Below are 288,358 nucleotides of genomic sequence, written 5' to 3' on the forward strand. Positions count from 1 at the left end.
TTGTTCTCCAGGCTCATGAATCAGGGGATAGCTTTTTGCTATTGTGAGTCTGTGAGTAAAGTAATCCTGGCCATATTTTTGTATATAACTCTTCCAATAAATCCCTTCATTAAACCATATATAGCGGATTCTTTTTCATGCCAGACTTTGAACAACATACATACACATGAAAATTCTTCATACAAATGCACAAATGTAATCAGATCACATATATAACTGCTAAAAGTTTTATACAATTAAATCATTCTAACATAATTTTTATTTGTTTTTATTTAGATTATCAGGCTCTAGAACTCACAGGGACTTTAAAAAATAACCTGTCAAATCCCAACTTTGGGTAACTAAACTGTTTTACCATGTAACATATGGGTCACTGTATTCCAGAGAGGTTTAAACCCTTGCTGCAGGTTACACAGATGTATTGGCGACTATGTGAACTAGAACCAAGTCCCTTATACTGAGTACAGTGAAATGCCATTTCTTTTACTCATCAATTTTCCAACTTGCTGCACTTTGGAATTATCAGCGAATTTTAACGAATACTGATAACGAATACTCACCTCCAGAAAACTTGATTTAATTGGGTTAGAGTATAACTAAGGAATGCTTTTATTAAAACACACTATCCCTCATCCACTATTTTGTTATATGGTAGTAAAGTTCATATAGAAAAATAGGATAAATGTTATATTTATTCCTTTTATTTACCATTTTCATGATAATAAATTGGTTCCCTATCATCCTCTGAAGGTAATCAATTCCTATTTTTAAAAGTATTATAAACTTGTAGATTTAGACATGTCTGATGGATTTCAGACCATTGCAATTATTATCATTATTGAAGCTCAGGTAGTCTTATGGCCAGTAGGAGCCTTAAGTTGCCTCCGGAATACATTTGATATAATCTTAGTAGTCTATAGTAGCTGCCTTGCAATCTGGTATTACAAGATGCTCCAAGTTCATTGTGTACATTTCTTGCCTTAGACTTGGGCTCAGCCATTTCTTCAGAAGTCTTGTTTTCTTTTACTTAGAAATGACCTTTCAAGACCACAGTCTGGGTGCTAAAGGATGATCATTGCTACATAGTTGCTCATTGTCTTTAGGCTTTTTCAGTGGACAGATATTTCATGAGTTTATATTAATATTTATAACTCCAGTTAAAGATTACGGAACTTTTACATAACTTCTTGTCTGTTTTGTCTTCTAAATTCGATTGTGATGATGGATGCACAACACTGTAAATACTCTAAAAGCCATTAAACTGTACACTTTAAATGCATAAACTATATGACCTGTAAATTATATCTCAATTAAGCTGTTTTTAAATAGTAAAAATAAAGAAGATAGTTGTACCATATTTACATTGTCAGAGTATATATCCATTATGTATAATACTCTCTCTTAGCTCTCATTGATTTGTTGTTCTACGGTAATTATGTACTGAATGCCCAACACCTCTCCTTATATCAGTGTCTCTTATTATTTGGTGCTCCGAAGCTCCTTCCCTGATAGATTTTCTGGGAAGGGCTCATGAGAATAATATTCTGTAGTTTTGTTCCCCATCATCCTTTGAAGGCGATTTATTCCCGTTAATAATAGTTTGTCCATGTCCTTTATATCTGAAAGTTATTTTTGAGGGATATAAAATTTCTGTTTCACACTCTCTTTCTTTGAATGTCTTATGTTACTCCTTTTCTCTCTCTCTCTCTTTTTGTGGCATAAAACATCGTTGTCAAAAATTTTCATGATAATCTAAATTTTTTTCTTAAAAGTCACATGCTCTTTTTTTCAGATGTACAGGGAATTTTTCTTCTTCTTTAAAGTCCAATAATTTTAATATGATATGTTGTGATATTGGTTGATCTTGGTCAGTAATCACAGCTATGTAGTATGCTCTTTCTGTATGTGGTTCAAATCTTTATTTTCATGAAAGTTTTTTGGTGTTTGTTTTGTTTCATTTAAAAAAACTTCTTTTGCTTTTTTTAAAAAATTTTATTTTATTAGTTTCAACTATGCAGTACATTGGTTAGACATTTATATAGGTTATAAAATGATCCCCTTAATTGCTCTTTCTCTCCTCTGACTCTCCACCTAGCCTTTACATTAATGCTAACTGCATTTCCTATGCCGTGCTCCCCATTCCCATGACCATCTATCAATTACTAATTTGTATTTCTTTAACCCTTCACTCCATTCTCCCAGTCCCCTTACCCTCTTCCCCTCTGGCTGTCCCTAGATTGTCCTCTATATTTGTGAGTCTGTTTTTGATTAGTTTGTTCTTTTTGTTCCTTAGATTCTACATATATGTGAAATCATACAGTATTTATCTTTCTCTGTCTGACTTATTTCACTCAGCATAATCATTTTTTTTAAATTTATAGAATGTAGCATTTGTTCCATGCCCTAAATTTGGTTTTCTCCTTTAGGAATTCTTATTACTTGCATATTTGATCTCTTTATCCTTCTCTTTTCACTTCTTAATTTTAAAAACTTTCCTCTTTTTGAGTTTTTTTCTCTTCAGGTATTATCTGTTGCATTTACTTGCTCTTGTACTCTTTTTAGTTTAGTTTTCATTTATGAAATGATTTCTTCCTTTAAATTTTATTCTTCATTCAGTTCTCACATCATTTCTGAGTTTTTCTTATTCTTATTTATGAAGTTTTTTGTGTTCTTTATAATTTTCTTCATGATATAAAATTTTTCTATATTTTGTGGGCACATCTTGTTGGCATGCTTTCATTGACTTTTGGGATGTTATTCTTCTCTTTGTTCTCTTTTTTCTTATAATAATTTTGTGTGAGATTTGACCTTGATACTATTCCATTTCTCATTTTTGTGTAAAATTGGTTGTCCTGAGCTTAAAAAAAAGATGGAGTTCAGGAAAGCTTTTCTAATTTCCTAGAGCTCCCTCTTCTGTTGTTTTTATGTAGTGTTAAAAAATATGGTGGTTTGCTTTCTGGGGTTTTCTGGAACTGTTCTCCTCCTCCACATAGGTCTAACCTATGCAATTCTATGCAATTTTTTTTAAAAAAATTTATTTATTTAAATTAGTTTCAAGTATATGGTACATTGGTTACGCATCAATAATGTTCATAAAACAATGGCCCCCAAGTGCTCTCTCACACAAATTTTTTATACAGCTAAATATATTCAATTTCATTGATTGCCCTTTACTCCTTTTTAAAAATTCATTATATTAGCAAAAAAGTTTTTTTTCTTAAGTTCATTGGGGTAACATGGGTTAATACAATTATATAATTTTCAGGTGTACATTATAATTTGACAACTGTACATTCTATTGTGTGTTTACCACCCAAAGTCCAGTTTTCTTCAGTTACCATATATTTGATCCCCTTTACCCACGTCACCCTCCCCTACCCCCCTATATTTGACTCCTTTTACCTTGTCTACCTCTCCCCTCCTCCCCCACCTGCTACCCTCTGGTAACCACTAGTCCATTGTCCATGTCCTTGAGTCTCTGTTTGTCTTTGTTCATTTGTTGCTTTTAGGTTTATATTCCACATATAAGTGATATTATGTGATTTTCTACTATTTCGCTTAGCATGATTATCTCAAGGTCCATCCATGTTGTCGTGAATGGCAGTATTTCACCTCTTCTTATGGCTGAGTAATATTCCATTGTATATATGTGCCACCGTTTCTTCAGCTAATTATCTATCGTAGGACACTTCGGTTGCTTCCATGTCCTGGCCACTGTGAATAATGCTGGTGTGAAAATATCTTTTGGGATATGGGTTTTCAAGTCTTTGGGGTAAAGACCCAGTAGTGAGATTGCTGGATCATATGGTAGATTAATTCTTAGTTTTTTGAGGAACCTCCATACTGTTTTCCATAGTGGTTGTACCAATTTGCTTTCCCCAGCAGTGTATGAGGATTGCTTTTTTTTTTTTTTTTTTTTTTTGCATACTCTCCAACATTTGCTATTACTTGTCCTGTTGATTATAGCTATTCTAACAGGTGTGAGATGGTATCTCATTGTGATTTTGATTTGCATTTCCCCAATAGCTCGCAATGTTGAGCATCTTTTCATATGTTTGTAGGCCATTTGTATATCCTCTAGGGAGAAATGACTGTTCAGGTTCTCTGCCCATTTTTTTTGATTGGATCATTTGTTTTTCTGTTGTTATTGAGTTGTATGATTTCTTTGTATATTTTGGATATTAGGTGCTTATCAGAGATGGTTGTCCCTTTACCTTATTCATGATTTCTTTTGCTGAGCAGAAGCTTTTTAGTTTGATGTTAATTAATTTTTGTTTTTACTTCCCTTGCCCATTCATTAATTTTTGCTTTTACTTCCCTTGCCTTTGAGGTCAGATTTATAAAATTTTCTCTAAGTCCAAGGTCCTTGAGTTTAGTTCTTACATTTTCTTCTATGCATTTTATTCTTTCAGGTCTTATATTGAGGTTCTTAATCCATTTTGAGTTAATTTTGGTGTGTAGTAATAGACAACAGTCTAGTTTCATTCTTTGGCAGGTGGCTTTCCAGTTTTCCCAGCGCCATTTATTAAAAATGCTTTCCTTTCTCTACTGTATGTTTTAAGCTTTTTTTTTTTTTTTCAGAAATTATTTGCCCGTATAAATATGGGTTTAATTCTGGACTTTCGATTCTGTTCCACTGGTCCATGTGTCTGTTTTGCTGCCACTATCATGCCGTTTTGATTACCGTTGCTTGGTAGTATAATTTGAACTCGAGCAGAGTGATGCCTCCAGCCTCATTCTTTTTTCTCAGGATGGCTTTGGCAATTCGGGGTCTCTTGCGCTTCCAGACAAATCTGATGATTTTTTATTCTATTTCTTTAAAAAACGCCAACGGGATTTTGATGAGGATTGCATTAAGTCTGTATAATGCTTTAGGTAAAATGATCATTTTAACTATGTTGATTCTTCCAATCCAAGAACACGGAATATTTGTCCATTTCTTTGCATCTTCTTCAATTTCTTTTAATAGGGTTTTGTAGTTTCCATTATATGGGTCCCTCATGTTTCATTAAATTTATTCCTAGGTATTTTATCCTTTTTGTTGCAATTGCAAAAGGAATTATTTTTTCAACTTCTTTTCTGACACTTCATTATTAGAACATAGGAACCCTACAGATTTTTGAACGTTGATTTTGTATCCAGAGACTTTACCGTATTTGCTTATTGTTTCTAGTAGTGTTCTTGTGGAATCTTTAGGGTTTTCTATATAAAGAATCATGTCATCTGCAAATAGTGAAAGTTTGACTTCTTCCTTTCCTACTTGGATGCCTTTTATATCTTTCTCTTGCCTGATTGCACTTACTAGGACCTCCAATGTTATATTGAATAAAAGCGGTGGCAGTGGACCGCCTTGCCTTGTTCCTGATCTTAGAGGGAAGGTTTATAGTTTTTCACCATTAAGTACAATGTTGGCTGAGGGTTTGTCATAGATGGCCTTTATAATATTAAAGTACTGTCCTTCTATACCAATTTTGTGAACTGTTTTGATCATAAATGGATGCTGTATCTTGTTGAAGGCTTTTTCTGCATCTATTGATATCATCATATGATTCTTATTTTTTAACTTGTTTATGTGGTGTATCACATTAATTGATTTGTGCATGTTGAAACATCCCTCTGCCCTGATCATAGTGTATAATCTTTTTAATATGTTGCTGTATTTGGTTTGCTAGCTATCTTACTTAGGATTTTTGCATCTGTGTTCATGAAAGATATTGGTTTATAGTTTTCTTTTTTTGTGTTTTCTTTATCAGATTTTGGTATCAGAGTAATATTGGCTTCTTAAAATGAGTTGGGAAGTATTGCCTCCTCTTTGATTTTTTGGAAGAATTTGAGGAGAATAGGTATTAAATCTTCTTTGAATGTATGGTAGAATTCACTGGTAAAGCTGTCTGGTCCTGCCTGAACTTTTACTTTTTGGTAGGTTTTTCATGATTGTTTCAATTTCCATACTGCTGATTGGTCTATTTAGATTTTCCAGATCTCCTTGATTCAGTGTAAGAAGACTGTATTTTCTAAGTACTGGTCCATTTCTTCTAAGTTATTAAATTTGGTGTTATATACTTTTTCATAGTATTATTGTATGATCTTTTGTATTTCTGCAACTTCAGTTGTAATTTCCCCTCTTTCATCCCTGATTTTGTGTATTTGTGTCCTTTCTCTTTTTTCTTTAGTGAGTCTAGCCAGGGGTATGTCAATTTTATTAACCTTCTTAAAGAATCAGCTCTTTGTTGCATTTATTTTTTCTATTGTTTTTTTTGTTTGTTTGTTTTCAATTTCATTTATTTCTGCTCTAATTTTGATGATTCCTTTCCTTTTGCTGACTGTAGGCTTCATTTGTTCTTCCTTTTCAGGTTATTTAAGATGAAGCGTTAGGTCGTTTATTTGGGCTCATTCTTGCTTTTGGAGATAGGCCTGTAATGATATGAACTTTCCTCTTATGAATGCTTTTGCCATGTCCCTAAAGTTTTCATATATTGTACTATCATTATCATTCATTTCCATGTATCTCTTGATCTTTTTGTATTTCTTCTCTGACCCAGTTATTCTTCAGTAGCATGTTGTTTAATCTCCATGTATCTGTGGTTTTTCCTGCTTTGTTTTTGCAGTTGATCTCTAGTTTCAAAGCATTATCATTAGAGAATATGGTTGTATGGTTGGTATTACATTTGTTGAGGCTATCTCTGTGTCCCAGTGTGTGGTCAATTCTTGGGAATGTTCCATGTGCACTAGAGAAGAATGTATAAACAGCTGTTTTGGGATGGAAGGCTCTGTAAATGTCAATTATGTCCAGGTGGACGTAAGTATCATTTAAGGATATTATTTCCCTATTGATTTTCTGTTTGAGGGATCTGTCCATATCTGATAGTGAGGTATTTAGGTTCTCTACTACGATAGTGTTTTGGTCTGTGTCTCCCTTTAGTTCTGCTAGTAATTGCTTTACATATTTCCAGGCTCCCTGATTGGGACCATATATATTAATAAGTGTTATGTCTTTTTGATGCATGATTCCCTTTATCATGAAGCGTCCCTCAGTAGTTTTCTTTACTTTTTTTATTTTGAAGTCTATTTCCCCTGATATTACTCCTGCTTTTCTCTGAATGCTGTTTGCTTGAAATATCATTTTCCACCCTTTCACTTTGAGTCTATTTTTGTCTTTAGAGCTGAGATGTGTTCTCTGGAGGCAGCATATGGTTAAGTTTTGTTTTATGACCCATTCTGCAACTCTGTGCCTTTTTATTGGTGAGTTCAGTCCATTTACATTTAGGGTAATTATTGAACTATGAGGTCTTCTAATAGCCATTTTATCTTTTGCTTCCTGGTAGCTTGGTGTTTCCATTGCTTCCTTATCCATATGTTGCTGTTTTCTTTATTTTGGTTGGCTTTGGTGAGCTTTCTCTCTGGTTCTTCTTGTTTTATGTTATATACTTCATTTTGATTCTTTGTTGTGCAGACACCATTACAAATATGAAAAAGATAGTTATATATATGTATACATACATATATAGTTATATATATGTATATATACATATATATTTGTGTATATATATACATATATATATATATATATTCGTCCATTTTCTTCTGTGTGTGCCTTATCTCCTTTCCCCTTTGCGAACTTATATCATTGAATTGTCCCCTTTTCAGTCATTGTTATCTCAATTTGTTTCTATGTATGCTGAACGTTCATTACTATCTTGCTACAGCAATTCTCTTCTTATTATTTAAACTTATAATGTCCTGTTCTCAATAAGAGTTTCACTTCTCTGCTTCTATTTGCCTGATAATCATTTTACTCCTAATTATGTATTTTTGTTGTTGTTATTTTGTTTTAGGTGAGCTGACCCCTTAGGAATTTCCTGGAGTGCAGGCCTCGTACTGGAGAATTCTCTCAATTTTTGTATGTCTGAAAAGGTCTTAATTTCTTCTTCATATCTAAAGGAAAGCTTAGCTGGATACATTATTCTAGGCTGGTAGTTCCTTTCACTTAATAGTTTAAATACTTGGTTCCATTCCTTTCTGGCTTGTAAGGTCTGCACTGAGAAGTCCGATGAGGATCTAATGGGTTTTCCTTAATACGTTACCATTTTCTTCTCCCTGGCTGCCTTGAGAATTCTATCTTTGTCATTGATTTTTGATAACTTTAATACAATGTGTCTTGGTGAAGGCCTTTTGGGGTTGAAATAATTGGGTGCTCTGTTGACTTCTTGAATTCCAAGCTCCAGCTCACTCCTTAGATTTGGGAAATTCTCATCCGCTATTTATCTGAAAATGCTTGCTAGTCCCTGCTCCTTTCCCTTGCCTTTGGTAACGCCCATTATTCTTATGTTTTCTCTCCTGATGGTATCGGCTAGTTGTATTTCTCTTTCATTGTTTCATTGTTCGGGTTCTCTCTTCTTCCTTCTGATTTATTTCTAGATTTCTGTCTTTGATATCACTGATCTTGTCCTCTATTTGGTCGACTCTATCTCCCAGGCTTGCTATTTCATTTTTCAACTCCTGCCATATGTTCTTCATCTCCAGAATATCTATTCTGTTCTTCTTGAGGGTTTCAATCTCCTTGCTCTGCTCATCTAGTTGTTTTTTTTAATTCTTGAAATTGTTGATATGATTTGTTTTAGATCTCATGGAGCCTTTTCAGAAGTTCCATCCTGAAGCCTTTGTCATTTAAGTCTCATATTTCTATGTCGGCTTATTTTCTGGAGATTTTTCTCTTTCTTTCTGAGATGCCTTGTCACCTTGGTTGTTCATAGTGTTTAGTGGACTATTTCTCTGCCTGGGCATTAATGCAAGTGTATTTGTTGTTTTTGCAGAAAGAAGATTATATAAAGATCTCTTTAGCATGCTGCAAAGAAGATGTTTTTCTTTTGATTTCCAGTAGGTGGTGTCTAAGCCTCTTGAATCCCTGCTTTATATAAAGCCTAATAGCTTTTATTTTCTTGTAGATTTTTATCACATTCACTACTCTCAGTTTCAGTCCCTGTCAATGTTAGCAACAGTCTTGGTAGTATTGGCTCAGATTCCTTTGGGGGTCCATGGTGATTGCTCTTGGAAAGTATTGGGGGGAGGGGCCCTCTGGGTTAGGGGTTGGGGGCTGCGGCTCAGCCTTGCTTTTGCATCCAGGGCCAATAGAAATCGACTGTTGTTCCTCTGTGGTCCCATCCCACTTCTCTGCTTTCTGCCCTGATGACTGAGTCCTGCAGCCGGCTGTGTAGAAAAGTCCTGGCACTTCCAGGCAGGGCTGTTCAGAGAAGTTGCCCCCTTCTCCTGCAGGGTGGTCCAGAGGCTGCGAGAGGTAGCTTCAGTTTTGGTATCGTTTGTTCAGATTCCCCTGGGGCTCTGCAGTGCTGGTCTTAGAGGGTATGAAAAGAGGAGCATTGTGGGTTGGGGATTGGGCCTGCTGCTCAGCCTCAGTTTTACAACCGGGGCCAGTAAAAATAAACTGATGTTTCTCTGCAGTTCCGTCCCGCTCCTCTGTCTTCTGCCTTGATGACTGAGCCCTGCTGCTAGATGCGTAGAAAAGTCCTGGCATTTCCAGGCAGTGCTGATCAGGGAAGATTTTGCACCTTCATCCCTCCCCCTCCTCCTGCAAGAAGCTCCAGTGGCTATGAGTGGCAGCTTCTTCATTTGTCCCAGTCCACTGCCTGACACCCTAGGTTCTGACCTGTGGTAGCTCTTATGCGCAAATCCCATGCTCGGATGTGCTGGTGTGCAGTTTGGGTGTTTTTTGTTCAGTTTTAGATGCTCAGCTTATTGTCATTTCAAGGGGAGAGATCCAAGGATGCCTCTCACTCTGCCATGTTTTCCCAGAATTTCCTCTATGCAATTTTTGAGACATACTTATACTAAAAAATTATCGATTGTTTACCTAAATTAAAATTTAACTGGGTATCCAGTATTTTTATTTGTTAAATCTAGCAAGCCTTGTAAATTTTTTACATGTGCTTTGGTTTTGCTGATTGTTCCACTGTTGTTATGTGGAGATTTTTAAAGACGGAAAAAATTATGCTGATGCTACCGCTGCTACCTTCCCAGAATCTATCACATAATTTTCATATGTGGTCTTTTTTCTTCTCTTCTTTCCCCCTTGGTATAATCCTCCCTTCCCTCACACATATATCACCTCATATCTCCTCAGATAACCCATGCTCTAAACCTAGTATTTTTCTATAGTTTTTAAAATTGTATTTATAAAATGATATACATTTATGCATTATATATGGTTTTCTTTTAGGTTTTTTAGACAGAAACAAAATGACATAAACATTTTTCTTCATCTTGCTCTCCTCAGTCAATGACATCCTGAGGAAATCTCTTCAAGTCACCTCATAGGACTCCATTTCCTCATTTTTAATAATAGCATTCAGAGATGTGCATGGACTGTAATTAATTTAACCATGTTCTTAGTGTTGGCCCTTCACTTTGTTTATGGATTTTTGCTGCTAATGAAATATCTGCAATAGACACTCTTACATAGAACCTAACATATGAGTGTTTTTGTCTCCACAAGATAGACTCTCAGGAGTATATTTTCTGGGCAAAAAGTGTTTCTGATTATTACAGGAATGAATATTGGGTCATTCAATATCCATTACATCCCTTTTCTAGCATGCTTTCCCATAGAAGTGAGGATGGAAAACTCCCAGACTCTGATTAGTTCATCCAAGTAAAAGCACCTATGCAGGATTAGATGCTATAAGTGAGTTATGTAAGAAGTGGTTATACATATTATGTGGCAGAAGTATTTGATTTTTTTGGTAGAAGCTATGTAGGAGTTCTTTCCTATGGTCTTGTCCCCAGCCTCATACATGCCTATAAAAGGTAGTGGTAGCAATAGGGTTTCCATTGGGACTTTCCTTGGTGAGGTGTTTCTTCTCACTGGATTATCATGCAGAATTTCCTGGAAATTCTTAGGATAATACTCTAATAAAGCTCTCCAATATAACATGCTAGAGTAGATTCTGTTGGCTAAAATCAGCTATGATTGCAGGCAACACTACCTTAGCGAAATGGGAAGGTGGGATTGGTTATCTGACCTGGTTGCAGTTGAAAGCTGTGACAATCTGTTTAATATCCAAGAATGGGTTGCTGGCAGGTTGTGTGGTACACAGTGCTGAACAATTACTTCAACCATCATCTGTGGTTGCCTGGAGTAAAGTACATATCAAAGACAATGCCTTAGTGATCAAAGTAGTTGCTATAATAGACCATATAAAGGGGCAGAAGGAATATGAAGTGCTGTGGCTTGGGCTGGCTATTGCTAACCATGCTTAAAGAAAATGAAAGTCTTCAGATTTTAAATTCTTGCCTCAAGGCATGATTGGAGAACCAGGGAGTTCTTAGGACTGTCCTAAGGTAATCTCTTCATGTAGTCCCACACAACTGAGTGTGATGCTGGCTTAATAGAGGATGAACTCATGGTCTTGTCTAATATTTTAAATAAAAGTTATGGCATCAATTAGGAAAGAATGGTACCATGAGAATTGGAATAGGAAAGTGGTAGGATCTGGGTGATACCAAGTACCTCAAACCCCATTGAGCATCTTCTGATAGCAAAAGAAATTCCCATTCCTGCCTCTGTCTAATGTGCCTGTTCCTGCTCTGGTTGAAGCCTTTCTTATGACCTCACCCGAGATAGTCTCCTTACAAGTGAATGCCAGTTCTATTCATACCCCTTCTGTCTCCTCTCATCACATCCAGACATGTAAGTAGAGTCATATAGTCTTATGCCCCAGGGGACCAATTACAAAGTCAAATCTTACTTAGCAAAAGAATTTCAATATTTTGCAAATTTATTTCAACAAGACATGAATAATATACATGAATTTGGAGTTCCAGAGATTAGGGACACAATTTCACATTGACCTAAATTTATTTAATTGTAGAGGGTCTAATCGCTTGGTTGGTTGATTGAAACCTGGTGTGGCTTATGCTACATGAATCTGTGATATAAGAAACTTTTCGGTATGACATAGAGAAATACAAAGACTTTGATATTTTGGAATTTTGGAGCGGATTTATCATTTACTCACCCTTTTCCTAATTAGAGCACTCAAGAAAGCCCAGAGAGTATTCCCTTTACTATGGCATAGAAAGATACATTGGTGAGGAGAACCCTATGTCTTTAAAATGGGATGAAAATGAAGCAAGATGTTCTGCTACTGAAATTCATTCTTGATTTTAATGGAGATAATCATACTCCAGAGTGGCAAAGGCCATAGGGTGGCACTTAACCAATGGAGAAGGGTGAGCATGGCTACCGTAATAGGCAGCAGGGCTAAAGTGGTAATCAGAATATTCTGACCAATAGAAAACTTTGATGGCGCCTAACATGGGCTATTCAGGGTCAAAACAGACAGTTCTACTTAAACCGTATAATTGGAAAAAAAATTTTTTAAGTGTACAGAGAGTCCTGAGTCCTGACATAAGCCATCACAATGAAGAGTCATGGCCTCTTACCATTTTTTCATTTCTGAGTCAGTTCAATGTCCCTGGGCCCCTTGAATGAAGGAAAGACAGGAACATATTTCTATGATACATACAGATACATATAGTAACTCTTCTTCCTAATCTTCTCAAAGGGACTCAGGCCTATTTACCATGGTAACTGAGTCTGGGGATAGAGAAATACCCAGATGTTAGAAGAATTATTAGTTATTGGCTCTGAGCCAAAGTTGATTTGTAAGGAACCTGAATTCCACTGTGCTCCATCAGTCAGGGTGGGGCTTTTGAGAACTGGGTGATGAAGTTTTGGCTACTATTCTTTTCATGGTGGCCCAATGGGTCTTCAAATCCATTCTGTGTTTTTTTCCTAGTTGTTGAGTTTATAGTTGGAGTAGAGAGATTTCACTACTGGTTGAAAAATGTACATTGCTCTCCGAACCATGAAATCATGGTAGAAAGGACAAAATTGAAGTTTTTGGAGATTTCCTTCTCTACCAAAATTATGAACTATAGACAATATTATGTCTCTTGGGGAAATTTCAATTAATAGGCATCATCAAAGACTTGAAATATTTATAAGTGGTGATTATCACATCTCCATTTCACTCACTTATTTGATGTGTGTTTTGGACAATTTTATTGGATTACCATAAGCTTAATCAGATGATAACTTAAATTGTGGCTGCTGGTTCAAATATAATCTCTTTACTGAAAAAAAACCCAAAAAGTTCCTGGCATTTGGTATGCCTAGCAGCACTTCATCATCAAGCAGAAGTAATGTGTACAAATTGGGCTCTAACAGCTCTGGGAAGCACAATTTAGTTGAATGAACAGGGGTCAATATTCCCAGTGAACCTATTTTTTTTTAACATTTTATAAAAAATTTTAAACATACAGAAAAATTGAAAGACTTATATAGTGAGCATTCATATACCTACTACCTAGATTTCGACAATTAACATTTTGCTGTATTTGTTTTATTGCACATTATTTGTCCATTTCTCTATGTATCTACCAATTCTTTTTTTGGAGGTGTATTTCAAAGTAGTTGACCTAGTTCTCTACTCATATTGCACATCTAACTACCCCTCAGCCCACACCTTTCACCTCTTGGGGAGTAGCTTGTGACCAGTTGACTAAAGAGGAAAATCCTGAGCCTCGTTTGTAAGTGGCACCAGACAATATACTTTCAGTAGCTATACATGAACACAACAGCATTATAGACTCACTCAGCATGACCCTTAAGGATCAGTGGTGAAAAGAAATATGCCCAGTGGGTAGAGCTTATATTGGTACATTCTATTTCCTTTTTGTGTAGAAGGAAAAGTATAAATGTACATCACTTAATAAGCAGTGATTAATTGTCTGGCTAGGCAGAGAATGGACAAGGAGATCTGGGAAGGAGGTATGATTTCAGAATGTGAGGATATTTATGTGCCATATGAATGCTTACCAGAAAATCTCCATAATAGATGAGGCTCTTAGTAATTGGGCAGACAAGATATTCTACTCTGGATTTCAGTCAGCCTCTGTACTCAGCTTAAGCAATGGGTTCATAAACTAAGTAGCCATGGCAGCAGGGGTGGAGGCTATGTATAGGCTCAATGGTGTGGGCCCCCACCATCACAGCAAACTTAACTTCACCAGTGCTGGGTGCCTAGTCTTTCAGCAGCAAAAACCAATGATCAGATAATAAGTGCTGGTGAAGATGCAGAGAAAAGAGAAAACCTGGGCACTGTTGGTAGGAATGTAAATTGCTACAGCCACTATGGGAACAGTATGGAATTTCCTCAAAATATTAAAAGTAGAACTATCATATGATCCAATAATCCCGCTTCTAGATATATATCTGAAAGAGATCTAATCACTATCTTAAAGAGATATTTGTATCTACATATTCATTGTGACATTATTCACAATAGGCAAGACACAGAAATAACCTAAGTGTCCACTGATGAATTGGTGGAGAAAGAAAATGTTGTATGGCTGGGTAGTCTGCTCAGGTTATGTTACCATATTCAATGCTCACCATTGTTTGTTTTTCTCCAGCTTTATTGAGATGTAATTAATATGTAACATTAGGTAAGTTTAAGGTGTGTATGATATAATGATTTGATGCATATATATTGTGCATCACATAAAAATGAATACCACAATAAGATTAGTTATCTATCACTTCACATAATTAACATTTTTGAGTATATTTTGTACTCAAAGAAATAGAAACATTGCATATTTCATATAGTCTTCACTGGCTTATCGTATACTAAATTTATTATATACATACACACACGAAACAATACATGTACATATATAAAGCAAAATTTCTCTCTATATGTGCTACATATTAACTTTCACAATTTTTTTCTGATTACAAAAGCTTTATGAAAACAAAGCTATTAATAGATTAACTGTCAGTAGAAATGACTCACCCTAAGGGAGAATTTGCCACCAGGATTCAACTGCAGGTTATAATCAGCTTCCCCTCCACCCACTTAAGCACCTGGAGTGCACTTCACTTTCTGCTCACCTAATGACCCCAGGAACCAGCTGGGAAAGGAAATTAAAAGTTTTCCAGTAGGCAGACATCTTTACCATCCCCAGTGAAACAAAATTTGTTTTGAAGTTCTATTCAGAATCTTTTGTCCAGCCAATTTAATTAAATTTCCATTCATTTCATTCAGCAATGTTTACCAAGCACTTTCTTATATGCTTGGCACTGTTTCATGGCACTGGGCATGCATGGAATGTAAAAGAGATAAAAATCCCTTCTCTTGTGGAGTTTGCATCCTAGTGTAGGGGAGATATAATAAACAAACAAATAAATGTTGGGTGGTGATAAGTGCTGAGAAGAAAAATAAGAGTATGGGTGTATTGGGTTATAAAGAAGGCCTTTCTGATAAAATGAGCAGAGACTCTGTGGAAGTGTGTTCCAGGCAGTGGAACAGCAGCTGCAAGGGCCCTAAGGTGGGCATATTATAGAATTGTAAAGAGGCCAGCAAGGCTGGAGTGGGGTGAGCAAGAGGGATGAGTGTGAGTTTAGATCTGGAGGTATCGATTAGGACCCTGATCATGTAGGCTTTTATAGGTCATGGTTAGGACTTCAGATTTCATTCTGAGCAAGGTTAAACATCCTTGCAGGTTTTCAAACAGAGATATGAAATGCTCAGATTAATGATTTCACTGGATCACTCTTGTTCCTCTGTAGAGAATTGTTTGTGGTGGAAACTCATTATATACCTCTAAGTTTCTTCATTTTCAGCCATGTCCAAAAATGCAAGCTTTTTCTATTTCCTCTCACTGCAGGGCTTTCATCTGCATAATTTTGCGTCTTCTTTGGCTTGTCCTCTACTGCTGACCTCCTTCTCCAAAACTGTCTTACAATTGTAGACAAACTTCCCTGTCCCCATAGGCTCTCACTTCACCCCATCCTCAACTAACAGTGGCTTGCTCCTGAGGACACAGCTGTCCTTGCAGCCTCTGCAGAGGATGTTGACTGTTTCTTATGTTTCACTAACAACAGGGCTAGGACTTGGGCTGTGCCAGCTCTTACTGCCCCATTGGAAGCTTCTACACTGACTGTATGGTTCAATGGGAAAGAACATAGACTATATAGTCAGACAGACTGGGCTTGAAGCCGTATTGCACTCCTTGTTACTGGCTGGGTTATTCTGGGCAAATTATTTAACTTATCTGAGCCTTGATTTCCTCAACTGTAAAGTGTTTTGCCAAATTGTTGGGAAGGTAAGAGGTAATGATTGTAAAATAACCATCGTAGTGCCTGGCACTCAAAAAAACCTTAGTTTTCTCTTCCCTCCTGTCCCTCTGATGTCCATATGGCCCTCTTTGTCACTTATCTGGGTAGTATGCAGAGAGAATGTGGCATCTGACCCACCTTCTAATTCAGCTTCTGTCTCTATCCCAGGGGGTTTTAATAACCACACGGAAAAACCTGTTTTAGGAACTCACTCTGGTAGCCACACCTGGGGCCTTTTAAACTCCAATATTTTGATCTCCAGTCAACACCTCCTGTTTCTTCATTCACACCCTTTATGACATCTAACCATCTTATGCACTTGGTCTCTGAGCGCTTCAAGTCTGACAGCTGCATCCCAGGGCTCCGCCTTCCTCCTGTGCATCAGTGAGGATTTTGGTTTCAGGCAACGGAAACTGACCCTGGCTGACTTCAGCAGAAAAGGAATCTGCTAAGTGGATATTATAGGGCCCTTAGAACCAGAGAGAAAGCTGGAAACCAGACTTGGAATAGGGGTGGTATCATATGTTAGGCTTGTCATTCAGTAAATATTTATTCTTTTCCTCTATCAACCTCCATGGGAGAAATATGAGGTCGGATTGGGCCGTGTGATTTGCCTTGGCTAATGAAGTGTGGGAGGAAGTAACAATGTGCCTGTGGCCTTAAGAGGCATTTGTGTTTCCACTCACTTCTGGAGCTTCCTATCTTTGTCGTGGAAGGAGTATTCATTGGGTAACCTGCTGGTCCCAGAATAGCCAACTCATACACTGCAGCCTGAAACAGATATTTCCTGGCAACCAGCTGGTGCGCAAGTAAGAAACAGTGCTTTTTATTATAGGTCACTGAGATTTTGTGATTGCTTGTTACATAGCATTAAGTGTGAATAACTGACCAAAAAAGGCAAGAACTGAAGCAGGCTGGGGAGCAGGACCCATGACTAAACTCATGCCATAAGAACCAGTTAGTGAGGTTACCTCTGCTTGTTCCATTGGCTGCAGCTACTGCTGAATTCTCAACTCCATCACTATGACTATGTTCCAAGCTAGTGCTTTTCAAATTTTATGTGCCTATGGCTCACCTGAGGATCTTGTTTAAAAATGTAGATTTGGTAGGCCTGGGCCTGGCCTAAGATTCTGCATTTCTAACAAATCCTGAGGTGATGCTGATCCCCAGACTATACCTTGAGTAGTAAAGTCCTAAAATGTTCCTGGTTTACCTCTTAAGAGTCAAAGTCACAGATGGGAACATCCAAATGTGAGAATCTAGGACAACGACCATGCCTTGGCTGCTAGGTGGCAGAGAGAGGGATGACTTTTTGTTGTAGGTGGGGAGGAACTGTATTGGCCTTGATAGTTCACAGAGACTAGAAAGGAGTGGTTCTCAACCATTACTGTGCATCAGCATTGCTTGGGGGCGGTATAATATCCAAGATCAGGTCCTGAGTGCCCAATCTATACTTCCTGAATCTTGTTCTCTGGGTGATGGGAGCAGGGATTCATCATAAGATATATACCTCAGGTAATTCTAATGAAGGTGGTCTGTAGACCACCCTTTGATTAACATGTATAAAAACCAGGAAATGTGAATTCAATCAACTTGTTGCCCAACTCGTCCAAGTAAAGGATCTTTTTAATACCTATTTTTCCTCTGCTCTATGAGAAAGCCACATACTTCTGTCTGAGGGTAATCCCTTCACCTGAATCATCCATTATCCTTTCTGCTTTTATCAACTCTCTTTTTGTTTTGGTTTCTAGCTTCAGTGCCTTTTCTTCCTTTGAGTCAATCTTTTCTGCCTTATAAAATGGACGGGTCTACTGCTGACCAGAAGCCTTACCAATAATATAAACAAAGGATTAACACATATTTTGTATATTATATGTAATATATACTGTATTCTTTGAAACTGCACAGTTCAAATCCATGTTGTTCAAGGTTCAACTGTACTCATAGTCCATTGAGAGGTGTTCAAAGGAGACCTGAGGTTTTTGGCTCCAGTCCATGTTCTATCTTTATAGTTTTGCCAGGATGGAGTCATGGCAGATAGGACACACATCATTGGCAATACATCTAAAATTACCCCACAGTTTCCTTGAATAAGCCTGATCCTGTCTAATCTTGGAAGCTAAGCAGGGTTGGGCCTGGGTAGTACCTGGGAGAACACCTAGGAAGACCAGGTGCTGTAGGCATAAGAAAATTAAAAAAAAAATAAGGAATTGTAAGCTGACAAGATCCTTGGAATCTGTGCGGTCAACTAAGGGTTGCCTCTCCAAAAAAAAGGAAGTACTAAAAAAAATAAAATAAAATTACCCCATCAATGTTGGTTCGGTAGTATCATTGCCAATTTATCTCTGCCAATGTGGGTAATACCATGAGGAATATTGGCTATACTCCACTTTAATTATAGCTATCTCCTTAGGTAATAGCAAAGCATCTCATGATTCTTTAATTTGCCATTCATTTATAGGGTTTCCTGAAGTGGTAAGAAAATCTTTATTCCTAAATAAAGCTTTTCAAATTCATTGACTGACCCAAAAACACATGTACTATCAGAATAAATATTTGCTCTTTTATCCTTCATTAGTTGATAGATCTGGTCCAGGGCAAATACTGGACTTACAGAAGACCCGGAATGGCACTGACTCAACTAGCCACTTGCTAGGTAAGAGATTTTGCCAAGTTACTTTTCTGAGCCTTGGATTCTTCAAATATGAGATGATATTTCCTTCACAAAACTGTAAGCATTTTGAGTTACTGTATGATAGTCAAGGAGTAACTACGACTGAGTCCTTCACATTGGTTATTTATTTTATCACAACCATTCTATGCAATGGCCTATTATCCTCCTTTGATAGAAGGTCAGCAACATCACTGTAAGTGGCTATGCCAAGTTTCAAACTCACATCTTTTGGATACCAGAGCCCATTTCTTACTAACTCCTCCATTGCCCTTGACACTTTTCCACTGTTAGGTTCAGCCTGTCACATCTTAGGCACTCAACCTCTAACAATTTATAATTTGCAAATTTGATTATTATGGGTTTGTCCTGAGGTCTGATCTCCGCTCAGTGCAGCGGCAAAATTCAGTTTTAGCCTGGCCCAGCCGAAGACTATATTCTCCCCTCTCGCGAGAGGCGCCCAGTCCGGGTTTATTGTGAGCTTACAGTGCGGTGAGCCCAGTCGGTGACGGGGTCCAGGCAGAGGCGTCGCCTGTCGCTATCCCGCTTCCCGCCCCGCCAGGCCTTCCCCGCGCCCCCACGCGGCGTCCTTAGCAACGCGCGCTCTCGCTCCCTGCCCCGCCCCTTCCGCGCGGCGCGGCGCGAGGTGCTAAGCGGCGGCGGTCTTTGCGCCTGCGCGCGGACGCAACCGCCAGTCAGCGGTCTTCTCCTCCCCTCGCTCCCCTCGCTCCCCTCCCCCCCTCCTCCTCCTCAGCCTCAGAGAGTGAGTCGCCAAGATGGAGCCCGAAGACCTGCCGTGGCCGGGTGAGCTCGAGGAGGAGGAGGAGAAGGACGAGGAGGAGGAGGAGGAAGAGGAGGAGGAGGAGAAGAAGAAAGCGGAGGCGGAGGAGATGGAGACGAACTTGGACGAGGTTGAGGTGGTGATGGTGGAGGACGTGGAGGACGATGACGCGCGGGAACTGGACGCGGACTTGACCTACGAGAGCCAGCCTCTGGAGAGTACGGACGACGAGGAGGACGAGGAGGCAAGGGCTTGGCTGCAGGCCCACCCCAGCGGGACTTTCCCTCCGCCGCCGCTGCCGAAGCACCGCTACACCGACAGCAGGCGGATGGGCTCGGAGAAGGTGAGCTTGGCCGGGGAGCGGCGCGGCGCGCGGTCGGGGCCGGGTGATTGACTGACTGGTGGTCCTTGAGGGCTCAGCCTGCTCGCTACCCGTCACGGTGCCAGACACATCTCGACTCTTGCCCAGGTTTTGGCTGACTACTACAACCTCCCGTTCTTTCCGGCCAAGACCTTTCGTTGCTCCCCCTCAGTAGGTCCTGGGCCTTTTGAATTACACCAGATGTTCAGAGGAGCCAGTATTCCAAGCTTGTGTAGTTAAAAAACGCTTTTGGGAGGCGGTGGGGCTTATCGTGTCCCGAAGGAGGGGAAAAGGGCGGTGTCGGAGTGGAGACAGTGGTTACCGAGGGACTATCTTGTTGGAACGACAATTAGGAGATTAGTTTGCTTGAGTGCAGGACTCCCCTGAGGGTGTAGTGTGGATTATGTACACTGCAGGAGTAGTTAGTCTCAATACAACCGTTCCCATTGTATTTCTCTGGACCCTCGTTTATAGCAATAAAGGAACCTCAGCTGGTAGGAGAGGCTTAGAAATGCAGGTTTATGCCGCAGCTCCAAACTGGGAGACCGGAAAGCACAAGGTGGTAATACATCATGGAGAGCGCTGTTTTTATGGTTGGCTCCTGAAGATCATTTTGAAAATAATTGCATTTAATCGATTGCTTTTCAGGAATGAAAAAAAGGTTTGCTATACAATTTGAAATATCAAGTCATCAGACATTAAGTTTCTGTTCTGTGCAAAGTACATTGTGGGGGCAAAAGGAAGCCTAGGGTTTATTTTCTAGGACTGCTACTTAGACAAGATGTAAACTGCAGAGTGAAACAACAAAAGTACAACAGTTGAAAAGACAGAGGAAAGGTTCTATAGACCTGGGCTGTTCAATATAGTAGTCACTAGCCAGGTATGGCTCTTTACGTGCTAATTAAAAGTAAGTAAAATTTAAAATTCAGTGCCTCTGTTATACTAACCACTTTTTACGTGTTCAGTATCCACACTTGACTAGTGGCCACTCTATTGGACAATGCAGATATAGAACAATTCCATTATCACAGAGTGTTCTGTTAGCAATGCCATGAACTGTTGATCATTAAAGAGCAATAGTAGTTGTTTTGCCTGGTAAATATTTCAGTGGCCCCTTAATTCATCAAACATATATTTATTGAATCTTCACCAAGGGCCATGCATTGAGCTGGATGCTAAGGAGCTATGGTGAACCCAGATGTTTTTTATCTCTGCCTTTCTAATGTTCACAGTCTGGAGAGGGAGGCAGACAAAATATACATGTGCCATAAATAAAGTAAAACTGATATATGTTAACATGCTTTGTAACATATATTAAGGGAATCTGACCTTGGGAAGCTTCCTAGGGAAAGAGCTGAGATCCGAAGACATATTTAGGTTAACCAGGCAAAGGGAAGGGAATGAGCCGTCTAGTTGAGGGAAAGGCACATTAAAAGGTACTCTTGGTTCGAGAGAGCATGGCATTTTCAAGGAACCAAAGGCCAGTGTGGGTTGAGCGCAGACTTCAAGGTTTTGTGTGTTGTACCCAGGATTAGGAGGTTTTATCCCTGGAGCTTTGGGAAGTCATTGTGGTGGGAGGTGTCTGATAAGATTTGTGTTTTCAAAGATCACTTTGAAGCGGAGTGGGGTGGGGAGTAGCACTAATAGATCAGGGATGCTAATTTGAAGGTCCTTGCAGTATTCCCAGGCAAAAGATTATGATATTTTGGAACGGGGAAGTGTTGGTGGACATAAAAAAAGTGGACTCATTTCGAGGGATATTTAAGAATTAAAATCATCACACTTTTACAGTAATTTTGCATTATTTTTACACTGATAATGGATTAGGTGTGGAGCATGAAGGCAAGAACGTGTCTAGGTGTTAGGTTATTGGATGAATGGTTATGCTAAATACTGAGATATGGCCAGGTTTATGGTGTAGATGGTGGTGGCCATGGGGGTTGGTGATGGGATGGGTTAAGTGTAAGGTTAGGTTATGAGTTTGGTTTTGGAAATTTAAAGTTGTAAGTTATCTATGTATAAACCATAATTAAAGCCATACTTGTGAATAAGGTCTCCTTTTATTTTGTTCTATGATTTCCTGTTTGAAATTATTAAGATTTAAATTTATGTCTTCAAGCCTAAGGAGGAATGTTTTATAAAGCACTTTAACTCTTACTACAAATGGAACAATTGTTTTGTTTAACAGTGATTTATCTGTGTGTAATAGAAAATCTTGCTTTTTAGAGCCCTGAGTGTATTTTCCCCAGAGGGGTTTTTTTTTTTTTTTTTTTTTTCTTAAAGCGAAATCAGATATTCTTTTATTGACCTCAAAGAATATATGAAGGTATAGATGGTGTGATATATTAAAGGTAGTTTTAATATCATATGAAGAGGATTAAGATAATTTTTTTCTTTAGTTCACTGACATATTAAAACTTACTGGCATAAGTTAGAAAATGTTTAAAGGAGACACTTTAATGTTTCTTGCTAGAAATTTATGAACTATAAATTTTTTGAAGATGAGTTTGTTGTGTAGTATTTAATGTAGTGTATTCAAAGGATGAGACCAAATTATAGGAAACGTAATTTCTTTCAGTTTAGTCTCAAGTTAAATGACAAAAATGTAATAATTGATTCACTCTCTCATGTATCTCTTACTACATAATAAAAATGTTGTATTGGTGATGTATAAGAAAGTGATTCAGTTTGTAGTCCTGTTGGTGAGACTGAGCTAAAGCATGGAACTGTTTAAATTCAAAGTGAAATGTGACCAGCCTTACAACCAAGTCTTTTTAAGAGTTCAGGAAAGTGAGTGATTCAGAGCCTTTGCTGTGTTGGTCTTAATGCCAGTCCTGCAGACCATTCAACATGGATCACTTCAAACACCTCTCCTTTTAATTCCTGAACCTAGATTTCTGAGCTGTGCTAGGGAAAATAACTCAGTTCCGTGCATTGGTATCACTAGAAATTCTTGGTCTTCAACTTTTAACTGGGTGGATCATCAACCATGCTTGGAAATCTTTTTATGTTTGCTCCCTTAGCTTCTTTCACATCTTTACCCTTATCCTCTAACCCTCATCCAGTGTTCAACATCCTCCCATCAGCGTATTATTATTTCATAGGAGAGAATGCAGGCCTGAATCCCTTCACTTTCCAGCTCCCCATCTCCAAATTTATCTACACTGCACAATTCTTAATCTTTTTGACCTATTAACACATGCTTTATTCTTAATCCTTTCTTGTGCTCCTAGGCTAAAAACTATTAGTCATAGTGTGTTTTTCTCTTAAGGAACTGCTAGATTTTATTTGCAGATAATGGTTTTTAAAAAATTGTTTCTTTATACCACTTTCATACAAGGTATTGGGAAGATTTTTATTTTCTATGCTCTGGAACAGTTTAATATATGAATTTTTATTACATGTTTGAAAAAATAATCACAAGTGAAACTACTTTGAGTCTGGATCCTTTCAGGGTTATAGTCTGTATAGACTCACTTGTCTTGGGTTAATTTTGATTTGGGGTAATTTATGATTTTTCTAGAAAATATTTCAGCAAGGTTTTTTAGTTAAATAGAATGCTACATAATATTCTTTATTTTTTTTCCATTGCATCTACGGTTATCTCCATTTCTCATTCCAGTTTTAAATCACAAAGTTGTTCACCCTGAGCCTCTTGTAATTTGTCAGTTAAAATTTAGGGCTTCCTACCCTACCCTGGTGCTGGTTCCCATGGTGGTCTGTGCTCTGGGAATTCTCCAGTAACTTGTGATTCTCTGTACATGCTTGTCTGTCTCTCCAATTTTGGGGACTGTGGTTTGCCCTTAATTTCAGTTCTCTGATGAATATAAGAAGACATGTTGATTTTCAATTTATTTTTCTTTTTGTAAAGGTGGGAGTGATGACTTCCTAACCCTTTGCACCAGAGCTCTATTCTGTTTTTGTTTCGTTTCAACAGACTTTATTTTTAGGAGCAGTTTTGGGTTCACAGAAAAATTGAGCAGACACTACAGAGATTTCCCATTTACCTCTTTTGCCCACTTATGCACAGCCTCCTCCACTGTTAACATCCCACTACTGTACATTTGATATAATAGATGTATCTACGTTGACATCCAAAGTCCATACTTTACATTTAGTGTTCACTCTTGGTGTAAGTTCTATGGTTTTCATAAAAGTATAATGGCATGTATCCACTGTTAGAGTACTGTTTTAGGGTTTCTCCATGTCTTTTCATGGCTTGGTACCTCTTTTCTTTTTAGTGTTAAGTAATATTCCATTGTCTGGATGTACCACAGTTTATCCATTCACTTACTGAACAATATCTCAGTTGCTTTCAGGTTTGGCAGTTATGAATAAAGTTGTTCTAAACATTCATGTGCAGGTTTTTGTGTAGACACATAAGTTTTTAATCCACTTGGGTCAATACCAAGGAGCATGCTTGCTAGATCGTTTTCTAAGAGTGTGTTTAGTTTTGAAAGAAACTGCCAAACTGTCTTACAAAGTGACTACCATTTTGCATTCCCACCATTATTTAGCAATGAATGAGAGTTCCTTATGCTCTATATGCTCAGTAGTATTCACTGACAGTCCTTGGTAGTGTTAGTGTTTGGGATTTTTGGCCATTTTGATAGGTGTGTAGTGGTATCTCATTGTTTTAATTTGCAGTTCCTTAATGATATGTGATGGTAAGCATATTTTCACATTTTTATTTTTCGGCCGTATGTTTTCTTTGGTGAGGCATCTGTTCAGATCTATTGGCTGTTTTCTAATTGGGTTATTTGTTTTATATGGTTAAATTTTAAGAGTTCTTTGTATATTTTGGTTAAAAGTCCACTATCAGATAGTCTTATAAATATTTTCTCCCAGTCTGCAGCTTATGTTTTTATTTTCAACATTGTCTTTCGTAGAAAAGAAGTTTTTAATTTTAATGAGTCTAGCTTATCAATTATATGATGTAGCCATTCTCTTAGCAATATGCATTTAAGGTACCTCCTTTGGTGGTGTACCTAAAAATTCATCATTATACCACAAGGTCATCTAGGTCTTATTGTGTATTATCTTCTACATGTTTAACAGTTTCCATAGTTTTGCATTTTATATTTATATCTGTGATCTATTTTGAGTTAAATTTTGTGAAGTATGTAAAAATCAGTCTAGATTCACTTTTTGCATATGGATGTTCAGTTCTTCTAGCACTATATGTTGAAAAGACTATGTTCCATTATATTGCCTTTGTTCCTTCATCAAAGATCACTTGATGATATTTAGTGAGTTGAGTTCTGGGCTCAGTTCTGTTCCAGTGATATGTTTGTCTATTCTTTTGCCAATACCACACTGTCTTGATTGCTGTAGCTTTATAGTAAGTCTTGAAGTTAGGTAGCATAAGTCCCCTCACTTTGGGTTTTCTTGCTTTTCCATACAAATTTTAGAATCAGTTTGTCAGTATCAACAAAATAGTTTGCTTGAATTTTCATTGGAATTGTGTGGAATCTTGGCATCAAATTGGGAGGAACCAACTTGTTGACAATATGTAGTCTTCCTAACCATGACTGTGGAATATCTGTCCATTTAATTAATTCCTCTTTCATTCTTTTCATTGGAATTTTATAATTTTCCTCATATAGACCTATATATTTGGTTAGATTTATACATGAATATTTCATTTTTGGGGTGCTAATGTAAATGGTATTGTGTTTTTAATTTCAAAGTCCAATTGTTCTTTGCTGGTATATAGGAAAGCCTTTGACTTTCACTCAGGTTTTTAAATGTTTAATAATCATTCACAGAATCTCTAACCATCCACTTTTTAAAAGTGGAATATTGAAGTCTAATTATTGTTGAATTGTCTATTTTTTCATTTCTGTCAGTTTTTACTTCAGGTATTTTGGTGCTTTGATGTTAGGTGCATATATATTTTTGTTACATATTTTTGATGGATTGACCCTTTTATAATTATGAAATGTCCCTCTTTATCTTTAGTAATTTTTTCATGTTTTGTCTTGATATTACTATTTAAATAGCCAAGAGGTGGGAGCAACTCAGGTGTCCATCAGCTGGTAACTGGATAGTCATCAAGTTTGTTATATACATACAGAGGAATATTACACAGCCTATAAAAGGAAGGAAGTCTGGTCACATGCAATAACATAGATGAACCTTGAGGACATTATGCTAAGTGAAATAAGCCAGTCACAAAAGACAAATAATGTATGATTTCACATACATAAAGTACTCAGAATAGTGAAATTCATAGAAACATGAAGTGGGATGGTGGTTGCCAGGGTCAGGGATGAGGGGTAATGGGAAGTTATTGTTAAAATAGGTACAGTGAGGTGATTTGGCGGAAACATGGCGGAGTGAGAGACATCTGTAGATCTCTTCCCTTGAAACAACAATAAGCTGAACATCTAAAACTCAACAAAAACACTGAACTACACACCAGCATGTCTGAGCGTGGGATCTACACATAAGAGCTACCACAGGTCAGAACCCTGGTTGTCGGGCAGTAGACTGGGAGTGGTAAAGAAGCTGCCTCTTGCAGCCGCCAGAGCTCCCTGTAAGAGGAGGGGAAGAAGTGAAGGCGCAGCGACTTTCCTGAACAACCCTGCCTAGAAGCTTGTATGCAGCCGACTGGAGGGCCCAGTCATCAGGGCAGAAAGCTGATAAGTGTTAAGAGACTGCAGAGAAACAACAGCTGATTTTTACTGACCCGGTACCCATGACTGAGCCACAGCCCCCACTCCCAACGCAGAAGGCCCCTCCCCCCATGCCATCCGAAACCTATCACCACAGAGCCCCAGATGAATTTGAACCAACTGCCAAGATTGAAGCCAACCTCTCCCAGCCTCTGGAGCTCTCTGCAGGAGGAGGGGTAGGGGAGAAGGAGCATGAGTTCCTGCAGTGAGTTCCCTGAACTTCTCTGCCTTGAAAAGCTGTGAGCTGTGGCTGGCCTGCTGCAGGGCACAGTCATCAGGGCAGAAAGCAAAGAAGTGGGGCGGGACTGCAAAGGAACAACAGTTGATTTTTGCTGGCAGAGGTTGCAAAACCAAGGCTGAGCCTGAGCCGCACCTCCCATACTCCCACCCAGAGGGCCCCTCCTCCCATACCCTACATGACCCATCACCACTGAGCCCCTGCGGAATCTGAGGAAACTACCAAAACTGCTAGGGATCCAAGGGGCTTAGGTGCCACCTACTGGAAACGAAAAGAAGAGTGCTTTCTTTGCAGCAGGCTAAAGAGAGACCTTTAATTAATAAACCTTTTTTTCTGGAAAAACAGCAGAATACACTTGCATTAATGCCAGGTGGAGAAATAGTCTGTAAACACCATGAACAACCAAGGTGACAAGGCATCTCAGAAAGAAAGAGAAAAATCTCCAGAAAATAAGCCGACATAGAAATATGAGACTTAAATGACAAAGACTTCAGGATGGAACTTCTGAAAAGGCTCCATGAGATCCAAAACAAATCATATCAACAATTTCAAGAATTAAAAAAACAACTAGATGAGCAGAGCAAGGAGATTGAAACCCTCAAGAAGAACAGAATAGATATTCTGGAGATGAAGAACATATGGCAGGAGTTGAAAAATGAAATAGCAAGCCTAGGAGATAGAGTCGACCAAATGGAGGACAAGATCAGTGATATCAAAGACAGAAATCTAGAAATAAATCAGAAGGAAGAAGAGAGAACCCGAACAATGAAACAATGAAGGAGAAATACAACTAGCCGATACCATCAGGAGAGAAAACATAAGAATAATGGGCGTTACCAAAGGCAAGGGAAAGGAGCAGGGACTAGCAAGCATTTTCAGATAAATAGCGGATGAGAATTTCCCAAATCTAAGGAGTGAGCTGGAGCTTGGAATTCAAGAAGTCAACAGAGCACCCAATTATTTCAACCCCAAAAGGCCTTCACCAAGACACATTGTATTAAAGTTATCAAAAATCAATGACAAAGATAGAATTCTCAAGGCAGCCAGGGAGAAGAAAATGGTAACGTATTAAGGAAAACCCATTAGATCCTCATCGGACTTCTCAGTGCAGACCTTACAAGCCAGAAAGGAATGGAACCAAGTATTTAAACTATTAAGTGAAAGGAACTACCAGCCTAGAATAATGTATCCAGTTAAGCTCTCCTTTAGATATGAAGAAGAAATTAAGACCTTTTCAGACATACAAAAATTGAGGGAATTCTCCAGTACGAGGCCTGCACTCCAGGAAATTCCTAAGGGGTCAGCTCACCTAAAACAAAATAACAACAACGAAAATACATAATTAGAAGTAAAGTGACTGTCAGGCAAATAGAAGCAGAGGAGTGTAACCCTTATTAAGAGCAGGACATTAGCTTAAATAATAAATGAATTGTTATAACAAGATAGTAATGAACGTTCAGCGTATATAGGGACAATTTTAGACAAGAATGAACAGGGGAGGATTCAAAGATCCAAATTCGCAAAGGGGAATAGAGATAAGGCACACGCAGAAGAAAATAGATGACTGTGTATATGTAACTATCCTGTACGTATTCGTAATGGTAATCACACACCAAAGATTCAGAACTGAAATATATAACATGAAACAAGAAGAATCAGAGGTAAAACCCACAAAAGCCAACCAAAATAAAGAAAACAGAAACATATGGACAAGGAAGCAATGGAAACACTGAGCTACCAGAAAGCAAAAGATAAAATGGCTATTAGAAGACCTCATAGTTCAATAATTACCCTAAATGTAAATGGACTGAACTCACCAATAAAAAGGCACAGAGTTGCAGAATGGGTCATAAAACAAAACTTAACCATATGCTGCCTCCAGAGAACACATCTCAGCTCTAAAGACAAAAATAGACTCAAAATGAAAGGGTGGAAAATGATGTTTCAAGCAAATGGCATTCAGAGAAAAGCGGGAATAGTGGTACTGATATCAGACGAACTAGACTTCAAATTAAAAAGGTAAATAAAGATACTGAGAGATGCTTCATAATGATAAAGGGAATCATGCACCAAGAAGACATAACATTTATTAATATCTATGGTCCCAATCAGGGAGCCTCAGAACGTGTAAAGCAATTACTAGCAGAACTAAAGGGAGACACAGACCAAAACACTTTCGTAGTAGGAGACCTAAATACCTCACTATCAGATATGGACAGATCCCTCAAACAGAAAATCAATAGGGAAATAACATCCTTAAATGATACTTAAGTCCACCTGGACATAATTGACATTTACAGAGCCTTCCATCCCAAAACGGCTGTTTATACATTCTTCTCTAGTGCACATGGAACATTCCCAAGAATCGACCACATACTGGGACACAGAGATAGCCTTAACAAATGTAAGAGGGTTGAAATCATACCAACCATATTTTTTGTTGATAATGCCTCGAATCTAGAGGTCAACTAACTGCAGAAAGAAATCAGGAATAAAACAAACACTTGGAGATTAAATAACATACTACTGAAGAATAACTGGGTCAGAGAAGAAATACAAAGAGATCAAGAGACACATGGAAATGAATGATAATGATAGTACAACATATCAAAACTTTTGGTACATGGCAAAAGCATTCATAAGAGGAAAGTTCATATCATTACAGGCCTATCTCCAAAAGCAAGAACAAGCCCAAATAAACAACCTAACACTTCATCTTAAATAACTTGAAAGGAAGAACCAATGAAGCCTACAGTCAGCAAAAAGAAAGAAATAATCAAAATTAGAGTAGAAACTATTGAAATTGAAAACAAACAAACAAAACAATAGAAAAATGCAGCAAAGAGCTGGTTATTTGAGAAGGTTAATAAAATTGACATACCCCTGGCTAGACTCACTGAAGAAAAAAGAGAAAGGACACAAATAAAGAAAATCAGAAATGAAAGAGGGGAAATTATGACTGATATTGCAGAAATATAAAGGATCATATAACAATACTATGAAAAAAGTACATAACACCAAATTAAATAACCTAGAAGAAATGGACCTGTACTTAGAAAAATACAACCTTCCTAGACTGAAGCAAGAAGAACTGGAAAATCTAAATAGATGGATCAGTAGCATGGAAATTGAAACAATCATCAAAAACCTAGCAAAAGGTCAAAGTCCAGGACCAGATGGCTTTACCAGTGAATTCTGCCTAACATTCAAAGAAGATTTAATATCTGTTCTCATCAAACTCTTCCAAAAAAATCGAAGAGTAAACAATGCTTCCAAACTCATTTTATGAGGCAATATTACTCTGATACCAAAACCTGGTAAAGATAACACAAAAAACTATAGACCAATATCTCTCCCGAACACAGATGCAAGAAATCCTAAATAAGATACTAGCAAACCGAATACAGCAACTTATTAAAAAGATTATATACCATGATCAAGTTGGCTTCATGTCAGGGACAGAAGGAAGGTTCAACATACGTAAATTGGTTAATGTGATAGACCACATAAACAAATTAGAAAATAAGAATCATATGATGATATCAATAGATGCAGAAAAAGCCTTCAACAAGATACAGCATCCGTTTATGATTGAAACGGTCCACAAAATTGGTATAAAAGGAAAGTACTTTAACATTATAAAGGCCATTTATGACAAACCCTCAGCCAACATTGTACTTAATGGTGAAAAACTATAAACTTTCTCTCTAAGATCGAGAACAGGGCAAGGCGGTCCACTGTCACCACTCTTATTCAATATAACATTGGAGGTCCTAGTAAGTGCAGTCAGGCAAGAGAAAGATATAAAAGGCATCCAAGTAGGAAAGGAAGAAGTCAAACTGTCACTATTTGCAGATAACATGGTTTTTTATATAGAAAACCCTGAAGATTTCACAAGAACACTACTAGAAACAATAAGCAAATACAGTAAAGTCTCTGGATACAAAACAAACTTTCAAAAATCCATAGCGTTCCTATGCTTTAATAATGAAGTGTCAAAAAAGTCGTAAAAATAATTCCTTTTGCAGTTGCAACAAAAAGGATAAAATACCTAGGAATAAATTTAATGAAACATGAGGGACCCATATAATGGAAACTATAAGACCCTATTAAAAGAAATTGAAGAAGATGCAAGGAAATGGACAGATATTCCATGTTCTTGGATTGGAAGAATCAGCATAGTTAAAATGACCATTTTACCTAAAGCATTATACAGATTTAATGCAATCCCCATCAAAATCCTGTTGGCGTTTTTTAAAGAAATAGAATAAAAAATCATCAGATTTGTCTGGAAGCGCAAGAGACCCCGAATTGCCAAAGCCATCCTGAGAAAAAAAGAATGAGGCTGGAGGCATCACTCTGCCCGAGTTCAAATTATACTACCAAGCAACGGTAATCAAAACGGCATGATAGTGGCAGCAAAACAGACACATGGACCAGTGGAACAGAATCGAGAGTCCAGAATTAAACCCATATTTATACGGGCAAATAATTTCCGACAAAAAAAACTTAAAACATACAGTAGAGAAAGGAAAGCGTTTTTAATAAATGGTGCTGGAAAACTGGAAAGCCACCTGCCAAAGAATGAAACTAGACTGTTGTCTATTACTACACACCAAAATTAACTCAAAATGGATTAAGGACCTCAATATAAGACCTGAAACAATAAAATGCATAGAAGAAAACATAGGAATGAAACTAAAGACCTTGGACTTAAAGAGGATTTTCTGAATTTGTTCTTAAAGGCAAGAGAAGTAAAAGCTAAAATAAATGAATGGAACTATATCAAACTAAAAAACTCCTACTCAGCAAAAGAAATCGTTAACTAGGTAAAGGGACAGCCATCTCAGTGGGAAAATATATTTGCAAGTAACGCCTCTGGTAAGGGCCTAATATCCAAAACATAAAAAGAACTCATATGACTCAGTAACAGCAGAAAAACAAAGATCCAATCAAAAAATGAGCAGAGGACCTGAACATATACTTCTCCCCAGAGTACATACAAATGGCCAACAAATATTTGAAAAGATGCTCAACATCCCTAGCTATTGGGAAAATGCAAATTAAAATCACAATGAGATACCATCTCACACCTGTTAGAATAGCTGTAATCAACAGGACAAGCAATAACAAATGTTGGAAAGGATGTGGAGAAATAGGATGTGGAGAAATTGGTAGTCAGTATGGAAAACAGTATGGAGGTTCCTCAAACAACTAAGAATTGATCTACCATATTATCTAGCAATCTCTCTACTGGGTATTTACCCCAAATACTTGAAAACTCAAATCCGAAAACATATTTGCACACCGATGTTCATAGCAGAAGTATTCTCAGTGGCCAGGACATGGAAGCCATCGAAGTGTCCTATGATAGATGATTGGCTAAAGAAGATGTGGTACATATATAAAATGGACTAGTACTCAACCATAAGAAGAGATGAAATACTGACATTTGTGACAGTGTGGCTGGAACTGGAGGTAATCAAGCTAAGTGAAATAAACCAGATAGAAAATATTGAAAATCACATGATATCACATGTGGGATATAGACCTAAAAGCAACAAATGAGCAGGACAAACAAACTGAGACTCATGGACATGTACTGTAGACTTAGTGTTTACCAGAGGTTTATAGAGTTAGTGGGATGGGGGAGGAGCGGGGAGGTAGAAGGGGTAAAGGGGGTCAAATATAGGGGTTTAGTGGGAGGGTGAAGTGGGTAAAGGGGATCAAATATATGGTAGCCAAAGGAAACTGGACTTTGGTTGGTGAACACACAAACGAATATACAGATGTTAAATGATAACGTACACCTGAAAATTATAGGATTGTATTAAACAATGTTACCCCAATAAACTTAATTAAAATAAATAGCTACAGTGATTCAGTTTTGCAAAATGAAGAGAGTTTTGGGGATGGGTGCACAACTGTGCTATTGTATTTAATATTATTGAATTGTAACCTTAAAAATAGGTGAGATAGTAAATTTTATGTTATGTATGTTTTACTACAATTAAAACTTTAAAAAAATTTTAATCCCTAGATAAAACCAGAAAATTTGTTGCTATCAAACTTGTTTTACAAGAAGTACTAAGAGAAGTTCTCCGAGATGAAAACAAGTTGCACCAGAGAATAATTAATGCAAAATGACAGCACCAAAGCAATTTTGTACATAATTGCAAAAGACAATATAACTGCATATTTTTTCATTTATGCCCTTCACTGCTTTAGTAGTTGTGTAAAACAATATATAATATTTAAATGTACTGTTGGACCTATTATTGCAGGAAGTAACACCCGACGGAGAATTTGGATGCTCAGACAACTTTATTAGAGGAAGGAGAATTGCTGGCGGAGAGTGTGGGGCATTCGACAGACCCAAAGCACAATCTCCCCTTGATTAGATTATATGTTTCTAGGAATTTCTGCATTTCTTCTTGGCCATACAGTTTGTTGGTATACAGTTGTTCATAGGATTCTCTTAATATCTGTATTTTTGTAGTATTGATTGTGATATTCTTTCATTTCTGACTTTATTGAGTAATTTTTTTCTTAGTCTAGCTATGGGGTTGTCAATTTTATTGATATTTTAAAAACAATTTTTAGTTTGAATTTTTCTTATTTACTATTTTGTTTACCTGTGCTCTAATCGTTATTATTTCCTTCCTTCTGCCTGCTTTAGGTTTAGTTTGTTCTTCTACTTGTATGTTAGGTTGTTGATTTGTGATTTTGCTTTGTTTTTAAATGTACACACTTAAAACTATAAACTTCTTCCTAGCACTACTTTTGCTGTATCCTATAAGTTTTGGTATTTTGTGTTTTTATTTTCATTGTGTCAAAGTTGTTTCTAATTCCCCTTGTGACTACTTGTTCGGCCTGTTGGCTTTCTAAGAGTGTATTGTTTAATTTCCACACATTTGTGGAATTTCCAGTTTTTCTTGTGTTGTTGATTATCTAGTTTCAGTTTATTGTGCTTGGAAAAGATATCGTGTATGATTTCAGTCTTCCTGAATTTGTTAAAACTTGTTTTATGGCTTAACATGTGTTCTATCCTGAAGAATGTTTCGTGTGTACTTGAGAAATGTGTATTCTGCTGTTGTTAGGTGGAGTGTTGTGTACATTTCTGTTAGGTTCAGTGGTCTATAATGTTGTTTAATTACTCTGTTTCTTTATTCTGTCTGATTATTCCATCCATCATTAAAAATGGGGTATTGAAGTATCAATATTATTGTGTTGCTTGCTGTGTATTTCTTCCTTCAATTCTTTCAAACTTTGCCTCATTAATTTAGGAGATCTCAGATTTGGTGCCTAAATACTTTTTATATCTTTTTGGTGAATTGACCCTTTTATCATTATAATGTACTTATCTGTCTCTTGTAACAGTTTTTGACTTAAAGTCTATTTTGTCTGATATTAGCATAGATATTACCGTACAGTTTTTTTGGTTACCATTTGCATTAACTATCTTTCCATTCTTCCACTTTCAGCCTATATGTTTCCTTAGATCTAAAGTGTTTCTCTTCTAGACAGCATGTAGTTGGAAGACCATTAATTTTTAATATTAAATACTGACTCAGGGAAAGACTCTTTAAAACTGTTAATATATATCAAAAGTCATTTAATCTCAGATCAGAGAATTGCCGATGACACCCACTTCTTTTTGAAGCACTTATTTTAAGAATCCTTCTCCAAGTAGTTGAGTTATACCACTATCCAGAGGAGACTGTTGGGAAAGCTGATCAAACATATGGAAATGTAAAAAAAATTTTTTTTGATGAAGTCTAAATAGGTAGGTAATAAAAGTCAGAAATTCTGGGAAAGGATTTTAGTAAGACTTTTAACATTTAATTTTAACTTTTGGGTTTTCTTTTAGCTGATAAAAGCGAAGGGGGTGTGTGTTCTTTTTCTTACACTTTGGGTTTGTTGTCAAAGTGCTAGTTTCTTAATGTTATAGCATTAATTTTCTTCAAATATTTGAATGAACTAAAACCTCTCTTTACAAAGCAAAGCTGTTGTGAATCAGCTATTTTAAAGGTAAAACCCCCATACCCCACCCCAGCATTATTTAGCTGCAGTGGAGAGCCATTTCGAACATTGATTTTGGCATTATTTTTTCCCGGGAAGGCTCAAAGAAGATGAACTGATAAAACATTAGCTGTATCGTTACATATTTAGGGATTTCAGATTGCCAAAATGAATTGATAAAAACAACTTTCTTTGTTTTTTATTCTTTATCCCTTAAAAGTTATCATTGAAGCAAAGTGGTTGTGCCCGATGGTGCTATAACCTTTTGAGAAAAACCTCTTGAAAGAGTTGAAATCTTAGAAATCTCTTTAGTTATTGAATAGATTTTAAATTAAGCTGGTCCTTCTATGACCAAAAGCACCTTGTAAGTGCTCTGTAAAAAAATGTTTTATTAGTGTAGGAACAGTGTTTTAATTCTAGAAAAAATCCGATGACCTTGGATTTCCTTCAGAGGCTCTTGCACGTTTGTGGTTAATAATGTTTTGTTAGCATTCTTTTCTGAACTCATAGCTGCCTGTTTTATAACTGCTTCCTTTTTTTATGGACATTGTGTCTTTATCTTTTTGAGGATCTGAGATATTCTTATTTTAAAGTCTTTTGAATGTATAGTTTTTAACCTCATTTTTAGCAGGAGTGTTGTTTATTTTGGTACACCCCTCTCTGGTGTTTTTTGTGGTTGTCTCTGCCTTGCCCCTTGTATCTGCTTTTCTTTAGAAGGAAGTCTAATGTTGGAAGCTTTGGGTTCTTATTCTCCAGGAATATTGTGTAAAATTCAAGAATTAGTCCCTGAACCAGTAGATGACTTGACCTAGTTCATTTTCATATGCCTCTGTCTTTTTCATTTGCATTGTTTCAGCCTTGGGTAGCAGTTATAGCTTTTATTGCCTTCTACCAGTGGGAGAGCCCCGTTTCAACCCCACATTTCATAAAACGAGCCTGACTTTTGTTTCCACTATTCATGCTACGAGATAAGTTTTGTCTGTATTATTAGAGTTAATTTCTTAGGTGTCTCAAACATTAAGACTTTAAAACAGGTAATTTGCTTGTTTCTGCTTTCTTCTTTTACCTCTATGGGTATAGGAAGTTAAGGAACTACCGTGGTTTATTGGAAAGTATGTTATGTCCTAACAGATAATCCTAAGTCTATTTCCTTATTTTTAAATGAAGATAATAACTTGAACAATGGTTATGAAGTTGAAATGTTATTATATTTATGAAAGTTTTGTAAACTGAGAAATATAATCTAAATGTTAGATTTTGTTACTACTATATTTAAATCTGCTTTTGATTTTCAGGTTCTGTTGACTGGTCATGTATGGCAAAAGTCATTATATCATGACAATAGTAGAACACAGGTTTCTGATACTAATGTGGTCTCTTTGGAAGATACAGCTCAGTTGGATTCTGGAGATGATCAGGTATATCTGGTGTAACTGACAAATTACCTTTCTTTTGATAAACAGCATGAGAAATTCTTATTTAGCTGTGAAGAATGGAAAGAGGTGAATTAATATTCCACTTCTCTAATAGATCATGGCAACCTTAATTATATGGCACAGCAGTTCTCTTTTATTTATTTATTTTGGTGGTCTCAGGTCTACTTTGCATTCTTAAGTATTTTAAAGAGCTTTGTATGGGTTATCTATATTGATATTTAGCTTACTAAAATTTAAAACATTTAAAAATATTTATTTTAAAATAACAAACCCATTATATATTAACATAAATAACATATTTTAAAATGAAAAATGACTTTTTTCAAAAAAAAATTAGTGCATTGTATTACTTTTTTGCATATCTCTTTAATGTTAGGCTTAAAAGAAGATAGTCTATGAGATGATTTTAGTCCCTTTTATTAAAGTTAATTTCTTAGGAACTGCTCCAGAAAAGCAGAACCCGTTGTGTATACATATACACACACTCATTGACTCATGTGATTATGGAGGCTGAGAATTCACAATATCTGTGACTGGAAGATCCAGGAGACCTGATAACAACACAGTTGCAGTCTGAGTCTGAAGGCCTAAGGACCAAGAATCAGGCCAACTGATGGTATAAGTTCCATTCTGAGCCCACGTTTAAAGGCAGGAAAAAGACCAATGTCCCAGTTCAAAGACCATCAGGCAGAGAGAACGAATTTCTTACTTAGCTTTTTGTTCTATTTTGGCCTTTGATGGATTGGATGAGTCTTGCCCGAATTGGGAAGGGCAATCTGCTTTACTCAATCTGTGGATCAAATGTTAATCTCATTCAGGTACACCGTCGCAGTCAGGTTCACTATAACATTTAACCGAATATCTCAGCACCCTGTGATCCAGTCAACAGATAATATTAACCATCACAACTGGATTCTCATATCTGCTCTGCATTTAGTTTGGGATATATTGTTTTAGTTGAAGTATGTAAAGAAAATCTGGCCTTACATAGAAATATAGTTAGAAAAGGAAGCCCCACATAAATTTCCTGAAAGGATGTCAAGTGATCCCCAGGGATCCTTGAATCACTCTTTGAGAACTGCTGATTTAGAACATAGTCATAAACTTAGAAGAAATGGAAAGCTTGTGAGCTGGTAGGAAAAAGGATGGTATATATTTGTTGGAGGAAAAATAAAGCCTTATTCATAATGATTAAATTTTTGAGGTAATTCCCTATTAACTTTATAAGAAGGTGCCAAACTATTTTCCAAAGTGACTGTACCATTTTACATACTCCACGATGTATGAGAGTTCTAGTTGCTTTGCATTCTTGTAAGCTCTTGGTATTGTCAGGTTTTTTGTTTGTTTTTAATTTTAGCCATTCTATGTGTATTATGGTGTGTCCTGCTTTTAATATGCATTTTTTCTAAGGACAAATGATATTATGCATCTTTCTGTGTGCTTATTTGCTATCCATGTTTCTTTTGTGAAGAATCTGTTTAAATCTTCCCATTTTGGGGGCTGATTTGTTCGATTTGTTGAGTTTCGAGAATTCTTTATTTTAAATGCAAGTCCTTTATCAAATACATGTTTTGCCAGTATTTTCTCCCAGTCTTTGGTTTCCTTTTAAATTTTCCTGTCTGTTTTTCAAAGAGCAAACGTTTTAATTCTGATGGATTTGTTTATTGATTTTTTTTTTTTTTTATGGTTTATACTTTTAGTGTCCTGAGAAATTTTGGCCTAACCCTAGGTCATAAAGATTTTCCCCTATATTTTTTCCTAAAACAGTTTCTCGCCCTTGCTGCTTTTGACTTTTGAAGCCAGATAATTTTTTATTGTGTGTGGCTGTCCTATGCATTGTAAGATGTTTAGCAGCATCCTTGGTCATTTCCCACTAGATATCAGTAATACTTCCCCATGGTTGACCATATATGTGTGAGTCTGTTTCTGGATTGTCAATTTCATTGATCCATATGTCTTTCCTTGTGCTAGTGCCACACTCTTATTAATTATTGTACTGTCTTAAAATCAGGTAGCGTGAGTTCTCCCACTTCGTTTCTTTTTTAAAAAATGTTTTTAATGCAATATTTTTTGAATTGCTATAAAAATTTATTAGAATCACCTTGTCAATTTCTATTTAAAAAGTCTACTGGAATTTTGATTACGATCGCCTTAAGACTATACATTAATTTAGAGAGAATTGACATCTTAATATGCATTCTCTAACCCACAAACACAACAGTTCTTTCATTTTTAATTAGGTATTTAATTTCTTCATCAATGTTTTGTTATCTTCAGTATATAAAACTTAACATATTTTATTAGGGTTACTTAAATTTTTAAAAGTTCCTACTTTCTATTCATCACAGGTATTTACAGATATAAGTGACTTTTTTATGTTGACCTTGTAGCCTATGACATTGCTAATCTCATTTACTAGTTTTAGTAGTAGCTTTTTCGTAGATTCTTTAGGACTTTCTATGTAGACAGTCATATCAACTGCATTTTTTTCCTTTTTAATATACAGATTACCCTTGAACAATATGGATTTAAATTGTGTGGGTTTACTTATATACGGATTTTTTTAAGTAAATACCTGTACTGTTTTTGATCTGTGGCTGGGAGTCCGTGGATGTGGAGGGCTGACTATGCATTGACCTATGTCATTTTATATAGGGGATTTAAGCATCTTCAGATTTTAGTATCCACGGAGGTCCTGGAACCAATCTCTTGTGGGAACCAAGGGTAGTTAGGTTTTTGGGGAGCCAAAAGTCATATGTGGATTTTCAACTGCTTGGAGGATTTGTCTCTCCTAACCCCCAGGTGTTGTTCAAGGGTCATCTGTATGTGCCCTGTATCACTGGCTAGGACCTACTTGTTCTTCCACTTGATCTACTTTGTGTTCTGATCTCAACTTGTGAAAGCAAGTGTCACCAACAACGTTTATATAGCTGAATACAGTGAACACTTTTCTGTCTTCATCTCAGGTGCAGTAAATAGCATTTTACGCCAGTAACCATTATATAACTTCTTAAATAGTTCTTGGCTTCTCCTGGTTTTCTTTCTACTACTTTGGCTATTATCTTTCAGTTTTCTTCGCTGCTTTATCTTCCCTTTTAAACCTCAAAATCCAAGGTTGCAAACTGTAGACTTGCATATGGCCCAAATATAGTTTGCAGTAGAAAAGGAAAGTGGGAGAATCACATATGAGAAGGAAGTTATTGGGAAAAAATCAAGGGGGATGGTAAAGTAGAGAGACTTTTTTAAAATAAAGCCACAGAATGAGGATTTTGATACATAATGAGCTTGTAGATCTGGTGGTAGGAAGATAAAAAAGTTTTATCTGCTATTCACTTATTGCAGAACGAGGTGAAATCATCAGTTGAAAAGGTATAAGAAGGTGTAAAGTAGTCATTTTAGCAAGCCAGCTCACCAGGAAAATAAGTAGAATTTCCAAGCAATGCTGAGTAACTTTGTGTCACTAATTTAAAAGAAAACCAGTCTGGCTGTGTGCTTTCTTCAGCAGTGTGCTGCTGCTTGGATTCAGGTAAGAAGATTCAACCACAACTGAACTTTTGCCAGACAAATAGGATAGTGGGATAAAAGAGCAAGAAAGTTAAAGATGTTTGTAGGCAGTGATTATAAAGACGACTATGAAGTCTCAGAGTAGTAAAGAGGGAAATATAGGTAAGAAAGGAATTATGAAAAGTGTAAATGTTATAGGATAGTATCTTCATGAGGTTAAAGAATTATTGCAGTTGAGCTAGAGTAGTGGAGTAAGTGATCTGTGAAGACACAGGATGGGCAGGAAAACAAATGAATACATCTCATGTCAGTAGGCAGGAATAACTGTGGGACCATGCTTAAAACCATAGTCAAAGGGGACTGTGATGTGAGCCAGGGAGTAGGGATTTTGTTGTAGTGAGAGTCACAAGATGACTAGAATTCCCCTGCTTTAAAACCCTTCATTGGCCCACTATCTCCTATAGAATGGGGTGATTGTAAAATAAAAAATTTAAAATTAATCATTCTCATATTTCTTTTATTTTCAAGTATTTATTAAAAATGTAAAAAGCATGTTCCTAATAGCAGTTTTATGCTATAGATTTGACTAATTTATCCAACATAGAAGGAATTGAGATATTTTAGAATGTCAAAGATTTACTATTCCATAATACTATAAACCAGTGGTTCTCAACCTTTTTAGTGCCAGGGACTGGTGCTCCTGTGAGATCTAAGGCCTGATAATCTGAGGTGGAGCAGAGGCGGTGATGCTAGCACGGGGAGTGGTTGCAAATATAGATGAAGCTTTGCTCGCTCTCCTGCCACGTGGCCCAGTTTCTAATAGGCTGTAGACCAATAACTTGTCCACAGCCTGGGAGTTGAGGACCACTGCCTTAAATCATAGATGAGTAGTGTTAATATTGTAGAATATTTTAGAATATTTTTCTCTATCTTTTTTTCTCTGTAGTTATTTGTATAACTGATATTAGGTAATGGACAGTTGTATATCATTTTTTTTTAAAAAACACTTAACTGAAAGAACATTTGATTAGTATATTTTAAATCCAGAAAATAACTCTTCAAAGATGAGTCTTGTTTGAAAATATTCATAAAAATCTTTCTAAATTGTAATACTTATTTTTATGGATTCCGGGTCATTTGGAAATGAAAAAAATCTATATTCTCTTAAAAACATTTGTATCAGTCCCTAGGAAGACGACTCTAGTAATAGATTACAAAGTAATGAAAATGCATTATGTATCTAAGCATATAGGGTTACCATCAATATAATGCATCTTTTCATCTTTTTATTTAAATAAATGTAAAATCAAAGGAATTCATTATTTAACCAAAAATTTTAGATAAAACTACAAATGGAGGAAACATGGTAAAGAGAAAAACAACTAAGTTAGAAATATAATAAAATTGTTAAATTCAGTATAGAAAAAATGGATACATTTCTTGTAAGTCCAGCCAAGAAATAAAAAACTTAATGAAATAGACTTAATATAAACCTATCAAAGTTTATAGAGGTGGACTAGTACTACAAAAGAGGAAATGGAGAAAGTCGTAATACTACTAGCCATCAAAAAGGTTTCTGGATCTAATAGGTTCACTGGTGAAATCATTTATATTTTCAAGGAAAATTGAATTTCCCTGCATAAAATAAATATGGAATAAAGTTATAGAATATTTTAAAATACTGATTAATCTTATTATCATCCTGTATGAGTGAAAATGTTAGACTGTGCTAGCAAATGTGATTGAGTTTGACCCACCACTACCAAGTAAGAAATGTGAAAATGTTGCAATATAAAGAAATATATTATTATACTTTACCAGATTTAATTGAAAATGAAAGAAATGAAAGTAATGTTACAGCTAAAACCACAGAAATACAAAGGACCACAAGAGACTACTGCGAACAATTATACACTAACAAATTGGACAACATAGAAGAGATGGATAAATTTCTAGAAACATTAACAACCTACCAAGACTGAATCAATATGGCATAGAAAATCTGAACAAACCTATTACTAGTGAAAAGTTGAATTAGTAATTAAGAACCTAATAACAAACAGAAAAGTCCAGGACCAGATGGCTTCATTAGTCTACCAGACCGTCTTAATATCAATCACTCTCAAACTCTTCCAAAAAATTAGAAGGGGAGAGAAACTCTTTCAAACTCATTTTATGAGGCAGCAGTACCCCGATACCGAAACCATACAAAGATGCCACAAGAAGAAAAAATTATAGGCAATGAACAGAGATGCAAAAATCCTCAACAAAATATTAGCAAGCCAGATTAAACAATACATCGAAAGGATTATAATCAAGTGGGATTTATTCCAGGAATGCAAGGATGTTTCAGCATTCACAAATTAGTCAATGTAATATACTTTATTAGCAAAATTAAAGATAAAAGTCATATGATCATCTCAATAGATGTAGAAAAAGCATTTGACAAGATTCTACATCCATTTATGATAAAAACTCTCAACAAAGCAGATATAGAGGGAATGTACCTCAACAGTAAAAGTCCATGACCAGCATCATACTCAGTGGTACAAAGCTGAAAACTTTTCCTCTAGGATCAGGAACACCCACTGACAAGATGCCTGCTTGGCACTTTTATTCAACATTGTTGGAACTCCTAGTCAGGTAGTTAGGCAAGCAAAAGAAATAAAAAGCAACCAAATCAAAAAGGAAGATGTAAAACTATCTCTGTTCATAGATGACATGATATATAATGAATAATGTATTCTGTGAAGTTGTAGGATACAAAATCAATACACAAAAATCAGTTGTGTTTCTATACACTAATAATGTACAATCAGAAAAAGAAAGAGAATCCTATTTACAATTATATCAAAAAGAATAAAATACCTAGGAAGAAATGTAACCAAGTAGGTAAAAGATCTGTTTACTGAAAACTATAAGACATTGATGAAAGTTGAAGAAGACACACAAAAAATGGAAAGATAGTCTGTGCTCATGAATTGGAAGAATTAATGTTGAAATGGCCATGCTATTCAAAGCAATCTACAGATTCACTGCAGTCCCTGTCAATTCCAATGACATTTTTCACAGAAATGAACAACAACAACAAAAATCCCCAAATTTATATGGAACTACAGAAGACCCTAAATAGCAGAAGCAATCTTGGGAAAGAACAAAGCTGGAAGCATCATACTTCCTGATTTCAAATTAGATTTCAAAGTAATAGTAATCAAACAGTATGGTATTGGCATAAAAACAGACACATAGATCAGTGGAACAGAATAGAGAGCCCAGAAATAAACCCACACATACGTGGTCAATTTACAACAAAGGAGCCAAGAATATACAGTAGGGAAAGCACAGTCTCTTCAATAAATGGTGTTAGAAAAGCAGGACAGCCACATGCAAAAGAATGAAATTGAACTGTTGTCTTATACTGTACATAAAAATTAACTCAAAGTGGGTTAAAGATTTTAAGGTGAGACCTGAAACCATATAACTCCTAGAAGAAAACAGCCCTTTGACATAGACCTTGGCTATGATTTTTTTGAATCAGACATCAAAAGCATATAAATAACTCATATGTAACTCAATAGGAAAAACCAAATAATCCGCCTAGAAAGTGGGCAGACGGTCTGAATAGACATTTTCCCAAAGGCATACAGATGGCCAACAAGTACATGAAAAGATAGCATCATTAGTTGTCAGGGAAAAATGAAAATCAAAACCTTAATGAGATACTATCTCAGACCTGTTTGAATAGCTATTATCAAAAAGACAAGAAATAACAAGTATTGGTAAGGATGTGGAGAAAAGGAAATCCTTGTACCCTGTTGGTGGGAATGTAAATTGGTACAGTTACTATGGAAAACAGTATGGAGGCTCCTCTAAAAAATTAAAAATAAAATTACCATATGATCCAGCAATTTCTCTTCTGGGTATTTATCCAAAGAAAATGAAAATACTATCTTGAAAAGATATATGTACCCCCTTTTTCACTGCAGTATTATTTACTATAATCAAGATTTGCAAACATCCTAAGTGTCTGTTATTGGATGAATGGATAAAGAAAATGTTGTATATGTATACAATGGAATATTATTCATCCATCAAAAGGATAAAATCTTGCAATTAGCGACAACATGGATGGACCTTGAGGGCATTATGCTAAGTGAAATAAGTGGAACACAGAAAGACAAATACTGTATGTTCTCTCTTATATGTGGAATCTAAAACAGTAACAAAAAACTAAGCCTAGATACGGAGAATCTAGAGGGTGGGAGAAATGAGTGAACTGTTTTTTCTTTTAGTTTAAATAAGTCGAATAAGAATTTTTTAAAAAAGAAAAAATGCTGGTTAATCTTATGACTATATATGACTGAAAATGTTAAAGACTATGCTAGTAAATATGATTAAAAGTCTAACCTACCACTACCAAATAAGAAATCAGAAGATGTTGCAATATAAAGACATTTATTGCTATACTTTGAGATTTAATTGGGAAAAAAGATGTTATATAGTTTGATCAAATTTAGTACTCGTTCTAGTCAAATTAATTCAATGTGAAAATAAAAGAATATTTCCATAGCATGACAGAAATCATTTTCTTAATTATTAAGTAATACCAAATTTAGAAGGACAATGCCTCATAAAAAAACTGTTATCATCAGTATTTAGTTCAACTTTAAATTAACATTGCAACTTAGTGTAGTCTATGGATTGGTGCCATTCCTGTTACTGGTCTTTAAAGAGATAAGTACAAGAATTGAGCGGAAATGTTTAGAAACTTTATAGCATTTTGACAGAGTGGTTTTATGAACTAGAAATGAGACATTCAGCCTTGTGTTTTATATTTGGGCTTATATATCTTTTAAATTTCACTTTTCTAGTTATCTTGTTATTAATTTATTCATGTATTTTAACTTAATTATTTTGTATTAGTATTTTAATAAAATGTCTTTCTGTGATTAATTAGATGTAGGAAAAACTAATGCTTCCCATAAGTATTTTTAGAAGCATTGCTGTGAATTGTGCCACTAATGTAAGAGTAAGCATTTGAAAGAGACACATGTGTCACACTATTCATGGATATGATAATGTTACATATTGAAAGGAGCAAAAAGTCCACTAGAAATTAGTATAGCTAATAAGAATTAAGTATAGTGGTCACATGTAGAGAATATTGTAGCTTTAGGTGTGGAATTTTTTTTTTTTTTAGTTTTCTTATAATTGTAAGATTTCATGTAGAACCAAATTTATTGTTTTAATGATGAGAACTGTTAAAGAATGGGTAGTAATGGGAAGGAGGTCAAATATATAGCTAACTGTGAAAAACAGAATAGCTTTCCTTTTATAAACTTTGATGATTTTGATGAATTCAGTTAATAACAGCATATTTTCCTTCAAAATTATTGTTTTAGAGAACAGAATCTTGGCATTTTCTTCCTCAAGAAATCGACTCTTCTCACACCTTGGATACAACTCAGACCAGGTTTAATTTGAGAAAGGAAGGGACAGAAGTGACAGACTCCCCCTCTGTGGAGGAAGGTATATTGACCCAATCAGAAAATCAAGTGAAGGAGCCCAACAGAGATCTCTTATGTTCTACATTGCTAGGTAATGCCTCTTTTTTTTTTTTTTTTTTTTTTTTTTAAACTAGTAGTAATACTTCACATTTATAGAATACTTTTGGGGAACTGCAAGTCCCGCATCTGAATCCTTTCTTGAGTTGAGCTCTGTAGAGGTGTTAGCTTATTTCTAGTTTTGCACACAGGCCAGCTGACGTAGTTATGTTAAGTGTGCACTTGCCCTTCATTTAGTCATACTTTATTGCTCACAGAAGGCAGAAAGCTGATGATTTCCTCTCTAATAGGTATGCATCCTCCGTCCTGAATTTGTGGAGGTTTTTCGTGGGGTAAACCATATATCCTTTGACTACTCAACAGTGGAGACTTCATGATCCTTAAAATACAAATAAAAAACAAATGTTAATGCTTACCTCATTAGATTCTTGGAATTAGTTAAGGTATATGTTATTATTCTCAGTTTTCAGACCCAAAAATTGAGATAAAGAGGTTAAATGACTTGTCTGAGGTAGATCTTAGTGCTTCCCTCTGCTTAGTATAGAACTGATTTATTAGCTCTTTATAAAAGGTAAAGTTTAAATACCTTTCAAATCATCAAAGTAGGAGATAGAATTGTACTGTTAACACTTTGGATCATTGCTTGTATGTAAGAATGCTAAACCAACATGGTAATTGAAATTTTTTCATATCTGAATTATAATTTGGACAAATATTTTATTTTTCCTTCATTTTTTCCTCCAAATATTTGAAAAACAAACAAACAAACCACATTTTAGAATTAGCCTTTTTCAGAGGAATGGTATTCAGCCATGAAATTATTTTGTCAGAATTTTTTGGGGGAACATGAATAGGAGTTAATTCTAATTACTTTCAAATGTGAACTAATGCTATCCAAATCAAAATATCAGTGCAATGTATTCTGTGATGTGGATCATCAAAGTCAATTTTAGTTTCACATTTTAAGAAAGATGTTGACAACATTAGTGTTCTTTTGTGAGAGAAGATGACTATGATAGTAGATGAAAGAAGACTGCTCTGATCAGGTATTTAAAGGGCTGTCATGCTAAGGAGGAAGCAGCTTCTTTTCATTTATTCATTTATTTGACAAATACCTAAGTGCCTTTTCTGTGTTTGATGTTAAGGATATATAGATGAAAGCTACATCCTCTTTTGGGAAGACAAGCCAGAAAACAGAAAATGACAGTAATGTATATAAGTATTTTAATGGTTTATAGGAGGATGTGCAAACTACAGACCACAGGCCAAAGCCTGATTTCATACGACCTAAGAATGGGTTTTGCATTTTTAAAAGATCGTAAAAACAAAAAGAAGGATATGCGACTGAGACCATATATGACTCAGAAAGCCTAAAATATTTACTACCTGGCCTTTTATAAAAAAAAAATGTTTCGTAATTCCTAGTCTAGAGGTTAAAAATGAGAATACATAACTTAATAGAGAGGCTATTTTAAAGTTGATATAAGAAACAACTTTCTAATAAAGTCATTTATTAGTGGAAAGGCTATATACCAACAAAAAAAGTGAGCTTATATCATGGCAAACTATCAAGTAAACTTCTCTAATAAAAGAATTTTAGCATTGGGTGGGAGATTGCCTATAGAGCTTCTCAAATGTTTTCTAATGTAAAGCTTTATAACTTCAGCTTCTCATTTACTATAGATAAAGCAGAATATTTTTAATTGTTAGAACAGATCCCTGGATCTGAATACCCAGGAAATTTCATCATTGCTGTGTTCATGTTATGCATGAATACAGTCATTGCGGGGTATATTAGTCTCAGTAGTGGCAAATGTCATAATGAAAACCGGTGCCAGAAAGGTTAGCTCTCTAAAAAAACAGTCATCCGAGCTATCAACAGTATCTCTATATGAGGAAATGTCGGCTCTTTGAAACCTTAACGATTCTTAGAGATGTGACTTATCAAGCTTATAAAATGAAGGTTATGAAGTTTTAAGACTGAGTCTCTAAGCCAAGGCCAAAGAGGAACCCAAGAAAGTAAATTGTAGCAGCAGTATTACGTGCATATTGAAAGAACCATTTAGTTTTAGCAAAACATCACCTATCTAGTTGAATTAATATTGACTAGGATACTGTTGGTTGTATAGTTTTGTTTATTAATATTTAATTTTTTGTTTTGTAGTTGTGTAAATCCTATAAGTAATTAGGAGTTTATACCTAGTCTGTACATATGTAAGGACATTATAATAAGAATTATTTAAGTTAAGGACATTATAATAAGCATTATTTAAGTTGGCATTCAGGAATTAAGAATATTTTTCCTTTAAATCCGTGGTTCTCAAACTTTTTGGTCACAGGACTACTTTTCACACTTTAAAGTTACTGAAGACTCTAAAGACATTTTGTTTAATGTGGGTTATTGGTGTTGTCCCATAGTAGAAATTAAAACTCACCATTTTATAAAAGATTATTAACTGATTAAAAATAACTTCATTGCATTTATCATAAATTATATAGCGTTTTAGAAAAATATATTACAAAACAAAATATTTAGAATAGTAACATTCTTTTACTTAAACTCTGATGTCTGACTTAATAGAAAACAAGTAGTTTCTGATACCTGCTTCTGCATTCAATATCATACATGGCGTTGCTTCTGGAAAATTCTACTATACCCTTGTGAGAGAATGAGTAAACCACATGATATTTTAATATTACTTTGAGTATAGTTGGGACCCTTGGTACCTCCTAAGAATGTCTTAGGGATTCTCAGGAGCCTGTGGACCACACTTTGATATAAGATGGAAAGAATCACTCATATGGCTAAAAGCCCTTGCTAAAAAGTTAGTGTTTAGGTTCAGATCTTACTCTGGCACTTAGGGTATTGAATGTAGACAAATTATTTAATATTACTTAAGTTTTGTAGTCATGTTTCCTCACCTATAAAATGGATTTAATAATACCCACCCATCCTTCACGATTGTCATGGGATTAAATTAAATATTATATGTTTAGGGCTTGGACCCAGTCAGGCTATCAGTAAATGGTAGTTGCTGCTGCTCATTAGTATGTTACCATATTAAAGCTTGTAGAAACTTCCAGACGATGGTATATTTAGGTTCTTTAAAGTATTATGTGACTGAACTAAACAGTTAATTTTCAGCATTCTCAGTATTTTCATATTTGAAACTTTACAGTCATACAAGACAGCTTTGCTTCTCCTGATTTGCCTTTGCTGACATGTTTGACACAAGATCAAGAGTTTGGGCATGATTCCTTATTTCATGAAAGTGAACTAGATTTTGCACCTCTGAGGTAGGATGATTTTTTGTTGTTGTTTGCATGTAACCTCTTCTACTCTTCTTGTTCTTAGTTGTTACTAATAGTAATGACTTCAGCCTAAGGTGAGACGTTGGGGTAGAGGTTAGATAACCTCAGTACACACTCTGAAGGTAACAAGGACCTAAGTTAAGATATGATGCGCATCAATTTGTCATAGTAATATATATGTAAAAATGAGCCAGGTTACTATAGTTTATTTAATAATAATTTCTAATATATTCTAGCATTTCTGGTATATTTTAATTTAGAAGGCACACCAGATTTTTCTTTTTTATGTATCTCCCCTTTTGCATCCTATCAGCCCACCCCCATTTTGTAAAAAACATTTATTTCATAGTCACTTAACTTGTTTGGCACTCTCCTTTTGGTCCGCTGATGTTGAATGAGCCTAGGTATCTTTCCTTACCTTATAGGAGATGTGAATATGAAGTAATAAAATTTTTTTTAACAGATAAAGTCCAAATTAATAGTTATTCCAAACTAATACCCTTAGAATAGTCATATGGAAGACAAGTCTGGAATTCTCCTCAACATTTGAAATTATCCAAAAATGTTTTCTTTTAGAACTAAAAAAAAAAAAAAAAGAAACCTTATACTTAAAACTATAGATGTTTACCTAGTAAAAATCTCTACCCTTCTGCTTTGTATTACTTTATCATTTTAAAATTACTTTTATGACAAGTGTTTTGTATGTTAGGGTTACTGTTTTATTTTTGGGAGTAGATTACTTCTTAAGTGGTTTTCAAGAGCATAATAAATTTTTAAAAAGCATAATAAATGACTAAGAAAAGAATTAATGCAGATTAAGTGGATTTTAATTATGGTAGGTCATAAATTAAACATTTTAATCAGTAAAGTTTGAATTTTTCTTTAAAGAATAATTTTTTTGGTCAATATGAAAATATCTATATTTTTTGGCAATATTGTTTTAGAAGCCTGAGAAAATACCAGAGTCATACGATGATAGTTCACCTTTGTTTATAAAAAATTTGCCTTGTTTAGTCATTAGTCACCTTAAAGGAATTTGAAATTAGAACTTTGTTTTTCACCACACTTTTCAAATAACCTTGATATCAGTGATATAACAGTTTAGTGTTTTTTCATGTTAAAAAAATAATTTTTTAAAATGTGTAATTTACTTATTTTTAACTATTTTCAGGGGAATTCCTGGTAAGTCTGAAGATACTGAGTGGTTTTCTCGACCGTCGGAAGTTAGTGAAGCTTTATTCCAGGCAGCCTCAGAAGTAGCTTCAGACTTAGGTAACAGTCACTTTAGTGTATCTCAGCAGCCACTTATAGGTAGTTCAGCTGTTGAGTCTCAGGGTTCTTTTTTACCTCCTGAACAAGGAACCAAAGAGGAGACTATTTCATCTGATACAATTGATGAACTGAAAACCCCTAAAGACTCTGATAGTTATGCTCTTTGTTCATGTATGTCATGGAAGACACAAGAAGTTACACAGGAGCCCGAAACCGATTTAGCTGATAAAGATCAAGTTTCATTTTCACCTTCATCTGATACAAGTGATGAATACGTAACTCCTAAAGAAAGTGACACTTTTGTTGCTGCTTGTTCCTATGTGCAGTATTGGAAACAGGAATTTTTACAGCAATCAGAAAACTATTTAACCAGTGAGGACCATGATCCTTGTTCAGATTCATCTGACGCAATTGATAAAAATAAAATTCCTGAGGGAAGTGACCATTTTAGTGCCCCTATTTCGTGTATGCCATGGAGCAAACAGAGAGTTTCATATCATCCAGAAACATGTTTAATCGGTAAGGACCGTGTTTTTTTCCACGTGAAATTGGTTCTCATTTTAATAATAAAATGTCGTGTTCTTTCTTGCATTGCTTGTTGGAAAAAAAAAAGTGTCTGATAGTCATTACTTTGAAAGTGTTTATTTAAGGGCTCCAGCTGAGAATGAGGTGAAACAAAAGATGGATTCTTTGGAGGGTTATGAAAGAAATGAAGAAGGTCTGGGGAAAGAATTTTGTCAATGTTTTGAGCTAAAGGAGAATAGCAATACTTTAGTATTTTCAGAGGTGCATCCCAGATCTTCAGAAATACAATGTGTTGAGAATGTTGTTGTTCCTGATAATTCTATAAAAGTTTCAGAAACACAAATACTCTCCAGGGGACATGATATCTCTACTATAGAGGCTTCTGGTGTTCTTCTTCAGACTGTTAGATCCCACTTGGATGAGACATCAGAACTGTATTTTCAAGAGGAAAGAAACCAAAAGACAAGTTCTGCTTTTGGTGGGAAAAATGTTGATGCTACTGGTCATGTAGCCTTTGAGCCAGGTATTGCCTCTATTGAACCTTCCAAGAAAGAGAGTATAGTAAATGAAATCCAAACTGACATTAATAAATCTTTCACAAACGATAGCCAGCCAAGAAAGTGAACCAAAAATTTCAGTTTTCCCTATTCAGTTGTAATGGTAAAAACTCTTTATTTGGTAAAGCTAGTCATCCATACTGTCACTCTGCTCCTGGGGTGTTTGAACCAGAAGCTTCAAAATCATTGTTGCATAAAAAAGATGATATTAGCTCCCTGTACTGGAATCCTAATTTAAAATCACTCCCAAGTGATCCTCAGGAATGTTCATTAAGCCACCTTCTTTTATTCCAGAGCCTAAGTCATCTGCTTCTTTAAGTGAAAAATCTCACAGCCAGGTTGTTGGTCTTTGCAAAATGCAGTCAGCTTTATTTCAGTGTGATATAGACAATGAACCATTTCTTCCTGTTGGGAAGATAAAGTCTGTTACTGCTCTTGACCTTGCAGAGAAGGTAGAATCTTCAGACATTATTTATCCACTGAAAGTATCGACGTCGGATTTTTTACAAGATTTAAAGCAGCAAACCTTTGAAGAAGTTGCAGATTCCTCAGACTATATTTTGGGTAAGAATGTAAATTCTAGTCATGTCATTGAAGGTCCATCTGCAGCCGTAGAAAGTAGCTTTTCAGCAAACTTGGCATATGATGCAAAGTCATAAGGTACTTTACCAGTGACTAGCAATGCATCATTAATTGCAGTTGGCCAAGGGACATTACTGAAAGCTGATCTAGACCTAGGTGAAATTCCTCGGCCTATGGGAGCCAAGTCCAGTTTAACGATACATACAATTATGCAAAATGACTCCTATTTTGTAGAAGGCCTCCAGGGGAAGGCTGAATCTGACATCTTTACTCTGGGTGATGATACTGAATGCTGTAGCCTAGATGAAAATGCTGTTATGTGCAGTAAAAGAGTTGCCGAACTACAAAGAGAGGTGAGACATAGTAAAATGATAGTTGGGGAAAACATGGTCTTTCCCTGTATTGTTTCAGGAAATGGTATTGTTATTTGTTTTTATTTTACTTAACTATTTCCCAGGTTTGTGACCAAGGTGACTTGACTGATGAGTGCATTGAGCTAGCAGGCTTCAAAAATTTGCTTGATGATCTAGATATTTGCGACAGCTCCCTGCAGTGGCAGTCTGATTGCCATCTACCATCCAAAGAAGAGAGCAGTTTTGAAGACCCTGTAAGTTTTCCCATTTGACATTTCTACTGAGTTAGAGAAAGGAGTATTTTTAGTTGAAAAATGGAGATAAGAGTACCCATTTCTATCTTCTAATACCAATTTGTGACTTGTAATCTGGTCTTCATTTGATATGCAGAAATAAGATCCATTAATTTTTAGAGATTGGCATAAAAGAAATATTTGTATGTTGTAGACTGTAAGACTTAGCATGTTCAGTGGTGTCTTGGAAAAGGCCATTCTTTGGAGCTCCCAGATCTTTCATCTTGAGGCATCCCAACTCTTGCAAGTTGTGCCAGCAAGAACCTTTGGGACAGTGTTAAGATTAGACTAATTCATGGAAGCATTGATTTGTGCTTCTCTCCCTCCTCTGGCCTTCAACGTACAAGCCTTGGAATAGGCCCTGGAAGTATTCAAGGATTTCTTCTTAGAAGCTCATTAAAGATTTGACTTCAGAAGTATCTTGAAAATTATAAGAACTATGTTTCCTAGGAAAGTATACTGAGGCACTTAACATCTAAACTAGTCAGTGTTCCCAAAGAAAACTACCGTCTTCCTAAATGAGCACCATACTAACATATTATTACATTCCCTTTCTCTCTCTATTATATCGTCATCATTGTGTATGTGTACTAGAAAATTATAACTTTGGGGTGTTAGGAAAATTCCGTGTCTAACTTTCTTTTATACAAGGCTTTATTTTCCTGGGTCCTTAGGTTCCTTGGCTTTAATGTTCCTCTGGTTCCATTGCCCATTCTCTTTTGTCTGATACTGTAAGTTCCAAACTGGGTCTCACTTCTTTATAATATATCTTTATATCCTATTAGTCATTGAATACGGTTAGATAATATATATGGTATACTTAATGTTACTTTCCTTTTCCTATTTTCCTATGTATAAGATTAATATGTTATTGGAAAACTAGTTTGGGTTAAAACCATATGTAGACTTTTATGTTAAGACAGTTGGCAAGAGGAAATGAATAAAGATATTTTGATGAACTTTTCCTTTTATTTATAATTTGTTGAATTTGAAAATAATTTTAATATAGAGAATTGTTAGGTTAGTTTTATTATCTTCCACATTCTAAAGTAGGCCTTGTTCAATTCTAATATTCAATCTAATAACAGTCGGGATGAAAATGATAGCCGACACTCTGTTAAAATACAATGCTAAGTTTTACTTACGTCAGTTTGTTTAGTTGTTTCATCAATCCTGTCAGGTAGGATTATTATCATCCCCGTTTTACAATTAACGCTTAGAGGGTTAGGGAACTTGCTTGTGATCATTTAGCAGGTAGGGAACTGGTATTTGAAACTAACCTTATCTGTGTACTTAAGCACTCTGCCATAAACTGCCTCCCTATTTAGCTATTCTTTTTGTTTGTTTAAGTATACGATACATTGGTTATACCTTTAAATAGGTTATGGAATGATCCCCCTGATTACTCTCTCTTCCCTCTGGCTCTGCACATAGCCATTACCTTACTGCTGTCTGCTTCCCATCCCCATGACCCTCTATCAACTACTAATTTGTATTTAGCTATTCTTTAGTGAAACCAAGGCTAAGATTTTGCATTATTTGGCAAGAATGAAGGTTTTGAAGTCAACTTCAATAAGAGTGACAGAATAGGATCAATTTTAAACTTAGAGTTTCCAATATTTTTGATAGTACTATGTTTGTAATTTGCATCAACTTTATTATATAGACTGTATTTAAAGAAATGAAGATATATATATATTCAGTTAATAATGACATGCTGAGATTAACTCTGACCACATTCCAAATTTTATTTGCCCTTAGCTATAGCCTTAAGTATATTTTTTTCAGTCTAGGGAGGATGCTGTTCTCTCTGTCCTTCATTCTTAGCTCTATTCTGTGCTCTGGGAGTTACATAATGCCTGTATTAGGGAAGCAAGGAGTCAGATATGGCAGTAATCTTCTCATGTGCCTCAGCTTGCTCTCAGAGGGCTTGAAATACCTTGATTTCTTTTTTATTCTCATCTGTGTCTCAGTTTGCATCACTTTGATCCCTACCTGTCATTTTCTAAATGATGATTTGATATCTACTTATGTATGATGTAGCTTGCAGCTATGAAAAGAGCGTGGATATTTGGAGTCAAACTCTGGTCAGTTATTTTGTTAGCCTTGTGCCTTAGACAGATAACTTTGGAGGATTACTCTCCCCATCTTCATAAAGAAATAGGGATAGTAGTAATAATCAACCTCATACATTGTTGTATTACATGGGGTAAGGTAGGTAGCATTTATATAGTGCCTGGCTGATACTTTTCACTTCACTGAAACTAGGCTGACTACTAGACACTCGCCAGTGGTTTCCCATTCTCTATCATTATTTTCTTTCTTGTTTCTAGTAGCAGGATACCACATTCTTTTAGCCCCCGTGATAAAATACTATTTCAGTATCCCTTATTTTGGTCATGTAACTCTAAATATTAATTAAGGTTTACTCCTTAGATTTATTTTCTCTTTGTTTAGTTGCCTTCCCCGCTATCCCTGCCCCTGACCTATTTTCCTCTCATTTTAAATGCTTTTCTGTGTGTGGATGGTTAACACCTCTCTGGTTTTAGACCCTAACAGACCTATATGCTGTCTTGCATAAAATTTTCTTGTGAACATCTTGTAGATTTTCTCAGTTCTTTAGAGGTATAAGCATTTCTTGGTTTCTTTGTTCACAGTTTTTGATTCTTCATATTGATTAAAAATTGGGAGATAAACCAATCTTTGATTTTTTTTCCCCCTCTGCTTGCTTCCATTTTGTTAGTAATGAAAGTCTGCTGATCTCTTAAATAAATACTACTCATCTTTTTCATTCTATGTTTTCTTTTGTTTTGCCTACTCTAATGTCTTTGTATGTATTTTGAAGCTTTAATATAATGAAATTTTATTGAAGTCAAGATCGGAATGGAACTGTTTTCTTCAAATTAAACACATACGTGCACACACTTAAGTATCATATATATTATATACTTCAAAAAACTCTCCTTTAGGGGTGGAAAAATTGAAAACCAAGAACTTTATGCTATGTTTAGTGCAGGGTTTCTCCGCACTGTTGTCCCTTATGGTTGGATAAATTCTTTGTCATGTGGGGCTGTTTTGTGCATTTTAGGATGTTTAGCAACATCTCTGGCCTCTACTCACTAGATGCCAGTAGCATCTTCCATAAAGTTATGACAGTGAAAAATGTCTCCAGGCCTTGCCAGGTGTTTCTTGGTAGGAGAGAGGTGGGTGGGTGCAGAATCTCCCCCAATTAAGAATCACTGGTATAGAGAAACCTATATGGGCAGGAGTAGTAGAATATTTATTTCCATACCCTACCAGCTTCCTAAGAATGTTCATTACTTCATATTGAAAAAACCTTGATAAAGAGGGTAGAAAAATTCATGCTTATGTACATATAATTTTAGACTCCCTCCTGCGGGATCATCACTGAATAACTTTTTTAGGAAAATAAACCTAAAACTGAAAAGTTGTGTACGTTTATGTTCTAACATCACCAGTAATGGTTTTTAATTTCTTTCCTATCAAGGACTTGTTGGGATCTGATGAAACTTTAGGAACTTTTTTTTTTTTTTTTAGCATTTAACCTTTACTTCACTATCAGTTTATATTTCCTGCTACGTTCTTTTCAAGAAATTTGAAGACTTTTGTTTTTTGGTAACTGATCAGTTTTTTGATGCTTTTATTTTTCTTCTAAACATTTGTGGATTTCTTGAAAATATTCCTGTTCTTTTCTCTTTCCTTTCCACAATATACCTCTCCTTCTCAAAAATAAATGAAGTCCTTGTACCATAGTTCAAATCCTGCAGTGATCATATTATTATAAGGAGCAAACTCTGAGTAACAGAACACATCTAGGCCCCCTGTCTGTAATATTCAATACAGGCAGACTTCCAGACCCTCAGAATAATTTGTAGAGCCTTCTTGGAATTGACCAAGCAAGATATGACCTGTATATAAATTCAGGAGGATTAAGAATATAATCTTAAGGAACTGGTGTAACTGCTTAGTATTTATTTTCAAAAAATTGGGTTTGTTTTTTAGCTGATGAACTCTAAAATTAATCTTATTTTTTTCATTTTTCATCTTTCACAGGTAGTTCATTCTAATATGGACATTAATCAGTCTTTTTCATCTGCATTGCCTCCATTTGTTCCTCATGAGCCAACCAGAGAGTTTGAATATCACTCTTCAGATCTCAGAATGTTGAGAGTATCATCTGAGATTATGCCAGAGACTTTCATGCATTTAGCAGGTACGTAGAAAAGGAGATATTAAGTGTCCTTATGGCTAGCTTGTTAAAAAATATCTTGCTGTGGCTCATTTATTTTTGAATTCCTATAATAATGTTAACTTTGGATTAGGTGTACTTATAAATGCCCAGGTCTTCTATGAGATAGATGAATCATTTAATTTTTCATTGCATTCTTCATGATAGTGTTTAGAACTGGATTACATGGAGGATTGAGTTTGTTTTGATATTCCCTCCTGTGACTCAAAGGGAAATATAAATTAATGGAATACAAAAGGGTGAGAGTGAATGCAAATGAGTTTGTAGAGAGGAAATTGAGAGCTCAGTATTGTGGTAGAAAGCAAGATTATCTGCTGTGGGAGATGGGGACTGGTGGAAGTGTTAGGGGTTAGAGGAGGGTAGCTTGGTGAAGGCTCAGAATTTATGTTACAATGAATAGAGGATGGAGCTGACTACGGACAAGCAAAAGGATTGGCTGAGAAGTTACTTTATGTTGGAGATGATTTTATAATGTCGTTGGCCTGTATAGCATCTCTGATTTTTCTCTACTAAAAATGAAGATCAATTACAGGATTGATCTGTGGTTGAGGGATTTGTTGAGTGGGTAGGTGTGGTGGAAGGATAGCAATGGAAGGGAATCAGTGAGAGTAGAGTTGATTAGCTATTGTTTTTAGCCTGCATAGGGAAAGAAAATAATTCAGGAGAGCTGTTAATCTGGGAGAAAATAGAACAAAAGTTTAATAGATGAGGTGGGTATGAGTTACTGAGAGAGCTAGAAGCATGGGTAATTTTCGTGAGAGTGAGTTAGTACATTTAAATGGGCATCAGTCAGAAGGGTGGTAAGATTCATTGCTTGGCCCTGGAGTTAGATAGTAGAAGTTGAATAAAGATCACTGGGATAAAGTAAATTGAGATTTTGAGGTTAGCTTATTGGATCAATTAACTGTATTTAAATATTTTCTGATTATGTGGTATTTGGGGATTAGGGAAAGCCTGTGTTCTAGACTTTGAAGTCTTCAAACAATGAGTGGAAGTAACTCGGAGTTTCAAGGAGAACACGATAGAAGGAGGATAGAATTGAAGCTGTTTGTGGCTTAAGTTTCCAAGAGATTTTATGTGTTTGGTTTTTTGTTGTTGTTGATGTTAGAGGAAGATGGAAAATAATGGTAAGGAAATCATTGTGAGAGATAGTTAAATGCCAACTTCCGTATCTCCTTGTTTCCAGAGTCATGTTTCAGAAGGCTGCAAAGGCAACAATATTATCAAGAGGAAAATCAAGTTTATTTTTAAGGCAAAAAGTTGGGGAGTAGAGTCTAAAATTTTTGAGAAAGGCTGTTTATTAAAAACAGTATGATTTCAAAGAGCACAGAGGAAAGAAGGGAGGGAAGGAATAAATAGCAAGAGGAACCAAGGTAAGAAAACAGAGCAGGATTAAAGTATGGGGTCAGGAGACTGTTGTAGCAGGTATCAAATTGCATTGAATCTGTAGTTAGTTTTGGGAGTATTGCCATCTTCATATTAAATATTTTGATCAATAAATATGGGGTATCCTTCCATTTCTTTAGTCATTTTTCATTTCTTTAACCAGTATTTTATAGTTTTCAGTGTATGTCTTGTACTCTGTTAAATTAAATCTAAGTATTTTAATGTTTTGGTGTTATTGTAAAATGAATTATTTATTTTTAATTTCACTTTTGAACTATTCATTACCAGTGTTTAGAAATACAGTCAACTTTTGTATGTTAATCTTCTAGCCTGCAGTCTTGCTTTACTACTTATTTATTCTAATAATTTTGTATTTTTAATAATTTTTCTGTGTAAGAGCATGTCATCTGCAAATAGAGATAGTTTTAATTTTTCCTATCCAATACAGATGCTTTTATATATTTTATTTCCCTAGTTGCCTTGATTAGAACTTCCAGTACATTATTGCATAGACGTGGCAAGAGCAGACATCTTTGTCTTGTCCTGGTCTTTGTAGGAAGCTATCAAGTCTTTTAACATTAAGTAGGAATGGAATTTTTAGAGATGCTCTTAATCAGGTTGAGGAAGTTTCCTTTTATTTGTAGTTTTTAGAGCATATTTATGTAAACATGTAAAATTTTATCTTGTCAAATGTTTTTCCGCACCTTTTATAATGACCAATGGTTTTCCCCTTCTAATAATATGGTACAGTATGGTACATTATTAATTAATTTTCATGTGTTGAACCTACCTTGCATTAGTGGTGGTTATATTTGCCGTTTGGTTATGGTGTATAATCCTTTTGGTATGTTGCTGGTTTCTTTTGCGAGAAATTTTTTTGAGGAATTTTGTGTTTGTAGTCATAATGGGTATTGGTGTATAGATTTCTTGTGATTTTGTTGTTGTTGGATTTTGGTACCAGGGTAATAGTGTTATAAGTAGAGTTGGAAGCATTCTCCCTATTCTACTTTTTTGAAGAGTTTGTAGAGGATTGGTATTATTTTTACTAATTTCATCTGTTTACCTTCTATAGGTCTTTTGAGAGTTTATATTTTTCATGAATCAGTTATCATAATTTCTTTCATGGTATTTGTCCATTCGAGCTGGTTCGTTGATAATACCATATAACCCTTTTTATTTTGTGAGGCTGATAATAAATGCCCCTTCTTTTTTTCTGGTTTTAGTAATTGGAGGACTACCCTTCCCCACCCCATGAGTCTAGCTAAATTTTGTTAATTTTTTTGTTGGTCTTTTCAAAGAAATAAACTTTGGTTTCTTAACTTTTTCTAATTTTCCTCCTCAACCTTTTGAATCTCTATTTTATTTATTTCAATTTTAGTCTTTATTATTTCCTTGCTTTCACTTGCTTCAGTTTTAGTTGTGCTTTTTACTATTTCTTAAGATGAAAGTTTAGGTTATTGATTTGAGATCTTTTTAATATAGATGTTTACACTGATGAATTTTTAAGCACTGTTTTAGCTGTATGCCATAAATTTTGGTTTGTTGTAGTTTATTTAATTCACCTAAAATATTCCCAAATTTCGATTATTTTTCTCTGTTATTGAGTTTCCTTTTGTTATTAAGAGAGCTCATTTGATTCTTTTTTTCTTTTTCTTTTTTTTGTAGAACACGTATTTTATATGATTTCAGTTTTTAAATTTTATTGAGGCTTGTTTTATGTCCTAGCATATAGTTTATTCTGTAGAATGTCCAGTTTGTGCTTGAGAAGAATGTGCATTCTGCTGTTGTTAGGAGGTGTGTTCTACACATTTCTGTTAGTTCTAGTGGATTTGTAGTGTTCCAGTCTTCAATGTTCTTGTTGATCTTCTGACTAGTTGTTTCTCCATTTCTGAAAGTAGGGTAGTGAAATCTCCAATTATCATTGTTTAATTGTCTGTTTCTCCCTTCTTTTCTGTCATTTGCTTTATATATTTTGAGATTTGATATTAAACACATTTATGTTTATATATTATAATTTATAATATAATATGTTGTATTCCTCATGAATAGACTTTTTTGAGGATATAAATTGTCCTTTAATTTTAATAACTTTTTTTATTTTAAAGTTTTGTCTTATGTCAGTATAGATATTCACTCTCACTCTTATGATTGCTGTTTGTATGGCATGTCTTTTTCATCTCTTTACTTTCAGCCTTTATGTATGTTTGAATCTAAAGTACATCTCTTATAAACGGCTTAAAGCTTGGACCTTTTTTAAAAATGCAGACTAATAATCTTTGCCTTTTGATGTTTAATCCATTTGCTTTAAAGTCATTGATAAGATCAGATTTTCCTTTTCTGGTTTTACTTTTGTTTTCCATGTCTCATGTCTTTTTTGTTCTGTTTCTGCTTTACTGCTTTTATATTGAATTAAGTTAATATTTTTTAGTGTAACATTTTAAGTTCTTTAATGATTTTCTAGTTATTTTTAAAATTTATATTCTTAATGGTTACCTTGAGGCTTAGAAAAGTTACATTATCAGAATATACTCCTGATTTTTACTAACTTTATTCTACTGTGATAGAAATGTTACTCTCGTATAGCTCGATTCTTTCTTCCCTTTTTAGCAATTGTTGTATGTATTACACCTGTATGTTACAAACCCAAGAATACATTGTTATATTGCTTTAATTATATAATTTTATGTATTTTAAAGAAGCCTAGAGAAGTAGGGAGAGCAAGTATTTATTTATTTGAAAGTTTTTTAAAAATAATATTTTTCAGCTACAGTTGACATGCAATATTAGTTTCAGATGTACAACATAGTGATCAAACATTTATATAACTTAAAAGTGTGGTACTCATCTGACACCATACATAGTTATTACAATATTATTGAGTATATTCCCTATGCTGTACTTTACATCCCTGTGGCTATTTTTGTAACTGGCAGTTTGCACATTAAAATCCCTTCCCCCATTTCACCTATTCCTCCAGTCCCCCTTCCATCTGGTAGCCATCAAAATGTTCTCTGTATCTATGAGTTTGTTTCTGTTTTGTATGTTTATTTTAAGATTCCACATATAAGTGAAAACATGTGGTATTGTCTTCGACTTATTTTACTTAGCATAATACCCTCTGTGTCCACCCATGTTGTTGCAAATGGCAAGAGTTCATTCTTTTTTTATGCTGAGTAATATTTCATTGTCTGTACATACCAACCACATCTTTATCCATTTGTCTATCAATGGACACTTAGGTTGCTTCCATATCTTAGCTATTGTAAATAATCCTAAAATGAACATAGAGATCCATGTCTTTTTAAATTAGATTTTTGTTTTCCTTCAGATAAATACCCAGAATTGGAATTCGTAGGTCTCTCTTCAACTCTTATTATAGCCTTCGTTTTAAGGTCTGTTTTTGCCTGATGTAAATATTGCTACTTCAGCCTTTTTTTATTCTATTTCCATTTATATGAAATATCTTTTTTTCATCCCTTTACTTTCAAACATGCTGTGTATGTCTTTCTATCTGAAGTGGGTCTCTTGTGAGCAGCATATGTATATGAGTGTTGTTTTCTTACCAATTCAGCCACCCTATCTTTTTATTGGAACATGTAATCCATTTACATTTAAAGTAATTGTTGATAGATATGTAGTTATCGTCATTTTATTATGTGTGTGTGTATAGTATGTATTTTTTTCTTAAAGAAGTCCCTTTAACATTTCTTGTAATACTGGTTTGGTCATTATTTCTTCAAATAGATTTTCAATTCCTTGCTTTCTCTTCTTCCTCTGGTACCCCTATGATGTTAATGTTGGCCCACTTGGTGTTGTCCCAGAGACCTCTTAAACTATCCTCATGTTTTTGGATATTTTTTCTTTTTGCTGTTCTGATTGGATGTTTTCTGCTGTCTTATCTTCCAAATCACTGATTCAGTTCTCTCTTTTATCTACTCTGTTGATTCCCTCCAATGTAGTTTTCATTTCAGTTATTGTATTTATTTCTGACTGGTTCTTTTTTATGTTTCGTATATCCATTTTTATGTTTTCTGTCTCTGTTAAAGTTCTCATCTACTCTTTCCCTGAGTTCATTGAGCCTCCTTATAACTAGTGTTTTGAACTCTGCATCTGGTAGATTGCTTGCTTCATTTTGTTTCGTTTTTTTTCGGGAATTTTATTCTCATCCTTTGTTTACGACATGTCTCTTTGTCTACTCATTTTTGCTGCCTCCCTGTGTTTATTTCTGTATATTCGGTAGATCCGCTGTGTCTCCTGGTTTTAGTAGAGTGGCCTTATGTAGTGGGTGTCCTGTGGGGCCCAGGGGCCCAGTCTCCTTAGTCACCTGAGTCAGTGCCTCCAGGTGTGTCCCTTGTGTGACTTGTGTGTGCCCTCCTATTGTAGTTGAGCCTTACTTGCTGTTGGCATGTCAATGGGAGGGATAGATCTCAGGATGATTGGCTGTGAGGATTGACCATAACTACGTTGGAGGAACTGTTGTGCAGGGGCTCACCCTATGGCATAGGATTCACTTTAGCAGGGCTCTGGTGCCCGTCCAGTCTGTCCTGGAGGTGAGTCATTTGTGGTGGTGGTTGCATCATATTCTAATGTAGTGTGAAGCTGTGCACCAGGTGTGTTGGTTCTGGGATCTCTTGGGAGGGGCTCTGGTGCAGGCAAGGTCAGCCACTGCTTGTCCCCAGCCCAGGGTCACATATTCTGAGCTGTAGAGTGATCTACCGATGGTTGCTGCTTGTGCTGGGCTTAGAGGTGCCTGGGAGAAGCTAAGCTGTGAACCGAGACTGGCTGCCACTAGTGCTGGACTTGAGGCTGCATTAGCAAGAGGTATGGGGCATGCCAAGGCCAGATGCTGCATGTTTAGGGTTTGTGAACCTTTGAGAGATTTTAGGAAACTGTATCCTGAGCCAAGACAGGCTATTTGTATGTAAAAGCCACTGGATGCTGCTTGGGTGGGCCTGAAAGTTTGGTGGGGCTTGGTCTTAGGAAATCAACAGGGCGGGATGAATGGTGTTGGCCAGGTTGATGGAAAATCAGACTTAGTGCCTGCCTACATCTGCAGGATGGTTCGGGGGAAGGTTCAACAGAGGAACAGTGTGTCCACCTGCATTTCTGTCTAGGAGAAAACTTCCCCTCCAGTTCTTGCCTTGAAACCACACAATTTAGTTCCTCCCTGAATGTCCTTGGCACTTTTCGAGCTGCTACCTCAGCACTAGAGCTCAGAGTGAGTGAGTCCCATTAGCGAGTAAATTTGTGCACAGGTTCTTTCAGAGGAATACCTGGGACTTCAGCAGCTTTCTGCTGAGTTGTCTCTTTGCTTGGTTCTTTCAAACATCTAACTTGTGTACAGCTTCTTGGTTTCATGTAGCTGCCAGCCTCCTCTTCATTGCTCAACACCACGATTGCCATTGTTTTTGCCAATGTCCTTAGACTTGAACTTCCCCAGGCTCTTTTCCAAATAAAGTAAGTCTTCTGGAGATGTGTGGAGCTCCCAATTCTTACAGCTTGCCTTTCCTCTTGTGTAGAAGCTTTGTGACACTGCTCTGGAGCTGGGGGCTGGGACAATGGCTCACTTCTCTTAAAGTAACATACCCTTTCTGTAAGAATGGTGCTGGATGGGGATCGTGTGTATTCTCTGCTCTTGGATGGCCTAGTCTGGAGTGGAACCTTCACCCTGTGAGTGAGCTGAGATGGGGTTGATTGCAGCTCAGTGTTCTTAGTCTGCCATGTATGGTGTAACTCTTTTTTTGAAGTGGGCACTGGGTGGAGGTAGGGTTCTTGAGCTCTTTTATAACCCCTCTCCCAAGAGATGCTTTCTGTTCTGCCCCTTTACCATATGCATTATTTCAATTGATGTACTCAGTACCATTTTGATTATTTCGGTTGCATTTCCTTTCTCCCTATAAGACCCTGAGCTCCTGAATGGTGATACTGTGGTATAAGGCCTGACATTAAGATTCAATATTATGTGCCGTCTTGACATCTGAAACCAGGAGGACCTTAAAAGGCCTAACCACAAGTTTTCATGCTCTCACCAGATAGGCCCTTCACTTAGTGGTAAAGGTTTCCTGTGTGGCAAGTCCCCCTATTAACTAGATCAGCTGCACTCCACCTGGTCCTTAACCCCATTAGGTTGCACTCCTTTGGCAGCCTGTGAACTTATTCAAACAAGCCAATTACATCTACCTCTGGGAACCAAGGATCACCCTATCTTCTTGCTACTATAAAATCATTCTCCCACATTACAACTTAATCATTCTGTTCACAGTTGTAAGCCTTATATAGTCTCACATAGCCCAGTGTCCTCCTCACATAGGATGTGGGTATATATGGCTAATAAACTGCTCTCAATCTTCTCTCTCCAATGTCAGGTGTCATGTGTTTGGCCATTCCTGTAACCATCATGCAGGAATCTCCCCCTTACCAATGCGGTGAAGAGGAAGTGAATGAAAATAATTGTCTGTGTCTGTGTTCTGTAAATATTGTATAGAAATGGGCTCTTGATATCAATTGCCCTGATTCCTTATTTTTTTTTTTATTGGCAAATCCCCTGGATACAGTGTTACGATGGCCAGAAAACGACTGCCAAGTTGGGTTCAAATTGAATCTAAAGTGTGAATCAACATACTTTACAAGTGATGTAAAATAACAGCATGTAACAGAATTTGAGTAGTTCAGAGTACAAGGAGAGATTGAAAATAGAATGACAAACTTGAGTCTGGGTTATTGAGAATTGGTGATACCATTAGCAAGTAGGGAAGTGAATTTAGTTTTGGACATATTGAGTTTGATTCTTAGGAAATTAGTTTCGAGTGTCTTCAAAACCAATTGAAAAAATGGGAAATGTAAGTTTGGAAGACCTCAACAATCCATGATTAAATTATACTATAAGAATATTTAAGCTTTCCGAAGGAGCATGAGTATAGAGAAAATCGAAATGCTGAGGACAGAATGTCATAGAACACAGTAGGAGAAAGGGAGCCAATAGAGAATACAGAAAAGAAACAGATATTTTGTTTAAATTATTATGAAGTTTAGTTCTTACCATTCAATTTTCATTCCTTCTTTCATTTCTTCATCATGTCATACTGGATTTTATTGTATAAATGTGTAGGATTGCCATGTCTTCTTGGTGGATTGATCTTTTTATCATGTAATAATGGTCTTTGTCTTGAATTTGTAGGTGAATGTCTCTCACCAAATTTGGGAATTTTTCAGCCATTATTTCTTTGAAAATTTTATTTGGCCCCCCACCATTCTTTCTTACTTTAGTATTCTGTTGATAGGACTGTTAGATTTTTAGTTATAGTCCAAGAGGCCCTGTTTTTTTCTTTTTCTTATTTTTACACTTCAACAGTAAGTCATATATATGTTCACCTCCCATAGTTAGATTTTTTCTGTCACCACATATTTGGCTCTTTTTACCCCATCTACCTCCCCCCTTCCCCGCTACTCTCTGGTAACTACTAGTCTATTGTCCATGTGTCTATCCGTCCTGTTCATTTGTTGCTTTTAGGTTTATATCCCACATATAAGTGATATCATGTGGTTTTCAACTTTTTCTCTCTGGCTTATTTCTCTTAGCATGATTATCTCAAGGTCCATCCATGTTGTTGCAAATGGCAGTATTTCATCTCTTCTTATAACTGAGTAATATTCCATTGTATATATGTGATTTGTCCTCAGTTCACTGTTTCTGTCATCTCTATTCTGTTTTTGAGCTTCTTCAGTGAGTTTTATTTCTGTTATTGTATTTTTCATTACTTGAATTTCCATTTGGTCTTTTTTTATACTTCTGTTTCTTTGCTGAGTTTTTATCTTAATTTTGTTTCAGAATTCTTAATTGCTTTATTATGGTATAGGTATCATCTGAATCATCTGGTTATCTTTTTCATTCAAACTAACTTTCCTGGTACTTGGTATTGTGAATATTTTTAATTGCATCCTGTGCATTTTGGATGTTAGGAGACTTTTTAATCCTATTTAATCTTCCATTTTATCTGGCAGTTGCCCTATTTATGCATAGCATATAGGCCCTGGCTTACTTGTGTGGGCTGTGGTTTCAGAGACAGTTTAGTTTTAAGGAGCCTTCCATTCTGATCTGCTTTGGTCAGTGGTGCTATTGAGGTTCATGCTTGATCTCTGCTGGTGCTGCTTACGGGGGTAGAATGTTTTTCTCCCAGCCTGTTGCTCTTGGGTGGGAAGTGGGAGATACTGGCCCATAGGGTATAGGATGCTTCCCTGGGCCTGTCCTAAGGCACCTAGTAGTGCCTGTGGGTCTCCCACTTGATCCTTGCTGGTACCATCTATGGGGGTGGAAAGTGTTTTTCTAGGCCTTCTAGTGCATATAGGTGGAGTATGTAGCATGCTGGGCTCTTAGGAGACTGTTTTCCTGGGCCTCCTGGCAGGGCCTCTTAGTACTTGTGGTCTTCTCATTCAGTTTCTGCCAGTGCTTTTGGTGAGGAAAACACCTACCTTAGCTGGTTCCGTCTCTGGGTTGGTAATCAAGAGACTGGGAGTCAGTTGCCGGCTAGAGGGCTAGGAGATGCCACCTAGGCCTTCTCTTCATCCTCCTTCCTTCTCATTTTTATGGTGGTTACAGGTTACAAGCCTCTCCCAGGTCTATTTGGGATATATGAGAGTTAAAAAGAAAACCCTTGGAACATGCTACTTTGTTATTCCTCAAGATCTGTGGTCCCTAGACAGTCAGCTTTCCTCTTTCCAACCTTTCAGAGTCCTTTTATGGTTGCCTGTTGAATTATTTCCAGGAGGAGCAGGGAAAAGTGAGTTCGTGCTATTTTGTCTGGGGACCAGAAGACAACTTGATTTTTGAATATATGAAAACTTGGAGACATTATTGTCTTTGGGTTATTGGTAGAAATAATCAGGGTGGTAAGAAGTGATGTGAAGATCTTTCTCAGGCAATATGGAATAAGCTAAGGGATTTCAAGCCACAAAAGTTGGGGATATCTATGCCATGAAACTTTAACTTTTCTAAACTTTCACCATCATGAACAAATAATAATAGCTATCTTTTGTTTCTTGCTTATTTGCTAAGCATTTTCATAGATCATATTATTTTGTCTCTGTATCTGATTTATAATGATTAATATTGCTATTATCGTATTTGATAACTGAGCAGAATGAAGCTTAGAGAGGTTAAATAACTTTTCCCATAGCTGGTAAATTAGTGGAGTGCCACTTGTAAACCCAGGCAACTTTCTTCCAGAGCCTGCATTCTTAATCACTATATTATGCCACCTTTTATCTTTTCCTAAACCCCACTGTTTTATTCTTCTTGAACATTGATTATAATGTTCTTTTGTCTCCTCTATTAAAACTAAACTCTCTTGGCTGGTTACTAAGACCTTCTAAATTCTATTTATTTAACTTTAATTTTTTTGTATAATTTGGTCCTTCCAAGGCAAGCCATTTTGTTATTTTTGTTTACTTCTCTACCCCTAGAATCATGTTCAGTACTTTTCCTGATATATTACTTTAACTTTTCCCCTTTGCTGAGTGCTGTTTCCTCTCTTCAGAACATCTCTATATTCTACTTATAATTTAAGGCCTAATTCAAGTTCTACTTTTTTGTAAAAAGATTTTTGATCACTTCATTCCATATTGTTCTCACCCATTTTTGAATTTTAAATGTCTCGGTAATGTCACCATAAAATAGTATACTAACAATTTATTCAAATTATTTCTTAGGGCACCACAGTTTATTTTTGTTCAATGCTTAACACAAAACTTTGTACATTATAAAAGAATGGAAAAGTCTTGAAGATTGTTCCTAACCTAAGAGTTTCATTCAGTGATATATTACTGGCTGTCCTCAGCTTGTCTACAGCATAGGTAGAAATACAGTAGGAAACAATGCTTTGATCGTAACTTCTTCTGAGGTGATATTTACTCCCAGTGCTTTAATTACTTTCCCATGGCTGATGACTTCCAAATGAAAGACTCTATCCAGATATATCTCTTACTCCAAATGTTATTATCTACTTATGGGAATTCTTCATTTGGATGTCCCATGGTACCTTAACCTCAGAATTTTGAGGAACTAATCACTCTTCTGTATTTCCTCAGTTGAATGGGCAGCTACTTAGTTGCCAAGCCAGAAACTTGTATATCTTTCTTTGCTCTCATCCTAGTCCAATAACCTGATCCCATTGATTCTGATTCTCAGAGTTTTATTTTTTCTTATTTGTATTACTGCTTTAGTAATAGGAAACTGGTCATCTTTTCTGCCTTCCTGTCCATCCTCTGTATTAAGTCAGAATAGTCAGCCTTGATAATATCACTTGTAGTTTAAACTCTTGCTTTTTCCACTGTTACCTTCAGGCTAAATTTCATACCCCCGTTATGTCATAGAATGTCCCTGCTTATCTCTTAAGTCTCTCACACTTGCCTCTTTGATCACCTTGAACTACTGCCATTTCTTCATTATGCCAGGCTTTTTTATCTCCTTGATCTTAAAGGTACTCTTTTCTCTGATTGGAACACTTCCTTCCTGCACTTCTTGTGCCCGATTTCTACTCTCCATCCTTTCATTTTCAGCTTAGGTGTCTTCTAGGAAATATATCCTAGTTTCTACTCACCATGACTTCTTAAGAAAGAATCAGGTACTCCTTATATGTATTTTTATAGTATCCTATAAACATCCCCACTAATCACTGCACTCAACACATAATAATCGCCTGTTTACTTGTTTCAGTCTCTCACAAGATTTTCAAGCTCTTTGAGGGTAGAGTTGGGGCTTTGTTAATATTTTATTTGCATCTGGCCATGAAAAGTGGTAGCAATAAATATCTGTTGAATGACTCAATGAATTATTGAATATTAAAGGAATTAAATGTCAAGGTAGACTCAGTGGAAATGGGCACCACTATGGTAGGCTTCTTTGGAGATCAGTTCTTAAGAAAGCAGATCAAGTGAAAATAAAAATTGTATCTGGTTGAATTATTTTGAGTTGTTATTATGAAAGCCTGTGGGTTTGTTTGTTGCACTATTTTAAAGCTTTTATTGCTGTCATTGATATGGGGTCATCCCTGTTACTTGCATGTATGTGCCTTTATGTTACTTGGTGGTTATTGGGGTTTGGGATCCCTGCCTAATGAACTTAATTGTATTAGTATTCTTGCCATAATTTACAATTAACGCCCAGTCTTTGATTTAGCCTAAAGACTGTAGGTTATTTCCCTCTCTTTCTCTCCTCTCTCTCTTCTCTCCACCTTTCTCCCCCTCTCGCCCCTCTCTTCCCTCTCTCCTCTCTCTTCTCTCTGTGTTTGTGTATTTTGTTATCTCTCTCTTAGAGACATGATCTAGGTGTGGCTCAGAGTAAATGAGGACTTTGGTTTGGGGCAGGACTTTGGGAGGGTTCTCTTAAAGATGAGGGACTTGGAAGCAACACCCAAAATTTCACCTTCCTCCTTTTCTTTTCTGTGAGTAAGGGTGTACTTACTATTTGCTGGATGCTTTACATCTCGTTTAATGTTTTCTACAACCCTGTGAGTTATGATGAGCGAAATAACTTTCTCAGAGTTATTCTGTTAGGAAGTAGTGTATTTTGGATTTGAACCTCTGTCCGAGTGCAGAGTTCATGATCTTTCTACAACACCAGCAGTTCTTTAGCTTCTTTGAAACTACTGACTTCTAAGGAGTACGAAGAGTCTGCAGCCCACTTAACCTTACCAATTCCCACTTTCACATAGAAAAAGAATTTAGTGATAATAACAAAATATTAGGTTATAGTTTGAGCTAGTATATATGAATTTTATGCTACGAAATAATCCCCGTAAACTTTTAAAACTCAGCAGTTTTATTACATTTAACTTGATATTGTGTTGGAAGTTATTTAAATGGCATACATTTGTCAACAAGACAACATTAATGAAGTATCATTGTATAGGCACTTTGGAGGGATTTTGTTTACATAGGCTTTGTCAGTAAATGTGCCAGTAGTTCCTATTTTAACCATAATATATACATGATTTACAGTCTAGTGTGAGAATTTAAGTTTCATAACAGTTTATTCAAGGATTAACCAAGTAACCCACAACAAAATTGTGACTAATCTAGTTATTAATAATTAATAATTAGGAAATTATAAAAATGATGAAAGTACAGCAATTCATAATTAGGAAACAGGAATAACAATAATGAAAGCAAAGATTAATTTAAAATATTACCAATGTCTTTTTTAAAACTGCAGGAATTTCAATCCACTTTCTTTATACACAGAATTGGTACTTTTTTAGGATTGCCAGACCTCTAGTAGTGACTGAATTAAAGTTCTTGAAATCCAGAAATATGCCGGTTTCTTTTTGTATGCTAGTATTAATATCTTTAATAACTCAACTTGGAATGATTACTAGTAAGAATCTCTTAGTCATATGTAATATTAGACTGGAATTGTACCTCCTTTTGTCTGTGAGAAATAAAGAACTTGCTTGTTCTTACTGAATCGGGTCATAGAGGACTTTGAATTATACTTTGGGAAATAACAACCATGCTGTTTTTGTCTGCTAAGGAAGCTTTCTGTGTTAATAAGCATTTGGCTCCTGTGGGAAGAGTTCTTCAGCAGATCCTAACCAGATTATTAGTCTCCTCTCTTAAAAGGCACAAGTGTACAATTTTAGTATATTATAGTCTCTTTCATTTCTGATTTTAATTGAGTCTTGTCTCCATTTTTCTTGGTGAGTCTAACCAGAGGTTTGTTAATTTTTTTTATTTTTTAAAAGAAGCAGCTCTTCGTTTCATTGACTTTTTCATTGTCTTTTTATTCTCTATGTTAGCAAGTTATTTCTGTTCTGATATTTATTTCCTTCCTTTTACTAACTTTGAGCTTTGTTCTTTTTTTAGTTCTTCGAGGTGTAAAGTTAGCTTATTTGAGATTTTTGTTTCTTGATGGAGGCATTTGTTCTATAAACTTCCCTCTTAGAACTGCTTTTGTAGCATTCCATAGTTTTGGTTTGTTGTATTTCCATTTTCATTTGTCTCAAGGTATTTTTTTATTTCTCTGTTGATTTCTTCTTTGACCCATTGGTTGTTCAGGTTTTTAATATGCTTTGATTTATTAATTTTTGAGCCTTTTTTCCCCTCACAAAAATTTTCATGACCTCCTCTTCTTCTAAAGTTATTATGCAGCACACATTCTTGTCTTCTCTTTTAGTTTTCTTGAAGAGCTAATACTTAATATTTCTACCTTTTTACCTTACAGTTCACTCCTCATCCAGTTTCATCCTATATTCAGCTACTTTTTTGAAGCCCACTAGTGAGTTTAGAATGTCAGTCACTCAGTTGAAGTGAGAGAGTTCACATTTTGAGTTTGAAGGCTGAAGTATCTATTTTTATCATTAACTCACTGTACAACTCTAAAAAATATATCTTTATTACTCAAAATGTGGCCTGAAGACCAATATTATTGCGTATCACCAAGGAGCTTGCTAGAAATGCAGAATGTAAGATTCCACCCCAGACCCGTTGAATCAGAATCTAACAAAATCTTCACTTTGAGCAGCACTGTTATGTCCTTATCTTTGAGACTTAATTTCCCTATTCATAAAGTATAGATAATACTTGATGTATATATCAATCATCTTACTATACCATCTGACATGCCATATGTTTTACTAATTTACTTATTGGCTGCTTTCTATTAGAATGTAAGCTTTGCGAGACAGAATTAGAATGTAAACTTTGTCTGTTTATTGCTTCCATTTCCTGTGTCTAGAACAGTGACTGGGCCATAATAAACATTCATCTTTTTTTTTTTTGAATGAACATTACTTGTCAAATCTTGCCATTTATATTGCAGTCATTTACTTTCCACTGCCGTTTAGAACTACTTTTATTTAGAATTACTGTATTAGACAGTACCAGTATAGAACATTTCCATTGTTGCAGAAAGCTCTGTTAGACAATGCTGCTTGCACTTTTGCATACCCTTTCCACTCATCTTAAACCTGTATTTCTACAGTATAGTTCTGATCATATCTGTCAACAATTTTCTCTGCACATAGAATTAAGTTTAAACTTCTTAGTGTACCCTTTAGAGTGTTTACAGTTTCTTATAGTTCAAAATGCATATCTTATTATGATTTTACTTATTAGGAGAGTCATTTAAACCCACTGCCTGCATAACATCTATCTGAGCCATATTGTATTGCCCTTGTAGACCTTGGGGGAAGGAGAACTTATGAAAATAAGGTGATGATTCTCTGCTATGCCGTGGAATAAAGTATTTTGTCTCAATTGAGGAGTCTTGTATCTTCTGCCAGCATACATGACACAATAATAGGCTAACTTATTAGTTTATGAGTAGGGTGAAATCCAATCCCAGAGTAGACAGCATTTTCCCAAAAATTATTTAAAAATCCATAATTTAAGATCTGTATAATATTTCATCAAATATTTTATGTAAAATTTCATCAGATATATGTAAATATTTCATTAAAAATCTTTTAATCTATTACTCTATTGTTGTGTAGTTAAATTATTTACTCATTAGATTACTGCTTTAACTGGCTTCGTAACTATTAGTGTCCTTTGATGTTTTTTCCTTAGGATTCCATTCTAGAAGTATAAAGTCCCAAGGAAGGAAAGCTTGCTTTATTTTTTTTTAGTACATAAAGAAAACTTTTAATTCAAAAAAATATATATTAACAATATCAACAAATCTCTTTTTCTTTAGAAGATAATTCTAAAGGAGGCACAACTGAAATTACTCAATCCAACTTGAAACCAGGCATCACTACCACTCCTGGAGATTTAGACATCGGATCTCATTTACCCTTGTCCCCTGAGGACTTTTCTCAATTTGTCGTAAGGTCTTCTGTGGAGAATACTGTTGGTCAACACGCTTATACTCTCAACCAACAAATATTGGCAGATGGTCGTGTAACTGAAGAGACACCAAATGTTTTAGCTGTTCCTGAACTAGCAGACCAGAAGACTGGGGTATCAACAGTACCCTCTAGTTCCTACTCACAAAGAGAGAAACCCAATATTTTCTACCCACAGGCCTTGAGAAACAGTAATCTAACTGAAGAGGCTCTAAGAGTTTTAGCTGTTTCTGGAGCTGCTGACCAGAAGTCTGGCATATCTACAATTCCTCTAAACTCCTACTTACTTGGAGAGAAGCCCCATATTTTCTATCAACAGACATTGCCAGAAAGTCATCTAACTGAAGAGGCATTGAAAATTTCAGGTTCTCCTGCACTTGCTGACCAAAAGAGTGGGATACCTACAGTAACCTCTGCTTCTTACTCATATAGAGAGAAGCCCTTTATTTTCTCCCAACAAGAGCTGCCAGGCAGTCAGCTAATTGAACAGTTTCAGCAAGTTTCAGCTGTTCCTGTACCCGCTGAACAGAAGACTGGGATATCAGCTGTACCCTCTACTTCTTACTCACATGGAGAGAAACCCCATATTTTTTATCAACAGGCATTGTCAGAAAGTCATCTAACTGAACAGGCACTGAAAGTTCCAGCTGCTCTTGGTTCTACTGAAGAGAAGACTGGGGTACCAACAGTACCCTCTACTCCTTACTCGCATAGAGAGAAGCCCAGTGTTTTCTTCCAACAAGAGTTGCCGGACAGTCATCTAACTGAACAGCCTCAGCAAATTTCAGCTGTTTCTGGATTCGCTGACCAGAAGACTGACGGGATACCAACAGTAGCTTCTTCTCCTTACTCACATAGAGGGAAGTCCAGTGTTTTTTACCAACAGGAGTTGCCAGACAGTCAACTAACTGAACAGTCTCAGCAAATTTCAGCTGTTTCTGGATTTGCTGACCAGAAGACTGGGGTTCCAACAGTTCCTTCTACACCTTACTCACATAGAGAGAAACACATTGTTTTCTACCATCAGGAGTCACCAGACAGTCATCTAACTGAACAGCCTCAGCAAATTTCAGCTGTTTCTGGATTTGCTGACCAGAAGACTGACGGGATACCAACAGTAACTTCTCCTTACTCACATAGAGGGAAGTCTAGTGTTTTCTACCAACAGGAGTTGCCAGACAGTCAACTAACTGAACAGTCTCAGCAAACTTCAGCTGTTTCTGGATTTGCTGACCAGAAGACTGGGGTTCCAACAGTACTGTCTACTCCTTACTCACATAGAGAGAAACGCATTGTTTTCTACCATCAGGGATCACCAGACAGTCATCTAACTGAACCGTCTCAGCAAATTTCAGCTGTTTCTGGATTCGCTGACCAGAAGACTGACGGGATACCAACAGTACCGTCTATTCCTTACTCAGATAGAGAGAAACACAGTGTTTTCTTTGACCAGGAGTTGCCATACAGTCATCTAACCGAACAGGCACTGAAAGTTCCAGCTGCTCTTGGATCTGCTGAAGAGAAGACTGGGGTACCAATAGTACCTTCTACACCTTACTCACATAGAGAGAAGCCCAGTGTTTCCTACCAGCAGGAGTCACCAGATAGTCAACTAGCTGAACAGCCTCAGCAAATTTCAGCTGTTTCTGGATTCACTGACCAGAAGACTGACGGGATACCAACAGTAACTTCTCCTTACTCACATAGAGGGAAGTCCAGTGTTTTCTACCAACAGGAGTTGCCAGACAGTCAACTAACTGAACAGTCTCAGCAAATTTCAGCTGTTTCTGGATTTGCTGACCAGAAGACTGGGGTTCCAACAGTACCATCTACTCCTTACTCACATAGAGAGAAACGCATTGTTTTCTACCATCAGGAGTCACCAGACAGTCATCTAACTGAACAGCCTCAGCAAATTTCAGCTGTTTCTGGATTTGCTGACCAGAAGACTGGCGGAATACCAACAGTAACTTCTTACTCACATAGAGAGAAGCCCAGTGTTTTATACCAACAAGAGTTGCCAGACAGTCATCTAACTGAACAGTCTCAGCAAATTTCAGCTGTTTCTGGATTTGCTGACCAGAAGACTGGGGTTCCAACAGTACCATCTACTCCTTACTCACATAGAGAGAAACGCATTGTTTTCTACCATCAGGAGTCACCAGACAGTCATCTAATTGAACAGCATCAGCAAGTTTCAGCTGTTTCTGGATTTGCTGACCAGAAGACTGACGGGATACCCACAGTACCGTCTACTCCTTACTCAGATAGAGAGAAACACAGTGTTTTCTTTGACCAGGAGTTGCCATACAGTCATCTAACCGAACAGGCACTGAAAGTTCCAGCTGCTCTTGGATCTGCTGAAGAGAAGACTGGGGTACCAATAGTACCCTCTACACCTTACTCACATAGAGAGAAGCCCAGTGTTTCCTACCAGCAGGAGTCACCAGACAGTCAACTAACTGAACCGTCTCAGCAAATTTCAGCCGTTTCTGGATTCGCTGACCAGAAGACTGACGGGATACCAATAGTACCGTCTACTCCTTACTCACATAGAGAGAAACGCATTGTTTTCTACCATCAGGGATCACCAGACAGTCATCTAACTGAACCGTCTCAGCAAATTTCAGCTGTTTCTGGATTCGCTGACCAGAAGACTGGCGGGATACCAACAGTACCATCTATTCCTTACTCAGATAGAGAGAAACACAGTGTTTTCTTTGACCAGGAGTTGCCATACAGTCATCTAACCGAACAGGCACTGAAAGTTCCAGCTGCTCTTGGATCTGCTGAAGAGAAGACTGGGGTACCAATAGTACTTTCTACACCTTACTCACATAGAGAGAAGCCCAGTGTTTCCTACCAGCAGGAGTCACCAGACAGTCATCTAACTGAACAGCCTCAGCAAATTTTAGCTGTTTCTGGATTCGCTGACCAGAAGACTGACGGGATACCAACAGTAGCTTCTTCTCCTTACTCACATAGAGGGAAGTCCAGTGTTTTTTACCAACAGGAGTTGCCAGACAGTCAACTAACTGAACAGCCTCAGCAAATTTCAGCTGTTTCTGGATTCGCTGACCAGAAGACTGACGGGATACCAACAGTAGCTTCTTCTCCTTACTCACATAGAGGGAAGTCCAGTGTTTTTTACCAACAGGAGTTGCCAGACAGTCAACTAACTGAACAGCCTCAGCAAATTTCAGCTGTTTCTGGATTTGCTGACCAGAAGACTGGCGGAATACCAACAGTAACTTCTTACTCACATAGAGAGAAGCCCAGTGTTTTATACCAACAAGAGTTGCCAGACAGTCATCTAACTGAACAGTCTCAGCAAATTTCAGCTGTTTCTGGATTCGCTGACCAGAAGATTGGGGTTCCAACAGTAACTTCTACTCCGTACTCACATAGAGAGAAACGCATTGTTTTCTTTCACCAGGAGTTGCCATACAGTCATCTAACTGAACAGGCACTGAAAGTTCCTGCTGCTTCTGGATCTACTGAAGAGAAGACTGGGGTACCAATAGTACCTTCTACACCTTACTCACATAGAGAGAATCCCAGTGTTTTCTACCAACAAGAGTTGCCGGACAATCATCTAACTGAACAACCTCAGCAAATTTCAGCTGTTTCTGGATTTGCTGACCAGAAGACTGGCGGAATACCAACAGTAACTTCTCCTTACTCACATAGAGAGAAGCCCAGTGTTTTATACCAACAAGAGTTACCGGACAGTCATTTAACTGAACAGTCTCAGCAAATTTCAGCTGTTTCTAGATTTGCTGACCAGAAGACTGACGGGATACCCACAGTACCGTCTACTCCTTACTCAGGTAGAGAGGAACACAGTGTTTTCTTTGACCAGGAGTTGCCATACAGTCATCTAACTGAACAGGCACTGAAAGTTCCAGCTGCTCTTGGATCTACTGAAGAGAAGACTAGAGTACCAACAGTTTCCTCTACACCTTACTCACATAGAGAGAAGCCCAGTGTTTCCTACCAGCAGGAGTCACCAGACAGTCATCTAACTGAACAGCCTCAGCAAATTTCAGCTGTTTCTGGATTTGTGGACCAGAAGACTGGGGTTCCAACAGAACCCTCTACTCCTTACTCACATAGAGAGAAACACATTGTTTTCTACCAGCAGGAGTCACCAGACAGTACTCTAACTGAACAGCCTCAGCAAATTTCAACTATTCCTATATTCACTGAGCAGAACACTAGGATCCTAACTGGGGCCTCTGGGTCCTACTCATTTGAAGAAAAGCCCCACATTTTCTACCGGCAGGCATTACCAGATAGTCATCTAACTGAAGAATCTCTGCAAGTTTCATCCCCTCCTAAACCAGATGACCAGAAGACTGATATACTAACAGTACCCTCTAGTTCCAACTCACATAGAGAGAAGCCCAATATTTTCTACCAACAGGAGTTGTCAGGCAGTCATTTAACTAAACAGACTCAGGAAGTTTCAACTCTTTCTGGATCATTATCTGACCAGAAGACTGGGATAACAACAGTAACCTCTACTTCTTACTCACACAGAGAGAAGCCCTTTATTATCTACCCACAGAGTTTATCAAATAGTCATATACCTGAAGAGTCTCTGAAAGTTACAGTTGTTCCTGGACCAGCTGACCAGAAGACTGGGTTACCATCAGAACCTTCTAGTTCCTACTCTACTAAAGAGAAGCCTGTTAGTTTCTATCCACGGGTCTTACCAGACATTCATTTTACAGAAGAGGCCCCGAAAGTTTCCACTGTTTCTGAATCACCTGACCAGAATACTGGGGTACCAACACAGAGCTTGACAAAGAGTCATGTACCTGAAGAGGCTCTGAAAGTTTTAGCTGTTCCTAGACCAGCTGACCAGAAGACAGGGGTACCAATAGTACTCTCTACTTCCTATCCACATAGAGAGAAGCATATTATTATTTCACCACAGGCCTTACCAGACAGTCATCTACTTGAAGAGGCTTTAAAAGTTTTAGCTGTTTCTGGACCTGCTGACCAGAAGACTGGGTTACCATCAGAATCTTTTAGTTCCTACTCAGATAGAGAGAAGCCCATTATTTTCTACCCACAGAGCTTGACAAAGAGTTATATACCCGAAGAGGATCTGGAAGTTTTAGCTGTTCCTAGACCAGCTGACCAGAAGACTGAGACTGAGGTACCAATAGTACCCTCTTCTTCATACCCACATAGAGAGAAGCGCATTATTATTTCACCACAGGCCTTGCTAGGCAGTCATTTACTTGAGGAAGCTCTAAAAGTTTCACCTGTTTCTGAACTTGCTGACCAGAAGACTGGGTTACCATCAGAACTTTCTAGTTTCTACTCACCTAGAGAGAAGTCCAATATTTCCTACCCACAAGAGTTGCTAGATAGTCATCTAACTGAAGAGACTTTGAAAATTTCATCTGCTTCTGAAATAGGTGACCAGAAGACTGGGGTACCAACAGTACCTTCAAGTTCCTACTCACTCGGAGGGAAGCCCATTATTTTCTACCAACAGGCCTTACCAGATAGACATCTCACTGAAGAGGCTCTGAATGTTTCAGTTTCTCCTGGACCAGCTGACCAGAAGATTGGGATACCTACAGTAACCTCTCCTTCCTACTCTCATAAAGAGAATCCCCTTATTTTCTACCCACAGTCCTTATCAGACAGGCAGCTAACTGAAGAGGTTCAGAAAGTTTCAGCTGTTCCTCTACCAAGTGACCAGAAAACCAGAATACCGTTAGTGACCTCTGCTTCCTACTCAAATAAAGAGAAGCCCGTTATCTTCTATCAGCAGGCCTTGCCAGATAGTCAGCCAACTGTAGAAGCTCTGAAAGTTTCAACTGTTCCTGGACTAGGTGACCAGAATACCAGAAAACCAACAGTAACCTCTGCTGCTTACTCACACGGAGAGAAGCCTGTTACTTCTTACCAACAAAAGTTGCCAGGTAGTCATCTAACTGAAGAAGCTCTGAAAGTTTCAGGTATTCCTGGAACAACTGACCAGAAGACTGGATTACCTGTGGTACCATCTAGTTTCTATTCTTACAGAGAGAAGCCCATCATTTCTTACCAGCAAGAGTTGTCAGATCTTACTCAGACAGCTTTAAAAGTTTTAGGCATTCCTGGACCAGATAACCAGAAGACTAGGATACCAGTAGTAACCTCTACTTCTTACTCACATGGAGAGAAGCCTGTTATTTCTTACCAGCAAGACTTGTCAGATCCTAATGAAGATGCTTTAAATGCTTTAGTGGTTCCTGGACCAGTTGATCAGAAGACTGGTATACGAATTGTGCCGCATTCTTCGTATTCACATAGAGAAGGTTCCATCTTTTCGTACCAGAAGGAATTGCCAGATAATACTGAAGAAACTTTGGAAGTTTCCACTGTCTCTGGACCAGCTGATCAGAAGACTGCAGTACAAATAATCCCCTCTAGTTCCTACTCATATAAAGAGAAGGGCAGTATTTTTAACCAGCGGAAACTGCCAGATACTCCCGAAGAAGCTTTAAACGTTTTTGTTATTCCTGGACCAGCTGACCAGAAGACTGAGATACTAGCAGGACCTTCTAGTTCTTACCCACATAAAGAGAAACCCAAGATTTCGACTGTGATTGGACCAGATGACCAGAAGACTCCATTACTGACAGTTTTTCATAATTCTTATTCTCAGAGAGTAAAGCCCAGTATTTTCTTTAAACAGCATTTGCCAGGTAGAAATCATGGTGAAGATATTCTGAAGATTTCATCTGTCTCTGAACCAACCGATGTGAATTCTGGGATACCAGTACATCTTCCTAGTTCCTATTTACACAGAGAGAAATCCAATATTTTCTACCCACAGGAATTGCCAGACAAACATCTAACTGAAGATGTACTGAAGGTTTCAACAATTCCTGGACCAGCTGACCAAACAACTGTGTTACCAACAGCAACTCCTAGTTTTATTTCACACAGAGAGAAACCAAATACATTCTCTCAGTGGGATTTGGCAGATAGGTATCTAACTGAAAACACCCTGAAGTTCTCACGTGGTCCTGGGCAATCTGATCAGATTACTGGGTTGTCAACAGTTCCCCCTGGTGCTTATTATTCACATAGTGAGAAGCACAAACTTGTTTCAGATCATGTCCAAAAACTAATAGATAATTTGGATTCTCCTAATTCTAGTATTATCTCAAACAATATGTCTTTAAATTCTCAGGCTAATAGTAGAATTGTTATAAATAAGCCAGAACCTTCAGGTTTTGACGATGTTGGCTCTGAAGAATTCCAATATGCAGACAGTGGTTCTAAAACTCTTAAAGAGATTCGGACACTTTTAATGGAGGCAGAAAATATAGCTTTGAAACGATGCAATTTTCCTGCTCCCCTTGTCCCTTTCAGAGATGTTAGTGATATTTCATTTATTCAGTCTAAGAAGGTGGTTTGCTTCAGAGAACCCCTTAAAACTGATGAATCTAATGTCGATTTGCCTCAGAGACAGCCATTCACGGAGGAAAGCCCAAGCAACAAGTGTATACAGAAAAATATTAGCACACAGACAAATCTCAAATGCCAGAGAGACACTGAAAATTGGGAGTTGATTAGTTCCACTACAGTTAGAAATCCTCTACAAGAAGCAGAAAGCAAAGCTAGAAAGGCATTAGATGAAACCCTTCAGCACTGTAAAGCAGTCAAATCTGTAATGAGATCTGAACCTGAAGGGTGTAGTGGAACCATTGGGAATAAAATTCTTATCCCTATGATGACTTTCATAAAAAGTGATTCAAGTAGTGATGCAAGTTCCTGTTCATGGGACAGTAATTCCTTAGAGTCAGTTTCTGATGTTCTTCTAAACTTATTTCCATATGCTTCACCGAGGACAAGCATAACAGATAGCAGAGAGGAAGAGGGTGTGTCAGAGAGTGATGATGGGGGTGGTAGTAGTGTAGATTCACTGGCGGCACATGTGAAAAACCTTCTGAAATGTGAATCCTCATTGAATCATGCTAAACAAATACTCAGAAATGCAGAGGAAGAGGAATGTCGAGTACGAGCACGAGGTAGGAATTGATATTATTAAGTCAGATGAAGCTTATACACATAGTTTAATAATTTGTTTAAAGTTAAGTGTTTGGAATTCCAAATTTATCTTCTTGTAGAATGTTAGGATGATTACACTTTCCACTAGCAATCTAGTGTACATTCATTTAACTAATAATGTAGCTAAATCACAGTATTAATAGTGTAATCTGAGTTTAGGTCCTTATGAAAAGTAGGTTCTTATGTCTAATGGAGAAATAGGAGATAGCTTGGGTATACAGACTCCTAAAGTGCTCATGTTTCCCCTAATCTGCCCATTATTATATACTTATTTGGATACAGAAAAAAAAAAGTTTGCTCTGCTCTAAATCACTCTGTATCATAAAACTATATATACTTTCTTATCCCTTTGCTAATGAAATTCTTAAAGCAAATCTTAGACATTAGAAAAAACTAATCAAGGTATTTCACACTAAAACTTGAGTTACATATTTAAAAGAGAATATTTACTAATCCCATTTGTCTCTAATAGTAAAATTCCATTAAAAAAGAAAAAAATCTTGACAGTATGGGGAATATATTTTGGAGGGCTATTTATAAGCAATTCAGGCCTATCTGGGAATCTTTCCTTGAGATTAACTGCCTGTATCATTTCTTCTATTGTTTATGCATATTTTGATTCTCAAAAAACACCTGCAAGTTTTATTATTTTAAAATACCAGCTCTCATGGAGGTGACAATAACTAGCATGAGCTAATGGGGAAGGCAGAGGGATTGTCTTGATTAGAAGGAAGATTAAGATAATATGATTGAATACCATATTTAATGTGGCCTCTTCGGAGAAATATCTGTAGAATATGGTAAAATCAGACTTTTAAGTGAAATGATCTCGAGAACTTGTAATAGTTTGTCATAAAATTGAGAGTATGTGTTTTTTGCTCAGCATATTGTATGCATTAAATTGGATATATTGATGATCTGTACTCTTATAATCACTAGCAAATTACCACATTTGCATTGTCTAATCTCAGGTGTTTTTATGCTTTCTCTCCAGCCTGGAATCTGAAGTTTAATATGGCTCGTGACTGTGGCTACTCCATTTCAGAATTAAATGAGGATGACAGGAGAAAAGTGGAAGAGATCAAAGCAAAGTTATTTGGTCATGAGAGAACAACAGATTTGTCTAAGGTATAAAAGAAATCTAGTCTAACCAGTATACTGTGTATCAGAAATTAATATAAAAAAGTATGGAATGCCAACTGTAATTGGAGGGACAAAAGAAAGAAAAAAGAAAACTAGAAAAGAGAAAATGTAGAAGAAAGGGGAGTAGAATTTGGATCTCTTATGTAGATCTTGGTGACTAGCTGAGTCACTGATAAGACAGTCTTTGGCTTAAAGTATTAGGAGTCTTAAATCTTCAAAAGTTAAGATTAGAAATTAATTCTATAGGTTTTGATTAATCCCAAATATATCTATTGAAAAAAACCTACTTCCTTTGGAAAATCAGAATGGATTTGTTTTATTGGTAAATTGCCACTTCTATTTTCTCTTGAGGTTGATATCAGCTATTTTTAGATGTGTATTCTCTGCTTAAGAGCACAGAGCTATAATAGCCTATGTATAAGTGACTTTATTTTTAATAGTATTTATTTTCTTTCCCTTGTGAACTGCTTCAGGCATAGAAAAGGATCTGTCTATATATCTGTATCTATATATGTATAGCTATACATATCATGTATATAAAGACTAAAGTAAAATTAATTCCTGTATATTAACCATTCTGTTTGAGAAATAGAATGTTACCAAAGAGCACTGAAGTCCTGTGTCCCTTTCCCCAGTCATAATTTTTTTACTTCCTATCCTGACATATATTGGTTTTCTTGCTGTTCAGTATGGTTTTGAACTCTATGATAGGTGGAATTAACATGGTATATATAATTGCGTTTTTCATACAGTTGTAGGTTTTTGAGATTCTTCTGTGTAATTGTACATAGTTTTAGTTTATTCCTTTTTATTTCTGTACATAGTCATTATATGAATATATCATAGTTTATCCATTCTCTTGAGGGTAGGGTATTTGGTCTTCTATTATGAACAGTAATAGGGTATAAGAATACCTGTCTTAATAGGGTTTTCGTATGGCTTACATGAGATAATGCCTATAAAATGCCTAGTAGAATGTGTGATGTCTAATTAGTACTCAGTAATTGTCACTTACGGTTATTATAAATCCTATAAAAATCGATATAGGTATCATATATGTAGACTTTATAGCCCAATTCATAGTTTCTTAGAAAATTGTTCATCAGTGATATAGCATAATTATTTTGACTTATCAATTTTAGAGACGTTTTTATTTATTTATTTAAATTAGTTTCAAGTATATAGCCCATTAGTTAGACATCTGTATAGTTCATAAAATGATCCCCTCAATTGCTCCCTCCCTCCCCTGGCCCTCCACCTAGCTAACATATTAATGCTAACTGCATTCCCTATGCCGTGTTCCCCATCCCCGTGACCAACTATCAACTACTAATTTGTACTTCTTTAACCCTTTACCTCATTCTCCCAGCTTCCCAACCCCCCTTCTCTCTGCCCATCACCAAATTGTCCACTATATTTGTGAATCTGTTTTTGATTAGTTTGTTCCTTTTGTTCCATGTATGTGAAATCGTATGATATTTCTCTTTCTCTGTCTGACTTAATTTCATTCAGCATAATAACCTCTAGGTCCATCCATGTCATCGCAAATGGTAGGATTTCATTTGCTTTTTAATGGCTGAGTAATATTCTATTGTATATATGAACCATAATTTCTTTATCCAGTCATCTGTTGATGGGCATTTAGGTTGCTTCCGTATCTTGGCTATTGTAAATTGTGCTGTCATGAATACTGGGTGCATAGATCTTCATGAATTATTGTTTTGGTTTTCTTTGGATAAATGCCCAGAAGTTCAACTGCTGGGCCAAAAGGTATATCCATTTTTAATTTTTTGAGAAACCTCCATACTGTTTTCCATAGCAGCTATACCAGTTTGCAGTCCCACCAACAATGTATGAGGGTTTTTTTTTCTCCGCATCCTCGCCACCACTTGCTCTTTTTTGATTTTTTGATGATAGCCATTCTGACAGTGTGAGGTGAAAAGATTTTTACAAGTATAAATTAGATTGAATTTTAGGATTACATCTATGCTTGTGAAAAACAAAATTAACAAATAATAAAATAGATGGTTAGTTACCTTAGCGTTCTTTGTTTAAAGTATGTATTTTCCCCATTGATCTGTATTTCCTTATTTCTTTAATCTTCATATGTTGATGTTTTCAGACCCCCTCAGAAATCAAATTGCCTTTCTTTAGGTAGACTGTAGTTTGTATTCCTCTTAAAATAGAGTGTCTTGAATTAAATTAGGCCCAGAATTTCACATGTGATCTGACCAGCATGAAGTATATTTAGTAATTTTCTTTGCTAATTTATTCAGTAAGTATTTTTGTCCAAATATTTGATAAAAATGTTTAAAGACAAGGTTATCAGGGAAAAGTCTAAAATTTCTTGAATAAGATTTTCTAACCGGGGTAATTACTTTGCCATGATAAAATTCAACCTGCAATTTACCTGTGTTATATTTGACTTCCTTCAATTTCTTATCTGAGTAATTATGAACTATAGTTGTCAGGTATAACTTGGTCTTAGTGAACTCATGTTAGTTACAACTGTTTATTTTTGGATGTTTTTTAATTTAAGTATATGATCATTTCTCCTTAAAACTACTCTAAAAACAACTTTATGTAGGTATATAATATTCCAATTTATGATTATAAGACTTTAATCATTCCCCTATTGTTGGAAATTTATTTATTTGTTCAAAAAATGTTTATTAGATACCTAATACTTGTCAGTCCATATGCTGAGGACATATCACTGAAGAAAATAGACAAAAATTCCTTCCTTACATTCAAGTGAGAGGGTACAGATAGCAACCAATTAAATAATTAAACCATATAATGTTTTGGTTGGTAAGATGCCAGGGAAACAAAGCAGAATGGTCAAGGAATGCCCCAATAAGGAAATACTGATCGAATATCTAAAGGTGGTATAGGAGCAAGCCATTTGGTTATCAGTAGCATTCCAGACAAAAAAAGCATGTACAAAGTCCCTGATGTTAGAGTGTGCTTGGTATGTTAAAGGATAGTAAGGGGGTCTATTCTTACTAAGGATAGTAATAGTCAAGATAATTGGAGAGAGACACTGAAAGAGAGAAGATTGGATTGTGGAGGGCAGTAGTTCTTATCAGAGACAGTAAATGCCTCCCACAGGCATATTTTAGAAATTTATGTCTGTTGTTTTAGTCATCACATAATGGAGGGTTGCTTCTGGAAGGTAGTAAGTAGGTATCAGAGATATTAGAAGTTTTGCAATACAGAAGAAAGTCTTGCACAATGAAGAGTTTTTCCTTATCACATACAACTTTTAAATGTCTTTTTAAGTATCATTTCTGTAAAAAACCTGTTATAATTATTTCAGTGTTTCATTTCATTGTCATGCTTTTTAGGTTGCTTTACTGTAGAACATTTCCTGTTTTTCCTTGTCTTTCATCACTTTGACATTTTTGAAGAGTACAGCCCAGTTACTTTGTAGAATGTCCCTCAAAGTGAATTTGTCTGATGTTTTGTCACAATTAGATTCAAGTTTGATTTTTCTGTAGGAACACAACAGAAGTAATGATGTACTTTTCCTGTTATACCATATCGGGAGACACATTATGTTCATTTGTCTTAATACTGACAATGTTAGCTTGTACCACTAAATTACAATGGTATCTTAATAAGAAGGCAAGTTTTCTCCATTTTAAAGTTAATTTATAAGTGTGTCTTATATATCAATCAATAAATAACAAGTATGAAGGAGAGAGATACTTTGAGACTATGTAAATATCTTGTTATTAAACTTTAACCTGTCTAATTTAGTGTCTCTTGATGATTTGAACTGAATCATTAATAAGCTGCAATATAGAGATTGAAAAAATTTGTTTAGCATTCCTTTAACATTTATTACTTAGAATTCTATAAGTTAGAGTTTTCCATTATTCTCTCCATATATTATAACAGCGAGGACTCTTGAATTTTTCTTTTACTCAAAGTGTATAACCTATTGCCACTGTTGTTTATTTTGATACTTAAATTATCCCACACTGCCAGTGAGAGCCCTTTTAAGTTGGCTGCTGTGTAGTTTTGATATATCTCCATTATTCTTGGAGCATCTACTTAGAAGAAGATATTCCAAGCAAATCTTTTATTTTCTCTTCACCAGCCCTAAAGTCAGACATTTCTCCAAGGGACCCCTATTCCTTTTAGCAGAGGCTGGTATGTAGAAGCCAAGATCTGTATTGTATACTAGGTATGCTTATTAATCTTGTGATGCTATTGCATTTAGGCCTCCTCAGCAGATAGTTTGTATATACAGAATGATACACACATTCCCCCCCCACCCCTGTTCTATTATTTATCAATATTAAAAATCCATTAGAACTGTGAGTGTACACTGGTACATTGAGTTCCATTTCAGTACCATAGGCATAGTCTAGCCTTTCCTCTTTCTATATTTGTAATTCACTTCCCTGATAGTGAGAAACTTGGCTTTCATTATCCTAATATATTTACCTATTTGCTTAAACTCCCCTGTATGTTTCTCCCTTGACCTCAGCAATCATGGTAGCCTCAACAGGTCAGGTTTCTTTCATAGTCTCAAATCCCATTCCCAACACATAGTTTTGTATGTAATACCGTTATTATCATACCATGTCAAATATTTTTAAATTTCCATTATGATATCTTCCAACAATAAAAGATATAATGTAGGAGGATATTTTCGGCACGCTGAAAAAAAATAACTATCTACCTAGAATTCTATGCCCAGTGAAAATCCCTTTCAAGAATGAGGCAAAATATCAACACAGTGTAAACATATATATGCCTTACTGTTAAAATGTACAACTGAAACTTACTGGATTTCTTTAACCAATGTAAGTATAAAAAATTAAGAAAAAAATGAGGCAAAATAAAATTTTAGACAAAAGCAGTTTTTCATCTTTTAACACAATTCTAAGTTGTGTACCTCAGTCAGATTGTAGAAAAATGACCCCAGATGGAAAATTTTTGATATAGGAAGGATTAAAGAGCAAAGGAGGTGTTTTGTAAATATGCAGATAAATGTAACCAAAAACTAAATGTAAAAACAAATACGATAGAATTTTCAGGTGTGAGATAAAACATTGTATAAAATTAAATTATAGGCCCATATCTTTTAGATTTGAAGCTGTGTAAATGGAGTTAAATTGTTCTAAATTCTTTAATTTTCAGGAGGAGGGTAGGCATATTGTTTACTTTAGATTGATAAATGATGTGGTATAATTTCTAGCATAATTGTGTCTCCTATGTCATTCTCAAAATTAATTTAAGATGGATCATAGACCTTAATGTGAAAGGTAAAACCAGAAAGCTTCTTGAAGAAAATCTCTTAATGATGTTGAGATAGACAAATATTTTTTTAAATAGGATACAAAAGTCACTACCATAAAAGAAAGGACTGGTAAATTGCTCTTCATGAAAGTTAAAAACATTTGGTCATCAAAAGGCACCGTGAAGAGTAAAAAGTCAAGCCACAGAGTGGAAGATATATTTATTTGTAATACATATATTTGACAAAAGACTTAAATCCAGAATATATAAACAACTACATACAAATCACTTCTTCCTTCAGAGGCTGCTTCACAAGGGAAGATATCCAAGTGGCCAATAAGCATTTGAAAAAATTCTCAATGTAATGGCCTTTCAGAGTGATGCAAATTAAAACTATAATGAAATTCTGCTTCACACTAACAAGTCACTAAAGTTAAAAGGAGAGTAATACTAAATATTGGTTAAGTTGTAGAGCAAATGAAATAATCATGTAATTCTGATAAGAGGATAAATTGGTACAATATTCTTTTTTTAATTAAATTTTTTAATTGCGGTAACACTGGTTAACATCATATAAGTTTTAGGTGTACATCATTATAAGTCAGTCTCTGTATACACGATAGCGTGCTCACCACCAAAAGTCCAGTTTCCTTCTGTCACCATATATTAACTCGCTTTATCTATTTCATCCTCCCTCCAACTCTCTTTCCCTTGGTAACCACCACTCTGTTGTCTGTGGCTGTGAGTTTGTTTTTGTTTTATTTGTTCATTTGTTTCTATTTTGTTTTATATTCCACATGAGTGAAATCATACAGTTTTTGTCCTTTTCTGTCCGACTTATTTAGTATAATGCCCTCAAGATTCATCAGTGTTGTTGCAAATGCAGTGTTTCATCATTTTATGACTAAGTAGTGTTCCATTGTGTGTGTGCGTGCATCTGTGCATGTACCACATCTTTATCCATTCGTTTGTTGATGGGCACTTAGGTCATGGTCATATCTTGGCCATTGTTAATAATGCTACATTGAACATAGGAGTATATATATCTTTTCAAATTAATGTTTTCATATTCTTTGGATAAATACCCAGAAAAGGAATTGTTGGACCATATTATAATTCTATTTTGAACTCTTTGAGGGATCTTACTGGTTTTTCTAGTGGCTACACCAATTTACATTCCCACCAACAGTGCACAAGGATTCTCTTTTCTCGGTATCCTCTCCAGTACTTGTTATTTCTTGCTTTTTGATAATAGCCATTCTAATAGCTGTGAGATGATATCTCATTATGGTTTTGATTTGCATTTACCCAACAGTTAGTGATGTTGAACATGTTTTCTTGTTCATATTATCTTCCTTGGAAAAAGGTCTATTCATGTCCTCTGCCCATTTTTTATTTAGGTTGTTTGTTTACTTTTTGTTGAGTTATGTGGGTTCTTTACATATTTTGGATTTTAAGCCCTTAGTGGAAATATCATTTGCAAATATCTTCCTAATTGGGTTGGTTTCATTTTCATTTTGTTGATGGTTTCTGTTGCTGTGTAGAAGCTTTTAGGTTTGATATGATCCCATTTGTTTATTTCTGGTTTTGTTTCCCTTGCCTTTGGAGTTAAATTTACAAAAATTCCACTAAGACCAGTGTCCAGAAACTTTATGCTTATGTTTTCTTTAATTTATTGTTTCAGTTCTTATATTTAAGTCTTTCATTCATTTTGAGTTAATTTTATGTAGAATGTAAGATAGTGGTCTAGTTTCTTTGGATGTGGCTGTCCAGTTTTTCCAACACTTTATTGAAGAGACTTTCCTTTCTTCGTTGTTTATTCTTAGCTCCTTTCTCATAAATTAGTTGTCCACATATGTATGGGTTTATTTCTGGGTTTTCAGTTCTGTTTCGTTGGTCTGTGTCTGTTTTTCTGCCAATACCATACTGTTTTGATTACTGTACCTTTGTAGTATAGTTTGAAAAAAGGAAGTGTGATACACCCAGCTTTATTGTTCTTTCTAAGGGTTGATTCAGCTATTCAAGGTCTTTTGTGGTTCTATATAAATTTTAGGATTTTTTGTTCTATTTCTATACCTTAAAATATTTTGTCGTTGTTGTTGTTTTTAATAAATGGATATTGTATCTTGTCACATGCTTTTTCTGTACCTATTGATATAATCATATAATTTGTATCCTTTATTTTGTTAATATAGTGTATCACATTGATTGATTTGCAGATGTTGAACCATTCTTGCATCTCTGGAGTGAATTCCACTTGATTGTAGTGACTTGTTGAAGATTTTCACATCTATGTTTATCAGAAATAATGGCCTATGATTTTCTTTTTTTGCATTGCCCTTTCCTGATATCAGGGAAATGTTGGCTTTGTAAAATGAGTTAGGAAGTATTTCCTCCTCTTTAATTTTTTGGAAGAGTTTGAGAAGGATGACTATTAAATCATTTTTGAATATTTGTTAGATCACCAGTGCCGTCATCTGGTCCTGCCTGGACTTCTGTTTTTTGGGAGGTTTTTGATTACTTTTCCAGTTTCCTTAGTAGTAGTACTCAGTCTATTCACAGCCTCCATTTTTTTCATGATTCAGTATAGGAAGGTCGTATGAGTCTCAATTTGTCCATTTTAAATTTTCCAATTTGGTGTTATATAGCCTTTCATAGTATTCTTTTAAGATCCTTTGTATTTCTTGGGTATTCATTGTTGCTTCTCTTTCATTTCTGATTTTATTTATTTGGGCCTTCTGTTTTTCCTTGGTTAGTCCAGCTAAAGGCTTGTCAATTTCGTTTATCTTTTTAAAGAAATAGGTCTTAGTTTCATTAATCTTTTCTATTGTCTTTTTAGTGTCTTTTATTTTTGCTCTGATTTTTATTATCTTCTTTTTTCTACTGACTTTGGGCTTCCATTTTTTTTTTTCTACATAGTTATGATAGTGGTAGGTCATTTATCGGGATTTTTCTTGAGGGTAGTCCTATATTGCTATAAATTTTTCTTGTGGTACCACTTTTGCTGCATTCCAAAGGTTTTTGTGTTTTTTTGTGTGTTATATTTTCATTTTCATTTCTCTCTATGTATCTTTTGATTCCTGTATCTTTTGATTTCTATTTTTATTTCTTCATTGACCCAATAGTTGTTCAGTCGTGTGTTTTTAATTTCCATATATTTGTGATTTTTCCAACTTTCTTCTTTTAGTCGATTTCTAGTTTTATACCATTGTGGACAGAAAAGATGCTTGATATGATTTCAGTCTTCTTAAATTTATTGAGAATTGTTTTATGTCTCAGTGTGGACTATTTATAAGAATCTTCCATGTGCACTTGAGAAGAATGTGTTTTCTGTTGCTTTTGGATGGAAAGTTTTGTAAATACTAAGTCCATCTGGTATAGTGTGTTATTTAAGCCCGATGTTTCCTTGTTGACTTTCTGTCTGGACGATCTAGTAGTCATTGGTATAAGTGAGGTGTTAAAGTTGTCTACTGTTGTCTACTATTTTAGGTCTGTAAGTAATTGTTTAATATATTTTGATCCTACTAAGTGTTGGGTGTTTATGTGTTAATGTTATGTCTTGATGAATTGTCCCCTTTATCATTATAAAATAGTTTGATGTCTTTCTTATCTGTTATAAGTATGGATAGACCTTCTCTCTTTCTGGATACCCTTTGCCTGGAGTATCGTTTCACATTGAGCTTATATTTGTCTTTAGAGCTGAGATAGGTCTCCTGAATAGAGCATATATTTGGGTCTTGTTTATTAATCCATTCACCTGCTCTATACCTTCTGGTTGGTGAGTTCAGTCCATTTACATTTAGAGTGATTATTGGTACAATATTTTTTAAATCTAATTTAGCTTTATCTAATAAAGGTAGACTTATGTGTGCCTTAGGGATACTACAGTCCTACTTCCAGGTATGTGCTCAAGTGACATTAGTGTGTATATTCACCAAAAGACATGGTCAGATGTAATCTAATAGCCAAAAACTGAAAACAGTGTGAATGTCCATCAAGAATAGAGTAGATGAATCAATTGTGATTTATTCACACAGTGGAATTCTTCAAAGCAATAGAAAAGAACAAACTACTCCTGTCTCAGCAACACTGAAGAATTTCACATGTTTAGCAAATGAGTCACACTGAATAAGTCCATTTCTATGAAATTAAAAAACAGGCAAACTAATCTAATTTTGAATGACCCTGTGGTCATTTTGATTGAAGACAGTTTTGAATACACTCACATGAGAAAAATAAAGTCACAAAATTTATTACTTACAGATCCTAGGAGTATGAGGGATGGAGTGTATTAAGCCGAGGGAAGGACAGTCCTCTGTCCAGGAGGTAGAGAGCAGGGTAGCAAGCATATATTACTTATAAGGCGGTTGAGGCAGAGGTCATTAACTTTTCACAGACTCAACTCTAAGAGATTATTTTAAAAGGTGCCCCAGAAAAAAACAAAGAGGGAATTTTTTTGTGGTGGGTATCCTAAACTCATGTCCTTATCTAACTGTCCATACTCTCTAGGTGGGAGCAGGGTTGTCATACTGTAAAATGCCTAGGCAGCAACTCAAAATAGCTGTTTTCTCATCACAATTGACCCTGTGATGCCTAGGCATTAGTCTTTAGGGAAAATCATAGGCACTGTCTGGATGGTGGAGATATTAAAAGCTACTGGCAGGGTTTTGGTCACCTAGCATATGAAACATTTGAGCAAAGCAAAAATGCCAGTAAAGAACATCAGTAAATAAATGATAGTTTGAAATCATGCTGTAATCATCAACCCCATTTGTTGAGGACCAGCCAAGAGAATAAACCCCATGGATAAGGTTAAGGTAGGTATTTGATTAAAAACTTGGGTGAGATTATGGAATACTCGTACCTGTTAAGCCATCTTTTATAAGTTTGTCTAATTTTCTCCAGAATTATTAATATACATGTAGCAAATGATGCCCTTTACAACACATATACCTTTTTTCTTGGCCAGTATGTAAAGCTAAACAGTTATTTGAAACCATCTGCACTTATACATCATGTAGTTATATTAGTCTCGGCTTTGGTAATATGTTAAGACAATGTGGTTGATAGGTTGGTGTTTGCCTTAATTTGTTCTTGTGTGCCTATTGTGATGGTGCCTAACCCAGTTCCTCTGAGGGATAGTAGCACACCTAATTTAAGGATAATGGGGATGAATACCACATACTCTTGATGTGAGGGGCAGAAAGAAAAAAGGGATTCAAGGCCCTGTTTTGTGATTTCTATGAAGGTAGTGTCAGGGAGACTAAAGTACATTGGTATGAACTTATAGGACTCTTCAGGGGCCAGCAAGAAGGTTGAGGGGAATAAAAGTGCACATTATGGAGAACCACAAATGTGTAGTGGACCCAGGGCACTGGACTCACAGTAGATGCAGTTTGGGGAAGTTGACGTAATTTGTGATTTCCCCTGGGCAACTGTGCTGCATGGATCAATAATGTGAGGATGTGCTTCTTGGGACAAGGTGTAGATCATATTTTTTCTTGTGGTATTGGTGCCTGGACAAATTTGGAGGATTATAAAGAGCATATGGGGGTTCCTACCAGGTGTCAAATACTGTATGGTAAGTGTCCTCTTGCATTGGAGTAGTTGAGCACTGTAGAAATTTGCTGGGCAAGCCACAGGGGTGCATGGGGTGCTATCTGTTGTGCAAATGGAGACAGGGTCAGTAAAAGCTGGGTAGGCCACTAACTCAGGAATATATTTTTGTTGAGCCTGGTAACATGCCCAGTTACAGTGGAGCCAAAAAATAAGCTTTGGTTTCTGCTCATTGTATAAGGACATTAGGCTTGCTATGATCTGTTGAAAATCAGCCCTTGACACACGGGTTTGAAGAGGCGGGGTGGGGAGAAAAATTACAACTATTTGAGGGCTTAAATGGGAGGATTGTGGAGCCCTGAGTGGTGACAGTGGGAAAGGGTCCCCTCAGTATGATGTAGGCAAGTAACCCTGTGACTGTGGTCCTGGAGGTTGTGTGTGGGGGTGCTGTGGTGGTGATAGCATCCACAGGGAGGGGTCCTCCCAATAGAAATTAAATTCACTAACCCCTGATAGGATGTGTAATGTTGACCAATCTAATGGGTATAGTGAGGGCAAGCAACTAAGTGAAGTGTTTAAAGGGGCCACCATAAGGTTATGAGACTCAATATGTGCTTCGTTCTTCTAGAGCTCAGAGGTACAGTGGAAAGCAGCCTAGTGGTCATAGTATCACAGTAAGCATTGTAGTAAGCAAGAGGGCCTCTAAGTAAACACATAGTTAACTCTGCAAAATACCAAGGGGGTTGTCAGCAGAGAATTTAGATAAACAAGTGTTCAGTTCAGCAAGCCCTATAGAGTCCTTGCCATCATCAGCCACTGTGCCTTCCTGGGCATCATCTCCTCTGTAGTGGACACATATGGAGGCAGCATTTGGGATGAAGTTGTTTTCCTCGGTATCATTGCCATTGTTGTCACTAGTAAAGGAAGCCATCCCAGAGGAGGTTATCTCCCTCAGGTAGCCACCAAGGAGGGGAACTTAAGGCCCTAGGGGCCTAACAAGGTTGCATAGATTTAGGATGCCCTGATTTATCTCACAATTTCTCAGCAAATCTTGGAGGTCCTCAGGGGTGCACCTCACTAATGACTGAGTGGTGCTTTCCTCTGAGTTATAGGAGGTCTCCATCCATAAAGAGTAAAGTTTGGAGACACAAGTGTACCTTTGGGTTAAAGAAAATTTAGTTACCTGTTCCCAACAATTTAATGTTTGCCCTATATTACCAGAGATGAGTCTGAAGTACATAAGCCTGTCAGCTAATTAGGGTTGAAATTAGGGCAGTGTAATGACTGGTGGCCTTTAAGCATTTGTGCCATTGGTTCCATTTAAGATAGAGAGCTTGAATCGCCTGGCTAGTATTCACACCTGGTAGCATTTTGGTCGCAGCCCTTCTAGGGCTGACTTCTAAAACACACTATCTGCCAATTGTGGGATACAATTATGGGCAGGAGTTATGTACTTCCAGCTACTTTTTGGTGTTGTCTCTGGGTTGAGGAGAAGCCCCATGACCCAGGTAGCACAAAAGGCACAGAGTAAGGTCAACAGTAGTAAGCATGTGCATTTTATATTCTCGGCACCTGTCCAATGACTATCTTATGTGAAGATTTCTCATGGGGCCACTGTGGGTCAGCAGCTCACTGGTGGCCTCCTCCAGGTGGAGTAGGGTCAGGTGTTGTGATTGTATTGCCATGATGTCATCTTCTGATGTGTCAACCAATCTGAGTGCCTCTTCCCCCCTTTTAGAGTTCCACACCGTTCTTTCGGTGGGTCCAGGTGCAATTATTTCTACTTCCTGTGGGGAGGTATGATTAGGAGAAATGAGCCATCTTCCAAAGCCACTATACATTGGAATTTCAGCTGGAATTTGCATATTCACTAGGTAAGTGTGGTCAAGCAGCAGCATGTGGTCTAATGGGTGAGGACTATCTATGACCAGGGGGTCACAGCTAACCACCCATCCTCAATCACATCGCCAATGAATACTGGCAGGTGAGATGATCAACATTTAAATCTGTAGGGGGACTCAATATTGTTGGGGAAAATATCAATAATATTGTCTTGTAAGATAAAGGCATTGTATTCCTCTGTGATAACAATCATAGGCAAGATGACTGGGCAAGCCCAGTTGGTGGCCTTGAGGAGAGTGGTGGCCATATGGCCTCACGTTTAAAATGATAAGTGCCCCTAGCAGTAAGGAAGTCCATTTACCACTTGTAACTTAAGGAACAAGAATTTTAAGACCATTGTGGTGTTCAGTAATGCCAGAGGCATGTGGCCAGTATGGAAGATAAAAGTTCCATTAGATGTTCTATTGGAGAGCCCAATGCTGTCTTATATAAGCAATAAATAAGATGAAATCCTTCATCTGAGTCTGCGATATCAGGAGGGCTGAATGGAGGCAGGATATACTTAGAAAAGAAAGAGATTACGTGTTCTTCTGGTGGATATGGCGAAGAAGATAGTGCCTGATTTAGGCAGAGGAAGAGGCCCTATGAAATTAACCTGCCAGTAGCTAAAAGGGTAGTCTTTGCAACTGAAGCATGAAAGGACAGTTTCCTGTGTTTGGTTTGGAAGTATAATTTACAATTCAAAACAATTCATTTTGCAAGGACTGCCTTGAGCGCAGTGCTCCTATGGTGATCAAGGCCAGTGTGACTGCTATTCCCCCATGATCCAAAGAGATATGGGATCATTTGGCCAGCGAATAAGGGATATGGAAGTGGTGACTAGGAAGGGCCGGAATGGTAGAGTCAAGGATTGATTGATGAGGGGTGGAGGGGAGCTGTGGTTTTGTGGTAGTGGATGGAGCATATGGAGTTGTTGGTAAAGTCATTGGTTCAGAGCCCTGAATGGTGGTGACATGGATTTGGGTGAGGTCATCCACTTTGCAGTTAAAGATAGACTCTGGTGTGCTCACTTTTGTATGTGGTGAAACATGGGTAACCTTAATTGTGGTTGGTGCTTGGGCAACGTCATCCTAAATTGGGGCACCCCAAATGGGATGGCTTTGAGTGTGAAAATTATCCCCATTGGCCTGACCAAACTGCTAGCCAGTTAGCAACCCCTCATGAGTCAGTAAAAATATGGACAGGGCAGTGATACTCTGCATAGCTTTTTCTACTGCCACAAGCTCAGCAAGATGAGCCTCCCCTGACTTGCCATTTTTGACAAGGATGGTGCTACTGGCAGGAAGGTCCACTGCTGCTTTTCGTAAGGCTCTACTGTGTACAGTGGTCGCACTGCCATCTGTGAAATACAGACTCCCTTTCTCATTCTGTCAGCTTTTTCCAGGGGCTACCCCAGGTCTCTAGAGGTTTAAGCAATGGGAGCACCATCACCAATTCCTCAAGGTCCATGGGCAGCGGACTAATGATCAGAGAAACCACATCCTTCTATAATTTGGAAAGACCTACCCTGTCATGTTAGTCCATTGCTGAAGGTACCATTTTCATTTTAGCAAAGAAACATTCATGGTCATGCCGAGCTGCCATTGGGAGGAATGACATAATAGGAATGTGGGTACATAGGAGAATAAGCTCTGTCTGTGAGGGCTTCTGTTTCTAAAAAGCCCAATAAGCACCCAGAAATTGATGTTCTCAGGGAGTATAGCAAGGGGCTATGGAGAGCAACTGTCTAGTCTGAAAGTCCATAGTCTGAAAGCCCGTAGGCAGCCAGGAGGAGCTGTGTTGTCTATAAGGGTCCAGGATACATAGTCCATGGTGGCCAATGTCTCAGCCTGGAAGGAGGAACCAAGGGAAGGGCTTGATGAATTGAACTTTGTGCCAACTATAGAGCTTGTTGTGAAGCTACTCCCCAATAAAATGTAGAGGATTTTCATGGGATTGCATAAATGGGTCTAAGAATGATAGATAAATGTAGTATATGTTGCCTGAAAAATTTGAAGACTCAAGATGTATTGGCCTTGCTGTAGTGTGGTAGGAGGCTGAACATTTAACAATTTACATGTAACTGCAACCGGAATTTCCTTGCCTTTAGAGGATCAATTAATTCCCAGAAATCTAACGGTTGTGGCAGGCCCTTGAATTTTATGTGGGGCAGTAGGCCAACCTATAAGTTGTAGATGATTCTCCAGCTTTGTTAGGGCCTTGAACATTGAGTCATCCTCTGAGGGGCCCCATATTAGAATGTTATCAGTATGGGGCTAAGGGACACTGGAAGGGCATCCAGGATTTGCCAGTAAAGATTGTGGGCAATGGCTGGGCTATTAAAATAAGATTATATGCGCTTGGGTAAAGGTGTATTAGAGGCCTTCAAAAGTGAAAGCAGATTGCAGCTGGGACTCTTTCGCAATTAATAGTGAAAAGAACATATTAGTTAGATCAGTCATGGCAAAGTAAGTCTCCTGGAGACCTTTGAATGTCCTCAAGTAACTGGACAATGTTGGGAATGGGAGCCTTAAGCGGGGGCATCTGAGCATTTAAACTTTGGTAGTCTACTGTAAGGTGCCACTCAGTAGTAGTGGCTATAATATGGGCCAAATGGGAAAATTGAAAGGAGAAAAGGTGTGTTTAATGACTCCTTCCTTTAATATATCTTGAATTATGCACAAGTCCCCAAGTACCCTATTGCAGACAATATTGGGGGGGGGGGAGTATTTATCATCTTAGGGTAGCAGTCTTACAAGCTTTCAGTATGCAGTTCCCACCAGGAAGGCCAGGAATTTGAGTTTGTTCCAAGTGGCATGGCATATCAAAGATTGTTCCAATAGTGACATCCAATATAAGTTGAATACTTCTACTATACTACCTGTTATATCTTGGTAATTTAAAGGGTGCTCTTCACTTGCATTTGGAAGGGTTCCTGGGAAGCAGTATAATTTGGGCTCCAGTGTCAATGAGAGTCATGAAAGGTTGTTACGTGTGTCCCAGTGAGTAATTAAAGAAGTACACAGGTGATTTTCTCCTGGATGAGGGACAAGATATGGGGAACTGATGGGTCACTGACTCTTAAAAGTCAGAGTATTAGATCCTAGATCCTGCCGCCAGGGCTGGGGGTGATGGCATTTGCTCTCAGAGGAAGGTCAGTGGTCTCTTTGAAGAGCCTACAGTGCCCAAGCAAAGGTTTCTAACTTGCGTTTAGGCTGATTTGAGATTAAGAAATTAGGGACCGTTGAACTAAAGAGCTGCTAATAGAGAAGCCTGTTGTTGGTCCTGTCTTGAGGGAGCTGGGTTGAATCTCTACCCCTTGGTAGAGACTGATAAGGGGCCTGGAAGCCTCTTCATCCCCTGGGGCCTCTCTTTTGGGTTCCTGGCTGAGGTGGCCCATTTGGCTTTATTGACAGACAAGACTTGAGCTTCAGGAAAATTTGTATTCATGTGGTAACTACAGCATCAGTGTGGTCTAAAGCATGTTGTACTGTATTTGACATTTCTATGAATTGTAACAGCACGGCCTTATAATTTGGTGGGGGAGGATGCATTTTTAAGAACTCCTTAGACTCTGGCCCCAAGGGTACCCCCCCTGGGATGGAAATGGTCAGATTTTCTCTCAAATTGGAGTATTTATTTTCAGTAATGTGTCAGGCTATGTGAGGATAATAAGAAGCCATGGAAGAAAAATGGCAATTTTAAAGTGTTAGTTTTGTCCAGTGATGTTTAATTAATATGTTGGTTTTTTAAAAAAATTCAACATTTTATTTTGAAATAACTGTAGATGCAAGTGCAGTATTAAGAAATAACATAGAGAGGTCACTTACCCTTTACCCAATTTCTACCAATGGTAATATCTTGCATATCTATAATAATATATCACAACCAGGATATTGGCACTGATACAGTCAGGATATTTAACATTTACATCAGCACACTATTACAGCTTCACCAGCATTTGGTATTAATTACTATTTTTTATTTTCACAATTCAGATAGGTATGTAGTGATATTTCATTGTGGTTTTAATTTGCGTTTCCTTAATGACGAATGGTGTTGAACATCTTTCCATGCCCTTATTTTCCATCTCTGTTTTATTCAGTGAAATGTATATGGGGCTTTTTGCCCATTTTTCTGATTGGATTGTCTTGAGAGTTCTTTTTATATGTTAGATAAAAATCTTAGATATGAGATTAGCTAATATTTTCTTTCAGTCTATAGAGAGGGTCACCTCATGACTTCTGAATGGGAATGAAAGTTCAGTATCCCCATGTGGTCTCCACTGACACTACAAGGAGAGGTAGCTCGTTACCAGCCAGTAGGGGTGAAAATAAGTCCTGGGCTCCTACTTGGCCATCTTAAATATCATTTTGGCCTGGATGTTGGGGTGCCTCATTTTAGTATTGTAAGGGTAGAATTCTATGTTCCTCACTTAGCCTTTGCCAAACACCCCCTTGGTGTTTGACTGAAACAGAGTAATTTTTGTCTGAAAGTTTTCTGTTTAGCTAACGAGAGCAGGGTTTTGTTAGAACTTTTGTCTGTACTCTTTGTTCCTGGGTTGCTGCTTTCTTTGAATCCAAATCTGGTAAGAAGAAAACCCAGTGATCTCACTACTATGTCATTCTTCAGGCTCCAAGGTCCCTAGCTAGTCTGCCTTCTTCTCTACATCTTTCAGATTCTTCTTAAGTTTGTTTTATGTATATTGTCCAGGATTTTAATTGGACTTAGCAGGTAGAATAGGGAAAAAGCACATCTACTCTATTATGTGGGAAGTGGCAGCATATTTTTAAATATTTGTATCTGAAATCAAATATGGCTATATCATCATATAGAATGCCAAGTTATGACTTTTTAGGTGAAACACAGAAATCTGAAAGAATTTTATATTTATGGTAGCTTTAGGCACTGATCTTATACCCCAGGAAGAGGTACTAGTTCTTTTTCTTATTCTTAGTGCTAAAATAATTAGGGTGTAGGCTAAGCTTCTGTAATAAAGAGACCCCAAAATGCAGTGGCTTAACTAAGGTAGAATGTTTTCTTTCATGTGATAGTCTAGGGTAGGAATAGGAACAAGCTCCTTGAGGTCATTCAAGGACCCAAACTGGATGGTCAGCTGAGCCATCCTTTTACAGGGCTTCCATGGTTGTTCTAGACATGAGTATTTTCAGCTGGCCATTAACAATGATAGTAGTGATGATGATAGTATGGGGACAGGAAGCAGAACCTTTTGTTCACATCTTATTGGCCTAAACCTAGTCATATGGTCACACCGAGCTACAAAAGAAACTGGAAATGTTTGCAGCTTGGTGGCTATGTGACCAGCAAAGTTGGGGTAAGGGACCTCTGTTACTAAAAGAAAATAGGTGTGAATACTGGGGGACAACAGTAATTTTTGCTTTCATTACTTCAGTGAAAAATTTTCAGAAGAAATTAACTGTGTACTCTTCTTTATCATGAGCCATTTTGTTCTATAGTTAACTGTCTTATTCTTGTGTTCTTACCTATTTTATTGTGAAAGATCAAGAAACCGATTTTTATATAACTTTCTGCACTACTTCAATTAAGAACTTGTTTATATTTTTTAGGATTTACAGAGTTCACGGGGAATAGGATACAAGCCAGAAGCTGTCTGTAGTCACATCATTATTGAAAGCCATGAAAAAGGATGTTTCAGGACTCTAACTGCTGAACAACCACAATTAGACAGCCATCCCTGTGTTTTCAGATCTGCTGAACCCTTAGAAATGATCAGAGGACGACGGAGTCCATCATCATGGAGAACCAGGCACTTCAACCTTTCCAACTCACTAGACCAGAGCAAGCCCCATTTCAAAGTTTGGAATTCCTTGAGGTTACAAAGTCATTCCCCATTTCAAAACTTTACAGCCGATGACTTCAAAATTAGCAAGGGTTTTCAAATGCCATTTCGTGAAAAGATGGACCCTTGGCTGTCAGAATTAGAACCTGCTTGTATGCCACCTGAAGAAATGGATTGTCATTCTTCATCACAAATGCTGCCCCCAGAGTCCATGAAAAAGTTTACTACCTCCATCACTTTTTCATCTCACCGACATTCTAAATGCTTTTCAGATTCCTCTGTTCTTAAGGTTGGTGTTACTGAAGGTAGCCAGTGTACTGGAGCATCCGTAGGGGTATTTAATTCTCATTTCACTGAAGAGCAGAATCTGCCTAGAGATCTAAAACAGGAAACCTCCTCCCCTTCATCATTTAAAATCATTAGTCATTCACCAGATAATGCTGTGACAATTTTAGCAGAAAGTAGTAGGCAAGGCCAAAAATTATCTGTTGAACAATCTCACCAAGAAGAACAACTCTTAGAAAGACCAGGCAATCATTCAGAGCCTAGTCCCAGTACAAATATTAACAAATTCAAGGAAGTTCATTTTTCTGATAACCATACTCTCATTAGCATGGGCAGACCAAGTTCCACACTAGGAGTAAAAGAGAAGAATGTAACTATAACTCCAGATCTTCCTTCGCACATATTTCTTGACCAACGAGAGCTCTTTGAACAATGCAGAGCCCCATATGCAGATCACTATGTGAGAAAGCACCATTCTCCTACTCCTCAAAATCAGGATTTTGTAGCTCCAAACCTACCTTGTCGCATTTTTCTTGAAACACGAGAACTCTATGAACAAAGCAAAGCCCCACACGTAGATCATCAGATGAGAGAAAGCCACTCTCCCCTTCCGCTAGGTCAGGATCACATAGGTTTAGACCTTCCTTCTGCCATTTTTCTTGAACAACGTCAACTCTTTGAACAAAGCAAAGCCCCAGGTGTAGATCACCACATGCAAAAACAATATTTCCCCCTTCCTCAAGATCAGGATTATGTAGTAGAAAGCAAAGAACAACATCAGCCTAAATCATACATTTCTAATATAAATGTTGAAACCAAGTTCAATAATGAGGTCTCCCAATCAGCCCCAAGTCAAAGTACATTAATAACCTCTCCATCTACTCCACCTTCAAATAGAAAAGCACTTTCTTGTGTTCGTATAACTCTTTCTCCCAAGACTCCTTCCAAGTTGGATAGTGGAACCTTAGATAAAAACTTGATTACACTGGATCCTGCTTCTAAAACAAAGACGAATAGTGAGTTTGACTTTGACCTACAAAGTATATTTTCAAGACCATTGGAACCAACCTCCAAATTACTGACCAGTAAACCTATAGATCAAGAATCTGTAGATTTTCTAGGATCTAAATCTCCAGCGGACTTGCAAGTCGTACAGTCTCCTCTTCCAGATAGTAATATTCAGGACTTGAAAACCATACCTTTTCAGAATAGCCAGATAGTAACCTCAAAACAAACACAAGTGAACTTTTCAGATTTGGAAGGATATTCCAGGCCAGAAGGGACTCCGGTATCTGCAGATCGGTGAGTCTCATTGTAATGACAAGCAAGTTGATGGAATTTATGATAAAGGGTTTTAAATACTTAAGCAAATGAAGTTTGGGGGGTGAAAGGCAGTATGATTCTCTTAGGGGAAGTTGAATCTCACTAATCTGTTAGAGGTCTTTCAGGGGATAAATAACAAAGTAATAGAGAACATCAGAAAGCAATGTATTTATACTTTCAAAGAGCTTTTGACAAGTCTTGGCATCAAGTATTTTAAATTGAGTTACTCTGAGAAGGATCTTTGATCATCCAGTGGTACAATTTACTAATTCTGTATGTATTGTGTTGGAGATATGCTGAAGACCAGGCTTTGGAATGGGATGCTTGCACGTGCTTACTCTACTGCACATGCCCTCTCTCTTTCTCCTTATTTCTTTATTTCCATTTCTTGATTGCTCTAAAATATTTAGTATTTACAATGAAAATTTTTTAATTTTTTAATGTCCGGCAGACATTACTGTAGCCAAGTGATCAAGGTTAACATCACCAGTAATGCATATCAACATAATGTACCTAATGTGATGCCCTACTTCACAGTGTATTGTAGGAAAGGAAACCCAATTCAGGGTTAAATGCATTAGATTTGTATTATTCTTCTTAATTTTAAGACTGTCATCATTAATTCAATTTTATATGAATGAGTCTCTGATAAGAGACTCATAGCATTCTATTATGGCTAAACAGAACTGCCCTGTGTGTTTAATGTTTTCATCTGGTTGAGAAGGCAGCAAGTCATAATGGAGAGCACTGGGCTTAGAAAGAAGGAAGGGAAAAAATATGCTTTAAGTATCCACATGTGGCAGTCATAGCAATGAGGGACTTATATATGTTGTCTCATTTAATACTGATAAACCCTATGAGGTAAAGTGGTGGTATCTGTATTTACCCTCCGGGAAACAGACACGGACGTTGCTGCTTTTTCAGCAAATAGCATCGTCTCAAATACTGCTGTTTGTAAGCAGCAGATTGGGCATTCAAATGCAGTCTGTTTAATTAAAGCAAGAGTTTTTCACCACTTGATATTATTGTCTCTCTGAATTTTGAAACCCTACTTTTAGCTCTATACCAACTATCTTTTTGGACAAGTCATTTAATATCTTTGGCACTCATATATGGATGATGGTGGAAGGGAAAGGATTGGAAGTCCAAAAGGTCTCTTATAGTTCTGAAAGTTAGTAATTGAAAACTGAATTGGGCAAAACAAAAATCAAACAGGGTTAATTTTGGTTTCAGTATTATAAGTAGGAGGGTGCTGTAGAGATCATTACTGATAATTTCTTTTGAAAAATATCTAGAAATTTAAAGATTGACAAGTTTGTATACAATACTTAAACTCATCAAAGTGATAAAATGCCTAATTATTGGTGCTGAGTTCCTCAAATGATAAGAAAATTATAGGTGAGTATAAATATGAACTAATCATAATGCCATTTGTTCATAATGTACAAACTACCAGGCATTGTAGTGGTTGCTTATGTCTTTTTATACTAAGTGTAATCAGAGATAGATAGCATTATCTCAATTTATAGATTTTAAAAAAACTACGTAGAGAAAGTAAATGTTTGCCTAAGATCATATGGCATTGAGTGTTGGAGGTGGCATTTGAACCTAGGTTTGTCTGACCCCAGAGTCTGTAGATAATTCAAACTGTGTATACACATACACATTCATTTGAATATATATACAGTCATGCTCCACATAATGACGTTTAGGTTAATGATGGACTACATATATGGCCGTGGTCCCATAAGATTTTAATGGAACTGAAAAATTCCTATTGACTAGTGGCGTCCATGATTCCAGAGGGTTTGCCAAGGATGAGGAGGCTACAAAATCAACCAGGTTGTGGCTAAGATGACAGACTTTAACCTGGGTGTGAATGAGGATAACATTGAGGAGCTCCTAGAGATGGTTCCTGGGGAATTGACTAATGAGAAGTTATTGGAACTTTAATAGGAATGCATAGCTAGAGAAGAGACAAGATAAAAAGAAACTCTAGGAGAAGAAAAAGAAGAGGAACCTCCAAGAAAATTCACAGTGAAGGGATTAGTAGAAGCTTTTGCAGATCTCAACAAGCTCCTTAAAATTTTTGAAAACATGGACCTCAACGTTTAAAGGTTTTCATTAATAGAGAGGAATATTCATGGTGCATTGTCTACTTACAAGCAAATCTACGATGAAAAAAGAAACCAACCAAGCCACCATAGACTAATGCCATTTGTACATTATGAACAAATGTCATTATTATTAGTTCATATTTATAATCACCTATAATTTTCTCCTATTGTTATAGAAGATGATAGCTCCATGCCTGTTACTGCCTCTGAAGACTTTCCAGTGGTCCAGATACAGAGATGGAAGATGGTGATATTAATGATCCTGTGTAGGCCTAGGCTAATGTGTGTGTTTTTGTCTTTATTTTTAACTTTTAACAAAAAAAGTTTAAAAAATTAAAAAAGAATTTTTAAGTAGAAAAAGCTTATAGAATAAAGGGATATATGAAGAAAAATATTTTTGTATAACTATACAATATTTGTATATTAAGCTAAGTGTTGTTGCGAGAGTCAAAAGTTAACTTTTTTATAGGAGTTTGTAAAATCAAAAAGTTATAGTAAGCTAAGGTTAATTTATTGAAAGAAATTTTTTAAAATAAATTTAGTGTAGTTTAAATGTACAGTATATATAAAGTCTACCGCAGTGTACAGTAATGCCCTAGGCTTTCACATTCACTCACCACTCTCTCACCCAGAGCAACTTCCAGTCCTACAAACTCCATTTATAGTAAATGTACCTTTTTAGGTGTAACTTTTCTTTTATACTGTATTTTTACTGTACCTTTTCTATATTTAAGTATGTTTAGACAAATATTTACCATTGTGTTACAGTATTCAATATAATATGCTGTACTGGTTTGTAGCCCAGGAGCAATAGGCTAAACTGTATAGCCTAGGTTTAGCAGGCTATACTATTTAAGTGTATCTAAGGGCACCCGATGATGTTCCCCACAAGGACAAAATCGCCTAATGATGCATTTTGCGGAATGTATCCCAGTCATTAAGCAGTGTGATTGTGTATATACGTAAAACATGTTCAAGTATATATGTATTAAATATTTTTAAACTTTTATTTTGAGATAATTTTTGACTTAAAGAGGAGTTACAAAAAATAGTAGAAAAAGTTCCTGTATTATCTATTGATATGTAAGATATTACCCAGAAAACAAATGAATATTATCCCGTAGTTTCTGTAGGCTTGAAATCCAGGCATGGCTTAGCTGAATCTTCTGGCTTAGGATCTCTCACAAGGTTGCAGACACAGTCACTGGCCACAGCTATGGTTTCATCTCAAGGCTTGACTGAGAAGTTGTGCTTCCAAGCTTGTTCCCATAGCTGTTGGCTAGAGACATCAGTTCCTTCTGTAAGGCAGCTCCATTAACACAGCCAGTCTTCTTTCACAGTAAGAATGCAAGAGAGGGTGCCGAGTCAAAAGCCACAGTCTTTTTGTAACCCAACCTTGGAGTTGAATCTCACCACTTCTTTCACATTATTTTCAGCCCTCCCTCAGGGGTTAGGGGATTACACAAGGACAGGAATACCAGGAGGCAAAGATCACTGGGAGATACCCTAGAGATTGCCACATGCCCTTTACAAAAGCTTTCCCTTATATTAACATCTTGCACTGACATAACCATAAAACTTTACCCAAACTAAGAAATTATCCTTCATATAAAATTATAACTAAAGTATAGACTTGATTTGGATTTTACCTGGTTTTTCTGCAAGTGAACCTTCTCAGTTTCAGGTCCAGTCCAAGATCCCACCTTGCACTTTAGTTATCATGTTTCCTAGTCTCCAATCTGTGACAGTTTCTCCTTCTTTCCTTATTCTTCACGACCTTGACACATTGGAGAGAATTAATTAGTTATTTTTGAGAGAGTCTCAATTTGACTTTGATATCTCAAGATTACATTGAAGTCATGCATTTTTAATGCTCAGGGAGTACATTATATTGATAAGCATTACTGGTGATATTAACCTTGATCACTTGACTTAAGTGGTGTCTACCAGGATTCTCCACTGTAAGGTTGCTGTTTTCCCTTTACAAATACTAAATATTTGAGGAGAGATTGATAGACTATGCAAATAACCTGTTCTGCTTAAACTTTGATCACTAATTTTAGCATCCATCAGTGGCTCTTACCTGTAACAGTTATTACTCTGGTATACTAATAGAGTTTTTATATTTCATTCTTTTTACGTTTATTAATTGAAATTATTCTGTAAGTAGGTGCTGTTGTTCATCCCTTTCATTTATTCCTATAGTTATTTATGTACATCAGTATGGACTCATACCACTATAGCGTTAGCTAACACCTCTATTATGTCACATAATTACCATTACTTTTTTGTGGTGAAAACATTGAAGATCCACTCTCAACAACTTTCAAGTACTTTATTGTTAACTGTCATCACAGATCTGTGCATAGAGCCCCAGTATTTACTCCTTCTAATTGGAAGTTTGTACCCTTTGACCAATATCTCCCCATTTCCCCCACTGCCCAGCCCCCTAATAACTAACATTCTACTCTCTGTTTCCATGAGTTTGGCTCATTTAGATTTCACATGTAAGTGGTATCATACAGTACTTGTCTTTTTTTGCCTGACTTATGTAGCATAATGTCCTCAAGGTCCATCTGTGTTGTCACAAATGACAGGATTACCTTTTTTCTAATGGCTAAATATTCCTCTTTGTGTGTGTGTGTGTGTGTGTGTGTGTGTGTCTATGTGTGTCTTTGTGTCTGTGTCACATCTTATTTATCCATTTACCCATTGATGGACACTTAGGTTGTTTCTATACCTTGGCTATTTGAATAATGCTGCAGTAAACATGGGAGTGTAGCTATCTCTTCTATATTCTGTTTTCATTTCCTTTGGATGTGTATCCAGAAGTGAGATTGTTGGATCATATGGTAATTCTATTTTTAATTTTTATACTGTTTTCCATAATAAACAGAACTTAAATTGACTGTGCCAATTTACATTCCCACTAACATTGTACAGGGGTTCGCTTTTCTCTGCATCCTCACCAACACTTGTTATCTTGTGTCTTTTTGATGATAGTCATTCTAACAGGTAGGAGATTATATGTCTTTGTGGTTTTGATTTGCCTTTATCTGATTAATGATGTCGAAGCCACCTTTTCATGTACCTGTAACTGTTGGCCATTTGTATATAGTCTATGGAAAAAATGTCTCTTCAGTTCCTCTATGCATTTTTAGTTGGATCATTTAGTTTTTTTGTTATTCAGCCATATAAGTCCTTTATAGGGGCTATTAATCTCTTACCAGATATATCATTTGCAGATAATTTCTCCCATTCATTGGGTTGTCTTTCATTTTATTGGTTATTGCTGTACAGAAAATTTTTGACTTGATAGAGTTCCATTTACTGAAACTAGCAAATTTGTTTTTGTTACTTGCGCTTTTGGTGTCACATCCAAAAATTTGTTGCCAAGACCAATGTCAAGGAGTTTTTTTCCCTGCGTGTTTTCTTCTAGGCATTTTATTATAATTTCAGGTCTTATGTTTAGATCTTTAATCCATTTTGAGTTAATTTTTGCTAGTAGTGTAAGATAGGAGTTCAATTTCATTTTTCTGCTGTGGTTATCCAGTTTTCCCAGACCATTTACTGAAAAGACTATCATTTCCTGTTGTATATTCTTGGCTTCATTGTCAAATATTAGTTAACTCTATATGCAAATGTTAATTTCTGGTCTCTCTGTTCTGTTCTATGTGCCAGTAAGATACTATTTTGATTACTGTAGCTTTGTAGTGTAGTTTAAAATTGGGAAATGTGATGCTTCCAGTTTTTTTTGTTCCTCCCCGCCCCGCCACGCCTCCACCCCCCGCCCCAGAATTGCTTGGACTATTTGGGATCTTTTGCGGCTACGTAAAAATTTTAAGGTTATTTTTCTCTTTATAAAAAATATTATTGGAATTTTAATAGTGATTGCATTGAATCTATATGCTGCCTATAAGAGACTGACTTGGCTTAAAAGACTCACAGGCTTAAAGTGAAGGAATGGGAAAAGATATGCCATGCAAGTGGAAACAAAAGAGAACAGAGGTTAACCCTACTTATATTGGACAAAACAGACTTTGTAGACAAAAACGGTAACATGAGACAAAAAAGGTCATTATATAAAAATAAAGGGGTCAGTTCATCAGGAAGATTCATGCAGACCTTGGAGACATTGATTGGGAGTTCAGTTCCAGACCACTGCAATAAAGCAAATATCACAATAAAGTGAGTTGCACAAATTTTTTGGTTTCCCGGTGCATATAAAAGTTATATGTTTACAGTATAATAGTCTGTGAAGTAGTCTAAAAAGACAATGTGTATACCTTAAATAAAAAATACTTTGCTGCTAAAAATACTAATCATCATCTGAGTATTCAGTGACTCAAACCTTTTTCCTGGTAGAGGGTCTTACCGTCAGTTTATTAAAACAGAAACGAACCAAAACAGACAAACCTGAAGCACATTAAAGTGAAGTACAGTAAAACTAGATATACCTGTATAATAATTGTAAATGTGTACATACCCAATATCAGGCTGCCCAAATATATTAAGCTAATACTAACATCGGAAGGGAGAAATAAACAATACAATAATAGTGGACTTTAATAGCCCACTTTCAACAATGTAGAATGATGTTTAGAAACCAATATGTAAGTACTGGGTTTGCTCATTGATACTAGGATGTCACTGTTTCTAGCCCTCTCAGTGAATAAAGTTAACAATTACATGTATGTATATTAACTTGCACATATACCTACTTTTATATTTCCATCAGTTAATGTGAGTGCACATGTATGTGTGTTTTAAACCACAAGTCAATATTGATAACTAATGCAGAACTACAGGGTTGATTTCTAGCCTTTCTCCTTTATCTGTAACTTTTTTATCCAATGATGGCAAACCTGGCTGTCATAGTGTGCAATATGTTTACCCTAGTATGTAAGTAGTTTCAGAATTCATAACCCATACCCAGGTGAGAAACAGATTCTCCAACTAGAGTACAGTGTTTAGGTATAGTTTCTTTAGAATTTAGCATTACAATTCCAGTTAAAACACTGTTTGCTGACATTTTCTAAATCAGCTTTGTTATTCCCTATAATCTTTGTGAGTATGATTCATTTATAATAGTTAGATTCTTTTATCACATTCTGCATTCCACCTTTTCTGCCACATCTTGGTTATTTTTTTAAATTAATATATCATAAATTTTTTGTGTGTTGTATAATTCTATTAATTTTGATCAATACAACCATCACTGTTATATATAAAACATTTCCACTGATCGAAAAATTCCCATATAACATTCTTTTATAGACATTTTTTCTTGTGACCCCTGACCCCTGACAATTCCTGGTCTATTTTCTGCCCTTTGGTTTTGCCTTTCCAGAGTGTGATAAATGAAATCATAAACTATGTAAACAGCCTTTTGGGTTTGGCTTCTTTTACTTTGCAAAACGTATTTAAGATTCATCTATCTTGTTTTGTGAATCAGTAGTATTTTACTTTTAATTGTTTTATTAAAAGCACTGATATTGCTTTTATTATTTATATTACAATTTCATTATACAGATTATCACACTTTATCATGCATTCACTCTGAAGGATATTTGGATTGTTTCCAATGTGTGGCCATTACAATTACAGCTGCTACAAACATGTATGAGTTTTTGTTTCTATATGGTAAATACTCAGAAGTGGGATTGCTGAGTCATATGGTATATGTGTATGTTTAATTTTACAAGAACTGTTTAGAACTAAACTATGCTAAACCTTTTCCAGAATGGCTGTATCTTTGCATTCCCACTAGCAATGTATAAGTATTGCAGTTACTCTACATCTTCATCAACATGTGGTATTGTTGGCATATTTTAGCCATTTTTATAGGTGTATAGTGGTATTTCCACATAGTTTTCATTTGTATTTCCCTACTGGGTTTTCTTTTTTGTGTGTGCTTTTTTACATCTCTTTGGTGAAGTGACTTTTTAATAGAGTCGCTTTTTTCTTACTGTTGAATTTTGAGTTCTTAATGTTTTAGTTACAAGGCCTTTGCTGGATATGTTATTTGCAGAATTTTCTCATAGTATGTGACTTATCTTTTCATCCTCTTAATGTAGTTGCTCTTAGAACAAAGGTTTTTAATTGTGATGAAGTCCAGTTAATTGATCTTTTTATGGCTCATGGAAGTTGGGTTGACATTCCTTTGGTTTCCACAGTGTAAAAATATTCTACTTCCCTCTGAATTCCATTGTTTCTAATGAGAAATCTATAGTTCTTTGGATCATTATTCCCTTATAAGTAAGAAACAATGTGTCATATTTTCTGATTGCTTTAATTTTTATTTTGTTTTCAGTAGATTATTATGTTCTCAGGCATGAATTTCTTTGGGGCATCCATTCGGGGTTCGTGCGAGCTATCTTTAATTATATTTGGGGAGTTTTAAGTCCTATATCTTCAAATATGTGTGTGTGTATATTTTATACTACACACTCTCCTTTGTCTCTGATGACAAAAATGCTAGACCTTTTGGTATTACCTTATAGGTTCCTGAAGCTCTATTGATCTTTTTTATCTTTTTTTCTCTTTTGTTCTCTGTTTGTTTCACAGGTATGCACCCTTGTGTGTTGGAACATTTTATAGTAGCTTCTTTAAAGTTTTTGACAGGTACTTCTAACATTTCTTTCATCGCTGCATTGGTGTCAGTTCATTGTCTTTTCCTATCTGAGTTGAGATTTTTCAGGTTTTTCAAATGCTGAATGATTTTGGCATGAGTTATTTTCATAATGTCTTCTTATTCTTATATTTTTTGAATCTAGTGTTAAAAGCTTTTTCATGCCAGCTACTGGTTATTTGTGTTTTCTCTTTTTTTGGTCACTCTTGCTAGGGGATTTAACAGTTGTGGTTTTGTTGATCTCTAGTACGTGTTTTCTATTGCATTAATTTATGCTTTTATCTTTATATTTTTCCTTCTGTTTGAGGTTTTAATGTGTTTTTTTAATCTTTTTGAGAATAATTAATTTTTAACATTAATTTTAATTACTTTTCAGCCTTTTCTAATTGTACAGATTTTTATGTAGTTTTTTGTCATCCTCATCATCATCGTTCAAAATATTTTCTCATTTCTGTTATAATTTCTTCTTTGGTCCATGGGCTATGTAGAGAGGTGTTTCTTAATTTCCAATTAATGGGAACTTTCTGATTACTGGTTATTTCTAGTTTATTCCATCATGGTAACTGAGTTTATATTCTGAATGATTTCTTGGTATTTAAATTTTTTAGAACTGCTATATGAAATGTTATATTGAGAGAGAGAGAGAGAGAGAGAGAGGGAGAGGGAGGGAGGGAGTGTGTGTGTGTGTGTGTGTGTGTGTGTGTGTGTGTGTGTGTGTGTGTGTGTGTGTTTTATGTGCTGTTGAGTCTATTTCGACTCCCGGTGACTCCTACGATGTCCACAAGGTCCTGTCCCTGTCCTCAGCAGCCCTGCTCAGCTTCTGTAGACTCATGCCTATGGCTGCTTTTATGGAATCGTTTCATCTTATATTTGGTCTTTCTCTTGCTGCCTTTTGTTTTTCCCAGCATTGTCTTTTCCAAAAGAACTCTGCCTTCTGTTCTTGTGATACAGTATAGATTTTACTCCAATATAATGCAATATAATATTATCCCATTTTTAAATGAACTTTTTACTTTCGAATAATTTTAGATTTACAGAAAATATATAAATATAATAAAGTTCTCTAAACCCCTCCAAGTTTTTCCTATTGTTAACATCTTACATTATAGTACATTTGTCAAAATTAAGCCAACATTTGTACATCATCTTAACTAGACTCCTGACTTTATTTGGATTTCACTTGTTTTTCTGTTAGTGACATTTTTTTATTCTTGGAGCCAATCCTGTATCACATTCAGTTTAGTTAGTTGTCATGTCTCCTTAGTCTCCTTTGATCTGATAGTTTTCTCATTGCTTGTTTTCCATGATTTTGACACTCTTGGGAAATACTGGTTAGATATTTTGTAAAATGTCTCTCAATTTGGGTTTAGCTGGTATTTTCCTCATGATTAGACTAGAGTTATGGGTTTTGGCAAAGAATACCACACAAGCGAAGTACCCGTCTCATCACATCATAGCAGAGAACATGTGATGTCTACACAACATCACTGGTGATGTGAACCATTATCACTTGGATAACATGATGTTTGCCAGGTTTCTCCACTGTAAAGTTACTGTTTCTCCCATTTAATATTCTTTTCTTTGGAATGACTTAACCATTTAAGATTGGTATGTGTCCACAAAGTATTACTAGAAGCCACTTTTGGAAAGAGGTTATGGTGTTTTATAAGCCAAGGATATGACCTGCTGTGTCCTTTTTCATTTGTGCAGGTCACTAAAGAAGATTAAGCCCTCATTTTCTGCCTCTTCTGGAAAATTATCATCTGATGCAGTCACTCAGATAACTACAGAAAGTCCAGAAAAAACCATGTTTTCATCTGAGATTTTTATTAATGCTGAAGATCGTGGACATGTAATTCCAGGGCCCAGTACCCAGAAGTTGGGCAAAGTTCCTGTCGAGTTTGCTTCATCCTCTTCAGTTCAGGAGATTACTGTTCCTCATGGCACAGAGGAAGGTAAGAGAATGATTACATTTTAGGTCATATTATTAATTTTTATGTATAATTATCTCAAATTTGTGATTGTGTTTTTCTAGTCAGAAAACCTAATTTTAGTTGTAAGCATTAGGATCCACACGATGATAGCTGTCTTTTACTTACATAGCTATGAAGAAAATATGACTTACGATATATTTTTCCTTGATTTCTAGTGTAGTTAACAACATGTGGAACTCATGCTTCTTGTAGTTGACATGTTTTTGTCTCATAATACTTGTAATAAGAATGTGCAAGTATTTCATAGAAACTTAAAACTTATAGAGGTCAGATTTTAGGTGGGCAGGTGAATTATTGGCATTTTGTCTTACAGTAAATGTTACATACTATAATATTCAAATATATATTAATAGTCAAACACAATACTAATCTATTTTTCATAAAACAATGACCAAGCACCCAGTTTGACTATGGCCCTGCTGTCTTTGAAACATGGAGCCACCATCAGTCAACTGAAAGAGATAAAAAGCATGGGAGAGTGCATATGGGAAGTTTTTATGGGCTAAGCCTGAAAATGGTCCAAATTACTTTCTCCTGGTTAGAAATAGTTAAGCTGTTTTATCCAGGATGAAGAAGAAATGGATTTTGGTGAATAGCTAACTATCACTCCCATACATTTCAAGTACTATGCTGTTGTGACAGTGATAGTTTGATAGTGCTTACACTGTATAATATTCAGAATTAGAGCAAGTTATTTTCTTTTTCAGACCAGTAATAGGAAAATTAACAGGTTCTCAATCTTCCCTTAAAGGAGGGTAGAAACTAGATAACTAATTTTAAAGTATTTAATAGTTTGCACCAATCTATTCAAATGTATTTTAAGTTTTCCTACATATGCAAAAATTTATCTGTAGATACAGTTGGAATATGCCTAAATGTATAAAGAAGATGGCTTGGTTCAGCATTAAATTTCACTGAATTTAATTTAAATAAGTACATTTATATATTAAAATGGTTATACTTCTTATACATTTTTATTGCGAAATAAAGTGAATTCCAAAAATGTATAGTTTAATTAATATCACAAATAACACCTTTATATGTTAGTTACCTATAACCACAGTGATACCATGTAACAGTCTCAAAAATCTCACTGCTTTGTAACAGCAAACATTTGCTTTTCTCACTCACTGGCTTGTGTGTCAGTTGGAGATTGGCTCCAGGCAGCAGAATTGTTTTGGTTCTGTTCCACTTGCCTTGTTCTGAAACTCAGGCTAATGGAACAATAGCTACCTTGGGTATGTTCTCCTGGTGGTGTCAAAAGCACAAGAGGGGAAAGCCAACTGCGAAAGTGTATTTTAAACCTCTGCTCAAGTCAAATAGATCAGTGTATATGGAGACCACAAATTACAGTTTTACCTTTACATACAAATATCTGAGGAAAAAGTATTAATATTACTTGCTTTACTAATAAAATATTTTTACTACTGTGGATTGAAAAGTAAAATTTTCTGACTTTTTTGGTAAGGAAACATTTTATAGTACAAAGAATAGTGTGTTAAACACATGACGTTCTGCTCACTACTCTAAATTAAAATTTAGAATAATACGCTATACATTTATATTTGGTTCTATATTTCATATTTTTTAAAGAAATTTATAGTTGAACTTTCTTTAACCCTCTCCAGTCCTTTCTGTTTTTCCCAGTAACAACCATTATTTGCCATGTAGCCACTTCTTGCCCCACAGGCAAGCAGTCTAAAGTAACATTAAACTGTTGCATCCAAATATGAAGTTGACAGGAATTTCAAAGGCCACTTCCCTTTCTCAGAATTCTCCATTTCCATGTGATAACCATTCTTGTTCTGAGCCAATTGTAATTCTTCCTTTGAAATAAATGGTAAATTTAACCATTACCATCAAGTTTTATATACATTGATGAAGGAAGGAAATTAAGTCAGTATTCTAACGATAATGACTACAGCAATGACCAAATACAAATGGAGGCTACAACTGTTTGTTTGTTTGTTTTTCTGTTGTTTAAATTCTTTCCTGTACATATTTTTCATTCCTCTTGACATTAACCAGATTTTCATTGGCTAGGTTTTGAGGTATGTGTGTGTGTGTGTGTGTGTGTGTGTGTGTGTGTGTGTGTGTGTTTTATTTTGTTTTATTTTTGTATGCTGTTTTTGCATAATGGAGTGGTACAAATATTTGTAAATAGTCTGAGACTTTACTAGCCAGCCCTTCATATATAGGTTTAAAGTAATTTTTTGTTAATTTCTGTCACCAAGCATGGTAGAGTTACCCCTAGGTATTAGTTGTACTCCTAATGACTTTTTTTAAAAGCAACTTTATTTCTCTCCGACAGTTAAGGTCAGTTGTAGTTACAGTCAGCACTGTGGCATCCTCTTGCATGTATTATTTCAGTGACATAAAGAATGTAAAATGACAAAATAGCTCCTGTCTTCGGGTGGAAGTCCCTCTCTTATTTCTATGATCTTCCATCTAACAAAGCTCAGAGTCATAGAGATGGAAAGCTAAAGATTCTAAAAAGGCTTCTACTTTTGTTCCTGACTGTATGCATTCTTTCTCTGGGATAGGCAAATGCCATATTCAGTGGTTCCCAACCCCTTTGCCATCAGGAACTGATGCTGCTATGAGAATCTAATGCCTGATGATCTGAGGTGAGGCGGTGATGCTAGCGCTGGGGAGGTGCTACAAATACAGATGAAGCCTCGCTTGCTCGCCCACCACTCACCTCTGCTGTGCTGCCTGGTTCTTAACATGCCATGAACCTGTACCACCAGTTCGTGGCCCAGGGGTTGGAGACCCCTGTATATGGTTCTGAGCATATTCCATAATCTCTAAGCTGGCATTCTAGCCTTAGGAAGTGATGCCCACCAGCTTGTGCTATAACAATCAATAAATCATTCACTTTTTTTTTTTTTTAAGTTTAACATAGTTGTGGGTGATAAGCTTGTGAAGTTCTTGACATGTCAGGCTTTGTCTCATTTCCTTCACTGTAAGTTGGAAGCATGGTCCTAATATGGAAAAAAATAAGTCATTAGAATGATGGAGTGGTCAAAGATGATAACAAAATTCTAAATAACATAAAGGTGGTTATTGTGCCCATAGTGGAGTAGACTTCATTCGACTCTGGGACTGTCAGACTCTGTCCAGAGTATTTTGCTTTTATAAACTATACATGGGCAACTAAGAGTTTATCTAGAGGTGATAACAGGATAGGATAGGAAGCCTTGGTCTGTAAGGAAAACTGGAAGGAGCTGGAAGTGTTTACTGAGAAGAAATGCTAGCTATCTACAAAATTTTATTCATATAAACAGTATAACACCATAAAATAAGAATAACCTAAAAAGAGTATTATGAGACCTGTGTGAAAGAAGTTACTAATACTTTATGTAGAGATAGAAGAGTTAGGATATTTCTGGATGAGAAGGCTGAATTGTGTAAAGATGTCATTTATCCCCAAATAAATTTATACTCTAACACACTTACATTCAAAACTCTGATGGGATTGTTCTCTTGAACTTTTTAAATTGATTTTAAAGTGTATCAGGAAGAATATTAACAAAGAAAATATGGACAAAAAAGTAATGGGGATGGTGAATTTTGGCAGCTGCCAAGTTTAAAGTACTAACCTAAACATCTGTAAACTTATTAATAGAACAGAAAGCACAGAAATGAATTCTCTTTTACTTGAGTTTAAAGACTCTATCACCATAGAAAAAATAGGAATTATATAACAAGTGCTCTTAGAATAAGTTGGTTACTTATGCAAGGAGAAGATTGGAAGAACCTGACATTGTATCTCTAAACACATACCAAAATTACTGACTGTTTGATGCACTTAAAGTTTTTTTAATTTGTTTACATTTTTACAGTAACTCTAAGAAGTAGTTATCATGCCAATTTTGTAGGAGAGGAAACTGATGCAAAAAGAAGAGTAATTTGTTAAAGGTCACAAAAGTAGTAAGTTGCAGCTCCAGTGAATTTACAGTTAATTGACTGATTACTTACTAAGTATGTGTTGAGGTGCTGATTAAACTATTTTATCACAGAAACTCTAGAATTAAAGGTAAGTAGTCTAGAGTAGGAAACTCTGTTTCATGTCTGATGGCACTGGCATTCTTACAATGATACTTCCATCCCTGGTTCTAAAATGGCTGCTGCAGCTATCCTAATCTTCAGTCCCTAGGAAGTGGAGTATTTTAATGAGATACCTGAAGTTGCACACATTATTCTACCACTAGTCCTATGGACCCAAACTTGGTCATATGTTCATACATGGCTGTAAGGGAGATTGGAAAATACAGTGTACAGATGGGCAGTGTGTACAAATACCATGAAGCTACTACAGACAGACAGAGACAGATTGATTTTCTACCACATTATGAAAGAAAAAGGAATATATAGAAAAAGACTTTACCTTCTAATAATCAAATTTATTACTTTGGCACAGACATTTTAGAAAGCATTTTATCAATGAGTATTTTTTTTTAACTTTATAAATAGTATAATTTTTCACTCTATAATCAGAGAATTTACTTGAAATGGAGCAGCAGGAGAGAATGGGTATGCTGTAAACAGGAAAGTCTTTATTCACAGAATTCTTTATAATTGAGAATTTACTCAACCTAAATTTTCAACATTAGGAGAATGGATAAATACATTTACTCTGTAGTATAGTCATTAAAAATGTAAAGAGAGGAAATAAAATGAATATTTTATTAAATGTAAAGTAGAAAATCGGAGTTCCAAATTATACATACTGCCTGAAACTATGTAAACAAATAGCGAAAGGATATTATAATGTTAATAATAGTTATCTTGAGTGGTTGACTTTGTCTTTTTTACTTCTATGTATTTTCTTAATATTGGAATTTATTTTTATAATAGGAACTTTATTTTGAAGATCTGTCACATGGTAGAGAATTAGACTTATTTTCTATCAGTCTAGGGGCAGAATAAGACCATAAAACCAGTAGTAGGATTAACAGTGACCAGGTTTGGGTTCAAAATAAGATAAAATGTTTTTTAGTTAGAGCCGCATATATATGGAATGGATCCTAAAAACTCATCTTCTCAATGAAACCTACCCCTACCACCCTACTTAAACTGCGTCCTGCCCCAATCTCCTACTAATCTCCCTAATCTCCCTCAGCATTTTGTAGTTGTTTTCTTTATGTTACTTACAGTTTGTTAAAATCATAGATGATTTACATATTTAGTATGTTAAATTTTTCTTGTATGTCTCCCTCCTCTTAAGGCAAAAAAGACTTTTATGTGTAGTTCACTGATCTATCTCAAGAACCTTGAAAACTGGCACGTTGAAGGCACTCAGTATTTCTTCATTGAATTAATATGTGTTTTGTTATTAATTGTTCTACTCTGTATCTCCTTAGCCCAGCCGTCGCTGTTGCCATATAAGCCTCCTGGCAGTACGAAGATGTATTATGTTCCACAATTAGGTCAGATTCCTTCATTTATGTCTGGAGATTCCAAATCAGACACCACTATCGAGAGCTCACACTCAGGTATACAGAATTATTCAAAATTTTATTTTTCAATATTTTATTCGTGAATTGGCCGGTTAATTCTGGAATGACATATGAAAGCTCAGTGCTATTTAATGTTTTAGTGAAAATGGAGCTTTTCATGCTTCAATCTCAGGTTCAGATAGGTGAGTTATTTGGTCAGATATATTATGTATACTTAAACATTTAATAAATATTTGATAAAGAAAATTATATGGATAGTTGGTTGTTAGTGGACTCTATCTAGAACAAAAGTTTCCAAGTTTTCTGTTTTCTCTGTTCACAGTGCTCTTAGGGTTTTGGTGAGTTGGTTTTTTTTTTGTTTTTTTTTTTTTACCCCACTGTTAGGTGGAATGCATATTAATATAAGAAGTACTTTTTCAAATAGCTAGTAAGTTATACTTATTGTTTTAGTCTAATAACAAACAAAAATATTAGGTATTTCTTTTTGGTTTTGCTTTTTGAAAGAAAATATTTTACTTTGTTCATAAATAACCCGTTACTAATGATATATGCAGCAGTTAGGACACTGTAAAACTTCTCAGACCTTCAGATGAAATTAGACACAACCACTCTCTTTTATTACAGAAACTGTAAAAAATCCTGGTTTGCAAAGAAAGAACAGCAGTGAAAGGAATGTAGCACTATCTAATGTTGACATTTTAAACTACCTTGAACTAGTAGTTCGTTTAGTACATCAGATAGCAAATATCGTTGTTTCCCTAGAATTTTAAAATATCCCGCAGTACCCCTCTGAGATCATCACAGGGAAACTGCAGGTTTTGAAAATGAATAGCACCCCATGGACTTCTCAATAAATATTTTCTGTGGGGATACTGAGTTGACGTGGCCTTGAGGTTTTGAATGATGGAATAACATTTTGAGTGGTCCACAGGAGATGACTTGGTTCTATTTAGATGTAAATTGTTTTCTTCATGATTTGTCAACAGATATATTTATATATATAGAAATTATACAGAAAGGAGAAGTCGTCCTGGTCTTAGGCAGATTTTTTGTTGTTGTTAATTTTAAAGGGCACAAACTAGTGTCTCATTGTAACTAAGTTAAAGCCCCTAGTATAACTGTTCCTAATTTCTCACTAGGATGCCACTGAAATAAAGAACTACAAAAAAATGTTCATTTTACCAAATGTTAGGGTTGATTATTAAGCCTGTAAATAGAAACTGGTAGAAATTTCCATGACTTACAAAGCTGTGGTTTTAAAAACACACTTCATGGCTACCAGAAATATAAAAGCTCACCTAATTGATTATAGGTAGGAAAATATTTAATTCCTCTTTTACTTTCAGCCCCCTTATTAGTTCAGAAGACAGATGGTATCAACAGAAGTCTGATCAGGTGTCCAGTGCCGTTTGAGGCCTCCGTTGTCCTTTTACCTAGTCACATCCATAACTCTTTTGTCTAGTTGGAGACATTAACTTTGAGAAAAAATTGGACAGTGGTGGGAGGAAAAAATGACTCAAGGGTAGTGCATTGTATACTGAGAAATATTGTCTTTGTAAATGAAGCACTGAATGCATCAATAAGACAGGAAGAGATCTAGTAGCTATATCTACTTGAAATTATAGTTTCTCATGTTCTCCATCTATTCTGAGAGAATAGAAAATAATACTTTCTTAAACAAGTAGAGTTAGTCTAAATGAAAGCCAAGGAATTATTTGAAAGCTATTGTTAATTAACATATTGTCATCTACTGATATTAGAAGTTTCCAAGTAGAGTTTTGAGCCAAGGGCAAGTCATGCATTATCATTAGCAAATATTTGGGCCAAATAGATTTCTCCTTAATTGAGAATGACTATGCACTTAAACTCCTAAAATCCTTTAAAAAATACAAGGCAAAGGTAACAACATCCCTAAGAAAGACATAGATGTTAGAAACGTGCTTATTAGGCCCAATAACATTCGTTAGGTAATAAGACTCCTGTGAAGAAGAGTATCATGTCTTTTTTTTGTAAGCCATTTTATACCTCATACCAGCATTCATTAAAGACATTCAGATATTTATGTATTAATAATCACTGTCAATAGGAGCAGAAAGCCAAAATTGCTGAAAACTAAATGAAATTTTGTAAAGGGTTGTGGGGTAGAGTTATAACAGAAAAAATGGTGGAGTAAATACCTCCAAGAATTTGCCTCTCAATAAAACAACAAGAAAATTGGCAAAACTTTTCCAAAACTCTGAAAATTAACTAAAGATTTGACAGCAATCCAATGAGCATTTATTCAAGAAAAATGGCTGAATCTTAGTAAGAATAGTAAGCTTTGTGGCATTTTAACTTGCCCTACTCTCATCCCCACACTTAGCTCAGTGATAACCTTGAAAAAATACCCTCTGGCATTCCCAGGACTGAAGGGAGCAGAACAGAGTTAGTTAGACAGACCTCTTTCAAAACTTTATCCCAAAGAACTGTCAATATTTAACCTGTCTGGTGGTTCCCTGGAATACTCCACTCAAAAGCCTTGTCTTTATTTTACCTCAGAGTTATGTAGTGTTAAAAGCCTCTGTGTGTATGTGTGTTAGGTGTTTATCAAAAACATTTATAGGCAAGTGTTTTAATGTCACGATGCCTGAGGCCATGGACAACAGTTGAGGCAAACAATAATTAACCAAAAGCTGAAAAGAAAAACTGAGGATGAGGATGACATGTCCATAGACTTTGACATATTCCTGGGACTCTAGAAGACCACACACCTGCATAGGCCTGGGTGCATGCTCAGGAAGGAGCTTACCCTTTACCTATGTCTGCCCTTGAAATTCTGTGAAAGAAGGAAGGGAAGGAAGGCTAAGGCAGAAATGACATCTGCCTGGCTCGTTGTTGAAGGTATGCGCTGACATACACAGCCCCTCAGAAAAGACAGGAGATTTACTGGTTCTAGATGTTTAAGGCCGTCTCTTTCTAGGTATTAGCTGACCACTAAGCTAGTTGAGTAGAAACATTAAAAAACTTCATAGAATTAGTGTAGATTACTTAAAAAAACAAAGCAATAACAGCAACCCTAGAGAGGGAGTAGAATCTGATTTCTAGAATTGCGATGTATTATTTCAGATGTCCAGTTTTCAACAAAAATTTATAAGATGTGGAAATGATAAAAATATGGTCCAGCCTTTTGAGCCACACTTCTCTTATTAAGGCCCACTTCCACGTCTGGAAGTGTACTTCCCTTCTAATAAAGCTTTTCTTTTCTGCTGTATTTCGGTGTCTTGCTCAGTTCTTTATTTGAGACATCAAGAACCTGGGCAGCGTGCCGGGAGAGGATCCCCACTCTCCAGTAACATATCAGTTCAGAACAGAAAGTCAAGAGAACTCTTGAAAAGTATAGTTCTTTAAAATAAATAACCATATATCTACACAGTGGAGTGTTACGTCACTGAAAAAGGAATGAAGCTCTCTACGTGCTTCTAATGAGTGGAAGCCAGGATCTACTACCGTTAAGTGGAGAATGCAAGATGGAAAAAAGTATACAGAGAATGCTACCACTTATATTTAAAGTCGACAGAGCCCTAGCAATGGGGAAGGCTAACCGCCACATTGTGAGGCACCCTCTGGAGAGATTGAGATAATCAAGGCATCGAGGAACTAAGGCCTGCCAACAGCAGCATGGATGAGCACAGGAGCACACCTCCCCAGCCACACCAAGAGATTCCTGGAGCAGCCTGGCACCTAGAGTGCAGCCTTGAGAGAGATCCTGAGTCAGAAGACCCAGCGAAACTCCCTCCAGACTCCTGACCCACAAACTGAGATAATAAATACTGTTTTAGGGCCCTAATGTTACATAGTAAGAGATAACTGATACAAGTAATATAGGGAAGAGGCAAGAGAATTAAGATGCTAATCAAGTCACAATCAGATCAGGCCTGCAGCCTGCAAGGATACCTTCAGAACAAAGCAAGATTTCTGCTAGATAACTAACAACTCATTCCCAACACCTGTGAAGGGGAAACAAGACCCAAGAGTCATTTCCTATGGCTAAAACTATGCAGAACTCATCCATGGATTAAAGGCTAGGAACTGCCAGCAGGCCTTTCACTATACAGTCTTACCTTTTCACACTACATTCTCTTCCCCTTCCTCACTGTATGTTTACATCAAAGGAAATGGGTTAACAAAGTCTTTTAAACTATAACGCACAGGTTCTAAAGAATGATATATAAACTGAATGCCTCTAATACTCAGGGTCCTTCTCAGTGCTTTTACTCTGTCCCTCTCACTCTCTCCCTTTGAGAGGAGACCACGCTCTGTGGAGTGTTACTCCTTTTCTAATATACTTTCCTTTTGATTCTAATATATACATATATATATACACACACACATATATATACATGTATATACATATATGTGTGTGTGTGTGTGTGTGTGTATTCCATACACAAGAAAAATAGCAGCTTAGAAACTGTCCCTGAGGAATCCCAGACGTTGGACTTTGTTACTAAACAAGGACTTTAAATTGGTTATTTAAAATACGTTCAAAGAACATATTTCACAATCGAAACCATGTCTAAAAAACTAAAGGAAGTAGACAGTGTTTTACTAAATAGATAATAGCAGTAAAGAAATTGAAATTACAAAAAGAAACCAAATAGAAATTCTGGCGTTGAAAAGTACAACTAAAATTAAAAATTAAAAATTCATTAGAGGAGCTTACTAAGTTTGAGCAGGCAGAAGAATCAGTGAACCTGAAGATTATTGCATTGCAATGACATTTAAAGAGCTGAAAAACAACAACAACACAAACTGTCCAGCCAGCCAGCAAAACTACCCTTCAAGAATGAAGGAGAAACTAAAAAACAGAAGAGTTTATTGCTAGCAAACTGACCTACAGGAAGTACCAATGGGGTTCTTCAGGATGAAATGAGTGGACATTTAGGTAGTAGCTCAAATCACAGGGGTGGGGGGGGGGAACCAGTAAAGGTAACTACATAGGAATATACAAAAGACCATATATATGTATTTTTGTAAATTCATTTTCTCATATATGGCTTAAAATACAAATGCATAAACAATAATTATAAATTTGTTACTGGGCACAAAATATGTAGAGATAGATACAACGTGAAAATAACAGCATAAAGAAGGGAGAATAACAACATATACATGAGAAAAGTTTTATATACTAGTGAAATTGGTATTAATCCAACTAGATTGTTAATTTACATTAAGATGTAACTGATAATTCCAAGAACAACCACTAAGAAAATAACTCAAAAATATGTAGTAAAAATTACTATAGGAGTTAAACTCTAATATGATACCAAAAGCAAGGCAAACTTTTGTGCGTCAAAAAACACTATCAACAGAGTAAAAAGGTAACTTACAGAATTGGAGAAAACATTTGGACATAATATATTTGGTAAGGGATTAATATCCAGAGTATATGAAGAACATTATGACAACAACAAAACAATCTAATGTTTAAATAGACACAGAACATTTCTCCAAAAAAGATATACAGATGGCCAAAAGAACACAAAAAGATGCTCTACATCAGGTCATGAGGAAATGCAAATTGAAACTACGATGAGAGATACCACTTCATACCCATTAGGATGGCTGTTATCAAAGAGAAACAAGGATTGGCAGAGATATGAAGAAATTGGAAACCTTGTGTATTGATAGTTGGACCTTAAGTGATGTAGTTACTATGGAAAATAGTATAGTAGTTCCTTAAAAAATTAAACTTATAGTTACTATATTGTCCAATAATTCCACTTCTCAGTATATCCCCAAAATAGTTTCTTCAAAAAATGCTGTAAGGGCCAGCTGTGTACTGTATGCTAGGATCTAACGCTCAGAAGAAAGGTCCCAGCTAGAGATATGTATCTCATCAGCATATAGTGTTCCATACATTGGTAATCAGTGAGTTCACCCAGAAGAAAAGTGCCCAGTTATGACCCCTTGAGGAAATACAGGAATGAAAGATATGGTAGAAGAAAGAAAAATAAGGATTTATTGGAGAGGTAGGGAGTGAATAAGAGAAAGTGATGCTACAGAAGCTGAGAAGACCCCAACATAATTGGTACATGTGACCCAGAAGGCTTGGTAGGATCCTTGCATTCTGTCTTGAAAAATGCTTCATGGCTTATTTATATTGTACTCTACTGGTAAGACTGATATTTACCTAGTTTTTGTTGCATATACATTTTAGGTGCTCAGAAAATGCATCAAGTACAGAATCTCAGATTAGGGGGGAAAAATTTATAGATGGTAATTCTGTAGTTACTATAAGTTCTTATATTTTCAGAGGTTTCTTTTTTCTTGCCTCATATGTGGCATAGATAAGCTCTTACCAGTGGTTGTAGGAACATTGAAATATGTTTTTTAAAATAAAATTAGTTTCAAATCTTATATTTCTTTATTACATATTTTCATTTCAATGTTTAATCTATTGTCAGATTACTCTTCCTGGAACATAGCTGATTATCTTTCCTTTTATTGAAAAAAATCTTAGATGATGTATTTCATGCACAGTAAAATTTATACTCATTAGCTTGGAATTCCATGCCCTGCTTAATTTTGTCCCAAACAATTTTAATATGTTCCACCATTCTTTTTAATGTATTCTGTAATCCAGCCTAACCACAAATGTGTCTGCTGTTCTTAAATACTCTGTGCTTTCCTGTCTCCTTGTCTACTAATGCTGTAACCTCTGCCTAAAATGCCTTTATGCCCTCCTCTTCGTATTTTTTCAAAAATATTATGTTCCAAAATACAGTCTGTTTTCTCCCTTCTCTGAAAACTTTCTGAGCTGGAAATTGTCTCCCTTCTGAACTGTTAGTCTACTTTCTTCTGTCATGTACTTTTCTACCTTTTATCGTTACAATTTATTTTAAATATCTGACAGCTTCAGTTTGACATATCCTTCTGATTACCCTATAACATTCCCATTGTGGTGCCTTTTTTTGAAGTGATTTAAGACTTAAATTTTTTATCTTTTTTCAGTTTTATGTTTGTGTTAATTGTACTACTTTCCCATTTTTCTGTAGGCTCCAACGATGCCATTGCTCCAGACTTCCCAGCTCAGGTGCTAGGCACAAGAGACGATGACCTGGCACACACTGTTAATATTAAACATAAAGAGGGGATCTATAGTAAGAGGGCAGTGACAAAGACTTCTTCGCCAATGGGGAAAAAGCTCTTTCAGAAAGGTAAAACAGGAAACTGGATTGGCTTTGTATATTTTGTGGGGTTTTTTTCCCCCTATTTATCCTAAATGAGAATATTGTCTAGTGACTATCTTTTTCTGCTTTATTATACAAACTTGTCTCTTAGAAAATAGAACATAAAAAGGGAAAAGAAAAAAAAATTTTAATTCAAGATGATTGGATTGGCCCAAAAGTTTTAATGTCAGAAAACAAATGTTCTAGAGACAATAGAGAATCAATTAATGAGAGCCACATATCTTAGCGTAAGTAATCCCCAAATCATAATATTGAGTGGAAAAGACATGTTGCTTAAAGGTTCATAGAGTTTCATACCATTTAGATAAAGTTTAAAGACATGCAAAACAATCCTGTACCTTGTTGATTAATTCATGCAATATAGTTTAAAAAATTCAAAAACTTCCTTGAGATTGATAAATTCTAAATTTAGTAGAAAGGTTGCTATCTAAAAGAAAAAGTCATCCTTGAGTCTTTACACAGGGAATCATTATACCATTAATGTTTTATTTCTTAAGTTCTGAGGTAGACAAATTGGTATTTATTATGTTGTTTTTAATAATCTCTGTTGCCTTTCTGATTTGTTTTGAAAAGCGTTCATACTTAGAGATAGGAAATGAATCTCTTGTCAACTCATTGTAAAAACATGATTATTAACTACATGGTGACTTATTTTCATTGTATTCGTGATTTTTTAAATGCATAAACATTATTTTGCACTTAAATTTTCTCACAAAGAAAAGAGCTGATTTAAGAAGACCAACAATATAAATCTCTAGCAAGTATTTCTAAGAAAAACAAAGAAAATAGAAAGTATCAGACAAGTTTAAAAGGATATAATTTAGGGAGGTTTTTAAAAATTATATGGCTAAATAAAATGTACATGATATAAATGCTTTTCTAGGATTACATGAAGTATCAAAATTGGATCCATAAGTTACATACTCTTCGAGTAGGCTAAAGAACTCAAAAGAGTTGTTCAAATCTACTTTCCTACTTTGAAAAAGATACACGATCAAGACCTTTTTGTTTACTGTTGCATCAGACCAGCAAAGAACAGATTTTATTTAGAGCAATACGTCATTTAAACCATTGCCGTACACAGGAAAATAAAGGAAACTTTGCAATTCGTGTCATAAACCACTATAACTGTCACAGTTTTTACATGGTGGGGCCTAAGAGGTGCTTTTTTACCTAGTATGTATAAAAAGCGTTTGGGTTTTGTTCTGGGTTTTTGTGGTGGAGAGAGTTAACTTGCCTTTGTTTGTTTTCTTACTCTGTGGCACTAAATGATGTCATCATTTCAGATGCCCAAGTTCAAGTTCTTATCACTGAAGATGAGAACCTCTCAGAGAAAAAACAGAAAACCGAGGTCTACAGTAAAACAGCAAAAACTAAGCCTCCCCAACCTGAGGAAAAAGAGTCCTTGCAGAAAGACACTGCAGGTAGGTAAACTGGATTATCTGCATATTATTTTCTTTTGGCCTTCTAAAATGAGTCTAAAAAGAACAGTAGTCTCTATTCTCTTCTTGCTCTCTTCAGCCCTCTTCCATATATTGCTCATATGTGAAATAAGATATTAGTTGTAATTTTTGATATACATTGACTGGTATAAAACCAAATATTTTATAAAACATTTTAAAAGTCTTCAAGACATTTCTAGAAAACTTTATAGTGCACGAATTAATTTTATCCATAGAAATTCACGTAGTGCACTTTAAAAAACTACTGATTAAAAAAATTCAGTGCCATGAGATGCTGACTTTCTAATACCATTGTTCTACATAAGCCTTTATGCTTTAGGAATTCAGCTTGTTTACTTCTTTAACTTTCAATCCAGTTAATTTGCTTCAATTGGACTATGCTGATTTAAAATGCCTATAATAGTGTTTAAGTTAGAATTAGTTTTGGCTCTGAGAGATGAGAACAAAAACAAAAAGTAACATTGGCTTAAAGAAAGCAGAATGTTATTTCTCTTTCTTTTAAAGGTCCAGAGGTAGACATACATGGTGATATGATACTCCAGAGAGTCAGGGAACAAAGCTCTTTCTCTTCTATTACTCCAACGTTTTTAACCTCCATTCTCATGCTGCAGTATATGACCCATATTCCAGCCAGCAAAAAGGAAGAAAGAGAACAAAAAAAAGCATATTTCCTTTTTTAATATACTTCCAGGTGCCATTTAAAATACTATAGATAGATGCCATTCCTCTTCCATCCTACTGGACAGACTTAGTTATATGATCACACCAAATTGTGTTGCCATGGAGGCTGGGAAATATATTCTTTATTCTGGTAACTGTATGTCCACCTAAATCAGGATTCCGTTTTAGAGGAAAAGGAAAATGGATTTCAGAGGACAACTGATTCTTCACTTCTAATACATCAGCCTTAGGTATTTGTTTATAATCCTGTTTCTAAATTCCAAAATATTTTGGAGCATAATGAGCCACTTCTCCTTTTTTGTGTATTACTTTTTTTTTCCCCCCCCAAAAGTTATATTCTAGGCAACACTTCAAAATTTTAACCTCTTTTGCTGTTGCTAAATGAATGTTCCATAAACAATTTTGATCATGTATATCCAATCAAAAAATTTCCATTGCCCTTAAGAATAAAAACTTATTTAGCATAGTCTTTCAGAACAGTAAAATCATCTTCCAGACAACTTTTCAAATGCAGATTTTCACATCTTTTTCTTATAAATTCTATAATTAAACCTTATAGTTGCTTTCCTGATTCCATTCTTCTATAGTCACCTTTGCCTAAAATGCTTTTCTCTTTCCATCTCAGCGTGTATCCCAGCTCAGCTATCTTCTAACACCAAAATTAGTGTTAACTTTACTCCAGAGTTTTTGCACAATCCCCTTGGCCAGAATTAGTTTCTCATTCTTTGAGTACTTAGACTTCTTTATCTTCCTTTCTCTCATGGTGTGATTCTTTTACTTTGTATGATATCTAATTTTGTACATTTTTTAAACTCCAGTTTAGATCAGCAATTTCTAAACACTTTTCTGGTTGATCTTTTTATTTTTTCTTTCAGCATCGTAACAGTGCCTTTCACATAATAGATGCTGGAAAGGTATTTTAATATTTTTATCTGCTTCCTGTCTGGATATGGTGTTAATTGCCCTCTCTTAGGTTCCAGTCATGCTGCTACTACAGAGCGCTCAGCTCAACAAGACAGAAAAATTGAAAGCCCATCAGTCATTAAAGCCATTAAACGGAAAGAGGAGATCCATAGTAAGAGGACAGTTCCTAAGGAAGCCTGGTCAGAAGAGAAAGAATCCTTGCAGATAGATATTGAAGGTAATGGGATTGGGTTGTGTGTGTGTGAGATAGAGAGAAAGGGGGCAGTGGGGGGAGTGGATATGTCTGTGTGTTCCCATGTTATTCTGATGAGAATGTAGCCTCATGATTTAAGAGTTCTATTTTTCCTTTCTTTCTTTTTTTTAATGTAAATTACTTCAGTGCTACTTTGTCTATATGGATGTACATATTGATTTGTAAAATAATTGTTACTTCTTGGAAAAGATATCAGCAATTTAGAAACAGGATTATAAACAAATACCTAAGGCCGATGTATTAGAAGTGAAGAATCATGTCTCAGTACTGAAACAGGGAAACCTAAAGGTATTCCAGAAGACTGTAGCAAAAACAGAAAGAGCTTTAATATAAAATTTTTAATACAATAAAAAAGAGCCAATATCACATTATTTATATTTATGCATGGACCCCTTTTTCTAACATAGAAGACACTGGCCATTACTACCTAACTGTCAGACTTTACCCAAATAAGGAAAGAAGGGAGTAAAGTAGCTATAATCTGTCTGTATTGAATTTTGAAACTAGTAGGGGGGCAGCTGCTCACATCAAGAATATATAAGATACATGATTTCTCACAAGGTTGCCAAGCCTGCATAGTGGAGAAAGAACAGTCTCTTCAAAAAATGGTGTTGAAAAACTGGATATCCACATGCTAAAGAGTGAAGTTGGTCCCTTACTTTTGACCATATGTAAAAATTAATTCAAAATGAATCAAAGATCTAAACATGAATTAAAATTATAAAACTTAAAGGAAAACATGGGGGAAAACTTTATGGCCTTGGATTTGGCAGCGACTTCTCATGTATGATACTAAAAGCACAGGCAAAAAAAAAGCAAAATAATAATAAATTATTCTACATCAAAATTAAAAACTGCATCAAAGGACACAGAGTGAAAAGGCAGCCTATAAAATGGAGAAAATATTTACAAATCATGATAAGTGGTTAATATCCAGATTGCGTAAGGAACTTCTATAAGTCAACAATAGAGAAACCCAATTTCAAAATGGGCAAGGGACTCAAACAGTTCTCCAAAGAAGGTAGAGGAATGGCTAATAAGCTTATGAAAAGATGCTCAGTACCACTAATCATCAGAGACATGCCAATCAAAACCACAGTGAAATGCCTCTTCACACCCATTAAAGTGGCCACTATCAAAAGAACAGGAAATAACCATTGTTGACAAGGATGTAAAGAAATTAGAACCATTGTACACTGTTGGTGGAAATATAACATGGTGCAGCCATTATGAAAAATATTACAGAGATTCCTCAAAAAATTCAAAATAGAATTGCCATATGATCTAGCAATCTCACTTTTGGGTCACAGCCAAAAAAATTTCAAAGCAGAATCTCAGAGATAATCTGCACACCCATGTTCATCACAGCATTATTCAAAATAATTATCATAGAAAACAGTGTAGATAGAGGAAAAAAGAAACCAGAAAGTAAATTTTTAACAAAAGAAAAAATATCATAAAATGAGATAGTATATAGAACTATGTATGTAAATGTATATGGGATAAATTCACCTATTTAAAAAACATCTCAGATTAGGTTAAAAAACAAACTCAGTGTCACACTATATAACAAACACATTGAAAATAAAATGATTCAGAAGGATTGAAAATAAAAGGACAACTAGAGACATGAAAAAGAAATTTGGAGACATGATGTTAATATGGATGAAATTAAATTCAGTACCAAAAGTGTCGTGGGAATTAAGGAGGAATATTTTTATACTGATTTGCAATCCACAATGAGGCTCTAACACATAAATCTTTAATCATGAAATATCATAAAAATACAGAAAGACTGGGAGCACTGTCAGTAAGGAAGTTTATGTTGCCTTATAAAAGAATGAAGATACAGAATTACATGAAAACGACTCTTATGATATATTATTAGGCAAAAGGTGCTTAGTGGGAAGAGGAGAGCTTGCTAGTGGGGGCGGGGGCGGGGAGTGTAAAACATGATAAACTAACAGAAAACCTCAGAAGACCTTCAAGAAGAAATGGACAATACAGAATACCTGGGAAGTTTTCATTTCTTTAGATCTTTAATTTCTCTCAACAATGTTTTGTAGTTTTCAGAGAAGTTTTACACTTCTTTTGTTAAATTCATTCCTAAATATTTTAATTTTTTGATGTTACTGTGAATAGAATGCTTTTCTTAATATTTTTCAGTTTAATTGCAAGTGTATAACAATACAATTGATTTTTAAATACTATCGTTTATCCCACAACCATGCCGAACTCTATTCTAATATATTTTTAATATATTCTTAGGATTTTGTAGATACAAGATCTTGATATCTATGAATATAGTTTTACTTCTTCCTTTGCAATCTTTATGTCTTTTTACTTTTCCCTAATTGCCCTGGCTGACACCTCAAGTACAATGTTGAATAGAAGTGGCAGGAGCAGACATCCTTGTATGTTCAGTCTAGGGGACAGACATTCTGTCTTCATCACTGAATATGATTTTAGCTCTCTGTTTTTCATAGATGCCCTTTATCAGATTGAGGAAGTTCCCTCTATTTTTAGTTACATGTTTTTTTTTCAAGAAAGGAGTTGGATTTTGTAAAATGCTTTTTCTGTGTTGAGATCAAGTGAGTTTTGATTTTTATTCTCTTGATTGGTTTTTCATGTCGAGCAAACCTTATATTCATGGGATAAATCCCACTTGGTCATGCTGTATAAATTTTTTTATACATTGCTTGATTTTATTTGCTAATATTTTGATGAGAGTTTTTGTGTCTGTATTCATAAGAGAGATTGGTCTGTAGATTTTTTTTTGTAATGTCTTTGTTGGGTTTTATTATCAGAGTAGCCCTGGCCTTACAAAATAATTGGGAAATGTTCTCTTTGTTTTTTGGAAGAACTTGTTAAAAAATCAGTATTCTTTAAATGTTTGGTAGAATTCAGGTGAAAGAAACAGTCTGGACCTGGACTTTTCTTTGTAGGTAATTTTTTTATTACTTATTCAGACTCTTTACTTCCTTTAGGTCTATTCAGATTATCAATGACTTGGGTCATTTTCAATAGTTTGTGGCTTTTTAGGAATGAGATTTATTCATTTCATCTAAGATATCCAATTTACTGGTATATATAGTTGGTAGTATTCCTTTATAATCCTTTTTATTTCTGTAAATAAAATATACATATTGGTAATGTTCTCTCTTTGATCTTTGACATAAGTCTGCTCATTTTTTTCTTGGTTAATCTAACTTAAAGTTTTGTTGATTTTTTTTTTTTAATCTTTTCAGAGAAACAAGGCTTTAGTTTCCATTATTTTTCTCTTTTAAATTCCCTATGCTATTAATTCCTACTCTAATTTTTACGATTTCCTTCTTTCTGCTTGCTTTAGCTTAGTTTGATCTTTTCCCAGTGTCTTAAGGTGGAAGTTATGGATTATTGAAGTATTCGAGTTCCATTGTCCATTTCTCTTTACTTCTGTCAGTTTCTGCTTCAAATATTTTGATGCTCTGTCAGGTAAATATATGTTTATAATGTCCTCAAGGTTCATTCATTATGTCACATATTAAAGAATTTCCTTTTTATGTATGTACCACATTTTCTTTATTTATCCGTCAATGGGTATTTAGGTTGTTTCCACATCTTGGGTATTATGAATAGTACAGCAGTGAACATAGGAGTGCTAATATCTCTTTGAGGTCCTGGTTTCAATTCTTTTAGATAAATACCCATAACTAGGATTGCTGGATCGTAATGTGGTGATTCTGTTTTTAATTTCCAAGGAACCTCCATATTGTTTTCCATAGCAGCTACACTACTTTGCATTATCACAACTTGTCTTTTGGGGGTTTTTTTTGATAATAGCCACTCTAACATGTGTAAGATGATAGCTCATTGTGGTTTTGATTTGTGTTTAACTGAAGATTAGTAATGTTATTTTAGAGATTACTCCTTAGCATACACATGGTATGCAGATGTTTTCTCTCATTCCATAGGTTGCCCTTTCACTTTGTCGATTGTTCCTTTTCCTGTATAGAAGCTTTTTACTTTGATGTAGTCCCACTTGTTTGTTTTTGTTTATGTTACCTATGCTTTCAGTGTCATATTCATAAAATTATTCCTAAGATCAATGCTGTGAAGCTTTTCCCCATTGTCTTCTTTTAGGAGTTTTACAGTTTCAGGTCTTATATTTGAGCCTATAATCCATTTTTAGTTGATTTTTATGTATGGCATAATGGAACAGTCCATTATATTATTTTTCATTTCTCAACACCATTTGTTGAAGAAATTATTCTTTCCCTACTGTGTATTCTAGGCACCATTGTCTAAGATCAGTTGATTGTATATGTGTGAATTTATTTCTAGACTCTGTTCTGTTCCATTGGTTTCAAATAATCTTTCTTAACTTATTTTCCTCTTTTCCCTCTATTCTGTAAATTGTACAAGCCACACAAATGGAATGTTTACACTCACTTGCTCAGTGCTTTCCCACTTTCATGCCTTTGCTTATGCTACTTAATGAAGTGGGTGGGAAAAGATAGTGTAATTATCAAGGAGTAGAGTGATGCATGGTGAAATAGGAAAGTTATATAGTACTTGTATACCATTATTAGGGAATTTGGATTTTGTTCTAAATTTAAGAGAAAGCCATGGAGAGCTGTTACATAGGAAATGACAAGTTCAATTTACATTATTAAAAGATTACTGTGACTATTCTTTGTAGAATACAGTAGAAGATGACAAGAGTAAACAGGAAACCTATGAGAGACATGCAGTGTTGTGGGAAATGGAGAGAAGTGGACAGATTTATGTTTGTTTGGTGAAGACGAACGGCAGGAACAAGGAAGGTGTGAGAGACATAAGTATCAAGAGTAACTCCTAGATTTTGGTCTGCTTTTGAGTGATGTGCTATTTATAGAGATGTAGAAGATGGGAAGAGGTACTGTTTTATAGGAGGCTAGGATAGAGTTCAGCTAGGGGCATATAAAATTTGAGATGGCTATGAGAGCCAAGAGAGTATATTAAGTATGTAGTTGGCTATGAATCTGGAGCTCAAGAAAGAAGTCACAGCTTGAAATGTAAATTTAAAAATAGTTAACAGCATAAAGATAGAACTAAAATCTACAGGGAAAGATGAGGTTACCTAGAAAGAGAATACAGACTGAGAACATCCTCTTAAATTGGGCACACTTGGAGGTCATTGATCATCTTAGCAAGAGCAATTTTAGTTCAGTGGTATGGTTATACTCTGATTGGAAGAATGAAATTGGAATAGGAGAAGAGGTAAAGAAAAAGAAAAATTGTATTTTCCAATTTAGAGGTTTGGCTGTAAAGAAGAGCGAGGAAATGGGCCATCTATGAAGGAGAAGATGAGGGTTTTCTCAAGATATAATATTACTAAATGATGCTTTTAAGATGAGAGAGCCTGAAGATAGGAGAGGAACTGAGATCTTGAAGATGAGTTAAGCTCCAGAGCATCAGTGGAGGGGCTTGCTTTGAAGAGAAGGATGGGTGGTTCTGTTGTTGCAACTGAAAAGGTTATAGGTGTAGGTGGGTCAGCAGAGGGTGGCATTATTAGTGTTGCCTATGTAATGATTGCTCTACCCAGAATGTTCTTCGCCTTCTGTCTTTTTCGTTTACCTCTCATTTTTACTTTGTATTTCAGCCTCTTCAGAGAAGCCTTCTCTAACTACCATTTTCTATTTAAATTTTTGTTATATTACTTTGTTTTTATCCTTCATAGCCCTTAAAAAAATTTATAATTATATAGCTGCTATCTCAGATATCTATAGAAACTAAGCAAAACCTCCCCATTTTTAAATGTTGCTGGATAATGCTAAAATTGTATAGAGGTTTTTGAGATATAATTGACCTATAAGATTGCATTAGTTTTAGGTGTACAACAATGATTTGATACAAGTAGAGATTATGAAATGATTAGCACAATAAGTTGAGTTAACATCGATCGCCACACAGTTACATTTTTTCCTTGTGATTAGAACTTTTAAGATCAACTCTCTTGGCAACTTCCAAATATATGAGTCAGTATTGTTGAAACTATAGTTACCATGCTGTATATTACATCTCCAGGACTTATTCATCTTATCACTAGAAGTTTGTAACTTTTGTCCACCTTTACCCATTTTGCCCACCTCCCACTTCCCACCCTTGCCTCTGGTGACTGCCAGTCTGTTTTCTGTATCTATGAATTCAGTTTGTTTTTATTTATAAGATTCCACATATAAGTGATACCATACAATGTTTATTCTTTTCTGTCTGACTTTTTCCACTTAGCATAATGCCCTCAAGTTTCATCCATGTTGTCACAAATGGTTTTTTATGGCTGAATAATATCCTATTATGTATGCATACCGTATTTTCTTTATCCATTCATCCATCAGTGGACACTTAGGTTGTTTCCATTTCTTGAATATTGTAAATAATGTTGCAGTAAGTGTGAGGGTGCAGATATCTTTTTAAGATAGTGATTTCACCTACCTTGGATAAATACTAGATGTAGAATTGCTGTACCATTTTTAATTTTTTGAGGAACCGCCATACTATAGCAGCACCAATTTACATTCCCATCAGCAGTGCACAACAAAGAAACCCTTTTCTCCACGTCCTCGCCAACACTTGTTATTCCTTTCCTTGTCTTTTTGATAATAGCCATTCTAACAGGTGTGAGGTGATCTCTCATTGTGGTTTGATTTGCATTTCTCTGATGATTAGTAATGTTAAGCATCTTTTCACGTACCTGTTGGCCATTAGTATGTCTTCTTTGGAAAAATGTCTATTCAAATACCGTTTTATGCTTGTTTCAGCCTGTTGATGGTGATGCTATCAGTTAGAAATGCTTGAGGGCAATCACCTGGGCCCCATGAGCTTCCTGCAGACATCTCCTCTTTCTAAACCAGTGTTACAACTGGACCGACCCTCATGGTTCTTAAGATTGCAAGATGCCCTTCAGCAATAACTACCAGGAAACGTTGAAGAAAAAAAGTTTATTGCTTATAATAAGCCCTGGAGCATACAAGACATGCCAGGGGGCACACAGCAAGCTTATAGGTAGAAAAAGAAAGCACAAGCATGGGCCTGGGGTTCTGCTTTTATTGGAGTAGAGGGTAGGGTGTAGGGTTTCATAGGCTAACTCTTTTTTTGGCAAATTTAAAACATGAGAACAAGAATTTAAAGTGCAGGAAGAGAGAAAAAGAAAGAAAAACAACAGCCAAGCAACCCAAATGGCAAGTTATCTGAATGAACCAGGATCTCTGAAGTAAAGCTGGGTCATGAGTTAGGGGTGGGCTGGTGGAGGCAATCTTGGCTTTTTATTTATTTGTGTGGTTGGCAATGTATTTATTCAAGACAGCCTTCCTTAAAGTGAATAGCTCTTTGAAGAGGATGCCTGAGCAATCAAAGCTTAAGTCAGTCACTTGAATTACATAACGAAATGCCAGCTATTAGGGGTTATATACAGGTTGCTCATTTTTAAATTGGATTGTTTGCTTTTCTCTTGAGCTGTATGAGTTCTTTATGTATTTTAGATATTCACCCCTTATCAGATAAATGATTTGCAAATATTTTCTCCCATCCTATAGATAGCCTTTTCATTTTGTTGGTAATTTTCTTTGCTGTACAGAGAATTTTAGTTTGACGTAGCTCTATTTTTCAATTTTGCTTTTGCTGCCTGTACAGGAGCTTACCCCCGGTTTTCTAGGAGTTCTATGGTTTCAAGTCTTACTTTTACGTCTTAATCCATTTAGAGTTGATTTTTGTATATAGTTTCATTATTTTGCCTGTGGTTGTCCAGTTTTCCCAGCACCACTTATTGAAGAGACTGTTCCCCATCGTGTATTCTTGGCTCCTTTGTCATAAATTAATTGACCTTATATGCGTGGGTTTAATTCTGGGCTCTCTGTTCCATTGGTTCAGGTGTCTGTTTATGCCAATACCATACTGTTTTGATTATTATAACCTTGTAATATAGTTTGACGTCAGGGAGCATGATGCCTCTAGCTTTGTTCTTCTTTCTCAAGATTGCTTTGGTTATTGGGAGTCTTTTGTGGCTCTATGCAAACTTTAGGAGTTTTTGTTCTATTTCTGTGAAAAATGCCATTAGGATTTGGTAGGGATTACAGTGAATCTGTCGATTGCTTTAGGTATGGACACTTTAATATATTTATTCTTCCAGTCCATGAGCACAGAATATCTTTTTATTTTTTTATGTCGTCTACAACTTCTTTATCAGTGTCTTATAGTTTTCAGTGTATACCACAGATCTTTCACTTCTTCATTGACGTTATTCCTAGGTATTTTACTGTTTAATGCAATTGTAAATGGGATTGTTTTCTTAATTTCTCTTTCTGATAGTTTGTTATTAGTGTATAGAAATGCAACTGATTCTTGTATATTGATTTTGTCTTCTACAGTTTTACTGAATTCATTAGTTTAATTTTTTGTAGGTTTTTAGAGTTTATATAACATGCCATCTGCTAATAATGACAGTTTGCTTCTTCTGTTTTGATTTGGATGCCTTTTATTTCTTTTTCTTGACTCATTGCTTAGTTATGACTTTCCTACGATGTTAACTAGAAGTGACAAGAGTAGGCATCCTTATCTTGTTCCAATAATCTTAGAGGAAAAGGTTCCGTTTTTCACCATTGGGTATAATGTTAGCTGTGGTATTGTCATATGTGGCCTTTATTATGTTGAGGTACATTCCCTCTACACCTGATTTGTTGAGCGTTTTTATTAGGAATGGATGTTCAATTTTATCAAATGCTTTTTCTGCATCTATCAAAATGATCATATAATTTTTATCCTTCATGTTGTTATTGTGGTATATCACATTTATTAATTTGCAAATATTGAACCATCTTTGCATCCCTGGAATACATTCCACTTGATAGTGGTGTATGATCCTTTCAAAATATTATTGAAGTTTGGTTTCCTAATATTTCTTTTTGAGTATTTTTTAATCCGTTTATCAACGATATTGGCTTATAGTTTTCTTTTCTTATAGTGCCTTTGTCTGGGTATCAAGGTAATGCTGGCCTTGAAAAATGAGTTTGAAACAGTTCCCTTTTCAATTTTTGAAAGGGTTCGAGAAGGCTTTGTATTAATTCTTCTTCAAATGTTTGGTAGCATTCACTGGTGAAGCCATCTGGTTTTTGTTCATTGGGATGTTTGAGAGTATATTTATACTTTAGACCTAAAAGCAAATTCCATGTGTTGTACTGTATTCTTGGGAAATTGCCTTAAGGATTCCCAGAGTATTTAATGAAAACAGTAGTTGCCAATAATCTTAAGTGTAAGTGAAAATGATCTCATAGATACAGATGTGACTTTGTTGCATGTAAATTTCTTAGTTTCTACCTATGACCTGGAACTCCTAAAATGTGTATTGACCCTGTATTAATGTTTACAATTAGCATTTATGATTGTAAGATGTTATTATGTCTAAAAATTCCTGTTTCGACATAGATTAATGACTGTCAAAAAGTGAAGGTGGAGGTGGTAAATTTTCTTTGGTATATTTTACTACAATAAAAAAAATTAGAGGGAAAAAAATATAAAGATGGTTCACAGAAAGGAATTTTAAGAGGCTCTAAAACATGTGAAAAGTTTTTCTTTTTTCCCACTCATTTAATTACTAATGATGAAAACGAAGTCTTGGTTTCATAGCAGAAAAGGGGGTTAACAATACCTATTTCTCAGTTTTATCAATACCATTGAATTAAAAGGGGGAAAAAAAACAGATTTGGAGTACATAGCACAATACCCCACATATAGCGGGGCAGTGAATACAAACCAGCTGCTATTACAATCCATAGGAATAAAGTAGCTTATTCTGGCAGAGTCCAACCCAGAATCCAGGTCTCTTAAATGTATACTAGTCTGATCACTAGATACAAGGGCTAAATCATTTGTGCAAGCAGTGAATTTTCTGAAACTTTATAGAAACTGTTTTTTCCTTTGGTTTTTTGTTCTAAAGAATTAAGTGTGAATGCTATTTCTAAAGGGAATGAAAATATTTTGAAAGTCCTTCAGAATCTTTTTTTTTCTCCTTTTCAGAGTCCAGTTGTCATTCAGAATTTGAAAATACTACCCATTCTGTGTTCAAGTCAGCTAAGTTTTACTTTCATCATCCAGTGCACCTATCCAATGATCAAGATTTTTGTCATGAATCCATAGGGAGGAGTGTTTTCATGAGGCATTCTTGGAAAGATTTCTTTCAGCGTCATCCAGACAAACAAAGAGAACACATTTGTCTTCCTCTCCCTTGTCAAAATGAGGAAAAAATGAAGACAGATTATACCAGAGTAGAGAGCCTCAGTATTAATGTAAACTTGGAAAACAAAGAGGTAATACATCCTACTAAAAGTCAGGCTAGAAATTATGCAAAATGTGACAAACAAATTAATGATCCAAAAAAAGATCATAAGGTCACCCCAGAGTCAACAATTCAGCACACTGCAAATTTGAATGAACTCTGGAACAAGTATCAGGAGCGGCAGAAGCAACAGAAATGTCCAGGGTCCAGTGACAGGAAAGAACTGTCCTTGGTGGAACGACTTGATCGTTTGGCTAAACTACTTCAGAATCCCATCACACATTCTCTTCTGCCCTCAGAAAGTACACAGGATGATAGCAGAGGGGAACGAGATGCTAAGGAATCGTGTGGTAGACACGAACAGCAAAAAAAACAAGCTTCAGAAAAAGAAGCGGTATAAAAGCTTAGAGAAATGCCATAAAAACATCGGAGATCTTAAAAAAACCAAGATACTTTCTACTCAGCAAGCTGGAAGGTCCGATCAAATTAAGATTGAACAGGTTAAATTTGATAAATATATTCTGAGGAAACAGCCAGATTTTCGATATATAAACAATACTTCTTCAGATTCTAGACCCTCAGAGGACAGTGAGCTGCTCACAGATACTGCCACCAACATCCTTTCTACCACTACTTCTCCTATGGAATCAGATATATTCACCCAAACAGATAAAGAAGTGACTTTGCAAGAGAGAAGCAGCTCTATTTCCACCATTGACACTGCCCGATTGATCCAGGCTTTTGGCCATGAAAGAGTTTGTCTGTCACCCAGGCAAATTAAATTATACAGCAGTATCACTGACCATCAGAGGAGATACATTGAGAAGCGGAACAAGAACAAGAAGAAAGCATTGACTACAGGTTATCCCCAAATGAGTTCTGAGCACACCAGAAGGAAACACATCCAGGTACATGGCTACAAATTGCACCTGGCAATGTGACTGCCTTTTTCGTGGACTTTTTAATTACGCTTTGCACACAGGTGAAAAAAAAGCCAATTTGCCCTTTACTCACTATTATCATTTTTTGCCAACTGGAAAAGAGTGAGAAAGTGTAGTACAGTGCTATTGTGAGTTGTCATTCTTTTCATCAACACTCATTTATGAATTACCCTTTGGATGAAGGGCTTTGTTGCTAAATGCTTTGGAATCTGCAAAGTATATCCCTGGCACGGGGGAGCTTCTAGTTTAGAATGACCTCCATTCTGAACAATATTGGCTGGGTTTTCTCTTTGTTTTTTGTTTATTCATTCCTTCCTGCCTTTCAGGAAATTTTGAGTTGCTTTTAAACACACAGGCACACACATACAAACACACACACACACACACACACACACACAACATTATGATTTTTTTAAAGTAAATGAAGAATTGGAATGAAAGAAAATTAAATGGAAGCCAGAGAGGGGTGAGCTACACCATGATTTTTTAAATTAAATAAATGAAGAATTGTGAGTGATGGGAAGATAAGTTGAAGCCAGAGGGGAGATAAATATGCCTTGTAGATATGGTTGCTAGATGTTAGCCACAAATTTCACTTTATGTTTTCTGCCAGTGAGTATCACTATAATTTTGTCAACTACGTTAGTCTGTAATATAAAAACAAACTAAATTTTCAAAAGCATTACAAATATTTCTGGTACTGATACCTAGGAGAAGTTTTACTCACCTGTCCTCATAAAGAAGACACCACAGTGTTACAGATCTTTAGCAGTACCCTTACAGTAGATTCAGTAACAATGCCTATAAGGCTAATATAGCCTCAGTGTAGGGAGTTCAGTAGAGGCAGCTCTCAAGGCACCAGCAAATGCATTTCACTACTTTAAACTTAAGAATAAAATTTAGGGTATCTAGGGAAGTGTTCTTCAAAGAATGAGGCTTACAAAATGGTTTATTGAGTATAGGAAGAAAAGTATTAGATTTATATTCATTTTTCTCAACATTTTAAAATTTATACTTTTCTATATGTTTGTAATATATGAGTATAGTAGTAATATAATTTATAAATAAATATTTAATAATTTATGTTCAAAAATATTTTTTATCAGTAGGACCTCATAATCAAATGATTTAGAGATCTCTAGTCTAGAGGAAAGAAGGGACGAGACATTTGGACAGTTTACCATAAATATTATTTCTCATAATTGAGGTTTTGGTATTAAATGACAGTGATATATAAATAATACAATATGACTTTCAAATAAAGAATTGGGAATGACACAGACTAAGGCTATTTGTTCCATAGAAAAAATAGAGAAAAAGGATCCAGGTGGAGGGTTTTTTATGTGCATAGTAAAATACATACACATAACATGAAGTTTATAATTTTAACCATTTTAAAATGTACAGTTTAGTGGTGCTGAGTACATTCACAGTATTTTACAACTATCATCACTATCTAGTTTGAGAACTTTTCAGTGCCTTAATGAAACCTCACACCCATTTAGCACTCTAATCTCTCTTCCCATGAGCCCCTGACAACCACTCAACCTAACCTTGACAATCACTTACCTAACCTCCTGTTTCTATGAACTTGCCTCTTCTGGTTATTTCATGTAAATGGAATCACACAGTATATGACCTTTGTGTCAAGCTTCTTTTACTTTCATGTTTTTGGTATTCATCCATGTCCTAGCATGTATCAGTACTTCATGCTTTTTTTATTTTTGGCAAAGCAACCCTCGGTTGACCTCATAGATTGCAAGGACCTTGTCAGTTTAGAATCCCTTATTTTTTTTATTTTTATTTTTTACGCCTACAGCACCTGGTCTTCCTGGGTGACCTCCCATCCAAGTGCTAACAAGGCCTGACTCTGGTTAGCTTCCGAGATCAGACAGGATTGGGCTTGTTCAGGGCGGCATGGCCGTAGACAGTACTTCATTACTTTCTATGATGAATAATAGTCCATTGCATGTATATACTACATTTAAGTTTCCATTCATCCTTTCATGGACTTTTGGGTTGTTTCTACCTTTTGGCTGTTGTGAATAGAGCTGATGTGAACGTTTATTTACAAGTTTTTATTTGAAAACCCGTAAACAGTTCTTTTAGTTGTATACCTGGAAGTGGAAATACTGAGTCTGTATGGTAATTCTGTTAGCTTATTGAGGAAATGCCAAACCGTTTTCCACAGTGGCTACACCATTTTACATTCCACCAAGAATATCTGAAGGTTCCAGTGTCTGCATATTCACCAACACTTTTTATTTACTTTTTTTTTTTTGGCCATCATAGTGGGTATAAGTAAGGTGTCATCTCATACTCATTGTCATTTTCATTGTGGTTTTGATTTGCCTTTCCCTGTCCCTTTCCCTAATGACTAATGATATTAATTAAGCATCTCTTCATATGCTTATTGGTTATTTGAATATCTTGGGAAAAATGTCTTTTCAAGTCTTTGCCTACTTTTTAATCTTGATTTGCTGTTTTTGTTGTCTTTGTCTACTTTTTAATTGTCTTTTTACTTTTGAGTTGTAAGAGTTCTTTATATATTCTGGATTGTAGACCATTATCAAATGTATAATTTGCAAATATTTCCTTCCACTCTGTGTCACCTTTCACTCAATATTACTGTTCTTTGATGCACAACAGTATACTTTTGATGAAGTGCCAGTGTACCTATTTTTTTTCTTTTGTTGCTGTGCTTTTGGTGTCATCTAAGAAACCACTGACAAATCCAAACTTGTGAAGATTTCTTTGTATATTTTATTTTAAGAATTTTATACCTTTATTTGCATCTTTATACTTTTATTTGCATCTTTAATGTATATTGAATTAATTTTTGTATATGGTATGAGTTAAGGGTCAAACATTATTCTTTTCCATATGGCTATCCAATTGTTCTAGCACCAGTTATTGAAGAGACTATTCTTTCTCCCTTGAGTGGTGTTGGCATCAATGTCAAAAATCAACTGACCATAGATATGACGTTTATTTCTGGGCCCTCAATTCTATGCCTTTGATCTGCATTCATATCTGTATACGATTATTGTACTACTTTAATTACTGTAGCCTTGTAGTCAGTTTTAACACTGAGAAGATCATTCCTCCAACTTCATTCTTTTTCAACACTTTTGGCTATTTAGATTCCTCATTTCGCCGTGTGAATATTAGGATCAGCTATTCCATTTCTGCTGAAAAGGTTGGGATTTTGATATTAATTGCATTAAATCTGTACATCACTCTGAGGTTTATTGCCATCTTAAGACGATTACGTCTTCCAATCCATGAATACAGGATCTACTTCAATTTATTTAGGTCTTTCATTTCTTTCAGCAATATCTTGTAGTTTTCAGCATACAAGTTGTATCTTCTCTGTTAAAATTTATTTTTAAGTGTTTGATTTTCTTTTTTTTAAGTTATTTTTAATTATTATAAAATACACAACAGATTTATCAACTATTTTTTTAAGTATACGGTTTAATAGCATTAAGTACATGCTATCACCATCATCCATCTCTAGGGCTCTTTTTCATCTTGCAAAACTGAACCTCTATTCCCAAAGAAACAACTCATTTCACCTTATTCTCAGGCCCCAGCAACCACCATTCTATTTGGTGTCTTTATGAATTTGACTACTCTAGGTACCTCATATAAGTGGAATTATACAGCACTTGTCCGTTAGTAGCAGGCTTATTTCACTTAGCGTTCCCAAGGTTCATCTATATTGTAGCATGTAACAGGGTTTTCTTCCTTTTTAATGCTAGATAGTATTCCATTGTGTGTATACCATATTTTGTTTCTTCATTTATCCATCATTAGATACTTGGGTTACTTCTGTCTTTAGAGTAATATGAATGTTGCTGCTATGAACATGGGTATGCAAATATCTGTTTAAGACCCTGCTTTCAACTTTGGGAGTTACATAACCAGAAGTGGAATAGCTGGATCATATGGTAATTCTATTTTTAATTATTTGGAAACTAACAATGTTTTCCACAGCATTTACACCATTTTACAGTCCCACCAATAGTTCACAGTGGTTCTAGTTTCTCCACATCCTTGCCAACACTGGATTTGTTTTTTTTTAATGGTAGCCATCCAAATGGGTTATGAAGTGGTATCTCATTGTGTTCAGCATTTTTATGTGCTTATTATTTGTGTATCATCTTTGTAGAAATACCTATGCAAGTATTTTGCCTGTTTTTTAAGTACGTTTGGGGGTTTTGTTGTTAAATTGTAGGAGTTTTTAAATGTTCTGGATATTAACATCAGATACATAAGTTGCAAATATTCTCATTTTGTGAGTTGCCTTCTTTGCTGATTATGTTCTTGGATGCACAGATGTTTTAATTTAGATATCTGGTTTTGTCTTTTGCTTTTTTTTTTTTAATCTCTGCTTTTAGTGCCTTATCCAGGAAATTATTGCCAAATCCAATGTCATTAAGGGGTTTACCTGTTTTGTTTTTTTTTTTTAAGTTAAATGGTTTTAGGTCTTTCTTTAGCTCTTTAATCCAATTGAGGTAATTTTTGTATAGCGTCTAAGATAAGGCTTTAACTTAATTCCTTTGCATGTAATATCTAGTTGTCCCAACACTATTTGTCAAAAAAAGACTGTCTTTTCCCCTATTGAATGTTCTCTGCACAGTTGGAATCTCCTCAGAGTTCGTCCATGTTGTACCATGTGACAGAATTTTCTTCCTTTTTAAGGCTGAATAACATTCCATTGTATATATACCACATTTTGTTTATCCATTCATCTGTCAATGGAATGGGTTGCTTTTACTTCTTGGCTATTGCATATAGTGCTGCTACAAACATGGCTGTGCAAATATCTTTTCGAGACCTTGCTTTCAGTTCTTTTGAACATATATCCAGAAGTGAAATGTCTAGATTATACAGTAATAGTTTAGAATTTTTTGAAGAACTGCCATACTTTTCCACAGTGACTGTAGCATTTTACAGTCCACCAACAGTACACAAGGGTTCTAATTTCTCCACATTCTTGCCAATACTTGTTATTTTGTGTTTTTTTTTTTGTACTAGTAGTCATCCTAAAAGGTGTGAAATTATAGCTTTTGTGATTTTTTTATTTGCATTTCTCTGATGATTAGTAATGTCGAACATTTTTTATATGCCATCTTTGGAGAATTGTCTATTCAAGTTACTTGCCCATTCTCAAATCCAGCTATTTTTTTGGTCATTGATTTATAGGAGTTCTTTATATATTCTGGATATTTATCAGATATATGATTTGTAAATTTTTTCCCCCAGTCAGTGGGTTGCATTTTCACTATGTTGTGTTGATTGTGTCTTTTGATACACAGATATTTTAAATATTGGTGTAGTCTCAATTGTCTTTTTGCTTTTGTTGCTTGAGCTTTGTTGTCATATCCAAGAAAATCATTACCAACTTCAGTGTCATGAAGCTTTCCCTTATGTGTTCTTCTAAGAGTTTTATAGTTTTAGATCTTTAATCCATTTCTAGTTAATTTTTTTATATAGTATGAGGTAAGGCTCCAGCTTTATTCTTTTGCATGTGGATATCCAGTGTTCCCAGCACCATTTGTTGAAGAGATTACCTTTTCTTTATTGAGTGGTCTTGCACCTTTTAAGGGTCAAAAATCCTTTGACCATATATCATCTGACCATATGTACAATGTTTATTTCTGGGTTCTCCATTCTAGTCCGTTGATCTGTTCGTAAGTCTTAATGTCAGAACCACAGTTATATTATTGTACCACTGTAATAAGTTTTAAAATCAGGAATCATGAGTCTTCCAACTTCATCCTTCTTTTCAAAATCATTTTGGTTCTTCAGGGTTTCTTATTATTTTTAATGATTTCTTACTGTTTTTAGTCTTTTTTGTTCATTACTTTATGATTTTCTTTGAGTTTTTTTCTGATAACAATATCCATGTAATTTTAATTAACCAAAGTACGTAAACCACTCTTCTCTATCACCCTCAGATACGAAACAGTATCTATTGACTCCATCATATGAAAGTTAAGAAACTGGTTGTTCTTCTCCCCACCTACTCCCATACATACATTTGCTCCCAGCCTACTAATATTCATTATGTTTTGTGAATTTCATTCTCAGTTTGTTACAGTAGTATTACTACTGAATTGACTAGCTTTATTTTCAAGAATTATAACATTTTACTTATATATTATAAGCAAAATCCCCATTTTATTTACTTAATGTTTTTAAATATAGTAGCAGTATTTACCATGAGTCTTTTTATATAACTTTATGAATTTGTTCATTTAAATAATTCTTTTGTTTGGCTAGATTTTAAAACAATTGTTCAGGGGTGAGCATCTCTTCAGTTCTTAAATTTTTGAGACTATTTTTCTATTACCTCTATATAAAAACAACAACTTGGTTGGGTATAAATTATATAAAACTTTTGAGTAATAATCCTTAATCCAAAACTCAATTTTGCTCCCCTTTTCTGGGCACTAGTATTTAGTGTACCCATGTCAGAGGCAACCCTGATATTCTTTCCTTGTGGGAACCTGGTTTTTCATTCCTAAATTCTTGTCTGTCTTTAAAATTTAAGTTTAGATTATTCCTAGGGTATGTCTCAGTGTTGGTCATTCTCTCCTAAATTTTTTATTATTGAAATAAAATTCACACCCCAAATAGTTCACTCTTTTAAGTATACTTTTCAGTGGTTTTTAATACATTCAGAGAGGGTAAAACATAGGCAGGCCCCTTGTATGCTTCACAACAACCATCACCACTAATTCCACAACATTTTTGTCCCACCAAAAAGAAATCCTGTGCCCATTAACAGTCCAGCTTCCCCACCTCTTCCCTCTCCACCCCCATAACCATTAATCTACTTTCTGTCTCTATGGATATATGTATTTGGAACATTTCTTATAAATGAATCATGTAATATGTGGCATTTTATAGTAGCATGAATTAGTACTCATTGCTCGATGTGACTAATATTCTATATACATATACATTTTTTTATTCATGGGTTGATGGATATTTGCTTTTTGGCTATTATGAAAAAATATTGCTATAAACATTAATGTACAAATTTTTGTGTGGACATATTTTTTTCTGTTTTATTAGGTATATATCTAGAAGTAGAATTGCAGGATCATATGGTAACGCTCCGTTTTAAACCTTTTTGAGTAACTGCCTAAGTGTTTTCCAAAGTGGCTGCACTATTTTACATTTCCACCATGATTATATTCCAGTTTCTCTACATCTTTGTCAGCACTGTCATTGTCTGTCTTTTGATTATAGCCATCTAGATAGGTATGAACTGGTATCTCATTGTGGTTTTAATTTGCATTTCCCTAATGACTAATGATGTTGAACATTTTTTCATATGCCTGTTAGCAATTTGTACATCTTTTATTAGAGAAATGTTTATTTCGATCCTTTGCCCATTTAAAAATTGGGTTATTTGTTTTATCACCGAGTTATATTTCTTTATATATCCTGAATACAAGTCTCTTATTAGATATATGATTGTGAATATGTTCTTCCAGTTCTGTGGGTTGCTTTTCACTTTCTTGATGATAATATTTATAGAACAAAGTTTTCAATTTTGCCAAAGTCTCATCTCTTTTTTCTTTCGTCAATTGCGCTTTTCATGTCATATCTAAAACTATTGCCTAACTAAAGGTCGCAAAATATTTACTTTTTTCTTCAAAGAGTTTTCTAATTTTAGCTCTTTAGTACTATGATAATTTTTTTAAACAGTACTTTGTTTTATAAAAGTGGCAAGAATGGATATTCTTTTCTTGTTCCTAATTTTAGGAAGAAAGCTTTTTAGTTATTAAGCATTATGTTAGCTGTGAGTTTTTCATAGATGTACGTTATCAGGTTGAGGAAGTTCCCTTCTATTTTGTTGAGTGTTTTTATCATGGAAGGGTTGAATTTTGCCATATGCTTTTTCTGTGATCATGTTTTCTTTATTAATGAATATAGTGTATTACATTGATTGATATTCATATGTTGAACCAATCTTGCCTTCCTGGGATAAATTCTTGGTTTTGATGCATAATTTTTTTTCTATGCTGCTGAATTCAGTTTGCTAGTATTTTGTTTTAGGATTTTGCATTCATGTTCATAAGGGGTATTGATCCCTAGTTTTCCTTTGTCTTTGCCTGTGTTATCAGTAATACTGGCCTCATAGAATGAATTGGGAAATGATCCTTTTTATTATTTTTGTTTTCCTTAAGAATTTGTGGATGATTGGTGTTCATTTTTCTTTAAATACTTTTAGAATTTACTAGTGAAGCCTGGTCCTGGGCTTTTCTTTTTTGGAAATTTTCTCGTTACTAACTTTGTCTCTTTCTTTGTTACAGGTTTGGACAGATATTCTGTTTCTGCTTACATCAATTTTGATAGTTTGTTTTTCTAGAAATTTGACTACTTTATCTAGATTATCTAATTTATTGATATGTAATTCTTCGTAGTATTCCCTTAAAATCTTTTTAATTTCTGCATGGTTGGGTAGTAAGGTCCCCTCATCCATTCTTAATTTCAGTGATTTGAGTTTTATCTCTTTTTCTTGGTATGGGTCTAGCTAAAGATTTGTCAACGTTTGTTGTTCTTTTCAGAGAACCAACTTTTGGTTTCTTTGATTTTCCTTTTTTAAATTCTCTCTTTCATTTATTTTCATTCTTGATTTTTTAAATTTCCTGCTTTCTGCTTTCTTTGGTTTTTCTTTTCTCTTTTTTCTTCTAATTTTGTAAGGTAGAAGGTGAGATTATAGATTCTTTTGATACAGACATTAACACATAAATTTCCCTCTAAGTTCTACCTTTACTGCATCCCATTAGTCTTGGTATGTTTTGTCTTCCTTTTCATTGATCTCAAAATATTTTCTAATTTCCCTCATGATTTCTTCTTTGACCATTGGATTTTAGGATTGCATTCTTTAATTTCCACATATTTTTTAATTCCCCAAATTTCTGTATGTTATCAAGTTCCCTCTTCATTTCATTGTGGGCAGAGAATATCCTTTGTGTGATTAAATAAAATAATTATTTTATGGCCTAGCATATGGTTTTTCCTGGAGTGCATTCCATGTGCCCTTGAGAAGAATGTATCCTGTTTTAGTTGGTTAAAGTTTCTGTATATGTCTGTTCAATTTAGTTGGTTTATAGTGTTGGTCCAGCCTTCTCTTTCCTTATTGGTCCGTCTGGTTGATCTATCCGTTTTGAAAATGTTACATTGCCAGTCTGCAATCATCACTGTTGAATTATCTATTTTCCCCTTCATTTCTGTCAATTTTGGGTATTAATTTTTTTCTGGTACCAAATAACTCTATTTCTTGTATTTTGGGTATTTTTTTGGACCATGTTATTCTGTTTCCCTTATATATTTAGATTTACTTTCATTTCAGCAAAAAGTTTCTTTTAACTGTATCCTTGAATATTTTTTTCCTTTCCTCTCAAGCTCTTTTCTATCTTAGGATTGGGGAATGGGGATAGCACCACTTATCCAAGAATTATATGTCTGTTGTATATCTTCCTCTCCTAACATTCTAATTATTTTTCTTTTCTGTATCCTTTTCTTGCATTTCAGGAGACTTTTTTAATATGTAATCTATTCCACTGGCTGTTTTCTTTATTTTTTTAATTAAAATTTTATTTTCTGTTGCATAAATTAGTTCTGCAATGGTTTAATGCTATTCTTTTTGTCCTTAGTTTTCTTCTTTAGTGCCCGTTCTTGGTCTCCAACACATAACATAGGTATTCATTAATTTTTTGATGAATTGTGTTGATTTTGTCAACTGCTTTTTAATTTCCCTCTATTGTCTCAGCTTGTCTTAGATCTATTTCATTAGGTTCATGTTGTTGTTAATTTTCTCTAGAGAGAATACAATTATTTATTGATTAAAATAGATAAACCTTGAAAAATAAATTCTCTTTCCCTCTTTTTTCATTCCTTCCTTCCACTTTAATGCTATAAAATGTCTCCCAAAATTATTCTTTTTTTTTTTCAGATTACTGTCTTTGTCTCTGAACAGTTCTCTGGAAACTATTTGCCCACAAATAATGTAGAGGAATTCTCTATGACTCTTATTACCTGGTTACAAGATACTGCTTGAATCTCTTTCCCAGGACATGAACTTGAAGGCTAATTGTATATGGTTTCTATTTCTTTTTGCCTCAGAGTTGGGAAAGTTAGGTAAGAGGTGATTTTAGGCCTCTGGACAGTTATAACAGGTGACAGTTTTCTCTGCCATTGTTATAAAATTCATAAGCTGATGACCCTATCTTACCAATTGTGGTAACATGCCATTGGGGTTTCGTTATTATACTACTTCAGGGTCAGCTAGTACCATCTTTCATGGCATTGTCCTTTGAGCAATGATATGGCTGAGGCTTGTTTTTTTCTAGCAGGTTTTAGTAATGCAATTAATAAATTTAGACAAGAGATTATTACCTAGATTTTTTTCTGACTTCTTCCTGGCCAGAGGGGTGTATATGGTAAATCATTTCTGGCCAGGGCAGAAAGTACTATTTTTTTCACAAGGAATATGTCTCCAATTGGAACATTTATCTTTCTCCTGAGCCAGTTTTTACCTCAGTCCCTTTTCTGAGGTAACAGTGGAGTATTTTCAATTTAATTGACTTGCTTTTTACCCTTCTGTATGATCTTGTGTTTAGAAAGAGCTTTGTGATAGCTCCTTGAATATAGTCCCAGTTGTTTATCTAGGCAGTATCTGGGATTTTGTGGTATGAGTTGAGACCTTTTCCGAAGTCCTGAAATTCTTTTTTCACTTTTTGTTGCTAATTTTGTTTGTGTCTTTCGATTATGACACAAGAGGTTCATTAAAGTTGTGTTTTAGCTATAATATTTTCCAAAATCCATTCATTTATTTTCTTTATGTTTCTCTATCTTTTATATTTCATTTCTTCCTTTTCTATATAGGCTTCTTCCTCTCAGCTAGAACCATGCTTATGTCTTCACCATAGACTGTGGAGGATTTACCTGTCAGGATAGCTTCTACCACTTTATTTTTATTTCTTTATTACCAAATATTTTGTCAAAAAATATATCTCTTTATAAAGGTAAAATAACTAAATATAAAGAGTTCAGATAATATAGAAAATACAAAGACCTTGGAATCACCCATAACTCTCACCATCCTGAAATAGTCATGGTTAACATTTTCATAAATCAGCTTCCAGGTTAGTATGTTATGATTCATACAACTACTACTTATGGTGGATCTGTTTCATTATGTACATGTTCTAATGTAGCTAACTGCCAAATGAAGAGACCTTAATGAGAAAATAAAATGAGAATTTTATTAATGTTCAATTAAATATACCAGCATTTCTTACATTTTTATAAAACAGACTGGTTTCATATCAGTCTTTACAATCGCACTCATAATGAAGAGAAACGACAGTGATAAAAAGAAATAGTATGAATGTTGCTTCGAAAGCTCTACTTGATATATCTTAGATACCTTTTTATGTCAAATACAGATTTATGGAGTCATTTTCAATGGCTTTATGGGTTTTGCTGTATAAATATGGTATTTATCTAATTAGTTCCCTAATGACAGATATTTAAATTATTTTGAATTTATTATAATCTGAACTTTAATGAATAGTCTTGTCACATCTTAATGAATTTTTCTACTTCCTCGAGATATATTTCTAAACATGGAATTTCTGGGTTACTAAGTATGCACATTAAAAATGTTTAATCCACACTGCTAAATTGTTCTCCTGAAATGTCGAATCAATTATTTTTTCACCAGAAATATGTAATAATATTTTGGTTACTATCTGACAATAGCATTCTTGTTAATGTTTGCCAGTCAGATAGGCCAGAAATATGGTATCTATTTGGATTCACATTTTTTAAATCATACCCACTGAGTTTCTATTTTTTGTATACTTATTAACCTTTTCTAATTTTTAGACCTGCCCATCCTGTTTTTAACCCAGATTTCCATAGATATGCTAATGTTTTTTTGTCCTGAACATGTACACGCAGCACATTTTTTTGACCTCTTTGTATATTTGAGGAAATAAGTGCAGCTGCCTGCCTATCCCTTTGGTGACACCTACTACTCTTTGTGTACCTCTCTCCCCAGTCTCTACAGTTCATGCTTCTCTCCCACTACTGTATCTTTTCACTCTGCTTCTATATTCTTTGTGCACTGTACTCTCCCCCTTCCACCCTCATACTCTCTGTAGTGTCTCTTGCTTTTCTGGTTGCTCCTTCTCTCTTCCCTTTCTCTTATGTTTGTTCTCCCTCTTTCCCTCTCCCTCTGTCCCCTCCCTGCTGCCTTCACTTTGTTTTCGCTCTTATTCTATCTCTCACCCTCCCCCACCTCTTTTTCTCAGTGTCTGGTTTCGTATTGGGGTTAAAGAAGGGAAATAGTTTACTTCTCTCAGTATAAAAGAAAGGTCGAGTTTTTCAGTTTATAGAAAAAAAGCTGGAGATTAATTATTTCTGTGTTTTTGTCCTCTCATTACTTCCCATTATCTGTATTTCCAGCAGTTAGGCAAATGAACAATACAAACAACCAAAGTGACCTCCATGAGAGAATAAAATGAGAGCTTTAGTAATGTCAAATCAAATTTTTATCAATGTTCCTTACATTTTTACAAAACAGGCTGATTTCATATTAGTCTTTATAATCACAATCATATGCGGAGAAAAATGACAGTCAAAAGCAGTGTCTTAGAACCCAAAAGATAAATTTCATGATATATTAAGAGATAAAAAGCAATATATAAAGCTATTTTTATGTTAACATCCCAAGTATATACATGTATATATATATATATATATATATGACTGAAACAAAATGAAATATTAACAGGTTTTCTTAAAATTATGGGATTATAAATCTTTTTATTTATAGTTTTCTGTATGTGTTTTTTTTTACAAGAAGCATATATTTTCTAATAAGCAACTATAACAGTTTTTGTTTGACATTAAACAAACACAAAATGTTATGAACTAGAAAGGAGAATTCTCAAGCTTTTCTCGTTGCATTCTAAGTTCTGTCTAAAATACCTATTTGAACCTCATAATAACTTCTAGAACCAGAATGAAAGAATAGGATTAGAGAAGTATCTACACAGTTTCTATGCCAAGATAAAGAAAAATTTTCTTTTTAACTTCAGGTGCCAAGGGTTGAGTTAAAGATGCTCCTAGTTCATGGTCTCTTTTTAATTTTATTCGCATATCCCAGACTCATCCTTGTTCTGCTATAGACAATAGTCTTGTTATTTAAATATCTTTTGGCTTTTAAGAGTTTTTACAAAATGTGCATTTTGTGTGTGTGCTTGCATGCATGTGTGTATTTTCAACTCATATAAAAGGTATATCATTTTTATTATTTTCACTAAACATTATGTCTTCAAGATCCATCTCCATTTCTATAAGTACATCTAATCCAGGTTTCTAGTCATTGCATAGTTCTTTGTTGAGTGTATCTACGAGTTTACCTATGCACTTTTCCTGTGATGGATACCCTGGTCAGTGTCAACTCCCAGCACGTCAAAACACAGCGCACATCCTTGTCCATATCCCCCATTGGACCTGTATGAGACTGTCTTTTGCAAATATATCCAGAAGTGGAATTCTTAGGTCATAACTACATGTGTATTTAATTGTCTACATTAGTACCAAATTGCTTTTCAGTTATATTCCTGCCTACAATGCATGCAAATCCCTGTATTTCTGTTTCTCTGACAATAATACCTAGTTTTTTCTGGAAGATTTGAAATATAAGTTTTTATACCATGGGAAGGTAGGGTTTTGTTTTTGTGTATTTTTTTTTTTTTTAAATTAAATGTTAACTGTCTTGAGAATCTGTCCTACTTCAACTCTGTAATTTCCAAGAAAGGAGAATCTTTTAGAGACTTCCAAAATTACTGCCATGCTTTCAACCAGAATACATTTGTTTGTTCATTCATCCAGGTATAATCATAATATAAAATGTGACAACAGTGAGAGAGAGTGAGATACTTTAACTACTTTTCTCAGATTTTAACATATAGCAGATAAAAGATATGGAAGATTTTAATAGCAATGTTAACAAGCTTGATTTAAAGTAGCTATATAAAACTTCATTCTCAAAACAACACCCACAATTGTTCCAAAGGCCCACAGAATATTTACAAAAATTAATTGTGCATGTAGACAAAATGTTGATAAATCTCAAAAGCAGCTTTATAACTAAGCTCTTATTCTCTAACCACAATGCAATAAAGTTGGAATTTAACAACCATTTTTTTTATTAAAAAGATAAAAATTTGAAAGCATCATTTTAAACTTTTGGTGTTAAAAGGACTAAAAGTTGAATTCATAGACTTTCATTAAAGTCAGTAAAAGCGCATATCTAAAACTTATGGGATATGACTAACCTTATATGACTATAACCTTAAATGATCTTATTGTTGAAGAAGGTCAATAAGAAATAATTGAAATAAGCATTCAGTCTAGGAAAAGACTAACAAAATAAGCAAAGAAAACAAGACGTAATTAATATAATGGGAAATATATAAATTAATAAGTCCCCAAAATTGATCAATATAATTAAGATCTGATTCTTTTAAAGAAAACAATAGGCCAAATCTCTGGTTATTCTGACCATGGTAAAAAGGATATAGACATTAGTGGTGTGGAAGGTTTAACCACAGACAAAGAGGTGATTTTCTTTAAAAAGTTTACTGTGTGCAACTTCAGGCTGATATATTTTAAAATCTTAGATGATTAAGAAAATTGATTAAGAAGTTTTAAAGCCCAAATAGATCACTAACAATAGAAATTGAAAGACTCGATAGTTTACAGCCCCCTCACCCCTAACTATATGCCCTCCAGAATTTTTTACAAATATATGTTTACACCAAAAAGTAAGAGAATGTGTTTCTTCATTCCCTTGCCAACTATGGGTAGTATCAGTCTTTTTAATACTTGGCCAATTTGATGTGTGGAAAAACTGCTTTAATTTGCTTTTTTTTTTTTTTTTTTTTTATGTTTTCAGGGATTGCCATTTACATTTCTTATTTTGAGAAACCTTTTTTACCCTTTGTCCACTTTTCTCTGAAGATTTTTTCCTATTCATAAGCATTAATTATATTGTATTAATATAATACAGGCATACCTCAGAGATACTGCAGATTTGGTTTCAGACCACCACAATAAAGCAAATATCACAATAAAGCAAATATTGAATTTCTTGGTTTCCTAGTGCATATAAAGACTATGTTTACACTATACTGTAGTCTATTAAGTGCAATCTCATTATGTCTAAAAAGGCAATGTACAGACCTTTATCTTTTATTTCTAAAAAATGCTAACCAGTATCTGAGCCTTCAGCTATTTATAATTTTTTTGCTGGTGAAGGGCTTGCCTCAATGTTGATGGCTGCTGACTGATGAGGATGGTGGTTGCTGAAGATTGGGGTTGCTTAATTTCTTAAAATAAGACAGCAATGAAGTTCACCACACTGATTGAACTATTTCTCTGTAGCATGGGATGCTGTTTGATAGTATTTTACCCACAGTAGAACTTCTTTCAAAATTGGAGTCAATCCTCTCAAACCCTGCTCCTACTTTATCAATGAAGTTTATGTAATATTTTAAATCCTTAGTTGTCTCTTCAGCATTCTTCAAAGTATCTTTACCAGGAGTAGATTCCATCTCAAGAAACTACTTTCTTTGCTCATCCATAAGAGCAAAATTAAAATTTTTTCATGAGATTGTAGCAATTCAGTCATATCTTCAGGCTTCACTTCTAGTTCACTATTTCCACCATATCTGCAGTTATTTCTTCCACTGAAGTCTTAAACCCCTAAGTCATTCATGAATGTTGGAATCAACTTCTTCCTAAATCCTGTTCATGTTGATATTTTGACCTTCCCTTGAATCACAAATGTTCTTAATGGCATCTAGAATGATGAGTCCTTTTCAAGAAGATTTTCAGTTTACTGTGCCCAGATCCATCAGAGGAATCACTGTTTATGGCAGCTATAGCCTTATAAATGTATTTCTTAAATAAAGTCAAAATTACTCTGGCCCATGAGCTGCAGAATGGATGTTGTGTTAACAGGCATGAAAACAACATTAACCTCATTGTACATCTCCATTAGAGCTCTTGGATGACCAGGTGCACTGTCAATGAACAGTATTTTTTAAAAAGGAATCTTTTTCTGAGCAGTAGGTCTCAACACTGGGCTTAAAAAATTTTAGTAAATTATGTTGTACATAGATGTGCTGTCATCCAGGCTTTGTTCATTTATAGAGCATAAACAGTAGATTTAGCATAATTTTTAAGAGCCCTAGGATTTTCAGAGTGGCAAATGAGCACTGGCTTCAACCTAAAGTCACGAACTATATTAGCCCATAACAAGAGAGTCAGCCTGTCCTTCGAAGCTTTGAAGCCAGAAATTGACTTCTCTTTAGCTGTAGAAGGCCTGAGGATATCTTCTAATATAGTGTTCTTTTATCTCTATCGAAAATCTGTTGTTTAGTGTGGCCAGCTTCCTTAATTATAGCTAAATCTTCAGGATAACTTGGCTGCAGTTTCTACAGTAGTGCTTGCCCCTTCACCTTGTGCTTTTATTTTACAGAGATGGCTAATTGTATTAAACCTCATGAACCAGCAACCTCTGCTAGCTTCAGACTTTTCTCTTGCAACTTTCTCTCACTTCTCTCTGCCTTCATAGAATTTAAATAGAATTGGGGCCTTGCTCTGGATTAGGTTTTGGCTTAAAGGAAAGTTGTGACTGGTTTGATCCTCTATCCAGACCACTAAAACTTTCTCCATATCAGCAGTAAGGCTTTTTCACTTTCTTATTATTCACCGAAGTAGTTCTTTTAATTTCCTTCAAGAACTTTTCCTTTGCATCAACAACTTGACTGGCGCAAGAGACCTAGCTTTCAGGTTCTCTCGGCTTTTAACATGCCTTCCTCACTAAGTTTAATCATTTCTAGCTTTTGGTTTAAACAGAGAGACCTGTACCTCTTTCACTTGAACAGTAAGAGGCCTTTGTAGGGTTATTAATTGGCTTAATTTCAATATTGTTGTGTCTCAGAGAATAGGGAGGCACAAGGAGAAGGAAAGAGATGGGAGAACTGCTGATCAGTGGAGTAGTCAAAATAAGCATATTTATTAAGTTTGCCATCTTATTTGGGTGAGGTTCATGGACCCCCAAACAATTACAATAGTAAACAATTACAATAAATGATCACTGATCACAGATCACCATAACCAATAATAATGGAAAAGTTTGAGATGTTGCAAGAATAACGAAAATCTGACACATACAAAATGATCGAATGCGGTTGGAAAAATGGCACTGATTGTCTTGCTTAACACAGGGTTGCCACAAACTTCCAATTTGTAAAAAAAAAAAAAAAAAAAACAAAACAAAAAACAAAAAACTACCTGCAAAGTTCAATAAAGCAAAGTATAATAAAATGAGGTAGTACTGTTATACGCTCAACTTCTTTCTTTGTTCTATGCTAAGAGATCTCGACCTCAAGATTATAAAAAATATATACATATATATTCTCCTGTTTTAATACTTTTTTTAGGGTTGGTAGGGGCAATGCACTTAAACCCTTAATCTATGTGGAATTTATGTCGGTATGATTTTATTTTCAAATATTTAGCTTATTGTCAATAGAGAGTCAAAGTGACATTCCTAAATTAGTTTATTAGAAAAAGCTAATCTTTTGTTAAGCTGGACTCTAGCCAGTTGGGTTTGGTAATTAATAGCCATGGCTCTCTTGAAATTTCTACCCCAAATAACAATATGTGAGAGCTGAAGAAGAAATTAATTCTGACCAAAATACAAAGGTGTTTCACTTATTAAACTTGAAATTAGATCAGAACATCCAAATGAAAATATTTAACATATATTTGACCTCATGAGTATATTATAAGTGACATAAAGATTTTAGAGTCATCATATAATCATAAATATTAAAGCCAAGAGGAAAGAGATTTGAGAGAATGCACAAAAGGAAAAACATAGACCTTAATTTTCAAACCTGATAGGAAACCCTTTGGTTTGGGACCCATGTCATTTAGGTCTGCCACCCTGTACAAGGTTTTTATGATTATTTATTAACCTAGTTTTTCCCATCTATTAAGGAGTTTGGCTCTTGGTTCATTTTCTTTTTCTTTCTACCCCAAGCCCTGCCATTATCTTGGAAACTACTATTGTGTTAGAGTTTCTTGACCTTAGTTCTCATTTTAACCATCCAGTCTTTGAATTCTAGATTTCATCCAAAATTATTCCATCTCCGTAATCTTTACTCATTCATGTAACAAGAAATTTTCTGAGATGCTGTTATTCAGACACAATGCATTTTTAATTTTCAGGGGAGGATTTTTTATAGTTACTGTCTACCATACTTGGGGAAATAAATGATGACTAGTTCTCTGATTTTCTAAAGGTGAATCATAGATAATAATCACCTGAGTTCCTGATTTTGTAAGCTTTAGTCTTTATCTCTAGGACTTAAATCTATGTTAAAATATTTTTTGGAAAGACACTTTGATTACATCACCCTTTACTGGTTAGTATATTTTATTATTGAAACTACAGTTGCCAGTTTGATCTGCACATAACTAAAAACTTCACAAGAAAAGAATGTCTTTTGATGCTATAGACTATTTCTAATTTTGACTCTGTCTTATCAATATATATCTCTGATCCTAAACTTGAGTGGTTATAAATGAATTAGCATAAACCCATTCCTCTTGGGGAAGAAACATCTCCCAGCAGGCACCTGGCTGCCAGAAGGTCAGCAATAACAGTCTACATGGAGAATAGCCATATAGGGTCATGCAAGAAAACATGGCCTTTTTCCTATATTGAATATGTCTCCCTATTTCCACATAAAAAGTAAATTTTTAATTGAAAAGCTTTTTTTTTTTTTTTCTGGGTCTGTCTGATGGTGTCTGATCAATAAATACGGGAATGAGTCTCACCTAGATTTTAGTTAAAAATACTACAAAAAGCCTGAAACATCTGAGATGGTGATAGTTACTTTCTTTACCCACTTTGGAATAAAGCATCAGCAGGTGAGTTTGCTCTCATAATAGAAATTAAAACAAACAGCCAGAGAGGCTGTGCCTCTTGAGAGTCTCTGCAACAGAAAGCTTAAATGATTATAGCTGATAATGTCAGTTGGACTTGTCACTTAAATCCTTATGTGTAAGCCCCATTGTAGAGAACTGAATGGGCTGATCCACATCCAGGCCCTGAGGGATGATGAGATCTTTAGAGGAGATGCCTGAGCTTCTCCCATGGAAGAAAGGAAAGTGGACTGGTGAGGTTTACAGACAGCACCTGTAAATGTATTCATCAAAAATCTTCTATTCCATGCTGGATTCTCAGCACAAATTGTCAGATACAATGCAGGCCTGTCATTGTGATTATTGTAGTGAATCTGTGGCAGTCAACATGGCGTAATTGCATGATTCTAACAGTTTGTACTTGGCTCTAGCTATAGAGTATGTTTAGTGCTGCTTCATACTTGCAACATACAGTACACACATTTTTGTTAGGACTCTCCATTATGTGAAAATGACATCGTTGACCAACTGCCATTGTTCTCTTAGCCTGGATTCAGTAACAGGAAATGCAGGACCATCGAGACAATTGAGCATGAGAAGTTTTTTCCTCCAAATAAAGCTTCATAATCTACATGTATTTCACCCTGTATTCATGAATAAATATATTTTGTAGTTTTCTCGAGATCTTTCACATACCATAAAATTTACCTATTTAAAGTGTACGGTTTAGTGTGTTTTAGTATATGCACAGTTGTGCAACCATCACCCAATCTAACTTTAAAACATTTTCAACAACCCCAAAAAGACCCTGTGCACATTAACACTCTTCATTCCTCCCAGCCTCTCTCCCCTGCCCCAGCCTTGGCTCTGATTGCTAATCTACTTTCTGTCTCTAGATATTTTTTTATTTTGCACATTTCATGTAAATGGAATCATAACAAATATGTGATCTTTTGTAACTGGCTTCTTTCACATAATTTTCAAGGTTTGTTTACATTGTAGCATGTATTCCTTCTTTGTTATGACCAAATAGTACTATTCCATTGTATGAATATGTCACATTTTATTTAGATTTCTTTTACTTTGGGGCTATTAACAAAGCTGCTGTGAACATTCATCTACAAGTTTTTGTTAGTCATGTTTTGTGTGTGTGTGTGTGTGTGTGTGTGTGTGTGTGTGCGCGCGCGCGCGCTTAGGAGTGGATATATACTGTATCACATGCAATTCTGTTTAACTTTTTGAGGAACTACTAAACTGCTATCAAAGTATTGTCATCATTTTGCATTCCCACAGCAATGTATGAGGGTTCCTGTTCCTCCACATCCTTGAAAACACCTGTTTTTGTATGTCCTGTTTATTTTCACTGCTCAGAGGGCTGACAATATATTTTGTTGAAGGGGAATTTATTTTTAGACTTTTCTATTTTTAAATATGTACCTTTTTCTAGGCAGGAATTAATCAGAGTCAACTAGAAACAAACACACACAAAGGCTCATTTAATCAGATGTAAAAGTGTTCTTTCACACCACTGATACATACCATGATTGGGTGTGTCCTTTGGAAGTACACGAGGTTCTCAGACTCAGGCTTGGAAGGGGGACCATCAACTTCTTCTTTACCGCGAGGCTCTCCAACAGCTCCACTAACTCATTCATTGCTCATGGGAGCTCCTTCAGTTTGTCTAAGGCTCCAGTTATCAAAGGTTATAACTTAAAAAGATCCAAACTCTACCTGCATTTGATTTCTTGGCTCTGTTCACGGTTCTGCTCTCTGACACCACAGAAAATGGTCTAATCTACCTCTTGAGTCCCTGCTTTTTCCCTGAAGTGTGTTTTTCATTCCAGTCTTCGCTCTGAACCATTCCTGCTTTCTACTCCCCTCTCCATTTGGGGTCTATTAAGTTTGTCAGTATCCTATTTCTAAACTAGTCTCTGCACTGAGCATTCTGTACTTCAGATGGTGAGAGCATGTTGCCAGAGCAGATTTATCACCTTCCTTTCTGTGGCTATTACATTTCTGTGTCCTAACTTACGTTTTACTCCTGTTGAACTCACCAGAGCCATTAGATCTTTATTGCCACCCTCTTTGTAAATTTTCATTTTGTTTATTCTCATTTAAACTGGTAATACAATCACATTATACAAAATTTAAAATGTATAGGAGAGTATTTGATAGTGTTCTTCCCATGCCTGTTCTTCCCACCCAGCTCTCTTTTCCAGAGTCACTCAATGTTACCTGCTCTTGCATATCTTTACAGAGATTTTTAAACAGCTTTATTGAGGTATAACACATACCATAAAATTAATCTATTTCAAGTGTATAATTGAATTATTTTTAGTAAATTTACAGAGTTGTGCAATCATTACCACAATCCAGTTTTAAAATATTTCCATCACTTAAAAAAGGCCCCTTGTACTTGTTTGTAATCAATCTGCATTACAGCCCAAACAATCTATAACTCACCTTTTGCCTTTTCTGGACATTTCTTATAAATACAATCATATATAGTCTTTTGCATCAGGCTTCTTTAGCTTAGTGTAATGTTCTCCAGGTTCGTCCATGTTGTAGTATGTACCAGTAGTTCCTTTTTATTGGTGATTAGTAGTTCATTGTACGGATATACCACATTTTGTTTATCCAGTTGACATTTAGACCGTTTTGAATAATATAAATAATGTGCTATGAACATTTGTATAAACATTTTTGCATGGACATATATTTTCATTTATTTTGGGTATATATCTACAAGTGGAATTGCTGGGTGATATGTTACTAACGTGTAATTTTTAAGAAAATGCCAGTGTTTTCCAAAGTGGCTGTACCATTTTACATTCCCACCAGCAATATGTGAAGATTCCAGTTTCTCCGCTTCCTTCTCAACACTTAGTATTATCCTTTTTTTTTTTGTACAGGTATCCTAGGAGGTAAAAATGATATTGTGATTTTAATTTGCATTTCCCTGATGACTGATGATGTTGAACATCTTTTCATATGCTTATTGGCCATTCATACCTCTTTGGTGAAATGTCTATTCAAATATTTTACCTATTTTTAAATTACATACATGGAATATCTCACTATTTATTTAGATATTTAGTTTCTCCCATCAATGTTTTATAGTTTTCAAAGTGCAAGCCTTGCACTTCTGTTAATATTACTCCTAAATATTCTTTTTAATGATGATATGAATGGAATTGTTTCCTTAATTTTATTTTAGATTGCTTATTGCTAGAATGTAGAAACAATTGATTTCTTTATCTTAACTGATCTCATATTCTACAGACTGACTAAACTTAACTGTTAGTTCTAGTACCTCTCTGGATTCCTTCATATTTTCTACAGGCAGGATCATGTCATCTGCATATAAAAACAGTTTTCCCTCTCCCTCTATAATCTGGGTTCTTTCTTTCCCAGGTTTTTTATACATTAAAAAGTAAATAACTTCATATGTTTTCTACCCCTTCTCACAAAGATGGCAGCATACTTTGCTTTTTGTACTTAACAGTCTATCTTGAAAAGTCAGTTAATTCCATACCTAAGAGTTTTCCTTTTTTTTTTTTTTTTTTTTTTTTTACAGCTGCAGAGGTGTAGTATATTACAGGCCAGTCTTGTCTTCCTTACCATCCTTTCTGTACTCATACATTTTAATTTTTTTTAACCCAATAGTAATCTCATAGTTTTATATTGGCTTTTTACTGTTTATAATCTAAATCATGTGTTCTTTCTAACACTTCTGTAATTTCAGAAATGTTGGCATTCCCTTTTCTAGAAGGAGGAAAGTGGCATGGAGAAGTTATGGCTTGCTCAAGTAGAGACAGCTAGTAAAGGGATGATCTGAGACTGGCTTAGGTCTTGGACTCCAGACTATGATTGCATCAGAGTTGCTACTGTTTCTCTTGTTTATTGTGTGGGCTTTACAATTATCCCTTGTTTGATTTTGCCCATCATTCCTGTTATTATTTGGGATTCTGACAGGTGTATGTTAAGAAGGAATAACCAGAGCAAAACAAGTGAATAGTACACAGTAGGTGCTTAGTAAATATTTGTTGTTGAACGCAAGATACCAGTAAAGGCTTCTCACTGTGTTGATAATAATATTTGGATAAGAGTGTTTCAACCTATATAACTCCACCTTGCCCTCAAAGATCATGAGAAGTTTTGTCATTTTATTTAAATCTAGTACTCTGCTGCACATTTTCTTCGTCCGCCAATTAGTGATCATATCTACTAGGAAAAACAAGGCTAACCTGACAAGGCTTTTTCTGCCTGCCTTACTAATCCCTGGCTAAAATTTGCTAATCTTTTCTTTGAACTCCAAATGCTTCAAATTATCAAATTAGTGATACATTCTAGAATTTTTTAGGTAAACAGTGTTAAACTTACCAGTTTGCAAATGTTTAATTTTTTGAAAAATAAAACATTTCCTGTCCCCAGACATCTAACATAGCTCCTTTCCTCAAAGATTTTCATTGCCCTGGAATGTAGTTTATCTACTTCAAAATGTATTCAATTTTCCTGATTTGGGCTTTAATTTACATCTACCAAACTTACTTAAGGAGATAAGCACTTGGCATTCATTCAAAATACAGAGGCCCACACCCCTCCCCAAGAGATTCCAATTCATTGTTCTGGGTCAGTGCCCTTCCCTCAGGAGATTGTTATGATATGCAAGTTTAAGAAATATTGTTTTATATTTATATTCAATAATTTTTTGTCATCCACTAATATTCCGCCATAAGCTACAATCCCTGAACTTTTCCTTCGTTATTCTACTTGCTCTGAACATAACTAAAAAGGCCTTTTGGGCACTTTATTGCTTTTTGCTATACTCCACTCATTCAGGACTTCTCATGGGGCCTTTCAGCTCTGTGGCATTTATCCTTGTATAAGAATCTGAATCTGATACTAGAAAGCACCTTCCAGCTCATTACTATCTTTAATTATGCCCAGCCCTTTATCTCTCATCGAAATTTTACTCAGGTGTTAAGTCAGAATTTCATTCTGAAAACTCAACAGGCTAATTTGGGGCTACTATCCTCTTCAAGGTGTTTTCAAGTCCTAAGAATATACCCAGCTGTTTTGTTTTTGTTTTTTTGTTCGTGTTTTTTCGTTTGTTTGTTTTGGGGGGGGGGTTGTGATTTTTATTTTTTTTTTTTTGGTCTTACTTTCTGGAAATGGCTCAGGCCCTTATCCAACTACAGCAGCATTCTCCTCCCTATCACAAACTGTGTGATACCATGTTCACATTATCACAAGTTTCCTGGCAACTTCATCCAACAATCTGAATTGGATTGGAAAGTGTTCTTGGTAACTTAGTATATTTTCCTATCCTGTGGGTAACTGTGCCACTGCCTGCAGATAATGATAAAAGGGTCTCTTATTTTTTCTAGGTGGCAAAACATATGATTTCTTCTGACTCATCTTCTACCAGTAGTTTCTGGAGCTCAAACTCTACCTTTTGCAACAAGCAAAATGTACATTTGTTAAACAAGGGCGTGCAAGCAGGTAAATTACTTGAATTTAAATTTTTTGCCATTGAAATGCAAGTAGCTCTTAAATATAAGATACTCAATCTCACTCATAACAAATGAAGATTAAAACTATACTCATGCTATTTTTCACCTATCAGATTGGCAAAAATCTAAGTCTGATAGCAAGTTCGTGGGCAAGAGTGTAAAGAAATAGGTACTCTCATACATTCTAGTGGGAGTATAAATTGGAAGTACAATCCCTATGACAGGTAGTTTAGCAGTTTCTATCAAAATTACTTTCACCCAACACTTTTACTTTTGGAATTTAGCCTACCAATATACAGTACATATGTGCAAAATGACAAGTATACAGAGTTAACCATTAAAGTATTGTTTGTTATAGCAGAAAATTAAAATCAACTTAGATGTCTATCAGTAGCCAAATGGTTAAATAAATTATTGCACATCCATATAATGAAATTCTACATAGGGTGACAGCTCCCTCTCTACTAATATGTCAAGATCCCCAAGATATATAATTAAAAAGAAAACCAAGGTACAGCACAGTGTATAGTGTGCTACTACGAGTATTTAAAAAATGAAGAAAGAGAATTGCTTGAATGTGTACAAAAAAAATTCTGGAATTACGGGGTTAGAACTGAGTGACTGGAGAACAAGAGTGGGAAGGAGGTTTTTTATTTTATGCCTTTCCATGTCTTTTGATTTTATAAAACAAAAATAAACTTCCCTTTGATTTTTTCTCCTCTCAAGCCTTGTCTTTATGTCTATCAACCTCTTCCTCACCTGGGTGACTAACTGCCAGTCAGATTAGAACTGAAATCCTTCACTCATTAAATCTATATTAGTAGTTCTTTCCCTCTAATATCTAAACTGACATACCCTCTTTCTCCCTCCTCTCTCGTACACCCAGCAAAGGCTGTAGCTTGCATTTTTGAAGCCTTAAAAATTTTTAATTTACTGACTTGAATATACCCGCCAAGTAAGTCTCAAGGCTGCACCCAGACACATCTGCGATCTTTCCCCTCAGGTAACTTGGAGCTCGTGAATGGTGTCAAAAAAAACACTCGAGATGTTGGGATGACTTTCCCAACTCCAAGTTCTAGCGAGGTTAGAGTGGAAGAGGACAGTGATGTGACTTCTTGGTCAGAAGAAAAAATAGAAGAGAAAAGGCCCCTTACCAGTTGTCTTGTGGACAGAAAGTTACGGAAGAACAAGCAGAGTTGCTCTGAAGGTGAGTTTCTAATTCCAGGTTTTGTAGTAGAAAAACTAGTGAATTTCAAGTCTTTTGAAATGCTAAGATTCTTTGTTTCTAAATGACTGTTTTTGACCCCATTTACCCCAGTACCACTATGGCAAAGGGGGAGGGGGCGGGGCGGGAGGCGCTGCCCAGTGAAACAACTTCAAAGTATCTAGCCCTACAGTTACAGATTCATCCCTGCATTTCTGCATTCTCCCAGGCATCATGGTGGCTTCTGACAACTGAGTTTGCTGAGAGCCTATGTTATACATGTCTCTGATGAAGAAAATGAAAACTCTTTTTTTCTTAAAAATATTTCCTATAGGAGTTTCATGGTTTGTTCCTGTGGAAAATGTGAGAACTGGTCCTAAGAAGGAAAACCTGCCTGAGTTTCATGGCCCTGGTATCTCGTGGTTTGCACCAATAACCAACACCAAACCCTGGAGGGAGCCACTACGGGAACAGAACTGGCAGGGTCAGCACATGGACTGCTCTTGGTCACTAGCAGGCCCAGGCAGAGGTTCACTGAAGCCATTCGTGAGAGCATCCCTACAGGTACAGTAATGTCAGTTTAACTTTAGCCTTTGTTTAAGGAGGAAGAAGGAGCAAGACACAAAGAAGTTAAATCTGTGACTTGGCCTTTGAAGTACAGGCAATGTGACCGTTGTTTCTAGCATCTCTGTAATTCATCTTTCTCACTCTCATCATTAATTAAAGGCTGTTTTACTCTGTTAACAATTTCAAATCATGTGTCACCCTCAGTATCTGGGGACAAGGTCATAAAGAGGAGGATGTTGTGATGCTGCTGCTCATTGGGTTTGCAGACACCTGCATGTGGAGGCCTCATGTTTGCATCGGCCTTATATTTGTTTCTTCATTTATATAACTTCTATTCCTGCTTCACACAGGGTTTAAAAGGTGCCAAGTCTCTTCTTTATAAGTCCCTTGGGAGCTAAAGGAAATGTTATTTAATGATGTATTTGTTTGAAGGGACGTTGAAAATAGCGCAATGGGCCGAGCTCTTTCCCATTGACACTCAGGAGAGTTTTACTTGCCACAGTCTTGGTTCTTGGTTTATTCCAAAGGCATTTCCTTACTGGAGCTCTCCCCCACAGAGAGTTATTAGATTATTTTTCAACTTGAGATACTTTCTAGAGAATAGAAAACATCTTTAGAAATACGGTCTCCAAATCTGTTGGTCAGATACTATTTTTCTAGGCCCTTGGAGAGCAGACTGGATCATTAATGTGAGGATGGGGCCTTTTTCTCCTTCTCAGGAATCACTTCAGCTTCACAGACCTGACTTCATCTCCCGCTCTGGGGAGCGGATAAAACGCCTAAAGTTAATAGTCCAGGAGAGGAAGCTGCAGAACATGTTGCAGAGTGAGCGGGAGGCACTATTCAACACTGTGAGAGAATGGCAGGGCTACCAGGACCCCATATGCCCACTCCTTAAGAGAGGTGCGTTGTTCACTTGCCTTTTGCGGGGTAGGGGAGGAAAGGGTCTGCTTGCTAAGGAGTACTGCTCAATGCTGAGCCAGTTACACACGCAGGAAGTGACCTTTTGCTTGCTGAGGTTTACATTTCCCTAGGTAGCAAAAACTGCCCAGTCTAGCTGTCAGCACTTTCATGATCCAGATAAGTGACATTTATTCTTGCCCTGTCATTGCATCTTAAAAATGAGAGTGTGCATTGCAAATGGTGTTTTTATAAATTATCTGTGTCTGTGAGCAAGTTCATTCCAAAAGTAGTATAATGTTTTTATTTTTAAAGATGGGGCCGATTTCAGGTTTGCCTGCCTCGTTAGGGTAGCAATACTAATAATGGTGGTGGTGGTGGTGGTGGTGGTGGTGGTGGTGGTGGTAGTAATAGTAGTAATAATAGTTATGTAGCCTTTATGTTTTACCCAAACACTGTTCTTGTTTAATGCTTACAACACCTCCCTGATGTAATACTGTTTTTTACAGATGAGAAAACTGAGGCAAAAAGAGGTCAAGTACCATGCCCAAGATTACACACCTAATAGGCTGGGATTTGAACCCAGGTTGACTGGCTCCAGAGTCTGTGCTCTTAACAATTTTGCCATGTGTAAGAGCTCGATAAAAAATATATATATTTGAAAGCTGTGAAAACTATAAAGTACTATCTACTGCTTTCATCACAGCCTTACCTATAAACTAGGTAGTGTTTCGATTCATACTGTATAGTCTCTACCACAGACTGTTGTATCTTCAGGAGACAGGTTGCTGTTATAGTCTCCATAGTCTAACCTTGGCCTTGGCCTTGGCTATTGCTGACCATCCAGCACTGTCAGCTCACAGTAGGGGCACAAAGTCCTAGAGCTTCTTCTCCCAGCTCTTGCACACCACACCCTACCTTGTTAAGTCACTATCCACTGAAAACCCCTTCTTCTCTTGCTTAGGCTTCTTGGCTGCCCAAAAAGACAGACTCATTGGAAAGAAGGAAATGATTCAGAGGTCTAAACGGTAAGGCCAAAAAAAATAATAGTTATAAAAATACAAAATAGGCCACCTAGTGGTCTAGAGCTCTGGCTTGCCTCCAAAATAAAGGCATTCTGCTCAAGTTAAAACATTATAAGAAAATTAGTTGTAAAAGTAGTTTCTTACTTATAGCACTAAAAAAGAAAAGAAAAATAAGTAGCAGATCATGGTACGAATGACTCATACACAAGAAATACAAAGACTCCTCACTAATTGGCATGCCTTAGTCAGGCTCATCTTTATTAAAAACCTAAATATAAATAAAAAATATTTTGAAATATTTATTTGGGGCCTTACTTTTTACCTAGGCAATCCCATTTCTAGGAATTTATCTAGTATAGTAAGAAATAATGGAGTACTCTCTAAGACACATCAAGTTAAGTTTTAAAAAAAAAAATCAGGTTTCAGAAGCATGTATATACTGCTGCTATTTATGATCTTTAAAAAGAAGTATTTGTGCTTATATAGATATACTTTGTATGCTTAGAATATCTCTGGAAGGATACCCAAAAAACTAGAAATAGTGATTGCTTTTGGGAAAAAGAACTAAGTGACTGGAGTACAGAGATAACAGAAAGACTAAATTTTGGCCCTTTTATACTTTTTGAATTTTGTGTCATTGTATGTATTAGCTGTTAATTAGAGATGTGCATTTATTGATAATGAGAATGCTGTGAAATAACTAAGAGTTAACTTTTAGAGATTCATTAGCTACCTCCTAAAGTAAGAACAGTTTTATAGTCAGCATACTGCTTGAAAATAGTTTATCTTAGATAACTAAAGCATTCTTGAAATTTTGTTTTTATTCTTCATTTAGTAAACTCTTGCCTTATAGGTAATTGAAAGGGATGCTTTAATCAAGTGGTTCTCAAAGTGTGGTCGTGAGCCTCTGGAAGTTGCAGAGACCCTTTCAGGGGATTTTCCAGGTCAAAACAAATCTCAAAATAATACTAGGATGTACTGTGCCTTTTTCACTGTGTTGACAGTTGCACTGGTGATGCAAAAGTAGTGGGAGAAAGAGTAGAACTGCTGGTGCCTTAACACTATTCGAGACAGTGTCACCAAACTGTGCTTCATCTAGTAGGCATTGTATTCCTCACAGCCACCTACAAATACTGTAATGGAAGTTCACAGAGAGCACTTCTCCTGCAAACTAAGACTAATGATTGGTTTAAGGAAGAGCACTTACACCGAGGTTTGTGGCGTGAGCAGAACTGCTTTTTTCAGGAAAACAGCTTTTACTTGAAAAAATGACAAACATTATTCTGACTTAGATATATGACATTTTCTTGAAAATGAAGAAGTGAATCTGTCACTTCGGGAAAACAGCTGACAGAATTCATTGCCAAAGAGAAAATATGAGCTTTCAAGCAAAGAATAGAATTCTAGAAAACTTGTATTTACCGGTAGAAGCCTGACTAGCTCTCAGTGCTTAGACTTTTCTGATGAGATCAGCAATGACATTAACAAATACAGTGGTATTACGTAAGTAAACGTGTCAGCATTTGAAAGATCTGCAGAAGTCACTGGACCAGGATTTTCCCAGTGACTATTGCATGATGTTAACAAAATCAGGCAGGAATAGAAGATCCATTCAAAATGCAAGATAGACTGAAGTCCTCTGTTTATGTAACAGAGTACAAAAAGTTCATTGATATGGTTTCAGATTCCACATTCCAACTAATTTTTAAGAAACTACCAGTTGTCAAGCTTTGGTGTAGTTGCAAGAAAATCAACAGTTATCTGAAAAAGAATATTAAAATAGTCCTGTCTTACACACGTGTGTAAACTGGACTTTTTAAATATATACTTTAACCACAACAACATATAACAATAGAGTTAATACTGAAGCAGACATAGGAATCCATCTGCCATCTCTTAAAAGAGATTTTAAAACATTAAAAGATTTTTCAAAATATGTAAAACAGTACCACTCTTCTTACTAAAATATTTTTTGTTTCAGAGAACATATTTATTATGTATGTTAGCATATAACAGGCTTATTATTTTTATTTTTAAGTGAATTAAGAAATTAGTACTTTTTAAATGTTTAGTTTTAATTTCTAATACAGTATCAACAGATAAAATTCATATTGACCAAAATTGGACTCAATTTTTAGAAGTTTTATAAAGGGGTCCTAAGTCCAAAAAATTTAAAAACCATTGCTTCATTCTGTCACAAAATGTAATTAGGGAAAATTACACAGTGTTCATTGTGTGGCAGCTAATTAATTACACTCTACCTCAGTAAGAGGAGTTCTTATTTTAAGGAACTATGGAGCTTGCCTACAGGAAGAGAGGCAGGGCATCTTCTGTAAATTGTTAGTGCTTTTAATAGAAATATAGTTGTAGAAGTGGATTAAGTACCCATATCTGGGAAGAGACTCGGGTTTTAAACTGATACATTTTCAATAGAGTGCTTCTATTCAATTTTATTTATGGTGTGCCCCCTCCCCTTTTTTTTAATTTCAGGTGTACAACATAGTGATTAGACAGTCATATAACTTATTAAGTGATCACCCCAATAAGACTGGTACCCATGTGCCATGATATAGCCCTTTTGCAAGGAAGCCATCCACTTCCATCTGAGAATCAGAGTTGAATGGAATCTTAAAGATCATCTGGTCTACCCTTGATTGTTAGGAAACTACAACCCAGATTGAGAAAGTAGCCCAGCAAGTCAGGGCCAGAGTAGGGGTGAGAGCCCAGTGTGGGGCTCCCCCTCTGGTACTCCTTGGTCTCTGTGTTACTTGCCATCTGTCATTGCTTTCCTCCGTCAAAGATGTTTAAAAGTTTCAAGTGGGAAGAAAGGCTTTAGAGAAGAGAGAACTTGACTCTTTTAACTGGAAGCATTTCTCCCAGTTACTTCACAAACTTATTAATGCATATATTTCACTAACTTAATAATGCATATATAACTTCTTAATGTATGTGCTGGGCACTGGACTAGGTAGCAGAGCTGAAAGATAATTGATGCCAGACCACAAGTAAATAGACAGGTCCAATGATACGTAATAATTGCTTTCAAGGAGCCATTTACAAAATATAATTTCTGGCTACTGATTAGTCTGGCTCCCAGCTATCCAGCCCTGGAACACAACCTTTCCTGGTCCTAGCAGATTTTCCCTTCACACCACATGTTCTCCTTGGGATAAATCTACTTTTCCAATGACCTTTATTATCCCTTCTCTAACACTGACTCTTTTTTTTTTTTCAGTTTTACGAGATATAATTGACATATAACATTGTGTAAGTTTAAGGTGTATAATGTGATGATTTGACACATATATATTGCAGAATTTTTACCACAATAAAGTTAGTTAACACTTCCTTCACCGCACATAATTACTATTTTGTTGTTGTTGTTGTTGTTGTTGTTGTTGTTGTTGTTGTTGTTGTTATGGGGAGAACATAAAAATTCTACTCTCATAGCAACTTTCAAGTATACAACACAGCATTGTTAACTAGAGTCACTATGCTGTACATTAGATCCCCAGGAATTACACCTGAAAGTTTGTACCCTTTGCCCACCATCTCCCCATTCTCCCATCCCTCAGCGCCTGACAACCATCATTCTATTCTATTTCTATGAGTTTGATGTTTTTAGATTCCACTTGTAAAAATAGTGTGATAATACAGTTTTGTCTATCTATGGCTGACTTATTTCACTTAGCATATTGCCCTCAAGATCCATCCATGTTTTTGCAAAGGGAAGAATTTCTTTCTTTTATATAGCTGAATAATTCATTGTGTGATTACACACACACACATGTATGTGTATATATCACATTTTCTTTATTCATTCATCCATTAATGGATACTGAGATTGTTTCCATGTTGTCTTCACTGTGTGAATAATGCTGCAATGAAGATGGAGGTGCAGATATCTCTTCGAGATTGTGATTTCATCTCCTTCGGATATACACTCAGATGGGGGATTTCTGGATCACATGGTAGTTCTTCATTTAGTTTTTTTGAGGAACTCCATACTCTTTTTCCATAGTGGCTGCACCAATTTACATTCTCACCAACAATGTACAAATTTCCCTTTTCTCTACATCCTTACCAGTATTTGTTATCTCTTATCTTTTTTTTCTTTATATAACAGCCATCCTAACAGGTACAAAATGTTAGCTCCTTGTGGTTTTCATGAACAGTGACTTTTAAAAATGTATGTTTATTCCTCTTCAGTCTCTTTGCTGACCTCTACTTTTTCAATTAGTGATTCTCCTTCCTGTGTCCAAAACAGAACTCCCATACTTGCTTGAGACACCCTCTCACCCAGCTAGAAAGCTGGAACGCGGTCACCTCCAGCTGTGTCACCCATCACTGCACATGCAGCCATCCATCCAGCCTGTCCTGAAGACTCAGCTTCCTGAGTGCCCTGAGCCACTCCTCACAGCCTTGATGCGGGCCGACCTCTGTTCTCTCCCCGCTCCACACCCTTCTCTAACATATTTCCCACAGACTCTCTACATCATCTCCAATGATTTTTTTTTCTATCTTGTAGAAAACTTTGAAAAATATAGAGAAAAATAGAAATAAGAAAATAAATGCCACTCAGAATCCTTCCATCTAAACATAACACTCTTCCTGTTTCTGACAGGAGTGGGGCTTTTGCAGAGACTTGTACTGACACATTTTTTTCACCCTAACTTGTTGATCAGACCATATATACAGGTTTGTAGCTTGCTTCATTTTGCTCATCATTATATTGTGAACATTTTCCCATATCGATAAAAAATTTTTGAAACATCTTCTTTATACTTTGTAATAATTCCATTACATTCCATTATCTGTTTAATTCATTTTTGTTGGAAATTTAGATTCAATATATCAAATGTATGTTTGACATGTTCCTCCCTACTTAAAATCAGTGGAATCCCATCCCCGATAAGACACAGCCCACGGTTTTCACATGGCTGCAAGACCCTCCACAGCCTACCTCACCTTCACCCCGTCTGCTTCCCACTTGCTCACCTGCACTCCAATCTGTCAAGCTTTGACTCCATTCTTACCATACTCCCTTCTTCTTTCCACTTTCTGACCCACCTCAAGTGCTATCTCTTCGCCAGTCTTCCTTGACCTTTTGTTAGAATTTCTTTTTCTATAAACACTGTGTAGCCTTTTGGAGATATGAGCATCATCGTACTTTCTTTCCCCTTATTTCTTTTATGTTTAAAAATATAATATTAATATATGTTCATTATCTTATATTGAAAATATACATTTCGCATGTAGAGTCAAAAGCAGTTTATCTGCACCTCTTCGTCCCACTCTTTTCCCAGAAGTAACCACTATTAGGATTTTATTGTGTTTTTATTTATCTGTCTCCTCTTCCAGATCATAAGCACCCCAGGCCAGGGTTCTTTGTGTCCAAATGTCTTAACAAGAAGCTGAGCACACAACAGGGGCCCAGAGCCTGTCCTGGAGGAACCAAATGCCTTGAAAGCAATAGAGCTTAGGGAGGTGTGATGGAAGAGCCTGTGTGCCCCTGTTGCCTGGTAACCTCTCTGCTTTCTGTATTTCCACTTGTGCCATTCCTTTAGGATTTATGAGCAGCTTCCAGAAATACGGAAGAAGAGAGAAGAGGAAAAGAGAAGATTGGAATATAGGTCATACCGTTTGAGAGCCCAGCTGTATAAAAAGGTCAGTCAGCCCTAGAGCAGGATTGATCAAGTTCAGCAAGGGAAAAATAAATTGAGAGAAACACACCTGACCTGTTTGAATTAACAGTATTTGGAAAGTGAACTTAAACTTATAATGCTTTGTACCACTGTTGAAATTTGGAAGATAAAAGCACCTGTGGCTAGATTTCAAATCTAAACATAAAAAGGCAAATCTTTAAAAGGTACCATCCAGGCATACATTTGGAAGGAAGCCACATTTCATCCTTAGGAGTCAGTTTAGATGTATGTCATGCTGAAAATGTTCACTCTATTTGAATTGTTGGGTTTTCATTCCAGGGTCCAAGTGATAGTTTTATTCCCCTTATGGGTAAATCATATACCTCTAAAACTTTTGAAGTAAACTGGAAAATGTCCAAGTACAGCTTAAGAGTCGGCAGCTTAGGGAGACAGAGCCTCAAAACTGCCACCATACCTGCCCACAGCCTCAGTGGAGTCCGTGGTGCTATAGGGCCCAGAACCTCACAGACCAGGGGACTTGCTAGCAATTAATTCCTTGAGAAACCAGAGGGGCTGCTGTGCGTGAAGGTCCATATCCTTCACTGTCTTTGTTTTAGACAGTGAGGACTCTGAAAGTCTGAAACCGAAAGACAAGTTCATATCAGAATGTGGGATTGGAAAACTGCCGGAGTACACCCCAGAGCTCTGGCCAGGCTCCCTCGAGTGCATGGCCTATCCAGTGTGTCAGCATCAGGCCTTTCATTGTGTTTGTGTATTTGTGAACTAATGGATGGATGAGTCTATCAGGATCATAAATTACCTATATTTGTATAGAAATACACCCTCCCTTTGATTTACACTGATTATTTGTTCCACACGTCTTCTTTTTACATAGAAGAAAACTGCATAAAAAGAGTCCACCAGTACAAAAAAAAAGTACTAGAGAAATAGGCCGATATAAGTCATAAAAATATTTATTTCACATGTTTTCACAAAAAATGCTAATGAAAATTCAGAAAAACTAAAATAAATTTTATTCGCTGTTGGTGCCTATACTATAATCTAAAATAGTCAACCTTCTCTTTTTAACTGGCACAAAGTGTCACTGTCTTCAGTACATGAAACATTTGGAAGGACTACTTCAGTTTCATTGCTTATGTTTATATTTTTAGGTGGTCTTTTTCCAACCCCATCTTTTGCTAAGTTTTCATAAATTTTTCAATATTCATTACATTTTTTAAAATCTTTTTGAAATTTTATGGCTCGTTAGATGTTTGGATCAATATCTAGAATTGCAGTTTCCAGTTTTGTGGCCAATAGAAGAGCTTTGTAAAGATTTTCCACAGTGAATAAAACTAGTTCAAGGTCACCGCCGTATTCATCAACAGGAGAGGCTTCAGATATTAAATGAATTAGTTCATCATCAGTTAATTTTGATCGACTAGTAGTTTGTTAATATCATTCACATTGAAATTGTCAGACTCTTCTTGAAATTTATTTAATACATTAATAATGCCAGTTAATCCCTTCTTCAGTTTTTAGAACCAGATTCCCTAGTGCAGCCAGTTCTTGCCATATTGCTTTTCAGCAAGCATTTAAAGCTGACAGCTTTATATCATTCAAAGCTAAAGCAATATTCTTGATACAACTTAAAACTGTGTATTTATTCCAGCCTTCTTTAACTGTTAAGTGGTTCATTATCTTCAAGTTTATTAAAAATATTAAAATTTTGTTTAACATAATTAATTTTAAAGGCGGAGATAACGCCTGATCTCAAGTTTGGATCAAGGAAGTTGTATTTGGTGGCAAATATACAACTTTTATATTTGGATGTTGTAAATTATGTGGATGATCCAGGTGCATTATCTAAAAGTAAAAGTATTTTAAAAGGAAGACATTTTCCTTCATATATTTTTCAGCTTCTACAACAAAACATTTGTAAACCAATCCCGAAAAACATCAGTAGTCACCTGTGCTTTTTTATTTGCCATCCAGTGAACGAGATCATTAACAATCGTGTGCTAGTATTAGTTCTTTGTATGTTGCTGAGTTAAAAAGAGTAATCACCAATAATGAAAAAGAACCACATAAATGGAAACTGCATATAAAAAGTACACATAAATGGAGGGAATATTTACTGCAAATAAAAACCTCATATAAAAAATAAAACGTAAATCGAGGGACAGGTGTAATTGATATTGATTATAAATCATCTTAAACACCTCAGGAAGTAATTTTTATATAATTGCCATAGTTTCTGTAGCTCAGGAAGATAAAGCACACTGGAAGGTAGAACCACACTGGTCTCCAGCGATATGTCTAGGGTAAAGACTGCCTGTCTGCCTCATAGCAAAAGTTTCTAACTTCTTTCCTGTCTTTCTTTTCTTCCACAGAAAGTGACCAATCAACTCTTGGGGAGAAAAGTTCCCTGGGATTGACATAAGATTATTTTCCTCAGAGCCTTGGAATTTTATTTTGTCAACCTGAAGAAGCACAATCTTTACTTTTATGAGTTTGGTTTAATAAAACTAACTCTTTGTCTATGTGTAATTTAGAAGTAGTAACCTTCTAAAGAGTCTGGGGCAAAGTGGTGATTAAGATAATTAATGGTTTAAAAGCAATATTTTCTCTACAGTAGCCTTGCCCACTGGGTCATTTGTTACAACAATTTTATCTCTTAATTCTAGCCAAGAATAAGTCCCTTTTTGTATGTGTTTTTATACTTTTAGAAAATAAATAACTTCTTGTTGACTCATTGTAAAGCAAGCAACAGAGGGTCATTTCTTTCCCATCTGGAGATATGTTGGGAGCTATGCAATGTCTCCCCTGAATTGCGTAGGGAGCCTCCATCTAAAAGCATTGATCGGACATGGTTCCATAGTGTAGCAGTTAGCACAGCTGCTTTACATGCAGAAGGTCCTGGGTTCATGCCCCAGTGGAGCCATAATCCATGGTCTATTGCCATGCCACCCTGAACAAGCCCGATTCCTGATCTTGGAAGCTAAGCAGGGTCAGGCCTGGTTAGTACTTGGATGGGAGACCACCTAGGAAGACCAGGTGCTGTAAGCATAAATAATAACAAATAATAATGAAAAAGAAAATAAATAAAAGCATTGATCAAGGGAAATGGGCTGTGAGAATGAAATGTGAAATGTGGCCCTTCTTTAGAAACACAGCTCAACGTGGCAAAACCCTATAATGGACTTTGTGGAGAGGGTGTCTGGTTAGGGGACCCAGTGGGCATCCCCAGAGACTCCCTGCAAACACAAGCACCTCAGGTCCAGGGCCTCTCCTCAGCCTCATCCCAACTGCCTCAGGGGTTGGCTTTGTAGGTGGAAAGAAAGGCCACTAGTCTTTGGTGAATTTTTCTCCACCCTCTTGTTTTCAGTATTGAAGCCTTAACCATTTCTCATCACACATGGAACCAGTGTTTAAAACATGGAAAACCACTTCTGAAAAGCAGGAGTGAATACACGTGATAATGCACATAGAGCATTTAATCCTGTGACATGGAATTACAGATAAGGTAGGCTCAAAGTTAAGCAGGTGAAGGTACTAAGCAGCCTTATTTTTATTCTAAGTTCAGCAAAGCTGCAGCAGGGCAGGAGGGGCCAGTTGCCTCCCCAGAAGGCTTCCTCAGAGGCCATATCAAAGAGCAGGCTCTGCCACCAGGCACAGCTCAGAGCTTTCAAATGGCGCCACCTAAGCTTCCTTCCTAACCCAGAAGAAGGCTGTGAAGACCGCTCGGCTCGGTGAAAACGACCAACGATATGTGCATGAGAACTACTAGTTCTCTGTAGTGCTGGGCAAGGGAATTAACCATTTTGGGCCAGTTTACCTATAAAGCGAGAGGGTTGGTATGGTCTAATCCCCCTTTCAGCTCTCAAATGCTGTGACTATTGACATGTGGGAACTTTCACAACTATGATAACTACTATTGAGAATCCAAACAGGAAGCGATTGATGGAAACCTGAGTCTGCAAGGAAACAGGGCAGGGTGGAGTCAGATTAGGAATGATGAGTGTGATTCTCTTTATGCCTTGACTGTGTCACCCAGGCACCTTCTCAGAGCATTAGGTTCAGGGTCTGGGAAGCAATGGGTGGCAGCTGGCAGCCCTCTGCTCATAGCCCCTGCCAGAGCACACATTTGGAATGCTACCTCGGGTGCCCTGGGGAGAACCGTGACCATCTCCACTAGGTTCATTTAAACACGAAATCTACAGACTTGTTTCCACATTAAGACGGTATTTTCCCAGGCCACCAGGCCCACCTCCCCCCACCCCCCGCCCCGGCACAGTCAGTGCAGAGTCAGAGCACAGCATGAGAGGGGCGCTGAGAGTTCTCACGGTGCAGTTTTCCCTGAGTGCCCTTGCAGAATCCAAGCACTGGCTTCACAAGTAATCCTAGCTCCTCTCCTAGAATCTGTTCTGCCCCCAAAGTTCAGGATGGCTCCCCTACTCTGCCTGTATAGGTCCAGGCTGAGCACCTAGCAAAAGCCACAGAGTTCACCACTTGCGCTGTCACTCCTGTGGCCATTAGGCCGCTCTGTCCCCACTTTCCACCAGCCACACATACCCCCGTGCCAGGACCTTGGTCTGAAAATGCCTTTTCCCAGACCTGTCAACATCTTGAGCCTAATTTCGAAGCTAAGAGCTTTTGTCCAGGGAGGAAGCAGGGGAGCAGTCCTCATACTCAGGAGACACCCACCTGGTGCCATCATCTGACAGGCAGGCATCAACTCCAGACCCCAGAAAATAACTAGGAAAGAAACTCTTCATTAGTAAGCCCCACAAGGGCAAGAATCATATTTCCTTGTTCCCTTTGTGTTTCCAGAGCCCAGCACACTGTAGGCACATGGGTGACTCAATAAGGATTTGTTAAATGGCACACAGGATGATCAGTCCCGATTTCTAGCCCGAGGCTGTGGCAAAAAAACTTCAAAGAGATCTAATTGATAGTTTATATGAGGCACCTGAATGTCATGAGGTTATCTGTAAACATCCGATAGAGTTTTAGGTTGAATAAGTGATAAATACATAGAAAACTAAACTACCAATAAAAGATCATTACCATTTCCAAGAAAAAAAAATATGAAACAAAAATCTACAAGAGAGGATAAGTAATCATAGTTGTACTACGTAGCTTAGCTTAAAATAAACATAGAATATTGAAGTACCCCAATCGGTGACCTAACCACTTTGGGGAAGCTGGGGAATGGGAAGAGTTTGTATGAGTGGCGGACACATGACCAAACCCTCCTGTTGGGTAGTCAACAGACAAGATCAAAACTGAACAATCAAGAAGGAGCCACACGAGCCTATCAAAGAAGTGGAAGTAAGTGTGCACAGGGAAGTGGAAGGGCTGTTTCACATCACAAATCCTTAGAACTCTGAAATTGGTAGGTACTGTATGATTTTGACAGATTTTTTAAATATTTTAAAAATTAGATGAATGTGAAAAGTGAAATTAAAATATTAGAAGTAAATATAGGAGAATATCTCTGAGACTTAAAAATGTCTTAAGGCACACAGAGTACAAACCCTAAAGAAAAAGATTGATAAATTCAGTCAATAAAATGTAAAAATACAAAGCGCAAATGGGAGAAGATAATAGCAGCACATATAACCAACAAAGGATTTGTATCAAAAATATATACTTTAAAAACTAAGAGTCAAAAAAATTTAAGGCAATCTATCGGAAGTTGGGCTAAATAAAACAAGCAGGCAATTTCACAAGAGAGCAGACACAACTGGACTGCACACATGAAAATCTGCTCAACTTTATTATAATCAGGGAAACGCACATTTAGAATAAAAATACCTTTTTTTTCCACTCACTAGATTGGCAAAATGAAATTCACATGCTCCTTAAGGGAGTTCGGGTTCACTCTACAACCAGCGATTCTCGGTGTGCACCAGGAAAAGGGGCACACCAGTTATCAGCCCCAGGAAGGTACGTGACAATGTTCATAATTGCAAAGAATTGGAAACAAGTCCGATGTCCTTGGACAAGGGAATGTTTAAACAAAGTGGTATATTCACACAATAGAATCTAGACAGAAAAGAAAATGAACGACAGCTACGCACATCAACTTTGATAAATCCTATGAACAATTTTGAGTCAGAAATGGCAAACTACAGAAGAAAATTGTATGACAGCATTGTTTAAAAATGAGTCAGATCAATATATTGTTTAGGGATACATATGGACACATGGTTTTAAGATGATAGATGGATGGTAAGATTGATTTCAAAAAAACCAGAATAGTGAATACCTCTAGAGGATGATGGAATCGGAGAAGAGAGATAGTTTCTTATCAAAAATAGTGACATCTTGAAGATCGCTATGACACTGCTGTCGCCATGAGCGGGGCCTTTGCGATCACGCCAGGGCCAGGCTGCCTCCGCAGCTGCGGGAACCACAGCCTCAGGCATGAGGTGGGCCTCCCGCTGTGGCCTGCCTCCCTTTCCCACCCCCACCCCCGCCCCCCTCCCCCCCCCCCACCTTGGCGCGCCACATCCCGACTCTGGGCACGCCCAGGGAACGTGTCCCTGGCTGCCTACTGCTACCCACAGGCCCTGAGCAGGAGCACTACTATAGAGAGGTGATGCTGGTGAGGCACAAGCAGTACCGGCAGGCAGTAAGTGTGTCAACAAAACACTGAACCTCCGAGATCCTGAGCTGCCCAAAAAGAAGCCCAGCTATTGTCTCAGCTGAAGCACCCTATAGTCATCTCCTGCAGCAGTCCCCAACCTTTTTGGCACCACAGACCCATACTTCTATGAGGATCTAATACCTGATGGTCTGAGGTGGAGCTGAGGCTAAGATCCTGGTGCTGGGAAGCGCTACAAATACTGATGAAGCTTTGCAGCTACTCACCTCCTGCTGTGCCCCCCACCCACCCCCGGAACCCACAGGGAGTCATGGAAGGCAGGGGATGGTCTGCCGTACATCGTCATGGGCTTCTGTGAAGGAGGTGATCTGTAGGGAAAGCTCAAGGAACAGAAAGAGCAGCTTCTGCCTGAGAGTCAAGTGGTGAAGTGGTTTTTTTCAGATAGATATGGCTGCAATATTTGCATGAAAAACATATCCTTCACCAAGATCTGAAAACTCAAAATGTCTTCCTAACAAAAATAAACATGATCAAAGTGGGTGACCTAAGAATTGCTGAAGTGTTAGAGAACCACTGTGACATGGCTAGCACCCTCATTGGCACACCCTACTCCACGATTCCTGAAGTGTTCCCAAACAACCCCTACAGCTGTCAGTCTGATATTTGAGCTCTGAGATGCTGTGCTTATGAAATGGCCACCCTGAAGCATGTTTTCAATGCAAAAGACATGAATTCTTCAGTTTATCGGATTATCGAAGGAAAGCTGCCACCAATGCCGAAAATTTATAGCCCAGAGCTGGCAGAACTGATAAGAATAACGCTGAGCAAAAGGCCTGAAGAAAGACCCTTTGTTAGGAGCATCCAGAGGCAGCCTTACATAAAGCGTCAATCACCTTGGTTTCGAGGCCACAAAGGCAAATACCGCCAAAAATAACATTTAAAATGGTGACTCTAAATTCCATAGTTCCTGGATAAGGCTGAAACAAATCATGAAGTAGATCCCCTCAAACATTCTTCTGAGGGCTCCAAGGCATTATGTAATGGGCGAAGAAGACAAAGATTTATCCCAGGAGAAACACATGGTCAGTCATTGGTTCCTGGAAGACACCTGAGTCCACACCTGCAAACTGGACATGAGCTGGACTACAGAATCACTAGCCACAATTGGTAGAATGAATATTGACATCTTACCTGCAGAAAGGGACTTGAGCAATGGCTTAGTTCAAGAAAATGATCCAAGACACTTAGATGCCTCTAATGAGCTAGAAGTTAATGCAATATTTCTCAAGTGAAGGAGCGGTGCAAGATAACACTGGGTCGAGCACTCACCCTGGAAACCTAATTCCTACATGGTCTTCTGATGATGTCACTGGGGAAAGGAATGAGCCAGTGAAGCCTCTGCAGCCCCTAAATAAAGACCAAAAGCCAAAGGACCGAGACCAAGTTGCTGGTGAATTACAGAAAAAGAGGACAGAATCCACCAGGTTTACAGCCACACAGCTCTGGATCTGCACTTTTCCTGTCTCAACAATGATGGCAAGAGAAAACAGACCGAATCCAGTGGGGAAATGAGACAGTTCCAAGAGGCTACTCCTCTACTTTTGCCTTCTCTTCCCTCTGTTGAAAACATGGATGTCACAATGAGCCAAAAGGACACTGAAACCCAAAGCAGAGTGATCGCTGGGTCTGTGAGCAGTTGGAGAATCAGTGTGATGTTGTCATCAACAAATCAACCATTATCAGCGAGAGGAAGTGACTAAAGCAGTCACAGGGAGACCTAGTGCCCTCAGGCCCTTCAATGAGGGGAGCTTCTCTGAGAGCAGCCAGGTCAGGGGAGCCACAAAAAGGCCAGCGCACCCCTGCCCCATGCTGAATGAAGCTTTGCTCGGGAAAGAATGCTCACACACTGTTTCTCTGAGGAGGAGTGACATTCTTCAAGTTCAACTGAAAAATCAGATTGGGATTCCAAGAAAGGGAAAGGTTATACAAATGAAATGAGAGGCTTGGTACAATTGATGACTCAGACCCTAAGGAGAGCTGTGAAGATCTCCCAGTGTCAGAATTTAAACTTCATCAGGATGCACTACCACTTCATGGGGAAGTTGTAGAAGAGGCAGAGGAACTCCATTTTAAAGAGCTGCCTTTAGTTATGCCAGATTCTGAAAGATCAGAGTAGTAGAAGTCTTAAGAGCTGATGTAATCCATGGCCTGGAGATTCAGCTTTTAGAGCAGGTGTATGATCCTTTGGAAGAGGATGAATTGGAGAGAAAAGTACATTTGCGGGAGCACGTGGATGAAAAGTATATGGCTTATAGTGTGAAAGCTTGCCAGTTGAAATTTTTTGAGAAAATGTGAACTTTTGAGAATTCATTCTAATCTGCTGCCAGAACTAAAGACCTACATTCAAAAGTTTTCGGTTTATATAGAAACAAAGCTATAATGATGGCTGGGGGCCATTCACCATCTTTGTATCTCCTTGGAGTTTTTTTGTTTGTGTGTCTGTTTACTGGAAAAAAAAAATGGAACAGAACAGAGTAATAATATGAAGCAAGCTCACAAAAGAAAGAAGAAAAACTTTGGCCATCTTATTCTCTTTATTAGGAAAAATCTAAGACTTTGTTTGGTTATTGTTTACTTAGCCCTAAAACCAACAACTTTATATCTAGAGCTTTATTTTTTTAGGTACTAATCAGCTTGAGTATAGGAACATATAATATTGGATTAGAAGTTTTATATTGTACTATAGTGATAAAAGCAATAAGAGAAATAAATGACACAATATGTCCAGTGATATCACTTGTCATTGCTAATAACCTTAGGTAGTAGTTGATAAAATTTTTAAGTTAATTCACAATTCTGGGAGTAGAGTGAAAGAATATGAAGTTGTACCTAGTACTTGAGCAATTGAATTCATTCTTTATATATTGATGAATATTTAACATCTTATTTTCACGTAATACGCACCTCATTTAGGGTATACAAGAATTAAAACTAAGAGATATTTTGGCTTCGTAAATTAATATGTTTTTACACGCTGGTTTTTTTTTTTAGATGTATTTTTACATTAGTGAAAACACTTCTTAAACACTAATTTCTTTTCCAATTAAGCAATTTGTAAGTAGAATCCAGCTTCTTTTAGTTATGCTGAACATATTTGTCTCCTGAAGTTTGACTTCTTATACATTAAGATACTGGTTGTCTTCCTATATTTTAAATGTATGACTAAATATCACATATTTTATTAGTTGTTTAATAAGGGGTAATGCCCCTCTAGGAAATAATTCTAATAAAAGTCTTAATTAGTTTAAAAAATAAAAGGATAGTAATACCTTTCTTGTTCTTTAGTTAGGTTCATGGATATTCATTTTATTATGTTATAATTTATGTGAGATTATTTTATGTGTATCGAATATCTTCTAATCATATAGTAAGCAGTTTGTTGAACAAACATTAAGTAGTTAAACATAATTCCTAGCTCTTAAAAACAATGCTGCCATAAATATCAGGACCAAACTTTGTCTCTAAGTGCTATTCATAGACAAAAAAAGGGCCACATGCTAAACCTAACAAGCATAGGGGAGGCCTGCAAACTCGGAGACTGAAATTAACCACATAAGATGGTCTGAATATAAAAATTCCTAACTAAAAACAGGTCATGGCAGGTAGTCACATCCTAGGCCTGCAGCTTCCTTGACAATGGTCCATCTTTACCTTAAGTGAGCCTGTCTATTGTCTTTTTGCATCCACATTAACATACCCTTGAAGTGTCCAAGTTATCCAACCTCCTTTTTCCAACCTCTCAGGAGACAGCCCACCGCACAGGAGACCACAGAACCCCTCGTGATTATCTTGTTCCCACATACCACTTCTATGTGCTATAAATGATAATTATTAACTATATTGTACCCACCAATGTAAAAAATGTATGTGTCTTTCCATTTTACTTTTTATCCAATCCCAGAGATTTCTCTGTTTTGCTTTCTCCCACCTCCTTAATCTATTACCAACAATTTCACATAACCCTCCTTACATCTTCTTCTCTGATTCTAATGTATAAAATAAGCTGTAAAACTGCCATTCGAAGAACATTTTCTTAATCCATTGAGATTTTGCTTCCCTACAATTGTCCTCAGTTTGGCTCAGGTAAATCCATTAAAATTCTCTACAGATTTGGACGTTTCTTACCTTGACATTTACTTGGCACAGTCGGCAGGATTCCAAAGCCCACCAAGGTCCACCCTGCAGACCTGTGCTAGGTACCAGCAGGGATACAATTGTGACCTACCGGTTCCTCACTTTGCATCGAGTGAACGTGGGTGAGCTTTTCTTGGAATTCCAGGCCACCCAGATTTAAGGCAGGAGATCTTGACTTTATTTGAGCTGTTTTTTAAAATCCTCGAGGTGGCATTAAGGTTAAGTGTTGAGATAACCCAGGCTAAGGGCAAGGGTCAAGATAACTCAGGGACAGAAGAAAAAATGGGTGACTGTTTTTGATTTTGGCTTTTCAATTGGAATTGTTTCCTGCAAGTCTGAACAAAACCTTTGCTAGATAAATGACAGTCAGAACTCAGTTTGGCTGTAAATATACAGAGAATTTATGCCCTCCAGCTCAAATTCTGGTTATTTTTGGTGACTAAGAATCTACCCGGAGGTGTTTGAGGGTACTCCTCAAAACAAGCTCGTCCACATAGGGAATTCCAGCACAACTATAATTAAATAATTTACTCATCTGGGGACTGTACAGGAAGGCTGGTTACCGAGTGCTCTGACTCGTTGCAGTTGCCTGACACAACAGGGGAGAGAAACCAAGACACATAAGAAGGTTGAAGCACTTGGGAGGTTATGTCACACTTAAACCCACTACGCAACATCCTTAGAAATTTGTTCAGACTCTACAGATCTCAAATATAGATAGATAGATAGATAGATAGATAGATAGATAGATAGATAGATAGATATAGCATGGGAGATCGTGCCTCCTAGGCCAACGAGTCCCCAGCCTCCATAACACTCCTGCAGACGTATGATTCCTAGGGAACCTTTACTTGCAGGTACATACAGAAATGGTAAGATTTAACAAGAAGTGATATTGACTTGAGATGGCCAAAATGGAGTTCTCAGACACTAAATTAATGTTTTCTGCACACTTAGAAAAAGCAGGCTCTACAATCAAACCATATGCACGGGAAGCTTACCTCAGCTGGCCAATAGAAGCCTTTGAAATGGAACACAGAGAGACCTCCTTCTCTCCAGGAAGTTACTAAGAACACTTTACAGGTTGTCTCTGAAAGAAAGGCTTCTGAAGCTGTTCAGAACCAGCACACACACGCCTTTCCTCTTCTCCAACTGCCCTATTCTACTCTGAACTTTGTTGTGTGGACTCTCTCTCTTTTCATCCTGTTCCCCTCGCTCTTCTGCACCACCTGCACCACAGCTCTCTACTGACCTCGGGGACACTCAGAGTAGAAGACCAGATCAGGCTAGACAGGAAAAAATAATAATAATAAGATATTCAGCAGCTTCCCTTGGAAGAAGCTGTCTCAGGCAACAGGGAACCAATGACTGTATATGTTCCCTGAACCAGATAGCACAGAACTAGGGAATCTACTGAAGAGACTCACGACCCGCTCTGGGACTCTGATGAGTTCTCACAAGAATTTGATTGAACTGTTAGAACATATATGATCCTGGCTATTCTGATTTATCCTAATTAACACACCTACTGGTTTCTGAGAGCAAAGCCACAGATTACAAAGCAAGGCTTGCTGGGAAACTCCTGTAGAGGAGTCTCCTTTCAGCGTAAAAAGTCAGGTCAGGAGAACTAACATGGGATTTAGAAAAAGAAAACCAGAAGCAAGCGCAGGGCTGCTCCCAGGGCTGCGAGAGGGCACTTCACCTTCTCTTCACCCATACATTAGGAAAAATTGAAATTACCGGAACGGGGGAAACAACTGGGGCCCTTGAAGAGCCTGGGGCTACTTCATCTACTCTTGGCTCCACCCAAAAAGTTGTCCTCTCCCTCAGACGAGGCTTCCTTATGAATGGTGGGTAAAAGCTAATCCACTCATGTCTGTTTTTGATTAAGAACCTATTCCCTTCCAGTTAGGGAATGTTATGTGGAAACAAACATTTTGCTAGTCAAAGCTGCCCCAGTTCACCTGATACAGTGAGACTTTTTTGAAACCAGTGATGCCCACATATCCTTTTCCCAGAAGGGTGAACTGTATTGAGAACTAAATGAATCAGACCCTGAACAAATTAGGGAAATGATGATTTTAAAGGTGCCTCCAAGAAAGGAAATCAGTCTTGAGACTGACTGAATATTCGTTACAGGATGTTTTGACCCAACTTTGGGCCTTTTCCAGTACAGATATTGGCAAGACGAAGTCCATCACATGTAATAAAACAAATGTTGTTAATTCTAAGCCTCTACTTAATATTTGCCCATTTCCTTTAAGACCAGCTGCAGTAGCTAAAAGGAGCTTGTTAGACAAGATCACCTTAAAAAGGTGGGGGGCTTATATTTCCATGTATGAGCCCCTGTAATTCTTTGATCCTTCCAGTAAAGAAATCCAATTGGTAAGAGTACAGATTTGCACAGGATCTCGAAGCAATAAAATGACACCTGCGATTCCAAATCCAAATTCCTTATTATCAGCCATTCCTGTGGCCTGCCATTCTCTGGAACATTTTCTTAATCTGCTGGGATTTTGCTTCCCAGCAATTGTCAGTTTGTCTCATATAAACTCATTTAAATTCTCTGCAGGTTTGGACATATCTCACGTGTTTCTCACCATCAACACCTTTGTAAGCCTGCTCCTTAGGGAGATTCCTTCCCTTATGCTACACAAAGGAACTCAGGGAATCTTTTGACGGGCCTGATCACCTTTACATGATTACATATCCAATGATGCTCATTTTCATTAAAAACCCGTGTCCTACTCAATAAGCAAAGGGGGAGAGATTCAAGTAGTCAAAACTCCCAACTTAGAGTTAAGTTCTCTTCTCTAGCAGGGTCCCCTGAGTATCCTTTCAGGGAGCTGACGTGCCTCCTCCCCCAGTAGTGTATGTAGGTTTCTGCTCCTGAGTGCACGTCTAGTGTGTGTGTGTGTGTGTGCGTGTGTGTGTGTGTGTGTGTGTAGGGGTACTGCAACAAGAGTCACGATCTCTGGCCCTGGCTGTCCCTCGTCTAAGCTGCCTTGTTCTCCAGGGCACTCTCTTTGGTTCCTCTGAGACCCTCACCTGGAATAGTGGACTATAGCTCCTGTGACGTAGGAGATAGGTTTTCCTCTGACTACTCCCCTCCTGACTCCCCAAACCTGGTGTCTAATTGTTGCTCCACAGACTCTCAGTCCTCCTGTCCAGGACTGCAAATGGCTCCATGCCAGCCTCTTGACTGTGCATGTCAGTACCAAATCTGGTTCCCAGAAAACATTCCTGCATCCTCTATTCCAGCAGACTCTGGAGGGGAAGGCCAACTCCAAGGCCATGCCCGAGCAAGACCCCATGCTCACTCTTCTGATTTCCCTGGGGTGAGTCCACGGAGCCTTTCCAGCTGCAGGAAAGGCATATCAAGCTGTCCAGAGCTGCAGGCCTGCCTTGATCTGTAGTCATGCCCCTTGCATTGTACTTCCTCTCTGAAGTGGCCATGGCACTACGGTAAGTGGATTATCATAGCTTAATACAGTCTTTTATTCTGTAGGGCCTGGTGGAAATGGCAAAGGGCCAAGACTTGATCCTTCCATACTCCACTTCCTAGACTTCTGAGGGGAAAGGTGGTCACCTGGGGCATGGACTCAAGTTTGGAATTCTGGGTAGCGTCCACAGAAGGGCTGCCAGACATAGCAAATAAGATACGGGACTCCAAATTAACTTTGAATTTTAGATAAACAAACTTTTAGTGTAAGTCTATCTTGTGCAATATCTGAGACATCCTTAAACTAAAACATTATTCACTGTTTATTTGAAATTCAGATCTAGGTGGTGTCCTGCATTTTAGCTGGTAACTCTAGTCCACAGGTATTAGAGGACAGCCTTAAAATGGAAGGGGCAGCAACGGGACACATGCTCATGTAACAGCAGCACGAAACCTTCCAGTTGCTGTGTGGGTTAGAGAAATAAGGCAGGTGAAAGGGGAGAGAGGAGATGGAGAGAAGCCCTGTTGACATTAGGAGGTGGCCTCCAGGCAACCCAAGGGTGCTGTGTGCCAGGAAGGGTTTTGAATCTGTCTCAAGCCAGACAGGAGAGTTGCTTGGAAAGCCAGTCTTGAAGAGGATAGAAAATCTCTTCAAAGGCACCTGGGAGCCAACTTCAAAGAGAACTGGAGGGCAAGAGAAGGCCAGCCTTCCGTAAGGAGTGACACTGTCCGCACAACAGAGCAAAAAGCACCGTCAGAAAACGAATTTAAATTAAAGATGCCAATGAAATAAATAAAAATCCAATGAGATAGAAAACACAAACAGCCGTTGAGAGTGAAGGGCAAAGGAAGAAACACAGGACAAATCTCGTGATTCCAGAGGAGGCAAATTCATAGAGACAGAAAATGGAATATCAGTTCTTAGGGGCCATGGAAGGGAACAGGGAGTTAGTGTTTAGTGGGTACAGATTCTGTTTGGGATGGTGAAAATGGTCTGGGGATGGATGTTGGTGATGGTCTCGTATCAATGCGAATGTACCGATGCTGCTGAATTGTAGGATTAAAAATGATTAAAATGCTAAATTTTATGTTATGTATATTTTCCACAGTAAAAACATAAATGAAACATAAGGAAAGGAGTTATGGCTTCTAAGAAATAAAAATCAGACGTCAAGAAATTTGTAGAAATACGTGGATTTGAAAAGTCTAAACTAAAATATTTAAATGTCAACAGAAGAGACTTTACAATCTAAAAGGCATGATGTTTATAGGTAATAAAAGGTAAGAAAATAATTTTTAAAACATGCTAAAGCCAGGAATTTATAAATTACGGTAATATACATATAACAGACCTAAGGAGTGTGCGTGATAGGCAGGTTCGTCCTGCTCACCCTTCTGTCTCTCATCAAGCAGTTCGAGTTCAAAAATCCCAGGTTACCAACATCAGAAGCCTCCAGCTGTTTCTTGGTGCTTCCAAGGAGAAGCTATTCGTGTCTTCAGTACTTGGGAGAAAGGGACCCCCCCACGTTGCACCCCACAGACAACAGACCTCCTGGTTTCCAGTCCCAGCTCTCAGAATGGCCCATGTTGAGAACTGCACTGGTGCCAGCCTTCCGACCAAACCAAGTTCCCCTGATCCCCCAGGCTTCTGGTAGGGTCTGGGCTCCCTCCCAGCACCCCATCAGGGTGCTCTGGCCCCCTGGTTCCTAGACCCACAAGCCATGGAAGTGTTCACTTTTCCCCATGGATGCCTCCCTACCTCATTGGACAGCTGCTTCAGCAACAGGTGCCTCTATCTCTGCTTCACACACCACTTGAGATCAGAGTCCCCCCAAACGGAGCTGTTGGGTGGAGGGAATGCCTTTCAGGTTCAATCTCTCTTAAGGGTCCTTAGGTCATAGCTTTAGATGGCTCCAGGGAGATGTCTTACCTTTTTGTCCAGGCAGCTGATAATTTTAAAACCTGTCTGACACATGGTCACTAGTCCGTATTTCCTGCAGAGTTGTTCTTAAAATAAACTTCTTATACCGAGACTCGGATTTAGAAAAATCTGAATTAGGTTATCCCCAGAATACAAATTTGAGCATTTTCACACTCATGTTTTTCAGGAGGTAACTACCAGGCTTGTAATACATGCAGAAAAAATATTCACAAACTCCTACCACCATAAAGACTCCAAACTAAAAATTCACTACGTCCCTACTTTAGCTTAAGTATTGTTTTATCCTGCATACTTTAAAACATTAACTCTTGTCTAAAGATGGAAACAACCCAAATGTCCATCGAAATATAGGTAAATAAACAAAATGTATTGTACACATACAATGGAATATTACTGAGCCCTCAAAAGTTGATGACACATGAATAAACCTTGAAAACATTATGCTAAATGAAATAAGGCAGACACGAGAGGTCCGATAGCGTACGATTCCATTTAATTGAGGTACCTAGAACAGGCAAATTCATAGAGACAGACAGTAGAATCCTGGTTACAGAGGCTGGGAGGAGGGTGGGGTGGGAAGTTATTGCTTAACGGGCGCAGAGATTTTGTTTTAGGTGTTGAAAAGTCCTGCATATACGTAGTGGTGATACTTAAGCAATATTATGAATGTAGGTAATACAACTACACTATAAAATTTAAATTGTTAAAATGGTAATTTATGTATATTTTGCCACACAAAGACAGGTTGAGGGAGCACAGTCGATGCCCTGCCCGCACGTACCCAGTGCTCACATGGGCACCCATCATTTGCACAAAACCAAATAATGTTAATAATTGCTCTAGTTTAACCTGTACATTGTTACAAGAAGGAAACCTTAATGTCTTTAAATTTTTTACCAAGTTCGGAATGAAACCTCCACCTTTACATTGAATAAATTACTTATTAGCTAAAGAAAGGTGAAGGGAGCTTGCAGTAAGCAACCTGCTGTCTTCCTGCTGGGTCCAAATCACTGACCTCTCAACTTCTCTTGGACCACGGCCCCTCCCCTACCTACTGTTAGAAGTCAGTCTCTTCAATTTGCCCAAAGGGGTTCCTGCAAAAATCACAAATCTGTGCTTTGCTAGTTTGGATCCACCGTTGTGTGTGTCCCATGAGCCTGCAAAACCCACAACCCTCAGCCTCGCTTCAGAAAAAACACTCACCCACCCCACGGTGCCTACCACCCGTCCCTGTTTCCTGCTCATCACACGCGCGCGCGCACACACACACACACACACACACACACGCACGCACACACACGCACACAGACGCTACCAGTAACGTCTTATCTTTGCCAAAGTTCCAGGCAAATAGGCATCCACTATCACTTTCAGATACCTTGGGGGGTCAATGTCCTTGCCCACACCAAGTCCCAGGTGCCCTCCAGGCCACTCCTTTCAGCCGGCTTGGGGTCAAAGGTGGCCTCTCCTCCCTCCCCGCATACTCATAAAGGGCAGACTCAGCACAACAGCCCTGCTCCCAATAAACACTTATCAACACGTTTGCTCTCTGCAACCTTTGGAATGTTTTTTTGGGCTTCGGAACCATCTAACTCTTCCTATTTTCCCCTCATTTCTTAGAAAATGAATTTCACAGAAAATCAATTATTTTAAAGTGTACAATTCAGTGGCATTCAGTACATTCACCAAGTACAACTCCGTGCTCAGAAAGTATCCTTCCGAGCCCACTTTCTCTGCAACTCCGCTGAGAAGTGGAGGAATTAAATGAACAGAGAGGATGGGTGGAGGAGAGGCGGAAGGGGAACATTCCACAGAGGGAACAGCACCCGCGGAGGCCTCAAGCAGAAAGAGAGCTTCCATTTATTAAGAACTAGAGCCCCTCAGTGTGGGTGGCATTGAGGGCAGAGTTCGGAGCAGGTGACGGGCCAGCTCACTCCTGGTTCCAAGTGTTCAGAGCAGGAGCCCTGCCTGCCCCTCTGGGAAGCCCTGACCAGGGAGCGGGTTGGGTGCCCTTTTGACATCCTACACGGTGCCAGTACCTCCCTCACCCTCGCACTCAGGACGACATATCCCCACTTGCCCCTCCTGTCTCTCGGCCCCTCTTGCCTGGAAGTGCCTAGAGGGCAGGGACCATGTCAGCCTGAAATTCGTAAGGCTTTGAGTTGTTGCTTAAATCATTTGAGCGTGGGAGGCACTGTGGGCAACATCGTCTCCAGCACCAGTGGTGCCCACGTGTGAACTCCTCCTGCGGGGACAGCCGGTTGGGCCAAGGAGAGGTGGTGGAAATAGAGACCGAGGCTGCTCCCTCCCTCTTCCCGCCAGGGGGACAGACAAGCCCCCCCCCCATTAAATGTCCAAGCTAAAACACAACCCAGGGGGCACAGAAGTTTAATTTAAAACCTAGAAGTGGGGGCACAGTTTCATGGGTGGTTAGGGTGATAGTTCTCTGGGAAGCAGGAGGGGAAGATGCAAGGCAGCAGGAAGATGGCCTGGGAGAGGGAACTGAGGGCAACCCCAACCAAGTCCAGGGAGAAAAAAGACTGAAATGAGGAAAGGAGTCAAGACCGGGGCCTTGGGTAACACAATACGACGTGTAGGACACCCAGTGCTGGTGCTGAGCTAGCTCAGAAGGTTGCACGGGCTGCACACAGCAGCACTGGGCCCGAGCCCATCCTCTCCTGGTTAATGCACAAGGGAACAGCTCACAGCTCCCCTCTCTCTTGCAGTGCCTGAGTGACCTGAGCAGAGGGCAGCTGGTAGATTAATCGAATTCCTCTGATATCGACTAGCGCCCAGATCCAGTTAGGGAAGGACTGGTGCGTCTTCTGGAATCCCATGCTCTGGTAGAGCGCCAGGGCGGAGCACTGCAGCATGCTGGTGGAAAGGACGACTTCACTGTAGCCCTGGTTACATGCAAACTGGAGGAGAGTCCTGATCAGGGCTTTCGCTATCCCCTGACCCCGGCACTCCGAGGCCACTGACAGGTGAAACAGCTCCACCTGCTTCTTCCTCAAGGTGGGCTCCTCAGTTGGCAGAGCTCCCACCATGCCCACCACCTGCCCCTCAAACTCAGCCACCCAGAAGCAGGAGCCATGCTCACTTAAATAGGTTTTGGTGATGTCTGTGTGTGAAAACTTGACCACATACTGGGTCCAGGGGAATTTAGCAAGGAACCTCAGGGCAGACAGGAGGGTGAGGCTGGCCATGAGGGCCAGGAGCCAGGAGCCTGAGCCCAGGAATAAGGCGAGGGGCACCCCAACCAAGAGTCCTTGGGTCCTCGGCAGCTTCATGATATGGCGGTAGGTGATGGGGACATGTTCATACAATCCTTGGGAGTACAAGTCCAGAACTGTTCGGCGATCGCTCTCCCGGTATTTGCGGATGTGATAAGGAGCCATGGAAGACTCTTTGTCTGAATCTTCAGCTCTGAGAGGGTGAGCTAGGCGTCCCTTCACCCCTTTCTGGCAGCACAGGGAAGAGAGAGGAAGCCATGTGAGAACACCCATGAACCCAACCTCCTAGGAACCAAAGACAGTCTGCTCAAGGATGTGTCTTTCTGCTTCTGTCTGAGAGGAATTAGGCAGGAGCCACTGGGAGAAGATGGAGGGTCAGAAACACCTATATTTAACCAAGACTCCATTATTTTCTAGCTGTGTGACCTTGGGTATGTCACTTAACCTCTCTGAGCCTCTGTTTCTTTTCTGTAGAACAGAGTAAAGTCAAAACACACCTTCCCATGTTGTTTTAAGGATTAAAGAAAATAGCATAATTAAATCTCTGGTGTATAAAATATCCTCCCATAAGCCCTCTTTCCGTTTGTTCTGGGTCTCCTCTCAGTTCTTGGTACACTAGGGGGAACAGCATACAGCAGCCAGAGCACACGTCCCCTGCTCTTTCTTTGGTCTCTCTCCTGGGGACCATGTATTGCACAATCCTGTGTTCCACAGCACAGGATACAGCAAAGGCTTCTTTCCCCTTGACTGCAAACTTTTAGGGTTTTGATGTGGCATAAGAAACAAACACCAAAAATGGCCCAGCCTTGAGACTCAGAGAAGGAGGGCCTGGGGCTCCCGGCCACACTCAGAGCACTGTACTTCCCCCCATGCCCTCTCACCTGTTACCACAAAAGCCTCAAGTGTCCAGGTCGGCTCAGCCTGGCTGCTCCCTTCAGCCTCCGAAGGGCATCCAGGATAACTGTGCAGGGTGTCTGTCACCCCAGAGGTGGAGCAGGCCCTGGACGCCACCTCATTGGCTGGCTCCTGGAAATTTGATAATCATAAACCTCAGTATCATAGAGCTGAGCCATGACAGGGAACAAAGCCTGTTTTTCATTAACTTCTGTGATCACCAGGAATTAGTAGGGGGGTGGTCTTGTGGGGGCAGTAGCAGAGTCTGGAACAGCGTGAGAAGAAGGCACAGGGCTTATGAGCTATTGGAGTAGTTTTGAGTGCATGTTGAGAGGGTGCTGGTAGAGGATGGGGGATTAAAGACCCTTCCCCTGAGCCTTGGTTGTTCCCAAGACTGGGGAGATGGGGAGCAATGATCACCTAGTTACAGAATCCCCTTCCCTCACCTTATCCAATTACAGGGGAGACAGTCAACTTTCTCCTTGAATATGCAATCCTTGTCTAAGAAACCAAATCCGTGTGACCTATCAATCTGCATCCCTTCCCCGCTAGCACCCAAGGCCCTCTAACAAAAGGTTGTTTTGCAGGTGGAGGATTTAGGCTCTGGAGCTACCCAGTTCACATAAGAGACACTGTTCCTAAACTGGCTCAAAATGACTTTCTCTGAAAGTCTTATGGATCTTAGATTAACTTATTCTTTCCCAGGAAATGGCATTGTTTTCTTTGTTTGTTGTTTTCTTCTTGTCAAAGAGCTGAAACATCAACTACAGTTACAGAAAGAAAACCTGTAAAACCACTCTTCATGACAGACAGACAAGTACACATACAAGTTCAACTTCACCAGAGTCTGACCTCTCAAAATGGTAAATATGCTTACAAGTTAAGGGCATTGCCTGCGAGCTTGCTGAGACCAGCATGTGTGAACTGTCCTACTGGGAGTGCAAACTGGCACCTTTCTGGTATTGAAACCCTTTAAGGAGTGTATATCCCCTTCCCCAACAAGTCCCCTTCTAGGAAGCTACCTGAAAGAGAACCAAGTGCCAAGATTTATGTGACATTATGTGCCTCTTGATGGCATGAAAGGGGAAGGACACTATCTACTATTATTCCCCTAAATATCTAAACTACCTCGAATCATGAACAAATTGGTAGTGGAATTCTGAAAGACATATAGTGAACTCCTTAAAAATGTCAACATTATTTTATTTTTCAGGACGGTTAATGACTTAAAGCGTGACTTTATGTCATATTACAGAAACATAACCAAACACCCAGTGGCCAGGTCAATGTTAGGTCCCAGAGTGCCCTACCCCTATTCTGGAGAGCAGGACGTAGTCTCCTCCCTTACCTATGTATGGGAACCAGACCTTGCAACGTCAGGGTTGGCAAGCTACATGCTCACCTCGAGGCCATTTCACCAGATTTTCCTCATCTCCCCACCAATTTACCCACCCTAAATATTCCCATCGAAAAAGCCGCCTCAATCTCCAAGTAAGTTTCAGGTCTCCTCGCTGGGGGCTGATGCCTTCTTCGTATCAACTCCGCTCTCACTCTGCTACAATAAACCTTGCTTAATCCCCTCAGGCCTTGCGCGTTCCTCATCCGCAACCCCAACGGCCAATGCCAATCAATATGACATTCTCTAAAGAGGTTAAGGCCAGAGGTTCTCCGATTTTTAGTATATCTAAGAATCAAATCTAGTTTGTTTTCAATGAACATTTTCAAGCCAAATCCCAGAATTTAGTGGGACTGGATGCAATCTAGGAATCTGCAAATATTGACCAATTCAGTGACTCTGATAAGAGACAAAGAGATTACAATGAAGTTAAACATGCCTTCATTTCTCACTTCAATTGGATGAATGGACCATGGGTGGTAACACAGATGAACACTATTAGCACAACCAGAGGAGAGGCAAAGACAAGCCAAGGTGTTTTATCCTAGATTAAGAGGTTCAGATTAGAAAAACCCTGAATATCAACCTGCAAAACCTGGTGATTAGAATCTTGAAACCACCTAAGGTGTTAGAAAAAGGGAATAACACCATGAGAGTGATTTGTAAAAGGTTGAGTTGATGGGATCAGTTGTAAAGCTGCAAAGTCAAGGAGAAGGTTTAGAATGAGGTGATAAAGTGTCAAGGAGGCGGTGCTGGCAACAGAAACTAAAATGCCAGAAGACATACTGGTAAAAATGTTGAACTTCCTTTTTGATACCTAAGGATAGAAAGTTAATATTAAATACATTAAAAAATACTCATTACGAACATAATAACCACAACAAAAATAAAAGTAATAATTTTATTCCACAGGTGTTTCTGAGGTTTACTTACATTTTGCTTGAAATCCCATAGGCCTTCAACAGCAGATTCTAGTGCCTTCATTTTTAATTGAAGATACAATTTAAACTCTCACCTCCCCCCTCCCATCTACCTACCTCCTCTCTTTCCCCCTCTTCTCCGATAACCACTAGGCTGTTGTCCATGTCTTGTGCCTTCTTTTAACAGGGTTGAGAGCAAAAGTTTACTTTCAGAACGAAAAGCCTTTGAAAGATCAGTGTATGAGTTGTCTGTTTTCCCTTTAATTTCACAACATGCTTGATTTTTTTTTTTTTTAGATTCTGATGACCAATCATTTAACATGTTTATTTAGCTGTTCCTGAGCAGCACCATGTTCATTCAACACAGCCTGCACCTCTCCTTCAAAAGCATCGTTGTAGCCGAAAAGGTTTTTATTATATACTTCTTCATAGATGCCACTTAATTTCCTGTTAATTCTGCCACTGAATTATCTTTTCCTGCCTTTATCTTTTATCTTTTTCTTCCTCTTCCAGTTGTTTCTAAAAATCTTCACCTCGTTCGTTGCCCGAGTCGGTTCTCCACCTCAGATTTTTTAAAAAAGAAACTGTGATTTTTTAAATTTCTGCTTCCTTGAGTGCTGAATTGGTCTGCAGATCTAGACGCTCCTCTGTATACTATTGATCTGAGCTCTAGTTGCCCATATCTGAACAATTTTCTTTACCCATTTCTCTGTAGAAAAAAAGTGCAGCTTGCTGCCAGCATTAATTTTACATAAACATGCTCTTTGAGACTGAAGCACGTGACTAGTTTTCAATGTGAAAACATAAAAACTGTGCTTGGAGTTATTTCTAAATAGAACTTGTCTTTAATCCTATTGTAATAGAAATGTATACACTAATCAGATCCATCGAACGAATCTTTGGCTAACAACTGCTTGTGATGTTAACATCACATGTAAGAATATGACGTTTTCGAGGATTTACATTACTCTATTTTGTAAGTGGAAATATCACCAACAAAAACAGAGTGGTGTAAATAGAATGATGTCACTTCTTTCCAGACTATTGATACACTAAGGTCAGGACTGTAATCTGTGAGTTATCTCGGGATCAACGCTGAAGCCACAAGCACCCCCTGCAAGTATTCTAGGGGGCAAACGGGACATGGGTAAAAGGATTGTTCTAGGTTAAAAAAGATGAAGAGACTTAACAGTTAGACACAATGTAGGGTGAATGAAGTGTCATGAGGTCTGCAGCTAGCTTTCCAATAGTTCAAAATAAAAAAGTGTGTGTGTGATGTGCATATAGGTAAAAAGGAGTGAGAGCAATCAAATGTAACAAAATATTAACAAATGGCGAACTCACATGAAAGACACATGAATGTTCATTGTACTATTTTCAACTGTTCTGTATGTTTGAAATTTTCGAAGTACAGTTGAGAGATCAAGCATGGTTCCTCACACGTGAAATCTCTTGGGGTTGTTGTGAGCACTAAATGAGGTCGTGTATATAAAGTTTTTAGCACGATACATAAGAATCGTTACCTGTGTGCTTTTGTACTACATGATCGTGAGGGAAATCATACGTTTGTTCTCTACCTCTCCACTTACCAGCAAGAGACAGGATCACACTTCACCGCCCCTTTTGAAGTTGGCAGGGTCATGTGACTGGCTTTAGCCAGTGAAACAAGAGATAAGCGATATCTGTCACTTCCACACAAAAGCTTTATGAGCCACCTTATAATTCGGAGTGTTCCCTTTAGCTGTGCAGTAACCCACAGAGCACATGTTGAGATGAAACCTTCAGCAGACTGCGTTCCTGAGTCACTGCAGTGAGTCTTCCTACTGATTCACACTAGCTAGTTAGCAAGAAACAGGTATTTTCACATGAACCAGTGAGCTTTATACACCAGAACTGCAGCCTAACCTAACCCAGAAGTCCACGAACCATGGCCCCTAGGGTCAAGTCCTGCCTACTACTTATTTCTGCACATAAAATTTTACTGGAAGATAGCCACACTCATTGCTATACACCGTATGTGGATGCTTTTGCACTACAAAAGAAATAGATGAGTCGATGCAACAGAGACCAGACTACCTGCAAAGCCAAAAATATTTATTAGTTGGCCCTTCACAGAAAAGTTTGCTGACCTCTGATCTAATCTACCTTGACTGATACAAACAAAATATAAAGTGAAAACAAAACCCGAACCATTTATAAAACATTTTACACTAGCACAGGGCCTTGGGCAAGTTACTATAATCTTTTAGTGGCTGTGTATAAAATGGGAGTAATAATAGCATCTCATACCACAAAAAGTGTTATGAGAATGAAATTAATTGTTGTCGAACACTTAGAACCAAGAGGCTTCCAAAGGGAATGCTGGAATATTCAGAAGTAAGGACAGGGATTCGAGCTGGTTGACATAAAATCAGTAAGGCAAAAACCTACTACACTCTAGACAGCCAATAAATGTTTGCAATTACTATCCCAATTATAGAAAAATAAAATATATTTGAATAGAAACAGAAAACCAGAAGACAGTAACAAATAATTGTAAAGGTGGCAAACTTTTAAAATATTAAGAGGTAGAAGTCGGTTTTTTCCCTTTGTTCTATCAATACGTTTTAAATTTTTCTACAATTAACACATACAAATAAATACAAATGATTTTAACATAAAAGGAAAATCGATGTTTTTTATACATGCCGAAAATTATATTTCTCTCATTTCATAAAACATCTTTTGTTGACATTCTACAAATCACACCATCCAACAATGTCCCAATACTTTCTTCTTGCGAAGATACTTTATATATCTGTAAAAAAAAAAAGACAAATTATGACACGCGGATAGTCATGAACTACTAACTTCCATTACACAAACATGTGGAAGTGAAGTTACTTATCAATTATTGGGATAATAGTATGAGACTACAAATGTGATTAAAATGCGCAAAGTAGCTGGCAATTCATCACTTATGTCAAATTGCAGTTATGGTGGTAACTCTCTAAACATAGAAACCAAATTTGTACCAGTTTTAAAAACATACATCTACACATTAACTTCATACTCAATTTACTATTACAGATGTACTACTTAAGCTTGATATTTAAAGTCACCTATTCTTTCACAGAGAATGCTTTCATCATCAAAGTTTCTACTTATATGTTATATAAGCCTGCATCTTCTAGTTCTTTGCATCTATAACTATTTTTCAAGTAATTTTTGTTCTTGTAACTTTTCTTAAAAGTTAAAAAAAAAAAACAAACAGAAGCATTGCTGATCAACAGCAAACAGCATGGGTACTGTTCCTCATCTAATCTATCACACACTTTCTACAAATGTGGATTCACAAACCTTTCTGACTTCCTTAATATCCGTTATTTCAGGAAGATTTTCCAGAGAAACTTGATGACCTTCTACCTGAGACAGCAGGTCTTCTTGATCTACTTGTTTTTCTCCATCTTCAATGTAAACTATGAGAACTGAAGTGTCATTTGCTGAGGTACCAAATGTTTTCAAAGCCTCTGAAATCTAAGGAAAAATAAAGACAATGAACCAGTAGTTTCTGTCTCTGAAGCATCTCTGCACCTGCCCTCCTCTCTGCTCAGGTTATTTCTATATCCTAAGCATCCTCTCTGCCTATACTTTTTCTCATTAATAATCCCTTCTCACCATCTACCAGTTCTGCCTCTAGTACTCTCTGCTCAAAGGTGCACCTCATTCCCATGGAATTGAGCCCAGACTTCTTGGCACGGCACACAAACACCCGCTCCTTCTGGCCCCAAGTGAAACCTCAGTCATCCACTCCTGCCCTCTAGCCAGTCTGGACAATCTGAGGATCTCATCATTTCAAATTCTTTGCCTGTACTGATACTCGGTCCACTGCCTGGAGTGCCCTCACCTTCCAAGGTCCAGTTCAAACGGCACTCCCCATGGTACCTTCCTCCTCACGGACTGCATTGTTCTTTGCTGTTCCCACAGATTTGAATTATTATTCCCATTATACCATTTATCTTAGGGCATCTGAACTTCTGCCTTGTTCATTTGCCTTCCTCAGGAACATATCATTTCTTCTGCCCCTAGAACTATAACTGTAAGGGGACAAGCTCAACAGCTGCTTACTGAATAGTTTCTGGAATTATTTCAAACAATCTCAAAGAAACAAAAATCGAGTAATTTTTTCCTCCAGGTACTGGGGAACTCTGTTGCCATGCGTTTTATAAACTGTTCAAACATCTGTATTTTAAACCATGCCACAGGTGTCCTGATTTTTCTCTTCATGATGTTGGCACATCGACGTATTATTAATAGTAATACTATGACTTCATCAGCAAAATTTCATTTTTTTTTTTTATATGCCACATGTGGAATGTCTTCAGCAGCTCAGTAACTTTCATTACTATCAGAAGCTCAAAACACAAACTCTTCTTATGTACTAGGTATGTGAATGAGCACGTATGTGTTCAGGGCTGTTCTAGGTACCACGCAGCCTTGTGTTATATGGAGAAGACATGGATTCTTCCTCAAAGAGTTAACGGGGGGAATATGAGATGTGTATGATAACACACAAATATCCATACCTAACGTTTCATCATTTAGATTTAGTTACCTTTTAGAGGCTTCTTCCTGATCCCATGTAGCCAGGAGGACAGATAAACTATCCTCACTCAGCCAAACTTTTCTTTACTTATACGTGAAGAAATTCCAAACCTTCTTTGTCTAGTAAGAGGCAGTGCTAAACCTTAACTCTCTGTCCAGAGCTCTCTTCATTTATCATTTTGGTTATTAACACTAGGTTTACCGGAATTTAGCCTCCGGCCCAACACTGGGGCACACACGTTACCATGACAAGGACAACAGAAATAAAGTAAGCAAAATTCAGATTAATTACATGGTTATTTGGAGAAAGGTTGAAAATAACTTCAGTGAATAGAGTTCTTGTCTTCATTTTTCCCAGTTTGTAGAGGTGAACTGCTTTGTTTGCTGCCACAACTATCTGAAATGGATCGACAATCTACCAAGGAGAACAAAAAGAATTATACACGGAGACTCTGGAGAACTCTGAAGGTGCACATCCGATCTCACGGTAACTCAAATGTTGGGCCGTTTCACTTTATCACAATTCCCATGAACTACATAGTTTCGAAATTGCTATCTCAAGGGCCTGGGTGTTCAGAAAATTGCAGACTTTTAAAGCTGCAAAAAACAAATCGTAAAAGTTTTAAAAATAACATTTATTGAGGGCTCATGGTATGCCAAAGGCCATATTCTAAACATTTCATACCTGTCTTAATTCCTCATACTACTCTATGAAACCATATTATTATGCACAGGCAGTAGATGAGGACACCAAGGCAAAGAATGTCTGGGCTGGAATCCCAGCTCTGTCACTTATCACCAAGGGAACTTGGGCAAATTCCTTAGTGTTTTATCTGTTAGATGCAGGTGATCGTAGTATTGACTTCACAGAGTTGTTGTGAACTGAGTTAGCATATGGAAGGCGCTGAGAACAATGTAAGTATATGTAAAGCCAAGAACAGAGCGAGCACTCAATGAAGGCTGGCTGCTACTTGCTCAAAGTCATAACAAATAGCAGAGCTGGCATCAAGTCCTGGCAATGTGATTCCGCAGTGTGTGCTTTTCACCACTATGCAATGCCTCCTGTGCAGAGATTTTCTCGTTCAGATAAGAAGATGGAGATCCAGGCATCTGCCATTATGTCAGAGCCAGACCACAACCTTCCCCGTCTCCTAGGGCAGCACCTGGCATTTCAGCTGCTATTCACTGTTATATTCAAGGCTGGCCAAATCTGACTCCACTCCAAAGCTTGGACGAGAACATTTTCCCCAAAGATGACAATTTTAGGCTAACCTATAACATCATGGAAAATTAACATATTCTTAAATGCCCCATACAGCTCACTCCTTCTCACTTGTACTTACCATTGCAGGGTTTATTAATGAACCAACAATGGCGCCTTCCATGGCCTTTTTCCTCAAGACTCCGGCATTTTTTACATCTTTAAATAACAGAAGGGTCACCCTGCATTCGGGAAATAGGTCTAGCTGTTGTGTTAACTGCATTTCATAGATAAGCAGGATTCTATTGCATAAAACCAAAAAGACAAGTTAACATTATTATTGACAAGTTAACATTTATAATTCATTACCAACAAATACCTTTGCTAACAACTACATTTTAAAAGCTTTAATGATTGAATTGTTAAACTAAAATCAACCCCAAAAGCATCCTCATGAGATGTTATCTTTCTAATCCTGATGAGCTGCTTCTTGCTTCGTTCATCATTCCTGGGAAAGGATCGAGGTTGCTCGCTGGTTCCCGATTATACACATGAGGTAAACGCAGATGCACGGCGAGGGTTGCTTCCCCTACTCAACTAGGAGCAGGATACCTGGAACTCTTTAGACTACAGGTTACATATGGAATTAATAAAATCTCATTCCAGCTTATCCTTTTACCTTTCTGATATCACTCTTTTATTGATATTTTGGCAGAACCGAGTCCTATATTAAGGAGAAAATAATTTTACAGGAAAGACGCGACTCAAAGATTTCATTTCACACTTGAAATTTAAGCAGAGTAGGTACAATTATTAAATAATCAACACTACGCACCGTTGCTTAGACAGAAGTTTTACAAGAAAAGATATAAAACACAAATAAGAGACCTTGAATAACTAAAAAGACGTAACTATATCTTTGGGTAGAAAAACAAAGTATTGCAAAAATGTGATCTCTGAAACAATGAGATATTTGGGTGAGGTGATTCGATTCGTTCCCTTTACCCTTTTATCTAGTAGGTTCCATTGGAAACCTGAGAATTTATGTTAATAAGATGTCCCTCTCATCACCCTAACAGTAAAAAGCTGACAACTTGTTTACCTAATTACAGGGGACTGGTTCTGACTAAACAGTCACTAAAAACTGAAGTCTTGAAGCAGTTAAAGATGCACAAAAATGGCAATAAGTAACATTAAGTAAACACATCTGATTGGAAAACAAAACATAAAATGTGGCATAAACTGTGGGGTTTCCAAAAAGGTGCACACAAAGAAAAAACATTGAAAGGAAAATTCACCAAAAGTTATTCCTGGCTTGGTGGAATTACATCTGACATTCTGCTACAATAAGAAAAAAAAATCTGTCAATGATGTCCTGGCATACAGCAGTTCACTCTTTATTGTCATGATAATGTCCAATGGAAATAATGCAGGTAGGATATAGCAAATATATACCCAATTATACAAAAACGCATACACAGAAAACAAAACCTTTAAGAAACACACCAAAATAGGTCCATCTTGGGTAATAGTGTTATAGGTGATTTTTACTGTCCTCTATAAAAAATGTTTGTGTGCATGCTTTGAGTTTTCCACAGGGAGCACACAGCATATAATGAGTATATATAATCAGGGAGAAAAAATTTTTTTGTGGTTTTTGACTTCACACTAGGGGGAAAAGGACCCCTAGCATACATCAAAACAGTTTTGTTTTCTGTAATTCCCTCTCTTAGGTCAGACTTTTAGAATCACCTCAAATCCCATAATTAACCAATAAAGTCGTGCCAATTTTACCGTTTAAACAACATTTTGACTGTCCACTTCTCTCCACTACCCACTGCCGCCACCCTAGGCCAGCATCTCTCATGTACTGCTGTGGCCACCTAGGAGTGGTCAACTCACAATTCCTTCCCTTCTATCCTACAACCACTACCCGGCAAAGTGATCCTTCCAAAACGTAAACCAAATCTTCTCCTTCCGCTACCCTTCTGATAAGGCCCCAACTTCACCTCAAAGCGTTCCACAGTCGATGACCAGGGCCCTTCCTCACTCTTCTGCCGCCAAACGCACCTCTCCCCCGACTGCGGCTCTTTCCGCCATCGCCGCAGTGGCCTCAGCTTCGTCACCAAGCTTTCTCCCCCACTCTGCCCTCTCGGACACGCAGTTCCCCTCACACAGTTCCTCCCTGCCTTCAACTCGCTGTTTGGAGTCCACTTCCCAGAGCGCTCAGAGTCCTAGGGCTGGATCCCTATTCTACGAGCTCCTTCTTAGCCCTTGTCACAGCTTCAGTGATTCGGGAGCTGAGCTGTTTTACGTAGCCTCACTAAGCTGTAGAAACTTTGAGGGGAGAGACTGAGCCTATACCTTTCATGCTGGATTCCCTGGGCCTGGCCCCGAGAAGGCTTGATAAACAACGGCGGAGGGAACCCCAAGCATCCCCTCAAAAAAACAAAAAACAAAGAAACACAAACGGGTTACAGCTGGCAGGTATTGGCACTCTCGCTCTCCCACCACCAGCCCCTTCTTCCCAGGACCGCCCGGCCAGCTCCTGCGATGGGTGGACTCACCGCCGCCTCCCGCGTTCGTCTGGGAAGATCTTCCCCTCGGAAACAAAGCCCTCGACTTCCGGAAGCTGGGTCGCAGCACCGCCCTTACCCGCTCCCACCCCCACTCCCAGGAGTCGCAAGGTCTTCCCGGGCGCCGCAAAAAGGTTCCGGGCCGCCTTCCCTGAGCCTTACATCCCCAGCCAGCACTGAGTCCCTTGAACGGCCGCGAGTGAGAGCTGAGCCTCAGACCATCACTTCTGGTGGTTGCAGTGTGCGGTAAGAATGCGAAGTGAAGTCTGGGTGCCAGTCTCGTCCTTCTCCCTCACCTTTACTGGGCCTTGGACGAAACTTCACTTTCTTCCTGTGTAAAATCCTGGTCAACATGCGCTCCACATACATGTCTCCGCTGGTTGACATTCAAGTGTTGTTTTTTTTTTTTTTTTTTTTCAGGGCTATTGGTGTTTCAGGAAGCGACACCCCTCAGAGGGAATTGGAGTCTCAGACAACCTTGTTAGAGGAAGGATAATTTATTGGCCTGCGGAGTGCGTGGGGTTACCACCACCATGCAGGAGCTCGCTTTGGTTAGGTTTATTACTGTTTATATAGCTCTGCAGTGTCCGTGCAAGGGGCGCGTGATTCCCTTGAGGTTTCACGTGTGCTTCATGACTCAGGATGGGATAGGGAGCTTCCCGGAGGAGGAATTTTCAGACCACTGTTTTTACAAGTCGTTTGTCTTGCGACATTGGCTTATCGGCACTGTTATAGGATTCTCAGAGAGACGCGACACCGAGGCTATAAGCAGGAAGCAGCACTTATTAATGCCAGCATCCGCTCACCAGAATCCTATCCAAAGGCTGAGCCCCAGTTGTAACATAACAGGCAGTTTTCTGCAGTTTGTTATTCCTACACAGCTACCAAGGACATTAGTTGGTTGGCAAGCAATGAAGCAATAGGTGTGTTCTGGAGAGTCCTTGAGGTATGAGAGGCAGCTATAGCAAAACATGTTAGCTGGAGAGTCCTGGAAGCAGGGAGAGGCCAGTTAGGAATTGGCTTTAACCAGCTTAGTCAGTCATTTCTGCAAGCTGTTCCTTTGCATTTTTCAGAATACCTCCTCTCCCCTCTTAGTGGGGCTCAAGCTACCTTTTTGCTCCCCTAGGGCTCATTTAGGGAGGATCTCGTAGATCCCACCATGCTCAGCGATTTGCCGTGGGTACTTAAGAGATAGATGACTACATTAATGAAGTCAACCTCTCTTCATCTACCAGGCTCTGGAATTTGGTTTGTCATCGCTGAGAGGAGGTAATCCCCTGAATAGGCTGGAGAGAATGTTTTTGCATATTCTTTATAGGTTGGGGCTCATCTTCATCAATACTTTCCTTTACAGAGGAATGCACTGGTTCATAGGAGTGAGCACAGCTGCCTTCCTTTACACTGGAAGACAGGTAAACAACAAATACAGCTGTTGTGTGCATTTGTGCTATGGAGGAAAAAATAAATGGGAGAAACTCCAAAAGTGAATGTGAGTATTACTATTTTAAATAGAATGGTTAAGAAATATCTCACCAAACAGGGCCATTTGAACAGTGCCTGGAGGAGGTCCGGAAGCAAGCTGAGTATATGTGGGAAAGCAGCACTCCAGGCACAAAGAGAGTTCAAAGGCTCTGAGACACATAACAAGGCCTTAGCCTGTTTTCAGGATAGCAAAGAGAAGCCTGTGGCTCGAACACAATGGCAATATATATGGGAGAAAATTATTTATCCTGACAAAAGACTGGTATCCAGATTCTGTAAAACTCTTACAACTCAAACACAAGAGAAACAACCCGATTAAGAATGGGAGATGTAATTGAACAGACACTCCACAATCGATATATGAAAGGTCAACAAAAACATGAACAGATGCTCAATGTCATTAACCATCAGAGATATGCAAATTGAAAACAAAATGAGATGACTACGCAAACACCCATGTGAGGACTACAATTTAAAAGACTGGTAATATCAAGTGTTGTCCAACATGCGGAACAACTGAAACCCTCATGTATTGCTGGTCTGAAGAAAACATAATAAAACCACGTTAGAAAAGACTTTTGCCAGTTTCTTGACAAATTACATATAATTTAATTATCAAAAGTTATTTTTAAAATACACCACACCCAGAAATTTCACTCCTTGGCATTTACCCTTGAGAAATGAAAACGTGTGTCCAAAGGATTATACTGCAACTGAGCAATAAATCAACTATTGCTACAAAGAATAACGGGTGAACCTTAAAATAATTATGGTGAATGAAAAAAAGATGTAAAAATAGTACATGCTGTATGGTGCCATTTATATAAAACTATAGTGACCGAAAGCAGATCAGTGGTAGCTTGGTTGAAGAGCCTGGAGTGGAAAAGGGGAATTACAAAGGGGCACATGGAAACTTTGGGTTAATAGGTATGTTTTATCTTGTAATGGTTTCACATCAAACATATCAAATTGTACACTTTAAAAACTGTACAATGTAATGTGTGTTAATTATATTTCTAAGGCTGTTTTAAAAATCACAATGAGACAACACTACATCTGTATTAGAACAAGAATAAAAGAAAAAACTGACATACAGTGCCGGTGAGAGTATGAGTAACTGGAACTCCTGTACCTTGTTGGCGGGGATGTAAAATTGTACTCTGGCAGTTTCTTATAAAATCAAACACACTCCAAAGCAGTAATCCCACTCTAAAGGAAAACATATGCTCATAAAAACCTGTACACGATATTTATAGCATCTTTGTTCAAAAGTCAAAAAGTAGAATAACCTAATCCTTTGCCTGGTAGGATAAACAAATTGTGGTAGATCCATATAACAGAATACTGACTAATGAAAAAGGAATTAACTATAGATCCACTCAGTGACACAGATGACTCTCAATTATAATGAATGAAAGAAGTCACATTCAAAAAGTCATATACTGTATGATTCCACTTACATGACATTCCAAAAAAGGCAAAACTACAAGGACCGAAAAGAGATCAGTGGTTGCCAGAGTCAGGTTGTTGGGAGTAGTAGGTTACAAAGTGACATGAGGGAATTTTCGGGAGTGATGAAACTACTCAATTATAGTTATAAAACTGCACATTATCTGTCAAAACTCATAGAACTATACACTAAAAAAAGAATGAGTTACCGTTTTTTAAAGTCACCTCAGATGTTAAAATGATCTTTACCTAAAGTTGCAGAAGAGAAATCATTATGCATCATAAAATTAGTTCAAAAGATCTGATTTAATGAAGTGTTAACTGAGAACTTTCATAAGATCAACCTTGTTCTCTTCTGTAATACACAGGGCTTGCATAAATATGCATAACTCTTACCATCTGTTAATGTGGATCTAACCTTGGTAATATTATCTGAACAAGTGGATCCTGAAAGACACCCAGACTTCAAAATATGTTCCCATGTCATATGAAAATAACCTGCTAAATGAAACCTCTACTTCTTGAAAAACTGTTACCTTGGATATAACTGACCTTTCTCAATTCCCAAAAGGTATAAATATTTGTAGGACTGCAATGTCAAATTGGTAGAACTCTGATACTTCCCACTGTTAGGTGCATGGTTGATCAACTAAAATGATGACTCTGCCAGATTAACAAATATTTGACTGTCTTACCTAGGTCCTCTAGAAAGCAGAGCCTAAGGCAAGGAATAAAGTGCCGGTGTTTTATTTGAGTGGTGATGGTGAGGAAAAAGGAAAGTGAAGCACAGAAAGATGCAAAACAATGTAAGGTAATGGATTTCCTCACTGAGCCAGAAAGACACACTGGTTGGCATGAGTGTTCACTGACCAGGCTGGACTTCCTCTGGACTTGAAAGGAAAAACCATTCCTGAGAGTGGTCTACAGGAAACAGGAGGGGGAATGTACCTGCCAAACTCCTCCTGTGTTTTGTGTTCCATTTATCAAGTCAGCTGTGGGAGCTGACTCTTCCACACTTCTGATCATCATTTCACTCAGATCCTGTGGCATTTCCTCCAAACCTAAAATGGAGGCATGACTGAGCAGAGAGACAGCTTGCTGGGGGTGTCATGACAACCATGCAGGCCCAGTTTAACCTGGGCTCTGGTCAGCTTGGAGAGCACAATAAGGTTTGCTGGCAAGGTAATGAAGAGTGCGGTCTAGGTGGCAGATGGCACGATCATGAAAGGGGGGGTTGAAGAAATGTGAGACCATGCTTAGAACCGGTTTCATATAACAGGATACACAAATTAAATCAATGCTAAATGTTGAAAGTAGGTACTGTACAGAAAAATAAATTAGTAGGGGAGTAGAGTTGGGAAAAAAGGTTTTACTGAGGGGATGGGGCTTCAAAAATGAGAATGATTTGCTCACAGAGACCGCAGGAGAGCTATTACGGCCAAGCAACAACCTGAAAGACAAAGACATGGTGGCAGAAATGTGTGCAACATAACACACTCAGAAAATGGCTGGCACACTAATAAATGGAGTGGGACAGGACAGAAGCTTTGAAAAGTCAGCTGGGAGTCAGATCACAGAAGACTTCGACGAGGAATCAGAAGTGGATTCTGAAAGCCAAGAGCCACTCAAGATTTCCAAGAGGGGAATAATATGAATAAGTATGTCTGCAAGACATAATTTGGGGGCAGTTTTTAGAAGTAGATTAGAAAGGGGTTCAGAGAAGACTCTGGATAGGGTCTCTCTCTATAGTAGGAGTGTTTGTGATTGACCCTCTAAGACCAAACCATGACTTAGGGTATTCAATGGCATATACTCCCAGGAAATGATGCATAAAAATTAAGATTACCAGACTGAGGGTAAACCCCAAACCCAATTTTATTGACTTATTTACAGTCTCATTACATTGGCTGGGTTGAACTCATGCTTATATCTCTACTCCCTACTCAAAATGACAGTAAAGGAATTTTTACAGAAGAAAAACTCAGAAGAGAATGGGAGATATGACAAATGGTACATGAGAGAGCGCAACAAAATTATTAGAGATGGTAATGGTCACAATGGGGAAAAATTAAATCTAAGTGAGTAAAGCATGGGAAAGTAAACACAAAGTAAGCTAACCCCCTCACTCCAAATCCACAACACAACCAGGGCTTGGAATCCATCTGCCTTAAATGCCTCAATCCTAAGTACAGAAAAATGGGCAAAGGTCACCAGATATTTCAATAACACCTTTAACATGAAAGATAGGCATCAGCAAAACAGGAAAAAAGAATAACCTAACCATAATTGATAACTTCAGAGAAAAATAATATGTTCTTTAAAAAAGAATCAATTCACAAATACGTGCTCCTCCAACATGTACATCACTGACATTGTGTATTTGTTAAGTCTTAAAACAGGGATGAGGACTATGATAAAAAATTGCAGTTTTAATGTGTACTTGTTACAGTTAGTGGTGATAATCATTTGTCAGGGCATAGGTTCCTTGCAATATTAAAACCTAAGATTTTTTTCAATGAAGTACTTGGGAAAAAATGCCATTTGGAAAGATTTCAAACAAAAACAAGTCTGATGTGTTTATCCTATCCACGTTAGAGCTGTTATAGTAGTATTAGAGAGCTGGGGGATGAATTAGTGACAGGTGCACAGAAAAGAGGCAAATAAATGAAGCAAGAAGGGGGGCGGGGAAGTGGTATAAGAAAAACATAATCGTGGGGGTGAATGATACTTACCTAGCAAATAACTTGAACTTAGAATATTGATTTAACCAAAAGTTGGGAAAATAATTACACTGAAAAGATGAGGTAACAGAAATGCACGTGTGGGTAGACACTGTAAAAAAGCTAAATCCTCATCTTCCACAAGAGGAAGTCAATAGATAATATGACAAATTGAAAATTCAATAAGTGGCAACATATGCATGATATTTAAATATACAGGCAAATACTAGAAAATCGCAAATACTTAGTGAATGCCTTTGGGGAGTGATAATCAAGTAGCTGGTGGCTAGGAATTATTCTTCTTCATGGTAATCTTGGTAGAGCTATTTGAATTTTAAACGTCTCATATGTGAGTTTTTTTTTTTTAATAAAAATAACTTTTAAAAGCTTAAACAGAACACTAAAGACCTTTTTGAAAAAGGAGTGGCTGGTCCTTTTAGTCAGAAAACTTTCAACGGAATGGTACGAGCTGAAGCCAGAACTATAGTGTGTTGAAGAATAAATGAGACAGGAGATACCAAAAGGAGACTAGTATTTAATAAGACTTATTGATAGCTGAAACAGAAGGGGGAATGGAAAGAGGAGACAACAGGGTAATGAAAGAATTTTGGAAGGTGGCAGTGCTTATATGATGGCTCTTCTGGCAATTCCTCCCTAGAAACTGCTTGCCGAGGAAATCCTTAGAACTATTAGACTCCTTAGATTCCCATACCTTCTCCTGCTTGTTCTTTTTTGCCTCACCAGTTGTCTTGCTTCCAATTTCTATCCAGTTGAGCTTTCATGATGTATTCGGGGGAACAATTCCACAAGAACCCCCTTTTATCAATAAAGGCTCTCATATCTCTATTAAATGTGGTGGGCAGAGAAAAACTACATGAACCATCCCTTAGATGAAGGGTAGCAACTTGACTGAGCTAATCAAAGACCAGGAGAGTAGCTGAGTTACAGCACTTCCTTAGGGTCAGGTTCCACATGTTGCTTATATATAAGAAAACAGAGAAAATAACTACCACATCACACATTCTGATACAAAGTTTCAAAATCAGAGGTTTTAAAAATGAAGCCAAGTTACTCAAGTATATTCATTAAAGACATACGAAGGCTTATGCTGTCATGATGGTGAGACACATACTTAAGCAACAGTTTCTAACTTCCTCTGCAGCTATAAACAAATAACACTCCCCCAAGTGATCCACCTACGTGTTCCAGAGGTATACCAGCAAAAGAGACAATTTGGAAAAAGTCAAGGTCAAGGCATCGCTGCCCTGTGAGAGGCAAGTGGAGATAGATCCCAGCAAGTTACGTTCAACAGAGCAGCAAAAACCCAGGAGCCATGCAAGTCTTCCCAGACACCCCAGGCTTTAAAGGTCGTATCCTTTAAAGCAACCTTTATAGCCTACGAAAGAGTTCCAGTTATCTGAATCGTTCTGCCCAGTTGACATCAATTACCCTGTCAGGTAAATTACCCAGCATTCTGGATTATCCATCAGTCTCTCTCCCCCAGTTGTGACAACCAATCCCTAACAGTTTCTCCACTCCTGTGTTAGATGGCATATCTGACAATTCGGTGAAAGGATGCTGGTCAAGTCCCACAACAGACTGCCAAAAACACTCTAATCACAAAAAGACCAGAACTAATTACAAATAATGATTAGGTTCAAAGAGCTTGTATCCCAGGTAGATCTTAATAGAAATCTTGAACAGGGAGGGGTAAAAACAATGATACCCTTAATGATCGGGTCAATAATAGAACATGACAGAAAAGAACATGACTAAAACTTTTTGTACACACACATTCATGTCACAAGTCTAGTCAAAAGGAAATACATAGAAAAGTTAGAATTGAAAAAAATTTAAATTTAAAAACATTATGTTCAATGGATGTTCTTTATTACTTTGTTATAAAATAACATCTTCCTTTAAAAACCATTAAGGCTGAAACCACAGATTACTTCTTTCACTGTTGCAAGTAACGCGAGTTTATCAGCAAAGAGTTAAGTATCAATGTAATTTTTCCTTAAGTTGGAACACATAAGGGAGAAACAGAACAGATTATAAACATCATTGGATCTTATAAAAATTCACCCCCGCCGTCTTCAGTCCTGTTCTGTCTCCAGATAAATGTCCAGGATAGGTTTGTGTCATTCGGTCCATCCACAGAAGGTTGGATAGGACAGTCCGTGGTAACTGTCAGAATACCACCTCTGATTCTGGACTACTCGGCTGGCATTTGGCTTTATATTCCAAGAGTACCTCCTCTGTGAGTGGTTCTCTCCAGGGGGACCAGGAGGAGGGTTATGACCTCTCTGGTAAACATTCTGATTCTGTGAACACTTTCTTAAAAATAAAAAATAATAAACTATTATCAGTTTTTAAAAATACATAGTGAGCTTTAAAAAATTATACATAGACACTCTAGTTCTACTGTTTTCTAAATGTGTGACCTCAGCAGATAAACTGCTTAATCTTTGGACTTCTTAGTTTTTTATAAAATGGAGTTACTAACACCTTCCATCTTCACGGGTTGTTTTGAAGGTAAAGTAAGAAAACATACTTAAATTACCTACCATAATGCCTCAGTACACAGCAGCTTCCCAGGAGCCTTTCTCTCTCTCTCTCTAAAGAGATAAATGCCGACACTACTCTAATCAGATACTTTCTCCCCAAGTCTGGCAGGTTGACATGAGACAGAATAAGCTATATCTTTTTGAAAATATAAAGCTGCTTTCTCTTTATAAATAAATGGATATCTAATTCAACGGGTAATGTTCCCCTAGCATCTTTTTTGACTGCTGAATCATAACCTATTCTTTTCCCTTACTATAAGTGACCTATCGCTTTCATTGGCTTTAAAAAATGTCACAGTATAGACATAATAATTTGCCTGCCTATTTTCTGTTGTTAGTTATGCAAGCTGCTATCTATGTCTTCACTACTGTACATAACGCTGGAATTACCATCTCAGAACATGTAATATCATATCCTGAGCACCTAGTCCAGTGTCTGATACATAGCAGGGAGGTTTTAGAAGTGTGCTGAATGACTGAATTTACCTTTCTCCATAGTTTGAAGTACCAGTCTTAATGTGGAATTACCAGGTAGAAGCATTTTTATGGATATTAAAATTACGTTTCAAAAGGATACCAATTTTCAGTGCCACTGGTATCACGAGCAACATTTTTCTAAACAGTTTACATCTTCTAAAAGTGCCAACATCTTTTTCAAAGTGTTCGCATACAATGTGCTAAAGTACTTCCATGTAATAGTCAACAACGATCCCTATGAGCTAAGTATTGTAAACATTTCCAACAAATCGACGAAAAAGTAGAAATTAGAGATCTTATCCAAGATCACGTGGTAGGTGAATGGCAGAGCCGGGGTGCAAATCCAGGTCCAGCCTGACAGCCATCACACTGGACTGCTTTATCAAAAGCTATCGCTGAATTAAGAGGCTAAGAATAGGCTATTATAACTGTTTTCCCCATTTCCCAAGTGAAAACTCTTTCGCGATTTCTCTGTTCGGATCCTCTGCAAATTTGTTTACTGGAATTTTACTATTTCCCCTGTAATTTCTATGTCCTCTTTAAATAACAACCTTCTTTATTCTGAAAACTATACCACTATTAATGTAGACAAAGTATGTAGGATCCTTTTTGGCAGTCACCAAATTGTTGTTGGGTTAAACTAAGTTTAGAATCAAAGAAAATTTCTATGTCTGATTCCTAATTGCCTCCCACTTTCCCAACCTATACTTGATTTTCCGACTCTAAATGCAAAATATGGAGCAAAAGATACCTCCTGATTGGCACTGATCAGCAAGAAAGCACCAAGTCCTCACCATTATAATGTTTTGTACTAATTAGTAACATTATTCACTCCTATTTTGATTCTAGAAAAAGGGAAAGCAGAGATACCTTACTGACCGCATGTCTTGGGTCCTGGTGTGGAAGTGCCGAGAAGGTGTTGTGTGGCCCTGGGCCCAGTGCATGTTATTCCTCGGTCCTCGGTTAATGATGTGCTTAGTGGTGTGGACATATGTTGAGTAGTGACAGCCACTGGATCGAGACACACTGGAATCCCAGTCCCTGGAAGAGAATGTGTTTACATACAATGTTACTGGTTTCTAATTTTAGTAGCTGATTGAGTGTCTATATTTTGGCCCATGAAATAACAATCCCATCCTCCCTATCTCTCCCGCTCCCTGTTCCTATTTGTGTGTGGTTTCCCTGAGCAGGTACACAAGCTACAAGAAGAATACATATGTGTAACTTAAATGTAAAAACAGATCTCCTAACCACAAATCTCACATATAAAATGCAACCTACTTTCTGATGGGACCATTCTGAAGGTCTTCAATGTAGTTTTGTCTCTCTAAGCAATGTCCCCGGCACCTATTGAATACTGAGAAGTAGAAAAGTGTTAGAAATAACTATACAAAAAGCAAATCTTTTCCAGAGAAAGCAGATCAAAGCCAAAATCCACTGACTAATTATGCAGGCTGTTATACCTCACTATTTCCAGATACACTTCTTTTTAAACTTTTGGCTATAGATTATCTTATGTCAGAATAAATGAATTACAATCCTTTCTTTTTTCCATAACATTTTAGAAATTCATCTACAATTCTACCTTCAACTTTTATAGAAAGGGAATAACACTGTCAACCCTCATACTTACATTCAATTGCATCATCTGGCCTCATGCCTTCTACATCAATCAAATATCTAACAAAACAACATAACTTGAGTTATTTATATATAAAAAGAAAAACATCAATAATTTTCAGAAAAGATTCAAATCACTTACAAATATAAAATCCTAGAAAAATATCAGCACATCCAATCCAATAATTATTAAAGAATATACCATGACCACAAAAAAGGTTTTATTCCAAGAAAATCTATTAATAAAATTGATTGTAATACAACAAATTAATAAATGAAAGAAGAAACTTACTTAGTATGACAGAGTATTTACCAGGAACCAACAAATAGCAAAAGACAAATGGGAAAAATACTATTATCATATCTAAAAAATATTATCTAACCCAAAAGTATGGTCCAGGAACTTAGGAGTCACCATCATCACTGTCAGCCATTTCTTCCTTACTCTCATCTTCAACCCACCACCAATAGTAATGATATTACCTACATATCTCTAGAATATGTCCATACCTTTCCACTAAAATGACCACTATGCCCTGGTCCAAGCCACCATTGTGCTTTGATTTCCACAAAAGCCTCCCAACTTGTCTATTTGGTTTTCTCTTTGCCCCCTGCATTGTATTCACACTGAGTACCAAAATGACAGGTTGAAAATGCAAAAACTTGATTATGTTCTACAAACTCACCCTCAACAAAAAAAAAAAAACTCAATGATATTCTATTACTCCTAAGTTAAAGTCCAAAACCTTAAAAATAGGCCTCCATGATGTAGCTCCTACCCATGCTTCCAGCTCCATTTTAATGCCCTACTTCCCCTTTGGTCTAGCCTCCCTGGCCAATTACTTCAACACAGCATATACTTTCCTGTTATAGGGTCTTTACTGTCCCTGAATTCTCTCCTCAATGTACCTATCCTATTAATACCTACTCATCCTTCAGATATCAGCTTGAACATACCCAGGGAAACCTTCTCTAATCTCCATGATGTGGTTAAATCCTATTAATATGCTCTCATAGTACCATGTTCTGCTTCTTCTTGGTATGGTCAGAGCTGTAATTCTATATGCATCTATGTGATTCTTGAATAGGTATTCCCTCTCTAGACTGTTAGGGTCTACAAAGAGCAGGTTGAGTCTCTTTGTTCATGAAGTCTCACAAGTCTTTTTGCTAGCATCCAGCACAGTGCTTACACATAAGAGAAATTCAATAAATATTTCCTGAACGAACAAACATAAATCACTACACTGTAGCAACATCCACAAAAAGCGTAAGGGCATAAAATCTTTGATTCAGAAGTTCCATTCCAAGTTAATTATTTCTGAGACAATAAAATATATATTCAAAGGTGATCACAGAGGAATATTTAGTATTTCAATGTTTTATATCAAAAATCTTCTGACTGTAAATTCATCAGTAAGCAAAAGAACAATGTCTTTAAAAAGAACTAGGTCTCCAAATACTTTCATAGGAAGATGTCCACCATATATGAAATTATAAAACAATGTCTAAATATTATACTATTACACATATATGCTTATATCTGCATTTTTTAAGTCTGAAAAAATAGGTACTAAATTATTACTGTGGTAATCTAAATGGGGGACAAGATTGTCTCCTACTTCATACATTTCTACACTGATTGCATTTTTGCAACTTGATTACATTACTATTTAAAGAAAACAACTTAAACACAGTCTGCCTCTTGGAGTTGGCCACTTGCCTGCAGATGAGGTAGCCAGTTCTGTTTAAACCATGGGTACAGTGAACACCAATAAGTTTGTCTATAAAACAAAGAAAACAGAGTTAAATGAAGTAGATACCCTAAAAACAACTTATACAATTTTTTGAAGAGTAACAGTTACCATAATTCTACAACTACCCCGAAAGTAACTCTGAAGAAAAGTGTTTTTCTCTGAAAAATTTTGCATAGCCCTCAATTAGACACAATAGTATAAACTGGTGAAGGCCTGGTCAGGTACTAACAGTAAAAATGCACTGACACAAACCCATTTGTCTTAATATAGAGTGCTCATTGGTAATTGATTTAATTATAGAAAAAGAGAGTTAAAGAAAAACAGGCTATAAAAAGAATGAAATTTGCTTCTGAGTGAAACAAATGGAATGCCTTCACTTTTAATACCGAATATTAATAAGAAAGGACAGTTTCAGTAGTACTCTTGAGTTCCCTGGGTGCTTCCATGCCCTCTCTCTCATTTGCTGCTTCTCACCTGCCACACAGGTCTACGTGTCCTGTGAAGTACGCACTCAGGTAAACTATAAAAACAAGACCTGGTGATGTAAGCCCAGGTTACACAGCAGGTGAATAGAACAAAGACGAGAATCAAGTCTTAAGATTTTTCCAGCTATGCCAATGGGATTTCTTAGTCTATCATTTAAAAAAATTATGAGAAATAATGAAAACAACAACATGTAATTGATCTCTGCAAAATTTATGCCTATGACTAGGTGGTGTCTGATAGGAAGGTATTTGTCATCTTCTGCCTCGATTACTACCTCACTACATCTAATCTGTTCTCTTTCGATTGATCCTCCATATGGAAGATATTGTCTTTCTAAAATATATACTTGGCTGGGCTGCTCCCTTGCATAGATTAAAGCCCAAATGTTTGGCACAGCATTCAGAACTCTTAATAAACGAATATCAGTCTGGCTCTCCAACTGAACTCTAAGCGCACAATGATCTGAACTATGACTTACAGGGACCCACATGACGAACCGCCCTTCTGCCTCTTGCCTACCTGTCTGATTCCACTTTCTACTGCTCTGACCTCACTCACTCTCCCCGCTCCAGTCACACTGGCCTCCTCACTATTCCTCAAACATGCTGAGGACAATCATGTCTCAGAGACTTTGTATCTATTCTTCCCTCTGCTTTAGAACACTACCCACACTGTCTTCCCAGACATGCAATGGCTTGGTTCCTTCCTTCCATGAATGCTCTGCTAAAATATCTTAACAGTCAGGTCTTCCCTGATCACCTACTATATCCCTTCACCTCTTTCTTTATTCTGTTTCGTTATTCTCCAAAGCACTTATCACCATCTGACATTCCATATACTCACTTTTTTCTCTCTCTCTGCCACTAGAATGTAATGTATGTAAAGACAAGAACTTTCTCCTGTTCCTACTTCCTGGAACAGCGCCTTCAACTTCAAAAGTGTTATATAAATATTTGTTGAAAATGAACATATGAATTCTATGCCCTTTCAGAGGTGGCACCAGAAGCCACCTCTCCATGCTACAAATTCAAGTCCTGAGCCTTCTGTACCTGTTCTATCCTTTAAATACCTGAGCTGTCCTTTAAAATCTTCTAGCAAAATCCTCTTTCACTCAGCTCAGCTAGAACACTGCCTCCTCAGTAAGGCCTTCCTCAATCTCTCTTCTATATTCCCAATGCATTTAATTTATTCTTTTATTATAATTAACCCACTGTCTTATAATTACCACATTTATCTTCCTAAATAAGTATGAATTTCTAATAAAGATTGCTATTCACCTCTGAATCCCTGTACCCTAATCATAAAACTAAAAGGCTCTCATGTGGTTACTGAATCAATTTATTTTCTGAGTCCCTACCAGTTCTAGGGAGTGAACTGTGAAGGGCTCTCCCTTCATCAGTGAGTTTGGTATCTGTAGGAGGGGCATATAGCAGAAGTAGCCAAATGGATCATAAGCCAGATCCCAGGACCACTATGGCAAGGAGCACTGCAAGACACAGTAAAGTCAACATAACACAAGCAGAGGACCAACATGGAGGCCAGCCTATGCAACAGACTACACTCAGCTAACAGGTGAACAACCAAAATTACAAACACGTTCTCATACGATCTCATACAGATGGAACACTGTATAAAATGGTTTCCCACTGTATAAAAAGGACCCTGCAAACGGTGAGCAGGCCAACAGTTGGACTCTAACATCTTAAGAGGTAATGTTTTTGTGACTATGGTTTATACAAATGATAATTTACCTCCCCTGTAGATGCTGTGCTTATCAAAGGCAAAGTCCAGCCTCTCAAGTTTTAAAGTACAAGGGAGGTCTGTGACCAGGCCTAAAATAGGTAATAGCTGGTACCTACATTAAGCGACCACGTTACAGTTTGAAAATTTATCTTTAAACCCACTGGTCTCATCTCTCTCTCACCTCCCATCCCCTATTTTCCCATCTCTATCTACTCTCTGTTCAAATATATTCATACACACACACACACTCACATACATACACATATATACGTTTATGTGTATATGTGTGCGCGTGTGTGTGTGTATATATATATAAAATAGCATATTACAACGTGTCAGAATTACTTGAGTATATTCCTTAAGCTAAATTCAGAAAGAGGCCAAAACAAACACTTTGTCCTGTGGATGAGTGGCTTTCCAAAGAAAAAAGATACCTGTCTTAAAATACAGCAAATATTACATTCCTCCTGATAGATAGTTGCAAGAGGCAACTGAATCCTTAAAATTCATAAGCTTTTAAGATCTATTTTCAACAGAGTAAGGTAGATCTCAAAGCAGAACAAGAAAACGCCACCCCTTGAGTTCTTCCTGTCTGAAGTCTAAGAATAAGAGGTGGTAGTGTCCTTCCTTACTTGTTTTCCCAATGTGGGAAAACAGCAGAAACATCCTAAATATGTGTGATGAGGATGCAATCCCACTGGTCCATTCCATTTTGTTCTGCTTCTAGCTGTCTATCTCACTCCAAACCTTGTCTTTTTAAATTTCTTCTATATACTCTAAGATGCTGAGATTCTGATCTTTTCTTCCACCCAACTCTCACCTCTTAACCAACAAATAAGAGAACATTTTTATTTTATGACGTATCTTCCATTCGAATTTTTTAAAAAAGAGATGAGCTAGTTCAGTTCATATTTTGCACTAAATTCAGTTTCCAAACTGAAATGTTTATTTGCAACCATAAAAAGGAAAAACACCTTACTCTATTAGCACCACCTGATATGTCCACATGATCAGACACAAAAGGTTGAATGTCAGAACTATTAAAAATATTAAAAATCCCCAACCCCATTCAAAATGCAAACCAAAGTTCATGTGGGGGAAAAAAAAACAACTTACCATTATCTTTATTTTCTTTCAAAAACCCATTAACGGCACATTTGAATTTAAAAATAGTGTCATCATCAGGTACCTGATGCCCAACTGTATAAATTTTTAAGTAAGGAATAGTTTCTGGTAAGTCCTATAAGGCAAAACCATGAATATATGTGTTATTTCATTTGTAGAAAGAATTAAAAATTAATTAGAAGACCCAGAGTACAAACTAAGAGATTATAATAATCTCAGTTTGTCAGTAATTCTGATAAGAAAGCCATTTTTTCCAAAGCTGCTTCAACCAGGAATCATTTGATTTTCATTAAAACTACAGAATGGATAGCCAATAGGTATACAAAACTGAAAGCAAAATTTGTGTAAATGAATGTATATATAACTAAATATTGTATACATATTTTACATTTCAAGGGCCATAAAGCTACTATGATTAAAGCAGAATAGAGCCAGAAGAACTTGGATTTGAATTGTGAGACAGAGCAAATACCAGGCACTACTGAGAAGTGGTATTCTTGGGGTAGGAGATAGTAGATACTGATAAAAGCCATAGAAACCATAAAAAATTAGACAGAAATGAGGAATACAATAACTAAAATGAAGAATACACTAGAAGGATTCAACACTAGAAGGATTCAATAGTAGATTGGACGAAGCAGAAGATTAAATCAGCGAATTGGAAGACGAGGTATTAGAATACACCCAATCAGAACAACAAAAAGAAAACCAAATTTAAAAAAATGAGGATAGTTTAAGAGACATCTGGGACAACATGAAGCATAAAAATATCCGGATCATAGGAGTATCTGAAGAAGAAGAGAGAGAGCAAGGGATTGAGAATCTATTTGAAGAAATAATGACAGAAAACTTCCCTAACCTGGCAAAAGAATTAGACACACAAGTTCATGAAGCACAGAGTCCCAAACAAGAGGAATTCAACAGATCTACACCAAGACACATTATAATTAAGATGCTAAAGGTCAAAGACAAAGAAAGAATCTTAAAAGCAGCAAGAGAAAGGAAGCTAGTTACTTACAAGGGTCCCCCATAAGAATGTCTGCTGGCTTTTCAATGGAAACTTTGCAGGACAGAAGGGAATAGCAAGAGATACTCAAAGCTATGAAAAACAAGAATCTACAACCACGGATACTCTACCCAGCAAGTCTTTCAATTAAAATGGAAGGTGAGATAAAGAGCTTCGCAGACAGGAAAGAGCTTAAGGAATTCATCACTAACAAGCCAGCATTACAAGAAATATCAAAGGGTCTTCTGTAAAAAGAAAAAGGGTAAAAAAAGAAAATAAAAATGGATTAAATGCTCCAATCAAAAGACATAGGGTGATCGAAGAAATAAGAAAACAAGACTTATGCATATGCTGTCTACAAGAGACCCACTTCAGATCAAACAACACTCACAGACTGAAAGTAAAGGGATGGAAAAAGATATTTCACACAAATGGAAATGAAAAAAAGCCGGGGTAGTAATGCTTATATCTAATAAAATACTTTAAAGCAAAGGCTATAATAAAAGACAAAAATGGGCACTACATAATGATATAGGGATCAATAAATCAAGAGAACATAACCATAGTAAACATATGTGCACTCAACATAGGAGCACCTACATACATAAAGCAATTATTGACTGACATAAAAGGAGAGATCAGTAGGAATACACTTATAGTAGGAGACTTTAATACCACACTGATACCAATGGACAGATCTTCCAGACAAAGAATCAACAAGGAAACAATGGGCTTAAAAGACACACTAGAACAGATGGATTTAATAGACATTTTCAGAGCATTTTACCCCAAAGCAGCAAAATACACATTTTTCTCACATGCACATGGAATATTTTCAAGGACAGACCACATGTTAGGACACAAATCAAGTCTCGATAAATTTAAGAAGACTGAAATCATATCAACCATCTTCTCTGATCATAATGGTATGAAACTAGATATCAACTACAAGAAAAAAACTGGAAGATACATAAAAACATGGATACTAAATAGCATGTTATAAAACAACATTTGGGTTATTAATGAGATCAAGAAGAAATCGAAAGATACCTAGAGACAAATGAAAATGAAAACATGATGACTCAAAATTATGGGACACAATGAAAGCAGTCCTAAGAGGGAAATTCATAGCAATACAGGCCTATCTCATGAAACAAGAAAAAGCTCAAATAATCACTCTAACCCTACAATTAAAAGAATTAGAAAAAGAGCAGCAAACAAAGCCCAAAGTGAATAGGAGGAAGGAAATAATGAAGATCAGAGCAGAAATAAATGAAATATAGTCTAGAAAAATCATACAAAAGATCAATGCAATCAAGAGTTGGTTCTTTGAAAGGATAAACAAAACTGACAGACCCTTAGTCAGACTCATCAAAAAAGAGGACTCAAATAAATAAAATCAGAAATAAAAGAGGAGAAATAACCACAGACTCCACAGAAATAAAATGAATTATAAGAAAATACTACGAGCAATTACACACCAACAACAAATTGGACAATCTGGAAGAAATGGACACATTCATAGAAACATACAATCATCTCCCAAGACTGAGTCAAGAAGAAACAGAAAATCTGAACCGACTGATTACCACCAATGAAATAGAATCAGTAATCAAAAACCTACCCCCTCAAAAAAGTCCTGGACCAGATGGTTTCAAAGGCAAATTTCACCAAACATTCAAAGAATTAACAACTTATTCTTCTCAAACTATTCCAAAAAATTCAAGAAGAGGGAAGGCTCCTTAACTCCTTTTATGAGGCCACCATTACCTTGATTCCAAAACCAAAGACATTACAAAAAAAACTATAGGCTGGTATCTTTTATGAACATTGATGCAAAAATCCTAAATAAAATATTAGCAAACCAAATTCGGCAATACATTAAAAATATCATACACCATGATCAAGTTGGATTTATTCCTGGGATGCAAGCTTGGTACAATATCTGCATATCAATTAATGTGATATACCACATTAACAAGTGGAAAGATAAAAACCGTATTATCATATCAACAGATGCAGAAAAAGTGTTCAAGAAAATCCAGCATCCATTTATGATAAAAACTCTCAGCAAAGTGGGAATAGAGGGAACATACTTCAACATAATAAAGGCCACATATGACAAACCTACAGCTAACATCATATTCAACAGGAAAAGGCTAAAAGCATTTTCTTTAAGATCAGGAACAAGACAAGGATGCCCACTTTTACCACTCCTCTTCAACATTGTATTGGAAGTTTTAGCCACAGCAGTAAGACAAAAAAGAGAAATAAAAGGCATCTGAATTGGAAAGGAAGAAGTAAAACTCTCATTATTTGCCAATGACATGAAACTATATATAGAGAACCCTAAAGATTCCACCAAAAAACTGCTAGAACTGATCAGTAAATTCAGTAAAGGAGCAGGTTACAAAATAAACATTCAGAAGTCAGTGGCATTTTTATACACCAATGATCAACCTTCAGAAAGAGAAATTAAGACAACAATCCCATTTACAATTGCATTGAAAACTATAACACACCTGGGAATCCAATTAACCAAGAAGGTAAAAGATCTATTTTCAGAAAATTATGAGTCACTGAAAAAAGAAAGTGAAGAAGACACAAATGAATGGAAGCATATATTGTGTTCATAGGTAGGAAGAATCATCATGGTTAAAATGGCCATACCACCCAAAGCAATCTATAGATTCAATGCAATCCCTATCAAAGTATCAATGGCATTTTTCAGAGAGCTAGAACAAAGAATCCTAAAATTTATACGGAGCCATAAAAAACTCAAATAGCCATGATAATCTTGAGAAAAAAGAACAAAGTTGGAGGTATCACACTACCTGATAGCAAACTGTACTACAAGGTTACAGTAATCAAAACGGCAAGATACTGGCATAAAAACAGAGGCATTAATCAATGGAATAAAATAGAGAGTCCGGAAATAAATCCACGCCTCTATGCTCACTTAACATATGACAAAGGAGATAAGAATATACAATGGGGTAAAGACAGTCTCTTTAATAAATGATATTGGGAAAACTGGACAGATGCATGCAAAAAAAAAAAAAAAAAAAAGCTGGACCATCTTCTTACACCGTATACAAGAATAGACTCAAAATGTATTAAAGACTTAAATGTAAGACCTGAAACTATAAAACCTGTAGAAGAAAACATAGGCAGTAAACTCTCTAATATTACTAACAGGAATTTCTTTTCAGATATATCTTCTCAGGCAAGGGAAGCAAAAGAAAAAATAAACAAATAGGACTATAACAAACTAAAAAGTTTTTGTACAGCAAAGGAAATCATCAACAAAACAAAAAGACAAGTGACTGAATGGGAAAAGATATTTGCTAATGATACATCTGATAAGGGGTTAATAACCAAAATATATAAAGAACTTGTACAACTCAACAACAAAAAAAAACCAATCCAATTAGAAAATGGGCAGAAGATCTGAACAGATACTTCTCCAAAGAGGAAACACAGAAAGCTAATAGATACATGAAAAGATGCTCAAGGTCACTAACCATCAGAAAAATGCAAATTAAAACCACAATGAGATATCACCTCACACCTATCAGAATGGCTATCACCAATAAATCAAAAAACAAGTGTTGGTGAGGATGCGGAGAAAAGGGAACCCTCATACAGTGTTGGTGGGATTGCAAATTGGTACAGCTGCTATGAAAAACAGTATGGAGGTTTCTCAAAAAATTAAAAATGGATATACCTTTTGACCCAGCAATTGCACTTCTGGTTATCCAAAGAAAACCAAAACAATGATTCGTAAAAATCTATGCACTCCAATATTCATGGCAGCACAATTTACAATAGCCAAGATATGGAAGCAACCTAAATACCCATCAACAGATGATTGGATAAGGAAATTATGGTTCATATATACAATGGAATATTACTCAGCCATTAAAAAAAATTGAAATCCTACCATTTGCAATGACATGGAGGGACCTACAGGTTATTATGCTGAGTGAAATAAGTCAGAGAAAGATAAATACCATATGATTTCACTTATATGCAGAATCTAAGGAACAAAAAGAACAAACTAATCAAAAATAGACTCACAAACATAGTGGGCAATTTGGTGACAGACAAAGGGGAGGGGGGTTGGAGGGCTGGGAGAATGGGGTGAAGGTTTAAAAAAGTACAAATTAGTAGTTAATAGATGGTCATGGGGATGGGGAACACAGCATAAGGAATGTAGTTAGCATTAATATGATGGCTAGATGGAGGGCCAGGGGAGGAAGGGAGCAACTGCAGGGATTGTTTTATGAATTATATAGATGTCTAACCAATGTACTGTATACCTGAAACTAATTTAAAGAAATTTGAAAGAAAGAAAGAGAGAGAGAAAGAACTGTGTAACAAAAGAAACCACTTGGTTCCCTTTTTGAAGTATTACCCACTAAAGACCTGGATTCACCTTAGCATAAGGTGATAATTACTGATTACTATGAATTATTATAGTATCCAAAAGAAGGTCCTTTTCAATTAAGGTTTCTATTTACCTCTGGTTTATAATAGCGGTGAGTGTATGTTAAGTCAATAATCAGTCCAAGTTCTTCATTCTGTCCTTGAATTTTGTTAAAAAGATCCAAGGGAGAAAAACGTTCTTCTGGAGTAAGATTCTCTTCAAAACTCTGTCAGAGAGAAGAAATAATAACAAATAGCAAAATTGTGCTTAAAATCTTTTATTATCCATTTATTCAAGCCCTGTGATGCTAACATACAATGAGATTCAAAGGAATGTTTTCACTTTTTTCTGAAATTTACAAGTTATATTACAATCCTTTCTTCCAGAGTGGAGGGAAGAAAATAAGCTCACATCTATGTTTATTTGTGTTTGTTTCATGTTGATCCCCTAACCAGACTATAAACTCCAAGAAGGCAGGGACCTCAATTTTGTCCACCACTGTATCTCCAGCTCCAAGTGGGGTGCCTATATATAGGCACTTATAAATACATCTTGAATGTCTATACATATGAAGAATGGGCCTTACTGTTAAATATTCTTGATGTATTTGATTTATTTACATATTCTGCTCCATTGATCTCATTGATTTTCAAGTGCCATCAAGTTTTTTTTAAAAAAAAAAAAACAGACTAGTTTTTAGAGCACATTTAGGTTCATAGCAAAACTGAGCAGGAAGTACAGGAAGTTTCCACTTATACCCTCTCTCCTTCACCCCACACAGCCTATCCAAGCATCAACATTCCATATCAGTGTGGTACATTTGTTAGAATCAACGAACCAACACTGGCACATCATTATCAATTAAAGTCCATACTTTACATTATGAGTCACTCTTAATGTTCTAATTCCAAAACTTTTGACCAATTTATGTATGACATGTATTTACCCTTATAGCAACACTTTCGCTGCCCTAAAAATCCTGTGCTCCAACAACTTTTAATATGGCATCATACCTGGTAGGGCTAGATGACCCACTTCCACCATTATTCTTTTTCAGAATTTTCCTGGCTATTTATTTTTCTATGTGAGTTTTAGAATCAGCCTATTTCAGACGCTGTTAAATTTATAACTTAGAAAGATTTAACAGATTTATGATGTTGAGTCTTTTGCATAATATTGTAAGTTTTGAAGAGTAAATTAATTACAAGGCATACAATCTTTCTAGTCAGTTTCTTTAAGACTTGGAGCTGATGGGTCAATTATCACCCCTAGCTATCTAAACAATAACTAACTTTAGATAACTAAATAAGTCACAACCTTTAGGAAGCCTTCCTTGATTAACCCTGCTATTATTTCCCACTCTTGAGAATTCCTAGGTATTTCTTGCCGTAGCATTTATTTGACATTTAACATATTCTATTTTATATTCCAGTATGCTGGAGTAGTGACTGTTAAGTATTGAGAATGCTTTTACTTGAGTGACTTCCATGAACACACAGGAAACCAATGCCACACTTCACTGCCATGAGTAATTCATCTCTGTAAGTCTACTGCATGAATAGGGTCTGCACTGGGAGAGGTTACACAGCTCTGTCATTCCCATTATGGTGCCTTGAACAATCCCAACGCTGAATAAAATCACTTGCATATACAGAGCTAGAAGAGGCTTTCTATGACGTCATACAGTAAAGATTTGCGGCCGTGTGGAAGAAAGGAAACTGAAGAGTCTCTTTTCTCTCTTGCTGATGTACTTTCAGGCACGAGCTAAGCAGGGACTCTTGTAAAATCTCAAGAATCCACTTTTAGAGGCCATAGAGTAGGGACTTGAAGAGGAGGAATAAAGGAGAAATGTCACAGCAACTGCAAATGTGGGTAAGGAATCCATTCATTCATTCAACCAAGACTTGTTAAATACTTATTATATGTCAAACATTATGCTTGGTGTTGGTGGATGTGAATGAGAACCATATGCATATCTTTATGAAATGACTAATTTTTAAGATGCAGAATTGACATATAGGTGAAAAAGGAACCCTGACCTAAGTCATAAATTAAATAAATGCTCAATATATTCAAAGTGTCCTTTTCCTGATGCCAATCCATGCTATGCTGGGCAGTTAGAGACACAGAATCTCTTCTCATCTTATTTATATTGATCAAATGCTTTCCCCACCTATTCCTTTCTTAGTTTTAAACAAAAACACAATTTTCAGAGTTTTTATGCTGAAATTCTGACCTTGCTGATTCAGGAGTTTTTTTGTTGTTGTTTTTTTGTTTGTTTTTGGTTGTGACAATACAAGCAAAGGGGTCTTACTCACACTTAGTGGGTGGGGTCATAGATGCTAGACATCTAGCCAAATTCAGAACAGTCCTACAAATGTGTCTCATACATGAATGACTCTTGAATGTCCTACCCAACACTCATATAGGTGAAAAAACTGTTCATAATTATCTAAGCCTTAGAAACTAATTCCATTTCACAACTGAAACAAAGGGTTTTTGCACAGTTTTAATGTACATTGGATTTTCCAGGACAGCAAATCATCTTACTAAATAAATGAAGACTGTACTTTGTTTTATTTGGCAGTCTACTCAGAGCTGTTCACTGCCATGGAAACTCCTACCACTAAGGCAATATAATCCATTTAGATCAGTCTTTATTTGCAGTTTTTGCATTCATAATGCAAGTAACTATTTCTTTATTTCCGGTATAGTCATCCCTAAACATTTACATACTGAAACATAAAATATATACTATTTTATTATAAATTCTTTTATTTAGTCTTTATATTATACTTATGCTGATTTTTTTCTTTAAAACTAAGTATGGAAGTAGGTCGTATTTATCTACAAATTTCATTTCAGGATAGTAAAGGGTGTATTACAAAGTATTTGCTATAAAGAAAGAAAATGGAGTGTGACGGGAATGAGAACCAGTGTTTTACATGGTTAATTCAGATTTCTGAAAGAATACTGAATTAACTTTTGCTTACCTTTTTCAAAGGAACTTTGAAAGCAATAAAACGAGTCCCAGGCATCCGCTGTCCAACTGGGAGATAGTCTTTCCACCTATTAATACATTTTTTGTTAGCCAAATTTTATGTTGGCCTGTCTTCCTGCACAGACTGAAGACTCCTTGAAAAGGGAAATCACAGCCCACACAGTAAGTCCCTTTTTTTCTCTTCATTTTGCTGCTCCATTAATTCAACCCCACCTTTGTTTCTGTTTCCCCATCTTAAAAACAGACACAGGGCAACAAAACAGGGCAAAGGTCTCAACAAATAAGGCATATCTAAAACCAGAGATGGCAGAACTTCTGTATCTCTAATAAAACCAAGCTTGGTCCTGAATATGAAGGCATCATTAATACTCACACATTGACTGAAATAGTTTACATTCAATTCCCTCACTTAAGTTTTAGTACTCATACAACTGATTCTATCAAATTCAATCAGTAGGGAAATTCAAATTGATGTTTTAAAAGAAAGCCAGATAGAAAAGGGATTGTAAGCTCACCTAATTCTAAGAGTCGCAGTGAAAAGTAATATTTGAGCTGACTTCTGTCAGATAAGTTAGAACTAACTAAGGTTAATTCAGTATATCAGAAGCATAGAAAGTTAGGGCAAACTGGCACGAGTTGGGGCTGGAGAAGCAGAAAGGATTCTAGACCATACAGTCTTAAAGGTCATGGTAAAGAGTTTGTTTTTATCCTTGAAACAATGTTTTTAGTGACATTTATGAGCAACGTTCCAATTTGCCTATTACAAAGATTTCTTGGGTGAAGGATGGATTGGAAGGAAACGAGCAGATATAGGTACACTACTTAGGACCTAACTGCAATAAATCAGGCAATGTCTTATTAAGTTGCTGATAGAAAGGAGGTGAAAGATTCAAAAGATTTTCAGGAGAGTAAATGAAGGGGACTTTATGAGGTATGAGATGGAGAAAACAAAGGTCTCAAGGAATAAAGAAGAGTTCACTGAACATATGAGCAATCTCAAAGTTAATCATTTGAACCTATAAAAATAGGAATCTCAAATAAGACCTGTTAGGAAGCAACAGTACGCCCCTCGTGATTCCTGGAAACAATACAAACCAACTCTTTCGCTGAAAAGTTCAGCGGTATAGGTGAGTTTTTTTTTTCACTCAAACTTAGTTATTACTCACATTTTCAGTGCCAAAAAAACAGCTTCAAGAATTCGGGGGACTCCATTTTGGCAATTCAAGGGTATCCCCAACACTGACGGTCTCACCTTAAAAGCAGTCCCTCTGCATTTTACCAGAGAGGCAATGACCAGAGCCTCTCTTTTAAAAAGATAAGAGAAATCCAAACATCACAGACGGTCCGTTTCAGCTACTGTGGGCGGAGCGGCGAATGGGTCAATACCTCCTAGCAAGGGACGGACCGGCCAAGCGCGCGGCAGTGGCAGGCAGACCACAAGAGATGAAGCCCGGGCCCAAGAGCTACGAGCTCGAAGGGCTATGTCCAGGGGCCGAGGCATGTTACCTTTCCGGGATGCGGTTTCCGCCCTTCGTCTTGGCTGAAGAATGTCCAGAAAAGACGCGACCCTGGCCCCAGCCGCCGCGGGCACGATGCCATTGGCTCATGTGGGCCCCAAGACGGCGCCCACCAAATGCCAAGAGCGCCAAAGACGCCAGTACAACTCCCTCGGTGTCAAAACAAGACAGTGAACAGGAAGCACCTAGGAAGCAACCCACGCAGTTCCCAGGCTCCTTTGCTACTGCACATGCGCCACCGCTCTTTATGATGACGTCATCGGAACCGCTGGCTGAGAAGCTTAATTAGTAGATAGGACTCTAGTGGCTACAGTGCCTTCCTTAGCCCGCAGCAGGAAGCACAGGTCGATGAGTTCACATACGTACCCTTCAGAATTCAAATACTCCAGGACATAGAATGAAAAGTTAACACCTATTCTCGCAGTTTCTTGTGTGGTTATTCTAGATCTGTCCAAGGGCTTATATTCACACTTATTCTATATTGTATATAAAAATTTGTACATATACATATATTCTCTATTTTTCACAAAAGCAGTATATTATATATATGCTACAATATATCTTGGATACAGACTTTCCTGATTTATGTGTACATCCATTCTATTATTTTTAATGGCTGAATAGTATTCCACTGGTAATAAGTACCATTTTCAGTTTTTTTGATCTTCGTTACAAACATGATGCAATGTAAACATCCTTAAACATATCTAAATTCCTAGAAGTAGAATAGCTGGGATGAAGGATGTGCAAACAAATTTTTGAAAGATACTGCCTAATTACCCTCCAAAAATATTGTATCAATCTACACTCCCACTAACAATGAAATTCTTACTGATTCCTATCAGGTGCCACGTATCATGCTAGAGGATGACAGTATGTATTTACATTTTAGAGAATACAAAAAAATAACAGAGAAATAAGAGTGGAGCTCAAGTCTAATATTTCCACACAGTGTCAGACATAGGGATTTGTACCTGTTAGAAAAACTCTGAATTCTGCTACAAGTGAAAGAGCAAAGGACAGCGTGTCCTACAGTAGGTCCGAAGGCAGAATAGAATACTAAATTCCAGATTAAACTGTATATAATTATAATAGCAAATGTTTTCGTATGTGTGGGTTTTTTTACTTCTCAGCTTCTAATTTCTGAAAGTATCTTACCTATACTGTTAGTAATCTTCACAACCATTTGAGCTGAGTAAATGGAGGGTCAGAAAGGTCAGAGTTACTGAATGAATGAATGAATAAATGTGAACAAATGGGTAGAAAGAACACTATGTTTTACATTTCTGGGACAGTTGTATTACAACCAATTTTAGATATACAAGCATTTATAGTTCTGAAAACAATTAAAAATGGGTCAATATTAGTAAATTGCTATTTGGAGAAAGTAAAGACATAAGTTTGCAAGGCACATTTTGCAAACTTACAATTAGGCACAAATTCAGTGCTACATCATAAAATATTCTTTTAAATTTGTAAAAAAAAAAATCATCCAGTAGGTATGTAGTGGTAAAATATATATATATATATATATATATATAGTACAAATATCTACAATATACATAACAATATACAAAATGTGACATAAATCTATCAGAAATTTAAAAAGTTATATTTGTCTTACATTTCAAATTTGCTAAAAGACAGAAGCTTGGGGTGGGAACAAAATGCAGGAAGTGGGTCTATAGGATAAGACACTAACCTAACTATAACGATAAGGCTTTAGGTCAGGACAGGGCTTGATGCTAAGTTCCAGAGTATTGGACTACAGTTCTTTAGGTTCTTCCTCCTACCCTTGAGATTCTTTTAGAGGTTAAGATGATGCTGATCCTGCAAGCTAAAGTTAAATAGGTGGAACTGCAGAGAGAAGATAGTTATAGAGGCTGAGAACCAGAAAAGGCCTAACTCGGGCTTTGCCTAAATAGAATTGAACGTTAGAACTGAATATTTTAACATGTAAACATTTTACTGCTCCCAGAATTTGTCTTACCATATTTCTCCCAGTCTTATCCCAACCATCCTAACCTGCAATAGCTATGGATTCCCTTGATTTCCGTTAGAACATAGAAAAAAGACTGATCTGGCTTGTAGATATTTAACTCATGTTATATGCTAGCATCATGGAAGTTAGCTATCTGAGGTATGAAGCTTAGGGGGAAACCTTGAAAAAATTTATATATTTAAACTATACATTTACACTAATAACACCCTTCACAGTTTCTTCTCAGATAAGCATCATCTCCATCAGTGAAAAAACTCATGTATCATAATAGGAAAAAATAGGCCTATAAACAAAATAAATCTCTTTGGAGAGCCTATCTATGAGCTATTCTCTTGTGGGCTCTTAGCATCTTGTATCACACACTTCCTACTCATCGGCACTGGAAAAATCCCCAGGCAAATCAATTAGGCGCTCTTAAAAGCTTATCACCAAGAAAAATGACTAGATCCATGGATTTCCTCCCCCAAACCAGCTTACTCCCTAACTCAGCCACAAGAGTGGTTATTGAGAAAAGCACTAACTAGGTGAAGAAAAACAGAGGCCATCCACACCAACTCGGGCTGATTGCAGACAGCTGTTCCTTATGCTTGAGTGTACAGAGTAACTCACCACAATGTTTCTGTTACAGACCCCTTTTTAAGTTTCTTCACAAAAATCCATCAGGTCAAGTTAGTTCGTGATGCTTCAGAATAAACAGTCATCAAAAGAAACACATGCATGTATGCAAAAAGAAAAGAAACTGGACCACCTTCTTACACCTTATACAAGAATAGACTCAATATGGATTAAAGACTTAAATGTAAGACCTGAAACCATAAAACTTCTAGAAGAAAACATAGGCAGTAATCTCTCTGATATTGCTACTAGTAATTAATTTTTGGACATATCTCCTTGGGCAAGGGAAACAAAAGAAAAAATAAACAAATGAGACTATATCAAACTAAAAAGTTTTTGCACAGAAAAAGAAACTGTCAACGACACAAAAAGACAACTGATGAATGGAAGAAGATATTCACTTATGATACATCTGATAAGAGGTTAAAAATCCAAAATATATAAAGAACTCATACAACTCAACAACAACAAAGAAAAATGATCCAATTAAAAAGTGGTAAGACCCAAACAGATATTTCTCCAAAGAGGAAATACAGATGGCTAATAGACGTATGAAAAGATACTCAAGGTCGATAATCACCAGAGAAATGCAAATTAAAACCGCGATGAGCTAACACCTCACCACTGTCAGAATGGTTATCATCAATAGATTAAAGAACGACAAGTGTTTGACAAGGATGTGGAGAAAAGGGAACCCTCATACACTGTCGGTGGGATTGCAAATTGGTACAGCCACTGTGGAAAATAGTATGGAGGTTTCTCAAAAACTTAAAAGTGGATATACCTTTTGACCTAGCAATTGCACTTCTGGGTATTTATCAAAAAAAAAAAAACCCCGAAACAAAACAATAATTCATAAAAATCTACACATCCCTATGTTCATGGCAGCACAATTTACAATAGCCAAGATATGGGAAAAACCAAAATGTCCATAAATAGTTGGATAAAGAAGTTATGGTTCTTATATACAATGGAATATTACTCAGCCATTAACAATGAATTCCTACCATTTGCAATGGCATGGATGGACCTAAAGTTTATTATGCTGAGTGAAATAAGTCAAACAGAGAAAGATAAATACCATATGAGTTCACTTACATGCGGACTCTAAGGAACAAAAATAACAAACTAATCAAAAACAGACTCACAAATATAGAGGACAATCCAGTGATGGCCAGAGGGGATGGGATTGGGGGGTGCTAGGAGAAAGGGGTGAAGGATTAAAGAAGTACAAATTAGTAGTTGGTAGATGGTCATGGGAATGAGGAGCACTGTATAGGGAATGCAGTCAGCATTACTGTAATGGCCATGTGTAGAGCCAGAGAAGAGAAAGAGCAATTAGGGGGATCATTTTATAAACTATATAAATGTCTAACCAGTGCACTGTATATTTGAAACTAATAATAAAATAAAATTTAAAAGAAAAAGAAATATATGCACCATGTCTTACAATGTTGGAGTATTTAAAAATACAAGGAAAAATAACATGTAGATAAAACCAGAGCATTGATACAGAGCATAAAAACAATCTATATTCCACAAACATACCAAAAAATGATGTAAGTGAGATAATATGACAAAAAAACAAAGTGAAAAATATATTTAAGATCATTCTCTTAGGTGTACAGACTTTGTGACAATTGCTACACTATTTAGCTACGTAAATATAAATATGTATTTACATTAAATATATATATATTAAATTTTCTATTCCGTTAAAACAAAATGAAACCAAAATGTGTCAGCTTGTTTCTCACAGAAACCAAAAAATCCACATGAATCTCTTTTTAATTGTACCCTTTCACCTTGCCTGTTCCCTATTCTCCATGAATGTCCTCTTCTTTCTCTAACTATTCTCCTCTTCATTTTTTCTGGCCTTTAACCCAAGCATGAGCAGACAGAGAATTCTAGAGTCCTAAGATTCTACAGTGGCCGTTTGCAAAGGGGAAGAAGACTACAATAACTGCCACACTGGATAAACCTATGTGAGAAAGAAAAAGGGAAGTATTGTGAATGCTTTTCACATACAAAAAAGCAGGATGGCAGGATACCTTTGACGCCCAAGGAACCAGAGGTAGCAAATTATGGGCAAAAGAATTGCAACCAAAGGCTGGAAAAGGAAAAAATTGCAATCAGCTGTGTCTCCTAGCTCTCTGGTATTTGCTTCTAATGGGCAGAGTTCATTTTTGGAAACATCAGGCACTGAAAAGAAGACCCCTGCTGCTGGAAGATGACAGGAAGTAAGATCCATAAATGTAAGAATGCAAAATCCAAGCTTGTCTCAGAAACAATGTCTATAATGAAGAAGAGGAAAAAAGGAGAGCAGAAGAATGATGCAAGTTCGATTTGACCCAACCCAGCCCAGCTTAGCCCAGCCCAAAGAAGGTAGAATTCAAAAACAAACTGAAAGAACAGAGCTTTGGACCACATCATTTTCCACAAGATGCACTCAACAAACTTCTCCCTACTCTTTAACCAAGTTACAAAAGCTCCTTAATCCCTTCCTTTGCTCCTTTACAGCTACAGTAAATTCACTAATCAGATGGGATGATAGGATATCAGAACAACTCTAATTGTGCAACCTAGATGTCCCTTTCCTTCCTCTCTATTAATTAACAGTATGTATAATTATAAATATATATGTTATAAAGTATAATATAGAGAACATAAGCAACTACTAGTTAATTATATTGATGAATGCCCATAAGAAACATTGAAATTATTTCCCTAACATAACAGCCTGGAGAAAGTGAGACTATCATATCTGTCTTTTAGACTATCACATCCATCCCTGGAGCCTAGCCAGTTAGGTGTGGTTTAACTCCCTACCACTCCCTCTACCCAATCGTGTCTTCTTGTTGGGAATCTGACCTCCCTATTGGTTCTGTCATACCTTTAAACTGCCTGCTTTGTGACATCATTCTCCCACCAAACCTACCCCCACCTGGTAGAAGCTTGGAGTTTCCATGGAGCTGTCTGTAAATAAAATTGGATCATCGCAAGTGACCAGTGGCCAGTGTGACCAGTGACCTTCTTACTGGACACATGCGCACTTTGGCTTCAGCCACTCAGACATCCTCTAGTATCATCCCATCATCCCTTGTATCTACAATTGATGTTGCTTCTTCTTCTCTGACCATGTCAGGTAAGAAAAGAAAGTTTTTAAAGTTTTTCATTAGATTTTTTTTTGTCCTTAAATATAGCAGTAGAGTCAAAATAACATAGAATAATGGCAGAAAGTATTAAACTAGAAATCTGGAGATCTAATTTCAGTTTTGATTTTGACATTTACTAGCTGTGTGACTTTGGACAAGTCATCGACTCTCTTACAAAAATCTGTTTTTTCCTCATCTGTTATATTAGGATATTAGATTGGTTGTTACCTCTAATCCCTTTCTTTTCTAATATTAAGTCTTAAAAGACACCCATATAGAAAGTGAAATCAAAGACTTCTTGAGAATGTTTCAACAGAAACAGAGAAAACTTAGGGTGACGTAGAAAACCAGCAATATGTACATGATATCTCATGTGTAATAGTCTCCCACCACTAATATTTCAACTTTAGTATTTTAAATTAAGTTCTATTCAAAAAGTAATATTCACCTGTCTTGAAGTTGAAAAGAGAAAATAGGGAAAGAGGATGGAGAGTGCTGGGCTGTAAGGGGGCAAGTATTAAAAAGTAAGGAAGTTTAGGATTGTTTTCATCAGCACAGCCCACCTGGAACCAAGAGGGAGGAGAAAATATAAGAATGAGGGAGTGAAAAATATAAGAATGAAGAGGGAGAGCATGGAGGAGCTCTCAAGAACAAAAGAGGTAGTTTGGGATGATGGAATGTTGAAGGGAACTAAAGATTTTAAATTAAAGCAGAAAGAGCATAGGGTGAAATCTGATCAGAGCAGGGTAAAATAATGTTGATTTTAGTAAATGCTTACATTAATCAACTAAAAGGAAAGTAAGGCCAGAATAGGGTATCACTAGTAAAGTATCTTATCAAAGAAGTCATATTCAGTTTCTGTTTGTGTTTTTCCGTTGCCACTCTGAACACAGATGGCAGTTTTAAATATAAACATTTTAGAAATATATTTTAGAAACGATGCTTCCATATACAAGAAACTAATAAAGGTAGTTATCTAGGAGACTGGAAGAAACAGAATTTCTAGCGTTTCATTTTATTCTGATTTTTAAACTAGGTAGATATTTTGCCTATTAAAAATAAAATTAAGGTTTTTTTTAAATTATATATCCTACATTGAAAAAGAAGGACTAATTCCTTTGTGTTACTACAAGTTCCAAGTCAAAGCTGCTTTCATCTTTATAGTTATTTTCTTCCTAACACAGAGAGCATATTAACCAACAGCCATCATCTCTTTTTAGATTTTTAGCTACCTAAAAAGAAAAAGGAAAAGTCAAGCCCCACATCTCTAATTTCACATTTATCTAAAAACAATTTTGCTACAGCCATGCCACCCTGAACAAGCTCGATCCCGTCTGATCTCAGAAGCTAAGCAGGGTTGAGCCTGGTTAGTACTTGGATAGGGGACCACCTACGAAGACCAGGTGCTGTAGGCATAAAAATTTTAAAAAATAATAATAATAAGAGATTGTAATGTAAGATGACAAGGTCCTTATAATCTATGAGGTCAACCAGGGGTTGCCTCACCTAAAAATAAATAAATAAATAAATAAATAGATAGATAGATAGATAGATAGATAAATAAATAAATAAATAAATAAATAAATAAATAAATAAATAAAAACAACTTTGTGGCGTCCTCTGGGTTTTCCTACATTAATTTTTTAAATTTGGATTCTAGCAATGATCTTTTTAAGACTTTGGAGATGACACTTTCTTGATGTTGAAGATGATTATAATCTAGGTTTTAAGATAAATATAAAAATCTTAATGTTACTTTTTATGTGTTCTTTTCTGTTTATTATGTGGTTATGTTAATTGAAATATATATATTTCTACTAGGCTTAATATGTTACTTGCTGGGTAACATTCAGAAAAACATGAATGAGCACAAAGATGGAATTTCTTGCCACTTATTTGACTCTCTGCTTTGTACTAATTTTTACCAAAATATTTGTCTATGCACATTGGGGCTACCTATCCATTTACATTTATTGCATTTTGCTGCTTGTTATGTAATTTTCCTGATATATCTTCTCTGCATGTAATGTCTAGGAATTCATTCAAAATCATAATCTTTTGTGGGCTGTTTTTTGGTTAACAGTATTCACTAAGAGTATGTAATGTTCACTTTTATAATATTGCATGTATGATACAGAACTTCACTTATTAGTAAGTTTATTATGCTTTGATGCTTGCTACATACCCCAGTTTTCATTATCTCTACATTCCTTTTTCATTCTGATACATTTTTCAAGATTTTTCTTTGTTTTTCTAGACTTTATTACATTTTTTTCATATAGATTATATCCAATATATCACTTATTCATGTATGAATTATTAGTTATTGTTATTATAACCACTTTATAGATGAGTAACCTAAAGCTCAAAGAGTTTAAATAACATTTTTCTCTCAAAAAGAACTTCTTGAGAAACTCGCTCTCTGATAGTCATTTTGAGGTAGGATCAGAAACCAGGCTGGAAGAGGGTAAGAATGATCCTTTAAATTTATCGACTGGAGTGAGCTATGTGTGAATTCTAGGGAACAGCATGTAAACTGCATAAGCAAAATGAGACACTGAAAATTACAGTGGTAATAGCTGTACTGTTTTCTAATGGGCAAAAACAACACACACACACACACACACACACACACACACACACACACCCTATTTAGAAGTTCTATTGCTCCCAGTTTGGGGCAGTATAATGCTCAGAGCAGAGTCCTAGCAAGGAAGTCAGGATGCTTAGGTTATATAACCTGGTGATGGTGCTAACATAATGGGAGAACCTAAACAAGTCTATCTGACCTCTCTGAGCCTCAGTTTCCTCACTTATAAAATGAGAATGTTAGAGCAGAGGTTCTCTGAAGACTCCTGGGTCTAAAATGTTTCAATTCTAGAAAGTTGCACATAAGTCAATACTAGTGCAGCCTCAAGGAAAAGATAGGGCAGGGAGCATTTGCTTCTAGCCTAGAAAACCATGTATGAACCATACCACTTGGGTCTTCTGCACATTCGTGCCAAAGATGGGAGCACAGACAGTTAATATAAAAGAGCAGCAAACTGTGAATTCTAGGGTAATACTTACGACCACCATAAACTGTTTGATTTTTGCTTTTTCAGTGAGTATTAGTATTAGAGGCTTCCTGATAGTAACAACCTTAAGATAATGCTACTCCTCAAATATAGTAAGAGTTTATCAAGCCTATTGATTTTTTTCATCACCCTCTTGTTCCCTACAGAGAATTTCCAAAATACACCTTTACTTGGAACTTCAAATTCTCTGCAGCTTTCTCTTCCTGTAGTGAGCAACGCGACATCTCTAACAGGAAGTGTCTGCAATTTCTCCAGAGTCTCTGCTCCAGCTGTCAATTCAGCATGGCTACTGCCATCAGCCTCTGGCACTTCTTTTCAGCCACTCATGGGTAGTGCCTACCTTTACCAACATTGTAGCACAACTATGTTGTCTGGAGTTACTGGTCAGAGCCAGATCTCCACTTCAGCTGCTACCTATCCAGGGATTTTTGAATGGGATATCACAAGGGGCACTGAAAAGAAGTCGTCATCACTTGGAGACTTCACTGTAACTGTTATTGATCAGGACACAGCTGTTTCTTCCATGTCTATGGCATCCCCATATGATAAAACTTCAGATGCCAATAACATGGTCCCTCTGTATCCATCCCTTTCTGCCAGTCTTGTTCAGGGGACACCATCTCAGATTCCAAATCAGGGACATAGCCTGTCACTTCCCTACCAGGAAGGAAGTCAGGTATATTACTATAATCAAGGCACACTGGAGCCTCTACTAACTGGAGAACTTGGGCCCTGCCTGCAACCCTGCGGCTCCACATCATACACAGGGAGTAGGGCTTCCGCCCCTCAACCAGAAATGGTCATGGTACTGAAAGAGGTTCAGCCCACAAATGTCCTACCACCAGGCTCCGCCTCTGGAATCTATTACTCTGTGTCTGCTCAGCCCATCACAGAGACAAGTTTTCAAGGTGAGTACAAACAGCAAAAAGGGAGAGAAGTATGGTCACCCTTCAAAAATAGGGCAGATCTGCAGCAGGGAAGTGGCGAGTCCACAGATAGGTAGAATTTAAGTCCTGAGATTTCAATAACCACTGCCCTCACTCAGTGCTCTCCACTTTCAGACTGTATATAAGAACACCTAACAGAGGTGGGAAAGTGGGACATTGCAATGGCCATGTATGCTACTTATATGAGAACCCCAAGAGCATACTATGGGATACAATACTTCACTGTCCTACCCGATCAGTCCCATTGCACTACCACACGGTAATGAACTTCCTTCTCTGATCTATTGCTTTAGCCTCTTTGGAAGGCATTTCAGAATTCTCATTGTGATAGCGCCAGTCTAACTTTCCCTCACTCGCTTAATTTACAACGGGACATCATGTTCCAAGCTCTTGCCCAAAGCAAGCAGGCCGAGAATCTGTCCTTGCTTATACGTTTCATCAGGAAGAGCTCCATTCCCTCTCCTAGTTTATGGTGTGAAGCATTCTTAATTCTCTCAGGAAAGTGGAAAGAATTGAAAGATTCCATATGAGAAGGCTAAGCTTCTAAAACATTTTAGAAATCACTTTTATTTTTTATTTGATGTATAAAAACCCTGTGAAATACAAAGAAATCAAGAAACAATGACATAAATGCTCACCAGTAAGAACTAGAACAGTTCTTCCTATATTTTAGCACAGGGCTCTGTCCATGATCCTTAGAAAGAGGTGGTAGAAATGCCCTTCCCATTGTCAGAAGGTGCATGATTGCTGCATTGTTGATAAGGGGAGCATCTTACCAGGGACTGACTTCTCCCTTGGTTCCTTTGTAGTGATGGAAACGTCCCTGGGGATGGAGACGTCCCTGGGATTGCAACCTCCAAGCCAAACATTTTGTCTATCACAAACTCCAGAATTGCCCAAGTCCTGCAGTAGCAGAAATATCCAGATACTTGAGAGTAACCCACCACCTGAGCTTGGGGATATTTCAATGGTAGCTCCAGTCCAGAGTTCTAACAATCTCTTGGCACTGCCTCCAGCTCCAAGCCAGGAACAAAAAGAGAATAAGAATTTGGATATTAAAATTAAACTTTCAAAGCCTCTGGATGCCTACCAGATTCCAACAGAAAACCACGATCCCCCACTGCTCCCTTTAGCAATCCCTGATATTCACCAGCTCCTGGCCTGCATTGATCCCCTTGGCCAAGAAGAGCTACCTGGTTCTGAAAATGCTGATCTGGGAAAGAATAGCCTGAGTCTTAAGGACCAAGGGACACTTGAAAATGGGATTGAATCTAGTGATGATTTTGCAGACATTACTACACTGGTGGAGGATATTCACCTTCCCCAACTCTTCAATTCCTTGAATGACCTTGATCAATCCAAAAGTCCCAAGGTGATCAAAGCCAAAGACAGCAGAGCTATCAAATTGAACCAGGTGCAGGAAAAGTCAAGTGTCATAAAGGCTCCCTCTGATCAAGCTAGAAAGAACAAACATAAAGCCTCTGAGCCCATCAGTGGTGCTCCCAAGGCCAAAATCCAGGCTAAGAACCCACAGTGCCTGTTAGGAGGAGACATGGTTATTTGCAATGCTGCAGCCAGTGACAAGGCTCCTGTGAATATGACCAAGCATTCTAACAGCAAACCTCAGAAAGCTGCATCCAGCAGGATTAGCAAAACTAAGAACCATGGGCAGGAAAAGACCAAAAAGACAAGAGAAAACAACTCTAAGAAAGCCGAAGAAAGTAAGCAGTCAGGGAACAAAGTCAAAGCCGAAGAGAAGCCAACCATTCCCAAGATGAAGCGGAAAAAAAATCAACCTGAGCTGAGTCAAGAGACCTTCAAAAAGCCTCGAAGCTGCCTAGGCATGCACATGCTGGAGTCTGTGCAGGTTTTTCATGCACTGGGGAAGAAGAGTGATAAGAAAACAGGACTCTCTTCCTCCTGGGCCCTGGGAAATTCAAGCAACTCCAAAGGCCCTCAGCCATCCCCTGCTATTAAACGATGGCTGGATACCCCATGTGAGTCCAAAGGTCCTGAGAAAACTCAAGTCAAACCCCAGAAACCAGATGGCAGTTCTGAAAATGAATGTTCATCTCCATCCCAGTATGAGCTGCCACCTCCTGGGAAGGTGAAGTTGGTACCTTTGCCTTTTCCAACCTTGGACAAGCCTCAGGCTCGACCCGTTTCTCGCAGGCCACAGTCTCTGGCATCGCATCGGCCTGCTGTGGCTTATAATGCCAGGCCTGGTTCTACTAACACATCTCAACCTAGTGCAGTCAATTCATCCCGGCCAGCTCCCGCATCTTTAACAGGTCCTGCCAGACCATCTCGGCCAATTTTGACCAACCCAACTCGACCAGGTTTGACAAACCCTACCTGGCCTACTGTCCCTCAGTCTGCTGCTTCTAGGCCTGTGCCCTACAAAACATCATCTTGCACTTCTCTCCAGCGGGAGCCTGTTCCCACTGCTACGACCAAGGTCCAGTCTCCACCTAAGCCTCAAACCCAATATCTAATCCAAGACTTCGGCTTCCAACCAATTCCATGGAGGAAACCGAATGTTCCTGAGCCAGTAATGTCAAAGCCCATCACAAAAGAGCAAAGGCCAGAGCGGGAGGCCATGAAAAGGAAGGCTCAACAAGAGCGTGAGAATGCTGCCAAATACACCTCTTTGGGGAAAGTGCAGTTTTTCATTGAGAGGGAAAAAGATATGGAAATTGCTCGATACTATGGCTATGCAATATAAAGTGCTAGGATTGTTGTTGCTCCTTTGGAAACCAGCTGTTTTTCCATAGATAGATATAATTTCTCTATTTATTCTGATATATTTTAAAATAATAAAACTAAAATAAATGTAATAGAATTAATAGATGAGTAATAAAGTAGCCTTTTGAGTTTTGAAAAGCTATTAACTGTGGTTTTTCTTTGGTAAGGATGGGATTAAATGTTGTATGAGAAAGAATTGGAAGTTTGATGAGAGAATGAGGGAAAGGCGATAAGAATTGAGAACAGAGGAAGAAATTTGGTCCAGGGCCAAAAGTGGAGAGATCTTCTAGGTTTAAAAAAAGAAGCAAGAATGGAGAAAATGGCAGAAGCAGCGGGGTCTGAGATTAGGGTTCACTCCATTTGAATGGAGTGAACATGGCAGAAGATGAGTCTAGGTTGGCCAGGAGAAATGTAAAGTCTCTCGTGGAAGCAAGCCTTATGTCTCACAACCACCAAACAGGTATTTTAGAAAACAGATTCAGGACATATTTCCAAAAGGTTTGGGTTGCCTTTTCCATGTATAATTGTCGTTGGGGAAGGTGTGTACAAATCAGGGGAATCAGATGAGTGGAAAGGGCTCAGAGTTATTCCTGGGGAATCTGCTAACAGGGTCCCAGTCATGTGAACTGCTACAGCAGGAGGCCCACCCAGAACAGGCATGGGATCTAAATGATCATTTACTCAACACCTATGCAACAGGCCCACTAATGCAGTAGTACTTCAGTTAACCTTCACAACATGCAAGGCCAGTATCACTATGCCACGAGTGAGGTTCAGCAATGGACTGAGGTAACATTGCATGTGGTGGAGCAAAGCCTCAATTTGAAGCTTATATGCCTCCCCAAATCCTCAATATTTGCCAGTGTCTGTAGGGGGCCAACGTAGCTTTCAGAGCACAGCATCCAGAGGTTACAGGTAAATGAGATCAAACTTTAGAAGAGGCCTACATATTAATTTGAGGGGCCGACCAAGTTCCCCTCCATCAACCGCCCCGCGCGTGTCACCTTTTCTAAATACCGCCATCAACTGAAGCCCACGAGAAAAACCCGCTGTTAGCGTCCACGTCCACTGGTTGAGAGCACTGGGCGCGCATGCGCACTGGGCTGCTGCTAAAACAGCCCACAGGACGCAGACACCAGTTCAAAGGTCTCCCCTTGAGAAGACCGCCTGTGGGCCGCTGGAGGAAGCAAGGGATTGGGGAAAGAGGGGGTGGGTGGGCATAGAAGGGAATGGAGTAGAGGAAGGGGAGACATGGAGATCCTCACCATGAGAAAATTTTTTAATTTATTTTTTATTGAGATTTAATTTATGTACCATAAAATTTGTCTTTTGAAATTATGAATTCAGTGGCATTTAGTACAATCACAAGCTTGTGCAACTATCATCATGATCTAACACATAACATTTTTATCAACCCAAAAAGAAACCCCGTTAACCATTAGCAGTCACTCCTTGCACCCTTCTCTCTCCAGTCCCTGGCAAGCACTAATCTGCCTTCTGTCTCTATGGTTGTGCCTTTTCTGGACATTTAATATATGTAAAATAATACAATATGTGACCTTTGTGCCTGGCTTCTTTCAGTGTCATATTTTCAAAGTTCATGTTGTAGCATGTGTCAGTGCTTCATTTTTATGACTGTAATAATCAATCATATGGATCTGCCACATTTGTTTATTCATTCAACAGTTGAAGGATGTTTGAGTTGTTTCCATGAGTAATTTACATTTATTGAGAGTTGATTCTGTGCCAGGCAGCACCAGGCTAAATTACACATTTCACGGATAAGGAGATAGGCTTGAAAAGTGTCAAATATTTGCTCAAGATTAAAATCTAGCAATTGGGAGAGCTGGGGTTTGAACTCAACTAGTCAGACTTTGGAGGTAATAGATTCACACAGTAGAACATTAGAAGCATATAAAATAGTATTCAATGGAAATTCATTCTCTTCCCCAAGTTCCCCGGCCACTTGTTTCCCTCCATCCTTAGAGACACTATTTTTGCCATGTTGTGGCCCCTTCCAAGAAAATTACTTATACTCCAACATATATGAATCGCAACTTATTGATGAATCTGTCCCACTAATTTGAAATGTCACTTTTATGGTATACTAAATTATTATATGTATTTATAATTTTGAATTATTCTTTTCAGAATTGTCCTAGCCTTTTTTTTGCCTATTTTTTCTATTTGCCATTTCTTTTTTTACCTTCTTGTTTATTTTTAAAAGTTTCTTCTTGTTTGTTTCTCTTAAAACATTATCCATTTTGTTTATTCACTCTTGTATTACATTTAATTTAATTTTCATTTCTGAAATTTTTTCTTTTTAATTCTCTCCTGAGTTTTATCATCTCACCTAATTCTGCTTTACATTTTTCTTTCATGGTTTTTTAATTACAGTAATATACATAATACACAATTCACCATTTTAACCATTTTTAAGTATACAATTCTGTGGCATTAAGTACATTCATGATATTGTGCAACGATCACCACCAACAAAATTTAAAATTATTGTGTCAAAAGACTGAGCAGGACTTCAGAAAGATGGAGGCAGCAGGATAGTTTTTGAATTTCCCCAAACCCTCTTATGGAAATTCGTCAACTCAAACCAAACACCCATGAATAGCATTTACCAGCATTTGCCATTTCCAGAACTTTTTCATCATCCCAAACAGAAATTCTGTCCTCTTTAAATAGTAACTTTCCATTCCCAACTCTCCCATGTTCTTTCATCTCTTGTGTTGTTTTTCCTAATGTCTTTTAGCTCATTTTGAAACAGCAGGTTACAGTTTTGACCTGTTTTGCAGGCTTATCTTTTTTGACTTGTGTTTCTGGTCTGAGGGGATGTTTTTCACCTTATTCTCCTTTTTTCTTATACTACCTTTGTATGAAATTTGATCTCAATTATTTTCTGTTATTTGGTTTTAGATGAAATCAGCTTTAGTACACTTAGAAAAGGAGGTGGTGTTGAGAATCCCTTTTCTGACATCACAGAAGTGTGTGTGTGTGTGTGTGTGTGTGTGTGTGTATGTGTGTGTGTTAATGTAGTATTCATAAACATAGGGCTTGCTTTCTGAGATTTCCTGGCTCTCTTCCCCTCCCGGACTTTATCAAGACATTTCCCCTTTGTGTCTGTGATTCCTCCCAGAAGTGTCTCTTCCGTGTGGGCCACATCCTGGAAAGGAGTTCTGGTGCTCAGTTTCAATGGGCTAGATTGCTACAGTCTTTCACACTCTGTCCCAGGCCCCTCGTAGTTACTCACTTTGGGGGTTGGTTGGACAAAACCCCTTCTGGTCTCAGCTGCTTTTCTCAGATTGGCCCACAGTGCTCTCCAGTGATGCTTGCTTCTGTTTGCCACTTCCTTTGGTACAAATGCTGAGACCAGGCAAGTCTGTGCCTGGTGGTAGTGGTCTGCTCCACCCTCTTTTGGGGTTTCTAATTTCATGGTAAACACTAATCATAGGCATTTGGTTGGGGGAAATTCAAGAGAGGGTTTGGGGAAGTTCAAAAATTATGCTACTCCCTCTATCTTTCTGAAATTCTGTTCCATCATTTCATATAATTATTTTAAATGTGGGGGCCCCGTAACTATCAGTTTCCCAAAGGAGAACCTCATCTGCCCTAGCCTTGTTAGGACTCTGGATCAGGTAAGGCTTTCCAGGTCTCCTCTGTCTGACATGGCATCTCATGTCTGCATTTGCTCAGTATATGTTTTTAATAAGAAGTCAAAACACAACAACCTAAAGGGACATTTGGCCACCATGAAAGGTGGAATAAATCTGTGGGCAGGTGGAGAGTCTGGAGGCAGGCTCTGGTCAAGGTGTAATTTTTCCTCCTTTTCTTTTTTTCTGTACCTACTTTTCTAAATACGTACAAAATGGTATTTCCAATCTGCCCTCCTCCCCAATAAATATACTTGATCCATGAAAAGTTTTCTTTTCTCAGTTTACGGTAATGCCATTTTTCTGGTTACTCAGGCCAGAGACTTTTGAAATCATTTGACTTCTCTTTTTCTCTCCCTACCACACATCCAGAATATCAGCAAATTCTATCTGCCTTACCCTCAACTTGCATCTAGAATTTGTCCATTTCTGACCACTTTCCTCCATTTCTACTCTAGTCCAAAGGTCTCCATCATTTCCTGCTTGAATTATTAGAAGAGCCTCCTAACTCACAGGTTCCCAAATTTTCTAGATCCACAGAGCCCTTGGTGTCTTACCACTAGTCAAACCAAACCAAACCAAACCAAAACAAAACAAAACAAACAACAACAAAAAACAAAACGACTTAACAGTCCCATTTATTAAGTTGTTAGGTACCAACAATTTGATAAGTATCTATGTCTATAGTAGGCTAAATAATGGCCACCCAAAGAGATCAAGTCCCAATCCCTGAAACCTGTAAATATTACTAAATTATTCAGGAAAAGAGTCTTTGCATAAGTGATTAAAGATTTTGAGATGGGAAGGTTATTCTGGATTATCAAGGTGAGCTATAAATGTAATTGCATGTGTCTTTATAAAATGGAGGCAGAAGGAGGTTCGATACAGACAGGAGGTTATAATGTGATCATAGAGGCAAAGACTGAAGTTTTGCAGTCATTAGCCAAGCTATGCCAGCAGCCAGCAGAAACTATAAGAAGAAAGGAACGAAATCTCTCTCAAGAGTCCCTGGAGGTAGGGTAGCCCTACTGACACTTCAACTTGTCCCAATGATACTGATTTCAGACTTCTGGCCCCCAAAACTGTGAAAAAGAAACTTCTGCTTTTTTTTTTTTAAGCCACTGAGTTGTATGAATTGTTAGAGTATCTTCAGCAAAAAAAAAAAAAAAATGCTCCAATAAAACAATACATCAATACATCATACAATAATATAATGCTCCAACAACTAAGTAGACATTTGAAAAATAATACATATACTGGTCTCATTTCCTGCTCCACATTGATTTTCAAATAGTAGTTGCTTTCTATTACAGCTACTGCCCAAAACTCAGCTTCAAAAAGAAATGACAGCATTGAAAAGAATATAGCATGACCTAATGTTGAAACTGTGGACAACCTACTAGATAGAAACTTACATGGTATCTAACAAATGCCAAGCATTTCTGTGAATCCTTCAAAATACATAAAATATCCTGCTACACCCTGGTGCAGCTGCTGTAGTGTCCTGAGGGCACTCCAGTGTACCTTGTGTACCATGGTCTTAACTGGCTTACCTGCTCCCATCTTCGCCTCTCTAAAATTTGTCAGCACAGCCAGTATAATGATCTTGCTCAAATCTTCCCAAGGCTCCTCCCTAAAATGGCCTATAAGACCCTACCTACATCAGGGTTCAGAAAGCATTGTCTATAAAGAGGCAGACAGTAAAAATATTAGTCTTTGTGGGCCAGGCTGTTTTGACTCAACTCTACAGTTGCAGCAGGAAAGCAGCCACGAAAATATGTAAACGAATGGACATAGCTATGCTACAATAAAACTGAATTTACAAAGACAGGCCACACTATAGTTTGCTGACCCCTGCCCCACATTATGTTCTGTATGCTCCCTTTTGCTCATTTCATTCACTTCACGCTGAGCCCTTGCTGTTCCTTAAATACATCAGCAAACTCCTGGCTAAGGGCCTTTGCACTTGCTGTTCCCTGCCTGGAATGCTCTTCTTACCTCCAAGTCTTACCTCAAATTTTTTCATCGAAGGTGTAACTGACCTCACTATTAGATATTGCAACTGTCTCCCTACATTTTTCTTTCTTTCAATCTGATTCCCTTCACCAAGACCGACTTCTCCCATAGTACTTAGACTCTTCTGATATACTATGTAATTTACTTATTTATCACAATGATTGTTTATAATTCATCTCTCCCTCACCCATCACTAGAATGGAAGATCCTGGAAGGCACAGGAGGTTTTGTTTGTTTCTTTGTTTGTTGTATGTTTTGTTCACTGATATATGTTCAATGCCTCGAATGGTGTTAGGAACATAGCAGGTACTCAATAAATATTAGTTGAATGATGGAATGAATGTTTTTCAGAGTAGAAATATATGCAATTCTATCTCACATTCAAAGTTATAGTGCCTGGTTATACACCAATATTTTTGCAAAGAAAATACATAGACCAAATATAAAATGACAAAATCCCTCAATCCAAAGTGTCCAATTAGAATAGCCCTAAAGTTTCTTACCTCATTTAACTCTTGCTGAAATTTGTAATTTTGAGAATGGCACTGTTATTTAAATGAAAGGCTTTGAGTTATTAGGAAATAAATTATAGAATGCACAGCTAAATAGCAGGTAACAAAATGTTTTCAATAAAATTGACCCTTTATGTACACATTTAAGCATTACATTAATACACATATAATGAAAACCTTTCCAAGCACACATAAGAATTCATTTTCCCAACTAGACTATTTTCTTGGTGACAGGAGAAACCACTCTTGAAACAAACTGTAGGTGGAGCTCCAAATCTGAGATTCATCTTAATGTTACTAGTTTTACTGTGGAATTACCTGATGAAGAGTTTCCTTGAGAGTTTCCTTCATCAGGTAATTCCAACTCCAATTGAAAAGGAACATAATTTGCATTCATTTTTTATACACAAGTGTAAAAGATCCTAGAGCACTTGCTGTATTTCCCTTTTTTCAAATAGCTTATCCCATATCTTTTTCTAGCTTGCAGGACACTTTTGGGAAAAGGCTGTTCATATAGTCATACATACACATACACACACACAGAATGTGCTACTCTATTTGTATTTGGTGTAAATAACCGTCTTATCCTGGGCACAGAGGCAAAAACTGTGTCATACAGATCTTTGTGTCCCCATTGCTTTGTACAGTGACCCTTAGAAATTAAACATCCATTTTAAATAAATTTTATTAGTGTTCTGACATTAAAAATTAACCTTAAGTTCTTCCTTAGGCTATAAAAAGTGACTGCCTAATACCTCAGGCCATCAATTTTGTATAGAAATTAATACGAACAAGCCGAAATTTTGTTTTCCTTTCCCTGATTTAGAAACTCTGGTTAGTTTAGCCAGGTACTTCGGATCAGCAATCCCTCTTGAATGCTGGATTGGTATGTGATAGAGGGACTGACAGGTATCCTCGCCCCAAATGAAATAATTCTAAAAACAAGTTAGCTTAGTCACTGGTTCCTTTAACTACCCTCTTCCTCTCCGCGGATTTCCTTTATCAAGATGGCCGCCGTCGAGCTTTCTCCTCATTGGTCGGATTTTCAGCAGGTGGCTGTCCTAGCCCCGCCCACCAAATGCCCACAGCCTCCTAAATTATTGGGATTGTAACTCTTACAGACCAGCGGTAGTGGGTGGGGCGGGCGCCGGATGTGACGTTCACGGAAACGCCGAGTGCTGTCCGCAGGGCCAGGTGGGAAAGGGTCGCGGGAATCTAGTGGGGCTGGGGTGCTGACCGTGGTCAGACTCAAGCGGAGTAACCGTTGTGAGTGTGAGGCCTGCAGCTTTCGCCTACCCCTGGTCCCCTGCCCAGCCGGTCGCGCGCGAGGCCCCTGGCGGCTCCGGGCTCCACACAGGCCCAGCGCGTCCCCGCCTATTGCGCTTGAAATACCCGAAGACCGGGGATGATTTGGTCCCGGATTGGCAACTTGGGCTTGAGTTCCTTCAAGATAGGGGCCTCAAGCAGCTCTCAGGAGATCCCTATTCACTGCGTACGCCCCCTCCGTTCATTCCTGCTACTTCCTTTCTCGTCATCTTTTGCCCCTCAGCCCTTCACCACACCTTCCCCGCCTTTTGCGGTCGCTGATATCTTTGGAGTGTTGCTCGGCCTTGGAGTACCCGGCACCGCTTGCTGGCCTTGGGAGGGGTTTTCATTCTCGACCCCAAAGACCCTCTCCTGACAAGTACCGAGGTGCAACAAGCATCCTCTGCTTCAGTCAGCTTTAATGGGCCCCACACTGAATTTACTTAGTAGACAATTTGTGTGTGTGTGTGTGTGTTCGATTTGATAGCGGCTGTATGAGACCGTCTGTGGGAAATGGAATGCCTCTGCTGCATCTCTGGCAGTATCCACAGCTTTTATACTATTAGTGAGGGTGTTTTAGAAAGGAAGCTTGGTGGAAGAAGTGTGACCTAGAGAGACAACTGACCAGGAGAAGACTATTTCTGACGGAAGAGGTGCAGTGGGAAATAGAAAAACAGTGGATAGACAGGATTAGAATCCTGACTGAAGCAAACTATCTCTACTGGAAAAAAGTAAAGTAAAGATTGAAAAAAGGGCCAGCTGACACAGGGCCTTGAATTCCAAAATGAATTCCACGATAGCATGTATATTCTAAAGAATGCTGGTTGGAATGTACTTTAATTCAGTGTATATCAAATACCCAGATTCTTTTTGGAAATGTTATAGAGTGATATCTGATTAGAGGCTAGGATCTGATTCTCATAGCAACAGTATCTAGAAAGGTTGTAGAATTACTGCAGTTTGAGACCTGAGGAGGGAAATCTCCCAGGTTTTTTGTTGGTTTTGTTTTTTGCTTCCAAGTTACCTTCGTACTCTTTCGTTAGTCAAACAAGGCTTAGTCTTTGAAGATAGATTTGAATAAATTTTCTTCAAGATTTAAATTCCTTGCCCTGATGAATGATGTAGATTGATTAGAATAGTGGTTAGGGAGCAAAGTGAGGCTTATGAATGTTCATTCTCAGACCAATTCTCCTAACTTTGTGCTCAAATATGAAAAAGTACATCACAGAAAAATGTCAGTTACTTTCAGATTAAATAAAAATCAAACTTGAAGTCAGTTAACAAACATCATGAAAGTTCATTGACTTTACTCAGCCAAGTACTGGGGAGGATGGAAGTGAGTGGTGGGAAGAGAAATAAGGCAAAAAATGTAAGATGTTGTTCCTCCTTTTAGAGTGCTGAGACAGAGCCACCTAATAAGAGGGAATGATTGGCATGAAGGGTAGAAGCGAATTCCCTGTGGCCCATTACAGTTTTACTCCTCGTACTGCCTAATTATGACACAGGGATTGTGGATTTGTGAGTGTGCTAATCCTTTTATCATTGTGATATGGACTTCCTTGATATTCTCAGCCTTCTTATGAGAAAGGGACCTTATTTAATATGAGCCACAGCATATGGTATTTTCTCTTAATATCTTTGTAAGGTAGAAGTTTGCAAGATAAACACACTGTGTGCTAGTTTGTACTGGGATAATGTGGGCCATGGTGTTGATGCCCTCTTTTTTCTCTTTTCTGTCTTAGAACTTCTTGGTCCTGATGTCTGACCATGGAGATGTGAGCCTACCTCCCGAAGACCGGGTGAGGGCGCTCTCCCAGATGGGTAGTGCGGTGGAGATAAATGAAGACATTCCACCCCGTCGGTACTTCCGCTCTGGAGTTGAGATTATCCGAATGGCATCCATTTATTCTGAGGAAGGCAACATTGAACATGCCTTCATCCTCTATAACAAGTATATCACGTAAGACACCTCCAGTTACCTTTTTCTTTTCAGTGACTGACGCCGCACTCATTTTGCTCTTGTGCTCATTTATTTGCTCAGAATTGCTAAAGCTAGAGAACTTTACATTATCATCATTAATCATTTTTTTCTGGCAGCTCCTACTTATTGGCTGTCTTTGACATTCAAAAGTGTTATTTTAATCACTTAGTAATTTCATGAGTAAGAGACCTAGCTCTTTGGCCTGTGCCCACATGGCCCAGCTGTTAGGTAAGAGACTTGGTGGTTAAACCACACATGTTTTGTGTTGATGAATGTTTTTCCTGTCTTCTCTATATTAAGGCAGCCAATCATAAGATTAATGCTGAGGTTTAGCAGAGCAAAAATTCCTCACCTCTAGCAAATCGAATGATTCAGGAAAAAGTTTTTTCTCCTTAACCTTTATCATAATTCTGCAAATAATCAAATAAGTATTGACCACCTACAGTTTGTGTGGCTTATCATAAGACCTTTCTCTTGAGTTGCTTAGCATCTCAGGGTGGGCAGCAAAAATGGAAGATTTCTGTACAATTAATAGGGAACAACTCCTAAAGTTCCCATGATCATGAAATGATGTGTAATATAAGAAGAGAATAATGTTTAATTCCCAGTCTTGCTCTTTTGTAATACCAGGACCTTTTAAAAGATAATAATAATTACAACGTATTTGTATGGCTCTAAATCTGAATAGTTCATAGAATATTTCACTTGCATTATTTCATTTGATCTTCACAGTTCTGTGTACATTGAGTAGTATTGTGTATTCTCCCATTCTATAAATAAGGAAACAAATTCAGGGTTTAGTGATACGATTTGTTCTACAGTTTGGAGTGGCAAAGCCCAGATTTTCCAGCTCTAAATTCAGGATTCATTCTACAACATCAGTCCTGTTCTTTTTGTTTTTCTTTTGGTAGTGTTCTATGAGCTGAAGGTAGTCTTTTGAGATCAGAGTCTTAAGCCACACTGACTATTTTTTTATTATTTTTTTTTGAAAAGATAACACGTACATATGGTGCAGAATTCAGAAAGCACAATAGGGTATAAATATCTAAAAGCAAAATCTCCTACTATTCCTCTTTCCCCACAAACTCTCAGTTTCCCTCCCAAAGGCATTCCCACTTAGTTTCCCATATGTCCTCCCAGAGATGATATATGCATATCAATTATATCATAGTAAGTTTTTAATCACATACTACTCTAAAGCAGAGTACGTCAGCATTGACATCATTGACATCTTGGGCTGAATAATTCTTCGTTGTGGGGACATTGTAGGGGAACATCTGTCCTGTGCATTGTAGGGTATTTTTATTGTCCCTAGTCTCTACCCACCAGATGCCATTAGCACCTCCTCCCCCACAGTTGTGACAACCAAAAATGTCTCCAGACATTACCTGATGTTCTCTGTGGGGCAAAATCGTCCCAGTTGAGAATCAGTGCTCTAAAGAAAAGTGGGTATTAAGAATGGACAACCTAGGATTCATAGTGTAATTTTAGAGAGGAGAAAAGGGACCGTTGTTTTTTTTTTAATTTTAGAAATGGTGCCTATTTCCTCAAAAATCTCTCATTCTGTCCATGCCATCATACTTTATCATGTGACCTCAATGTTGATAAAGTTTCGTAGAATTATAATTACATTTCTGCCTCTCTTTGCTGTTTTGAGTTTTTCATTCCTAGACACAGTGGACACAAAATTTATTTTCCTGAGAAGTCTCTTTGGCTACTGGCCCTCTTCATATACTCTGCTGCTGATAGAAATAGTATTCTTGTATATTTCAAGTAATCTCGTGGATAGTTCTCCCAGAATGAGACCCAGGGGTATAATTCCTTTGGGATAGTTCAGTAGAATTATGGAATCACTCTACCAGATATTTTCTGAAGGATTTTTTATATCCTGTTGCCCCACATAGAAAATGCTTCAAGGGCAAGGACCATATTCATTCAACAATTATGTATCACATAGACCTACTATCTATGTGGCACTGTGCTGGGTCCTGGATACATAGTAAGTAAAATGGCTCCTGCCCTTATTGGTGTACCTTTCTAGTTGTGGGAGAAGTCAGTAAACAGGTAAGCAAATAAATATGTAGTTACAAAATGAGGAAAGTGCTATGAAAGCTACAGAGAAGATGCTGTGACAGAGAATAACCGATATCTAATTCAATATCTAGTCAGGGTAAGGTTTGTCTGAGAAGATAAGATTTAAACAGAGACTTGAAGGATGCAGTAGAGTTGGTCATTGTATTTTGAGTGTAGCAAGTAAGGAGAGAGAATGACTTTCAGATGAGGTTAGAGAGGCAAGCAGGGCTGAATCATGAAAAGAAGTGGATGGATTTGGTGTTCTAGAGGTAGACACCATGGGACATATTTAAAATAGTTTGGAAAAGAAGGTAGTATTAAGGTTGACCTCAGGTTTCTTCCTCGAGTAACTTAGGATGTGGTGGTCCATTTATTAAGATGGGGAGATTGATATCGAAAGGAATTGGGTGGTGGGTAGATTCAAGACTGCAGGTCTGGGGATTTTTTTTGGGGGGGGGGAGTTTTTGTTTTGTTTTTTTTTTTTTTTTTTTTGACTTGTTAAGATGTTAAATTTGAAATATCTGTAAGATATCCAAGTTGAGATGTCCAGTGGGAGGTTGGATGTACCAGTCTGAACTCAGAGAAGTCTAGGTTGGGAATACAAACCCAGGAATCCTCAATATACAATGGTTCTGAAGCCCTGAGAACCACTGAGACCTTCTAGCACAGAGGTTCGTTGATAGAACTTGGGATCCATAAACTTGATTGGGAAAAACTTTTCTGAATTTTGACTAACCTCTAGTTAAAATTTAGCTGTTTCTTCAATTTTGAATATAGACTCAAATGACAGTGGTAGTAATATAGGCATATTTTGGAGATATTTAGGATTCAGTTCCAGACCACTGCAATAAAGTGAATTTTGCAATAAAATTAGTCGTGTAAATATTTTGGTTTCTCAGGGCATATAGAAGTTATATTTACACTATGTCGTGGTCTATTAAGTGTGCAATAGTATTATTTCTAATAAAAACAGTGTATACCTAAAATACCTTAAAAATACTTGTTGCTAAAAAAATGCTAACCATCATCTGAGCCTTCAGCTAATTGTAATCTTTTTGATGGTGCAAGATCTCACCTCAATATTGATGAAAACAATATCTGCAGAGCACAGTAAAATGAGGTATACCTGTATTTATAATTTTGTCATCCATAAAAATCAAGATATTTTCATAACACATTACAATTGTTGCTGATATTTCAAGGTAGCATTTACACCCATGACTAGATCCTGTTTTTAAATACATTAATGATACTTTAATAAATGAATTAATAAAGAAGCACAAATCACAGTTTTGTAATATTTTGAAAACTGTATTTCAGTAGAATTGGTTTCTTTTGTAATTCTTTGTATTTTATGTTGTATCTTTTAAAAAATTATTCTGAGGAGTCCATAGATTTTATCAAATGCCAAAAGGATCCACAACACATAAAAGGATCAAGAATCCTTGATAATGGTTTATAGAATAAAAAAAGGAGCCTTGGGCTGAGCCTGAGGTTGGCTAGTGGATGGAGGGCTAGCAAAATTGACAGGCAGGAAGAAGTCCAGGTGTCAGTGGTTTCGTAGAAGCCAGAAGAGGTCAATGTTCACAGGAGAGGAGCCAGCTGGGTCAGATAGGTCAGATGAGTGAAGAGTTGGGTATAGTAACATGAAGTCATTGGTGGTTTCGGTAAGCAATTTCACTAGAAGGGGTAGAGAGACACTAGATTAGAGTGTGTTGAAAGGTAAATGGACAATAAGAAAGTGGAGACAGCAAACTTTTTGTAAAAGGCCACATAATAAACCTTTTGGCTTTGCAGGCCATTTAATCTCTGTCACAATCTCTGCTTTAAAAATCTACCATAGACAATATATGTACAAGTACACATGGCTGTGTTCCAATGTAATTTTATTTATGAAAACAAGTAGTGAACTTGATTTGACCTACTAGTTGTAGTTTGCCAAGACCTGGCATATCGTGTAGACATCTCTTTGTAGAAGTTTGGATAGGACGTAAAATAGAAAAAGAAGTAATTGAAGGGGGACAAGGAGTGTGTGAATGTGTGGTGTATATTTTAAGATGGGAGATTCTAGATCATACTTTTTTGCTGATGGAGAAGGATAGGCTGATGTTACAGAAAAGAGAGTTTAACTGTAGCAATAAACTCCTAAATAGGCAAGAGGGGATAGGATTAAGAGTACATGGATTCTCAAGCAATTGCTATTTTTCTGTGATTTGGTGTTACTTTGAGTGACATGAATATCAGTGTTAACATAGAGACATATAAAGAGTCTGTCCCTGTATGTGGTTCCACTTATAGGACCATTTGATATAATGAACGAGGCCTGGTGGAGAGTTGCATAAGATGGAGTGGGATGTAAATATTCATTTATTTTATTTGTTAGATTTAGGATTTAATTTGGGATTTTGTTGGATTAGCGTGACCTGAATCAATAAAAGTAGCTACCTCCATTTTTCTTGCAGATATCTTCAAGACCCTAATTCTGTTTCTGTGAACTGACAAGCCCTAAGAGTAGGAAAAAAGTTCTAGTTTAGTATTCTTGGTCTGTCTTTCTACTGCATTTTACTTGGTCTATTCCTGTCAGTAACAATGGCTCACTTTGGCAATTATTAAACTGAGGAGAGAGGAAGGAGTAGGGCAGGCATTCACCTCTCCTCTCCCCTGCCTCCCCCACTATTGAATCACTCTTCTAGTTCTTTTGTGGATCCTTTCTTTAACTCAGAAGTTTAAAAGGCATGTTTGTTCTTTTCCCAGGAGCAGTTTAGGCATCTTGATGATCTCAAGCACATTTACCCCCTCAGAGACTTTCCCTGCAGTAGGAATGCTTTGCCTTTTGCAGACCCTGGTATAGAAGGATATCCAGCATATTAAAGCAGTACATAGTTTCATGGTGAGCATAGACAATCATCCAGGCAGTGGATTCTTTCACAGCTTTTTATGGTCATTGACTAGAAGGGAGTTACAGAAGACTTAAGCAATTCTTGTCTGCTGTGTGAGCCTCCTATAACACCAACCTGCTTTCTGAAAATGGTCTGTCACCTGCACTGAAAATGGTGACAGCTAGGACTGGGACTTAAAAACTAAAAAGGATTTTCATCTATGATTATGCTTTTCTGATTAACTTTTTAAGATTGGAAGAAATGAGAGTCCTTAATACTTTCATGTTATATAATTTCCACTTGACTTTTTAATTAGTTATTTTATACACAATATTTTATACACAATATTTGTTCATGATTAAAACCATTTTTTTTTTTTGCAAAACATATAGCAAGGGAACTATTAAAGTGAAAAGTCTCATCCACCAGAAATAACCACTGTTATGTTTCTTGTGTGTACAAGAAAATGTTTATGCCCATATAAGCACGTGGACTCATATGTTTATCCTTTTTTCTCAAAGCATGAATGAAATCATACAATATATTCTGTTCTACAACTTGCCTTCTTAACAGTCCTATCTTTCCATATCTGGGCATAATGGTTTATCTCACTCTGCCTCAGGGCTCGCTCTTCTGCATGGAACAGTCAGTCCTACCCCAGATCTCTTCATGGTTCACTCTCTTCCTATCCTTACTTCAGTGCCACCTTCCCAGTGATACCCTTAGCTGCCCTATCTAAAATCTCAATCCTCCCATCACTTCCTATTCGCCTTCCCTATTAATGACTTTTTCTTGCACTGATTACTATTACTTTCTATTTTGTTTATTGTCTGTTTCCCCACTGTGATGTACACTCTGAAGAATTCGTGACTATCATTCACTGCCAAATCCCCAACCTTTACAATAATTCCTGAAGCCTTAGTAGATGCTGTATAAATATTTGTTGATGCATGAATGAATGATTATGTTGTTTATCACATTTGGGTACACCATAACTTACTAAATAATTCCTTATTGGTGAACAATTTAGGTTTTCAGTTTTCCCTACTTTTATGAACAATGCTCTTTAAATAGTCTTATACATATATCTTTATACTATTGTATAGGATAAATTCCTAGAAAGAGAATTGTGTTTAGAGGATATACACATTTAAAGTTGTTAATAGTTGTCTCCCACCTGCCTCCTTCCCCTAAGAAAAAAATATCAACTTATAGTCCTGCTAAGAGTGTATAAGGACATTCATTTCCCTACACCCTTGCCTACACTGGTTATAATCAATCTTTAAGGCCTTGCCAATCTAATGGATGAAAATGATATCTTAATTTCAGTTTCTTTTGTTATGAGTATCATTTCATAAACTTATTCACCTTTTAGCAGTCCATCATCTTAACCACTCGACCACCTCGTCACTTATTCACCTTTTATATTAACCTTTTCTCCTTATCTTTGTTTTTCTATTGTTCTGTTAGGTTGTTTGCTTGTGCTTTTGCCAATGCATCTTTGTTTGCTTTGTCACGTTCCCTCACTCTGGGCTGCAGCCAGATATAACCCTAGAGAACAGTGTAGAGAACCCATAGCTATTCTATGCCTAGAATGTTTCTAGTCTTGGTGTTAAGCATCTTCGTCTCTTCTTCTTGCTCACATTTTTTGTTTATTTATGTGTAAAAACAACCATGTAAACATAGATGTTAGCTGTATGCTAGGCACTTTGCTTAGCACTTTTTTAAAATCGTTTTAAGCATAACAGCAACCCTATCAATGGTAGTATTTTCTATTCAAATATATAATATATATATACACAAATATATAATTCAAATATACACACACACACACACACACACACACACACACACAGAAACTGAGAGATGGTGAGATTAAATAATTTGCCATAGGTCACATGGCTAGTAACTCACCAAACCAGGATTTGAGCCTGGGCAGGGTGGCTCTTGAACCTGTCCTCCTAACCACTAAGCTCTGTTTCCTCCAGTATGGAAAGGGGTTATGTTCCCTATTCCCTACTTTCAGAAGACTCTTCTGCTCATGTGTCCCCATTCAGAAAATGGACAACAGTTGTTGAAAACAAGGGAAGGTATTCATGTACAGGTCTGGAAGTTTTATCCTTAGTTATAAACTCGATTCCAATGCTTCACAGTCTACATCATGTAAAAAGGTTTATGGCGACAAGTTTCACTCCCACTCTTGTCTCATCCACCCTATTTCCACCTTCTATTTTTATTGGTTTCTGTATATACTTTCTATGTTTCTTTAGATATTTAAAGATAAATAGATATCTATATACATTTATGTAATTTTTCCCCTTTCTTACATATGAGATAGAATACTATATGTACTTTTTTTACACTTTTTTTCCTTCATTTAGCTCATTCAGAGGTTTTAAGTCTGTTTTATTCATTAGATATTTATTGAATGCCTCTTTATACAAGGCACTGTGCTGATTTTAGAGGAATATACAAAGAAGCATAAGACAGTCATCTCTGGCCTCAGGGACTTTACAGTCTATCTCTTCAGGTTGAGAGCATAAGTGAACATAAAGTGTGGAGGTTTATATGACATGGATGTGTTCTTGGCTGATTGAGGCTTCAGTATGAAGCACATTCAGCCTACTAAAGTGAATGTGTACCTTGGTCTTCGGTGCCAAGGTGAGAGAGTTACTGAATTATCAGTCTCTTAAACATAAGAAATGTGTCTTTTTATCTTAATATCCTCTTAGGACTTTACAATTTAACAAATAAAGCTGTACTCCTTTTAAATATAGACTGCAGGGAAACTGTTTTACATCTTTTGCATGAACCCAAAGGGAAGATTTTTAGAATCATTTCGATTTTAGAATTCCTCCCTGCCTGAGGAGTCTTGTCAGATTCGATTGAAGTAAAATTTACACATGTCAAATATAGAACTGAAGGAGGAAATCTTATCTATAGAGGGTTTGTTTTGAGGGAAGCCACCTTCTTTTCCTTTTACTGAGGCTTCCTCCTCCATTTTCTCCTGCCCATAGGCAGAACATGGAAAAGAATCAGTTAATCTCAACTACAGCAGAGTATTTTATTTTAGGGCTGTGGGCAAGCTAACCTCAATTTATTTGTTTTGGGACTTGGCTTGTATTTATTATAAACTAATTCTCTTAAAAGACCCCTTTGTTCAGAACCTGTCCAGTAGTCGTGGACATTCCAGGAGCCATGTGGAGGCAATGTTGTGTGGTGGTTAAAAGAGTAGACTGGAGCTGGCCTGCTGATAGTGAAATCTGAATTTGCCACTTTGACAGAATACTATCAGGCTCCGACAGGATACTGGACTTCCATTCATTTTCAGTGTCCCCAAGTAGACATCCTAAATGTTAGAAGTCTATGAATTGGGTCAGTTTATTTTTCCCACTGAGCTTTACAGCCAAGGACAAGAATTGAAAGAGGAAATCTAGCACTTATGCTTCTCCAAACACTATTCATTAGAGATCATAATGCACATTAGACATGTAACATGCACATATTACACATGTTCTCAGTGCTTAGTATGATGTAAAGAGTAGTATTCTTTGCAGAAACATGAATCCCAAAGGAAAAAAGCCAAAAAATTAAAGGTCACACAGGGGTAGAAGTAGAAACAGAACATGGGCTGTCTTTTAGCCCTTGGCTGCCAAACAGTTCCCTGAAGAATGATTTGTGACAGAGGCCCTTTCCTTTGGAAGCCTGTCACTGTCACATCATGAAAAGAATCTCTTTGGAGATATATTTTGGGGCACAGGATAGGCTTTTTTTCTCCCCATCTCTTTTGTTGTATGAGTCTGGTGCTTGCTGCTGCAGGCCCGATTTAGGAGAAGAGGAAAACACTGTTGCTTTTTACAGGGCTAGAGATGGTTAGAGGACCATGGTCTGTCTGGGTGTGCCTATCACCTCTCCCCTGCACATCTGGAAACTCATCATCCAGTGGCTGCAGGACAAGGGAATTGCACTTCTTAGGAGTCTTTCGAACATGTGGACATTTTCTTTGTATCATAATCATTCTGATCTATTCCCTTAGGCTGTTTATTGAGAAATTACCAAAGCATCGAGATTACAAATCGACTGTCATTCCTGAGAAGAAAGACACAGTAAAGGTGGGTCTTCACTTTCACCATTTCCCATCTAAAAGCTTCAATGTGCCACACACTAACTTCAGGGTATAAGTAGTAGTGTCTATATCTAAGCATCAAATCCTGCACTAGGAAATGAGGCTATTTCACCAAATCAGTATGAGTAACAAATATGGTACAGTAGGGGGTATTTTAAATCACTTTTAGAAACGTAGCCTTTGTAAATTTGACTTAAGGCCTCTTTTTACTTTTCTATTTAATTAGCTGAGAATTGTTCTAATTCTTAGTTTTTTATGCATGTCTCAGAAATTAAAGGAGATTGCATTTCCCAAAGCAGAAGAGTTGAAGGCGGAGCTGTTAAAACGATATACCAAAGAATACACTGAATATAATGAAGAAAAAGTAAGTATAGAACAACAAAAAAGGAAATTCTTTTGGTTTCTTAGGCTGTTTCTTGGGATTATAATACGATATTTTGGCAGATCATGTGATTTGAATGTGATACTTTACTTTATTTGGCAAAGGCCAGAAGCTCAAAAAAACAACACAAGTGTTTAGGCTGAGGATTCTAACACAGATTTAGCCTGCTTATCTGTAATGGCAACTTAAGGGACAGAAAATATATTGCCTGTCTGTTGTATCTAGAGCAAGAACCTAAGAACAATGGAAATTCTCAGTAAAATAAAGGTTTTCAGATCAGATAATTTGGCAGGCTTGATTCACATTTGGTTATACTTGAAACAGGCTGTAACTGTTTGAAATAATTGATTTTTTTTTCCCCAAGCCATTTTCAAATGATTCTTGTTAGGAAGAGTCAGTTAAGGCATGTGGAGAAGATCCCAAGGCACTGTCAGTGGTCTGTGTCAGATGTGAATACACACTGCAAGCACTTCCACATTATTTTGTAACACTCTGCTGAGCTCTGTTCTGGACTCTGATGGTAAAAATCAGCAGAGGGGTGAACAGCAATGGGGCATATATTTCTTAGGTGTGAAACGAGTGAAAACCTTAATGAAAGATTATTACCTCATATTTCTTGTTCATTAAAAATGTCACACTATATTGAACTGATCACCAGAAAAATTTCAGAGGCTTCATTTTCGTAGATTAAAATTCAGTAGAGACACCCAACATAGCAGCTATAAGTTTATATTTGGTTCTGTTTTAAAGCCTCACTTGGGATATAATGTATACATGGCACAGTTAGAGAATAAAACTGCATATGATACTAATTATAAGGTGCAGACAATAAGTTGCATCAAAATTTCAGTAAAGAAGAAAATGCATTAATTAGAGTCATTGGGAAGGGTACTGAGAGGATTGGTGCTTTAACTGTCCTTGAAAAATAGTTATGCAGTGGCTAGATAGACAGGAGTGGTGACTCTTCTGTGTGTATATAGGTACTGAGGAAAGCATGAATTCTGTGTTGGGAAATCAGGCCAGAGCAAAAGTACATTTTGGGAACTCCCCCCTGTAAAAGCCTTGTCCTCCTAAGGTATGGATTCACTTAATTGTAGTGTTAGCCTAACTCCTATTCTTTCTTTGTAGAAGAAGGAAGCAGAAGAATTTTCCCGGAATGTGACCATCCAGCAGGAGCTAGAAAAGGAGAGACAGAGGGTAGCACAACAGAAGCAGCAACAGTTGGAGCAGGAACAGTTCCATGCCTTTGAGGAGATGATCCGGAATCAGGAGCTAGAAAAAGAGCGACTAAAAATCGTACAGGAATTTGGGAAGGTGGACCCTGGCCTAGGTGGCCCACTTGTACCTGACTTGGAGAAGCCCTCCCTAGATGTGTCTCCCACAGCACCTGTCGCATCCACACAGCCTTCGGACTGTAATACAACTGTAAGGCCTGCCAGACCACCTGTGGTGGACAGGTCCTTGAAACCTGGAGCATTGAGCAATTCAGAAAGTAGTGAGTCCTTTTGTTTATGTCCTCTTCCATCTCAGTTGCAACCAAGTGAAATGTCATTCTGGGGGATTCAGCCTAAGATTACCTCCATGATTCTGCTCCTTAGGCTCTGGTCACAGAAACCCATGTTATCAGTATTTCCATACTGTGTCATATAATACTGGCTATGTTATGAAAGTGACCTTTGCTTAAGCCATGTAATTTACCCTGGCCCAAGCTGACTTTCTAAAGAGCTAATAATATCCTTGAGAGTCACACCTTCAGCTTTTAAGAGTTATATAGAGATTTGAAGTATTCACTGAACCAGAGACCACTGTTAGCTTTTTGTAAAGAAAACTTGAAATTTATTGCACCACTTTGCAGTTTAACAACTGACTTTAATAGGAAGGGGACGGGGTGCCTACTGAGTTGTGCTTGCCCCAAAAGCATTCCTGATCTTTAAGGAGCTTAGGGTAAATATAATGTGTAGTTGGTGATAATTCTGTCTAGCCATAAAAACTATTGACATTTTTTCCTCCTCTCACCATTGATTGACTATGAGAAAATAATAGCTGTAAAATGATGAGTATACCTTGATTATTAGAATAGATACTTTTGGATAGGAATATCCTTTCAAGTAGCCATTTAAGGACATCAGCTTCGCAGAAGATCCACTTAGAGGACAATGTAAGAGTGGGCAAAGGGTACTGGACTCTGAAACCTGGCCTTTAGAGTTTCTTCTCACATGGCAGAATTGTCTCTCACTACTATTCCTTCATCCATTTTCTATAGTCTGGTCAAATTGGACTCTAATGTTCCCAGAATAGTCCCTGGACTGTCTTACCTCAGGAGATTTATTAACATTTGCCCTGAACCTAAAATCCCCTCTCTCTATCTCTGCCTTCCCTGCTTTTCTTAAAGTTTTTCTAGGTACCCTTCCCTTCAATTTGATTGATTCTGTTCTTAAAACTCCCAGAAGTCTAATTATCTGTAATATAGTGGAGATCATTACCTGATAGTGTAATTAGTTGTCAATAACTAGATTTTAACTTCTTGCAGATTGGGGCTTAGGTCTTATTCCTTTTTGTGTTCCCTGTGGGCTGAGCACAGTTTTTACTTGATATGCACTTGGTAAGTGATTATTGAATTGAAAGGAAAGGATTGTGCCAAACCTTAATCCAGACTCCTCACGTGCTGTCATCAGACTGCCAAGTGACTGCTTGGCTCTTGGTTTGAAGTTGTTACCCCTCCAGCATTTCAGATCTTGCTGTTGAATGTGCAGAAGTAGAACATCTTTTTTCAGTTTTTGTTTTGTTTCGTTTTGTTTTAAGAAAATGTAACTGTGAAAGACACCCTCTGATTTTAGCCTGCTGGCTTTCTCATCGGGTTTCCCCCTAGATTTCAGGGTCTGGGTTCATTCTTGGCATTCTGAACCAGGCTTATGAGCTGCTTTGTTCATGAGTGCCTTTTTGAGGACCAGAGTATGTTTTTTGTTTCGTTTCACCATTTTAATTTTCTTCTAAGAAAATAAATTCAGAAGTAAGTAGCTACCCAAATTACTTCCTGTTATCTAGAATATAGCCTAGTGTATTTCTTTGAAAGTCATACTCTTTGAAATTCTTCTCTAAAATAAGAGAGATTTAAAATAAAAATAAAAATTTAGTTGAATGAGGTTTATTTTAAATCATTTATATTAGATAGTGTCAGAATTCCTGAATAGTTCAGAAATGTCTTTTAAATTTACCCTTGTCTTAACTTGAATGGTTAAAGGCCCTCTTCTTTTCTTGAAATAATGTACTCCCAAACAGCTGTTGCCAGAGGTAGGAGAATAGACTTTACAACTTTCTTTCTCTGCCATTGAGGATGAAATTCCCACTCACTGCCTGAAGTTGGGGTGTTCACAGTGATTTGGCATTGCTCTCCCAAGGCTGCTAACTCTGAGTCTATTCGGGAAGCCTCTGCCCATGGTCTCAGACTTTTCCTATTTCTCCATTACAGCTCCTACGATTGATGGACTGCGCCACGTGGTGGTACCCGGGAGGCTCTGCCCGCAGTTTCTCCAGTTAGCCAGTGCCAACACTGCACGGGGAGTAGAGACATGTGGAATTCTCTGTGGGAAACTGGTAAAAATGCTTTCCTGAGCTGAGACTCTTTCTTTCCCCTTGGCTTCCTGTGACTCTCAGAGAAGATATCCAGTGTCAGTTACTCTTTGCACTGTACTCTCTGGGGAAGGGACCATGGACAGCATAATGCAATGTCGCTTTGAATTTGGCGACCTTGTATTTCATTGATTTTCAGAGTCCATTGAATTGAACTGATTATTTTAAAGCTAGCAGTAAATATATCATTTTTTGAGAACCTGCTTTATGGTAGGACCTGGAAATATGAAATATGTAAGGCACATAGCACATGTCCATACAAGGTACCTGAGTGCTCTGGAGAAATGGGAGATATACACCAAAAGATAAATAACATGACAGATAGTATGTACAATAAGAGGACTAGGAATTTTTGAGGAAGGAAAAATCATTTAATGGAGGCACTTACAGAACCCAGTACTAACTCCTGAAAGAATAAATGAATGAAGTGGAATAGAATTAAACCACCTTAGAGGATGAGAAGGACTTAGAGAAACAGTGAAGGGGAAATTACTTTGGACGTGAGCAAAGGAAGAGAAGTATTACTATATATGGAGCTTGTTAAGAACCACGAATAAACCCATTTTCACTGCAGCAGGAAATTTCCCAGGGCTGTGGGTATCTGTGGCTTTGGAGAGCAGCCTCAGGCAGTGCACATGAGCAGCCAAGTCTATGAACCACTGAGGTGAGGGACTCAGGGAGCAAGATACAGACTGGGGTGGGAAGGGCCTTCTCTTTTGTGGGTGTTTAATTGCCACTGCTGTGACAGAGTGGGCTTGCATAAGCACCAGGGAATTGTGACAAGCTGTTTTCTCCTTTAACAGATGAGGAATGAATTTACCATCACTCATGTTCTCATCCCCAAGCAAAGTGCTGGGTCTGATTATTGCAACACCGAGAATGAAGAAGAGCTTTTCCTCATACAGGATCAGCAGGGCCTCATCACATTGGGCTGGATTCATGTAAGCAATTCCAAGCTCTCTAAGGATTGGTCTCTTCTCTCACAATGTTGTAAACACACTGCTAGTTAGTTACTTTCCTTGGGCAAAGTAAATCATATTCAGATTATTTAGATGATTATTTTGCCCTCTCTTGGTTGCAGGCTTGACTTCCCTACCATACTTGATTGCTTGTACTCTGGTATTGATTTTTAGGAAATACTTAGGGCTTTTTAATTTTTTTACTTAAAAAAATTTCTTTAATAAAAATAAACTTCTTTTCCTAAAGTTCTGGTTTCCCTGTGAGTACAAATGATGATGAGATGTGGGCCTAGAATAGATGTACACATTGACTACATCTACTTCATATATAGTATATATGTTCCTAAAAGTATATAAATCAAAATATTTTACATGAGCCAAGGAAGTTAATCAGATGCTTGCATTTGTTTTTTCTTAAAGTAGCATATACCTTTATGTAATCCAGAAGGGCTCCCAATATAGGTGATTTTAAGTGTATGCATATCTTATGTAGTCTTTTGATAATAATTAGATAAAATATAATTCTATCCCTAAAGATTATTTTTTAATTTTTCTTGCTATTCCTTTTTAATCCCTCACTCTCATAGACCGAGCTGCTTTTCATTTTGTGTGACAGGGTTACAAACAAACAAGTCAGCTCATTTCTGAATTTGGGAAGATTACACAAGCTTCTGTGTTAGAATGTGAGAAATTCCTGAGAGGCAGTCCCATGTGCCTCTGTCATTTTCTTCAGTTTAATTTCATGAATATTTGCCTTCTATTGTGTATCCCCTCTTATAGTATGTGGGAGATAGAAAACTCGTTCCTTACCTGCCAGGAGATACAAATTTGAGTAAGATACGATTTTAGTCTTACAAAGGAGATTAGACACATAGACAAGTAATAACTCTTCATGTGAGGCAGAATGTGCCAAGTGCCTCAAGAGGTGCAAAGAGACCACTGGAATTCAGAGGAGGGGAAGGTCATACCAATTTACTAGAATTTTGACAAGATGGGGTAAACGGGAGTTCCCTCTGGAGGGGAAAGCACTGGAATAGGCAGACTGTGTTTCTAGAGCATTGAGTGGTCCAGTTTGCTGGAGCTTGTGGTTCCTGTCAGGAAATGGATAGTAGATAAGCCTTAATACAATACATCAGGTGAACAGGCAGAATAGTTCTCTATTTTAGTAAATAGAGAACTCTTAAAGGTTTTTTTGGGTTTTTTCTCTGTATTCATGATGATTTCTTTTTTTAATTAAAGTATAGTTGACATACAATATTATATTAGTTGCAGATATTCAACATAATGATTTGACATTTTGAGTAGATCAATGGATGATGATCAAAGCTATACTTTAGAAGATTTATAATAAAGGTAGTTTTAAGATAGGTCAAGGCAGAGAGATCATTTAAGAGATCAATGTGGTGATAAAATCTCATAATAATGAGAGCGTGGGTGATGGTATTGCATTTGGGAAGGAGGCAATGAATGTAGGATGTGGGAGTATGAGTAAGAGAAGATGATGAGTAAATGTCAATGATGACTTCGAGATTTTTGGCCTGACTCATGGGAGTGGCAATGATCATCTCATAAGCAGAAACAGGGGCTCAAGGAAGAGAACCTGTATTGGAAATGGGATAAATGGTGTGATCACTTCTGAGTATGTTAAATTTAAGGTACTGGTGAGACAGGAAATTGGTGGAGATAGTTATCAGGAAGTATGAAATGTGGCTGGAACTTGGGAGCAAAGCCCAGGCAGGAAAGAGATCTGGGAGACCTCTGCACAGAGCTGATGTGGGAAGCCTCAGAACTGGAGGAGAGTGGAGAGCAAGAAGAGATTCACTAGCAGCTTGAGGTACAAGCTCCCTAGGGGATTATAGGGAGTACGCAGTAATGAAGCAAAGAGATGTAAGAGAAAGATGAGGGTAATATTAAGGCACAGAGGCCAAAGGAGGAGGAATATTTTAAGAAGAAACCTCAGGATATTAACTATATCACACATTGCAGAGAGCTGCAGAATGATAAAGACCTGGAAGGGCCTGTTGGATTTGCCAAAGTCACTGACGACCTTTATTTAATGGGTTTTAAAGTGGTGGGAGTAGATTATAAATGTTTAAGAAGTAATGGGGGTTGAGGTTGTGGTGATAGTGAAATGCACACTAATTTTTTGAAATGCTCAGCTTGAAAGTAAAGAGATGGGATAGTGGTTTAAAGAGTAGCCAGGTTGGGAGAAAGTTTGCTTGATTTATGGTTTCATGGGAAAGCCTTGCCCATGTGTTTTGTTTTGATTTGATTTTTTCAAGACCTTTATATATGTGAAATACAACATTTATAAGAAAGTACATAAGTTGAATTATAAATCATTTAGCAAACATCTATATACACACACTACCTAGGTCAAGAAAAAGAACATTGCCAGAAACACATTCCCACCTCATGCTCCTGCCTAGCCACACTTCCTCCCTGGCACAGGTAATCCCTTTCCTGACTTCTGGAAATCCTTCGCTTCCTTTATAGTTTTACCACCTAAATGTGATAGTTTAATTTTGCCTGGTTTTGAACTTTACATAAATAGAATTTTATAATATATATTCTTTTGTGTCTGGCTTCTTTTGCTTAACATGTTTAAGGTTTATCTACATTCTTGTGTGTAGTTGGATGTGTTTTTAGTGCCCAGTGAGCCAGTCAGTGGAGGAGATGTTAGAGGGCAGGAGAGACAGGTAATGTGGAGGTAGGAATGTATCAAATCAAAAGTACAATAAGGACGTTAATGTTCATGTGGGGGAGAAAACATTTCTCTGATATAGAATTGAAGGAAGAAAGAAAGAAAGACACAGAGGAATTTTTGAGGTTTATTTGGAGGGGTTGAGGAAATTCATTTTAGGTGGTCTTTATTTCAACAAGATTGGTGTCTAGATCCACTGCCCAGCAAGAGGGAACCAGAGGGGGTTTGAAACTGGAGGAGATAGGGGAAAGTCTGGAATAATTACTGTTTAGACTTCAGGTAGACCTTAGCCACAAATGGATAAAAAGATTTCTAATATTAGTGAGAGCCTACCTGAGAACAAATTTAGAGCCTAAATTGATAGTGTCTCAGCTTTTTTCCTCATGATATTTCTGTACTATTCCTTCCTAACCTGGGATTAAAAACAAATAGCAGACCGCATGGTATGCTTAGATCTTATAATTGGCAAGAGAAGAATACAAAAGAGAAATTCTTCCTTGTGTACATTGCCAGCTATAAATCAGGTTCACTGGTTAAAAGCACTGCATGGTCTTATATTGATCACCAACTCTTGTGTAACCCCCAAGCCAGTATTCCAGAACTCCACATACTCTCAGCCTGACTTAGCCAGCAGTGCTCTCCTATCGCCATTCCACTCCCATCTGGGTGCCCAGGCTGCCCTCAGCATTCAGTCCCTTTGCTCTTTTCTGTTCGTTTGGTGTATTATTTTCTCTTCACAAAAATGCCTTCTCCTATCTCCAGCATGGTGGGCACAGTGGACATAACTATTTTTTCAAGAAACTCAGCTGTGAAGGGAAGGAAAGAGAGAAGACATAGTAGTTAGAGGGAAGCAGAGGCTCAAGGCAAGGTTTTTTGATTTAGTTTAACAATTATTTATTGAGCTCCTGCTGTGTGTCTTTATATTGTCCTTCTAGCCAACCATTCTAAATCAGAGGCCTAGATCAGCTTGTGTAGGCCTCATTTGCTCCCGGTTAGAATTCCTGGCTCTAACTGTGGGGTGAAATGTGTTGGCACAGTCCATTTGTCCCTAGCAGTCTATAAGATCGTATTATTATCAGGTCAAAAACTTTTCCATTGTGATCACCAGCGTTCTTACCTGCCCCACAAAGACCCGTGTGCAGACTTCCTGTCGGCACTCAGCTAAAATGTTCCTATCCTGCAGAACTACTCTGCAGTGAGCTAGTCACAGCATTCTGTGGAGTGGTGCTTCTCCGACAAGGCAGTACATAAGAATCATTTAATGAGCTTTTTTAAAGAGGAAAACTTTCCCTTCAGTGTGGATATTTCCAGTCACCCCCTGCCTCTCATATTTGTAGATAATATGCTTTATCCATAGGATAGCTTTTGCCACTTTTGCCTTTAGAGCCCAGACTCATGTAACACCTCTATCAGGAAGAAGAATCATTCATCTAACTGTGGTTTATTACATCCTTGACTTCTATCATGTTGAAGTATTGGGCAGCATGCACTGTCTATACCAGAATGGGATATTGTACAGAGAGAGCTGTGAGGAGCCAGGTAAGTCATGGTCAATTAGAAATCATGAGTTCCTTCACACAGTTATGTTAAACTTGTTTACAGTGCTAGAAAGTAAGTTCATTACTTATTATGAACTTCAGGCATACTCCTCATGGATACAAATGGCTGAGAAGGACATTATGGCCAGCTGTTGAGAACTATCTGACTCTAGCTTTCTTCATGACTGAATATTCTCACTGAGGGGAGTCTCTGACTTTTTTTCTCTTCTCAGACTCATCCCACACAGACTGCTTTCCTCTCCAGTGTTGACCTACATACTCATTGCTCCTACCAGATGATGTTGCCAGAGTCAATAGCCATTGTTTGCTCCCCAAAGTTCCAGGAGTAAGTATATAGGATGCAGTTCAGGGCATTACAAGGAGATAGTGGGGGAAAAGCCTCAGAGGATAAGGTCTCTATTCATAGGCCCCTTGTTCTCTATAAAATATAAATACTGTGGTATTAATTGGTTTTTCTATAAGACTTCCTTTTAAGGCCCATATCCTGATAAACCTGTTTTATGCTTATTTAAAAAGATATCCAAGCAATAATTTAGGTGTTTTTCTAAGAAAAAGACAAAGAAATTTGAAGTGTTTGACTTGAAGTAGTAAGAATTTCAAAAGATTGATGTCAGACTAGAGAATTTCAAAATCAAACAGATTATCTCAATGTTAAGTTCTTTTTCATTCTAAATCCTGTTATTTACTATGAAATCTCTCAGCAAAATTAGTGTGGTGGCAGTGATGAGTCATTCTGTAATTCTGATTCATTCACCAGAAAAGAGACCTATGAGCCAGCATAGTTTTGAAGCTGTCCCAAAACGAGCTCTGCCTTGCTGTGTGTGTGTTAGGGTCTGGAGGCCTCCTTTGTTTTATTCTGGGCCTGCTTTTTTTTTTTTATTTCAGAACTGGATTCTTTAAACTAACTGACCATGGACTAGAAGAGATTTCTTCTTGTCGCCAGAAGGGATTTCATCCACACAGCAAGGATCCACCTCTCTTCTGTGTATGTAACTGTTAGACGAAAGCGGGGGCTGTGCCTCAAGCAGGGAAGACAGAGCTGATGACACACGTAGATTAGCCTTGTCACTCAGCTTTCCAGCTCTTCCTAATAAGGACATACATGGGAAGCAGTGTGGGATAGGAATGGATTAGAGTCTTAGCTCTGCCACTTAAAGACTGTGTGTCTTTGATTAGGCTACTTAACCTTCCTGGGCCTCAGCTTTCTCCTCTGTAAATAGGGGTGATAATAATAACACCTACTTTATAGGATTATTGAGAGGATTAAATGCAATAATATACAGAAACCTAGTGCAGTGAGCTGGCTTATTAAATGTTGGTTTTATTCTTCATCATCATTTGCTAAGCCTATTTCAATAAGAGATTTGAACTCAAAGGGAAAAAGCCACTTACGATGGGTAAAGTATATTTGATTCTGGAATTATGCTTAAATAATAGGGATTTTTATGACCTTCTTAGGAAGTTTTTTCCCTCTAAGCTGCATTGAATAAAAAGTTTCAGTTGGTGATAAGATCAGTGTATTTCAATTTGCCCCTCAAATCTAATGTGGTGGTATTGTTTCCCTCCATGCTGGCCATGGTGTATTATTTCTTTTGGGTTCACTGAAAAATGAGTAGTATAGAAAAGGAACTCAGAACCTTGTCACATAAAAGGAACTGGGGCTATTTAGAAGAGAAACTCAAGGGAGAATCTGAGAACTGACTTTAAGTGTTGGAAGAATTGTTGTATAGAAAAGTATTGAGCATATTTCTTATGACACCGAGAACTAAAAATAAGGCCTCATGGAATGACAGTTTTTGGCTAAGAATGAGAGAGTTTTCTGACAGATCTATTCAAAAATAGGTTAGTCTTCCTTAAATGTAATTAATGTCTAGGAACCAGGATATTGTGACAGAGGCTGCACAACCCCCCAGAATGCCCAGGTTTTCAGTTATAAAGACCTCTTTCACATTTGAGAGTAGATGCGCTTTATTGTCTGGTTGACATAGTAACCAAAAAAAACCTGCAATCCATTCAGCAATTCTTTTAGATAAATGTATACTTTATGAATGACTCTAAAATATAGATACATTTGAAAAATAAATGAGAGTGTATGGGCCCAGTTGATTCAGGCTATAAGTAGGGACTGGCGGAAGTAATGAACCCCAGACTCCTTACTGTAGCTACCAGTTAAACAGCAGTGATTTCAGGCTGGGAACCACTAGCCAGAATGAGCATGTTAAATAAGCAGTTTTAAAAAATGACTTTTTGGAATTTCCGAAACTTTCCCTTTCTTTTTCCCTATTACAGAGCTGCAGCCACGTGACTGTTGTGGACAGAGCAGTGACCATCACAGACCTTCGATGAGAGTTTGACTCAAACACCTGTCAAGAACTATGAAACTACATCAGTGTACTGTAGCCCCTTAATTTAAACTTCCCATAAAGTTCTGGAAACTTTTTTAGACAGACTAGAAAGTGAGTATCACTTGTGGGAGAACTGATTTTCTGTTTCTAGCTTGAAAAGAAATAATCGAATATGTATTTTTGGCAACTCTGGAAAATAGCACTATCATGCTAAAGCAACTTTTGAGTCTGCCTATAACTAAAAAACTAAGATGAAAGAATGGTATAATGAACATGCATATACTCTTTGTTCTAGAGTCACCAATAGTTAACATTTTTTTCTTTCAGCTCTCCTTCTGTTTTCTCTGCCAACTCATTTATTGTCTACCTTTGGACTAATTAAGGGCATCTACACAGAAATTTGGAAACTACTCAGAAAATCTTTGGGTTTTCATGTAATGTATGACAATATTAATGGTTTATTATAAGGGCCAGGGACAGCTTGCTATGACTGACCAGATGTTGAGGCTTGAAAACCCCGAAAAATGATTTTTGTCAGGAATTATTGTTATTTAACAAATATTTCAGGATATTTTTTCCTCTACAATAAAATAACAGTTTATTTAAGCATGCATGTGTGCATGCACACATGCGTGCTCGAGAGAAATCTGTTTAATCAAGTATTGTCTAAACAAGCTAACTGAAAAGTCTGATGGTCTGGGGAAAGGGGAGAGTAAATGGAATTTGAAATGTACTACCATCGAAGGTGTGTGCCAGTTCACTTTTAATTGTTCAGTGTCTTTTGTCTGCCTGTTGCCATCGTCCAGGGCTGTGAATTCATCTGTTCTTTTGGTACTGTCTCAAGTGGGTCATCCCGTTCACTTCCTCCTTATATTCTAAAAGCTTTCAGAAGAAAATAATAAAACCTTTATTTGGAGTGCCAGGTTACACTCCAAATAAATAATTACATTCCCATGCCGTCCCACCCTACCAATTTTATTGTGTTGACTATTCTTTTCTAACTTAGGCAACATCTAGGAAGCTGTTTATAGCTACAGTGGATCCTGCATTTTTCTTTCTTTGAGTTGAGCCCAGTGTTCAATGGTGGCCTAGAAATAATGGTGTTGTTTGTGACCCCTCAGGTGGGGGCACAGATGAGTAAACTTGGAAAGGAGAGGAATGATTTCTTTTCATATCACAAATATGTGGGGAAAAAAGTCTGCAATTGTGTGGAGTTTTGCTTCATTTTAAAATTTTGTTTCCTGAATATGTTCAGACTTTATCACTTAGTTTGGTGGTCCTTGAACTTTTCCTTTGAAAGGGCCAAGTCCCTATATTCTTGTTCTTCTCTTGGTGTAGGAGAGAATGTGGGGCCAAATAGGGAAGAGTGCCTCTCCTGTCACTGTCCTCCTTTTCCTACCGTGGCCGCAAGGCAGCCTGGACTGTTCCACCTTGCCCTAACAGTTCTCCCATTACCCAGCCTTGTACTTTCCAGGAAATTCATCCTTTCTTTCCATTTTCAGTGTTATTACTTAGTTTAGGATTTTATTACCCCTTACTTGGACTATCACAATAGGCTTTTACCAGGTCTCTCTGTTTTCAATGTTTCTTGGCTCCAGTCTGTTCTGCTTAGTACATTCCAGAGAAACTTCTCACATTATAGCCATCCTCATCTTTCCTCTCTTGCTCAAAAACTTGCAATAGCTTTCCATTGCCTAAAACCTAAATTTAGTCTTTATTCAGAACTTTGTACATATGGTCACATAAAGTTCTTAACCCTGGCTATACATTCAAATACCTGAGGAGCTTTTTTTAAAAAAAAAAAAAAAATACTGCTACTTCTGCTCTGCCCCTCACCAGTGAGATCTGGGGACCTCAGATATTATTTTTGTTTCATTGTGTTTTTGTCTCAAGTGCGACCAAGGTTGAAAACCAGTGCACTAGTCATTTATACCTACAAATGGTGAGCTCTCTTATCAGTCTCTGCACATTGGAAATAACCAGCAACTGTTTGTTGAACCAAAGTGAACTAAATGTATTATATATTGCAACCACATTGATCACTTACTGTTTATCAACAGCCACATCCCCTTGCCTCTGCACTTGTGCACAAGAAAGCTCAGTGGCTGGATGGGCACAGGAAATCAGTCTGCAGGTGTCCTCTTTGTACCTGCTGCAGTCTAGCCATGGCAGAGGCACTGTGCATGGTTTCAGTGTCTCTCTCTTTACCCCACCTCTGTGAGAGAGGCTCTTGTGGTATCAAGCCAGCCCACAAAGAATCAGGAAGGCTGGAAAGTCAGGGGAAAGAGAGAAGGAACCAGAGTTGTAGGGAAAGGAAGAAAGGGATATTGCAGATAAAAGGAAATCAGACCAAGAAACCAGAGGAAAGATGCTTATATGGGGTTAGGGCCAGGCCGGGTTTTTATAGCTGATCACTTTCACGTACTTAAAAGGCAGCTTGAGGAAAAGCAGACCCCAGTTGAGGTAATGTTGTGGATATTTGTAGCTTGAGAGGCAAGGGTTTCAACTCTCATTTTGGCACCCTGGTTTTTAAAATCATAATACGTATCCCCTTTAACTGTTGACTGCTTCTTCTAGATTTCAGTTATCCCAAAGGAAGGAGAAATTTTTCATGTGGGGGTTGAGAAGAATGGAATCTGCCAAGAGCAAAGCTTTAGTGACATGAAGGCCCAATAAACAACTTTGATCTGTTTCAAATGGATTTTAAAACAGTTTTAGGACCAGACCATCTGCCAACTCATTTATTGTCCCTATAGAACAGTTTGTCATTAGGGATTGTGCCCCCTAACCCCTCTCCCCCAGTATCTCAGTGTTTAACCCCCACAAGGTTTGGAGACTAGTTTGTTCCAGAATATTTCAAGCCTATGAGCCCCTACTGGTACTTCTGAATCAAGGCCTATTTCTGTGAGGAGCTTTGCTTGGGGCACTGAGAAGACCTGTTTGGATCAGGACCATTGGAACTTATACTTTCGAGAAGTGCCAGATTAGACATTTAAGACTTTGTTTCTAGGCCCAGCTATTTATTCACCAGTGAGTCACTTAACTTCCCAAACTTCTTTATAATCTATAAAATAAGGTCAGTCTACTACATCTACCATTTTAAGCTGCTATAAAGGCTTAAGGTATGTGTTATTTGTATCTCTGGAAATGTTAGAATTGAGGTCAGTGGCTCTCACCTACTAGACTTCTACCCCATCCAACTTCCAGCTAGAGGACTCTTCAGACAGATCCACATTCCTTATCAATAACTGGGCTTCAGCTCCAAGTATCTTGTCTGGTCTGCCCTGATAGTCTGAGCTGGAAAACTGAGAATCTCCAGAGTCAGAAGAAACATTCCAAATTTCTACCCATTTCCCCTAAGACTCAGAGCAGAGCCAGGACCTAGAGATTGCCCTATGTCTTTGATCCTTTGGCTCTACCCTACTCTAATTTGAACCTCCCACTTTTGTTGTTCCAACTGCTTCTTGAGATGAAAGAAGAGGAAGAGAACTTTGACCCTCCTTACAGAAGTCTTCACTCCTTCATCCAGGGTTGAGTTTTTGTTAACCTTAGACTACTTGGGGTTAGAACAGGGCCTTATGCTTACAGGATGTTTCCAGTATCATTCATTACACCTGTCAGATCCAGAACCCAGCCCTGTCGCCCTGCATAACCAGGTCTCTTGTGTCCTTTGGTGATCAAACCTGCTTCCCCTAGGACTTGGTTCCAGCTCACCCTCCAGTGTCTTCTCTCACTGGTCAATTCACTCCAAGGGCTTACTTCTTTGAACTCCCATGGTTTATAGCCTGTTTCCTACAACTTGATGTGTGATGTTTTTTGGTTTGTTTTGCTTTTTATTGTTTTGCAGTGTTTTCTTATTATGTGAGTCATGTCTTTGAACCGTCAAGTAATGTAGAGGTAGGTGCCATGTTTGCTTTCCAGCACTGTGTTAAATGCCTTTACATCAGCACTTCCTTACGTTCCTTTGCTTAGCCTTTCCTTGAAATACTGTCCTTGATGTAGAATCATATGTTAGGAAGCCAATTGGACCTCTGCTCTAACCTTGAGAAGCTCCATCTTCACCTTGTGGGAAGGCATCTTAACACCTTGACTCAGACATCATATCTTGGGCCTGTGCTAACACCCGGTGTAACCTGTGCCGAAGGTCTGAATACGAGCAAGAGCTCTCAGCAGAGGGAGCGAGTAGTCGAGTTCTCCTTTCAGTGTCCAGGACAGATGGTTCACCTGCCCAGCAGGCTTATTTAATGGGTGGTCAAGGGAAGGTGTGCAGCAATAAAGTCTAAAGGGGGGACTCACGAAAGGTGGAGGGAGACCAGAAGATAATGACACTGCTATTTTGTTGCAGAAACCAAGGAAGGCAACAGTTTAAAGAAAGAAGGGGAGTGGTGTCAAATGGCTCTAAAGAGGTTTTCTGGGCTAAGGACCAAGATGAGTCCGTGGGATCTGGCAGTTAGCAGAGGTCTTCCCTGGCAACCCCTCTAAAACATCTCCACCCCATCATTCTACCACAATTCCTTTACCGTCTGTACAGCACTGTCATTTGTTAAAGTCATCCTGTTAGTTTATTTCTAGCTTATGTAACTCCCTAAGTAACTCCTTGAAAACAGCAACTTTGTTTTGTTCCCCTTGTGTTCTCAGCTCCAATAATAGTCCCTGACATGCAATAAGAATAAATGCACAGATTTGTCCAAAGTCACCCAGTTAAGAAGTGGGAAAGCTTTGGTTTCATGGAGGAAACAGAGAAGTAAATGTAGACACATGTTAAATAATGATTTTAAAGATTGTATAAGTTAAAATTTAGCAAGTTAATTATTAAAAGTTACTTTTTTGAAGGTAAAAGAAGGAAAGCATGAGAAAATAAGTACTACATATATAGCCATTTGTTTTTATTTAGTGATAATGCAGTATCACAAATTAAAACTTCTGGAAACTCTATAAATTGAACAGAAAAGGAAATTTAGAACTTTAAATGCTTTAGTTATTCAATAAAAATCAAAAGATATGGATTAAGCATGTGACTCAAATTAGAAAAAAGAATACCAAAATATACTAGGAAAGCCATGAAGGAAGACATACTAAAGCAGATATGACTGAATTTTAAAATAGAATTGGTAGATAAATTATTAATATCATTCTTTGAAAAAGCAAGTAGCTAAAGAGGAAAGAAAATTAGAAATGAACAAGGTGATACAATAAATGCACATGATAAGAAAGTCCTATATAGAACTAGGCTAAATGAATTTGCTACTCAACAAAATAGATGATTTTCTGGTAAAAAAAAAAATGAAACTAAAATTATCTTAAAATAAATGGAAGACTTGAAAAATTAATATTCAATGAAGAAATAGAAAAAATGTGCAAGTATTATCTCCACATGCTTTTATGAATAAATTCTTTCAAACTTTCAAGGAACAGATAATTCTTATGCCGATTTTTATTGTTATAAAAACTCACATTACTTAAAATTTGTCATATTAATTAAATAAGTGTACTTACATTATTGTGAAACAGACCTCCAAAACTTCTTCATCTTGCAAAACTGAAACTCTGGTCTATGGCCATGCTACCCTGAATAAGCCCAATCCCGTCTGATCTCAGAAGCTAAGCAGAGTCGGGCCTGGTTTAGTACTGGGATGGGAGACCACCTAGGAAGACCAGGTGCTGTAGGCATAAAAAATTAAAAAATAGGAATTGTAAACTGACAAGGTTCTTGCAACCTGTGAGGTCAACCAAGGGTTGCCTTCCCTAAAAAATTAAAAACAAACTCTGTGCCCACTGAACAACATCTCCCCTTATCCTTCTCCCTCCAGCCCTACGCAACCACTCTTTTATTTCCTATCTCAATGAATTTGAATTCTTTAGATATACAAGCGGAGTCATACAATATTTGTCTTTTTGTAACCAGGTTATTTTACTTAGCATAATGTCCTCAAGTTTCATCTATGTTGTAGCATGTTAAAATTTCCTTTTTAAGGCTGAAATATATTCCTCTGTGTGTGTGTGTGTGTGTGTGTGTGTCACATTTTGTTTATCCATTCATCCATCAACCGACACTTGGGTTGCCTCCACTTCTTGGCTATTGTGAATAAGTGCTGCTGTGGACATGGATGTATAAATATCTCTCACTGTTTGTTTTAGAGCATAGGAAAATTAAAAAACCAAAATAATTCATTTTTGTGAGCACACCTAATAGATCATGTACACACACACATTCACACAAATCTCAATACACAGATGCAAAAATCCTAAGTACAGCACTAACAAATTCATCAATATATTAAAGGAAATGTATCATAACTGCCAGCATTTATTGTTAATCCCCATTTAGAACCTGCCCCTAACGACCCAGCTAGTAAATGGTGGGCTAGGAAGGCAGCCCAGGTCTGTCTGCCTCCAGAGCCCACGGTACATTTGGTGAGTTTGTTGAGAAGTTATTGATGGCCCCATAAAAGAAATCTACTAACATAATACATCACAGAAGTAGATCAAAGGGAAAAAAACAGACCCAAGAATCTCTCATAGATAATAAAGTATTGGAAAATGAAAATCAACACTTATTTTTTATTTTAAAACCTCCCCTAATAAATTAGGAAAGTTAAGAAGCTTCATTAACAGGATAAAATATATCTTCTGAAACAACACCCAGTGACATCAATTTGAATAGAGATAATATTGTCAAGGACAAGATAGATCCATTCTAACTATCACCGAACAGTGTCCTGAAAGGATAACTAGCCACTGTAATTAAGCAAGATAAAGAGTTTACTATTGGAAAGGAGACAGGTTTTGGCTCAAACTGGATATCTACCTAGAAATCTGAAGATAATCATGAAAAACAGACCTAACGAGAGAGCAGCAAAAGATACATATATGATATATATAAAACTTTTAAAATAACTTTCTAGTACAGGTAATTGCCAGTTGTGATAAGGGGGTAAAAAAAAAAATCTCATTCACCCTAGCAACCAAAACTATAAATTACCTTGGAACAAAATTAACAGGAAATGTATAGGACTTACATGAAGAAAATTACTAAGCTTTGCAGAGAGATATGAAGAAAATAAATGGAAAGACAGATATGCTATATTCCATGAGAAGACAATTCTTTAAAGATGGTATTCCTTCTTTAATAACTTTAAATGCAAGCCTACAAAAATATTTATTTTTAACTTGAAAAGAGTATTCTAAAATTAATCTGGAATGAATGAAATAACCATTTTTAGAAATTGAAAGAAGAAGAATGTTGGGGAAATTTTTATTACCAGTTAACTCATTATAAACCTATAAATTAATATGCTGATGGAGGACTAGATTAAGAATTCACAAACTTTATTGTTGAAGTAGGTGACTTAATGAGATTACGTTGCCAAAGCCCACAGAACTCTAAATGAGTAGTGTCAGACTTCCAAACCACATTTTTAACCACGATGCAATACTATCCTCCTAAAATATACATAGATACATGCATTTATAAAAACCATGAGATATAAGTACACCAAAATATTTTTATTAGTTATCTTTAGGTGATAGAATTATGTGATCTTTTTCCCCCACTATACTTTTTTTGAATTTTCCAAATATTCTACAGAGAACATGTATTGCTTTTATAGTTGGACAGAGGGAACAATTCTACTATTTTCAGAAACCAAAGCTCCATTTCCCTCCAATGTGGGAGTCCAGCCAAAACCTTATTCTTGGACAGCATCAGTGAAGAGCTTTGGGAATGCTCTTGGGCACAGCAGCAGAGGCATGTCATATATGGAAACCTTCCACGAGGATGACCTCACCATGGGAACCCATTCAACATAAACCTTGCCTTCAAGAGCTAGCAGAGTTCTTTGGACCAAACCTTGAGGGTGAAGAGCTAAGAAAGAACTGACCTAATGAAGAAAGAATTTCTGTGCTTATGGCCCGAAGAAGTCCAGTGTAACCATCTGGGCTTAGCCAGTCTCCTCTGTGATCAGGTCCTAGGGAAGGCGTACTTTTCCCCACCTCACCCTCTTTCAAAAAAGAACTCCCACAGTGGCCCAGAGTTATTTCTGTCTTTTTTCCTGGGCCTGAGTAAGAACCTAGGATGTTACTTGTGTTGGACAAATAGTAATAGGTTCTTTGTGGGTGAAAGAAGTGGAAATATCACCTAGGCTAAAAGAAGTAAGACTATTCTTAGATATTCCTAAGTCATTCCCTGTAGTTAGCTCCCTCATCCCTGGCAGTCTTCTCTCTTCACCTCACTTCACCTTAAAACAAGCCAATGATGTCATACACAAGCACAATTCTATCAAAATACAGCCCATACCGTCGACAGCACTGACCCTTTTGCCACTTTGAACAGCTCTTAACACCCTTGCTCACTATGTTTAAGCACTTGTGTCTAGAACTTCTCTTACCTAGCCTAGTGTTATACACCTTTTCCATGCCTTTGGAGTTTTAAATTATTTTTAATTGAACCATGGTAGGCTCAAGATACATTGACACATATTTTAGTTCTCAGTCCCGGTGTTGCTCTGTAAGCACAAGGCCTCTAATTATGGTGCTTAGAACTTTAGCATCACCTAGGAAGAGACCATATAATGAAAACAGAATGCTAGTTTGAATTCTTTTCATTGCACTGACAGAAAACTTAATTCCAACTGGTATTCAGGCACAGCAAGATTTAGTGCCCATTGTCATCAAGACTCATTTTGTATTTCTTTCTGGCTCTTATATGCTCTGTATTTATTCATTTAATTAGATTTTTTTCCAATACGGTAGTTTTGGCAACTATAGGTTTATATCCTATTGTCTTGGTAAATCCAGCAGGAAAAAGAATTTCTGTGTCCAATAGTTCCAACAAAACTTTTGGAATTGAGTGATCAGGACAGGCTCTGATTATGAGTCATCCTAGGACCAATCACTGGCCAGGGCAATAGAATGCTCTGATTGGCCAGGCCCATGTCATATACCTGCACCCTATCTGAACCACGGGCATTGAGAGTCGGGGAGCATTCACTCTCCAAAGAAAAGTCATGATGGCATTAACAGTAGAAGGGAGAGTGGATCTGGGCAGGCTGAAGCAACAGATGTCTATAACAGGTGCATAGGAGAAAAAGCAAGGGACTACCATTACCACTTGTGTCATATGGGCAGTATGACCCAAGGTGAGCAAGCTAAAAAAATATAAATGAGATCACCAGGTGCTACTGGCTTGGATAATAGCAGTTGATTTATTCCTAAAAAAAGGTGGGTCACATAGCCAGGCTATGGGTCATTTATTTATTTAGTTTGTTTTTATTGAGCATCTACTGTGCACAGAGCTCTGTTCAAAGTACACAGGAAGTAGACATTGTGTTCTCTGGCTTCGAGGAAAACATAATTGAGTAAGATAAAGAAGCCCATGAAATAACAAGAGCAGTTTCTTCATAACTGATGAGTGTACACAGGATGAGCATCAACTTTACGCATGAGTATTGCAGGAACCCAAGTAAGGGAGAACTAAGTGTTTTCATTTTAATTTATTTATACTCTTCTTTTTTTTATAATTTAATTTATACTCTTTATAATTTATTTGTACTCCACTTTTAATTATTTCAACAAATATTTACTGTATGCCTGCTAAGTGCTAAGCCCCATTCTAGCCTCCAGATACTTAGTAGAAAGGTTTTGCAAGATATTTAAAATATTACAAAGAGGAAATAAATTGAACATAAGGGCAAAGGAATATAGAATACAAGGATACAACAAAATGGATCCAGTAATAGAGGAAAAAATGTAAACCAGGATCACTTACATTTCTACCATGGATGGGCCACATGATGTGTGATGTCATAAATAATATAAACGTTTGTATAATAATCAAATAGCACATAGAGGGTTCTGTTTTTCCATGTAAAAGATGGCATCTCACTAAAGCACAGTATAGTAGAAGTGATTCTGCTAAAACTCAGGGACAGAGGGTGAGGACAGCCAGCTGCTAATCTGGTTTGACCTAGGGATGTATTTTACCAAATCTGAGAGTTCAGATGGGTTGCATGGATTATAAACAACTCCAAATTTCTTTTTTGGTGACATTTTAACAAATATTTAGTTACAGGGAACTCGGAATTGTAATCTTTGGCAAGTGCCTTGGGGTGCAGTTGCCATTCTTTATTGGTGGCTGAGTAAGAGCCAAGGTTCTCAACTTTCAAACCATTTTTGTTTTGTTTTAGCATAGCACATCCAGGTGGAGTATGAGAGCCCCTGGCCCACTTACTATATTGATTTCCACTTTAAGCAGAGAAGAAACTTGCAGTAACCACAAAGGGTTTCTGTACAAGCAAATTCAGGAAATCAAGTTTTGGACAGTGTGGTTTTCTCCTTATTTATGAACTTGGGAATAACACAGGAAAAACTACCTAGGCAATAACTTTAACATTAAAGATTTTGTTCTGTCCTAATTTGCTAGCAGGGTACATTTATATACAGATCATCCCTTGTCCTAGAAAATAAATTCACATCATCAGAGTAAAAAGAATATCTCCCTTCCTTTTTTTTTTTTTTTTTAATAGCAAGGGGCTATGCAGCCAGCTTATCCAAAGATAGTATCAGATTTTTTTTTTCTTAACAAGTGGAAAAACATTGGTGCCAGAACTCAGCCTGGATCGGCCCTCAGGAAAGCTGTTTTCCCCAGCTCTGGCCCATGAAGTAGAACAGCAGCACTGAATCAATTTGTCCATGGTGCAGACTGAGGAGAGGTCAATGAAAGTTACAGACAATTTGATATCACTCTTGCCACTGTAGGGCAAAAATTATGGCAGTGACCTGTGGTAGAATTGTTTCAAGCCCATTTGTTCCTTATGTCAAATGCTGATCTGAGAATCCTGGATCTGTACGACTTGTTAAAGAGCTGGCATAGAATTTGGGTAAAATGACCAATAAAAAAAATAGATCTTTAATTTGAGTTAGGAGAGGCACAGGTTTTGACTCCGAGTATAGCCAAACAGAGCTAAGTCCATAGAGTAAAAGAAAATAAATAGTAAACACAATCAATAAATAAAACAGAAAATAAAACCGAGGACAGAAGCCCACCATTCAGGAGAACTGTTAAATCCAAAGACAAAAAGTCCCCCATAAGTGCTTTATTTAGTTCATCTGGGCATTGAAGGGCCATACTTGGGTTCTAGTCATTGAATGGCCTCATAGTTACAAAAATTGGGGCCCTCGACTGTTTTGTGAGAGCCAAAGGAAGTGAACTTCCTGAGTGTCATTCAATGTTTGGTCCCACGCAAGCTCACTTCCCAAGATAAGGGCTCAAGATAAAAGCCTCTTCTGGAGTCTGACCTTGTTGCCGGATTCCATTCTCACCACAGGTGTTATCGAAGTAAAGTATTTTTAACACAGTGAAAAATGTATTCTTAACTTTTATGAGGTCCTGAGTGGCCTCTTCCTATTTTGGTTTTTCACAGCTTCATTCTTTTTGGTAAAGGTTATGTTGGATACCTAAGAATTCTCACGCCAAAAGTAGAAAAAACAGGACCTGCATTTATGGTAACATTTTGAAATTAAGACTAATTCTAAATTATTGTGTTGTGTTGTTATGGGAGAACCTTAACTTTCGAACACTACAAATGATGCTTCTAATAGTTCTCGGCTAATACCAAGTTGCAAGTGTATTTTTTCCCTCAGTACTGGGCGATACTGAGGTTATGAAAACAAGCTCTGGAGCTAGACTGACCTGAGATGGATTTTTGGCTTCTTCACTTACTGCCTGTGTCACTTTAATAAGTGTCTTATCTTCCCCAACTTCAAAGTCCTCAGCTCCATAAAATGTAATACCAGGATTAAATAAGAGAATGCATACAGAGGGCCTAGTAAAACGTGTAGAATGTAGACACAACTCAATAAATGGCAGCTAGCGATAATAATAAATAGCGATAATAGTAAAAATAATGAGGCCTGAGTCCTGTAGTTCACACCAAATCGCCCTTTGGGGACTCTCTAGTCTTGAAGGGAACACCCTTGTCTTTCCTAGAGAGAAGGGCAGAGGATCCTAACAGCCCAGGTTCAGCTGAGTCCCCTATATGCTGAGCCCTTTCCCAGGGAAACCACAGCCCCTAACACAAAATGCTTTCCATTTAAAAGCTGCCCTTCTGGGTGGACAGGCCTTGTGTTTCAAGTACAACTTGACTTTTAAAAGAATCATCCAGGAGGGAGGCTACCACCCCTGCTTTTAAAGCCTTCCTGCCCTTCTTCCCCCATCATCCTGACCCTCAAGCTACTCCAGTCTCCAGAAATGAAGATAGATAGGCACCTGGGGCTTTATGCATAGACACCTAGGGGGTGGGGCCCGCAGTAAAGCTGCTTCTCAGTAACCCCTGGGGGAGGTGTTGGCTTCCGTTTTGAGCCATCTCCTAGAGCCTTTTGTTTGCAGCTGGGGCCATAGCGACAATTTCAGGGAAACAGAAGAAAGAATGTTCACTCAACATTCTGTACACAGATAAGTTTTAATCCTCTTGTTCAAATCCTCTGTATCCTTACTGATATTTTTCTCTCCTTGTTCAATCGGTTACTGAGAAAGTTGTGTTAAAATCTCCCAGTATGATTACAAATTTCTCTTTTTCTCCTTTTTTAAGACAATTTTTATTCTCTCTCTCTCATGTTTGTTCACTCTAGATTTTGGCAGGTAGAGATCACCTTATTTCAATCTGGAATTAGACTTATACAAAGCTGTGTTCAGTCTTTGTAAGGCCTTTTCTATTTCTGGCTTGTTCTTACTCCTAGCACACAGTTTTTTTTATAGGAACCATGTTAGTCAGGGTTGTGCAGAAAAATAGAACAAGTACTGTGTGTGCCTGTGCGTGTGTGTGTGTGTGTGTGCGCGCGCGCGCGCAGCTAGCAGTCTGGAGATCCGGGGAAGAGGTGCAGTTTGAGTTCAAAGGCAGTCTGCTGGCAGAAGCCCTCTTCTTCTAGGAACATCAGTCCTTCTCTATAAAGGCCATCTACTGATTGGGTGATGCCCACCCACATTATGGAGGATAATCTGTGTTACTCAAAATCTACTGATTTCAATAATAATCTCATCTAAAGAATACCTTAACAGAAACATCTACATTAATATTTGACCAAATATCTGGATACTGTGGCCTAGATAAATTGACAGTAAAATCAACCATCACAGGTCCTAGTGGACAGCCTGGAGTGTTTACTAGTGCGCCTCTTCCACAGTGGGCTCTGAACTTCATTATTTTTCTCCCCAGCCCCATAAGTCTGACACAAGCACTGATAACCTTCTCAGTACCTTAGTTACTGCTTCTTGCTCAACTTCTTGGTCTATTTTCTGTGCTGCTTTAACAGTGAAAGATGCCTCAAGAGGAAAATGGATTAGAATGTCAGGTTCACCCAAAAGATTTTTTCTCCCTCTAGAAATATGGCCTCTCACATCCTGTCTTCATTGGTAGTTCTCTGGTATTCAAACAGATGTTTTTTCCATGTTTTATCCTAGAAAGAGGATCATCAAGATACTGAAAAGACATTTTATTAAATCCAATTCCCAATTAATAACTCTTAATAAACCTAAAATGAAGTAATACTTCCTGAATATAAAATAATGCATATTATATTGAATAATATTTAATGAGCTCTTCAATGGTATAGTGGGAGAGACATACTTCAGTATTATTTGTGTAACTATATGTGTATATATTTTCCTATTTGTCAGTAATCAGAAAATATACAAAATATTCACATAGTAGGAACAAAAAATTATAAAAACCTAGTTTAAAAAAAACAGAACTGTGCAAAATCCATATGATGAAAGCCTTGAGATATTATTGAAGAATATGAAGTTTTAAATAAATGGGAAGACACAAATGGAAAGTCCCAACAATGTAAAGTTATAAATATTTTCTAAATTAGTTATAAATTCAATGTAAATCCAATAAGAGCTCAACTTTGTCAGGGAATATAGTGACAGAATTTCACAAGATGATTTAAAAGTTTTCCTGAGAGAATAAATAAGCAATAATAACTAAGAAATATTTGAAAGAGAGTGATGATGCAATATTTACTTCAGCAGATAATTAAAACCTAGAGTTATATTTAAAATGATGAGATACCAGTGCAGAAATAAACAGACAAAGGAAGATAGTAGAGTATAGAAAGAGGGAACATTTCAAATCATGGAGATGGTGTTGACTAATTTACAAATGATGTTGGATAATTAATAAATGGTGTTAAGTATTAGCCCTTGATGGAATAGAGAAGACAAGAGAGTTTGATCCCTATATCATGGTTTAGAATACATTTAAAATACATTAGAGTACATTTCAGCTGAATTAAAGATTTCAATATAATAAATTCAATAATCGAATGTGCCAGAATAAGATGTAGGTGAATATTTACATAATTATTAGTTGAAGGATGCTTTTCTAAAGATAGATACCATGAAGGGTAAGACATATTATTATGATAAAAGTTGAAACTTCAACAGAATAGTGTTTACCTTGGGAATTTTATTGGCTGGGAGAAGTTACATGGAAACCTGATTTGAGTAGTGGTTTTGTGGGTGTAAAGACTCATTATGCACTTAAAATTTGTGTATTTTTCTGGATGTATGTTATCTCTCAGTTTTAAAAAATAGATAAAAGTTCTGTTTGAAAAAAGATACATGAAAATAATTTGGGAAGAAATGGTAGACTAGGAATAAATATTTACAACATTTATGACCTACAAAGGGTTAATTAGTTTCTTTAATATATAAAGAACTTTGTAAATCAATAAGAAAGATTAAGCACTCTAATACAAATACAAAAAGCAAAAACAGACATTTCACAAAAGAAGAAATACAAATGGTCAAAAAACAAGATGTGTAACTCCCTAATAAGCAAATAAATGCAAATTAGAACCCAGTGCAGCACTGTTTTTAAGTGTTAGATTGCAAAGATTAAAAGATTTGATGCTCTCTATCTGGGTTGTCAGGAAATTAATATTCTCATACCTGAGTGGGAGAATAAATTGTAATTACTTTCTGGACATTTGGCTTAGCGAAATGATTTTTAATTAAAATGTGCATTCTACTTGACCAAGAAATTTCTCTTTTTGGAATGCTCTAAGGAGAGAACCTCACAGGTACACAAACAAATAACAACATTTATTACAGTATCACTTATAATATCAACAAATTGGAAACCACTTATACTGTCAGTCCATAAAGGACTGGTTTGATAAACACATTAAAATATGTACAGCCAATAAAATAGATGGTGCTGAAAA

General features: G+C 37.1%; 5 protein-coding genes, 1 long non-coding RNA gene and 4 pseudogenes across 16 annotated transcripts; 8 read left to right on the forward strand and 2 right to left on the reverse strand.

Moving 5' to 3' along the window:
* Positions 1 to 19,595: 19,595 nt before the first annotated feature.
* Positions 19,596 to 176,854, forward strand: ALMS1 (ALMS1 centrosome and basal body associated protein). The gene is given in 26 exon segments (XM_036224753.1): positions 19,596 to 19,996; positions 36,247 to 36,369; positions 45,294 to 45,489; positions 48,635 to 48,752; positions 49,939 to 50,558; positions 51,416 to 51,685; positions 51,938 to 52,056; positions 52,161 to 52,310; positions 56,424 to 56,583; positions 72,695 to 80,890; positions 81,925 to 82,058; positions 100,352 to 102,171; positions 112,651 to 112,895; positions 118,301 to 118,432; positions 125,437 to 125,598; positions 126,918 to 127,055; positions 128,749 to 128,916; positions 138,985 to 139,607; positions 139,609 to 140,151; positions 164,622 to 164,736; positions 165,751 to 165,954; positions 166,286 to 166,515; positions 167,238 to 167,421; positions 168,383 to 168,446; positions 174,011 to 174,110; positions 176,482 to 176,854. Coding segments are annotated over 26 exon segments (15,207 nt in total). The 5' UTR covers positions 19,596 to 19,648; the 3' UTR covers positions 176,527 to 176,854.
* A 187-nt stretch (positions 176,855 to 177,041) lies between these two features.
* Positions 177,042 to 177,157, forward strand: LOC118606306 (annotated as a pseudogene).
* Positions 177,158 to 180,713: 3,556 nt separating this feature from the next.
* Positions 180,714 to 183,386, forward strand: LOC107502879 (annotated as a pseudogene).
* Positions 183,387 to 192,259: 8,873 nt separating this feature from the next.
* Positions 192,260 to 205,174, reverse strand: TPRKB (TP53RK binding protein). Of its 6 annotated transcripts, none has more exons than XM_036224755.1 (5): positions 205,075 to 205,174; positions 202,650 to 202,809; positions 201,599 to 201,721; positions 200,062 to 200,238; positions 192,260 to 193,740 (listed from the first exon to the last, which is right to left on the reverse strand). In XM_036224755.1, the coding sequence occupies exons 2-5, from the start codon at positions 202,788 to 202,790 to the stop codon at positions 192,982 to 192,984; spliced, it is 1,200 nt and encodes a 399-aa protein (XP_036080648.1). In that variant the 5' UTR covers positions 202,791 to 202,809; positions 205,075 to 205,174; the 3' UTR covers positions 192,260 to 192,981. The 6 variants fall into 6 exon arrangements, with proteins under 6 accessions (XP_036080648.1, XP_015986208.2, XP_015986159.1 ...); XM_016130673.2 differs by lacking the exon at positions 192,260 to 193,740 and adding an exon at positions 199,380 to 199,519 and having other exon boundaries at positions 205,075 to 205,170; XM_016130670.2 differs by lacking the exons at positions 192,260 to 193,740; positions 205,075 to 205,174 and adding exons at positions 199,380 to 199,519; positions 204,517 to 204,994.
* Positions 205,175 to 205,178: 4 nt separating this feature from the next.
* On the forward strand, positions 205,179 to 208,431 carry LOC118605329. Of its 3 annotated transcripts, XR_004952081.1 has the most exons (3): positions 205,179 to 205,634; positions 206,210 to 206,352; positions 206,438 to 208,431. It is a non-coding gene; the product is annotated as an uncharacterized LOC118605329 (long non-coding RNA). The 3 variants fall into 3 exon arrangements; XR_004952080.1 differs by having other exon boundaries at positions 206,210 to 208,431; XR_004952082.1 differs by having other exon boundaries at positions 205,179 to 205,329; positions 206,210 to 208,431.
* Positions 208,432 to 209,871: 1,440 nt separating this feature from the next.
* Positions 209,872 to 230,667, reverse strand: DUSP11 (dual specificity phosphatase 11). The gene is made up of 9 exons (XM_016130669.2): positions 230,449 to 230,667; positions 228,935 to 229,010; positions 226,036 to 226,167; positions 220,498 to 220,621; positions 217,119 to 217,179; positions 215,412 to 215,458; positions 215,060 to 215,135; positions 214,649 to 214,819; positions 209,872 to 213,071 (listed from the first exon to the last, which is right to left on the reverse strand). Exons 1-9 carry the CDS (start codon positions 230,547 to 230,549, stop codon positions 212,876 to 212,878), a joined length of 984 nt encoding a protein of 327 aa, XP_015986155.2. The 5' UTR covers positions 230,550 to 230,667; the 3' UTR covers positions 209,872 to 212,875.
* A 5,454-nt stretch (positions 230,668 to 236,121) lies between these two features.
* CUNH2orf78 (chromosome unknown C2orf78 homolog) lies at positions 236,122 to 242,980 on the forward strand. The gene is made up of 3 exons (XM_016130558.2): positions 236,122 to 236,221; positions 239,455 to 240,216; positions 241,065 to 242,980. The coding sequence occupies exons 1-3, from the start codon at positions 236,122 to 236,124 to the stop codon at positions 242,978 to 242,980; spliced, it is 2,778 nt and encodes a 925-aa protein (XP_015986044.2).
* LOC118606072 lies at positions 237,528 to 237,646 on the forward strand (annotated as a pseudogene).
* Positions 242,981 to 250,308: 7,328 nt separating the features above from the next.
* Positions 250,309 to 274,087, forward strand: LOC107502935 (STAM binding protein). Of its 4 annotated transcripts, none has more exons than XM_016130699.2 (10): positions 250,309 to 250,384; positions 252,238 to 252,455; positions 261,465 to 261,540; positions 261,823 to 261,918; positions 263,065 to 263,431; positions 265,406 to 265,530; positions 266,370 to 266,507; positions 271,001 to 271,113; positions 271,674 to 271,773; positions 273,078 to 274,087. In XM_016130699.2, exons 2-10 carry the CDS (start codon positions 252,253 to 252,255, stop codon positions 273,132 to 273,134), a joined length of 1,275 nt encoding a protein of 424 aa, XP_015986185.1. In that variant the 5' UTR covers positions 250,309 to 250,384; positions 252,238 to 252,252; the 3' UTR covers positions 273,135 to 274,087. The 4 variants fall into 4 exon arrangements, with proteins under 4 accessions (XP_015986185.1, XP_015986186.1, XP_036080541.1 ...); XM_016130700.2 differs by lacking the exon at positions 250,309 to 250,384 and adding an exon at positions 250,392 to 250,456; XM_036224647.1 differs by lacking the exon at positions 250,309 to 250,384 and adding an exon at positions 250,499 to 250,682.
* Positions 274,088 to 278,683: 4,596 nt separating this feature from the next.
* LOC118606100 lies at positions 278,684 to 278,803 on the forward strand (annotated as a pseudogene).
* The last annotated feature ends 9,555 nt before the right edge of the window (positions 278,804 to 288,358 follow it).

The sequence above is a fragment of the Rousettus aegyptiacus genome, unplaced genomic scaffold, assembly GCF_014176215.1.
Source record: "Rousettus aegyptiacus isolate mRouAeg1 unplaced genomic scaffold, mRouAeg1.p scaffold_m13_p_7, whole genome shotgun sequence".
NCBI classification, from domain to species: Eukaryota; Metazoa; Chordata; class Mammalia; order Chiroptera; family Pteropodidae; genus Rousettus; species Rousettus aegyptiacus.

Coding starts and splice junctions, on each gene's coding strand:
- TPRKB (XM_036224755.1), bottom strand. CDS start 202,790: ATGCAGTTAACACAACAGCTAGACCTATTTCCCGAATGCAGGGTGACC. Junction 201,722..202,649: donor CATTAATAAACCCTGCAATG/GTAAGTACAAGT, acceptor TCTCCTTGGTAG/ATTGTCGATCCATTTCAGAT. Junction 193,741..200,061: donor ATATTAAGGAAGTCAGAAAG/GTTTGTGAATCC, acceptor CTGTGCTGCCAG/AAAGGGGTGAAGGGACGCCT.
- DUSP11 (XM_016130669.2), bottom strand. CDS start 230,549: ATGAGCCAATGGCATCGTGCCCGCGGCGGCTGGGGCCAGGGTCGCGTC. Junction 220,622..226,035: donor ACCGCTATTATAAACCAGAG/GTAAATAGAAAC, acceptor TTTGCCTTATAG/GACTTACCAGAAACTATTCC. Junction 215,136..215,411: donor GCCAGATGATGCAATTGAAT/GTAAGTATGAGG, acceptor TCTACTTCTCAG/TATTCAATAGGTGCCGGGGA.
- CUNH2orf78 (XM_016130558.2), top strand. CDS start 236,122: ATGCGCACTTTGGCTTCAGCCACTCAGACATCCTCTAGTATCATCCCA. Junction 236,222..239,454: donor TTCTTCTCTGACCATGTCAG/GTAAGAAAAGAA, acceptor TGTTCCCTACAG/AGAATTTCCAAAATACACCT. Junction 240,217..241,064: donor CACAGAGACAAGTTTTCAAG/GTGAGTACAAAC, acceptor GTTCCTTTGTAG/TGATGGAAACGTCCCTGGGG.
- LOC107502935 (XM_036224647.1), top strand. CDS start 250,596: ATGATTTGGTCCCGGATTGGCAACTTGGGCTTGAGTTCCTTCAAGATA. Junction 261,541..261,822: donor AGAAGAAAGACACAGTAAAG/GTGGGTCTTCAC, acceptor TGCATGTCTCAG/AAATTAAAGGAGATTGCATT. Junction 261,919..263,064: donor CTGAATATAATGAAGAAAAA/GTAAGTATAGAA, acceptor CTTTCTTTGTAG/AAGAAGGAAGCAGAAGAATT.